Source organism: Dromiciops gliroides, chromosome 1, assembly GCF_019393635.1.
Source record: "Dromiciops gliroides isolate mDroGli1 chromosome 1, mDroGli1.pri, whole genome shotgun sequence".
Taxonomy (NCBI): domain Eukaryota; kingdom Metazoa; phylum Chordata; class Mammalia; order Microbiotheria; family Microbiotheriidae; genus Dromiciops; species Dromiciops gliroides.
The window spans coordinates 632,358,479-632,602,271 of NC_057861.1; the positions used below are offsets into that span (position 1 = coordinate 632,358,479).

General features: G+C 40.9%; 8 protein-coding genes and 1 pseudogene across 19 annotated transcripts; 5 read left to right on the forward strand and 4 right to left on the reverse strand.

Annotated features, from left to right (window-relative positions):
- Window positions 1-19,278: 19,278 nt before the first annotated feature.
- E4F1 (E4F transcription factor 1) lies at window positions 19,279-41,084 on the forward strand. 3 transcript variants are annotated; one of them, XM_043978747.1, is made up of 14 exons: window positions 19,279-19,435; window positions 28,038-28,183; window positions 28,596-28,695; window positions 34,291-34,499; window positions 34,952-35,072; window positions 35,391-35,546; window positions 36,066-36,232; window positions 37,051-37,263; window positions 38,148-38,253; window positions 38,573-38,790; window positions 39,164-39,362; window positions 39,647-39,783; window positions 39,966-40,028; window positions 40,305-41,084. In XM_043978747.1, exons 1-14 carry the CDS (start codon window positions 19,279-19,281, stop codon window positions 40,662-40,664), a joined length of 2,352 nt encoding a protein of 783 aa, XP_043834682.1. In that variant the 3' UTR covers window positions 40,665-41,084. The 3 variants fall into 3 exon arrangements, with proteins under 3 accessions (XP_043834682.1, XP_043834683.1, XP_043834684.1); XM_043978748.1 differs by having other exon boundaries at window positions 36,069-36,232; XM_043978749.1 differs by lacking the exon at window positions 39,966-40,028.
- Window positions 41,085-41,627: 543 nt separating this feature from the next.
- DNASE1L2 (deoxyribonuclease 1 like 2) lies at window positions 41,628-46,562 on the forward strand. The gene is given in 9 exon segments (XM_043975362.1): window positions 41,628-42,034; window positions 42,318-42,510; window positions 42,664-42,752; window positions 43,196-43,279; window positions 43,896-44,034; window positions 44,037-44,198; window positions 44,475-44,629; window positions 44,780-44,876; window positions 45,979-46,562. Coding segments are annotated over 9 exon segments (1,002 nt in total). The 5' UTR covers window positions 41,628-42,005; the 3' UTR covers window positions 46,033-46,562.
- Window positions 46,563-49,786: 3,224 nt separating this feature from the next.
- On the reverse strand, window positions 49,787-80,285 carry ECI1 (enoyl-CoA delta isomerase 1). The gene is made up of 7 exons (XM_043975363.1): window positions 80,139-80,285; window positions 79,296-79,421; window positions 60,207-60,334; window positions 52,835-52,981; window positions 51,733-51,854; window positions 51,313-51,491; window positions 49,787-50,560 (listed from the first exon to the last, which is right to left on the reverse strand). The coding sequence occupies exons 1-7, from the start codon at window positions 80,206-80,208 to the stop codon at window positions 50,394-50,396; spliced, it is 939 nt and encodes a 312-aa protein (XP_043831298.1). The 5' UTR covers window positions 80,209-80,285; the 3' UTR covers window positions 49,787-50,393.
- LOC122734497 (vegetative cell wall protein gp1-like) lies at window positions 79,432-81,485 on the forward strand. Its single transcript, XM_043975364.1, has 2 exons — window positions 79,432-79,735; window positions 80,534-81,485. The coding sequence occupies exons 1-2, from the start codon at window positions 79,701-79,703 to the stop codon at window positions 80,730-80,732; spliced, it is 234 nt and encodes a 77-aa protein (XP_043831299.1). The 5' UTR covers window positions 79,432-79,700; the 3' UTR covers window positions 80,733-81,485.
- Window positions 81,486-88,704: 7,219 nt separating this feature from the next.
- Window positions 88,705-102,592, reverse strand: RNPS1 (RNA binding protein with serine rich domain 1). Of its 5 annotated transcripts, XM_043978292.1 has the most exons (9): window positions 102,456-102,580; window positions 99,763-99,952; window positions 99,352-99,507; window positions 98,494-98,688; window positions 96,538-96,640; window positions 93,379-93,532; window positions 90,507-90,648; window positions 89,630-89,735; window positions 88,705-89,369 (listed from the first exon to the last, which is right to left on the reverse strand). In XM_043978292.1, the coding sequence occupies exons 2-8, from the start codon at window positions 99,831-99,833 to the stop codon at window positions 89,636-89,638; spliced, it is 921 nt and encodes a 306-aa protein (XP_043834227.1). In that variant the 5' UTR covers window positions 99,834-99,952; window positions 102,456-102,580; the 3' UTR covers window positions 88,705-89,369; window positions 89,630-89,635. The 5 variants fall into 5 exon arrangements, with proteins under 5 accessions (XP_043834227.1, XP_043834229.1, XP_043834225.1 ...); XM_043978294.1 differs by having other exon boundaries at window positions 88,705-89,735; window positions 98,494-98,685; XM_043978290.1 differs by having other exon boundaries at window positions 88,705-89,735.
- A 1-nt stretch (window position 102,593) lies between these two features.
- On the forward strand, window positions 102,594-112,900 carry LOC122736202. Of its 3 annotated transcripts, none has more exons than XM_043978297.1 (5): window positions 102,594-103,344; window positions 107,476-108,109; window positions 109,349-109,485; window positions 109,830-109,957; window positions 111,594-112,900. In XM_043978297.1, the coding sequence occupies exons 2-5, from the start codon at window positions 107,680-107,682 to the stop codon at window positions 111,709-111,711; spliced, it is 813 nt and encodes a 270-aa protein (XP_043834232.1). In that variant the 5' UTR covers window positions 102,594-103,344; window positions 107,476-107,679; the 3' UTR covers window positions 111,712-112,900. The 3 variants fall into 3 exon arrangements, with proteins under 3 accessions (XP_043834232.1, XP_043834231.1, XP_043834233.1); XM_043978296.1 differs by having other exon boundaries at window positions 102,595-103,344; window positions 107,476-108,136; XM_043978298.1 differs by having other exon boundaries at window positions 102,595-103,344; window positions 107,476-108,136; window positions 109,897-109,957.
- A 4,281-nt stretch (window positions 112,901-117,181) lies between these two features.
- On the reverse strand, window positions 117,182-119,679 carry LOC122753075 (annotated as a pseudogene).
- Window positions 119,680-125,768: 6,089 nt separating this feature from the next.
- Window positions 125,769-237,407, reverse strand: LOC122755822 (phospholipid-transporting ATPase ABCA3-like). Of its 4 annotated transcripts, none has more exons than XM_044004702.1 (28): window positions 237,188-237,407; window positions 212,523-212,573; window positions 195,741-195,821; window positions 195,269-195,533; window positions 193,242-193,369; window positions 192,215-192,380; window positions 190,267-190,526; window positions 185,633-185,749; window positions 183,328-183,448; window positions 177,473-177,646; window positions 164,951-165,132; window positions 164,363-164,506; window positions 160,978-161,107; window positions 152,825-152,979; window positions 151,799-151,954; window positions 151,141-151,351; window positions 150,362-150,512; window positions 146,782-146,880; window positions 143,605-143,791; window positions 142,223-142,526; window positions 140,839-141,112; window positions 140,450-140,654; window positions 139,388-139,607; window positions 138,570-138,728; window positions 137,153-137,325; window positions 129,296-129,424; window positions 128,830-129,024; window positions 125,769-125,975 (listed from the first exon to the last, which is right to left on the reverse strand). In XM_044004702.1, the coding sequence occupies exons 3-28, from the start codon at window positions 195,792-195,794 to the stop codon at window positions 125,784-125,786; spliced, it is 4,551 nt and encodes a 1,516-aa protein (XP_043860637.1). In that variant the 5' UTR covers window positions 195,795-195,821; window positions 212,523-212,573; window positions 237,188-237,407; the 3' UTR covers window positions 125,769-125,783. The 4 variants fall into 4 exon arrangements, with proteins under 4 accessions (XP_043860637.1, XP_043860629.1, XP_043860620.1 ...); XM_044004694.1 differs by having other exon boundaries at window positions 212,502-212,573; XM_044004685.1 differs by lacking the exon at window positions 212,523-212,573.
- LOC122755851 (60S acidic ribosomal protein P1-like) lies at window positions 134,450-134,938 on the forward strand. The gene has a single exon (XM_044004732.1). The coding sequence runs from the start codon at window positions 134,563-134,565 to the stop codon at window positions 134,908-134,910; it is 348 nt and encodes a 115-aa protein (XP_043860667.1). The 5' UTR covers window positions 134,450-134,562; the 3' UTR covers window positions 134,911-134,938.
- Window positions 237,408-243,793: the final 6,386 nt, after the last annotated feature.

Genomic DNA, 243,793 nt, shown 5'->3' on the forward strand with positions numbered 1-243,793 from the left:
ATTTAGAGGGCCTAATCTATCTGGGGACTTTTGACTGGCTGGTTATCTGACTGCTATTAATTTCCAAAGCCAATCTGTTAGGGCCTTTTAAAAATTTCTCCACACTGCTCCACTCCCAAGTTGATAAGCAAAAGATTACGAAGCCTCTTCCAATTTAACAGCAGAGGGTTTATTTGTGAGATACAATTTAAAATTAAGAATACAGGAAAATAAAATGTACAACCTGAATGCTTTCCGGCACCTCTCTCTCCTCCCACCACACCTGGAACTTTTTAGCGTTCTCCTGCATCTCTGTACCAACCGACCTTCTTCTAGCATCCCCATCACTGAAAAGCCCACTGCTTCACTCTTTAACTTCTCTCTCACTACTGTAACCTCAGTCTCCTTTTCGAACCCCCTTTCTGTCTAACTTCCCTCTCTGTACTGCCGCTGAACCCTGGAAAGCCCCTTACTTTTTTTTTTTTGTGAGGCAGTTGGGGTTAAGTGACTTGCCCAGGGTCACACAGCTAGTAAGTGTTAAGTGTCTGAGGCTGGATTTGAACTCAGGTCCTCCTGACTCCAGAGCCGGTGCTCTATCCACTGCGCCACCTAGCTGCCCCAGCCCCTTACTCTTTATGGCTCCTTCCTGTCTGTCCACCCCACTGTGTCTTCTCTATCCTCACTCTTAACTTTTTCTCTGTCTCTGTCAGCCCCTCTCTTTACATAGCCTCAGTCTCCTTAGCGTTCTTGTAGCAGCCCCACTTCTGTCCGTCCTCTCCACCCTCTTTCTCCAACTTCGCTTTTCTCCAACCTCCTTGTGCGGACCACCCCCCAGTATATATCTTCCTTCTCTCCCCTCAAACCCCAGGCTCCCTGCACCCCTGCACATGCCAAGCTAATCCACCGGCCGTGCTAGGGCTGTGGCCAGGGGGCTTGACCACACCCAGGGCTCCAGGGCCCTGTGTCTCCTGCTGCGTGTCTGGGGCCTGACACTGGCTGTATCAGATGCCAGCCTGCACAAGCCCAGGATCTCTTGGGTAGATTCCCCTCAGCCATCTGACCTGGCATCCCGTAAAGCCCACGGGGCTTTTTGGCTCAGCTGAAGTGGAGGGGGAGAGGCATCAGCCCCTTTTACACAGAAAAAAACCCTGAGGGCCTAAGGCTTTTTAATCTCAGTCCAAAGGCAGGGCCCCCAAATCAAAATAAATTCCCACAGAGCCATGGCACTAGCAACCCTAAGGGGGTTCTCAAGCATGGATTGCAGGTGATTGAATTGTCATGGGAAAGGCTGGGAGAACAGCTTTTGGCAAAAGTCTGAGGTAGGATTCTCCTGACTCATTTTCCCCAATATGACATATGTAATGAAAACTATCCCACCTAGCTGATTTTAAGTCTGACTCACTGCAATTGGCTATCTATTCAACTTCTGCCTGGAGTAGACATGAAACTTAGTGAAGCATTATTCACTAAGAGCTTTGTTCTGCTTCTTTTATGGCAAATTCCTATAATCATGTCATGTGATCAGCATGAACACGATATTGGATCTTCATCACTTAGGTTAGTATTGAAAATAGGTTACTGGGGCAGCTAGGTGGCACAGTGGATAGAGCACCGGCTCTGGAGTCAGGAGTACCTGGGTTCAAATCCGGCCTCAGACACTTAACACTTACTAGCTGTGTGACCTTAGGCAAGTCACTTGACCCCAATTGCCTCACTAAAAAAAAAAGAAAATAGGTTACTATAGTGAGATGCAGGTATAAGGTTTGAACTATTTAACCTAAAAATTCTAGTCCTTCTTATAGTCTACACAACTAAAGTGTATAAGCATCTGGCTTTGTCATCTGCCTGCTATTAGTTATGCACTTTAAAACTAAATCAGGGGCGGCTAGGTGGCACAATGGATAAAGCACTGGCCCTGGATTCAGGAGTACCTGAGTTCAAATCTGGCCTCAGACACTTGACACTTACTAGCTGTGTGACCATTGAGTGTTGATCTACTATGATGGACTATATTCTTCTCACCAATGCAGTGGTACAGAAGAGTTCCAGGGGACTCATGATAGAAGATCTCCAAATCCAAGAAAAAAAAAAAGAACTGTGGAGTATAGATGCTGAATGAACCATACTATTTCTTTTGTTTTTGGTGCTGTTGTTTTTTCTATTTTGAGGTTTTTCATCATTGCTCTGATTTTTCTCTTATAACATAACTAATGCAGAAATAGGATTAATGTTATTATGCGTATATATATATATATATGTATATATATATAAAAAACCTATATCAGATTACCTGCTGTCTAGGGGAGGGGGGAGGGAGGGGAGGGAGGGAGAAAAATCTGAAATTGGAAAGCCTGTATAAACAAAAGTTGAGAACTATCTTTACATATAACGGGAAAAAAATTAAAATACTTTATTAATTTTTAAAAAAACTAAATCAGAAACACCTTAAGTACATTTTGAAGAAAATAATTTTTCCCATATAAATATTTTATTATTTTCCAGTTACATGTAGAGATAGTTTTCAACATTTGTTTTTATAAGATTTCTTATTTCAAAATTTTCTCCCTCCCCAAGATAGCAAGTAATCTGATATAGGTTATATATGTACAATAACGTTAAACATATTTCTGCATTAGTCATGTAATGAGTGTGAGGGCCAAAATTTGATATACAGAGCATTATTTGGGTGACTTGCCTTAATATTGGGGTCCCAGAAATATGAGGGACTCTTTTAGGTTTAATCTCCCCTTTGAACTTTCCTTTTTATATATTCCTCCCAGGCCAGTAAGAAAAGGAGCCTCTGAGCTTTAGTTCATAAAGGATCAGATTTTATTACTTGGAAATTAATTAAACCACAAAGATGAAACCAATTAAGGAAATAAGGAAGTAGAAATACAGATATATAGTCTTTTTTTTTTTCCGGGGCAATGGGGGTTAAGTGACTTGCCCAAGGTCACACAGCTAGTAAGTGTCTGAGGCCGGATTTGAACTCAGGTACTCCTGAATCCAGGACTGGTGCTAGATATATAGTCTTAACTCTAAGCTTAGCCTATGCAATCCCAGAGCGTTCCCAATTAAGCTAGTTCAAAAGAATTTAGGGTTTTCCATAACTAAACTCACCAACCCCGGTCAGTCTACAGTTACTCATCAGAACAGCAGTTGCCCGAAACAGAGCAAAACACATGCCACCGCCAGGTCCAAGATGCCACCAGACTGCTTGCCAAGCCCAAAGAGAGTGAACTTTTGAACACGCCCCACCTACTGGAAGCTGCCTCCCTTCTAATAGGTTTTTTGTACCTCTTCATATGATGTAATTAACCCCATTCCACCTCCCCTTTCCTCTTCTCCCCATTTACTTTTTTTCACCCCTTAATTTTCTTTAAATCATCACATCAAAGACAATTTATGTTTATACCCTCTATGTATACTCCTTCTGTCTGCCCAAATAGAGATACAGTTCTCAAGAGTTATAAGTATTGGGGTGGCTAGGTGGTGCAGTGGATAAAGCACTGGCCTTGGATTCAGGAGTACCTGAGTTCAAATTCGGTCTCCGACACTTGACACTTACTAGCTGTATGACCTTGGGCAAGTCACTTAACCCCCATTGCCCTGCAAAAAAAAAAAACAACAAACAAACCAAGAGTTATAAGTATTATCTTCCCGTGTAGGGATGTAAACAGTTTAACCTTATTGAATAACTCTTTTTCCCCATATACCTTTTTATACTTCTCTTAAGTTTTGTATGTTAAGATCAAATTTTCTATTTAGTTCTGATCTTTTCATCAGGAAACCTTGAAAGTCCCTTATTTCATTGAATTTCCATCTTTTCCCCTTAAAGAGAAAGATCAGTTTTGCTGGATACTTGATTTTTGGTTGCAATCCAAGCTTCTTTGCCTTCCAGAATATCATATTCCAAGCCTTGCAATCCTTTAATGTTGAAGCTGCCAGGTCCTGTGCAATCCTGACTGTGGCTCCATGATATCTAAATTGCTTCTTTCTGGCTGCTTGGATTTTCTCCTTCACTGATAATTCTGGAATTTGACTACAATATTCCTTGAAGTTTTCCTTTTGGGGTCTCTTTCAGGATGTGATTGGTGGATTCTTTCAATGACAATTTTATCCTCTGATTCTACAATATCAGGTCACTTTTCCTTGATAATTTCCTGGAATGTGTTATCTAGACTCTTTCTGATCATGGCTTTTATGTAGTTCAATAATTCTCAAATTTTGTCTCCTGGATCTATTTTCCTGGTCAGTTGTTTTTCCAATTAGGTATTTCACATTTTCTTGTATTTTTTTCATTCTTTTTATTCTGTTTGACTGATTCCTGGTGTCTCGTGGAGTCATTAGCTTTCATCTGTCCAATTAAAATTTTTAAGGCATTGTTTTCTTCAGTAAGCTTTTGTACCTCCTTTTCCATTTGGCCAAATGAATGTTTTAAGGAATTGCTTTCTTCAGTCAATCTTTGTGCTTCCTTTTCCAAGCTGTTGATTCTTTTTTCATAATTTTCTTGTGTTGCTTTCATTTCTCTCCCTATTTTTTTTTCTACATCTCTCAAATATTTTTTTTTTTTGCAGAGCAATGAGGGTTAAGTGACTTGCCCAGGGTCACACAGCTAGTAAGTATCAAGTGTCTGAGGCCGGATTTGAACTCAGGTACTCCTGAATCCAGGGCCGGTGCTTTATCCATCAAATGATTTTTTAAAATCTTTTTTGAGCTCTTCCAAGAAGGCTCTTTGGTCTTGAGACCAATTCATCTTCCCTCTTGAGACTTCATATGTAGGCAATTTGAGAGTATTGTCCTCATCTGGGTTTTGTGTTTTGCTCTTCCCTGTTGACACAGAAGCTCTCAATGGTAAGAGCCCTTTTCTGTTTCTTACTAATATTGTGGCTTATTTTTAAAAGTTGAGGTCTGCTCCTGGGGCCCAAGAGTCACTGTTTCAAGCTTCTTGTGCAGGGAGATAGTTGCTGTGTCACTGGCTTTCTACTCTGAGACCTCTGTGGCTTGTGGATTCCTTACCACCCTGGGCTTCCTCTCTGTGCTTGCTCCAGGCACTGGGATGGCCCAGCCCAGTTGTGCCTGTCCTGTGGGTGGCCCTCCAGCTGACAGCCTGCCCTCTCATCCGGTGCTGGCAGATCTCACAACTGGCCCGCTGCGCCACCAGATTGCTGAGATATGATCAAGGGGCCTCAGTTGCTCTGCTGTGGCCAAAAGCTTCCTGCTGACTTGCCCAGATCCCCTCCATGCTATGCTGTGCTGTGCTGCACTGTGCTCCCTTTTTGCCCTAGTGAGACTGACCTTTCCTGAAGTCTTCTAAATTGTCTCAAGTTAGAAGATTGTGTCTCTGTCTCCTTGTAGGTTCTGTAGTTTCAGAATCCATTTAGAGGCTTGATTTAATGTTCTTTTTGAGGGAACCACAGGAGAGCTCAGGAAACTTGCTGGCTTCTCTCTGCCATCTTGGTTCTGCCCACCTCTGTCCTTACCTCTTTAACCTCTTGGTAAAGTTTGTCTCATCCAGGCTCAAGGCTTCAACCTCATGGCAGCTATGGCCCATGCCTATACATCTCCTCACCCTCCTGACCAGGCCCCTCCTCCTCCTGTGATTTCTGTGACCCCATTCAGCTTGAAGAAATTACAGAAGAAGAATCTTCATCCCCTTTTCCCTTTCATATAGAGAAGTGGGGAATGACATAGGGTTAGGATAACTCAGAAGTTTCTCTTGTGAAAAGCAAAGCCAAAGATGACCTGATAACAGGACAGACATATCTAGGAATCATGGGACTATTAAAGTTTAGATTGGCCAACTAGATATCAGGACAGACACACCTATGAAGTAAGGGGAGATAAAATTCTATAGCAGGAAAGTCACTTATGTGTGGCTACTAGAGCTAGGAGATAGAGATAACCCCATAGGTCAGGACCATCATTCCAAAAAAAAAAAAAATTCTCAGGAATATAAGCATCCAAGCTTTCCCCACCCACCCCAAAAAGGAACTTTACATTTTAAGGTGGTCACCCTATCTTTCCTCTATAAAAGCTTTTGTTTTCTTCTGTTCTGGAAGGATAATATTTGAGCCCTCTTCCCCAGGGGTGAAGACTTTGATTTACCTCTTGGTCATTTTCTCTAACACCAAATAAAAGATAACTTTAATTCTAATTGGGCCATGTTGGAGAGTGTAATTCTTTATAGAGTAATACCTAAGGACTCCCACCTTTTCCCCACTGACAATTTCATATTGCTTAATGTAAAGAATTAATTGTTATTTGAGGGTTTTATGACCCCATCTTTTGACTAGAATTAAAAAAAAAATCTTGGCACATGCACTGGCCTCTGGGGCTCCACAAACAGCACAGTGCTCCACCCACTGGTTGTAGCCGTTGCCATGGCGCTGGCACCTCATGTCATCACCACTCACTGATGCCTACATGGGCCTGGCAAAATTATAATGATTGGAAGCCTAGTGAGGGCCAGCCAATTGGCTGGGGGCTGTGTGTGGTCAGCCTGGGGCCTGCTGGAAAGAAGGGAGGTTTGTTCCCCATTCTAGCTTGGAAGGTGACAGGACGCTGCTGTGTGTTCTCAGCTGATTCCTGGGCAGTGGTGTTGTTCAGGTCGTATAATTTCCCTTTCCCCATTTTATTTCCTTTTCCTTGATCCTACTAATCCTGTTTGTGTTTTTAAGTTCGTTCTTGTTAAATAAATCCTGCTCCATTTTGAGGGAGGCTGTCTGTCTCCTTCCTTGCCCCAATATTGTGGCGAGCCGCTTAGCTAACACTCCCCAATTAAAAATTGGTCCCCACAGTTTTGGCAAGTCAACCAGGAGTTGATTAACCTAGCGAATTTCTTTACATTACTTATATATGTGTGTGTATATATATATATATATATATATATATATATATATGTATATACACACACATACATATATATATATACACACACATATATATATATATATAAACAATACTTTCAAAACTGTCCTTATCTGTGTTTCCTTCTGAACTTCTTCCTGTTTTCTTCCATGCATTCTTTTTTTTTTTTTTAGTGAGGCAATTGGGGTTAAGTGACTTGCCCAGGGTCACACAGCTAGTAAGTATTAAGTGTCTGAGGCCGGATTTGAACTCAGGTACTCCTGACTCCAGGGCCGGTGCTCTATCCACTGCGCCACCTAGCTGCCCCCTCCATGCATTCTTAAAATGTTTCAGTGACCATCTTTTTTTTAATTTTTATTTTTAGTATCACTATTGCCAATCTACTTTTCCTCAAAAAGGCCCTTCCTAATTAAAAACCAAAGGAAAGTAACAAATAAGTATAATCAAGCAGAACAAAACCACAGAATGTCCAAGTCCAAAAATGTTTGTCTTTCTCCTTGAATCTATCCCCCCCCCCTTTTTTTTGCTGAGCAATTGGGGTTAAGTGACTTGCCCAAGATCACACAGCTAATAAGTGTCAAGTGTTTGAGGCTGGATTTGAACTCAGGTACTCCTGAATCCAGGGTCAGTGCTCTACCCACTGTGCCACCTAGCCTCCCCCTGAATCTATCACTTTTGAAAAAAAATAAACACTTTTATTTATAGTTTTGAGTTCCAAATGTTATCCCTCCTTTCCTCCCTTCCCCTCCCCCCTCCCTGAGGCAATAAGCAATCAGATGTGGGTTATGCATATGCAATTATGTAAAACATAACCATATTAGTAATTTTGTACAAGAGAACTTGAATAAAAGAAAAAATGAAAGAAAGTGAAAATAGCATGCTTCAATCTGTGTTCAATCAATAGCAGTTCTTTCTTTGGGGGTGGATAGTATGCTTCATCATTAGTCCTTTGGAATTGTCTTGGATCATTGTATTGCTGAGAATAATTGTCATTGACAGTTCTTCATCAAACAATATTGCTGTCTTTGTGCACAAAGTTATCTTGGTTCTGCTCACTTCTGTATACATCAGTTCATACAAGTCTTTCAAGGCCTTTCTGAAATCATCCTGCTTGTCATTTCTTTTTTTTTTTTTTATAATTTTTTTTTTTTTTGGTGAGACAATTAGGGTTAAGTGACTTGCCCAGGATCACACAACTAGTAAGTGTTAAGTGTCTAAGATTGGATTTGAACTCGGGTCCTCCTGAATCCAGGGCCGGTGCTCTATCCACTGCTCCACCTAGCTGCCCCATGCTCTACCTAGCTGCCCTGTCATTTCTTATAGCACAATAATATTCCATCACCATCCTATACCACAGGTTGTTTAGCCATTCCCCAATTGATGGGCATTCCTTTGATTTCCAATTGTTAGCCACCACAAAAAGAGCTGCTATAAATATTTTTGTACAAATAGCTCTTTTTCTCTTTTTTGGGATGCCTTTGTGATATAAACCTAGGAGTCCAACATTTCTTTGTAAGGAAGCAAATAATATGCATTTGTCATTGAATTAATCGGGATTCTTAAGTCTTTCAGAAGTGTTTTTCTTTACAGTATTGTTGTTCTTGTATACTCCCCCAAATTCTTGGAAACCATCATTGTCATAATTATTACGGGAAAATCATATTCAGTTATATTTATATATCATAATTTTTTCAGCTATTCCTCCACTTCTCCCTCCCCTTTGTAGGTTCTAGTTCTTTTCTTTCTTTACAGCCCTTTTAAAGTCCTCTTTCAGCATCAGGACATTTCTTTGGCTTGAAACTTCTCCCTCCTTACTTTGTAGCCATCCTCCATTACCCCCTTGTTTTTCTTTTCAGTTTGACATATTTTTATACCAAACCCTGTATGTTCTGCCTTCCAGTTCAGCTAAGAGTTCATCCAGTATTGCTTCCCCCTCCTCTCCTTTATTTGTATATTCTTCTTCTCAAACATCTCAATTACCACAAATAGCAAGATCCACTCCTTTCTTCCTTCTGTCTATACTACTTATTTTCCCCTCTTTTTATACTTTTAAAACTCTCAGAACATAACCAATCCACCCCTAGGTCCTCTGTTTTTCTTATTTAGCTCCCTCAATACCCTCTAAAAACAATAAGGTTCTGAAAGGATACTTGTGTAGAATGTTAACACTATATCATCACTAGATCCTACTAGCCAATGACTAATGATTTAAATTTTCTATTATGTTTGCATTTCTTTTTTTTTTAATTAAGGAAAATCCACCTTCTTTCCTTCCCATCTATCTCCAACCCCCATCGAAAAAGACAAACAAACCCCTTGTAATAAATATGCTTAGTTAAGCCAAATTCCCACATTAGCTGTGAACTATATATACGTGTATGCATGTATGTACATATGTGTGTATCATTCTTCATTTTGAAACTATCACCTCTCTGTCAGGAAGTGGGTAGCATATTTTGTCATGAGTCCTCTACTATGACGTCTAATACAGAGACATAGTCTCTGGGTAGTTAATTATCCTATTAATCATGCTAGCATATAATTAATAAAAGGAGTCAGTAGCACTTTCAAATGCCAAACACCCCTCATGAAACCCCTCAATATATATGCCCTTGGAAGAGTGGGTGTTCCTGAGAGTAGCAATCAACTCTGGTTGATGAGAATGGGGGCAGCTAGGTGGCGCAGTGAGTGGATAGAGTACTGGCCCTGGATTTAGGAGGACCTGAGTTCAAAGCCAGCCTCAGACACTTGACACTTACTAGCTGTGTGACCCTGGGCAAGTCACTTAACCCCAATTGCCTCACCAAAAACCAAAAACCAAACCAAAACAAAACAATTAATGAGAATGTATATGACCTATATCAGATTGCTTTCTATCTTGGGGAGGGGTGAGGGAAGGGACAGAGGGAGAGAGAAAAATTTGGAACTAGAAATCCTATAAAAACAAATGTTGAAAACTATCTTTACAGGTAACTGGAAAATAAAATATTTTTATGATTTAAAAAAGATAAAAAATAAGATACCATCAATCTACAACATAGTCCAAAGAACAACAGTTTTAAACTCTTTCCAATTAAATCTTGCAGTTTATACCACTTAACTAAAGGTTCTGTAGCTAGCTAACAATTTGAGCAAATCTAAATGGAAGGGAAGAAATACTTGGAGGAGTGATGAATGCCAAACTGCTTTATTAACACACACAGGTACAAGTACCTCTACAAAGAATGTGTCATGTTTATTCACCAAAAAAGTTGACACTGAGGCACAACTAAACAATGGATCAGTTACAGAGAACTGGACTTTTGTGGGGGTATATAAAAAAAATTAGTTTTATTAGTTTATCCCTAAGTCACAAACCAAATTGTATCAAGAACAAGAAACAAATCTTTATTTTTCAGAGATAGTCATATAGGCCTTTGAGAAACAAAGCCATATTTTGAGCTTAGATTTACATCACTTTCATTTATATGTAAGCAATCAATTAGGATTGGTTAGGCTCCTGTACTTTACTGTCTTTACATTAAGTGCTGGTAATTCAAAGATAAAAATAAAACTACTTGCTGTCAGGAATTTATATTTCATCAGAGGAGATAATATATGCTTATTTTGAATTAAAAAAACAATTAATGAGAATTAATATTATAATGAGAAGTGGACTTATTCTAATGAGGCACTGGGGGAGGTGACTCTGATCTCTCAATCTTAGACAAAGAGACTTATCTCTTATCCAGACTAACCTATTGTGGGATGATAAGGACAAAAGGGGGTCCACCTTTGCTTAGAGTAGAATATAGTGGGCCTGAATTCACCTCAGATTAAATTCTTTGTAAGGTTCTCTAATTGAGTGGGGCAACAATTCCAAGATTTCATTTTATCCTTTATCTTGCCCTTCAGAGAACTAAGCTTTAATTTCCAAATGAGGAAGGGAAAAAATCCTGGATCTTCCCAATATTTGGTTATTTAATAATCATTTCTCTCACTATAATTTTGGTTGGTCATTTTGTTGATCAGAATTGTTAAGTCTTTCAAAAGTATTTGTCTCCATGGTGTTGTTATTATATGATTTTTTTGTGTGTGTCTGTTTATTTCAATGCATCCATTCATATAAGTCTTCCTGGATTTCTTTGAAACTGACCATTTTGTCATTCCTTATGACACAATAATATTCTGTTATGCTCACATACCATAATTTACTCAGATGTTCCCCAATTGATGGGTACCTAATTAATTTCCATTTCTTTGCCAACAGAAAAAGAGCTACTATAAATATTTTTGTATATATGTATCCTTTTACTTTTTCTTTGATCTGCTAGTAGTAGGCTTGGTCAGAGGGTATGCGCAGTTTATTAGCTTTGGGGGCATAGTTCCAAATTGCTTTCCAGAATAGGAAACTAGCTGGGCCAGTTCACAACTCTACCGACAACACATTAATATACTTATTTTCCCACAAATCCTCTAGCACTTGTTATTTTTTTTTTTTGGTCACCTTTGCAAATTTTATAGGTATGAGGTAGAACCTCATAGTTGCTTTAATTTGAATTTCTCTAATAAGTGATTTGGAGCATTTTTTTCATATAGGTAGTTATTGATAGCTTTGGTTTCTTCCTTTGAAAACTATTTGTGCATATTCTTTGACAATTTATCAACTGGGGATTGGCTTTTATTCTTATAAATGTGAATCAGTTCCCTATCTAGCTTGGAAATGAGACCTTCATCAGAAAAATTTGATATAGAGTCTACCCCCCACCTACTTTCCTTCTAATCTTAGCTACATTGGTTTGTGCAAAAACCTTTCAATTTGATGTAATCAAAATTGTCCTTTTATATTCTATGAACCTTTTTTATCCTTTATTTGGTCATAAACTTCTCCCCTATCTGTATCAAAAAGTATTTTCTTCCTTGCACCTCTAATTTGTTTATGATGTTATGTTTTATATCTAAGTCATATACTTATTTTGAGATTACCTTGGTCTATAGTGTCAGATGTCAGTCTGTACCTAGTTGTTTTGGGGGGGGAGGTAGGGGTGGGGTAATGAGGGTTAAGTGACTTGTCCAGAGTTACACAGCTAGTAAGAATCAAATGTCTGAGGTCAGATTTGAACTCAGGTCCTCCTGAATCCAGGGCCGGTGCTTTATCCATTGCACCACCTAGCTGCCCCCGATGTCTTTTCTTTTCTTTTTTTTTTTTTACATTATCATAGTTATCCCCAGTGTCCTTCCTCCTTCCCCTCCCATATAAGAAATAGTATTTTTTAAGAAAAAAAAAAGAGAAAAAGGAAAAAATCAGTACCATTGATCAATACATCAAAAAAGACTGAAAGGGACAGCTAGATGGCACAGTGGATAAAGCACCAGCCCTGGATTCAGGAAGACCTGAGTTCAAATTTGACCTCAGACACTTGACATTTACTAGCTGTGTGACCCTGGGCAAGTCACTTAACCCTCATTGCCCCACACACACACAAAAAAAAAGGGAAAAAAAAAGACTGAAAATATTTGTAATGTAAAACACTTGTGGACCTCCCACCTTTACTTTCAAACCATGATTGATTGTTCTTAATAATTTTGCAACATTCACTTTTCTTCGCTTTTTCTTTTTTCTTTTTTTTGGTGAGGCAATTGGGGTTAAGTGACTTGCCCAGGGTCACACAGCTAGTAAGTGTCAAGTGTCTGAGGGCAGATTTTAACTCAGGTCCTCCTGAATCCAGAGCCAGTGCTCTATCCACTGCACCACCTAGGTGCCTCAACATTCACTTTTTTTTTTTTTGCAGGACAATGAGGGTTAAATGGCTTACTCAAGGTCACACAGCTAGTAAGTGTCAAGTGTCTGAGGCTGGATTTGAACTCAGGTCCTCCTGAATCCAAGGCCAGTGCTTTATCCACTGCGCCACCTAGCTGCCCCCTCAACATTCACTTTTGATTTGGGGGGAGTAGTTCTTTTTATTTCCAGTGTTGTAGTAATTATATATGTGTGTGGGGTGTGTGTGTGTGTGTGTGTGTGTGTGTGTGTGTGTATACTTTGCTTACTTTATTCTGCATCAGTTCATGTAGATCTTTCCAATCTTCTTCATATTTATCATATTGGTGATTTGTTACAGCACAGTAATATTTATTACATTCATGTAACCATATTTTGTTTAGCCATTCCCCAATTGATGGGCATCTACTTTGTTTCCAAATCTTTATTCTCACAAAAAAATGCTACTATGTATCTGTATGTGTGCATACATGTGTGTGTATGTACATATACATACACACATGCATACATACACACACACATATAAAATGTCCTTGGGGACATAAGCCCAGTAATGGAATCTTTTGGTCAAAGGGTATGAACATTTTAGTCACTTTATTTGTATAATTCCTAATTGCTTTCCAGAATGGTTGTACTGATTCATAGCTCCAGCAACAATTCACTAGTGTGCCTATCTTCCCACAACCCCAACAACATTGACTATTCCCAACTTTTTCATCTTTGTCAATTTGTAAGATGAGAGGTGAAACCTCAAGGTTATTTTGATTTGCATTTCTCTTAATATTAATAAGTTGGAACATTCTTTTATGTGGTTGTTAATAGTGTGCTATTCTTTTGAGAACTATCTGTTCACATCCTTCAATCACTTATTACCTGAAGAATGGCTTTTGGTTATATAGCTATATGTATGTATATCTATCTATCTATCTATCTATCTATCTATCTATCTATCTATCTATCTATCTATCTATCTATCTATCTATCTATCTATCTATCTATATGTATATGTGTATGTATTAATTGTTTAAATATCTTGGGTACCAAGCCATTATCAGAGAAAATTGATACCAAGTGTTTCCCCCCATTCAGTCAACAGAATAATAAAGTCTTATTTCCAAAATATCTTTGAATTTATCAGACAGGTTACTGTATTTATTTGCTTCCATATATTATATACTTAATATATTCTATGGCATAACCTATTTCTTAATCAGTACCAAATTGTTTTGATGATTAATGCTTTACAGTATAGTTTACGATCTTATACTGCTAGGCTCCTTTCCTTCCCACTTTTGTTTTTCATTATTTATCTTGATTTTGTGTTTGTATTACAAAGCTTCTACTCAACTGTTGTCTTTCTGTTAGGAATGTTTGGAAGTCCTCTATTTGATTAAAGCTCCATTCCTCCCCCTAGAGGATTATACTCAGATTTGCAGAGTATGTTATTCTTGGTTGTAAGCCTCTTTATCTTTTGTCTCTTAGAATATTGGATTCCAAGACCTCTTCTCATTTATAATAGAAGCTGCCAGGTTTTAAAAAATACTGACTGTGGCTCTTTGGTACTTAAGCTACTTTCTGGATGCTTGTAAGATTATTTTCTTCAACATGAGAGCTCTGGATTTTATCTCTGACATTCTTGTAATTTTTCCTTTTAGGATGATTTTCATTGGGTGATTGGTAGATTATTTCTTCACTTTTCCCTCTGGTTCTAATAGATCTGTGTACTTATTATTTAGAACTTCTTAAAAATGTTATGTTCAGGGGCATCTAGGTGGTCAGTGGATAAAGCACTGGCCCTAGATTCAGGAGGACCTGAGTTCAAATCCGGCCTCAGATACTTGGCACATACTGGCTGTGTGGCCCTGGGTAAGTCACTTAACTCTCATTGCCCTGAAAAAAAAAAAATGTTATGTCCAAGCTCTTTAAAAAAAAAAAAAACACTACAGGGGGAGGCTAGGTGGGGCAGGGATAAAGCACGGGCCCTGAATTCAGGAGTACCTGAGTTCAAATCTGGCCTTAGACACTTGACACTTACTAGCTGTGTGACCCTGGGCAAGTCACTTAACCCCCATTGCCCTGCAAAAAAAACAAAAAACAAAAAACCACTACAGGGGCAGCTAGGTGGCGCAGTGGATAGAGCACCGGCCCTGGAGTCAGGAGTACCTGAGTTCAAATGTGGCCTCAGACACTTAACACTTACTAGCTGTGTGACCCTGGGCAAGTTGCTTAACCCCAATTGCCTCACTAAAAAAAACCAAAAAAACAAAACCACTACACACACACACACACACACACAAAATAAATTTTAAAAAACACACACTACAAACACACCAATTTCAAAGAGTCCAATGATTCTTTAAATGATCTTTTTTTAACCAATTTTCCAGGTCAGTTATTTTTCATAAATTATATATATTTTCTTCTATTTTTTCCATCTTTTGATTTTGTCTTAATATTTCTTGCTATTTCATGAAGTCATTGATTTCTGTTTTTCCTGTTCTATTCCATTACTTGAATAAGGTTTACCACTATCTCTTAGAATTTATCTATTCTTTTCTTCTAGATAATCAGTCTTTGTGGAAGATCCCTTTTTTTCCCCTTTGAGTTACTATTTGCAATTGTTATTTGCTTATTCTTTGCTCATTCTTTTTGGGCTACAATAATATAGAGCTATAATAATTTTTTTTTGGTGGGGCAATGGGTGTTAAGTGACTTGTCTAGGGTCACACAGCTAGTAAGTGTCAAATGTCTGAGGTTGGATTTGAACTCAGGTCCTCCTGAATTCAGGGCCGGTGCTTTATCCACTGCAATACTGGTCAGTTTTCTTTGATTTACTCACTGCCCTCACTATTATTCCCAAACTGGGGCTTTGTGCTGAATACTGCCAGCATTCCTAATGTGGGTCTTTCGATTACTTTGGACCTTTCTGACCTCTCACACAGGTTTGTCTGGTCTATCCCATTTAGTCTGGGCTTGTCTATCTCCCCTGGATCTGGCTTTGCTTCTAACCCCTATTACCCATGGGCTTCTACCTGATTTTTTTCTGCAGTTTTGAAGTAGTCACTTAATATAGTTTCTCACTGAATTTCTTGATCATTATTTAGTCAGGTGCAAATTTCAGGTTTTCACGGGAGTAGGTATGTGGGAGCTGGATGATCTGGCTTCCAGGCATCTTAGCTGGAAATCCCTCAGTGAATTCTTCATATATAACTCACACAATTGCCGAGAGTATCTAATGAGATAAAAGTGCTTTATAAACCTTAAAGTACAATATAAATGTCAGCTCTGATTGTTATTATTATCCTTCAAGTTTCAATTCAGGTTTTGAATTTAACCTCCAGAGCAGGCAGAACAGAATCATAGAGCTTGAAGAGAATTTAGAAATCATTTTGTCTAGAGGTCAGTTGATAGATTTCAGGGGGTCTGGTGAACTTGAAAGAGAAAAAAGTACATCTTTATTTTCACTAATCTCTAACTGAAATGTAGAATTTTCTTCAATTATGAATATGGCAACAAACATTGAGAAGGGGCCCATAGGTTTATGGACTATAATTAATTTCTAGGGGCCAGGAAGCACACTAGTAACTAGGAACTATGTCTTGTGTAGGAGTGTCATGTGAACTCAGCTGGTAGTTAGGGATGTTAAGAGATAGAAGTGAGAAGGCATTGCATTCCAGGCATTAGGGATGCCCTGTGCAAAGGGTACTGAAATGTCATGTTCAGATAATAGTATTTAGACCAGTTTGTCTGTAAGATAGATTGCATGAAGGGAAGTAAAGTGCAATAAGCTTGAAGCTTTAGACTGACATCTGTCGAATTATAAACAGCTTCAATTGCCAACCTGACCAGTTTGTATCTGAACCTAGAGGAAACAGCGAGCTACCTGAGTTTCCCAAGTAGGGGAGCGACATAGCCTGCACTTTAGGAGTAACAGTTGGGAGACTCTGTGGAAAATGGCTTGGAGCATGGAAAGTCTGGAGCCTGGTGTGGAAGAAAAAAAAATGATACTAATAATGTACTGTGTGATTTAGGCTCACCTGCCATAAACAATTTTAATTGAATTTAACATTATTCTATATCCAAGCCATTTCTAGCTTGGAGAGACCGATGTATTAACCAACATAGTCCCCCACTTCCTTGATGTCACTCTGCTGAAAGACAATATGAGGTAATGTTTATTAGAATCTTAAAAAGGAGATTATAATATTAAAATAGAGTTTGGGGCTAACATTACAGAATAGTCCCTACATAATTCCTTCCTGCATTGTTGTCATTAAAGATAGAAAAGAGTTCCTTTCTGTGATCAGTACCTCAACTTTGAAAGCAAAATAGGACATATCCTTGGGTGATTCATGGGACTAATTACCATTTCTTTCTTCCTTCCTCATTTCTCTTCCCTTAGTCTCTCTTTGCCTCCCTCCTTTCTTCTATTTTAAATTCAACTCCCCAGGCCCAAGTACTTAGACTAATCTCAAAGAATTCCCAGGTAGATGGTAGAAAGTCTTCATTAATGTTATGGGGAAATAGAGTGGGGGTTTGGGATAGGGGTTCTTAGGAATTCCTCTTTAAAGAATTACATCCTCTTGCACACAAATCCAATTAGAATAAAATAATAGTTTATTTAGGGTGCTAGGGAAAGGAACCAAGGGAGAAATCCTTGGACTTCTCATGGGAAGAAGGCATGACACAGAGCATGGCTCTGAGATACCTATCTCCTCGAACAGGAGACAGGCAGATACTTTTATAGAGGTCCCATGGTGGTCTGATGACGTAATTGTCTGACTGTGGAAAGTTCCCCTATTAGGGGAGGACCATCCCACACTGGTGGTGGCTGAGGGAGGTTGGGTGATGGATGGCTCTGGATCTCTCAAGCCATCTCTCTGCTTCTCACACCACAAAGGCAGCAGCCACACCCAATCCCATCTCCCTGAGGGATGGGGGAGACTGGTTAGGTGTGTCTGTCCTTTGGTTTAGTTTCTCAAGGAGAAGGTTCTTTGATGTACCCCAGAGAACTTCTGGGGTACGCTAGCTAGGCCCATAACAATTAACATCTGTGTTGGGGCAGGTAGGAAAAAGAGAAAAGAACCTTTGTGGTTCTGACAAAAACAGTATTTAGGCAGAAGGTACAAAAAAGTTTGTGTTTTTTTTTTAAAGGATTAAATAATTTGCTTATAAGTAATACTACTAATTCCCTCCCCTTCACCCTAGTTTCAATTTATTTAATTAGCTCCTTTTGTAGGACAGGGCAGGTCAGTCTTCATTGAAACAAGAAACTCCCTGTAACAATATCTGGAATGACTATTAAAAAAAAATGTACAGTCAGATGTTACATTAGAGAACTTTGGGGATGTTTGTCTCCAACATACTTGGAGTGCTCATCACTTTAAATCTTGAGTCAAACACCCCCCAAAACAAAACAAAGCAAAGCCACACCAATCTCATCTCTCTCTCTCTTTTGAGCAATTATTACACCCTTTGACAAAAGACAAAAACAAAAAAACCCAGTTCATTTAGAAGCATTTGCAGTGAACAATGAAGGGCTGAGATTCCTCATACTTTCTGATTCATATCCTCTGGAAGGAGGCCAGGATGGAGCCTCCAATCCTGAGTACTTGTGCTCCAGGTGGGACAATGATCTTGATTTTCATCATGCCAGGGGTCAAGAGCTGTAATCTCCTCCTGAATTCTATTAGCAATACGTGGGTAGGTGTTGGTGCCCCCAGGCAATGGGATATTGGTATACAGACAGAGGTCAAAAATCACGCTTCATGACGAAGTTGAAGGTAGTGCCACGGATAACATAAGAAAGAGAGTTGGAAAGAAGCGGCTGAACCTCTCATTGCCAACGGTGACAACCTGACCATTTAGAACTCAGCTCTTTTCCAGAGCAGAGCTAGTGATGGTACTGGGGCTCTAAGGAGAGCTTTGGGGAGCAAAGCCCCTCCCCCTCGATTTCCTGAGGCAGATGGGGTGCAGTCCCAGAGCCTTGATGTCTAAGAGCTCACAAAGCGAAGGTGGCAGGGGCAGCACCTTCAGGTCAGTTAGGGAGTCCATGGGCTCACAGATGTAGAAATGAGGGAGGGTAGTGTGTCTATAGCAGGGCTCAGGGAGCAGAGGGGCGCAGGGCAAAGTGCCGGCCGTCTGTTTTATGAGGAGAGATGCGCTGGAAGACTTACAACTATCGAATTTGATCCTCACATGGGCAGAAACTAAAGCAAAGCTGTTAAGTAACTTTGCCCAGGCCAGGCCTGCTGTGTATTCTGAATTCAGGTCCCGACTCCAGGCCCAGCGCCACCCAGTGGCTGAGGCAGGAGGGCTGACTGGATGAGGGGGAAAAAAGGGAGTAAGGAGGTACTGCGGGCAGGGCCAAGGGGACCGAGGTCGGGGCCGGCCCACACTCGAGGAAGCAGGTCGGGAGGTAGGTCAGCTCCGGCCCCGCGCTCGGGGCGTAGTTCCGGGAGGGAAGGTTCGGGCTGGGCCTCAGCAAGCCGGTTTTCCTCCACCGCTCGCCCGGAAATGTTCTTCCCTCAACTCCGCCCATTCCTCTCTGGCCCCGCCCAGTCTCTCGCCCCGCCCCCGCACTGCCCCTCTTCTCTTCCTCCCTCCCCGCCCGGCCCGTTGTTATGACGACACGGTCGTAAATCCGCCATCTTCCTGCGGCGCGTTGCGACATGGAGGGCGCAATGGCCGTGCGGGTGGCGGCAGCTCATACGGCAGGAACCGGGGCCGGGGCCGGGCGGGAGCGGGGCGAGCCAGGGGGCGCAGTGGCGGCGGCGGCCTCAGCTCCCAGCGGCTTCCTGGGCCTTGCGACGCCATTCAGCGAAGAAGGTAAAGAGGGGAAGCCGAGGCAGGCAGGCCAAGAGGCTGTGGTCCCTACCTGACCCCTGACCCCGGGACTGGCGTGACCTCATGGGTGCCCCTCCCCTCAGCCGCCCCTCCCCCACACCGGCACCCCGCCTTTTCCTCCCACCTCGCGCCCTCTCTTTGTAGCTTGTGCCAAGGCCCTCGCCCTCGTGTTCCCTGCCTTGCCCTGCAGTCCTCGCCCCCATTGACCCCAGCAGAGGCTGGCCCAGGGGAGGGAAATGTGGAGACGGGGCTGAAGGAGTTTGGGCCGCTCTCCTGCAGACCCCCTGCCCTGGGCTCAGTTTCCCCTTTCCACCTAATCCTGGATCCACCTAAACCGATATTGTTGCCAGATGTGGAAGGAAGTCAGGGGGCTGTGATATAGGAAAGAGTTCAGGGTCAGCAGTCAGGGGACTTGAGTGGGGCCCAGGGCAGCCACAGGCTTGCTGTGTAATGGAGGATTAATCAGTTTCCCATGGCCTCCATTTTTATATGATAACGTTAATGATGATGATGGTGATGAAAATAATAATAATAACTAACATTTATATAGAGCTTACTGTGTGCCAAGTACTCTTTACTATCTCATTTGATCTTCACAACAGCCCTGGGAGACTGGGTCTATTTTAGAGATGAGGAGACTGAGGTAGAGAGGTGAAATGACTTGAAAAGGGTCACAGCAGCTAAGTAAGTGTTGCAATCGCAACTCATCTTCCCGACTCCAGACCTGGGCTCTAACTAGCTGCCTCATCTTTAGAATGAGGGTGTTGATTAGATGATTTCTAAAGTCCCAACTGTGTTATTTAAAATATTGTGGGACTAGGCTAGGGTTTCTAAAATATGGCTACTGCACCGGTTTTGGCAGTAAACATGATTAAGAAACACATATTAATAAAGTGTCTGCCTAACTCCTCCATTAGTTACAGACCTAAACCATCACATACCCAGCTTGAAAAGTAAGAGCCCCTGGAAGGTGGGGGAAGGGGGTGCTGAGAGAGAGGAGAGAGAAAAAAAGAGAAGAGAGGAGGGAGAGAGAGAGAGAGAGAGAGAGAGAGAGAGAGAGAGAGAGAGAGAGAGATTGATCCCAGGGATTTTTATCCTCTTTTTGGTAGAGGCAGGTTACCATACATTGATCTAATATAATTGGCTAGCATCATTCAGCTCCATTGATTAACTTGACTTAGGGGGTGATCTTCCTCCCCTTGCTAATCAAAAAGGTCAGTCTGCATTCCTTTTGTTAAGCTGAAGGCTCATCCCAAATTGGTTTCGGGGAAGGGGAGAGAGCAGCTAACACTAAGAGTCTTGGTTTCTCCTAGAAAATCATTATTAATAATTATTTTCTCACACTTCCAGCTCTTGACTTTCTACAGATCTGAAATAGGTCAGCTGCCAAGGGATACTACATGCCCACAGAGGAAGGGTCACTGCTGTCTTGGTGCATTTTGCAGTTTTTCTGTCTCACCATTGTAATGTCCTAGAAAGTGTGACTGACCCTGAGCAAGTCATTTAACTTCTGTGGGCTGCAGTTTCCTCATCCGCAAAATGGTGATAATAATAGCACTTACCTCTCAGGGTTGTTGTGAAAATCAAATGAGATAATAACTGTAAAGTGCTTAGTGCAGTGCTGGCACATAGCTGTAAATATCAGCTGTTATTATAGAACCACTACTTTGGTCCCTGTGAATCAGGGATCAGTTTGAGAGGGAAAATGAACCTCTTTTCTGGAACCAGGGAAGGATGAGGGTATAGGGATGGGGAGAGGGAAGAAAAGAGATTGGGACTGAGAATTACCTTCACTAGATATTGGTTTCTCCGACTATGAAATAGGCACCCTGGAAATGCTGTGTAATCCACATGAAGCCATCTGGTTGTGGGAGCAGGGAGCGCCTCCAGTTGCTTGTGATGCAAGGAGCTAATTTCCTGTGGTTTTTCTGATGTACTCCTGCTTTATATATGCACAGTAAACCTGGCTAACTAGAGGGCAGGAGAGGAGTCCTCCCGCCATGATGGAGTTCTTGCCTTTGAGAAGTTGTGAGTCAGAAAGAGATGTCTACCCCAGAGCCCTTATGCATCATTCCTAGTATTTTGAGTCTGTTACCTGGTCAGGTTATATAGTCTAAGCTTGACTCTTTGTTCCATATTGCACTTTTCAGCCGAGTTCTATACCTGTGCCTTGCCTTAGCTTCTCTAGAATGTTGATTGTTTAAATCTGTTGTCATCTTTGCCAGTTTGCTGGATGTTGAATGAATTTTCAGAGATCTTTTGATTTACATTTCTCTTAGTGATTTGGAGCAATTGTTCATATGGTTGTTAATAGTTTGCAGTTCTCTTGAGAAGGGTTTGTATCCTTTGACTGTTTATCTACTGGGAAATAGCTCTTGGTTCTTTGTATCTGGTATATCAGATTCTTATCAAAGCTATTTAATGCCAAGGAAATGTTTTCCCCAATTGACAGTTTCCAGAAGAGATGGATTTCAACAGTCCAAGATGTGGAAATGATTTTTATTTCCTCTATTCCCATTTACTTCACATTGCTTCTGGCTTCTGACCTCTTTGTTTACCTGAAACTACTCTCTCAGAGGTTGCCAGTGCTAAATCCTTCAACCTGTTCCTAATCCTCATCTGTTTTGAGCTTTCTGCAACACTTGACAATATTGATCACTGCCTTCTGGATACTCTTTACTCCTTGGATTTCTTAGATGCTGCTTTCTCCTGGTCCTCTTATCTATCTGACCTTTACCTCTCAGTCTCTTTGGCTGAATCATCCTCCAACATGTCCTGCTCTCTAACGATGGGCAAGTCCCCCCAAATTGTCTTGAGCCACCAACTTTTCTCACTCTATACCTTCTCTCTCTTGGTGATCTCATCTACTTCCATGGAGTCACTTATAATCACTATGTAGATGACTCCCAGATCTATATATCTAGCCTTCCTCTCTTGGCTGAGCTCTCGTTCCATATCACTAACTACCTACCAGATTTTTCCAACTGCCTGTCTCATAGGCATCTCAAATTCAGTTATGACCAGAATAAGAACTCATCTTTCCCCTTAAATCCATCCTGCTACTTGTTTTCCTTATTTCTTTTGAGGGCACCACCATTTTCCAGTTACCCAGGTTTGCATTCTTGAAGTCAGCCATAACTTTTCCTTCTCTCTCACACCTCCTCTCTAATGACATGCTAAGTTCTGTTAAGTCTCTTTTGACAACATGTTTCATCTGCCCTCTTCTTTCTACTCACACAGCCCCTACTCAGGCCCACTTACCTCTTGCCTGGACTATTACAACCACCTCCTAGTTGTACTTCTGGCTTCCTTTCCTCTCATCTCATCTTCTATACAGCTGCCAAAATACTTTCCTCAAGTACAAGTACAGAGTCCAACTACTTTGAGAACCTTGAGAACCTTCAGTGGCCCTCTGTCTCCAGGATAAAATATCAACTCTTCAGCTTGGCATTTTAAGCAATCACAATTTGATGTAGTAGCCAACCTTTCCAGTCTTTTTTTGTTTTGTTTTGTTTTGTTTTTTGGGGTTTTTTTTGGTGAGGCAATTGAGGTTAAGTGACTTGCCCAGGGTCATGCAGCTAGTATGTGTCAAATGTCTGAGGCGGGATTTGAACTCAGGTACTCCTGAATCCAGGGCCAGTGCTTTATCCACTACGACACCTAGCTGCCCCCAACCTTTCCAGTCTTAAAGCACATTATTCTCTTTCATGCATTCTTCAGTTTAGCCAAACTTCATTTGCTATTTTCTCTAACTCAGCAATCCTCCTGCCTCCATGACAGCCTGTTCCCTGTGCCTTGGAATGCATTCTCTCCTCCCTTCTGTTCTTTAGAGTCCTTAGTCTTCTTCCCATTGAAGCTCATAAGCCGTCTCTTAAAGCAGGGTGTCTCCACCTTTCTGGGTCCTGCACCTCTTTGGCCATCTGATGAAGCCTATGGACCCCTCCTCAGAATAATGTTTCATAAATGTGTAGGTAGTAACATTGTGTGTTGATCTACTGTGATGGACTATATTCTTTTCACCAGTGCAATGGTACAGAAGGGTTCCAGGGAACTCATGATGGAGGAGGATCTCCAAATCCAAGGGGGGGGGGGGGAGAACTGTGGAGTATAGATGCTGAATCAACCATACCATTTCTTTTGTTTTTGGTGCTGTTGTTTTTCTATTTTGAGGTTTTTCGTCATTGCTCTGATTTTTCTCTTATGACTAATGCAGAAATATGTTTAATGTTATTATATAGATATCAGATTACCTGCTGTCTAGGGGAGGGGGGAGGGAGGGAGAAAAATCTGAAATTGGAAAGCTTGTATAAACAGAAGTTGAGAACTATCTTTACATTTAACAGGAAAAAAAATAAAATACTTTATTAAAAAAAAATGTGTAGGTAGTGCAATGGATAGAGTACTGGGCCTGGAGTCAGGAAGACTCTAGCTGTGTGACCCTGGGCAAGTCACTTAACCCTGTTTGCCTCAGTTTCCTTATCTGTGAAATGAGCTGGTGAAGGAAATGGCAAACCAATCCAATATCTTTACCAGGAAAACCCCAAGGAGGGTCATGAAGAGTCAGACACTATACTGTAAACCACTGAAGGATTACAAACAAAACCCGTTATGTTAATGCAGTTATCAAAATGCTAAAAAGAAAAAAATTAACTCCTGTCCTCCAGGAAGCCATTCGTATCTCTTTTAGTGCTTAGTGTACTTTCTCCCTCCTCAAATGATCTTTTTAATTAGCTGAACCTTGTCTACATCCCCTAGTAGAACATAAGCTCCCCCAGGGCAGGGATTGTTTTACCTTGTGCCTTTGTTGTCCCAGTTCTCATATATAGCTATAGACACACACAGACACAGTACGCACTTAATAAGTACTTGTTGGATTGAATTGTAGGTGATGGGCCCTTTCAGACTAATCAGAAGTAACTGAAGGGTAGCACAAGATCAGAGAGGGGATGATGAATGTCAGAACTCTTTTCTTTCCTCAGTCTGCTAATCTGGAAAATGGGAAAGTTAATGCCAAATTCTCCTGACCTGTTAAGGCACTGGATCTTGATTTCTTAAACAGAAATCAGATTTTGTCAAATCTTTGGACTTGGGCTTTCGAGCTCTTACTGTGTTTCCCAGGCTTGATCTAGAGTCTAGCTTCTTAAATTAAGAACTGTGGGTCTGAATGTGGGGGTTGTGAAAAATTTGGCAACAGTAAAAGGTTATGTATACCTATTTTATATAGCTATATACCCTGGGACATGTAAACATTTCTTGGGTGAAAAGGAGTGGCTAGTGGGAAAAGTTTAAGAAACTCTGATCTAGAGCATTGTTCCATTCCTGACTCTGCTAGGTAGCCAGGCAGCCCAGAGCTTTTTGCAGTTCTTGGGGACAGAGTATTTACCTTTCAGCAAGTGGGGGTGGGGTAAGCCAGCTGGAAAAGGAGCTGTGCTTTGCCTCTTTTTCTTGGTCTTGCCTTGCTTGGGCAGGGGATCTGATCTATGCTAAGTTTGGTTTTTATTCTTGCCTTGCTTATTTTGTCCCTGTCCTGTGCAGGGTTGAGGTTTCCAAGGGTGGACTGATAGCAGGTTTTAGGTAGTAGTTCTCACAACAACAAGGACCCTACTAAGGGTTCCCTGATAACCTGGAGAGGTTTTAGAAGATTGTCTTGGTTCTCATTCTGGAAACAAGAGGATGGCGCCCAGAGCCCAGGACATCCTGGAGTCCTATCCCTTCTTTTTTTTTTCCCCCCTTTTCTTTTTTTTGCAGGGCAATGAGGATTAAGTGATTTGCCCAGGGTCACACAGCTAGTAAGTGTCAAGTGTCTGAGGCCGGATTTGAACTCAGGTCCTCCTGAATCCAGGGCCAGTGCTTTATCTACTGTGCCACCTAGCTTCGCCCTGGCCTGACCCTTCTTGACAGAAACTGTATGCATGTCTGGTTGTGAACAACAGATATGTATTATTTGCATGGTGTGCGCTAATATGTCTTTAAAAACAGGCTGGATTTTTGTTATTTGAACTGCCTTTTACCTCATAGAGCTTGAGCAGTCCCCCAAAATTGAATCAGTTACTTTCTTTTTCTTTCTTTTTTTTTGGAGGGGGGGCAGGGCAATGAGGGTTAAGTGACTTGCCTAGGGTCACACAGCTAGTGCCAAGTGTCTGAATCCGGATTTGGACTTGGGTCCTCCTGAATCCAGGGCCAGTGCTTTATCTACTGTGCCACCTAGCTACCCCAAATCAGTTACTTTCTAGAGGTAGCAAGCTCGAAATGTTGGCAAGACCTTGAGTCCCCTCCAAGTAAGTTTTGGTTGGTGGCCTCTGCTGATCAACATCCTTCCTGAACATGGTGCTCCAGAAGAAAACACCTTTCATTTGCTTCCTGCTTTCAACGTCTTTGAAAGCAGCCTAAGATCACTTTAGCTGTTGTGACAGCCTCGTTGCACTATTAATTCATATTAACCTGCAGTCTACAAAAACTCCCAGATTTTTCACTTGAAGGTGGCATTTTCCTTTTTTTTAATTATGAAAGGAAGGTGGCATTTTCACTTGAACTTGCTTGCCCACAGATTCCACATCCTTTGTACAGTCTATTTTTTTTTTTTTTAAAACACAAGTACAGGATTTTATAGTTTTCCCCATTAAATTTCATCTTGAATAAGTTCATCATTTTAGCCTGGTGAGATCTTTTAAATCCCAATTTTATCCTCTGACATTAGCTATAACCCTTGCAGCTTTATGTAATCCACAGCTTTACATGGGGTGGTATCTCCTGATGAGCCAGGGCCAGGATGAGTCCAGCAGTGTTTGAAGAGCCCTCAAGAACAGTGACCAGAAATGTATTCTATTAGTCTAAGTCAGAAAGTAGAAAAAGCACAAGTTGGTAGTGAAGGGAAGAAGCTTCCAGATAATATGTTCTTCGATCATCTGTGGTGAAAAGGATCACCTTGATCACCATCATTTTAAGGAACTGAGGACATTTAATTTGGAGAAGAAAAAAGTAGGGGGTGGGGGTAAGAATGATATATGACTATTGCCTTCAGATATCCGAAGGGTTGTCATGCAGAAGAGGAGCAAGCTTCCTTTGACTCCTGAAAATAGAGTTAGGACTAGCAGGTGGAAGATAGTTCAGTTAACACCAGGAAGATGCTAAAAACTTATTTTCAATCAGAGCTGTGTCACCTCTTGACTGGACTATGGCAGTAGCCTCCTAATTGGTCCCCCTGCCTATTTCCCCTGTGTGATTTTCCCAAGTACAGGTCTGGGCTCCCGTAATGAATAAGGGAATTAACACCAGTGGTTCCCTGATGCTTCATTTTAAAACCCTTTACAACCTGGACTTAGCCTCACTCCCTGTGGACTAGGTAGATTGGCCTTTCCTTTCTCAGATATGGTACGCCATCTCTAATCTCTGTGTCACGGCACTGGCCATACCTAGATCTGGAATGCCTTCCTCCCTCACCTCTGGTTCTTAGACTCTTTTGTTTTCTTCATAACTCCGTTCTTTTGAGAAATAACCCTTTTTTCATTTCCCAACTACTAGTTCTTCCTTCCCAATGATCTTGCATATATGTATCTATTTGTATATTGTCTTCCCCGATAGAATATAAGCTTTTTTAGGTCAGTGATTGTTTTATTTTTGTCTCTGTCCCTGGCTTACTGGTTGATTTGACAATGGAATTCATTACCTGAGAGGTAATAAATTATCTTTTTTGTCATATATTTTATTATTTTCCAGTTACATTTAGAAATAATTTTCAACATTTGTTTTTATAAGATTTCTAGTTTCACATTTTTCTCCATCTCTCCCCTCCCTCCCACCTCCCCAAGACAGCAAGCAATCTGATATAGGTTATACATGTATAGTCACATTAAACATATTTCTGCATTAGTCATGTAATGAGAGAAGAATCAGAGCAAAAAGGAAAAACCTCAAAAAAGAAAAACAACAACAAAAACAATAGAAATAGTATGGATTTGGAGAACATTTTCCATCATGAGTCCTTTGGAACTATCTTGGACCATTGTATTGCTGAGAAGAATCAAATCTATCACAGCTGATCTTGATCAACACACAATGTTGTTGATACTGTGTACAATGTTCTCCTGGTTCTGCTCATCTCAGTCAGCATCAGTTCATGCAAATCCTTCCAGGTTTCTCTGAAATCCACCTGCTCATCGTTTCTTACAGCACAATAGTATTCCATTACATTCATATACCACAACTTGTTCAGCCATTCCCCAATTGATGGGCAACCCCTTAATTTCCAATTCCTTGCTACCACAAAAAGAGCTATAAATATTTTTGTACATGTGGGTCCTTTTCTCCTTTTTATGGTGTCTTTGGGAAAAAGACCTAATAGTGGTATTGCTAGGTCAAAGGGTATGCAAAGCTTTATAGCCCTTTGGACATAGTTGATAAAGAATGATCATTCTTAAATTAAAGTATTCAAGCAATGGCTACTTTATTCACATGTCAGAGATGTCAGGGCCAAGATTCCCCCTTAAGGTAGAGGTTGGCTTGGATCACCTGAAGGCTCTTCCTGCTCAGAGATAATAGGAGCAGCCATGTGCAGAGTCATACAGTGCCCTTGTTCACATTTCAGATGAAGATGACGTGCACAAGTGTGGCCGTTGCCAGTCTGAGTTCACTACCCTGGAAGACTTTGTGCAGCACAAAATACAGAAGGCATGTCAGCGCACACCCCAAGAAGCAACAACAGCCACTGCAGCCGCCCTCCTTGGCCAGGAGGTAAGGATGGTTCCTTGGTGTGATCTCTGGGGGCTGCTCCCTCCCTTGGGGAGCCTGTGACTCTGTCTTTCTTCCCCAAAGGGTGGGCTGCAAAGGCTCTTTACTTGCCCTTCCTCCTTAGGTGCCTCCCCTCCCCAATCCCCAAACCTCTTGCATAGCACATGGTGTCTACCCACTTGCAACTTGTGAAATGGACACAATTTGAATATTTCAGAGTGGGGAGTCAGTCCGTTGCCAGAGAGATGGAAGGATTCATCCTGTTCTGAGAGCTCTCTCCCACAATAATGCTTCTCCCAATTTTCCTTCTAAAGGAGAATTATTGTTATCACAAATAGAAGAAATAAACAGTCAGAGTCTCTGTGGCTTGCATTTCCTGACTTCTCTCCTCCATGCAGTCCATCTTGTATTACAGCAGGTGGTCCCATCCGGGGAGGAGTCCATTACAGTGGCTCATATTGTTGTGGAGACGTCTTCGCTCTCGGAGGATGTCAGCAGTGCTCCAGACATCATTGGTAAGTGGGGCTCTGGCCATTGGCATGTTGCCATCTTCAGGATCTACAGGAAGGGCTATTGAGAGGCGGCCTGTGGGTGGTGGGAAGAGCACCGGATTTGGAGTTAGAGGACCCAGGTTCAAGGCCCGATTCTCTGTTGTACTCTCTTCTAAACTCTGTAAGCCTTGTAGGCAAGCCACTGAACTTCTCTGGGCCTCAGGTTCTTCAGCTCAAAAGGTGGGGTTGGAGTGATGCTTTCTGGGATCTTGGCCCACTCTAACTCCTATAATCCCACGGTCTTATATTCATTCAGACACTTGGGCCATGTATTCTAGGACCAGCACAAGGCCCTTTACCTTCAAAATCTCACTTGCCAGCTGATGCCCGAAATTCCTTTAATGAGGGACAGAGCCTTTCATTCCAAAGAGAAAGCTTAGGGTAGAAATCTAAGTTGCCCTAGAGGACAGAGTTTAATCACAGTCAGTTGATCAACAAGCATTTTTTTTTCCTGATAAAAGTATTTTATTATTTTCCAGTTACATGTAGAGATAGTTTTCAACATTTGTTTATATAAGATGTCCAATTTCACATCCCCCCCCCTCCCCTAGACAGCAGGTAATCTGACATAGATTATATATATAATAACATTAAACATTTCTGCATTAGTCATGTTATAGGAGAAGAATCAGAGCAAAAAAGGAAAAACCTCAAAGAAAGAAAAACAACAGCACCAAAAACAAAAGAAATAGTATGGTTCAATCAGCATCCATATTCCACAGTTTTGGGTTTTTTTCCCCCCTGGATTTGGAGAGCCTTTTCCATCATGAGTCCTTTGGAACTTTCTTGTACCAGATCAACAAGCATTTTTTAAGAGCCATCTAGGTGTTGTGCTAGGCCATCAATATCTGGTTACAAGGAGCTTACATTCTACTGGGGAAATGTGTACATATATAGGTATTTGCTAAATATATACAAAGTAGTTACAAGGTTTTTATTTGTGGGAGGAGGAGGCACCAGTGTCTCAGGAGGTTAGAAAAGGCCTCCTATAGAAGTTGGTACTTGAGCCGAGTCTTAGAGGAAACCAGGAATCCTAAGGGACACAGGCAAAGAAGGAGTACCTTTCAGACAGAGCCAAAGCATTCGTGCAGGAGGCGGCCTGTCGTGTGGGAGGGACAGTGAAGTTATAGCAGGCCCTCCATTCAGTAATACACTTTTTAGTACCTACTATTGTTAAGATCCTCTGCTTAAGGGGCAGCTAGGTGGCGCAGTGGATAAAGCACCAGCCCTGGATTCAGGAGTATCTGAGTTCAAATCCGGCCTCAGACACTTGACACTTACTAGCTGTGTGACCCTGGGCAAATCACTTGACCCCCATTGCCCCACCAAAAAAAAAAAAAGATCCTCTGCTTGACGCTGGCTTTCACTGTGTCTAGGACAGAAAGTAGATTTCACAAGGGAGGGTACTATGGACTAGGGCTGACATCCCAGCACATATTTCCTCTCTCCCTTGTCCACTCTTCCATCTACCTCACCCCTGGTCCATTTTTTCTCTTCCCTTTTTTCCTTCACAGCCAATGTCCCAGGCCTGCCCTGACCCTCAAAAGTCATTCATTGGGGCAGCTAGGTGGCGCAATGGATAGAGCACCGGCCCTGGAGTCAGGAGTACCTGAGTTCAAATCGGGCCTCAGACACTTAACACTTACTAGCTGTGTGACCCTGGGCAAGTCACTTAACCCCAATTGCCTCACTAAAAATAAATAAATTAATATAGATCACTGATTATTTTTTAAAAGGGGGGGGCAGCTAGGTGGCGCAGTGGATAAAGCACTGGCCCTGGAGTCAGGAGTACCCGAGTTCAAATCGGGCCTCAGACACTTAACACTTACTAGCTGTGTGACCCTGGGCAAGTCACTTAACCCCAATTGCCTCACTTTAAAAAAAAAAGTCATTCATTAATCAGTGCCTCTGGGACCTCCATTGCTCAGAAGTTGCTAAGGCCTAGTTTGAGTAGAAACAAGATAGAAGTTCATCAGGTACCCAGATTCACATATGAGGGGGGGTGGGGATGGGGACAGCAAGAGCCTAAAGACAGAACAGTCTAGTGGGATGGACACAGGTGAGAATTCTATGCAATTTTCAGCAACTTGCTTCATATCTCTCACCTCAGTTTCTTTTTCTATAAAAAAATCCCTATCTAATCCTACCTGCCTCACAGGGATGTCGTTATGAGCAAATGAATTTTTTTTAAAAAAATTTTTTTTTGCATGGGGCAGTGAGGGTTAAGTGACTTGCCCAGGGTCACACAGCTAGTAAGTGTCAAGTGTCTGAGGCCGGATTTGAACTCAGGTCCTCCTGAATCCAGGGCCAGTGCTTTATCTACTGCGACACCTAACTGCCCCATGAGCAAATGAATTAATGTCAAAATGTTTTTAAAGTTAAAGGAACCACAAAAATATAAGGTGACAGTGTCCTTGTTATTACAGTGCCAAGACAGATAGGTACCATGGGTGACATTCAAGGCTGTGGTTACCACAAGGGAGTTAGTCACAAGTTGGGATTATTCTCTTCTGTATCAGAGAAGTCTTCCTAGAGGAGGCTGGTGCTTGTCTTTGAGGGGCAGAAATGTCAATGGCTTCTCAGATGGGAAAAGGAAGATCCTTCCTTGGATGAGTCTGAGCATATACAGATTTGCCACAATTTTTTTTTTTTTTTGGCGGGGCAATGGGTGTTAAGTGACTTGCCCAGGGCCACACAGCTAGTAAGTGTCAAGTGTCTGAGGCCGGATTTGAACTCAGGTACTCCTGAATCCAAGGCCGGTGCTTTATCCACTGTGCCACCTAGCTGCCCCTGAGCATATACAGATTTAGGGCAGAAAATGGTGGGAAGGGGCATCTACCAAGAGCTAAAGCCAAGAAACACATCCCAACTCTGAGGGAGTGTGACATAAAAGGCTCGGCCTTGAAGGAAGCTGAGAAGGCGAGGGAGAGGAGAAGCCCTGGCTGGGGAGGAGGGGGCAATGGGGTAAATCAGCAGGAGAAGCACCGTAGATTAAAAGCTGACTCACTTTGACACCTTCCCCACACTGTTAAAGTGCCTGTGCTTTACTTCTTCCTTGGAACATTCATTCAGATGGCGAGATTTCACCCAGGCAGCAGCACTGCACTGTGTAGAATATGAGGTAATAGTTGGGTTTTCCTTTGAAATTCCTGTTTCAGGGAAGGTGTTATTTGGAAAACCAGTTCTCTTTGGCTCAAAGTCAGACGCCCACTTTGTTCTTGAAAGTCTGCTTTGATCCTGGTGGTTATTATGGGGCTCACACTGGTACCAGCCATGTAATTAGGTACACAAGGCACAGGTTCCCAACTGCTGCCTTCCTCCAGCGGGAATGATTCATCCTTGGCTACCAGGCCCCCAATCCTTTACTGCCATTTCTTTCTTTCTAGTTTTCCATTGTGTTACCCACAGTTTTCCCTGCATCTCTCTTCCCTTTGCCCTCTCTTGATTTTGCCTTTTCCCCTTACATATCCTAGAATGCATGTGTATCCTGCCTGCCCCTGCCCCTCCTTCCAGTTCCCTGGGCTTGCCCGACAGGCTTGGCTGGTTCAGTCTCACCACTAATGAGGCCAAGCCTGTGACCCAGTTAGCATCACATCAGAAAACATATTGCTTGCTCATCAGTTGTCTCAGAAATAGGTACATTTGATGTACAAACATATTTCTCAATGACAATACTAATGGGAGCATATTTCTTAATGAGAGGCAGCGTCACAGATTAGTTAAGAGCTGGTTTAAGAATCTGGAAGATGTAGCTTCTCACCATTGACACATATTGGCTCTGTGACCCTGTTTCCTTTCAGCACTCAGGCATAGCTCTAAGGCAGGGATTCTTTGCTTTTCTGTTTCCTGGACCCCTTTTACAGCCTATGAATCTCTTCTCAGTGAAACGGTTTTAAATGTATAAAATAAAATATATAGAATTACAAATGAAACCAATTACATTCATATACAGTTAACAAAATACTCAGAATAACAAACGATTTCACCAGCCTCTACTCTAAGACTGTTAAGTTGTAGAAAAGGGGCCTAATCGACAGTAGAAGCAGTTCCCTCCGCCTGGAATGCCCTACCCTGAGGACTGGGAAAAAGAAATTTTTCTTAACAACAATAATAAATATTTCTATAACACATTACAGAAACTCTGTAAGACTGAAATAGGGAATATAAGAATTATTTTCCTTAATTTATGGATAAGGAAACTGAGGCTTAGTAAGGTAAAATGACTTCGTCCAAGATCAAATGGCTGGTAAGTGTCAGAGGTGGAATTTGATCCCATTTCTTTGGCTCTAAATCCAGTACTTTCTACTACGTCTCATTGCCTGCCAAATATCTTTACGGTAGTGAAGTACAGGAGATAATTTGGAAGCATGTTAAAGAGTTAGAGTTTAACTGTCATTCATTTTCTCCCCCTGCAGAGTTTTTATTTAAAGAAAGAGAAATAGGAAAATTTGGTCACCAGAGCAGTAAGGTGGGATGTGTGGCAGTGAGACAGCCGGTGGGAGAAGGAAGCAAGTAGTAGTTACATACACAGAATGAGAGCACCAGCCACCTATCTTGAGCCAGAGTGAACAGGCACCCTTGCCCAGTTCTACCCTGGTGTTTGAGGCACAGGTTACACGAGGCTTTGTGTTTCGTGTTCTGTTCTGAGCTTAGTGACTAATGCTGCTGGTAAAAGGACATCGCAGTGGGGAACAAGGACCACATGTATGACTTTGTAGGCTTTGAGAATCTCCTCTTACTGGCTGGTGCCTCTATCCAGGTTCTGCAGGGATATGCTCCTTGAAATCTGATTCCAGAGCAGGAAAAATCAACTTGCCTGAAAGCAGGCATCAGCAGGTTACTGATGGTCCCCAGGACTGGTCTTGTCAATTTCATACACATGGTTTTAGGAGCTTAATTCTTTGCTGTTGGCAGGCTTTTTGACAGCGTGTGAAGCTTCAACGGCAGCTTCCCTTCCCAGTCTCACTGAGAGAATTGAACAATAGATCCAAGTTCTCATGTGGCCCAGTCTCATGTACTTTCCCTTCTGGTCCCTCCTGGCAGAAGCAGGATAGCATTGGCTCTGATATTTCAAGATGCCAGAACAAAAGTCAGAACTTGCTTCATCAAGGACACACTGTCCCTGTACAGGAAAGGCAGTGGATCCAGATAGACCAGACTGCTCCTGGCTGCGTCTGTGCTGTCGGTCTGTGTGTCCTGTCCTAGGAAACATTGGGCCACTGTAGGGCCAGAAGGGTCGTGCCACTTTAGTTTGCCTCAAACTCAGCTTTGTGAGGATTTGGGCAAGCTCTGACAGGTTGCCCTTTCAGAAGGACAAAGCCCGTGGCTCCTTGTAAGTCTAAGAGTGACTAGACCTGTGGAAAGCTAGTCCACTTCTTCCCTGAGACCTCTGTTGGCAGCAAATCCCTGGACTGGATGGCAGTCCCTGGGAACATCTGAAACCCCCAAGGCCAAGCTATCCACGTGAAATTGGGCCGCCACCAGGTCCCCTAACAATTTTGCACTTTGATGCTCTCAGTGGAAAGAGCTGAATGTGACAGCAAGGTTTTTCTCCCCTAGGTGGTGGTCATATCAAAGAAGTCATAGTCGCAGCGACAGACCATGTCTTTGAAAACCCCAGTGGGCCTGGGGACAGCGAGGTTGCAGAAGGTTCTGTTAGCCCCGAAGATACCGAGCAAGATGTTTCCCCTGAGCTACTGAAGGTGAAGCTGCTTGTCAACAAAGAAGGACGCTACGTGTGTGAGCTGTGTCACAAGACATTTAAAACGGTGAGGGGGGGGGGGCTAGGTGGCACAGTGGATAAAGCACTGGCCTTGGATTCAGGAGGACTTGAGTTCAAATCTGGCCTCAGACACTTGACACTTACTAGCTGTGTGATCCTGGGCAAGTCACTTAACCCCAATTGCCTCACCAAAAAAAAAAAAAGAGAGAGAAAACGGTGAGCTGGGCCGGCTGGCCTGGGCCAGGGCCCCTTCATGGTGTTTGACAGTGATTTCTCCTGTACTTTCAGTGTAGGCCAGCCAGGCTGGCTGTGTCTGCATCTGAGCTATGTCCCTCTGGGAACGGCCATGTCTGACTCCAGTTGTCCCACCTTTTCTCCTGAGGCATTTTACCCTTAGTCCTCCCAGTGACTTAGTGTTTTGTTTTGGGTTGCTTTGGGGAGGGGAGGGAGGTTCCATTTTACAGACAACTCATGAATATCATCCTCTTCCCTTCCCAGGCCAGCATCCTCAAAGCCCACATGATTACACACAGCAGCAAGAAGGACTATGAGTGTAAGTTATGTGGAACTTCCTTTAGGACCAAAGGTTCTCTCATCCGGCATCACCGGCGGCACACAGGTAAGATGAGAAGTGGATCTGGAGTTGTTGTTTGGGTTGGGAACCCCTGGAGCTGTTTCACCGGTTCCACTTTCTGTACACGTGAACACCAGAGAAGGGACTGGGGCAATGCTGGGATCCTCACCTTACTGTCTGACCCTGATCTGGGACAGTGCTGAATGGGTCTGAGGCTCTGAGCAGCCACATTCTAGGTCGGAAGAGCTGCCTTTGTGACTGAGGAGTTGCTGGTGACTGTTAACTGGGAAAGACATTTTTTTTCCCTTAGGGTTTGTTTTCTCCTCCTCTTCTGTGTGACCATTGCCTCTGTTCTCTCACCAGATGAGCGCCCTTACAAGTGCAAGAATTGTGGGAAGAGCTTTCGAGAGTCTGGAGCTCTGACCCGACACCTGAAATCTTTAACTCCATGTACAGAAAAGATCCGATTCAACATGAACAAAGAAATAGTTGTCAGCAAAGAAGACGTCGTCCCCCCAGGTTTGTGAATTCTCTAGGTGAGCCCAGGGCACAGTAAGCGGCTGTCCTCCTATGTAGGAACTTATTGGCTTGTCACCCACATAGGAGCTCATTTTGGGTGTGTGCTTAGTCAGGGACCAGGAGTCGATACCTCTTCTAGCTGGTGACTTCTACCACTTTTTAGGTTCCAAGGAAACATGCCTTGGTCATATGGGATCACAGGGTGCACAGATCTGGTGTTGTCTCAGATCCTGTCATCTTTGGGCCATTCTGGAAATAGGAAGGAGCACAGAAGTGCCTACCCTGCATCTGTCACTGAATCTTGGGGCCCCTTTCTTCTCAGACAAACAGTGGGGGATGATATTGCTAGACAGGTTGAGAGAAGACAGGAATGAAGCACTGACCACAGGCTGGCTGAGGTACAGGGTAGCAGATTCTAGCCCCCAACCCCCTCTTCCCCTTTAGACGCTGTTTTCTTTCCAGGGAAGTTGACCTGTGGGCACCTGGTAGGTGGTCTTAGTTTTTTGCCTTTGATTTAAGGAGCCAGTGATTCAAACACCGAAACAGTCACAACCATCACAAGTGAATCCATTGAGACAGCACCACCCGTGATTCACCTTGTCACTGATGACAAGGGCACTGTCATCCACGAGGTCCATGTCCAGATGCAGGAGCTTCCTGTGGACATGAAAACCTTAGCCCAGGAGGTAAGTGGAGTTTATGACTAGTCTGGGTTGGACCAGGTTTCTATGCGAACGAAAAGCATTAGGTTTTCTTTCACTGAAGGAGTGAGGACAGTGTCTTCTGCCATTTTACTAGGAGGAAAATGAACAATCCTATTTTGAAGATGTTCCCTGGCACTAGCCTTTGTGGGTAACTGACTGGGAAAATCCTACTCGTCTTTCTTTGTGTTGGGTTAGGTTGAATGCAGGATCTTTGTGAACCAGACACATTTACTACCTCTTGAGTTCTGGTGGGGAACAGCTAGCTGGTCTGTTCTCTTCCTTTCCATTCTTGGCTCTCCTTAAGGGTTGTGGGGTTATGAAGAATTCCAGTACTAAGAAAAGTTCCAGCCTTTGTCTTAGCCCAAATTTTGTAAGCCCAACCCTTAGGAAAAGAGTCCCTTTTTTTTTTTTAAATGCTTGTGGTAGGTAGACGAGCCCTTGAAAATCTCAGGGCTACCATGGGGAGGGGGCACGGGATGGGCCTTTTCATCAGAGTGAGTCCAACAGGACTGAGTTCCTCCTTATTGGCCACAATGGATGTTTTTTGGAGTTGTTGAAAGAAACTGTGTGTCCTGTTGAGGGCCAGAGTGAGGCCCAACCTCTGTGAAGGGTCAACTTCTTTCCCTCTCTCCCCCTGCCCCCCATACTCTCCTCAGGGTAAAATTTATCTCTATGGCCTGTTCTAGACCAATCCTTACATGATCCATCTGTCACAGTAGCCAGAATGTCAGGAAACATCTTTAAGTGACTCTTCTTTGCAGAGTTCTCCATTAGGTGCTGATCTCCCCTGTTTTCTGTAGACATCCATCTCTGAGAAGGTGCCATCCCAAGGGGAGGTGAGCAGTGAGAATTTGCTGAGACAAGCCATGCAGAACTCGGGCCTCGTGATCGAGAGAGTTGCAGTAGAAGAGGGACCTGTGCCAGCTGAACCTTGTGTTGGCAATGCCCAGGAGCCAGGGCCTGAGGGAGTGAGGACAGAACAGCACTTTGTAGCAGTGGAAGAAGTGCAAACAGTAGGTGCCCATGCCATGTGCTCCTCTCCAGCTCAGGGATTAACTTTTGGGATTGGTGACATCTGCCTCCTGAAGGGGAACTTGGGCAAGCCCCATAAGTTTGACTGCTCAGAGGGCCCCTCCCACCTCATGTCCTTTACTGCATACCTGAGTGGATGTGGGGCTTGCTCAGTTTCCTGTGCCCCAGGGTTCAAGTCCCATTTATGCTTTTTCTTGATGGAGCTATCTCCACAAGCATGGCAAGTGTGCGCACAGATGTCCAGGGCAAGATGCTCTTCAGTCAGTCAAGCATGAAGTGCTCGCTGCATTCTAGGAACTGTACTAAGTGCTAGAGATACAAAGAAAGACAAAAACCAGTTCTTGCTCTCAGGGAGCTCACGATCTAATGTGGCAAACTGCAGCCTATACGATGATTTGGAAATAATCTCAGAGGGAAGGCACGAGGAGGAATTGGGGAGGGCTTCCTGTAGAAGGTGAGATTTTAGTGGGGACTTGGAGGCAGAATTGAGGAGGGAGAGGATTCCTGTCTTGGGAGACAGCCAGCAAAAATGCCAGAGGTCAGGGGATAGCGTGGTCTGTTCAAAGAACAGCTGGGAGGCCAGTGTACTTGTGAGAAGGAGTCAGACTGGGAAGGTAGGAGGGGGCCAGGTTGAAAGGGGCTTTGAATGCCAAATGGAGGTGGTATAAGGAAGCATTGGAATTTATTGGGTGGGGGGGGGGATAGAGTAGCATCAGACCTACACTTTAGAAGGATCACTTTGACAGTAGAGAATAGACTGAATTACAGTCATGTCCTGTGTGCGTATGTTGGGGCAAAGGCACACTGTTTATTTCTGTGTTGGGGGGGGGGGCTACTCTTAGGAGATAATTGTCTGTCCCTGCAGGCTGACCCAGTGCCCCAGAGTGGATATACACAGTACTCTTGCCCTCAGTGTGTAGAGGTCTTCAGGTCGGCCCCGGCCCTGGAGGTGCACGCTAAAGCCCATGTTGGTAGGTTTGGGCTCGGGTTCTCTTGTCCATCTTTGTCCCTGACCCTCTCTCATAGCTGGAAAGGGCTTGAGAAAGGGAGATGATGAGGCAGCAGGAGAGGGAAGGAAGGGAGATGTGAAGTCAGAGAGGGGACTCCGTTCCTAGGGATATAGGAGAAGGGCTGGCTGTGATGCGAGTGCTGGGTGTTGGGCTCCCTACACATCCCTGCATCTTTGTATCTACTTCCAGGTGCATTTGTGCCTGTATACTGGGGATAGGGAATGTGGGGGGATAAATTCAGTGTGTGCCCTGGGGGGGGCTGGTCTCCCTTCATTTGCAGGACAACAGCTATTCAGGTGTGAGCAGTGTGGAAAGGAGTTCCCCAAGGCCTACCTGCTGAAGAAGCACCAGGAGGTGCATGTTAGAGAACGGCGCTTCCGCTGTGGCGAGTGCGGGAAGCTCTATAAGACGATTGCCCACGTGAAGGGGCACCGTCGTGTACACTCAGATGAGCGTCCGTATGCCTGCCCCAAGTGTGGGAAACGTTACAAGACCAAGGTGGGGTGTTTTTCCCCTTCATCAGAAAGGAAACCAAGGCATAGGCAGGGAAGGGACATGCCCGTGGGAGCCAGCAATGGGAGAGAGCTGCTGCCAGCCTTTCTTGCCCTATCTTGTCACTTGCTGGGGCTTTGGGGTTCAGCCTACCCAAGTTGGCTCCTCCTCTGCACCCGCAGGGACCAGGCCAACTCTCTGGCCCTGCACTGCCTGCCCCAAGCTCCCCCAAGCTCCCTTGTGTGAGCTTTTTTGACCAGGGGCCTCCACTAGCTGGTACGGCAGGTGCAAAAGGAAAGTCCTGGAGAGGGAGAGAGAGAAGCTGTGCTGACTCCCCCCGGGTGGAGTTGCCTCATGTCGAGCCTGCTTTGTCTGACAGAATGCCCAGCAGGTACACTTCCGGATACACCTGGAAGAAAAGCCACACGTGTGCCAGTTCTGCAGCCGGGGCTTCCGGGAGAAGGGCTCCCTGGTGCGACATGTCCGACATCACACAGGGGAGAAGCCCTTCAAGTGCTACAAGTGTGGCCGAGGCTTTGCTGAGCATGGCACGCTCAACCGGCATCTTCGGACCAAAGGTTAGCCCCATAAACCCGGCGCCTTCTCACTCTGAGTTTGGGAGGGGACTCTCTTTGGCTGGGCGGGCCTGTGGGGCTCACGATTTCTCTGGGGCTTTGGCATACTCTGATAGGCTGATGTGTGGGTCTGACTCCCTTCGGTGGAATGGGAGCACTCCCAGCACAGATGCCGACGTGGCTAGAACGTGGGTTTGGGGTGGGTCGTGTCTCCCTGTGGCTGTGTGAAAGGGGAGGGGGGCTGGTCTTCCCATGGGTCTGCCCTCACCAGGCAAGTGTCTGTGCAGGAGGCTGCCTGCTGGAGGTGGAAGAAGTGGTGGTGTCCAGGGCTAGCCCACCGACCCCGACACTGGCTGAGGACGCCCACACTGTGCTAGTGGAGTTCTCCTCCGTGGTGGCTGATACTCAGGAGTACATCATTGAGGTGCGGGCACATGAGTCTCAGAACTTGGAGTGGCAGGCTGTGCTAGATGGGGTTCCTAAGATTTATAGGAGAGGGGTGGAATGAGGCTGGGATTTCTCTGGGGAAAAGGATATTACTGGATAAGCCGTCCTGCCCTTCCAGGTTTGATAAGAGCTCCCCTTTTTGTTTTTTCCCTTTCCAAGGCCACTACAGAAGACACTGAGACCAGTGAAGCCACGGAAATCATTGAGGGCACACAGGCTGAGGTGGGGTAGGGGTGGAGGGTAGGCAGGAGCGGGGGACTTTGGGCCCGGTCAGGGTGTGAAACCTTTGGGTGTGGAGTTGGGGGATTTCTAAAGCCACCCTAGAGCCCAGGGACAGAGAATAAAGTCTGGTCAGATCCTGAGGGGTCAAGAAGTGCCCTGAATTGGGAGAGAGGGAACCTGCGTCCCTTCCCTCTGCTCATGGTATGGAGAGCTAAGGTCCCCCCTCCTTCCTTGTTCTTGGCCCTGGAGCTGAGCCTCCTCTCCCACCTCCTCCAGGTGGACAGCCACATCATGAAGGTCGTGCAGCAGATTGTGCACCAGGCAGGCTCTGGTCACCAAATCATTGTCCAGAATGTCACAGTAGATGAAGACGAAGGAATGGGAGCCAGTGCGGCGGGAGCTGCTTCTGACACCATCACCATTGCCACTCCTGAGAGCCTCACAGAGCAAGTGGCCATGACCCTGGCCTCAGCCATAGGAGAGGGTGCTGTGTTGACTACTCGGGCAGGAATTGAGACTGAGCAGGCCACGGTCACTATGGTGGCCTCTGAGGACATAGAGATCCTGGAGCACGCTGGGGAGTTTGTGATCTCCTCACAGGAGGGTGAACTAGAGGTCCAGACAGTCATTGTGTAGGGACTCACCTGACCTGGAGAGGTTGGGATTGGGGTTGGCCCACCAGCAAATGTGTGTTCATCAGTGTCACTGCATGGTCCGGAATCCAAGGATGGAGTCAGCAAGGATCTGAGCCCAGAAAGTTCTGACAAAAGTGAAGGGCAAGGAAAGGCTGCTTTGAATCATGCAGATGATGGACAGAGATGCCCTTTGGGGGCCAAGGTGTTGAGTGCTAGAAGATGGGCTGGTGATGGGCTCAGGAGCTTCCCAGCAGTGCTAGGGGGCAGCAGACAGGAGCCTTCCTGAGCAAGCCAGGGAGTCGAGAAAGCCATATTGTACATTGCAAACCACAGAGTGATTTAAGTCAAAAGCAGATTCCCAAAAGGCAGATTGGGGCAGGGAATAAAATGATTTTTCCTTTGTTTACAATAAAATATTAAAACCACTAAAGCTTTCTTCGAGACTGTGCCCTCCGGGATTGTAGCTTCTGGTGGTCTTGTGCTCCCAGACCCCCACCCTCCCCAGCATGGTGTGTGTGTGTCTGGCTGGCTGGCAGTTTCCCTGTTTGTTTATGGGGGGTGGAGGGGAGCACCGCAAGTCTGAACCAGGGCCACACCCTTACCTGTCCATACCACTCTGCAGGCTCCATCCATAGGCTTACATCACCAGCGACATTCCTAACTCCGGCCACGGGTGACTTAATGTGCTTGGGTGTGCCCTGGCCTTCTTTGTAGACTCCAACCACCAAAGACGGACCTGCTATGAGGTGGGGAAGGAGGGGGCCAGACCTATCTGACAGAGGGAGTGTGGGGCCAAGAAGGTGTTTGGGGTGTGGGTGTGGGTGTGGGGGTGTGGGTGTGTCCCCGTCCGTGTCCCCCCCACCCCCGGTCTAAAGCCCTGCTCCTCCCACTTCTCCATCTTTTCTGAGTTAATTCTGCCTTCTCCCCTCTCCCAGTCTTGGCGGTTGCGGGGTGGAAGGAAGGGACAGGATGGGAGCCGCAAAGTTGGCGAATGTCCAGCACCTCCCTCTCCACCTCCAGTGGAATCGCGTCGCCGAGTCAGTCCCAGTCAGAGGGGGCGGGGCCGCTCCTCGTACCGACTGAGAAAGGGACATCCCCGGGATTAGATGCTCAAATACGGTCTGTACAGGATCGGTCTCCTTGTCCGCTTCTGACGCCGGATGCTGTGAGGCTCCCGGCCCCGAGCTGATCTCACTCAGCCCAGATCCCAGTCCGACCTCGGTGCCTGAACTAACCTCAGACCCTAGACTAGGCTGCCCCAGACTTGGAAAGCCCAGAGCGGACAGGAACCAGACCCAGGAGCTTCGGCGTTCCCCTGGACTCGTGTCCTCAACCTCCTCCTATGCAGACCGACTCCTGCTCCCGACTCCCGTGAGTCCTGTCCCCCTCCCGCGTGAGGTCCGTGATGTGCACTGGCCAAGGGGCAAGGACGAGGCGAGGAAAAGAGCCACAGGCTCCCCCTTCCTTCCGGCTCCTCTCTCTGAGGCTGGGGGATGCGGGTGGAGGAAGGGGACCGGGACGCAGACACCCACACACTTGAGTGCGTGTGTAAAGTTGTGTACACATGGAGAGGTGGAGTGCAAATGGGCAGGTGTAAAAACTGTCGGCTTGAGTGGGTAAGTGAGTTCACGCGCGTCCTCTCTGGACTCTGCAGCCGGTTTGGTGCGCGGACCATGCGCTTGCCCGGGGCGCTGCTAGCCCCGCTGCTGCTCCTGCTATGCCCCCCGGCCCCGACCTCGGCTGCCGCCGCCTCCCGAGCAGCCCAGCTCCGCGTGGGCGCCTTCAACATCCGCAGTTTCGGGGACAACAAAGTGGCCGATCCAGCCTGCGGCAGCTTCATTGCCCAGGTGCACAGGCGGGGGCGGGACCCAGGCGCAGGTGCGGAGGGAGGGGGCGGAGGGGGCGGGGCTCGGAGGCCTGGGGGTCCCTGGGAGCGGGGGACTGGGGGCCGGAACCCTGTGCTGTCCCTCCCGGGTGACCCCCTTGCCCCCTCCCCGAAGATCCTGGCGGAGTATGACGTGACCCTGGTTCAAGAGGTCAGAGACCCGGACCTGAGCGCCGTGTCCGCGCTCCTGGAGGAGATCAACAGGTGCCTCCCGGGGACACGGACACGTAGAGACACACCGAAGGATGGAGAGTTGGGGGGGGGGGGGAAGGGAGAGAGAGAGAGAGAGAGAGAGAGAGAGAGAGAGAATATGCCCCCCCAATCCCTACCTTCAGCCCTCTTCCTGGGTGGGATGAGTTATTGTGTTCAGAATGATGCTTGGTGCCACGAGGGTGGAGGTCGGGGCTGGGGTTCGAGTCCGACAAGAAAAGGTTGCCGGGTTGCCCAAGGGAAGGGGACTCCAGGGGCGGGGACAGAGGCGGTACGTGATCGCCCTGGGCCTAAGGGCTCATTAGCACACTCCCTCGGTCTCTGTGGCTCCGGCTGGGGGTGTTGGATGAGGGGGCTTCCAAGTCTTTGCCTCCCACCTGAATGTGTGTAAGGGTGTAACTCTCTCCCTCCCCTCCCCACTTTTCGCCTATCTCCAGTATATCCGAATACAATTACAGCTATGTGACCAGCGAGCCACTGGGACGTGACAACTACAAAGAGATGTATCTGTTTGTCTACAGGTTCGAGGGCACTAAGGGCTAGAATGGAGCAGGACAGGACTCCATGGGACTGGTCTCAGACCCAAACCAAAGGACTGGGCAGGGGGTGGGGATGGAGCTGGAGGACAAGTTCAGAGAGAGGGACTTAAGGACCAGAAAAGCCAGGATGCTCAGCCAGTCAATAAGTATTAAGGTGCCTACAGGTATTGCTAAGCACTGGGGATACCAAGAAAGGCAAAAGGCAGTCCCTACTTTCTCCCAGTCTAATGGGGGAGACATGATAAACAACTACGTAGAAAGGAGATACACAGGATAAATTGAAGATAATCTCAGAGGGACGACATGGGCATTTAAAGGGAATCAGGACAGGTTTCTTAGAGAAGATGGAGCCTTAGCTGGGACTTGGAAGGAAGCCAAGAGAAGCCAGGAGGTGGGGATGAAGGTGGGAAGTATTCCAGGAATGGGGGTCAGCCAAGGAAAATGCCTAGGAGGCCAGTGTCATGGGATTTCAGAGTATGGGGGGGGCAGGTCACAGAAAGTAAGGTGTAAAAAGACTGGAGGAATGAGAGAGGATCGGGAGGAGCGGGAGGAGGAGGAAACTACCCTGATCACTGAGGTTCCCCTACTCCTCCGCCAGGACAGAGACACTTTCTGTGCTGGACAGTTACTGTTACCCGGACCCTGAAGATGTTTTCAGCAGAGAACCTTTCATTGTCAAGTTTTCATCTCCAAAGACAGGTGGGACCAGCTCAACACACGCTGCCCACACTCTACCTTATTTCACCACTCTGGACTAACTCCTGTCTACTTCTGTACTGCCCCAACAGCTGTGAAGGAATTTGTCCTGGTGCCCCTGCATTCGGCCCCACACAATGCTGTGGCAGAGATTGATGCCCTGTATGATGTCTACTTGCACGTGATTGACAAGTGGGGGACTGATGTAAGACTGAGCTCACCTATCATTCCCACTCACCCCCAACTTCTCCCCCACCTCCTTCCCCATTCTCACCTATTTACCTAATCTTCCCTCCCCCTCATCTCCTTCCCTATTACTTCCTCATAAAAGAGCCTGTGATGAGGAGTCAAGAAATGAGGGAGAGGAGGAGGAAGTAAGGAGTCCTGGGAGATGTTTATATCATGGGAATATGTAATGTTTTCTCTGAACCATTGCCAGGGCCACCTACACACCCTTTCAATTACTGATCTCTCTTTGCAGGACATCCTTTTCCTCGGCGACTTCAATGCTGACTGTAACTATGTCAAGCAGCACGACTGGGCCAATATCAGGCTTCGAACCAGCGAGATTTTTAAATGGCTTATACCAGATAACACTGACACCACTGTGGGAAATTCTGACTGTGCTTATGACAGGTGAGAGTGGTCAGTCCACTGGGAGTATGTGGGAGGGCAGGCAGTCACTGCCTGGGGAAGGGTCCCTCCTGCTGTAGTGCTCTCCCCTGGGCCAAAGGGAGAGGGGGGCCCTTGGGGAAGGAGGTAGTCACTGGTCCTATCTATGTACAGGATTGTGGTCTGTGGCTCTCGGCTGAGAAAATGCATTGCACCCAACTCAGCTACAGTGAATAATTTTCAGGAGTCCTTTGGCTTGGACCAGACTGCGGTAGGTGCAGGAAAGGAACCTGCTTTCCATGACTACTCACTTTCTATCATCCATCTATCTATCTATCTATCTATCTATCTATCTATCTATCTATCTATCTATCTATCTATCTATCTATCTATCTATCTATCCATCCATCCATCCATCCATCCATCCATCCATCCATCCATCCATCCATCCATCCATCCATCCATCCATCTATCTATCTATCTATCTATCTATCTATCTATCTATCATCTATCTATCTATTTTATTCATTCATTCATTTGGCTACTCGCTTTTAAAAGGAGAAGCCTATTCTCTGCCCCTAGAAAGCTTTTCAGATAATCAAGTGTCTAAGGACTTGGGCCATCCAAACAGAATTTTCCTCAACACCTTTCCATTTTGCATCTAGCCAAATTCCATTATTTTTATGAGTTGGTGGAGCCCTTAAGTAGTCAGTGTCCTCCCGCTTCCATCTCTGAAGGCAATTTCTCTACTGCCTGCCCTTGACTGCAAACCACTTCTGTGCAAGGCATGAGGGTGGGGGTGGGGTGGCACACACATCAATTTCCTCTTAAGCCCGAGCCCTCTTCTGCAGTTTTGGCTTTTCCCTGTAGTTCTGACTTGGAAACGGTATTTATCAAGTAAGTGCAATATATTCAGGGCATTATCCAAAAAGACTGCTGGGCCATTATAAGCTGAGAAATTCTGTTTCCCAGCCTCAGACTAATCTCTGACCCTGGCCAAAACTGAGATCTATGTCCTGACTGAAATCACTGTTTTCAGCATTCATTTTGCAAATGTTCACCATAGGGGTAGAGATGGATCAATGTAAGTGATTTTCATAAATCAATAATTGTATAGAGTACTAGTGGAAAAAAATCAAACCAACTGTTCTCTGGGGTGAGGACTCCCATAGGGAACATTTCCTCTGGTGCAAAGAGAACACTAATCTCATGATTACCTCTTGGCTGGAGGAAGGACTTTGGGAAGGACTCAACCTTGTTTACTCCTGCCTGCCCAACCATCCAAAGTCAATCACTGAGGTTTGCAAAGATTTTTTTTAAAAAGGGCTGAAGATCAAAGAATTGCCTGACTCTCTCTTCTTTCCTCCTTCCAGGCGTTAGCCATTAGTGACCATTTCCCTGTAGAAGTGACACTGAAAACTCACTGAAGCTCTCTAAGGACTGTCTAGGATGCCCCTCTTGATGCCTATTTTGTCACATGCATCCAACAGCTCCGCAGGACACTAAGGTGGGACAGCATTTCCTGGACTCTCAAGGAGGTGGAGTCAGGTGCCACAGATGTTTTCCTTTTTTAAGACTGAAGATTCTCAGGGCCCAAGGTCCTGGGGTCCTGAAACAGTTCTAGCGGCCTTGAAGTACATATTCATTCCCAACCTCCAAGGCCAGGCCAAATCCCCTCCCCTTTGCCTGACACCACCAAATGCTTTCTGCTGGGCACTTTCACTCAGCCTAACAGTTGCTGAGTTCACTCTAAGCCTCAGGCACAAAATTCTTCAGGGGTTTTCTATGGATCTTGACAACTAGCAAGAACCATGGACAAGATAATTAATTTAGAATGGAAAAGCCCTACTTCCAAAATGTACAAGGTCAACAGCTCTGATTTTGGATGCATTAGCAGAATGCATTCATTTTCTACTTTTCTTTTTTCTGGGCTCATAGTCTGCAATAGCTCCTCCTATCCTTGATTTTGCTCTGTGGCAGGAACTGGAGAATAGGCTTCTGTTAGCTGCCCCCTTTTGCATTCCAAAGGCCTGGGCTTCTGGCTGCATCTTGTGGTCAGCATGTTGCTGGCCAGGCCAGCAGCTAGTTCTTCTTCAGTAAGAGTTTTTATTTTTTTTTAATTAATAAAGTATTTTTTTCCCGTTACATGTAAAGATAGTTCTCAACTTTTGTTTATACAAGCTTTCCAATTTCAGATTTTCCTCCCTCCCTCCCCTCCCTCCCCCCTCCCCTAGACAGCAGGTAATCTGATATAGGTTATATCTATATCTATATATATATACACACACATAATAACATTAATCATATTTCTGCATTAGTCATGTTATAAGAGAAAAATCAGAGCAATGATGAAAAACCTCAAAATAGAAAAACAACAGCACCAAAAACAAAAGAAATAGTATGGTTCATTCAGCATCTATACTCCACAGTTCTTTTTTTTTCCCCTGGATTTGGAGATCCTCTTCTATCATGAGTTCCCTGGAACTCTTCTGTACCATTGCATTGGTGAGAAGAATACAGTCTTTCACAGTAGATCAACATTCAATGTTGATGATACTGTGTACAATGTTCTTCTGGTTCTGCTCATCTCACTCATCATCAGCTCATGCAAGACCCTCCAGGTTTCTCTGAACTCCTCCTGCTCATCATTTCTTACAGCACAATAGTATTCCATTGTATTCAAAAACCACAACTTGTCCAGCCATTTCCCAATTGATGGGCACCTCCTCGACTTCCAATTCCTTGCCACCACGTAAAGAGCAGCTATAAATATTTTTGTACATGTGGGTCCCTCTCCCCTTTCCATGATCTCTTTGGGAAAAAGACCCAAAAGTGGTATTGCTGGGTCAAAGGGTATGCACAGCTTTATCGCCCTTTGGGCATAATTCCAAATTGCTCTCCAGAATGGTTGGATCAGTTCACAGCTCCACCAACAATGCATTAGTGTTCCAATTTTCCCACAGCTTCTCCAACATTTATTATTTTCCTTTTTTGTCATTTTAGCCAATCTGATAGGTGTCAGGTGGTACCTCAGAGTTGTTTTAATTTGCATCTCTCTAATCATTAGAGATTTAGACCATTTTTTCATATAGGAATAGATAGCTTTGGTTTCTTCATCAGAAAACTGCCTGTTCATATCCTTTGACCATTTCTCAATTGGGGAATGACTAGGATTCTTATAAATTTGATTTAGTTCCCTATATACTTTAGAGATGAGGCCTTTATCAGAAGTACTGGCCATAAAAATTGTTTCCCAGCTTTCTGCCTCCCTTCTAATTTTGGATGCATCACTTCTGTTTGTACAAACATTTTTTAATTTAATGTAATCAAAATCATCCATTTTGCATTTTATAATATACTCTATCTCTTGTTTGGTCATAAACTGTTTTCCTTTCCAAAGATCTGACAGGTAGACTATTCCTTTCTTTCCTAATTTACCTATGGTATCACCTCTTATGTCTAAATCATGTATCCATTTTGACCTTATTTTAGTATAAGGTGTAAGATGTTGGTCTATGCCTAATTTCTGCCATACTATCTTCCAGTTTTCCCAGCAGTTTTTGTCAAATACTGAGTTCCTATCCCAGAAGCTGGAGTCTTTGGGTTTATCAAACACTACATTACTAGTGTCATTTACTACTGCATTTCCTGTGCCTAGCCTATTCCAATGATCTACCACTCTATTTCTTAGCCAGTACCAGATAGTTTTGATGACTGCCACTTTATAGTAAAGCTCCAGGTTTGGTACTGCTAACCCACCTTCCTGTGACTTTTTTTTCATTATTTCCCTGGATATTCTTGATTTTTTGTTTTTCCAGATGAATTGTTATTATTTTTTCTAGCTCTATAAAATAATTTTTAGGTAGTCTGATTGGTATGGCACTGAATAAGTAAATTAATTTAGGCAGTATTGTCATTTTTACTATATTAGCTCTGTCTATCCATGAGCAATTGATATCTTTCCAATTATTTAGATCTGATTTGATTTGTGTGAAGAGTGTTTGGTAGTTGTGTTCATAGAGTTCCTGGGTTTGAAGAGTTTTTATTCTTAATGTTCAGTAAAAGCCTACTTTGGAGAAAACAACTTTATGACCACTTGTCTATTTAAAAAACAGGAAGATGTCACTTTTAACTAGCATTCTGTCTACAAAATGCTACTCACAGATATTAAAAATGTGGCTTCCCACTGAACCAGGAGAGACCCTGGATGCTACATCTTCACTGTTCTCTGAATCCTTAGTCAGTTTTTAAATAATAAATCTTACATTTTGTGCTTTTCACATCCATGATTTCACTTGTCATAAAAGCCATGTGAGTTATGTAGTAGAGGGAATCATTCTTTCTATCTGACAGATAAAGAAACTGAGGTCCAGAAGTTAAGGGGCTCACTCCCAAACAACTGTGCCTTGCATTCTTTTCTTTTCTTTTTTTTGGCAGGGCAATGAGGGTTAAGTGACTTGCCCAGGGTCACACAGCTAGTTAAGTGTCAAATGTCTGAGGCTGGATTTGAACTCAGGTCCTCCCGAATCCAAGGCCAGTGCTTTGTTCACTGCGCCACCTAGCTGCCCCCCTGTGCCTTGCATTCTTATAGCCTTTTTCCATTTATAATTTTATCAGATTTTTCTAAAAAACACAAATAAATTGGTTCCATGTCCCCAAGAGGCCTTTTGGAAGACTCAGGTCATGTGACACAGTGACTGTGGTTGGTCATAGACAAGTCATTTCACCTTTAAGGGCTCCCAGGCCCTTTTCTTGCATATCTGGTGGAGGAAGTGTTCACCCAGGTTTGGCTCCTTCCTTTCCATCACTCCAAAATTATGCTCCATTCAGGAACCTCATTATGCTATCCAAAGGATCAGAACAACAATCTCATGTTTGATGATTTAGACTAAAAATATCTAGGATCAGGAAGGAATTTTCTATACAATTAACAGACACCTTGTTCAAAATTTGGATTTTGTTCCTGAAATGGCACTCACGTGAATAGGATTTGGAAATGGCTATGAAGCTGACTGTTCCAGGAGAAAACAGGCTTTGGAAAGTAAAGCTCTTTGAGAACGAGTTAACAGAAGCATTTATAAATCTTGCAAGAAATGAGTATTGGGAAGATCCCATCATCCCTCCTTCTCTTCCCCATTCCCCTTCTCTGCAACACTCATTCCAATGATAAACAAACAAAAATCCCGAAAAGTTCTTTATTTGAAAAATCTTGTTCATGTGGAAAACCTATTTCCACCCTGAGTCTGAAGGGAGTGGGGAGGTGCTCCTTGCAGATCACTGGTTACCTGTAGAACTGCTTCCCACGACTAGCAACCAGGCAGCCCTGAGGCTGGGGAGCAAAAAATCTTAGGACTTTCATTCACAATTCTCTTTGAGCAAAGGAGGACCCTTAGCAAAGGAGTTCTATTTCCAAGTTCCTATAAGCCCACTACTCATGATTCCCAGGTAAAGTGCTGCTCAGGAACACAAGACTTCCTTTCCACATCATTGGCCAAGTCTCTTGAGAACCAACCTACCCAAGCACTTTCAAGGTGCATGTGGGATGGGGTGAGGGAGACGGGACAAAAAGCAGTGATGGGAAGAGAGAAGGATACCTTTGGCATATGAGGATAAAGGGGATGGGATCTTCTGAAAAGATCAACAAACTAAGAACAAATAATTAAATTGAATTTTCTCTTGAAAAATCCTGTTTTAAAAATCTACAGCTACCCAAAGAAAGGCCCATAGGTCTCCACATGGCTTTGCTTCAGTGTCCCCAGTTAGACATCTGTGTCAGAAGCCTAAACATTTATGATTTTCGTTCTTTAAGAAATTGTAAATACATATGAAGAGACTTCTGGATGGAGTCTCTGGATATAAAGCTGACAAAGTTCTGAATATCTGATTCTCGTTGTTTCAACAGCCGGTCAGCAGTAGGTTTTCTCATCATGGTTTTGGTAAGCTGCCGAGCATGATCTAAGGACAGGGTTAACATGTTATTAATTTCTAGGTCACCAAATGTCAAACCAATTAAAGTCATAACCTGGATTCACAGAAATGTATTCCTACAAGTATATCCCACCTTATGATGCTTTAATCGACTTTATTTTGTAATAATGTTAAGAGCAAGCCAAATGCCATCATAAAGTCCTACTTCATTCCCCAACACCATTAGATGACCACCTTAGTTATTAGCTCCTGCTCCCATCCCAGCTGTGAAAGGAAGCCCACTTTCCTGCATAACCCTGATGACCTCCTATCCCAGGCATGATCCGGACTTCCGCCACACTTTCTATTTGAAGTCTAATCTTTTCTGGGAAGTTTGGACTTCCTTTCCAAATCCCTCACACCTTGGTCTGATTCCTCCTGGTCAACTCCCTTGCCCGTGTTAGTTCAGTGGTTCTGATCTCCCTCCCACTTAGCTGTTTCTGTGGAACTTCCCTCATAATGTTCTTTACTGTGATTCTCTGGGACAAACCAACAATGGTAGATTAGATCTACTGGTAGACTGACACATGGACATCACTTTGGAAAGCCAAAGCTTCAAAGGCAGCAGTATGATCCAGTACCTTTCTCCTTACAAGAGTTTCCTCCCTTGTGATAGGTAGTTTTTAACAAAAGGAGGAAAATAAATTAAATGTCACTAGCAGAAACAGTCCAAAGGGCTCTCTCCCTCAGTGACCAGTCTCCCCTTTGAATTTAGTCCTAGCAGAGAGGCATCTTCTCACCTGGGATCACCAGCCACTCGGACATCACACTGAAAGCTGTGCTGTGCACCTTGTCTTCTGGCACAATCTGATCCACCATACCTATTCTGAGGGCATCAGCCGGAGAGAAGAGCAACCCCCGCTGAAGGGCAATCTCTGAAGCTCTGTTCCCGATCGTGTTAACGAGGGTATCTTTAAACCTAGAATTAATCACACACATACACACACACTTCAGTTAACTCTTGTGTGGAAGGGAATGAGCATCAGTGATCAGCACTTTTACAAATAGATGCATCTAGTGCTAAAAGAGGTAACAGACTGACTCCAAAAAAAGAAAAGAAAAAAAAAAAGGAAAGCCAAAGCTTCTTTTCAAGATGACGTTCCCAGCCGTGCAGAAGACATAAGCCTGCCTGATGAGGCTTATGATGGGGTCAGCTTTACCAGAAGGGTGCCACGATGCCCAGCAGCGTTTCATTCAGACCAATGGTGTACTTGGGATTGTCAGCCATGACTCGATAGTCCGAAGCTAAGGAAATCAGGCAGCCTCCGGCAGGGCTTGCTCCCTAGAAGCAAAACCAAATGTTGCCTTTGAGCAGTTTTGCTATTCCATCAGCTACAGCATCTGGACACTCGAAGCTAACACACAGATCATCAGATTCAGTGCTGGAAGAATCTGTTGTCGCTTGTAGTAGAAAGGAAAAAACAAAACAAAGCCTGCCTGTAGCTTTGGGCTTTCTTAACCTCCTAAGGTTTTAACCGACAGACAAAAGCATGTAGAAAGTGCTAGGAATGTTTCTATGGGTCAAATGATTTCCCATTAGGAAGGAAGCATCCGCAGGGATTTATAAAATGTCAGTGTATTTTGGAGCCTTTTGGAACTGGTTTAAATAGTAATACATCAGAGGTCATCTCAATGGAGCAGCGGCGGGATTCTTAGATTTGAAGCCAGAGGACAGACAGAGGTTTGAACCTGAGCTTGCTCTTAACTAGTTAAAATGAGTTTGGCTAAGTCTCTTCCTGTCTTTGGGCTTCAGTTTCCTGAACTTTAAAATGAGGGGGAATGAGCTTAGAATCACTAAAGTTCCTTTTAGATCGAAATTCTGTGACCCCCAAACTCTCAATGGAACCATGCAGAGGCCAACCTAAAGCTAACTAAAGAGCATGGCCAGAACAGCAAGCACATGCTTCTCTTTAAAGTCTGAATCCAAGTGGCGAACCTGAACTTCTTCCATCTAGAGTTTTTGTTGTTGCTGTTCAGTTGTTCTAGTCAACTCTAACTCTTTGTGACCCCAATTTTGGGGTTTTCTTGGAGTGGTTTTCCATTTCCTTGTCCATATCATTTTACAGATGAGGAAACTGAGGCAAACAGTTAAGTGACTTGCTCAGAGTCACACAGCTAGGAAGTGTCTGAGGCTGGATTTGAACTCACGAAGATGAGTCTTCCTGACTCCAGGCCATGCACTCTATCCACCGTGCCACCTAGCTGCCTTAGTTTTTACCTGGAAGTTTAAAAAACATGAAGTCAGACAAAAAGGCAACTTGCATTGATTGCTGCTATCACCACCATGTTGGACATGTACAGCTTCAGCCACATTTCTTGGACCGCTTTCCAGTACTCAGCATAGTGTGCTGCGTTCTTTCCACACATATCAACGATATTCAGGCCAGCAGAGAAGATTCTGGGGCTGTCCTGAAGTAATAAGAAACAATTGATCAGTTAACATACATTTATTAAGCACCTACTATGTGGAAGGCACTAAGGAGCTGACACTAATGAAACCCTCCCTACTCTATCTAGGTCTATGAAGGAAGACATGTACATGCAAGTATACACAAAACACAGACAAAGTTATACGGAGTGATTTTGGGAAGAGGAGGTGGTGCTTGAGCCAAACTTGGAAGGAAGGTAGGGGGCAGCAGAGGTGAAGAGGGAGGGTGTTCCAGGCATGAGAGGACAGTCTATGCAAAGGCACTGAGAATGAACTTGGGATGGACCCTGGCGTATGTGAAGGGGGCATAAAGTGCAATTATCCTAGAAATTTATGTTAGACCCAGGTTGGACCTAAGGTCTTTAAATGCCAAAGGCAGGAATTTGCATTGTAGAGGTAACAGGAGCTTACTCAGGAGAGGAGTGACTTGATCAGACCTATGCTTCAGGATGGGGGATCAAAATGGCAGCATGGCATTTAACAAACTCTGACTCATAACCTTGTGGACAAGAAGAAGAAGAAATGAGTTTGTGAATTATCGACTTTCCCTTTCCTTCTCCATTGTCCTGGATGAATGCAGCTTCCACTACTGTGAAATGAGGGGACTGGATTATGTGCTAACAAGCCAGTTTGATTCCTAACAGGCTGAACAACCATCTCTAAAGCATTGCTTTAAAGATGGCTGGTCATCTGCAGGGAGGTCTCTAGAAGCACGCTGAACAGCTCTACTTGGACCTGTCAATGCCTTAGAGACAGCACAGCAGGCCTTGGAAGCTGCAGATAAGTCAGCCACACAAACTCTTAGACCTGGAAGGGAACTTGAGGGTCAGCTAGTCTAACCCAGTTAGATGAGATGGATTAAAGCCCTTCCAATTCTACCCCTCCCCGCTAGAAAACAGTTCTTCTAGCCAGTGCTTGGAAATTATGTCTGGACGCATCTGACAGCTCAACTTCTTAGAAAGTTACTTATATTAAAGCAACATCTGACTCCTTGTTACTTCCACCAATCTGCCCTACTGTGGTGACTTGTTATCAGAGTGTAAGTCTAATCTTTCTTTGATAAGACAGTTCTTTAAGTATTTGAAGTCAACTATCATATCTTCCTCCCTTTTCTCTGCTTCACATCTTTTTTTCAATGAGAGAAATTTGGTAGCCTGTAGCCAAAGCTTCAGGAGTTGTAGATCCTTTCCCATCAAAACTTCTTAAATCCACTATTAGACACTTTAGTGAATGTATCTTTGAATAATTTGAAAGTAATGGGGCAGGGGCAGCTAGGTGGCGCAGTGGATAGAGCACCAGCCCTGGAGTCAGGAGTACCTAAGTTCAAATCCAGCCTTAGCACTTACTAGCTGTGTGACCCTGGGCAAGTCACTTAACCCCAATTGCCTCACTTAAAAAAAAAAAAAAGCGCTAAAAGTAATGGGGCAGCTAGGTGGTGCAGTAGACAGAGCACCAGCCCTGGAGTCAGGAGGACCTGAGTTCAAATCTGGCCTCAGACACTTGACACTTACTAGCTGTGTGACCCTGGGCAAGTCACTTAACCCCCATTGCCTCACCCTAAAAAAACTAAAGATAGTAACAAATGGATATGAGAATAATAAAGAAAATAAATTAATATCAATTCTAGGTTAACTATCAGAGAACTGTGAAACTATTTTTAACATTCATTTTTTTTTGGCGGAGCAATGGGGGTTAAGTGACTTGCCCAGGGTCACATAGCTAGTAAGTGTCAAGTGTCTGAGGCCGGATTTGAACTCAGGTACTCCTGAATCCAGGGCCAGTGCTTTATCCACTGCGCCACCTAGCTGTCCCCTAACATTCATTTTTATAAGACTTTAAGTTCCAAATTTTCCTCCTTCCCTCCTGCCCCTACCCCCTCCTTAAGACAGCAAGTAATTTTATATAGGTTATACATGTACAATCATATTTTAAACTATTTCTTAAAAGGTTATTCCACAAAGCTAAGAGGGATAGCTGACATGTTAGATGACACAATGATCAGTTGGTACAATGCTAATTAAAATTAAAATTAAAATTAATTTTTTAAAAAAATGTAAAAGAGATTAAGCGTAGTCATGCACTTAGGTTAAAAATAAATTATACAACTATAGTACAGGAAAGACTTGGCTTTTAAAGCAGTTCTCCTACTCTCTTCACTATTTCTCATGAGAGAAGAGTATGTCAGTTATAATGACTATAGTCTTCAGTCTTCTAGAGAGACTTAATTAATAAAGTCTACCTTTGGCCATGGAATGTCATTTACCTATTATGGGTTTTTCTGAAACCTCCAGAGAGTCAGGGAGTATCTGAAGTCTAATTAATTGTGTGTAACATGGTCATCGTGAAAAGTGATACCTCATAGTGTCGACCTGCATAGATATTAGAACCAAAGAGAGTCAAGGATTAAGAGTGCTCAACATGTTTACCTTCACCCTACTGCACCCTACTACAGCTATGTACTGACAGAGAAGTCTTCTATTGGATTTCTGAATGCATATTCTTGCAAGACAGTGTGATAGCCCACTTGACTATCTGGTCTTTTTAGCAGTCATATTTATCACTGTCAACAAAACTGGCATGTTGTTTTATTAATCAGTCTTGTGAATTGGGCGGTATGACTCAGTTCTCCAGCCTCATTTCCTATAGGTGAACTGGTAAAATAGAATCCCATGGTCTGCAAAGGTTAGTATGAAACTTGACAACTGTCAGCCAGCAAGCATTTTTAAGCATCTACTATGTACCACACACTGGGCAAAGTGCTGAGGATACAAAGAAGGGCACAAAACCAACAGTCTCTGCTCTCAGGGAGCTCACAGTCTAATTAGGGAGACAACACATAAACATCTGTATACAACTGAGATATGTACAGGACAAATTGGAGATAATCTCAGAGGGAAGACAATAAGATTATAGAGAACTGGGAAAGGCTTCTTTTTTTTTTGTAATCTTAATATAATTTTATTTTTTTTCCAGCTACATGCAAAGATAGTCTTCAAAAATCATCTCCATAAGATTTCTAATTCCAAATGTTTCTTCCTTCCTCCCTTCCCTCCCACCTCCCCAAGACGGCAAGCAATCTGACATAGGCTACACATGTACGATCACATTAAACATATGGGAAAGGCTCCTTGTAGAAGGTAGGGGTTTAGTTGAGTCTTGAAGGAAGCCAGAGAAACCAGGAGGTGGAAATAAGGGGAGAAAGAGTTCCAGACATGGGGGATGGCCAGTGAAATGCATAGTCAGCAGCTGGACTGTCTAGTTTGAGGAACTCTAAGGAGGCCAGTGTCACTGGTTTGCAAAGTACATGATGGGGAGTGAGAGGAAAGAAGACTGGAAAGGGACACAGGGGCTGGGTTATGAAGGGCTTTAAGAGCCCAACAGAAGATTATTTTACGTTCGATCCTGGAAGTAATAGGGAATCACTGGAGTTTACTGAATAGGAGAGGTGATGGGAACAGACCTGAGCTTTGGGATGATCAGTTTAATAGCTGAAGGTAGATGGACTGGAGTGGGGAAAGATCTGAGGCAGGGAGAACCAAAACGCTATTGTAGTGAGATAATAGATTATTAATAACCAATGATTTGGGGAAATCCAGAGTTCCCTGATTTTAAAAGGCCAGTCTCTTCAAGGACATTGCTGATAATAAGACTGGACTAACTTTCTTGTTTAGACTCCACCCGGGGAAGCTATTATATTCTGCTCAGGCTTGGGTGGGGCATAAATTCTTTGAATAAATTGTCCAAGGTGGGGGGTAGGGGGGAAGAGAACTTCAGAACTAAATGATATAAGCAAAGTTCAGGCCCAGCCCCTCATTGTAATATTCATTCTTTCATTAATTATTAACCAATAAAACATTTTTTTAAGTATTAACCAATCAGGGTTGGTTCCCACTGTGGGGACCATCTACTCTTTTGAGGGGTATATAAACTGTGAGTTCACCACTATGATTATCTTTGGTCTAAGAGATATAGCCAAATGACCATCCTTTTATTATTAAACTGCTAGCCTTATTAATAAAATGATTAAATTACTCTGGAACTTTATCTCTTGAACCTTTTTAATCCCCATGGTAGTTTAAGGGTGAGATCATGAGGATGGGCACCACAGTGGCACAGTCAGAAGAGAAGACAGGACAGACAAAAGAGATGTTATGACAGTAGAAACTTCAGGACTTAGAAAATAATTGGATATGAGGCTAAGAGTGAAGAGTCAAGGATAACATGTTGATTGCAAGCTTGAATAGCCAGGAGGATGCTGGTGCTCTGTACAGTAATGAGGAATTTAAGAAGAGAAGAAGGCTTGGGGGAAAAGGTAACGAGTTCAGTTCTGGACATGTGAGTTTAAGATTTCTACAGGGGGCAGCTAGATGGCGCAGTGGATAGAGCACCGGCCCTGGAGTCAGGAGTACTTGGGTTCAAATCCGGCCTCAGACACTTAACACTTACTAGCTGTGTGACCCTGGGCAAGTCACTTAACCCCAATTGCCTCACTAAAAAAAAAAAAAAAAAAGATTTCTACAGGACATTCAGTCGGAGATGCCTAATAGTGAGAGATCAAAGACTGGAGGTCAGGAGAGAGATTAGGGCTGGATAAACAGGTCTGTGCATCATCTGCATAGAGATGACAATTATATGCACAAGAGCTGATGAGGTCACCAAGTGAAACACTACAGAAGGGGAGAAGAGAAGGTGGGCCAGGACAGAACTTTGGAGGAAACTTATGGTTAGTGGGCATGAAGAAGATCCAGCAAAGGAGACTGAGAAGGGGCAGAGGGATAGGAGGAGAACCAGGAGAGAGCAATGTCATGAAAACCTAGAGAGAAGAGAGTATTAAGGAGAAGAGAGTGATCAACAGTGTCAAAGGCTACAGAATCAGTCAGTCAACAAGCATTTATTAAGCACTTATTATATGCCAATCATTATGTTGGGGATATAAAGTAAAAAAATAAAACCTAAGTCCCTGTTCTTAAGGATCCCACAGTCTAATGAGGAAAACAACATGGAAACAACAACATACAAACAGGATTTATACAGGATAAATTGGTGATAATCACAGAGGGAAGGCACTAGGCATTAAGAGGGACTGAGAAAGGTTTCTTTCCAGTCAGGAGTATAAGCGAAAGTACAAACTGTTGGAAAAAAGGTGGTCAGGGAAGCTGTGTCATCAGGAGGGAACCTAGTCTCAATGAGAACAAGAAAATGGAATAAGTGAGAAAGTAAAAGGTTTAAATGAAAGTAAGTTTGTTACCTATGGAGCAGGCATTCCAAAGGACACAGTGGAAGGGATGGATAGCTTTAGCATGGGAAAATGGTGGTGGTGGGGGGGTGAGAGTATAGAAATAAGTGAGTGGTCAGTGTGGGATTTGAGAAGGGGTTTGTACAAAGGAGAGGACATGATTGGGTAGGAGGCTGTTAATCATTGAGAGGAATGCTGTGTCCTCCTCAGAAGTCAGGACATATTATTCAAGTCCTGGGGGTTTCTTCCCCCCATCTCCACCATTTCTTCCTTTTTCCTGCTGAGTTTATAGTTAACCAGCAGAGAATGTTCCTCTCAGATAAGAACTAACTACATAATTCAAGCCCTAGAAGGCTTATTCCCACTCCCCCAAATTATCCTTCCTTTCCCTGCTGAGTCAACAGAGGTTTTCTGAAGCTAGAGAACAAAGAATCGTAAAATCTCAGGGTCTGGTTGTCTCATGGGTTGAGGGCAACAGTGGCGCCACATCTGGGGGCGTGGTCTACATGTTTAGAAGTGTCGTGAAGAATGTGAACCCAGATGGGGGAAGGGACTTTGCATTAGATCTAGGATAAAAAGGGGAACTTCACTGTGGCAAGATACCACTCCTCTGCAGTGCCTGCCCTTTCTTGCAAGATCACAATAAAATAGCCTTCATTCTTTGCACCAGACCAGGAGTCATGCCTCAGTTTACCTGTTTCTAACATTGAGGAATGAGTTCAGGGAGGTTATTATCATTCCTGAAGGTTGAGTTTCTAGGTGAGTCCTACCAGGGTGCCAGGTCATTTATCTCTTTAACTCTTCTTCCCCAGATTTTTCATAAATTGATTATGCTTTACAAAGAAAAAACCTTGTATGTGTTCTTAAGTATTTTCACATTTGTCCTTTCTTCTGTCCATTTTGCCCATCTTCCTCATCAAACTATGCGTTCATCAAGGACAACAGTTATTCATCTTCTACTTCCTTTCTAACCTCCCTTAAATGGATCTAATACAATACAGTGAGACAGATACATACATATACACATACATATATATGTATATACTCATATATTTATATACATGCAAGATAATAAATAGATTTGCCTGGTCTATATCTTATGCTTTACTGATGATTTGGTTAAAAATTTCCCACACATCTTTGCTACAGGTCATCATGCCCAGGAAAATTGATCAATAAGAATTTACTAACCACCTATCTGTGCCAGGCACCGTGCTTAGCACTGAAATTCCAAGAAAAAACCAAGTCAAGTCCTTGACCTTAAGGAGGTTATATTCTATTTGGGGGACAGTGCCATTCACCATCTGAGGAGCCACTAGAAGTATTTTCAGGAGCTTTTGAGGCTAAATTCCAAGAATACTTCCCTCTTCTCATTTACTCTACCACTTTAAAACTTCTTCTATAATGGCTCATTCTTTTTTTTTTTTTTAGTGAGGCAATTGGGGTTAAGTGACTTGCCCAGGGTCACACAGCTAGTAAGTGTTAAGTGTCTGAGGCCGGATTTGAACCCAGGTACTCCTGACTCCAGGGCCGGTGTTCTATCCACTGCGCCACCTAGCTGCCCCTATAATGGCTCATTCTTAGGGGTCAGAGGGCAAGCAGGCCTGTGGTTGCTTGCAGACCAGAGCACAGGCCATGGGAGTTGTGACTATAATAGCTCATTCTTCAATTATGACTTTCATCCTATTAAACTTGGCATGTCTCTTGTCTTTCTGGCTGTCCTCCAGTGGCTAACAGGCCCACAGGAAAATGCCATACTCTTCTCAATATGCTCCAGAATCCTTGGCAAGATCACCTATTCTATTCTCCTGAATCTCATTATTATCATGACACTAATCCCCTTGTTTTCCTATTTGAAGAATTTTGGCTTTTGAATCTTGAACAAATGATAGATTTGCATGTTACTCAAAAAACCCAGCTTGAGGGAAAAGTGAAATCAATAGTGAATGAAAATTAAACAAAATACATACGGATGTTAAGATGACACCTCTGCAACTTTTATCATTTTCCAGTTTCTCCCAGTTTATTATAAATTCTGTTAGCAATTCCAGACTTAAGCTGTTCACGGGGGGATTCTTCAACCTGATTGTAGCAACTCCTAGTTCACAAATGCAAAATGGAAAAGTCACCCCTCTGAATGGAAAAGAGTCAAAGACAAATCTGTTTAATCAATGTAAGCATGAAATGAAAATACCCTTTACTGTGTAAGACCTGAACCCCTTAGGTGGTCTCATCAAAAATATCACCCATATGGATGGCCAAAGAATGTATATGCTGATTTCTAATCTTAGGTATGGACCAGAAAAGGGGTTATTTAAATCATAAAAGTATTTTATTATTTTCCAGTTACATGTAAAGATAGTTTTCAATACTTGTTCTCATAGGATTTTTAGTTCCAAATTTTTCTCCTTTCCTCTCTTCCCTCCCCCCTCCCCAAGACAAAAAGCAACCTGATATAGGTTTTAGATGTACAATCAAATTAAACACATTTCTGCATTAGTCATATTGTGAAAGAAGAATCAGAGCACAAGGGAAAAACCTTGGGGAAAAAAAAATAGAAACGGTATGGTTCAACCTCTATTCAGAATCCACAGTTCTTTTTTCTGGATGTGGAGAACATTTTCCATCATGAATTCTTTGGAACTGTCTTGGATCACTATATTGCTGAGAAGAGCCAAGTCTATCACAGTTGATCATCATACAATGTTGCTGTTACTATGTACAATGTTCTCCTGGTTCTGCTCACTTCACTTAGCATCAGTCCACTTAAGTGTTTCCAGGTTTTTCTGAAATCTGCCTGCTCATCATTTCTTATAGCACAATAGTATTCTATTGCATTCATATACCACAACTTGTTCAGCCATTCCTCAATTGATGGGTATTCCCTCGATTTCCAATTCTTTGCCAGAAAGGGGTTATTTAGAAAAACTATTTACCCCTGGATAAATATGGAATCAGCCAACAAGTACTTAGTAATTGCCAAATTCATGCCCATCAATACTATGGCAATTCAGTTCAATTTAACAAAGTATTTACTACAACAGTTTTCATCCTCTGGATCTGGAGTTATTGCACATTTACATGTGCATCAAACCTTGTCATTCTGATCTTTTACTGACAACAAAATATGTAACATGATTCAGGAGAAGCAAACATACCTTCCACAGATGGAATAAGTATTATGTATCAGATATATGAAATATTTTTTGCTAAAATTTATTACACACTGTAACATTAGCCCCCCCAAAATACAAAATAAGGCATAAAATCTTACATAAAACCATTAGCATTTAAGAAAGTAGAAGCAAGTGAAACAACTATGCCAAACAAGCTTTTGTTTTGTGTTCCTTTCTAGGTCTGTAGTTCCGCAACCTTCAGTTTTGTTTTCTTGCTTTTAACAATATAATTGTAGTTATTTTGCATATGTTATAGTTCTATTGATCTTTTTTGCATCTCTGCAAGGACCTATATTTTGTATAGTTGTTTCCATATTTCTTTTTTTGTTTGTTTATTTTTTGGGGCAGGGCAATGGGAGTTAAGTGACTTGCCCAGGGTCACACAGCTAGTGTCAAGTGTCTGAGGCTGGATTTGAACTCAGGTCCTCCTGAATCCGGGGCTGGTGCTTTATCCACTGCGCCACCTAGCTGCCCCCTGTTTCCATATTTCCTTGTATCTTATTTACCATTTTAAAGCACCATATTATTTACTTCACATTAATAAATCATAATTTGAACCATTCTGGAACAGATATATTGTTTCCTTATTTGTTATTTTAAATAGTGTAGCTATAAACATTTTTATAGATACGTCCTTTTAATGATAAAATACTAGCAAAGAATGTCTTGATTAGTATTTTTTCTAGTTACATGTAAAGATAGTTTTCAACATTTGTTTTCATAAGATTTTGAGTTCCAAATTTTTCTCCTTTCCTCTCTTACCTCCCCCCTCCCCAAAACAAAAAGCAATCTGATATAGGTTATATATGTGCAATCACATTAATGATATTTCTGCATTAGTCATGTTGTGAAAGGAGAATCAGAACAAAAGGGAAAACCCTCAAAAAACAACAAAAAAAGTAGAAATAGTATGGTTGATTCTGTATTCAGATTCCACAGTTCTTTTTTCTGCATGTGGACAGTATTTTCTACCATGTCTTTTGGAATTGTCTTGGATCACTGTATTGCTGAAAAGAGTGAAGTCTATCACAGTTGATTATCACACAATGTTGCTGTTACTGTGTACAATGTTCTCCTGATTCTGCTCACTTCACTCAGCATCAGCCCACTTCAGTGTTTCCAGGTTTTTCTGAAATCTGCCTGCTCATCATTTCTTATAGCACTACATTCATATACCACAATTTGTTCAGCCATTCTCCAATTGATGGGCATCCGCTCAATTTCCAATTCTTTGCCATGTAAGGGGATCTCTTAAGGTTGTCTTGTCCTTCTGTTTATGGCATCTGAACATCTTTTCATGAGGTTAAGTATATTTCCTTTTTTGAAAATTATCTGTCCTCGTCTTTATGAGTTCCTTATTCTGAATGTTAGCCATTTGTTTGAAATATATTGCAAATCTTTTCCCCCAGTCTGTTTCTTTTCATTTTAGAGTTATTGCTTTTTTGTTGTACAAAAAACTTTTTTGTTTGTATAATAAAACCCACTAATTAGGTCCAAAACTTTCTTCTGTTTGGTTAATAAAAATGCCCCTCCTCTCCATAATTGAGACAAATATATTATCTCTTTTCCTCCCCATTTTTTATGATTTTTAAAGTATTCAGATTATTTAATTAGTTTGTTGCAGTTCATGGTAGAAAGCCAAATTAATTTTTTAGCCATAAAATTATCCACTTTTCCCAGAAGTTTATTATTAAATGAGGATTCTATTTCCTAGTGTTTTTACATAGGCTTAATGAAATGCTAACTTCTTTTATGTGTTAAGTCCTATTTCTTTGTTCTTTTTTAACACCAAAGTTTTTCTAATTATTCCCTTATAATTTTGAGATTTTCCCCAGTTTTTTTCATAGTTCTTGACTTTCTTTACTATCTAATTTTCTAAATGAATTTTGTTATGACATTCCAACATCCTACAAAAAACCCAATGCTGGTCAAAATACCAGTAGTTAAGTCTGTAAGTTAATGTGGAAAGTATTGACATTTTAAATATATTTATTCAACCTAATCATGAACAAGGGAAGATGCCTCCATTCGTTCAATTATTCTTTTATTTCTCTCAAAATTATGTTGAGGTTGCCTTTACATAGGCCTCTTGTATGTCTCATTAGGTTAACGCCCAAATATTTTATTCAGTTTGCTTTAACTGTAAAATAAAAGTTTTCTAGGGTGGCTAGGTGGCACAAGGGATAGAAGCCAGGCCGGGAATCAGGAAGACCTTGCCTAGCGTCACACAGGTAGTAAATATCATACATGAGATTTGAACCCTAGTATTCCAATTCAAGAGCCAATACTGTCTCCAATGTATTATATAGCTAACTTAAATGACTTTTGTAGTTTTATCTTTATATCCTGTTACTTTACATATTATTTAAACTGCATTATTAAGCAATAATTATAAAACAAATTGGTTCTAGGAAAAGAATAATAGAAAAATGGAACAGAATAGAGGACCCAGAAATAGAAATCAATGTATATATAAATGTTAGTGTTTGGCAAGCCTATGCTTCAAAAACACTGGAGAATGGAATCCCCATTTAATAAAAACTGAAAGGAAAACTAGATAGTTGTATGTCAAGAATTTATTCAGTACAGGGGCAGCTAGGTGGCGCAGTGGATAAAGCACCAGCCCCGGATTCAGGAGGACCTGAGTTCAAAGCTGGCCTCAGACACTTAACACTTACTAGCTGTGTGACCCTGGGCAAGTCACTTAACCCCCACTGCCTCTCAGAAAGAAAGAAAGAAAGAAAGAAAGAAAGAAAGAAAGAAAGAAAGAAAGAAAGAAAGAAAGAAAGAAAGAAAGAAAGAGGGGGCAGTTGGGTGGCGCAGTGGATAGAGCACCGGCCCTGGAATCAGGAGTACCTGGGTTCAAATCCGGCCTCAGACACTTAACACTTACTAGCTGTGTGACCCTGGGCAAGTCACTTAACCCCAATTGCCTCACTAAAAAAAAAAAAAAAAGAAGAAAGAAAGAAAGAAAGAAAGAAGGAAAGAAAGAAAGAAGAAGAAGAATTAATTCGGTACAAACATATCTTTTTGTAGTGGCTAAGAATTGGAAATCAAAGGAATGCCCATCAATTGGGGAATGGCTAAACAAGCTATAGTATATGATGGTGATGAAATATTATTGTGCTATAAGAAATGACAAGCAGGATGATTTCAGATAAGCCTGGAAAGATTTGTATGAACTGATATATGGTGAAGTGAACAGAATCAGGAAAACATTGTGCAGTGACAGCAATATTGTTAAGATCATAAAAGATTTCTGATCCATGCAATCACGGAGATAAATGTTCAATAATATTTTCATTTCTGTCAGATGACACAAATCAGTAGGACATATGGTGGGCAAAGGTGTTTGTCTTATGTAAGGTCCAAATGGAAGATAAGGTACCTCTGTATTAAATGAGAAACCTATGAAGGTTTCCTTTACCTTGGACTTTCTTTTTTATAAATGATAGAAGCTAGGGGCAGCTAGGTGGCGCAGTGGATAGAGCACCAGCCTTGGATTCAGGAAGACCTGAGTTCAAATCTGGCCTCAGACACTTGACACTTACTAGCTGTGTGACCCTGGGCAAGTCACTTAATCCCCATTGCCCTGCAAAAAAAGAAAAAAGAAAAAAAATGATAGAAGCTTCACTTTGGGATTATTCTAGCGTTCCTCCAGAACGTTTTTTGGGCCTTTTTTGGGATCTGTACAGTGCCTGGAAGATAGTAGGCACTTAATAAATGCTTTTTGATGGACTCTTTGCATCTCTATCCTTTTTTTCTCATTTCTGAGATATAGTGATTTAGCTGATACAGTTCTCTGAGGCTTCTCACATTCTGTTAGCAACTGAATTGTCTTGGTTTGATAAATATGAATCGTTTTCAATAATTATTTTTTAATTTCCTTGAAATGGATCTGCCTTCTATAAATTTGTCAAAGCTGACTTGCTTTTTGGGGTTTTTTTGGGGGGGGAGTTTTGGGTTTTGCAGGGCAAAGAGGGTTAAGTGACTTGCCCAGGGTCACACAGCTAGTAAGTGTGAAGTGTCTGAGGCTAGATTTTAACTCAGGTCCTCCTGAATCCAGGGCTGGTGCTTTATCCACTGTGCTACCTAGCTGCCCCCAAAGCTGACTTGTTTTTGAAATAACCAACTCTTGCCTTCATAGCACACAGTGAATTTTGCTGGGTAGATGGTTCTGGGTTCATGGCCCATGCTTCCTAACTTAAAAAAAAAAATGAAGCAACAAATCATATACATGGGTGAGATTCGAATTCCAATTTCTCTAGTTGTCTTTTGTCCTCACTGAAAAGTCTGTTGATTCTGATTTTTGCACTTCTGGCCATTTGAAATAGGTTTTTTTTCCCCCCTGATCACTGCAGTACTGGAATTTAACCATGAAGTTTCTAAGAATGTTAAATGTTGTGTTGTTGTTTATCAATGTCAATAGGGTCTCTTTTTTCTATTACACAAATCTATAACAAATACTCACAGCAAGGCAAATTCAGTTACACAATGGTCATATATGAGACTGCATCACCTTTCTGGTAAGGAAAGTTATATTTCATTAGAAATCATAATTGGTTGCTACTTTGTTCCGAGTTCTGAGGTGTTTCAGAGTTTTCTCCTTCCCTTCATATTATATTGTGGTCACTGCATAAATTGTTTTCCTGATTCTGCTAACATCACTCTGCATTAGTACATATGTCTCTCTATATTTCTCTGAATCTGTCACATTCCTAATTTCTTATGATGCAACAAAATTTCATCACATTCATATCCTAAAACTTTTTTAGCCATTTTGCAATTGCTGCACACCAATTTTGTTTCTAGTTCTTTGATACAATAAAAGGTGCTGCTGTTATACATATTCTTGTACATCTGGGTCTTTTCCTCTTGTCCTTAACCACCTTGGGTTATGTGTCTAATAGTTGCATCACTGAATCAAAGGGGATGTACAATTTAGTGCATACTAAATCAGTATGTTCTGATGACTTTTTGAATGCAATACCAAATTATTTTCCACAAATTAAATAAACCTACAACTCCATCAAGAGGGTACCACTGTAATCCTTTTCTCATATCCCTTCCAACAATTACTATTTGTCTCTTCTGTTATCTTTGGCAATCTGATGGGTGTTAGATAAATTTGCTAAAGGGCATGGACATTATTGCATGCCAATATACTTATACAATGGGTAAATATAATGGGTCTAAACATGAGAAATTGAATTTGCTGAATACGAAATAATTTTTTGAGCTCATAAATGACATGATCATATTAATATTTAGGGAAGTTTATCTGAATTAAAATCATTCAGTAGAACCAAAGGCCTTTTGTGATCCTGTGATTCATGAACAAAGAACAAAACCAATTATTTTGTGAGAAGGAAACTTAGATAAATTCTGAAAAAGGGTTTCAATTAAATGCCCCCAAGTATTGTAGAATGCCTTTCGATCTCTATAGTTGAGAAAAGGAATGTAGAAAATTTTTCTGTACTATGTCTAATTAGAAAGTTATTCATTTCAAGTAAGAACTTTTAAACACTTCTTCTGGCACAGTAATGTCCCATTACATTCAGATATCACAATTTTTTCAGTCATCTCCCAACTGATGGCCATTTACTATATTCCCAGTCTCCTGTGACCACAAAAAAGTACTGCCATGGATATTTTTGGTATATATGAGACCTGTTTCTGACTTCTTTAGGGTATATGCCTCCAAGTAAGAATTTTAATAATTTTATTAGAATAATTCAAAACTGCTTTCCAGGATGGTTGGCCCAATTCTTAACTGCATCAACACTAGTGTGCCACAATTCCACCAAAAGTGTTTATTAGTGTGCCTGTTACTTTGTAGCACCTCCAATATTAACTATTCCCATAGTTTTCATTTGTGCCAATTATCAGGTTTAAAGAGAAGGTTCAGAGTTGTTTTGATTTGCATTACTCTTTCTTTCACATGGTGGTTAATAGTTTTCAATTCTTCTGAGTACAGCTTGTTCATATCCATTGATCACTTGCCCATTAAGGAATGGGTCTTGGTCTTAGCCATTTTTTAGTTCCCTTTATTTCAAGTATATCAAGTCATTATCTGAGATGTTTTCCCAGTAGACAGCTTCCCTTTTTAACCTAGCTGCATTGATTTTATTCATGCATAATCTTTTCAATTTCATGTAATTGAAATAATTTCTTTTGTCTTTTTTATTTCCTCTATTCCCTGACATAGCTGTGGAAGGTACTTGATCTCATTCTCCAATTTTTTATGGTGTTAAAACTTTAAATGCTCAGAGCATACATCCATTTTGAAGTTACTGTGATATACAGTGATGCTGAACTAAACCTAATTTCTATCAAATTACCTTCTAGTTTTCCCAGCAGTTCTTGTTAAGTAGGGACTTCTTTCCTAAGTAATTTTCAGATGTACTGAACAGTGGGCTATTGAATTTGAATGAGTCTGACTCTTTTTTATTTAGTTTGTTACAATGATCATCTACTTTTCTATTTTTTAATGACTACCAGATAATTTTAGTTATTGCCTTACAATATAAATTGAGATCTAGTTGTTCCTACTTTTTCCCCATTATTTTCCTTGAACTTCTAGTTCCTCCAAATGAATTTTGTTATTATTCTAACTCCATAAAGTAGCTCCTTGGTAGTTGGATTGGTATAACACTAAATTTGTAAATTAATTCAGATCCTGTAGTTATTTTCATTACATCAGCACAGCCCAATCATGAGCAATGAGTATTTCCAAAGTTCTTAAGCCATACTTTATTTCTTTAAAGACTGATTATAATGTATTTTATTACAAAACTCATTTGTACCTAGCTTGGTACATTGATTCCCTGGTATTTTAGCATTTAATGGTTGTTTTGATTTGGACTTCCCTTTCTAGGATATCCTCCTGGATTTTGTTATTGCTCTAAATAAATGCTATTGTTTTGTGGCTTTATTTTGTGTCCCAATGCTTTTTTAAAGCTGCTGTCCAAATTATTTTGCCAATTCTCTGGGATTTTCTGAACCATCATGCAGTGAGCAAACAGGGATGATTTTGCCTCCTCTTTGCCTATTTTTATATCCTTATTTTTATCTTTTTTTTTTTTTTTTTGCGGGGCAATGGGGGTTAAGTGACTTGCCCAGGGTCACACAGCTAGTAAGTGTCAAGTGTCTGAGGCTGGATTTGAACTCAGTTACTCCTGAATCCAGGGCCGGTGTTCTATCCACTACGCCACCTAGGTGCCTCAACATTCACTAGCCGCCCCCTATTTTTATCTTATTGCTAACATTTCTAGAACTATATCAAATAATAGTGATGGAAGGGTGGGTGTCCTTGCTTTATTTTTATATTTATTGGAAGAGCAGTATTTTCCCATTACAAGTAATATTAGTTTTTAGTCTTAAGATATATACTTAACACATTAAAATGGCCATTTTAATCCTATACATTTTTTTAGCCTGAGTATTATACTGTCAAAGGCTTTTTTTTTGGTATCAGTTGATATAATAATGTGGTTTTGCACATTCTGGCTTTATAATAGGATTATACTAATTGCTTCCTTAATGTTGGTTTATCCCTCGTATAATATCCAATTTGGTCAGAGTGAATAATTTTTAAATATGTTTTTGCTAGAATTTTATTTTAAATTTTACATGAATATTCATTACTGATATTGTTCTATGGTTCTCTTTGTTTTATCCTTCTCCACTTAGATGCTAGGATTCTGTCACAAAAAGTGTTTGGTAGCATTTTCTTTTTCAATTTTTGAGAATAATATGTGTAGCATAGGTTTTAATTGTTCTTTAAATGTTCTCATCTATAAGTCTGTCTAGATAAGACTTTCCTGTGATAGTTCCTTTAAGGCTAGTTCAACTTTATTTTCTGAGAATGGATAATTTTAGATCTCTATTTCAAGTTCTTTTGAGTATTTTATATTTTTGTACGTAATCCTCCATTTGTTTTAAATTCTCAGATTTGTTGTCCTATAATTGTACATAGTAAGTGTTGATATTTCTTTTTATGTTTTGTTTTTTGAGGTTTCACCTTGTTCATTTAAAATTTTGTTTTTGTTTGTTTGTTTGGTTTTGGGTCAAGCAATGAGGTTTAAGTGACTTGCCCTGGGTCACACAGCTAGTAAGTGTCAAGTGTCTGAGGCCAAATTTGAACTCAAATCCTCCTGAATCCTGGGCCAGTGCTTTATCCACTGCACCACCTAACTGCCCTCATTTTAAATTTTGATAATTTAATCTCTCTTTTTTTGATCAGGGATGCAAATAGGTTTATGGGATGACTCTGCATTTTATTACCAAAATGTACCACTTTCTCCCAAAAATTTGTTTTAAGTCTTTCTGGTCAATGGCTAAGTATAAAAACAAGGATCTTTGGAGTAAGGAGCTAGAGAAAATTCATCAATCACTTCTCTGTATGTTACTTATCTCTCTTATTATCCTACCTTCCATGCTGATTTCCTAAAAGCTCACAGGCACATTTTCTTTATAGCTGTGAAACTATAAGGATTAATGATTTTTTTAAAAAGGATATTGACTGGATTGGAGGACAGTCTCAGTGCTTTGGCTTGTACATCTGGATGAGGAAAGCAGGCAAGTTTTACTCACCTGAACCAAATCCCAAGTGTTTTCCATTTTTATCATTTTTTCTTTAAGTGAGGCAATAGGGGTTAAGTGACTTGCCCAGGGTCACCCAGCTGGTAAGTGTTAAGTGTCTGAGGCTGGATTTGAACTCAGGTCCTCCTGACTCCAGGGCCGGTGCTCTATCCACTGCACCACCTAGCTGCCCCCACAAATAATTTTTACCACAGCTTCTCTGTGGTTAATCCTCATCAGGCAAGAAATCTGACCAATCTATGTGTAAAACCATAGCCAAAACTGACTCCCAGTCTGAGACACCAGCTTCCTGCCTGACACAGCCTGGCTCTCCTGAAACCCTGGCTTCCTCCCAATCTGGATTCTTCCCCCTCAAACCTGATCAGGAAACCTACAACCCCCAACACTTTGGATTTAACAGACCCCTACTGAGTGGGGCAGGGAGGGGGTGCCTTACTTTCTCCCCACTTTTAAGTGACTCCAACTCCACTCTTCTACCCTTTTCTCTGCATAGCAAAATCCACCCCTCTCCCCTATTCTTTTTTTAGGGGAAATTAAATATGTCTTCTACTCTCTCTAAAGTGAAATCCTCCTTACTTCTTTCAAACAGGGATTAATTCATTGATTATATTTGTATCCCTACTATCTGGTCCATATATGTTTAAGTTTAATAAATGTTGATTGATCAAAAAAATACTTAATCAGTGCCAAGTACTGGGGATACAAAACTCCTCTTTGGGATAAAAAGGGACCCCAGAGTTAGCTGTACCTCACCCCACTCTTAGACTATGTATACCCTGGGTTCAGGAAAAGCTTTATCTAAGAGGTGACACATGAAGCTAGGGACTGTAGGAGGTAGGGGTGAAGAGGCAGAGAACACCACTGACACAAAAGCAAAGGGGGAAGAGGATGGAATGTCAAGTTGGGGAATCTAAAAGAATGCCAGTGTGGCTAAAAAGTATAGTGTGCTAAGGAAAATCTCATGGAAAATAAACCTGGAGGTAGGCCTGAATCAGACTACAAAGGGCTTTAAAAAGTCAAGCTGAGGAGCAACTAGGTGGTGCAGTGGATAGAGCACTGGCCCTAGATTCAGGAGGACCTGAGTTCAAATCCGGCCTTAGACACTTAATACTTACTAGCTGTGTGACCCCTGGGCAAGTCACTTAACCCCATTTGCATCACCAAAAAAAAAAAAAGTCAAGTTGAAGAGCTTGTATTTTATCCTAGAAAACCCAGGAAGCCCCTGAAGATTCATTTTTTTGGTGTGTGTGTGAGGCAATTGGGGTTAAGTGACATGCCCAGGGTCACACAGCCAGTAAGTGTTAAGGCTCTGATGCTGGATTTGAACTCAGGTCCTCCTGAATTCAGGGCTGGTGCTCTATCCACTGCGCCACCCAGCTGCCCCCAATAAGAGCCATTCCCCCTTGGCTAAGTGGTCAAAGGATATTATAGGCACTTTTTTTTTGGTTTGTTTGTTTGTTCTTGCAGGGCAATGAGGGTTAAGTGACTTGTCCAGGGTCACACAGCCAGTAAGTGCCAAGGGTCTGAGGCCAGATTTGAACTCAGGTCCTCCTGAATCCAGGGCCAATGCTTTATTCACTGTGCCACCTAGCTACCCCCACCCCTAAAGATTCTTGATCAGGAAGTGACACAGACAACCTTGCATTAGGAAGATTACTCTAGACACCGTGTGGAAGCTGTACTGGAAGAGGCCAAAATCTGAAAGCAGAGAGACCCACTAGGAGGTTATTAAAGAATCCAGAAGACTCTTAGAGAGGTCAGTAAGAAGGAAGACTTAAAAAAAAGGCATTCCATTTAGCAGTTAAAAGACTGTTGGTGTCCATACTCTTTAAGTCAGATTCTGCTTTGAGGCTTAGACCCCAGGGATGTCAAACAGAAAGGTCCCATACATCCCACATTATTCAGAGTGGCACTTTTTGTGGTAGCAGAGAATTGGAAACAAAGTAAATGTCTATCGATTGAGGAATAAACTGTGGTACATGAATGTAAAATCCTTACTCCACAAGAAATGATGAATATGAAGAATTCAGAGAAGCAAGGTAAGAATTGAGAGGTATGGTGCACAGAGGACAGGCCTCAGAGCCAGAGAAATCTGAGTTCAAGTCCTACCTCTGGCCCAGAATGGTTTTGTGACCCACACAAGTCACTTAAACCTCTCAATGTTTTAGGCACTGAGACTCTAAGACTGAAAGCTGCAAAGAAAGTTTCTTTGCAGGGAGTTTCCTATACCAATGAAATCAGAAGACTTATATGAACTGATACAGAGTGAAATGAGCAGAAGCAGGAAAATAATCAATGCAACAACTACAATAATGTAAACAGAACAAAAAGCTCACAACTGAATACTGGGCAAGTACAATAACCAAGAACCTTGACCACTGAAAAGAGTTGGGGAAAAAAAAGTGCCCTCTCCCCCTTTTCCTATTTACAAATTAAGGTGACATAAAAATAAAAGGTAATAATTAGATGGCGCAGTGGATAGAGCACTGGCCCTGGAGTCAGGAGTACCTGAGTTCAAATCCGGCCTCAGACACTTAACACTTACTAGCTGTGTGACCCTGGGCAAGTCACTTACCCCCAACTGCCTCACTAAAAAAAAATAATAATAGGTAAAGGGGACAGCTAGGTGGTAAAGTGGATAAAGCACTGCCCTTGGATTCAGGAGGACCTGAGATAAAAATCCAGCCTCAGACACTTGACAGTTACTAGCTGTGTGACCCTGGGGAAGTCACTTAACCCTCATTGCCCCACCAAAAAAAAAAAAAAAGTAATAGGTAATAAAGTAGGTAGTAAAGGTAATAATTTTTTTAAAAATTCAAAACCTTAGTTTTCTATTTTCTAACAAAGATATTCCTTCAGGTTTAAAATTTCATTTCTGCTGGTTTGGACCTGTGTTTTAGTAAGAAAAGGACTACCACGGATCAAAAAAGTTAGCCTTTTCTTCTAAAAAGCTTCAAACTCATCACAGGGCCAATACACTTTTGTGGGAGTTTGAATTTCTTGGCAAAGAATCCTCTAGTTAAAAAAAGAAAGTAAGTGAAAGGTAAAGAGGTAAAAGGTAAAGAAGTGAAAGGTCAAAATACAAAATTTTACAAGATTGGAAACTGCCAACATGCTTAAAGGTGGTAAAACATAAGAAGCAGCAGAAATGAACACAAATTATCTAACCCCATACTAAAACAAAACAAAATGATTTAGATATCTTAAAAAAAAAAAAAAAGATGGAGTTCTGAGTAAAGTCTTGGCAGCACTTTACAATAAATTGATTCAAATCTACAACTGAAAAAACATTTTAAAATCTGCCCTATTCTTCTCAGAAGAGCCCCCTGCCCCCCCAAAAAAAAAACCAAAACAAAACACAACAAACTGTCAGAGCCAGGAATCTTTGGAATTCAAAGGCTATTGGAACAAGAGCAGGTTGGCCAGTTTCCACTGGTTGTGTAAAAAATCAGATTTCTGTCAGATTGTTCTTGTCATTTGTCTAGAAAAATGTTCCATATATACCTTATCTTTTTAAGTTGAAAAAAAAATGGTATTTTCAGGTTCTGGTATACCCTGAAGGGCTTTATTTCTCAAGGCTTGTAAATTGGACTGCCTGTTCTGCCTGTAACATGGGGAGAGTGCTAGGCTTATATAGGATTTACAGCAGGTAGTTCTGAGACCATGTAGGTCAGGGACCCTTTTCTGTGCCCTGGACACCTTTGGCAGCATGGTAATGCCCTTTGACGGCTTGAGTGACCCTTTCTCAAAACAAAGTATAAAAAACACACAAATACACACACACCATTAACAAAGGAAATCGATTTTAGTGATTTTTTTTTTTAAGTGAGGCAGTTGGGGTTAAGTGACTTGCCCAGGGTCACACAGCTAGTAAGTGTTAAGTGTCTGAGGCCAGATTTGAACTCAGGTACTCCTGACTCCAGGGCCGGTGTTCTATCCACTGTGCCACCTAGCTGCCCCTTAGTGAAATATTTTTAAAAACAAGTTCACAGATCACAGGTTAAGAATCCTAACTAGTTCAACACACGAGTTTTATGGAGGAAAAAATTGGGGCCAATATAGGCTTTGTGATTTGCCTAAGTGCAAAAAAATAATAAATAGTCGGGTCAGGATTTGAATCCAAGTCTTTTTATTCCAAGCCCAGCGCTCCTTACACTATGGCACACCGCCCTCTTTTACCTCCCATTCCTTATCTCTTTTCTAAGGATCCCAAAGTGTTTTGGAGAGAATTTACTACCACTGGTGTAAAAAAGAAGCTTGCTAAGGACCTCCAAAATCATCCTATTGCTAAAGAACGTTTTAGTATTAGTTTGAAATGCTGGGAAGAAGCTTGGGAGGGGGAGAGACACCGAATCTGCATTAAAAATCTAGGCTTATGTCTCATTTATGCCATTTGCTAACTGTGACACCTGCAATTAATGAACTTTTCTCGGAGGCGGTTTTTACTCAACTGCAAAATAGGCAGAGTTCCTTTAAGGGGCATGCTGGAGCCAGCTCTTACAAAAGCTACAAACCAGAGTTTGATTTACTGTTTTGTTGATTGTCTAGACTCAGGAAAGTGATGGAGAAGATGTTAATAATGTCGATTAAACTTCAAAAGGTATCACGTCTGTTTTTTCTGTTGGACAATTTGGTTGTGAAATATTTACCTGTATACCCCTGGGAGACTCTTACCAACACTATTTTTCATGTTAGCCGTCCTTCAGACAATCAAATTTTGGAAGACATCTAGTGGAAATATGTGTGTATATACATATATGTATGTGTGTATATGTATATGTGTATGTATATATGTATGTGCATGCATGCATGTGTGTGTATTCCAATGGGAAAATTTAAAAAAATTTGTATTCTGCTTTAGAGATTGGTCCCTCATTGCATTCATTTCATAAGTCTAGGGGCAGCTAGGTGGCACAGTAGATAGAGCACCAGCCCTGGAGTCAGGAGTACCTGAGTTCAAATCCGGCCTCAGACACTTAACACTTACTAGCTCTGTGACCCTGGGAAAGTCACTTAACCCCAGCTGCCTCACTAAAAAAAAAAGTAATAGTCTACCCAGGACTGATCAGTCCTACATGAATTCTAAGTTATACAGAGCCAAATGATCAGATCAGATACTCAGGGGGAAGAACAGTTAAGGAACCTGGTACAGTGGCAAACCTGTTGGGTTCAGAATCAGTAGACCTGGATTCAAATCCTGTCTCTTCTATTTAATAGTTGTATAACCTTAGGCAAGTCACCTAACTTCTGTGGGCCTTAATTCCACATATATAAAGTGAGGAAATGGGACAGAATGTCCTCTTGGGGAGTAAAGTCTTTTGGCAGCACTTTACAAGACATTTTCAGTTTTGTTTTTTATAGATTCAAATCTAGAAGAGGAAAAAAACACTTAAAATCTGTTCCTTTCCTCTCAGAAGAGGCTGTGCCAAAAAATAAAAATAAAAAAAAGCTCTAAGTCTATGATCAAGTTGCAGTTTCTGATTTTATCTCTTACTGATAAAAGGTGAGGCTACCCACTTAATTAGGAAGCTCAAAGTAAATGTTCAAGATTAATGGATTCTGGCTTGAAAGTATATACTATATGGGACAGCTAGGTGGCATAGTGGATAAAGCACCAGCCCTGGATTTAGGAGGACCTGAGTTCAAATCCAGCCTCCGACACTTGACACACTAGCTGTGTGACCCTGGGCAAGTCACTTAACCCTCATTGCCCTAAGAAACCAAAAAGTATATGCTGTGGTCTTTTTTGTTTGTTTTTTGGTGAGGCAATTGGAGCTCTATCCACTGCACCACCTAGCTGCCCCCAAATTGGAAAGACCAGTTTGTGTCCAAGTGTGAAACAATTAAATAGTATTTTGGGGGGGCAGGGCAATGAGGGTTAAGTGACTTGCCCAGGGTCACAAAGCTAGTAAGTGTCAAGAGTCTGAGGTCGAATTTGAACTCAGGTCCTCCTGACTCTAGGTTCGGTGCTCTATCCACTGCGCCACCTAGCTGCCCGAGCCACCTAGCTGCCCTGCTGTAGTCTTAACAGCCTGTGTTGCAGAACACTTTAGGGTAAAACAAATACGTAAAATTTTAAAAATTAGAAATTTTTAAATTATGAACTTAAAGTAACTTTACAGAAAAAAGAAACATTCTAATATAATATATTTATATTCCTCCCCATAGAAACTCTTCAAGAAAACTATATTCGGGGCAGCTAGGTGGCATAGTGGATAGAGCACCAGCCCTGGATTCAGGAGGACCTGAGTTCAAATCTGACCTCAGACACTTAACAACTACTAGCTGTGTGACCCTAGGCAAGTCACAACTCCAATTGCCTCACCCCAAAAAAAAGAAAACCATATTCACAGATTGTAAATGCTGAAACATATGCTTTACAATTCACAAAGAGATTTATATAAATTATCTCATTTCATCAGCACAATCCTTTTTTATTTTATAGATGGGGAAACTGAGCTTCAAGGTGATTGACTGTTCAAGGTCACACAAATAATAGATAATTGAGGTCTCCAGCCTCTAACTCTCATGTTCTTTCCACTACATTACACTGTTCCTGAAAGCACTGGGACATATTTAAGAATGAGTTTGTTTGCTTGTTTTAAAGATAAGATGTATTTATTTCAATGGTTCTTTGGTTCTAGCGATCAAAGAACTGAGCACTCCCTCCACTGGTACAGATTGCAAACTATATATGCACGATCACTTCCAATGTCATCATTCCATTCAGATTCCTCTCTCCAAAGTAACCAATGATTTCCAATTTGCCCAATCTGATGGCCTTTTCTTTTTTTGTTGTTTTTGGTTTTGTTTTTACGGGGCAATGGGGGTTAAGTGACTTGCCCAGGGTCACACAGCTAGTAAGTGTCAAGTGTCTGAGGCCGGATTTGAGCTCAGGTCCTCCTGAATCCTCTATCCGCTCTACCACCTAGCTGCCCCTTGGTTCAACTTCTATTGGGATGATTACTCCTCAGCTTCCTCTGTTGGGTCCTTATCTATACCAGAGCTTCTTAAACTTTTTCCACCTGTGATCCCTTTATCCAAGAAATTTTTATAAGACCCTGGGTATACAAGTATATAAAAGAGGTATACACAATGCACATTTACTGCCAAATTTTTTGTGACCCCCCACATTCAGTTACACAACCCTATATGCAGTCAAGACCCACAGTTTAAGAAGCTTTGAGCTATACAACACCTTCTACTCTATATGTCTCCAAAGCTCTAACATGGTCCTTCTTTCTCTGCATACTCATGGTGAGCTCAACAGCTTCCATGGATTTCACTGTCACTTATACAACTGGCAGATGACTTTCAGATCTCTTTATTACTATCCAGCCCTAGTGAACATTAGAATGAAATAGTCCATGAGGTAACAAAAAATATTAAATATTAAAACACAGCCAAAAGACTAAAACATAGAAGAAAATATAAGTTATCATATAGCAAAACCAACTGACTTGGAAAACAGAAACATAATTTAACAATCACAGGGCTACCTAAAAGATATGACCCCCCAAAAAAAGAGCTTAGATATCATATCTGAAGAAATCATAGAAGAAAATACCTAGGTCTCTTAGAACCAGACAGTAAAATAGAAATAGAAAGAATCTAAAGAAACATTCTGAAACTCCAAAATGGAAATTCCCAGGCATATCATAGCCAAAATCCAGAGCATCCAGATTAAAGAAAAAAAATATTTTAAGCAGTCAGTCAAGAGAAACATAAAAAGCGTTTTCTTTTTTTTTTTGGTGGTGTCAGAAAATTGGAAACCAAGGGGGTTGGCCATCAATTGGGGAATAGCTGAACAAATCATGGCATATAAATGTGATAGAATACTATTGTGCTATAAGAAATGCTGAAGGAGATGGTTTCTAAGAAACTTGGTAAGACTTGTATGAACTAATATTGAGTGAAATAAGGAGAATCAGGAGAGTATTTTATACAATTTATAAAATGTCAAGATAAACAACCTGGAAAGACTTAGCAACACATATCAGAGTAATGACCAAGCATGACTTCAGAGGATGCATGATCAAACATTCTATCCATCGCCTGAGAAGTAAAAGACTCAGTGCAGAATGAGACATATTTTGGGAGGGTTAAGACATGTTTATAACAGGAGTTTGGTTTTTCTTTCTTTCTCAATGAGGTCAGCAAGAGATTAAAAGGAAGAGAATATAGATTTTGGTCAACTGAAAAAATTTTAATTTAAAAAAAGAAATCTGAGAAATGAATTTGTATTGGAAAAACTATAGTTGTAAATAAATCTATATTTATATGAAAATTATTAGGGGGGGGCAGCTAGGTGGTGCAGTGGATAGAGCACCGGCTCTGGAGTCAGGAGTACCTGAGTTCAAATTCGGCCTCAGACACTTAACACTTACTAGCTGTGTGACCCTGGGCAAGTCACTTAACCCCAATTGTCTCACTAAAAAAAAAAAAATTTTACTGGGCACTAATTTATAGCCTAAATTCAAAAGGCTGTGTGAGACAGGGCAAAAAAAAAAAACAAACTAGGAGATTCAGTTGGGGACATGGATTTTAGTTACAAGTCTTCAGTTATCCATATATTATTATCTTGGACAAGTTATTTGACCTCTCTGGGCCTCATTCTCTTCATGTGCAAAAAATTAAGTGATTGGACTAGATGATCTCCAAAGTCCTTTCCAACTTTAAAAGTATAAGACTACTGGAAATTGGTGTACTGTTTTCCAGACATCAATCCTTTCTTTGAATGCCAACAACTCCTTTAGACTGAATTAGGTATGATTGGTAAAAAAAACAAACTGGATGACAGACAAGTAATAACTTTTGATAAGTATATCTTTTTGTTTGTTGTTTGTTTTTTGTTTTTTTGTGAGGCAAATGGGGTTAAGTCACTTGCCCAGGGTCACACAGCTAGTAAGTGTTAAGTGTCTGAGGCCGGATTTGAACTCAGGTCCTCCTGACTCCAAGGCTGGTGTTCTATCCACTGCGCCACCTAGCTGCCCCCAACACACATTTGAAGTGGTCTTTTTTTGTTTTGTTTTGTTTTTTGTGGGGCAAGGAAGGTTAAGTGACTTGTCCAGGGTCACACAGCTAGTAAGTGTCAAGTGTTTGAGGCCGAATTTGAACTCAGGTCCTCCTGAATCCGGGGCTGGAGCTTTATCCACTGCACCACCTAGCTGCCCCAAGTAAGAACTTTTAAAGGGAAGCCTAAGGGGAAAATAAACAAAAAATGAACAGTACTGTCTACAGAGTGATAATTTTGGAGAACAAAGTTCCTAATGGCATTACCAAGAGTTTGATCCACATCCACTAGGATTAGGTGGTTACTCAACAGTCTTCTTGATGTTGCAGGAAAGCCTATGGAACTTGGCATTTTTTCCAGTCTGTGTTGAGTAGCACAGAGAAGAAAGGTTCCTGTAAATACAGAAGCACATTTTCCCTGTTACCTTTTCTGCAGGGTGGCTCATCTCCCTCCTAGAAGAGTTTGCTATCCACCAAGGGAAGGTCAGGATTCTCCTTCCCTGAAGGGATATGGTCCTTCATATCCTTCTTAGGAGGCTAAGCCCAGACTCCTGACCTTTGAAAGTGAATGACATTTTTATGACTTCTTCAAAGGTCCAGGGCTCTTAAGGGGGGGAAATAATAATAATTTCTTTACAGGATGGACAAAACTCCATTTCCTCTTATCCTATTATGCTCGACACTGGAGTTCTAAGGACTTTTGGAGGGTAAGGCGTTAACTGGATATGTCTGTGGGGAGCGATCAGGCAGGGGAGAGCACTGGGCAAGAGGGTGGAGGGTAGGAAAGCCCACGACAGGGGGTGAAGGGTGAGAAGGCACCGGGCAGGGGAACATCTGGCAAGGATGGGGCCCTGTACCCCTGTCGCAGGCACGGACAATCTGTCCAGCAAAACTAACCAGACCCTGCTGCCCATCCCCCTGTCCGCCCCAGAAATCTGCGTTCGGCTGGCCGGGCCGGGGCAGGCCGGGCCAGACCAGGGCTCCAGGTTCGCCCAACAAGACTGGCTGGCCAGCCGCGGTCTGGTCTAGTCCGGTCCGGTCGGGCCCCCAGCCCCGCTGGGCTGCACGCGATCCCCAGCTGGAGGTCGGCAGCAGCGGGGAAAGTCTGACCTGAGCGAAGGAGCCCCGGGCCCGGGCCGCAGAGCCCCCGCTTCAGCGTCGACACCGCCCTCAGCGCCATCTTTGGACAGACTGGGGGCCTGAGCCCCAGCCCGGGGTGAAGAAGGAAAGGACGCAGGAGGGAGGAGGTGGGGAGGGGCGGGGCGGGCCCATGCCGGGACACGCCCCCGCCTCACCTCCGGGCACCTCGTTGGCGCGGGGCGGAGCCCAACGGCCGCGGATAGGACCCCTCCCCGCCAGCCCTCAGGACCCACCCCACCCCCACCCCCCCGCCCAATCGCTCGCTGCTCGGGGCCTAGGTAGCCCAGGATGTCCCGCTGGTCGTGGGGCCGTCTCCCGTCCCCAAGAATCCTACGTGAGGGACCCTCCCCCACTTTCCCCTGCAGCCCCCAGCTGGAGCCTCGGCCGCCGCCGCGGCACGTTCCGACGCCTCCGCCGGATGTTCAGGGCCCTCGCCAACCCTTCCCTCCGAGAGCGCTGGCTCCCCGCCATGCCCCCGGGATGCCATCAAAGGCCGCACCACTCCAGCTGCCACCTCCTTCCCGGCTCCCTGGGGGACTCTCTTCAAGTCCCATCCCCACCTAGGGTCTTGTCCCAGGGCGTTTGGGGCTCCCCCGGGCAGACGGCCCGCCCTTCCCCGGCTTCTCCAAACCAGGGCTCTGCCTGGGGACCACCTCGTGGCCGGCCTGGCCTCATTGTAGTTATCCAGGCCTGCCAAGAGCGCCGTGCAAACCTAAGGGCTGTTGTTAACCCCTTCTGGACTGTAAGCCTTGGGAGGGCAGGGGTCTGTCCAAACTTTGTACAGCCCTTTGCCTCAGTTATGTTATTCTGTGATCTGATTGACTTTCCCCTAAATATGGGTACACGGTTTGCCATTTGGCTGTTTATACGTTTACTAATGATAATATATTGTTTCATTAGCCACAAGGCGGTGCAGTGGCACGAACTGGGTTCGAGTTATCTCCTCAGACACTAAGAGTATGACCCTAAATCCCTTAACCTCTCTGGCTTAGGCCATCTTTCTCATGTAGATGTCATAAGATATATTATTTATAGTGTATAAACATGTAGTTTATATAAACATAATAAAATGTATATGTTACATATAACATGCATAACTTATATACAAGTGTGTTATAGGCTATATCTGCATGTGGTGATATGTTTTATGCATGTAACACATTTATATGTATTTATAATACACAAACATGCATTATTAAATGTTATGGGTCTAGCTAGTGTACCCCATTCTCTGGGGTACATCAAAGAACCTCCTTAAGAAACTAAACCAAAGGACAGACACACCTAAAGAGATAAGTGGCACCAGATCAGGACTGAGCTAGCTCCAGGACCACCACCCTTCATTCCAGTCTCCCCCATCTCTGGGGAGATAAGATCAAGTGTGGCTACTGCCTTTGTGGTGTGAGAAGGAGAGAGATGGCTTAAGAGATAGGAAGCCACCCCTCACCCAACTCCCCCAGCCACCACCAGTGGGGGATGATCCTCCCTTAATAAGGGAACTTTTCACAGTCAGATGATCACCCCCATCAGTCCTCTATAAAAGTATCTGCCTGTCACCTGCTCGTGGAGATAGGTATCTCAGAGCCACTCTGTGCCATGCCTTCTCCCCATGAGAAGAAGTCCAAGGATTTCTCTCTTGGTTTCCTTTCCCTAGCCCCTAAATAAACTATTATCTTATTCTATTGGATTTGTGTGCAGGAGGGTGTAATTCTTTAAAGAGGAATTCCTAAGGACCCCTATCCCAAACTCCTATCCCAAACCTCCCACCCTATTCTCCCATAACATTATATATACACATATCATATACTATAACCCACCCCCCCCAACCCCAACAGATCACTGCTTTGTCATGGTATAGGGACTTGCCTAGCTCAATGAAACTATGAGCTATGCCATGCAGGGTAACTCAAAGTGGACAGGTCATAGTAGAAAGTGCTGACAAAAGGTGATCCATTGAAGAAGGAAATGGCACAGTATCTAACATTCCATATGAATATGATGTGGAAGTGAATAGATTTAAGGGATTAGATCTGGTAGATAGAGTGCCTGAAGAACTATGGACAGAGGTTCACAAGTTTTTTCTGAGGCAGCAACAAAAAACATTACAAAGAAAAAGAAGAGCAAAAAAGCAAAATGGCTGTCTGATTAGGGTTTGCAATAGCTGAGTAAAGAAGGAAAGGGAAAGGAAAAAAGGAAAGCTGATTGAATGCAGAATTCCAGAGAATAACACGTAGAGATAAGGTTTTCTTAAATAAGCAATGCAAAGAAAAAGAAGAAAACAGTAGAATGGGAAAGATTTCTTCAAGAAAATGGATGCTGGGGCGGCTAGATGGCGCAGTGGATAGAGCACCAGTCCTGGAGTCAGGAGGACCTGAGTTCAAATCCGGCCTCAGACACTTAACACTTACTGGCTGTGTGACCCTGGGCAAGTCACTTAACCCCATTTGCCTCACCAAAAAAAAAAAATGGATATTTATAAAGGTTCAAGAGATGTAGTTTCTGGGTAAATTAATCAAGGACAACAAGTTATTAATAAAAGGATAGTCATTTGACTGTCTCTTAGAACAAAGACAATCATTATGGTGGGCTCACAGTTTATATACATGGTTTATATTCCAACGAGGGGCTGATGTCACCCCATCATCATGTCACTCATGTAACGATTGGAATGACGCCACCTGCTGGAGACTTACTGTAGGAAAGCTCCACCATGAGGAGAAGGTCTCTGAGGGCAAGACCATGATGTGTCTTTGGCGTCACTTCCTGTCGTTTGTTTGTGGGAGGAAGAAGGGGGAGGCTGGCCCTCTGACTCGCTCTCTGTTGTGAGGACTCTGGCGGAGAGTGGAGCTAGGAATGCTCTCTCCCTTTAATAGATAGAGGGATCTAGGCCTTTCTCTCTATCTTTACCAAATTTTTATTCTCCTTAATAAATGCTTAAAAGTCTACCTCTTGCTAAAGCTTATAATTTATTGGCGACCACTCATTAGATATTTTAGACAGTATAGCTAAAATTTTAGCCCCTTTACACATGCACAAAGGAAATATCTTTATACAAGACCACTCCGAGCCTTGGGCTATCTAGGCAAAAGGATCTGTCTCCATCCAAGCTTGAGTGGAACAAAATGGGCTTCCTCACATTAGATTAAATTCCTTGTAAGGTTGGGTGGAGTCTGACCAAGATCAAGGAGAGTTAGTGCAATCTTGTTATCATTAATGTCCTTCAAGAAAACAACTTTTTTAAATGAGGAATTTAGAAAAGGGAGGCATCCGAATCTCCGCAAGATATTGGTTATTAGTAATCATTTCTCTCAATATCAGGGAAAAGTTTCTTGCAAAAATGGGCATGATAAAAGACAAAAATGGCAGGAATTTTTTATTTTGAGGGGCAATGAGGGTTAAGTGACTTGCCCAGGGTCACACAGCTAGTAAGTATCAAGTGTCTGAGGTCGGATTTGAATTCAGGTCCTCCTGAATCTAGGGCCAGTGCTTTACCCACTGTGCCACCTAGCTGCCCCCAAAACGGCAGGGATTTAACAGAAGCAGAGGAGATTAAGAAGAGATGGCAAGAATACACAAAAGAACTGTACAAGAAAGACCTTAAGGTAGTATGGTTACTGATCTTGAGCCAGATATCCTGGAGAATGAAGTCAAATGGGCCTTAGGAAGCATTGCTAACAATAAAGTTAGTGGAGGTGATGGAATTTCAGTTGAGCCATTTAAACTTTAAAAGATGATGCTGTTAAAGTGCTACACAAATGTGTCAGACAACTTTGCACAGCTCTGCCTCCCTTAAATTCAATCCATGCACAAGTCAAGACATCAGCCTTGTGATGTCATTGGTCCTCTTCAAGAGGTCACTCAGGTCATCATCCTTGTGGCCTTGCAATGGTTCTAGGTCATCCATCTATGGGATTGACAGTCTAGAGTATGCACTTTGTTCCATAGTGAGGATGACCTCACCTCAATGTAAGACCTTTGCAGGCTAGCCACCTGCTCCTTTGTGATTTGAGAAGCTCCTGACAGGACCAATTTTAGTCACCTCTTAGAAAGTGAAGGACAGTTAGGATAAGAAGGAGGAAGCAGATTTAAATGATACAGAGTCTTCCCAACTCCAAGCCTGGTACCGTATCTAAAAAAGACTGAAAATATCCAGTCAGTTTTCTCTAGACTAAAGCATAGGGAAACTGTACTGGTGTCAGACCATATAGCTTAGCTCTCTAATGACTGTGTTACTTTGCTGAGCATTCTGCATTGGAGAGGGAGGGAAGATTATGTTCCCAGAGCATCATTATGCCTTTGTTACCACCTTCTCAGACTATTTTGTCCCTAAACTGCTTGGCCATGTTTAACTGATGTCATGAGTTCAATTCTGACATTTACCACCCGGATGGTTATGGGCAAACCATTTAATTCCTCTATGCCTCAGTTTCCTAGCCTGTAAAATTGAGTCTAACAATATTTATACCAACCACTTCAAAGGATTTGTGAAGATGTTTTACAGATCTCAAAGCCTCATAGAAAATGTGTCATTTATTCTTTCATCCAATGCCATATATGTCAAACATCATTCAAAGCACACCTGTTCACTCATTCATGAACACAAGGTATGCTGTGAGCAGAGAGCTGAGTGACAATCTTTGCCTTCAAGAACAAACAGTCTATTATGGGATAGGGACATTATTGGACATCATGTTAAGTTCCGTATTTGTAGTCATGGACAAGGAGAAACATTGACAAAAGTTATGAGATCTCACAAAGGATGTTGGGCTAGAATGATTGCATGGTCTAATAGTTTTCAAGGATCATTCTGGGTTTTTTTTTGTTTATTTGTGAGACAATGAGGGTTAAGTGACTTGCCCAGGGTCACACAGCTAGTAAGTGTCAAGTGTCTGAGGCCAGATTTTAACTCAGGTCCTATTGACTCCAGGGCCAGTGCTTTATCCAACTGTACCACCTAGTTGCCCTCAAGGCTCATTCTGAAAGGTAAGTGTAGTCCCATTAGACCATATTTGATGAGGGACTGGAGGTGGTGGGGTGGCAAAGTTAGAGGATATTCAATATGGGTTTTCAGTTCTGCTCTTACCCTAGGGTTTACCCTACTCCAGCAGGTACAGATAATCCATTGAACCTCCGTCAAGATGGGAATTGGAGATTTCAATTATTCCCCATGAATAAGAAATTCCCAAGTCCTAAGTTTTCATTGATTAACCCAGGGACAGCTAGGTGGCAAGGAGGGGACAGTGTTAGTCCTGGAGAGAGGAAGACCTGGGTTCAAATCCAGCCTCAGACACTTACTAGCTGTGTGACCCTGGACAAGTCACTCAGACTGTTTGCCTAAAAAAAAAAAAGCCTCTCTTGGATTACTGCCATGTTGTATAACTCAATAAAACTATGAGCTATGCTATGCAGAGATACACAAGATGGACATGTCATGGTAGAGAGCAAAAAAAAGTGATCCACTGGAGAAGGAAATGGCAAACCACTTCAGTATCTTTGCCAAGAAAACCTCATTGAAAAAAGAAAATAGATCAGAATTCTAAAATCTTTCAAAATTGTTTGTCTTTACAATATTATCATTGTAGAAACTTTTCTGCATCTGTTCACTTGACTCTGTATCAGTGCATGCAAGGCTTCTCAGGCTTTTCTGAACATCCCTTTGTTGTTTCTTTTCTTTTTTTTTTTATTTAAATAAAAGCTTTTTATTATTTTCCAGTTACATGTAGAAATAGTTTTCAAGATCTGTTTATATAAGATTTCAAATTTCAAATTTTTCTCCCTATCCTCCTTCCCCGCCTCTCCTAGACAGCAGGCAATCTGATATAGGTTAAATATACATAATAACATTAAACATATTTCTGCATTAGTCATGTTATTTGAAAAGGATCAGAGCACAAAGGAAAAACCTGAAATCAGAAAACCAACAGCATCAAAAACAAAAGAAATAGTATGGTCTCGATTAGACCATATTATATATATCTAATATTATATATATATATATATATATATATATATATATATATATATATTAGACCATATAGCATCCATATTCCACAGTTCCTTTTTTTTTTCTCCCTGGATTTGGAGAGCCTTTTCCATCATGAGTCCTTTGGAATATTGTTCTGTTGGATTGGTGAGAAGAATCTAATCTATAGTGTTGATGATACCGTATATAATGTTCTTCTGGTTCTGCTCATCTCATTCATCATCAGTTCATGCAAGTCCTTCCAGGTTTCTCTGAACTCTACCTGCTCATCGTTTCTTACAGCACAGTAGAATTCCATTACATTCATATACCACAACTTGTTCAGCCATTCCCCAATTGATGGACATCCCCTCAATTTCCAATTCCTTGCTACCACAAAAAGAGCAGCTATAAATATTTTTGTACATGTGGGTCCTTTCTCTTTGTTGTTTCTTACAGCACAGTAGTATTCCATTATATTTACATACCATAATTGCTCAGCCATTCTCCAAATGATGGGCATCTCCTAAGGTTCTAGTCTTTGCCATTTTTACAAAGAGTTGCTATAATCTTATACACGTGGGTCCTTTTTCTTTGAACTCTTTGGGATTTAGGCCTAGTAGTGGTATTGCTGGATCAGAGTATACACATTTAGGAACTCAAAAGGGCTTTTCAAAAATGTTCTATTCATGGAATCTAAATGTGGATCAAAGCATACTATTTTCACTTTTCAAAATTTTTTTATTTTTTGGTTTTTCCCTTTTATTCTGCTTCTTTCACAACATGACTAATATGGAAATATGTTTAATGTGATTGTACATATATAACATATCGAATTGCTTTCTGTCATGGGGAGCGGGGAGAGAAGGGAGGAAGAAAAATTTGGAACTCAAAATCTTATAAAAACAAATGTTGAAAACAATCTTACATGTAACTGGAAGAAAATAAAATACTATTGAGATTGAAAAAAATGTTGAAAATTATCTTTACATGTAACTGGAAAAAATAAAATGCTATTAAGATTGAAAAAAAAAATGGAAAGAAAAATGTTCTATCCAAACATAAAATATAACATAAACGGTCTTTATTTTCTGTCTACAAAAAGCCAACCCTGTCACAGTGCAAATCTACATACTTCCTGATATATTCAATGAACCAAATAGCATGAGATGATAAATATTTGAAGGTAGTGTCTTTAGGAAGGAAATGTAGCATATGTATAGTGGTTAGCAAGTTGGTCTTGGAATAAGGACCTCGGTTCAAGTTGTATCTAACACATGCTATCTAGTAATATACTAAGACACCAGGGACAAAAAAAAAAGACCCAGCACTCAGAGGAAAGGTGCAGTAGAGCAGGTGGGAGGTGACCAATCTGGGTAATAAAATAGGAAGTGTACTGGATTTCAGAGTCACAAGAAATGGGTTCAAGTCCCAGCTCTATTAATTTATGTTTTTTTTTTTTTTCGGGGCTATGGGGGTTGTGACTTGTCCACAGGGTCACACAGCTAGTAAGTGTCAAGTGTCTGATGCTGGATTTGAACTCAGGTACTCCTGAATCCAGGGCCGGTGCTTTATCCACTGAACCACCTAGCTGCCCCCTCTATCAATTTAGCTATGCAAGTTTGAACAAGTCAGTAAACCTTTCTGAGTCTGTTTCTTCCTCAGTAAAATGCTTGCTGCTTGGACTAGCTACCTCACAAAGTCCTTTGTAAATTGTTGATTGCTCCACTGTATGTTTTAATTTCTTAGGATGCTAGACTTAAGAGCTAGTGGTAATCTTAGAAGTTATCTAGTCCAACCACCTGATTTTATATACTGGGACCCAGAGAGACTAAATGGAAAGCAAAAAGAGGTGCAGTGAATAGAGCTGGGCCTGGAGTCAGGAAGACCTGAGTTCAAATCCAGGTTGAGACACTTACTAGCTGTGATTCTAGGCAAGTTGCTTGACCCTGTTTGCTCCTGTTAATGTCTCCACCTCTGCTGTTTTAGTTTGGAATTGACCAAGACAAGAATGTGTGAGAAAATAATGGGATTTGGCTAACACCACCTGGAGACTAATTTGGAATTGGTTGAATTAGGTGAGACCAAGAGGTTGATTAAATTAAGACCAACCCTGGGTGAGGTGTTGTTCTCAGAAGCTGAGGACTTTGAACTCAGAAATGAGACCACCCAGAGGTCCAGTGAACCAATCTAATTGGCTTGAAGGATGGGGGGGGTGGGGGCGGGAAGGGGCAGAGAGACAAGAAGTAGAAAGTGAGGCTGGCTCCCTGGGTATCTTTTCTTTCAGGAACCTCAGGTTGATGGCTGAGGGAAGGAAAAGGAGTCCAGTCTGAACCCTAGGGAAGATGTTTCTTTTTTTAATTTTCTGAACTCCACATGTTCTCTCTTTACTAACTTCTAATATACTTTAATAAATGCTTAATGGCTAAACTGTTGCTGAAACTTCTAATTTATAAGTAAATCCTAGCTAGTTCCTCCACCCCCCACATTGGTGGCAGAAAAAGGCAACCACACATTAGATTTTAAATGTCACAAAAGGAACCCAAAAGGCCTGTAAAGAATCAATGAAATCACCACATTTCAACCCGTGAGGTTTATTTAATACGATTTTCTTCCATTCTACACAACAAAAGTACAAACACAACATTATCTAAAATGCTACAAAGATACAAAACTCAACACAGAAATTTACTAGTATTGACTGTACAATAAAAGCCAAGAATGCAATTTACATTTTGCAAAATTAACCTGCTAGCCTTTCAAAGGGTCACAGCCTCAAAGGGCTGGCTCCTTAGCACCCAGGGGCTGGCCCACAACCTGTTAACCAATTTCTAAGAGAGGTGGGCACTGGTGTGTGTAAAGAATCATTTACAGCAACAAGTAAAGGACTGAAATGAAAAATCTGTACTCCTCCCAGGGTCTTTTGGCCCTCAAAAATCAGGAGAAAAAAAATTTAAAGCAGCAGATGGACCTGTTGGCCCTGCCTTAGCAGGAGATAAAGTAGACATACATGAGCTCACATTTTATTTTCTTAAAAGAATCAGCCTGGCCAAAAAGCAAGCATCAAGTCTTCATATTTGTCAAAAAATTTCTGAGAAGGAAAAAAAAAACCCAAACAAAAAAAATCCACTGCTGCCAGTTTGGGGGTGGGCAGGACTTCAGCATCTTGTTCTTTTCTTTGCTTGGTCTGGCTCTGCTGATTGCCTGATTTTCTCAGAAGTTGATAACAGCTGAGCTTTCTGTTTGGGCCAGAAAAAAAAAGGGGCCTTATTTAGGTTATAACTCTGAACCATGAATATTCCTATGAGCCAAAACCAGCCCTGAGAAATAAATCAAATTTGCTGTGTAGAAGCCTTCAAGGGCAAAGAGACTTCTAATGCATTAAATCTTTGTTAGCCAATGCTTGGTTCCCATTTTTTCTCTCTCCCCACCCTCAGTACAAATGCTCCTATATGGTCTGTGTTCAATCATATTTAAGTTACAAAGGGAGAATAGCTGCCTTGCTTTATCGGGAAGAATTAGAGCTGGAACGGCTGCGGTGGCGCCGGCGGCCTGGGGAACGGGATCGTCGTCGGACAGGAGATCTGCGCCTAGGAGAGCGGGACCTATTGGAAGGAAAACACTGCATCAGACCAAAGCTGAAAGAGGGTGGCCACGGAGGTAAAACCACTATATGGCTACTTCCATGGGATTCAACTCTTCTCTCTCAAGACTGAATCACTGAGGGAAGAATTTCTTCTTTAAGGGTCTCTACAGAAGAAATTGCACTTTACCCTCCCCCAAGGTACAAAGGAAGCAGACAGGCAAAAAGTGTGTGCGCTAAGGGACCACCCTGTTTGTGTTCTACTGCACCAGAAATGTATTACAAGGCAAAGAAAAAAAAGCAGCTTGTGGTTGTTGACTTTACCACCACCACCAAGGGCCAGATCTTTCAGAAGATACACAAAGGCTGGCCGTGCCTCTTCTGTTTCTTTCCCCTTAGGCCTTTAAGTACTCCTTCCCTTTTGTGCTTGAATAGCCGCCCCTATTAATTTTTGTTGTTTGAGGGCTAATTTTTCTTTTAAAAACCAAAAACTTATTCTCAGTCCTTTGAGTTCTCCTAGGAATTATTCACTGAGCCCCAAAGACAAGACCTGCTCAGCAAGATGAACAGAAGCAGATCCCTAGTATTAGGTAAGGGATAACTTCATGGTACCCTGCCCTCGTTAGGCCACATCTGTAGTATTCTGTTTAGTTTTGGGTGATACATTTTTAGGAAGGTTATTGACACTCTGTAGAGCACCCAGAAAAGGATAATCAGGACAGGGAAGGCCTAGAAAACAGACCATGAGGACAGGCCTTCTTACATAAGACTACAGATTCAAGAACATGTTTACCTTCTCCTCATGCGTGGTGGTGATCTACGCCACATCGGGGGTGGTGGCAACATCCTTCTGGGTGGGCTAAATCGCCTGGGTGGGGGCCTGGGCCAGGGGGCCAGCACTGCAGTGGCTGTTATCTCCTGACCATCTATCTGTCCTGTTAAGATAGGAACCAAATCAGAGCACTGAGACAAAAAGTCAAATAACATAGATCTTCCCTGACTTCAGGCCAGCTTGGTGGCACAGCAGATAGAATGCTGGGCCTGTAGTAAGGGAGACCTGAATTTATATCCAGCCTCGGACACTCACTAGTTGTTACCCTGGGCAAGTCATTTAACCCTGTTTGCCTCAGTTTCCTCATCTTTAAAATGAGCTGGAAAAGGAAATGGTAAACCACTCCAGCATCTTTGCCAAGAAAACCCTAAATAGGGTCACAGAAGACTCAGACACGGGGCAGCTAGGTGGCCTAAAACACTGAACACTTACTAGCTGTGTGACCCTGGACGACTTAACCCCAATTGCCTCACCAAAACCCCCCCAAAAGACTCAGACATTACTGAAACATCAATCTCTGCCTTTAAAGCCTTGCTTCAGGACCTGTGGATCTAGAGGTTTTAGGCCAATTAAAAAACCAGTTTCTGCCTACATCTGTATGTATGTTGGGAACCTTTGGATCTCTACCTGCCAGCTCAATGATAATGTATAAATAGTATGGGAAATACTTAGGCACCTCAATTAACAAATCCTCTACAAAGCAAGCTTCAGATCTAGATGATGCTATTTTTTTTTTAAATTTCAAAAATCTTCACAATTTAATTAATAGAAGGCAGAGGCTTAGATTCAGAGGTCATAAGGGGCAGAAGCTCCTGTCCTGCATGCCGTAGGTTGTTGGCCTTCAGTAGTTGTCCACAAGTTGGACAATTGGATGAAGTAGAGGAGGAATCAGTATACTTTCTCCTCCCTCAGCTTCCTTGTGTTGGTCATTTATCACTATGGGATAAGAGGGGTTCAGCAAAGAGAAAAGCTGTGGCTGAGGGGGACAAGAAGCTATGTTTCAGTACATTCAAAATGAAGTGCTGTTAGAGGACAGTCAGTGTGGTTTACTAGAAAAAGAACTTGGCTTAAGAGCCAAAAGACCCAGCCCTGCCAACTAACTTGCTATGAGATTTGGGCTAAATCACTACCCTTTCCTGGGCCCTGGTTTCCTTTTTTTTTTTTTTTTTTTGCAGGGCAATGAGGGCACTGCACCACCTAGTTGCCTCAAAACATAGCCTCTTGATAATCAAGACATTGCTTTATGTTTTTCTTATATCTGCTTTAGTTCTGTGATGAAATAATGGGATTTTGCAGATACTCAAAGACCCACCTGGAGATTAACTAGACTGACTGAATCAAGTGAGAGTGATTGACTGCTGATTAGCCTACTTCAAGTTAACTGGATTGTAATCACACCTGGCTATCCCTTAAGAAGGTATATTGTTCTTAGAAGCTAGACTGTGAACTCAACTTGAGAACACCTTCAAAACCAATGGATTTGGATAACGCCAACCAATCAGCTTGCTGGAGAGTTCCTGATTAAAGCAGGCTCCTGAAGGAGGACTTGAGGAAGAACTCAACCAGGTTGGAACTCTAGGCTAGATAGGTCTTTTCTTAACTTTCTGAACTCCATGTTAATACCTGTATGCTTTAATAAATGTTTAATGCCCAAAGACTGGTGCTAAAGCTTTTAATTTAAGGCGACCACGATTTAGATTTTAAACATCATAGTTCTTTGGGCCCATACCCTAGAAACTGCCCTGGCTGTTAACACTGCCTAAGAACTGTTTCCAGCTGAAAGGAATAGTTCGTTAAATTGAACAAAAGCAGCCAGAATGTACTTGACTGTGTTCCAAACTCTGGAAGAAAGCCTTCTTTCTTGGTGTGCAAAAGTCATCTCAGTCAGCATGAGAAAATAACCAGACCCGACTTTACCAAGACAACACAGACTGTTTGGAGTTTAGCCAGGTCTCCTCAGCCATTTCTGGAGCCCTCAGCAAAACCCGAACAATAAGGATCTGGGAAGGATGAGGAGTGGACAATCAAGGTCACATGATCCCTGTCTCATGAAAAGCCACAACCCATAGGGGAAACAGGAAAATGAGCCAAGTCAATTCTACCTCATGTAGATAGGTTGACTAAGTGGTTTCAAGTAATGTAAGAGGAGGAAAGGGCAAGAGCAATGAAGCATGCATAGCTGGGTAGGGCAGACAGAGGGGAAGCCAGTTAGGGCATGTTGGGGGAGAATTAAGCACCAGAAAGTTTGAAGAGAAATATCAGGGGCAAATTGTTCAGAATATAATGTGCAAGACTAATTCCAGGGGAGAGACTGAGGGAGATCTATGAGGGGGCAGGTGAATCAACTTGGTCTTTTAACTTGAGGACTGGATCAGGAGGGTTTCAGGTGTGGAGAAAAGTAAAGGCCATTTAAGTGGCACCTAGGGGGTGCAGTCAATAGACTGCCAGACCTAGAGTCAGGGAAGACTGGAGTTTAAATTTGACTACAGACACTAGCTGTGTGACCCTGGGCAAGTTACTGACTCTCTGCTTGTCTCACCTCCCTCTTCTCTAAAATATAGTACCTACCTCCTAGGGTTATGAGAATAAAATAATATCTGTAAAGCCCTCTGTAAACCTTAAAACAATAAATAACTGCTAGCCATCATTAAATCCAAGAAAAGTAAGAGGGTGGTGTTGTGAGAGCAGGGCCACTGGAGCTTCCTACAGTAAAAGAGGAGATGGGTGGCAGAAGTCATGGCCTATCATGACCTCTGCCAGACAGACAATAACAAGGCAGAAAAAAAGAGTTATAAGCCAAGTTAAAGGCCTGTTCTCTAGTCTGAAGGCTTACCTCCATCCATGTGCTTCAATGCCTTTTCAGCCTCATCTGGATTCTCAAACTCCACATATGCATAGCCTTTGGACAGATGAGGATGCATCCTTTCCACAGGCATATCAATCATTTTAATTTTCCCATAAGTGGAAAATATTTCCATGATGTGATCCTAGGAGATATCACATAGAAATGCAAGGGATGAATACACAATAACTATTACAGATAAGAAACTCTCAGTGCAGATTGTTTTTGCTATTTCCACCAAATTTTCATGATTTTTTCCCTACCTACAGGGCAATCATCAGATATCTTAACCAGGGGTTTGGAAATGTTAAAATGCTTAAAAGCAAAAGTCTAGAACAGGTCCAGGTCATATTTTTTATTCTTGACATAGGTGTAACTCAGTTTCATCCTTCAAACAAAGGAGCAGGGCCCTGGAGGGAGGAGTAAGGCACAAGGGTAAAGATCCCCAGACTTTTATTTGGTGATATACCAAAGGTCAGTATGAGGCCATGGGACAAACACTAGGTTGGAAGGAGAGAGGCTCTAGGATCAAATCTCAGCTCTACCACTTACTCAGGCAAGTCATTTAACTTCTGCGGCTGTTTTCTCATGTGTAAAATGAGGGAGTTGGACTAGATCAGGGATTTAAAAAAATATCAAGTTTTAACTGATTTCTTTTATCATCATAGTTATCCCCACCAGCCTTTTTTCTCTCAGCCATGCCATATAACAAACAGCAATTTTTAACAAGGAAAAAAATAATCAGTGCAACTGACTGCTACACTGAAAAAGTCCGGATAGACAGAGTACAACACTTGCAGACTCCCTACCTCTAGGCATAGGCAGATTGGGGGTTCTTCTCATAGCTCTTCATTTGAGTCCCACTTGATCATTATAATTTTGTTACATTCGCTTTTGATTTTTTAGTGAATTGATTCTATTTACATTGTTGTAGTTATTGCGTATAGCAATTCCTTGGCTCTTCTCACTTCATTCTGAATCAGCTCATATTCATCTTTTCATGCTTCTCTGTGCTTACTACATGCATCATTTCTTTTCAGACAGCATATTATGTACCACAATTTGTTTAGCCAGTCCCCAATTGATGGGCTTCTACTTTGTTTCCAGTTCTTTGCTACCACAAAAAATGCTGCTACAAATATTTTGGAGTATATGGAAACTTTCTTATCAATGACTTCTTTAGGATCTAAGCTTAGTAATGAAATCTCTAGTTCAAAAGGTAAAGACATTTGAGTCACTTTATTTAAATGGTTGAACCACCATCTCACAGCTCCACCAACAATGTATTTAGTCTGTTTTAATTCCACAACCCTCCAACACTGACACTGTTATCTTTACCAATTTGCAAGGCGTGAAGCAAAACCTCAGTGCAGTTTTGATTTGTATTTCTCTTAGTGATGTGGAACATTAAAAAAAAAATTTGGTTGTGAACACTTAGCAATTCTTCTTTTGAGAACTGTTTGTTCATATCCTTTGGCCACGGATCTATTGGAGAATGGCTATTAATCTTACACATATTTATCGTTTTTATATCTTGAATGCCACTCATCAAAAAAATCTGATAAGATTTGATTCACTTCCCTCCTTATCCTAGGTTCATTAATGCCATTTGTGTAGCTTTTTAGTTTCATGTAACCAAAAAGTATCTATTTTATCTTTTGTGATTATTTCTGTCTCTTGTTAAGAATGTATCTCTTGTCCATAGCTGGGAGAGGGTATGATCTGTTTCTCTTCTAATTTGTTATAGTGTGATCTTTAGTAAAGATCAGGGGTTGTTAACCTAAGGTCCATGAACTTGATTATTTTCTCTTTTTATCCAAATTCTATCCATCTCTTCCTCTCTCTCCGAGACAGTAAGCAATCATATATACATTATACATGTGCAGTTACATAAAACATTTTCATTTTAGTAATTTTGTACAAAAGGATTTGAATAAAAGAAAAAAAAAGAAAGGGAAAAATAGTATCCTTCAGTCTGTTCAATCAATATCAGTTCTTTCTCTGGAGGTGTATAGTATGCTTCGTCATTGGTCCTTTGAGATTGTCTTGGAGCATTGTTTTTCTGAGAAAAGCTAAGTCATTCACAGTTTGTCAAACAATATTGTTGTTACTGTGTACAATCATGAACTTGTTTTAAAAAAACATTTTGATAACTGTATTTCAAGATGTTTCCTTTGCAATACTATGTTGTCCATAGATTTCACCAGACTGCCAAAGGGGTTCACAACACAAAAACAGGTTAAGAACCCTTGAGATAGATATTACCTACTGCTCCCTCTCTGGCTCTATATTTATTGTTCAATGACTATCAAGGGGATTAGCCTAAATTGTTTTAACTCTTCTTCATACTTCCTCTAGTGGTTTACATTTAAGAGGGGCCCAATAAAGGCTTTCCAGTTGCACATTTTCCAAAACAAACTAATTTTGAATTACTTTAATTGAAAAAAAAAATTCCAAATAGGACTTTTGGAAGGAAAGGAGGTTAGAAATGAAAATAAGCAAAGGTGCTACTTCAAAAATGTTAGAAGGTTCAAAAAAGGTCATTATGGCTTGGAAATCCTTAATTTCTGAAATAAGAATGTTCTGAATACAGGAGAGATTACTTAACAGTCTATTAGGCATGAGACTAACTAATCATGGTTTATTTCACTGAGTAATCCCCACCCCCCCCATTTCTAAATCCAAAGCCCCCTCTTGGGGAATGTCCTGTGAGTAACCAATGGAAATGGCTAGGAAATGTGGGGCCCATCACAAACACTGCAGAAACAAGACTCCTTAGGACATCAAACTCCACTGAGGACTCAAGAGTAGTGTAGGTTAGATGTTTAGTCCACCCCCTTATTTTACAGGTGAGGAAATTAACACCCAAGACCAAGCAAGTAGGACATATACTGAGTGGGTCAAAAGTCATGAAGGGGCTTCGATATTTAATAACTCCTTTATTTTCTGTTTTAAATTTACAATACCACAGCATCATATACAATAAATATAGGAAATGAATCTACATTATGTGTGAAAAATAAAATCTTGTAAGTGGTGAAAAATAAAGAAAAAATAATTATCAAAAAGTTATTAAAACATTGTGACTTTGGGCCCATCCTGTACAAGATGGTAGCTCAATGACTGCTTACTGGGTTAATGATTTCTTACCTTTGTCACATTCCTAGTAAGCCTTCCAATGTGTACTTTGGTAGGTTTTGGTGAAGGACTTCGTCTCTTCCGTTCCTTTTCATCCCTTTTAGGTGGTTTTGATCTGATTTTTAAAAAATACCAGATAACTCATCAACCTCTCATTTATGTCAAAAAATAATTACAAATTCCTTAGATCTTCAAGATGATGCAGAATTTCAGATGTGGGGACCAATTTTTAATTGGGGAGTGTTAGCTAAGTAGCTCACCGAAATATTTGGGAAAGGAAGGAGACCGGCATCCTCCCTCAAAACAGAGCAGGATTTATTTAACAAGAACGAACTTAAAAAAAAAAAAAAAAAAAAAAAACCCAAACAAACCACAAACAGGATCAGTAGGATCAAGGGAAAGGGAAATTATACAACCTGAATAACACCACTGCCCAAGAATCAGCTGAGAACACATAGCAGCGTCCTGTTGCCTTCCAGCTTCAAGCTAGAATGGTGAATCTCCTCCCTTCTTCCCAGCAGACCCCAGATAGCCCCCAGCCAAATGGCTGGCCACTCTGACAGTCACATGACTGCCCTCACCAGGCTTCTAATCATTATAATTTTGCCAGGCCCATGTAGGTATGGGCAAGTGGTGATGACGTGAGGTGCCAGTGCCATGGCAATGGCTACAACCAGTGGGGGGAGCATCGTGCCATTTGCTGAGCCCCAGAAGCCATTGTGCGCTGAGGTTTTTTAAAAAAATTCTAGCCAAAAGATGGGGTCATAAAAACCTCAAATAACAATTAATTCTTTACACAGAGCATATGGTGACAAGGTTTCAATTTAGTGCTGACATTAACTGTAAATAGTGTTTAGTTTCCTTTTTTTCCCTTCCCTGACGCGCGCGGCAAGCAATGTGACATCAATTATTCATGCAAAACATAGTTCCACAATAGCTACGTTCTAGAAAACAACCACCTAGAAAAATAAAATGAAAAAATTACACTTCAATTTGCACTCAAAAATTCATCAATTCTCCCTTTGGTGGTCAATAGCATTTTTCATTGGATCATTGTATTGCTCAGAAGCAAAGTCTTTCACAGTTAGTCTTTTGGTGAGGCAATTGGGGTTAAGTGACTTGCCCAGGGTCACACAACTAGTAAGTGTTAAGTGTTTGAGGCCGGATTTGAACTCAGGTCCTCCTGACTCCAGGGCCAGTGCTCTATCCACTGCGCCACCTAGCTGCCCCCACAGTTAGTTTTTCTTCAGATATTGCTGTTACCTTGTATAATCGATTCACATACATCTCAGGTTTTATCGAAACCATCCCCCATCATTTCTTATACTGCAATTGTATGCAAATGTTTTTAAAGGAAGCCCTTTACACTTGATATTATTATCTCATTCTTAGAAATCTCAAAGACAGGCTGACCAATATTATTGAATGTTAGCTGGTCACCAGAAAGTCCTAACAGACTTTTTTCTTCACTTAAATCAACAATGGAAGGCAATTACTTTTTTTTTTTTTTTTTGCGGGGCAATGGGGATTAAGTGACTTGCCCACGGTCACACAGCTAGTAAGTGTCCACCTAGCTGCCCCATGGCAATTACTCTTTAAATTTTGAGCTCTTTGAGGGCAGGGATTGTTTTTTGCCTCTTTTTGTATCCCCAGTGTGTAGCACAGTGCTTGGAACATAATGGGTGCTTAATAAATGTTTATTGACTGACTTTATACAAATTGATCACTTTCGAGCACACCAGGTTGCTGACACTTGATATTACTTCTAACATTCTGACTCTATGGTAAAAAGCTAAAAATACCACCAACATTCAAATTCAAAAAACAAAACAAAACAAAACATAATTGTTAACTCTGTGGTTCTCAACTCTATGCCTGGAAGGAAGGGTCACATATTATCACCAGCCAGATAACCAAATGGCTACAAATTATAACAGAAGAGAGGGAGAGTTTTAGGTCAGCACTCACTTGGATCGGGAACGCCTCCTATTGTCATGCCTTCGTCGAGAGGGACTAGGAGATCCAGAGGAACTGCTAGAGCTGGAACTTCGGGAGGTGCTGGAGCTTCCTGAACGGCTTGATGCAGAAGAAGAGCTGGATCCACTGCTAGAGCCAGTGCTAGTACTAGAGCCAGAGCTGGAGGTGGAACTGGATCGAGACCTGCTGAGTAATGAGGTGGAGAGGAGTAAAAGGGTCTCAGGCTGAATTGAAACAGGAGCAATGTGTTTTCAAATTGGGATTAGGAGACCCCAGGCTCAATGGTAATGTTCAGAAAGAGAGGAGTCCATACTTTTACTTTACTACTCTTTAGGCAGTAATGTTACTAGACTGGCAAAGAGATCTAAGTAAAAACCTTTAAGGTAAGGCCAAAATCTAGAGCAGTAACAGGAAGAGAGGAAATCTGAGGCTTGGTACTTGCAGAAGTCAGTAGTAAGGATGAGGGAAACTACAGAACCTGCACATGTTGAAATTGAACAGGTCTAAAATTAGAACTGATGTTACTGATTGGTTAATACTAATGTTCATCAAAATTATCACACCTGAGAAGTTTACACACCTTGTCAACACTAAGGGGGTAAAGGGGGGGGGGAAGAGGAAGGGGAGACAGCCCTGAACACTGCACCACCCCCCTACATTCAAAGGGTATTTGTTTTCCCAAAAGACAACAGGCTACCAGAACATTGAGCTTGATCTGTTGCCTGTAAAGAAATCATCCTAATAATCAGACTCTGCTTGCACAATGATTTAGCATCCAGTTCCTCCATAGCTCATGCTAAAACAAACAAAAGAACAACACAAACAAATGGAAAAAAACGGATTCCCCACCTGGAGGTGCTACTACCACTGGAGGCACTTCGCCTCTTTCGAGCTTTGTCTCTACCACGGTCCTTTTCACTTGATTCTTTGGTGGCTCCTTTATCTTTAGATCGGTCCTTTGACTTGTCATCAGTTCTATCTTTACGTTTTGTGGGAGAGGGAGCCCTAGAGAGGGGGGGGAAAAAGTTTGTGAGAACAACGCCACTCCCAGCCATAGCCTGAAACAATATGCCACAGCTTAAAAGACAGGGCATCCAAAAGCTTGCAGGGATCCCAGTTAATTACAGGGCAAAATGACCAGTTGTTTATGGAAGCTTTCACTGAGAACAAGCAAACAATTCCAAGTTTTGCCCTTCCTGAGGGATCCCTAGCAGTGGCTATACCAAAATTAGCACTAGAAAAAGCTGACAGAAGGATTACCTAGTGCTGGACTTTTTATTATTTTCTTTGACTCCTAGCAAGCTCTTCTTTTTCATTCCTGATAAATCCATTCTCCCCTTCTGAGGTGGTTCAAAGCAGTACTGGATAAGTACTCACTTATCTGAGCTCTCACTTCTAACTCCTTGATTCTGAGAACCGATCCCTAATCGAATTTACTCCATAGAGCAGCCTAATAACAAGATAAAAGGATTTAAAAAGAATCAAAGGCAACAAGTCTACTTTGCAGTAAAAAAAAAAATTCAGTAGTGTGGGGGTGAGGTTAAGAGATGAGAGAAACACCATGGATTTAACACCATATACACTGAGTGTTCACTCAAACAGCCTGAGGAAGAAGCTGATCACAGGGGAAATTCAACATCTCCTCATACAGGCTTTTTTCTGGCTCTAAAGAAAGGGGGTCTTGAGTTTTCACCTTACCCTGGTATTTTCTTATCAAAGCAGGTTTGGAGAAATGGGAGAGAGAGGGAAAGGAAGATATCCTTTATAGGTACAAGCTCATTTTCACCAAGGGAAGGTGAAAAGCTTCTTTACCCCCCTCATTCCTTTGGAATACAATATAGTTATCATATGGAAGACAAGAGCATGAGCCACCTGGGCCTCTCCCTATTGGAGACCTCTGCTTGGTTAGATCATTGCTAAGTTTTTTGCCATAAAATTAAACATGGAAAATTCTATTATAACAATGACTCAGACCACCACTCCAGAGTTAAGTATGGATATCACAGCATTTAATACCAACCTAATGAAAGCTTTAAAGTTTCTGTTTCCATTAAAAACTAATATAATTATATATTAAAATTCATGTCCTCTTACCTTTCTTTCCCTTTAAATATGTGAATTGATACTTTTCATTTTTACATTAATATCTGAACGTATCCCTTCCCCAGGCCCTCAAGGAGCCTTCTCTTGTAACAAAGATTCAAAAAGAACATTTTAAGATGCAAGCACCAAATAGGGATGGAGACTGCACTTATGATTTTATTGGCAAAGAGAACTACCAGATGAAGAAACTACCTTTACTAACACAGGCTGGCATCAAGTTGCCTAGAACAAAGCTTCTTAAACTGTGGAACGTGACCCTATATGGGGGCAAATAAGTGAATGTAGGGTTCACAAAAAAAATTGGCAACAGTAAAAGGTTATGTTTATCTATATCTGGGGTCGAGTCAAAATTTCTCTGGAAAAGGGAAGTTTGAACACTAGAGAGATTAAGTGACTTGCCCAGGGTCTGGAAGGCCGCATGTGTCAAGAGACCAAGTTTGAAGTCAGATCTTCCTTGATCTGAAGACAGCTTTAGGACAGTTGCCCCTCACTAAGGAACCTCAAAATTCTTACAATCAGGTGTCATATATTCTATGTTAAATTCAGTAAATGAGTTTGTTTACAAGGAACTGAGCTCCAGTTTCAACCCCTTTATTATTTCCATTTCTTAAAGGTGGAAGCCCAGATCTGGGTTAAGGGGCTGTACACTGGTTAAATTAGGTGCCTGCATATATTGCTCTATCCGATACGGGAAGCAAAACATTATAGTTGTGGAGGGCCCGTATTCACACTTTCCATCCCTGGAATGAATGTATGGCAAAAGCAGAAGCCTGCACCAAAATGTAGAGAAAGAACACCTGACCTTTGCAGTCAGAGCCAAGCAGCTCTGGATATATGGGTAGAGAGAAAAAGGTAGGAGGACAGCTGAACTAGGTTCCTGTTTTAACGAGTAACAGCTGGCAGGACAAACTGTAAGGTGTGAAGACATAGCAAAAGGAAATAGGTTTGCTTCCACTCGCATCAGATTAAGAAAAGGGGCATTTCTCCAAATTTGGGAGTCTTTCAAATGCAAACTCGTCCTCAACTTAGACAATTTCTAGAAGAACCTACACACAATTGCCAGCAATAAAATGCCCTAATGCTCACGGATTCAGGGTGAGCTACACTGACTAGTCTTCCTATTAAGTTAGTTACCACCCACCTAAGACTTTCTTAAAATTTTATCCTCAGGCGCTTACTTTCAGGTACGAAAGGACGTAGGAGGCTTCTTTCACACACACAAATCTTTCCAATCTAATCTTTAGTGACTTCCGTCTCTCCCAAAGGACCACCTTACAGTTTGTCCTCTCCAGGTCTAAGCTTTCAGAGACGCTAATTTTTTTTTTCAAGTTTTCAACTACACCAATTCAACTGAATGTTGAATCTGTACGACTCAGGGGAAGCCTAGGCTGGCTGCTCGATTTTCGTGTGAAATAATCACAAAGAACTCTGGGAAAGAGCCGGGTTCTGTCCGGCAAGGGCCACGACACCCGACATTCCCGTCTGCTCCGGGCCCCTTCTCGACCCCTGCATTATTCCTGACCCCTTTCTCTCGGCCTCGGGCCTCTAGCTCCTACCCCGAGTCCCCCACGACCTCCAACCAGGCCGCCTCTCCGGCCCAGCATCTACGGTTTTCCTTCCCTCAGGCCTCGGGCCCCCTCCTCCCCCGTCCTTTGACTCCTCCCCCTTGGGCCAGGCCGGGCCCGCTTTCTCTCTCAGACCGCGATCCCGCCAGGTCCATCCGGGGCTCCTTCCGCCCGTGAGGCGCTGTTCCATGTCCACCATCCACCTTCCAGGGGATGGCAGCCGGCCCCAGGCAAGCGCGGGGCGGGCAGAGCCCCGGATGGGGCCGGATTCTTCTCGCCACTTACATCTTCCCAAGTCCACCGCCTCTGTAGCCCGTTCCTCCTCCCGCACTCTCCGGCGACGAGAGATGACGTCGCGCGCTAGGGCGGGAAGACAGCGTGGTGCGTAGGGTGCTGACGCAAGTAGGCACGGCTTACGTAGCAGTTAAAGGACCAGACGGTTCTGTCGGCTGGTCGCGCTCCGTCCGTCTGCTGGTCGATCGAGCGGCTGTGGCGTTTCTTTTCCTCCTGCAGTCCGTTCAGAGCCTACTGAGGCGGGCCTCGGCGTCGAAGACGATCGTGTGCGACTCCTTCTGAGGTCTGCCACGGCTTCGAACGGATTCGTTGGTAAAACGGGGCTGCGGCGTTCCGCCTTCCCCAGGGCCGCTTCGAGGCCTTCTCTGGACGCTGACGCAGTACCGTGGAACGAAGGAGAAAGAGAGAGAGGCCTTGTTGGGGAATGAGCCTCCCGCGCTCCGGCTCCGAGGGGGTTAAGGCCGCAAGCCTCCCGGCATCCTCAGCGGCTTCGCTGGCACGAGCACAGGGAGGCGGGGGCGGGGACGCGGGCGAGGGCACGAGCGGGGGCGCGCACTCCCCGCGGGGAGAAGCTGCCCGGGTAGTGAGGCGGCGACGGCGACGTTACTTCCCCCCGGGTCGGGCTCGCGTAGGCGCCGGCCCTGCGGCGGCTGCCGCGGCGGCACGCAAGAGAACAGCGACCACCACTGGACGGAGGGCTAGGAAAAGAGTTCCAGTAACGGTTCGGAGCCACCCCGACTTGGAGAGCGTCGAAGAACCGGGGCCGAGTACGTCCGGGGCAGGCCTAAATGGGAGCTCGTCGTTGGTCAATCGTGGTTCGAAGGCTCCCCTAACCCTCCTCCGCTTCCCGGGGCCGCGGTCGAGTGGCCAGAACGGAGACGTAAGTGACCAACCCGTTTGCGGAGCACCTCCGGTGGGGCAGGAGGAGGCACTGGGACGGGGCCCCGATCTCCTCACTCGCCCCCCAGCACCCTATTTTAACCAATTCTGCGCGGCTAGCTTCAGCGCTGTCGCGGAGTGCGATACGCACTTCCTAAAGAATGAAGTCCTGGAAGGCTTCCTGGAGGAGGCGGGGCAAATGGGAGGAAATGGGGGACCACGGAAGGGTTCACTAGCTCCCACGTATTAGATCTGGTCCGGTCTCCCCAGTCCCGTCATAAAATCATAGGTTTGGAGCTGGAACGGACCTTGGAGGTCATTCAGTCCAACTTCTCTAATTTTACAGAGAATCAGAGTGACAAGTCTGGTCCCACAGAGGCATAACCTTGACTGACTCTAAATTTAATTCCTTTCTGACCTCTTGACTCTAAATCCAGTTCTCCCAGTGTACATGTTTCCAACAAAACGTAGTCAGTGGGGGGCAGCTAGGCGGAGCAGTGAATAAAATAAAGTACCGACCCTGGATTCAAGAGGACCTGAGTTCAAATCCGACCTCAGACACTTGACACTTACTAGCTGGGTGACCCTGGGGAAGTCACGTAACCCTCATTGCCCCGCAAAAACAAGTAAAAAAACCGTTTTTATTAAGTGCCTACTATGTGCCAGTCACTGCTAAGTGCACGGAATACAGAAAAAGGCCCCTGCTCTTATGGAGTTCTCAGTGTAATGTAAACAAATGCGTACAAACAAGATATTGATGTGCCTCGAATCCGAGGATTCGAGGATCAAAACTAACAACATGAAGAGACGTTTTAACAACTGGAGCATAACCTCATGGTATCTAAATGTGACCAGTGAGCAAAGAATAGAACTTTCAGAATTCTCATATAGTCTAGTTAGATCAGCAAGAAGGAAAGGAGTGGAATTTTACTTTGGTGGAAAGGAAAAGTAGAGGTTTGCATTTTACAGGTAAACTTGTAAGTTTTATAACAGGCAAATGGAGAGGAAAGATTTACGTATCAAAAATAGCAAATGGGGAAATTTGGCAGATTTGTAGATTGATTAGTAAACACTGTTTTGGAATATAACTAGCCAGAAAATGCTCCTTATCACAAGTAAAGCCAAGTTAGAAATTGTTTTATTAATTAATTAAATTTTTAGAGGTCTCAGGTAAATTTCACATTAAAAGAAAAAGCTTCAGCAGGTGGCCATAGATTTTTTTTTTTAAGTGGGGGTGGGGGGGGCAGCTAGGTGGCAGGGTGGATAAAACTGACCCTGGATTCAGGAAGGACCTGAGTTCAAATTGGACCTCAGACACTTGACACTTACTAGCTTTGTGATGGTGGGCAAGTCACTTAACCCTCATTGCCCCGAAATAAATAAAGTGGTGGGGCATAGATCTAGGGCCCACTCACCTAGGACTGGAAAGGAAATTGTGCCCAAGAAGTCATGGTTAAGTAGACAGTAGAGGTTCCAATTTAATTTACCTTTGAGTTTGAACGATGTTGCTTTGTTAATTCTATTCTCCTCCTAAAAAGAGAACGAAGACTATTCTTGGAAGGCCTTTCTTGTGTCTTTGGTGTCAGGATGGGGCCACATAATACCACGCCTACTGGTGGTTCCCTAAGTTAGGTTTTGTTGTGTTCTCTTTTTAGATTTTGAATTTCTCCTACTAATTACTAGCTAATAGAGATTTTAGGGAACACTATAAGATTCTTTTAAGGAGCTAGACTGGATTTGGGTCTGAGTAAGGTCAGACTCAGCGTTTTCCTCAAGTCAAGGTGATGTTCTTATTCCTTCAAGTTTTGCTGTCATTGCTGTTTTATGAAAAGAGAAAAAAAAAAAAGGGAAAGGGAGGATAGGGGCTAGAGACAGTAGTTTCCACTAGGTTGTGAGGTATGACATTTTTGGGGACATTGTGTTCTGACTAGTGATAGTAATTGAGCAGATGGAGGGGGAGCCCGAAGGGGCCTGGGGTGTCATCCTGACAGTCATTAGAGCACACCTTTTCTGCTGGTGGGTTGCTGACAGGGGTCAAGGGAGGAAGTGTTTGGGCCGTGTGGTAGCATCCTATTTTAACTAACTATTCTTGCTAACTGTTAAGAATGTTTATACTGCTGAAGGAGGGCAAATACTATTAGCATTTTCCTAAAAAGTAAAGTCCCAGTCAAAGTTCTGAGCTATTGTGCCAAGGTTTGGGTATTTTAGTGGCTTCCAGGGCTGCTCGGAAAATACTTTATAAAGCAATTACTTCATCTGCAAATTTTTTTTCCTAGTTAAGATGCAACTTGTTAACAGATAAATACATCTACCAGTCTCATTAAGTTTAAGTGCACATTAGGTATTTAGCACTGTGCTAATTGAGGGATACAAATCTAAAAAAGGCAACAATCCCTACTGCTATTCAGCTTGTTTTCTTTTCAAGATCTATGTTGTATATTAATATAAAAAAAATAAAGTACTGAAGTGCAAAGTAGTTGGGAGGGGAGCTTTGTGTAAGAAATTAGTGCTTGAACTGTGTCTGGAAGAGTGATTTTATGAGGCAACAGAGGGGATTATTAAATTCCAGGACTGGGGGACAGCCATTGCAAAGGCTCAGAAAAGAGAGAAAGGGAGCCTAAATAATGTATAATGAGGATGGAAAGATAAGATGAGATCCAGGTAATACAGTCTTGCTTCAAAAGCCAACAGGCATTCCTCTTTTATTCTAGAGGCAAAAGGGAGCCAGTGTAGTTTGTGGAGTAGGGGAGTGACATGGTCATATCAAGGAAAATCTCTTGGGCAACTGTGTGGAGGATGGATTGTCAAGACTTGAGGAAAGGGGAGACCAATTAGGAGGCTATTTTGACAGTCTAGACAAAAGGTAATGAGAGTCATTCTTTTTTTTTTTTTTTTTTAGTGAGGCAATTGGGGTTAAGTGACTTGCCCAGGGTCACACAGCTAGTAAGTGTTAAGTGTCTGAGGCCGGATTTGAACTCGGGTACTCCTGACTCCAGAGTCATTCTAAGGGTAAACAAGGGAATGGATAAGACAGATGTTTTGGAGATAGGCTCACAAGACTTGGCAAACTAATTGTATGGGGTGAGAGTGAGTACTCAAGGCCTGTGGCTAGGTAATGAATTTGGGAGGTGATAATGCTTTCCATGGAAATAGGGAACCTTGGTTTTTTGTGGGGTTAGGGGAAGTAAAGATAATGACTTCTGTTTTGAAGACATTGAATTTGGGATGTCTCTGATATATCTCACTTTGAAATGTCCAGTGAACATTGGGTGTTGTGGAGAGACTGGTGCTGGGTATATAGATGGGTTAGTTGTATGCATAGAGATAATAAACCTATGGAAGCTTATGAGGTCATGAAGAGAGCATATATAGAGAAGGGCCCACAGTTAAGGTGCATAATGCAGCAAAGGAGCCTGAGAACCAGGAGAGAGCAGGGTCATGAAAACCCACAGAGGAAAGTCAGTCATGTTGAATGCAGCAGAAGTGGCAAAAAGGGAGAAGGACTAAAAAAATTCAGATTGGCAGTTTTTGTGACATGATGAGGCCAGAAGCCACACCACAAAGAACTGAAGAGAGGAAATGGAGGCAGTGAATATAGATATCAAAAGTAAGGAGAGGGGGGCCACTAGGTGGCACAGTGGATAGAGCACCAGTCCTGGATTCAGGAGGACCTGAGTTCAAATCCAGCCGCAGACACTTGATACTTACTAGCTGTGTGACCCTGGGCAAGTCACTTGACCCTCATTGCCCTGCAAAAAGAAAGTAAGGAGAGAGATCAGACCGGAGCTTGAGTGGATGGTCAGAGTCAGTGGAGATTTTTAAAGGATATAGCAGACTTGGGCATATTTGAAAGCAGTAGGGAAAGAACCAGTACATATGGAGAAGTTAGAGATGGGGATGATTGAGGGAACAATCTACTAGGGAAGTTGAAAGGGAATGGGGTCAAGAGGGAGAGGCTGTCCTAGAGGAATTCACATTGTACCCCAGTGGGAAATTTGGATATGAGGGACAGAGATGGTGGGGGAAAAGGTTGACTTAGCTGTCCATTGCATATTAGGGACTAGACTTGTCATCTGAGGAAGGAGACAGGGTGAGCCAAGATGGGGCTGATATGAATTTGTTTGCTTTGCAGGGGCAAGACGATTCGGATTGGAGCCCTCTTGATGAATTCTGCCCTGGGAATTTCCTCTGTGCGTCTCCAAAGGCTGCCTGTATGTACGTGTATGCTGGTACACAGGCTGGCAGGTGGGGGCAAACTGCGTAACAAGCATCAGCCAGGCCCAGGGACTCCTCAGGAGACCCTGCATGCACCCTAGCCCCAGCAGGCGCTAGGGTCATGGGTCGCCTCGATGACTATGCCAAAAAGCGAATTGTAGAGCTTCGAAAAGCAGGACTGAGTTTCCGCAAAATCAAGAAGGTCCTGGAGCTGGACAATATCCGTGTCACACCACAAGCTATATATCTGTTCTTGAAGCGTAAGAATGTGGAGCCCAGTCCCCTACCTGGAAGCAACCATCCTCTCCCTCCCAGGGACCTGAACGCCCGGCGGCTGGCACTCAGTAGGGCTGGCTGGGAGGACGAGCAGCTCTGGGATTTGCTGCAGGAGAGTGAGGTGGAGCCAAAGGAGTCCTTAGAGAGCCAGCCAGGTGGCCCCGAGAGAGAGCCTGGAGCTGGTCAGAACTGGGATGGCAAAGAGGGCATTAGGATTGTCAGCGTGACATCTCTGTGTCAGGATGGTGGAGTCCACCCCAGAGATACTTGTTCTGGTGAGGTGCCCCACACCTCGGCTAACAGTAAGCTTCTTGGGCCTTACAGTCCTGTCTTAGTGGGTGTGTCCACCAAGGGTTGTACTCTGCCCAGCAGGAGAGTATGTCTGTTGGACTTCTGCCCTTCTGGAAATTAGGAGCCCTCTTTCAGTTTAAGCTATTCTAAGAACTCTGCTTTATCTGTTGGGAAAAGTCATGGTGGTATTGCCTTCTTCTCCTCTTCCACCTTGGGTTATGTGTTGGCTGTCTCCCATACACCTAGTAGGTGGTAGTGGGGAGGGGGGGCTGGAAGAGCAGAATAAGCTGGGCAGGGTATTTTTTTTAGTCTGACACTGCTTGGTTTACAAGGCAATAAGTGTGGGGCAGCTAGGTGGCACAGTGGATAGAGCACCAGCCCTGGATTCAGGAGGACCTGAGTTCAAATTTGGCCTCAGACACTTGACACTAGCTGTGTGACCCTGGGCAAGTCACTTAACCCCATTTGCCTCACCAAAAAAAAAACGAAAGGAAAAAAAAACCACCAAGGCAATTAAGTGTTTAGGAGAAGACTGGCTCTTTGGTGCCTGGGCATCTGCTGATCAGGCATCCTCCACTCTGATCTAGCTCTCAGGCAGAGAGCTCTTTTGGGTAGCTGTCCCTTCCCTTCCAGGATGGCAGTCTAGTGTTATTGAGGCCTGGCTCTGCAGATATCTACCTTGGGCAAATCACTTTCCCTCTTTGACCTTCGGTTTCTTCATTAGTAAAATAAGTAGAGTGGGCCAGGTGGATCACCTCTTCAGTTTAAGAGCCTGTGGTCCTGCAGCTACCCTGGGCTCCCTGTAACCTGTTTTCTTGGGGTAGGGCAGAGTCAGGGGAAGGCCATGAATGTTGTCTTGTTTTTTCTCTATCATTTGGTATGAGTGACAAACAGCATATAAAGCAGGGCCTTTTTTCTCCTTAGTCTCAACCTTCCAACTTCCTTCATAGATCAGTGTGTCAGACGCAAGGGAGGCTTGGGAGCTCTTATGTTCTCATTACCTCCCCAACTCTGCCACAGGGATTTCTAGGCAGTGTTCTAACCATTCCTGGCTATCTAAGAAGAATGACTCCTATTTTTTTGTGTGGAAAGAAAACACTCATTTCTTCCTTCGCTTGGTCCTCCTGTTAGTGCTGGGAGACTGGGCTACAGAGGTAGGAAGCATGGCATTAACCTCTGGATCCACTTGCCTCTCTGTAGCCGCTCTTTCTGCTTTACTTAAGGTGATGCCGGTACTGGGCTGGGGGCTCCTGGTCCAGTGAGCCCGCCTGCTTCCCCACTTCCACTGAGTCGGGGACGGAACTCCGCCCTCTTTGTCAAGAAGAAGATTGTGGACAGAGCCATCTTCCTCCACAAGAAAGTAAGAACAGAGCATCCAATGATTGGTGGTGGGTGGGGTGGGGGAATAGTTGAGTAACCTTGCACAAATCATTTTGTTACTCTGGCCCCAGTTGCCTTGCCTGTAAAATGGGATAGAGAGGGTAGTGGAGATGGACTCCTCAGAGGAGTTTACATTTATATGAGAAGGAGCAGTAGGGCCCTAAGTATCAGCCATGCCACTTAGGCTAGGCCCTCCAAGGCTGCTTCCTAACCCCCGGGGGGGGGGGGGTAGGAATCCTTTCTGCTTTGTTGAGGGGTATGGGCCATTATAGCCAGGGGTTGTACTAAGGGCCTCAGGGATGACACTGCTTGCTTCCCCCATAGGCCACTGTGCAGAGTGTGCAGAGTGTGCAGAGTGGCACTGGCTCTTCTTCTCTCCCTCTCCTGGTAGGAGTGCAATCTCCCGGGCCCAAGCCCTGGCTTCCAGACCTTAAGGACTCTCCAGCCCACATGTGAGTAGATAAAGAAATGGAAGGGGATGAGGAGGTAGGTGGAAGCAGCAGGCGTGGATGAATCTCTTGAGAATGTTGGCAGCCGATGGAAGGGCGGAGATGGGTGGCAGGATATAGGGAGAAAGTTTTTGATTATAGGACACGAACATGTTGGGCAGGGCCGGGAAACTGCTGTGGAGAGATGGTTGAAGAACAGGGCATGCTGAGCTTGGAGAAGGTTTGTTCAGAAGAGGTAACCATGACTGCCTTCAGGTATCTGAAGGTTATCTTGTGGACGAGAGACTTGGTTTGTGCTGCTTGGCCCAAGAAGACGATAGAACTTGAGAACTGGAAAGGACAGCATCCCTGCAGTCCAAGACTCTATCTCCAAGATAACAGAACCAGCACAGAGTCATCCAGAAAACCTCCAGGATGTGGGGAATCCACCAATTCCTGAGGCAGTCCATTCTGTGGTGGTTGTTCAGTCGTTTTTCATTTGTGACCCCAGTTGGGGTTTTCTTGGGTATGTTTGGAGAGCTCTAATTGTTAGGAAGTTTTCCCTGAATTTGGAGCTTTACAACTTCCTCCCATTATTCCCACTTAAGGCAGTTAAGACATGAGGGGATTATACACAGGCAGTCTTGTCCCTCATCCATGAAAGCCCTTTTAATTCGATTTTCACACCTGGCAAATGTTCTCACCAGCCTTTGTAGCTGGGCTGCATCTTTGATGAGGAATCTGTTATCATTACATTACATTTTAAGCCATAGTCCAGAAATCCAAATCCAATTCTCAGATTTCACCTTCTTAGCCAGCATTGTTAATTTCCCAAATGAGTTTTTTCTCTTCTGCATCCCTTGTGTTCACTGGCACAACAGTGACAAAAATAGAACCAGTGCCTTCATGATCTTTAGTTTGTTGCCTAAGACTCTAATCATTGGGTTTCTTCTGTGAGGATCATGTGTTGGTTTTATTAATTACCAGAAGTAGAGAGAGAATTGGGAAGCTTCCTCTTAGCTGTTGAATACAAGTCCTTAAGCACACAGCAGCCTCTCTGCTGGGCATCACCAAGCATTAGCACTCTGTTTTTCTCCTGATCCTTACTGTGGGTGATCTCTCCCATTATCTTCTGGGGCTCTATTTTATTGTTCTTTGGGGGAGATCAGGAGTTTCTTCCTTTCTAGAACATTCAGCTCCTCTCCAGGGAGAACCTCAACTCTCTTTTTAGCTATAATTAATTACATTGTTGCCCATTTTCTTCTTTCTCCTCTGTAACACTTCCACTCTCCAGCATCCAGACAAGGGTTAAGTTCCACACCATTACCTTTTTTTTTTTTTCCTCTGAAGCTTTAATTCTGACTAAAGGATAGAGGCTAGGCAGAATTGGGACTTGATCTAAGAAAAACCACTTCCTAACCAGATCTCTAAAAGTGTGCGCTGCCTCAAGCAAGAGTGATTGTGTTCCCCTTTATTGGAGGTCTTAAAATAGAGATTGGATGCCTCTTTGTTGGGTAAGTTGTAGTGGATATTTGTTTTCTGTATGGGTTGGACTAGCAGTCCTTGGGAGTTGCACATAACCCAGGTTCTGAGCTGCCGTTGCTGGGTCCCCTTAGGTCCTCTTGCCTTCCAGCCTCACAGCAGTCTTTTCTTTCCATAGGTTCAGGACATGGATACGCAGACTCGTCTGCCCTGGGCTAGTGCCCAAGGCCTGGCTGAGAAGCTGGATGCAGTGCAGGGAGCTGTGCAGCAGGTGCTGCAGGTGCTCCAAGTGCTGACAGATCAGCAGAGCCGGCTAGAGCGGCAGCAGGAGCAGCAGCAGCGCTGGCAGCAACAAGTGTTGGGGACTCTGCAGCAGCTCAGAGGGCCTGCCTGGAGTCAGGGCCCTGGGATCAGGGAGACCCAGGATTTGGGGAACGGTGGGACTCTTGAAGGACCTAATTTCCACCAATTTAAGATGGAACTTCTTTGATTCTGTGGTAGGGTGTGACATTCCTGAAAGGGCAGGACCTTCAGCTTTGGGGAAGAAGGGGTCTGTGTCCTGCTACCATCTCAGCTGAAGATAGCTCTCATAAAAGCGGGATGTGAGCAGGACACACTACCCCCCCCCTTCCCTCAGCCCTTATTGTTTCGTGTGCAACACATAGGCTTTACCCCCCCCCCCCCAAACCTTTTCCTGTGTCTGCACCTTCTCCCACAAGCCCTGCCCAGCTTCAGGGCCTGTGAAGGGTGCTGGAGGTGGGGATGGCTTAATTACAGACAAGCCTGGGATTTGGGAGCAGGTGAACAGTGGAGGCTTTACTACTTTTTCCTTCCCTGGGGCTTAGACTCTGAAAGAGTAAGTTTCTTTACCTTTGTATGCTGTTATAGGTAAGTGAAGGGCTCAGGTGTTTCTTCAAGATAGGGGATGGGTCATGGTTTTCTGGTGAACTACTAAGCATGTTCCAAAGCTTAGAGCATAGTATGGGGCCAGGATTAAGGACATAGTTGGGAGGGGGAGGGGGGAGGGGGAGGGAAGGGGATGGTAGCTATGATATGAGGGCCAGCAAGGATCATCTAAAGGAAGTAGGTTTTCTCATCATGGAGATGCTTTTCCATCAGGCATTGACAGTTTTAATGTGACATGAATCTGTTCTACCTTGGACAGGTCTAATGGGGAAGGTGGGATAGCCATCCTAGACTCTTCTGCCTCCCTGCAGAGGTTGTCATCTATGGGGGGAAGAGGGGCAGTGCACCCCCCAGCAGACAGCTGGCTTTTATGCACATGAAACAGTTTGGCCTGGCAGCCTGGACACCTCTATGGTCCAGTAAGACTCAGGAAGTTCTGTGCTGACATAATGTATTCTGGTCATATGAAAGTAGAAACCAGGAGACAAGAGAAGACAGTGTAGTCTCCCCAGATTTCCAACCCTGGAACATTATCTGTGTAATGAAATAAATAAATGAGCATAGTCATCGTCATGCAAATATCTCGTTTTTGTGTCTGTGTCATAACTATAGTTGCTCACTAGTGGGTCTGGTCTGGGGTGAAGAAGGCAAAGCACACAGAGAAGGAATGCTCTTCTAAACAGGCATTATGACCTTCCTAGAACCCAATAAATTCTGGGTCTCAGCCCTGTAGGAAAACATGATCATCTCTCACCCAGGAGGTGTCACCTGGGGGACCAATTCACATAAACCAGACTGAAAGGGGCTCAATTTGTAAGTCAGTTGTGTTAAGTAAAGTAAGCAATGTGCTCTACTGGATAGAATGCCGCTGTGAAGGCAGGAAGGCCTGGATTCAGTCCTACCACTTGACATGATGGTTGGTGACCCTGGGCAAGTCACTTAACTATATTTATAGCAAGTCAGTGCTCTGAACAATTCTCCAAGACTCTGAAGTTGCAGAGAAGGCACTGACCTCCATTGTCGGGGGTTTTCTCAGCGAGGAGTCCCTGTACGAGTGAAATCACAGTGCCCTTTCCAGCCCCTAAGTGCCTGTGTGCTACATCATGCTAGGAGGGGCCCCTGATGACAAAGGTGGCCTGATGAGGATGAGGCTGGAGGATGGTAAGTGGAAGTTAGTAAGAATCCCCATATGTTTGCCATGGGCCATTTGCTGGTGGTATTATGGATGGTGCTGGGGGCCAGCAACCCTCTGTCTCCCAGTTCTTTGATAGAATGTACTGATTTGTATTACAAGCTAGGTAGAATGCCATGTCAGTGGTATGCCCCTGGCTGAAGTTGTCGAACGGTTTCTTTGTGTTTTCCCCATTTACTTAGTTTTGCCTGCCTAGCCTAGGGCCCACCAGACTGGCTCCTTTTTCATCAACTTAAGGGGGATTCTAGTCCCTAAAGAAAATGGGGAGGCAGCAGCAGGGAGGGCAGTCTCAGACATGTTGAAGTTTGTTTTTCACCAAATACCCATGAATGAAACTTAGTGAAATGTTTTCTTGTTCCACTCTGAAGCACAGAAATGGGAATAAATTCCTTGGTGTTTTTTGTTTTTGCCCAAGAGAGGTCAGAAGCTTGGACTCTTTGCCCAGCTCTGCAACAAAGTGGATCTGTGTTGCACCCAACCATTTTGAATGGGAGGGGTGCGGGTGGTATTGGGTGAAATGTGGAGGCTAGAAAAGGGAAACATTTCTAAGTAGGTTGGCTAAACTATATGGCAGCAATGGTTTCTATTCATACCCACAAGCCCTTCCCTCTGAAATGGATTAGCTTGTCTACTGCCTGTACTTTAGAGGCACCCTCTCTGGATAGATTTGGGAAGTTCCTCACCATTCATGGATTTTGTGATGGGAGGGAAAACAGAATAAAGGGACTGGGCTAAAATGTGCTAAAGGGGAAAGCCATTTCCCTCGAGTCTACTGGCTGTCACAGAAAAAGGACTCGAGGTAGAGTGAGCTTCATGACTCTACGGGCCAAACTGCAGTGTTCAGTTGGACTCAACAGAGACCAATGACTTGGAACCCCATCACTGTATCCAACTGATTCAACTTTATAATCACGGTTGGGAGGAACTTTAAACATCCTACCTTCCACCCAGGGCCAGAGACCTTATTACAATCCTGCTGATCTGATCATCATCCAGCCTTTAAACAGCTGTGGGCAAGCTCACATTGTAGAATAGGTTTTGTCTTACATTAAGCTGAAATCGGCCTCCTTGTGACTTCTACCCATTAGACCTGGTCTGCTTTAAGAGTAAAAGAATAAGGGGCAGCTAGGTGGTGCAGTGGATAAAGCACTGGCCCTGAATTCAGGAGTACCTGAGTTCAAATCTGGCCTCAGACACTTGATACTTACTAGTTATGTGACCCTGGGCAAGTCACTTAACCAGCATTGCCCCGCAAAAAATAAAATAAAATAAGGGGCAGCTAGGTGGCACAGTGGGTAAAGCACCTGGCCCCAGATTCAGGAGGACCTGAGTTCAAATCCAGCCTCAGACACTTAACACTTACTAGCTGTGTGACCCTGGGCAAGTCACTTAACCCTCATTGCTCCACCCCTACCCCCCCCCCCCCAAAAATAAAAAGTTTAATTTCTCTTAGAAGGACACATGGCCATGGAAACCCTCAAAATCTTTAGGTTCAACATTTCTAATTTTTTCAAGTATCCCTCATCTATAAAACTGGGACTAGACATATGGGGAGCTGTAGAAACAATGAAGACAAGATAGGCAGGTGTGCAAGAGAGAACAGATGACATGATACTATTTTTTTTTAATAAATGCACATATTTTTATTGTTCTCTGTGGCCTGTAGGTATTTTTCAGTAAGTCAAGGCGCATGTGTTACATTGAAGGCTCAAAGCCTCTGGTAGGCAGTAGCACCTTTGTAGGAAAATAACAATAAAAGGAAACAGGGTTTATCATGAATGTTCTCTCACCGGGGGACTGTAAATACAATTTTCAAACCATGCCTATGGCACACTAATGTCTCCTCAGCTATGTTCATTTGCTTATTTCCAAATCCCCCTCCTCTTGACAAACTCCAGTTATCCCACAGAAGTGGTACCACCCAGAACTGAACACTGACCTGCAGATGTGAGCTGACTGGGACACTGTAGCATAAGATTCTGATCTTGCCTCCAATCGGTATCCTATATTTATAGAGACTGAAATATTTTGTCCACCATGATTAATGTGACACAGGGATGGCATCACACACGTGCACATGAACACATCGTGGGGGCATGCAGGGATTGGTGATGAACAAATTATGGAGGGTAAGCACCATCTCCTGCCACAAATGGGCCCCCAACGTGAGAAGTGAATGGTCAATTAATTCACCCAGGACACAAAGCAAAAGTCAGAAGCCACCGTCCTGGAAAAATTGATACATATCTCTGCCCAAGTTTGTATTTTGCTTAACTGTAATTAGTTAGGGCTGGTCACAGTTTCAGGTCGTTTTGGAGAACATTAAGCAGAATTCCCTGCTTTCACACCTTACTCCTGGACTGCAATGGTGTATCAATCTCTGTAGGCTGGTGGCCACTGACTCCCCCGGAGCCAAATATCTTGGGGTCTGCCAAATGACTAGAGTGAGGTTTAGCGCTGCCCTTTCCTTCCCTGAATCCCTTACTCCTTGACACTGCTTAAACAGCTTCCCTGCTGCAGATTTTGGCTTAGTATTTAGGGCTCTGAATTGCCTTAAATGACTATGTTCAGACATAAATTCACCATGAGCAAGGTCCTATTCTGCTGACTAGAGCATGCTCATCATCTCTAGTTTGAGAGCAGTATTAAAGTCTATTATTATGGATACTTAGTTATCATACCCATAATATACAAAGAACCAACTAAAAATAAAAGTGCAGGATAAAAAGTGATGAGAGGGTGTCACTTCTTTCTGTAACAACCCTGTAACAAGTGCCAAAAGCCAATTGCGTGGTAGATGTCACCATTCATCGTTCATCTTCTGCTGAAGATTGTAAATGGGCAAAGCTCATGAAGACTTGTTCCAGTGAGACTTGACTGATGGAATAGTCGTCTAGTCCATATGTCTCTTCTTGGCCTTTCTCCAAGATGCCAAATACCTTTGGGAAAGCACAGAGACACTACTAACACCTCTAGCCAGTGGGAGAGGGATTCCTGCTTTGTGTATGGCAGGGGCCAAAAGGTAGGCTCAAGGGAGGCTTGGCAAGGGAAGGCCTCTTTACTCCATCACCAGGATTTACAATGTAAAAACAATGGCCTTTAGGGGCAGCTAAGTGCACAGTGGATAAAGCACCGGCCCTGGATTCAGGAGGACCTGAGTTCAAATCCAGCCTCAGACACCTGACACGTACTAGCTGTGTGACCCTGGGCAAGTCACTTAACCCCCATTGTCCTCCAAAATAATAATAATAATAATAATAATAATAATAATAATAATAGCCTTTAGAAGGAGAGGATGTCCCAAAGTTATTAACCCCTTGGGACTTTGGACAAGAAATGACGCTCCCCCCCACAAGGTACTTCTTTAAGATTCTCAGGTAAATAAATGCTTTCAGGTCAAATGTGCTAAGCATATAGTTGTCCTTTACGAGGAATTTAGATCACCTGAGAGAATTTAGGCCAAGAAATCTTGGTCTGTATTGCTACGGTAAGTTTCAGAGCAGGACAAACTAAACTGCTCAGGAAGCAGAAAGATTGAGTTTTACCACATTTTCAGATGCCCCAAAGGCCAGGTCCATTTGCCACTGTGATCTGCTTAATTCCTCCTGTGTGTCCCTTGCCTGGAGGCAGTGTTCCTATAGGTTAACACTGGGAAATTGTTCCCCACACTCACCTTTTGCCCAGCTGAGGTCCTTACTGTGCAGTGGTAATGGACCATTCCTTGTGTTCAACCTTCAGGATGCTCCCTGCAAGGGGAAAAAGACAGTTCCTGTGAGGGACACAGTGGGCATGGCTTTCTTGTCAGGTTTAGTTTCCAACCCAGTATTAAACACTCCCATGTGACCAGAGGGAGTAGAAAGCAGTTAATAAAAAAGCAGAGAATCCAAATACCCCCTTTTTTCATTTGTTTTGGAAGACTCTAATCAGTTTAATTTCTGCAACACACTGCATCTTTGTTCTCACGGTTGCTCAGCTTCTGCTGATAACAGTGAGTTTTAATTCCCGAGGTAGCTGGAAACATGTGTGGGGCGGTGTGCTCAGTCAGCCGGATTACCAAGAGACCTGAAGAAATCACCTGGCATAGTCTCAGGGCAAGGGAAGAAGCTACAGGGGCTGAAACAAGACTGGAGAGAATTCCTCAGTGCCAACCCCCTTGCTTTCTGAGAAAATGTTTGGCCAGGGGCTCTACAAGGAAGCTTTCAGTTACAGTACCTGGGAAGGTCTGGTTGATAAACATCTTGAACAGCTCCAAGGCCTCCATTTTGCCTTCTTGCCTTTCGCTTTTAACTTTGGCCAAGAGAGTGTAGCCACTCCCAAACTTGCTCTTGAGATGTTGCGGGCTGCCCAGGCACTTGAACTGCCCATTCACCATCATGGTCAGTCGGGTGCACAAGGCGTCACACTCTTCCATGCTGGAGAGTTAAGGGGTTAGAGGGAGAAAGGACTAGAGAATCCTTCCCTCAGAGAGTGAAGGTTTGGGTTCCCATCTTTACAAAGGGCAGGCCCTGGCTAAGGCTGGTGAAGGGTGATAGCAATCAAGTCAATGCAGTCAGCCACACTTGCCCAAATCCGGTGGACATCGCTCCCATCATTATTGCATCCTACAGCCCTTTTCAGAAGAGCCTGGGCAGTCCTGGGCCAGTGGGATCAGTTTCTTATAACCTTCCTCTTTCCCTGACACGAAGGGGTCCATGAACATGCATGAGAGCTGTTACTAATCCATGTACTCAGTCCTATCCCCACCCCTCATCTTTGTCCCTAGTGCAGTTTATAGACTTAGAACAGAAAGCTGAAAGGAGCCTTAGCAGTCACTTAGTTCAGACTCCTCATTTTAGAAAGAAAGAAACCAAGGATCAAAAGCGATTTGCTGAAGGTCCCACAGTAAAGTAACTGGCACACTTGAGATTTGAATCCATCTCCTGCCTCGATCAGATATTCTTTCTTCCATGCCTACACTTGCCATGGTTCTTCCTCTACCCCTGTCAAGGTGAGAGCTCTGTACCTGTGGGAGGTGATGACGATGGCCTTGCCAGATTCACGGGCCCGCGTCACGGTATCCCAGAGCAGACGGCGAGCTACAGGGTCCATGCCAGTGAAGGCTCGTCCAGGAAGACAACCGAAGGCTCTCCAATCAAGGCAATACCTAGTGCTCAGCTTACGCTTGTTGCACCACTATGTCACAAAAGAAGAGATGGGGTAACCTAGAAAATGAAACAAATTTCCAGATGCTGGACAGAACACTGGGGAGACAGGGAACACAGCAGAGGGACAGAGGAATACATGGCCAGAATTGAAATTTAACTACCTCCCGCCCAAGACTTCACTGTAGTAAACAAACTATATGATATAAATACCTATCCAAATATGCATCCATTCATTTAAATGCCATTTCTTAAGAGTCGATTGGATGTAATTGCCCTCAAGGACTTTATGATATAGTTATGGGAGATAAGACATGTATACGGATAAATAAAATATAAAGTCTAATAATAAGTAATCAGAGAGAACAAAGTGTTATGGGATCAGATGAGGGAGCGATCATTTCAACAGCTGTTCAAACTGTCTGGTACTGGGTTAAAATATGAAAATAGACTATTAGAAGAGAATGAGGCTCCAGAAAAAAAGGAAAAGTCTGATCTCTCTTCAAAAGGAAAGACCTTCAATTACTTGAAGACCATTTGCTGCTCCTCCTTTCCCTCTGCCTCCTCTCCCTGCCCCCTATTACATCTTCTTTTCTCTATGTAAAGGGCTCCAGTTCTTTCACTGATCTTCATTCTAACAATATATATTTTCTATCACAATTCTGGTTGCCTTTTTCCCTATTACTGACCTCTCTAAAATGTGGTGCATAGAACCACAACACTAGAGATATGGTGTGACTAGGAGACAGCATGAGGCAGGTAGAGGGCACAGTGGATAGAGTGCCCAGGCCTGGAGTCAGGAAGACCTGAGTTCAAATTTGCCCTCAGATGCTTAACTAGCTGTGTGACCCTGGGCAAGTCACTTAACCCTGTTTGCCTCAGTTTCCTCACCTGTAAAATGAGCTGGAGAAGGAAATGGCAAACCACTCCAGTATCTTTGCCAAGAAAACCCCAAATGGGGTCATGAAGACTCAGACATGACTAAACAACAACAATAAAAAGAGCATGCTGGGATCATTACCCATCACCCACTATTCATTAGCCCAGGACACGAGCCTTTCGAATTTCAGCCTAAGAGCACATTAGCTTTTTTGACTGTTACATCATACTGTTTAGTCATATTGAGCTTTCAGGCCACCCCTAAGTCTTATTTAGGTAATGCTGTCTAGTTATCTCTTCCATGTTTTTTTCTTGTAAAGCTGATTTTTGTGAACCCCAGGCATAGACTATTCATCTATGCCTATTATATTTCTTCTTATTAGATCTGACCCAAAGTTCTCTTTATACTGTTGAGTTTTTAAAAAAAATTTAGTTCATACTGTTATACTCAGTGTGAGCTATCCTCCTCAAAATTGTTTCATCTACAAATCTTTATAAGGTATCATCTACATCTTTATTTAGATCACTGATAAAAAATGTGAATGCAGGAACCAAGAAGAGATACCTGGGATACTCTACTAGAGGTCTGTTTCTATGCTTATAACCATTAATAGCTTCCTTTGGATCTGACCAATTCAATATTCTCTCATTCTCTCTCTCTTCTAAGGGGACGGCTGTATGGTATAAGAGCTTCTGTCCGGGCTGCCTTCTCTTCTCTCGCCATACTATTTCACTTGGTGATCTCAACAGCTCCCATGGATTCAACTATCAACTCTATGCTAATGATTCTCAGATCGATTTGTCCAGTCTGTATGTCTCTCAAGACCTTCAGTCTCATGCGTCCAAATGCCTACTGGACTGTAGCTATCTTAAAATCCCCATGTCCCAAATGGAATTTGTTATCCTTTCTCCAACACCTTCCTTTCTTCCTACCACCATCCCAAGAATCCAGGCTTGTAACCAAAGTGTCAACCTTGATTCCTCCCTCTCTTTCCTCCTTTCCTCCATATCCAATCGGTTGTAAAATCCTGTCATTTCTACCTTCATAATCTTTTGATTGCACCCTTTCCTCTCCTCTCCCATTTCCACTTCCTTGGTACTGGCCCTCATCATCTTACCCCTGGACTATTACAATCGCCTGCTGGCTGCTCTCCCTGCCTCAAGTCTCCCCCTGTTCAGGTCCATCCTTCACTCAGCTGTACAACTGAAATTCTTAAAGCCTTTTCACTCCCCATCTTCAATCAAGTCCAGTGGCTCCCCACTGCTTCCAGGAGCAAATATAGACTTGGCTTTGAAATTCATCCATAATCCGGCCCTTTTCCTAACACACACTCTGTGATCCAGTGACAATGTGGCCTCCCGCCCAGTCCTTTCATGTGGCTCTCTACCTCCTGATCTGGCCTCCAGGCCTTTTCCCACACTGGAATGCTCTTCCTTCTTGTCTCCACCTCCTGGCTTCCTTTAAGTCTCACCTCCATCCCACCATCTACAAGAGATCTTTCCTAGCCCCACATCTTGGTGCCTTCCCTCCTAGATCGTTTCCAGTGGAGCCTGTATATATCTTGTTTGCACATAGTTGTTTGAATAGCCGTCCTTCCCATTAGACCATGGGCTCCTTGAGGACAGGGGCTGTGGGTTTATTTTTTGCCTTTCTTTGTATCCTAGGCACTTTGCACAGTGCCTTGCAAATAGTAGGCTGACTTGAATTGAAAGGGCTGGAGAAGGAGTATTCTTCAAGCTGGAATAAAGAAAAGGAAACTATGAAAGTGATTGAAGGGCTCTGGATAAGTAGAAAAAAGTTAAGGCCGAATTGGGGAAGAGAAATTTTGGAAAATTTCAAGAAAAGCTGAAGAACAATACAAGTTGAAGGTAAAGAGCTCAATCTGAAGGAAGAGAGGGGTAGAGGAGGAGGAGGATGTTTATAAGGAAGAGTAAATAAGACAAAAGATTAGTGAGAGAAGGGAAAGGAGGTTGGATGTGGCTGCCAGGTCACAAGACAAGGACCTAGTATCTTTTTTTTTTTAATTAAAAAAAATTTTTTTTAGTGAGGCAATTGGGGTTAAGTGACTTGCCCAGGGTCACACAGCTAGTAAGTGTTAAATGTCTGAGGCCGGATTTGAACTCAGGTACTCCTGACTCCAGGGTTGGTGCTCTATCCACTGCGCCACCTAGCTGCCCCTAGGACCCAGTATCTTGATCAACTAGTAAAAGCAAAGCAATAGGGAAAGTGTTTCTGGGTTCAAAGTGCACATGGGTATCTTGGTTTAGAAGGGACTCAAGCGATGTCTCTCTAGTACTCCAGGTTATTTTGCACCATGGAGTATTCCTTAAAAAAAAAAATCAGGGGCAGCTAGGTGGCACAGTGGATAGAGCACTGGCTCTGGAGTCAGGAGGACCTGAGTTCAAATCCGGCCTCAGACACTTAACACTAGCTATGTGACCCTGGGCAAATCACTTAACCCCAACTGCCTCATCAAAAAAACCTCCAAAAAACAAAAACAAAAACAAAAAAAATCACAAAAGGGTTTCAACATAAAAAAAGAAATCTTCTGTAGTGATCTTTGCCAGTTTTCAACCTGAACTGTAAAGACCACCTCTGCCCCAAAGAGAATTAAAGGGCCTTCAGAAATCATTTGTTCACTTCCTTCATTTTAAAGAGAAGGGAACTTCGCCGGAGAAGCATGGCCAAAGGCCTCCATGGCTCCTCAAGCCCCTCTTTTGAGAAGGCTTTCCCAGCCCTGCTCCTTTATCTTGCTGCCTCATCAAGTAGCTTGTTTGCCCCTAGCTGGGGGCGAAGACTTCTGCCTTTCTTTGTATCCCCAGCACTCAGCCTAGGGCTCAGCACACAGTAGGCACTTCATAAATGTTGGCTGACTTGACTTGGCATGGACAGTGAAGTGGCTGAGCTAGGATTTAAATGCAAGGCATTCTTAGTACAGAGCTCCTCCACTCCACCTTCTATTTATGCTTATAGAGGTGTGTCTCCTCCAACCTCTATCCTCATTAAGGGTTATGGAAGGAGACCTGAAGGCCTGTTAAGTTTTGAGAATCAAGACACAGCCTTCCAAGAAGGATGGAAAGAAGGTAAGAGGAATACATTGGGTAGGTGAAGGAAGGGAAAGGAAGGTTAGGGAACATAAATTCACTTAAGGGAGGTACATAAGTAGAAATCTGTGAAAACAAAGAGGAGGGGGTAAAAGGGGTGGATGACACCTGAACCTCACTATCATCTGAACTGGTCAAAAGAAGGAAGAATACACACACACATACAAACACACACAGAGAACTGAGTTTCACTTAATAGAAAAATAAGAAGGAAAGGGGAGGATGGAGAAGGGGTAACTAAAAGGAGGGTAGTTTAAGGGACGGATTGATCCTAAACAAAACTATCCCTAAGAATGTAAAAAAATAACCATTTATAGATCTTTTTGAGGGAGCAGAGAATGGAAATCCGAGGGGGTACCCATCATCTGGGGAATAGCCGAACAAGTTATGGTATGAAATATGATGGAATACTATTGTGCTGCAAGAAATGATGAAGGGGATGGTTTCGGAGAAACCTGGGAAGACCTGTATGAACTGATGGGGAGTGAAGTGAACGGGACCGGAAGAACAATGTACACAATGGCAATCACATGGTAAAGACCAACAACCTGGAAAGAATTAGAAATTCTGGTGAGTATAATGACCAACCAGGGTTTCAGAGGACTAATGATCAAACATGCTACCCACCTCCTGATTAAGAGCTGAAGAACTCAGAGTACAGAATGAGACATCTATATCTATATCTATATCTATATATTTTTTTTGGACGTGGTCAATGTGGAAATAGGTTTTGTTTTTCTATATGCTTTTTTTTTGGTGAAGCAATCGTGATTATGTGACTTGCCCAGGGTCACACAGCTAGTTCAGTGTCAAGTGTCTGAGGCTGGATTTGAACTCAGGTCCTCCTGAATCCAAGGCCAGTGCCTTATTCACTGCGCCACCTAGCTGCCCCCCTCTATATGCTATTTTTTTTTTTTTTTCAGGGCAATGGGTTAAGTGACTTGCACAGAGTCACACAGCTGTAAGTGTCAAGTGTCTGAGGCTGGATTTGAATTCAGGTACTCCTGAATCCAGGGCCGGTGGCTTTATCCACTGTGCCACCTAGCTGTCCCTATATGTTTGTTTGTTTGTTTGTTTTTTCGTGAGGCAATTGGGGGGTTAAGTGACTTGCCCAGGTCACACAGATAGTAAGTGGTTAAGTGTCCTGAGGCCGGATTTGAACTCAGGTACTCCTGACTCCAAGGCCAGTGCTCTATCCACTGCGCCATCTAGCTGCCCCCCTATATGCTTTTAATAAAAGGAATTTTGTGTTTCTTTTGTTATCACTTGGAAGGGGGTGAATGGTTCAAATGGAGGGAAATGAGGTAGATTTTTGTTGAATGAAAAATTAAAATATAATTTAAATGCCATGTTTTTAATATACTTTTATATGCATAAAATAAAATATGATAAAAACTAAACAATGTTCTAAAAATGCTTAAAAAATAAACCAAACAGAATAAAAGTCTAGAAAAATGTATATGTATCACACGGACAGAAGATATATTTTTTTTGTGAGTCAATTTGGGTTAAGTGACTTGCCCAGGGTCACACAGCTAGTAAGTGTTAAGTGTCTGAGGCTGGATTTGAACTCAGGTTCTCCTGAATCCAGGGCTGGTACTTTATCCACTGCGCCACCTAGCTGACCCCCAAAGAGAATATTTTCTTTTTCTTTTTTAAAAAATATAAGTATTTTATTATTTTATAGTTATATGTAAGGATAGTTTTCAACATTTGTTTTCATAGGATTTTTAGTTTCAAATTTTTCTCCCACCCTCCCTTCCCTTCCTCCTCCCCAAGACAGAAAGCAATCTGATATTGTTTATAGAATATTTTCAATAAATATACAAGTCTCTATTCAAGTCCTTCTATAATATATCACAGTGGTGACTGTCCTCAAAGGCTATAGCTCATTTTAAAATAGCACATTAAGGTTTTCAAGTGCTTCATATATATCTTCCTTATCTTCACAACAATTTTGTGAGGCAGGTGGTACTATTATTTCCATGTGACAGAGGAGGAAACTTGTGTGAGAAACTATGAGACAGGATTTGAACTCAGGCCTTCCGAAATATAATCTGTGACTCATCATAGCAAATTGGACTGGCTTCAAGCGTGGTGTGGTCATGTCTATCATTTGAGGATCAGCCTGAGTTGAAAGAAGCCCATCACTGGATTCAACCCAGAAAAACGGCCTGGTTGGCCTCAGCAACTCTCAGACTGTCTTCTAAGCAGTGGGTTATGGCTTGTGTCAGAATTTGCCATACTCATATTATAAAAACCACAAATTCATTAAATGTTGAAAAAGTATGATAAAATGGATAATTCCTATATTTCAAGTAAAGATATTAAAGCCTTTCAAAAGAACACAGGAGGCAATAATAATCAACAGAGAAATGGGTAAATACAGATGACTGATTATGTCATTGGAAAAGAAGCAGAAAATGAAGAATAAAGATAAAACAGAGCTTCAAACCCATAACAAAACAGATAGCACAGGAGGATGATAAAAAAGAACAGATCAAGAGATCAAGGAAATCAGACTCTGAGAGATTTTCCTGAGGGAAAAGTGAAAGACAAAAATCTGATACTTTAATACATAAAGATCCCTGTAGGCCACATACTGATTTAGAAAACCACATATACATTTATCATGAGAACACAGAGTTTTGTTGGCTTGGTTAAATATTTCCCAATTATACTTTTAATCTGGATGGGTCTCACTCCAGGATGCTGCAGCCTTAATTCAGGCCCCATGTGTGACACCTCAGCTTCAATGGATTTATGAAATCATGATACAGGCTTTCACTCTACCATTTCAGCATACAACCTTCACACACTACATACACACAAACACACCCACCCTCCTCACTCCCCCCACCCCCCCCCCCCCCCCCCCCCCCCCCCCCCCCCCCACCCCCCGGCCCAGACACGGGCCAGTCACTGTACAGCAAGTCTGACTATGGAATGGTGACAAACCAGGCCAAAGGAACAGGTCTCTGTTCCCTGGTGGCCCGATACTTGCCAGTGGCCATCATCCTTCTCTATGTGGCTCCATCGCTGATAGTGGCTTGGCCAATGTGGAAACATCCATTCCCTCCACTGAGGAGTAGAAGAGAAGTCATTTTACATATGGAATCCTGTGTAAGGAAGTAAATGAAGAGGCCTACCTGTAGGTCTTGACAAGTTTGTCAGCATGGGGTTCCAGGAGCAGCCCCTGTAGCACATTCTTCACACAGCTGCTAATGTGACACTCAGGGATGCCCCGTAGCCTGGCATACATGAAGAGAGTCTCTCGTCCAGTCATGTGTTCCAACAAGGCATCGAATTGAGGACAGTAGCCTATTCGCTGCCGGACCTGAAACAATAATGAGTCCCCAGGAGATGGGGGCAAGGTAGAAAGGTGTGATCCAATGAGAAAACCCCATCACATGCATTTGCTATAGAATCTGTCAAAAAGAAGGACCCAGAAGCCTTTCTCTCTATGACCCTACAAAGTAGAGTCTTTGTTCCAAAGGATAGCAATTAAAATTAAAGTAAAAGAAACAAACAAAAAAAGAATTCACTGGAGTCCCTATAGCTGTAGCCGACTGCATTGGATTTGCAACCTCCAGTGCCTCCCTATCAGGATTATCCCTGGTTTCTTCTGAAGCATATGGCCAGAATGATCTACCAAACATCAGCCTGCATCTCTGCTAATCCTAGATGAGTGTGTCCAGTACAGAACACTGAGGAGGAAACACACAACAGGAAAGTCAAACCAGAGGATCTTGGCAGGGCCCAGGCTCATAGGGTAGCTGCCTGAATCCCCCAAAATGGGGTTTACCATTAAACAGATATGGATGAGGAAAGGCAGGAATAGGCCGCCCTGGGGTTGTGATGGCACCCAGGGTATGTAAAAGGGCTCTGGGAACAAGGCAGGTGTCCAGATGCTGAGAAGATTGTCTAGGAACACAGGCTGGTCATGTCAGTCATGACACTGAGCAACCAATCAATTTGTGAGATGGACAAGTTTTCATTTTACAATTTAGTTTTTAGTTTTAATAGTACCTACATTTTTAGTGCAGCAGATAAGTAGAATTTTTCCCCTTTTTCTCTCAAAGACATTTCTGCTTAAAACTCTGAGACCTCAGTAAAATCAGATCTGGCCAGATGCTAATGCATTTGTTGTTGGATTAAACTTGAATAGCCTGTTTTCTTTATGGGTCTTCATAGTCCTAACAACATGCAAACAAGTATAGCAACCCACCATCCTACTAGCATATATATAACAGTCTGGAGAAAGACAACAAAGACAGGAAGGCAGTGGGCAAAAAATGGAAGCCCTCAAATTTCCCCCCAAATGTTGACCCAACATGAGAATATTCAATTCTTTTTTTTTTTTTTTTTTTGTAGGCAATGGGGGTTAAGTGACTTGCCCAGGGTCACACAGCTAGTAAGTGTCAAGTGTCTGAGGCCGGATTTGAACTCAGTTACTCCTGAATTCAGGGCCGGTGCTTTAACCACTGCGCCATCTAGCTGCCCCTGAGAATATTCAATTCTAACTGCATCGTTATAGGCTCGCCATTCACATAGACCTTATGTGTTTATTAGTGAGTAAGGAAGCCCGGCAACAATAAGAAGGTATCTAGAACTCAAATGAAAAGGGAAAACTCGTTTTCTCCCCAGGAAGTATTTCTGTGGAAGAGGTGGGAATGTATTTATTGCCAACTGAAACATCACTACAACACCAAAAAGGGTAGATTCCCTCCTCAGCAAATTACATTCTGGCTGGGAGCTCTCTGTGAATTGTGTGTTGAGCAGGGATGGTCAACAGTTTTCTGTAGCAGGAAGTCACGAAGGGAGCCCTCTTAGTCAACAAAGAGCTGAGGATCTTTTTTTAAAGCAAGTATGGAGGACAAGGAGAAATGTGCAGTGGCCTAAAGGAAATATGCTTTTTTGCCAATACCAGGTAACACCTCTATTGACTGTACCCATAAGAGAAGGTCAAAGGGCTGAAAGGAGGTCACCTCTCCAGGCAATCGGGGATGAAAGAGAGAGAGACAAGAGAGAGAGAGAGAGAGAGACAGAGAATGGGAGGGGAGAGAGAGAGAGAGAGAGACAGAGAGAGAGAGACAGAGAGACAGAGAGACAGAGAGAGAGACAGAGAATGGGAGGGGAGAGGTGGGGAGGGAGGGGAGAGAGAGAGAGAGAGAGACAGAGAGACAGAGAGAGAGAGACAGAGACAGAGACAGAGACAGAGAGATAGACAGAGAATGGGAGGGGAGAGAGAGAGGGAGAGAGGGAGAGAGAGGCCTTACCCAGGTGATTTAATTGGAGATAGATGGAACCACCAGAAAGAACATTAGCTGAGGATGATCAAGTCCTGGGCAGAAAACCTTAGGAAGCCAAGTGTTTTTATTATTCGTGCCAACTGAAAGTTGGGCTTCCAGAAGAGAGGCAGATTTGGAAGCTAAACAGCTGGCTAAAAGGGAAAGGATTTGCATTTCTTTATAATGGCTTAAAGTATGGGAATTCGGGGCTTTCCCTGAGTGATGGAGTATAAATAAGAAGGTTCTCGTGTCTCCATGCCTTTCCACTGGTTTTACCTCATGTTTGCAATGCATACTTCTGTTTCTAAAAACCTGAAGTTTCCTCCAAAGGTCAGCTCAAGCACCATCTTCTACACTAACCCTTTCCTAAATTCCTGGATGCCCATGCCTTCCCCCAAAACTATCCTGTACCTATTTTCTTTTTTTTTTTTGTGAGGCAATTGGGGTTAAGTGACTTGCCCAGGGTCACACAGCTAGTAAGTGTCAAGGGTCTAAGGCTGGATTTGAACTCAGGTCCTCCTGAATCCAGCCAGTGCTCTATCCACTGTGCCACCTAGCTGCTCCCTCCTGTACCTATTTTCTATCTACTCACATAGGCACTTGTTTCTCCCTCTCTGCCCCCTCCCTCTGGGCTAGACTGCAGTACTTCCTGTCTCTACCATACCAGTATCTAGCATGGTGCCTAGAATTTGGCAGGTGCTTACTAAATATTAACTGTGAAAATCTATTTGCCTAAAAGGTTGCCAAGAGACAAGGAATGAAGACATTGCCCATATAGAACCTACCGAAGCCTGATGCCAAAAGGAAATGGGGAACAATTTCCTCTATCAATGCTTCCAGTTGTTCTCTCTTATGATGCCACATTCATCTCGGTACTATGTTCTCCTGGGAGCATCTTACCTTTTTGATGTCAGTGATGATGCTGTGGCCATCCACAAAGGCATCTCCAAAGGTAATAGTGTCTTCCCCCGTCAGCATTTTGAAGGTAGTGGTTTTCCCAGCTCCATTGAAGCCCAGCAGTCCAAAGCACTCTCCCTTCTGGACTGTGAGGGAGATTCTGTCCACAGCTAGGAAGGGCACCCTCTGGCTGTACACCTGAGATGTAGCCAACAGAGAACCCACAGACTGAGGAACCACGGCCTGTTATTATGAAAATTGGTGCTGCAGACCTTTAAGAAATACCCCCCCCCCCCAACTCCTGGGAATGCTATACAAGCACTGTCCCTCTTCATCCCAAGATGCCCACTCTTCAGATATATAAAGAAAACACATAGATTTTAGAGACCAGTTGCTCCAAGTTAAAGGCATATCTGATATGCCATAAGTGAGAAGGACCAAGACAACAATGACCATAATCTGGCCTTACCTTTGTGAGTTCCTTAATAACCAGTGGGGTATTCAGTAACAACTCTGGGAGGGATTCCAAGACTTTCTTTTTCTCATCTTCTACATCTTGGTCTTTTGGAATCACTGATGATTGGCTATGCATCTGTGCCTGGGTTCCAGAGACAAGGGATCAAAGATGTAAATACCCCAAAGATGTATGGCTCAACTGGGGCTGAAGTGTGGGGGGGTTAGAAACACATGATATGAGGGGCAATAGGAATGTGTTAAGTTTTCGGAAATGTTAAAGAAAAATACAGTGTTCTCTGGAAAAGACTTTTCAGGAATTTCTTAGCCTTCTCTCAGATTATACATGTATCTACGCATGCATGTACATATGCATGTATGTACATGCACACACATATAAATATGTACACATACATATATGTACACATACATAAACTGCTGCTTTCCACAAGAACAAAATGATATTAGAAATTAGGCTTAATCATGATTGTGAAATTGAGGAAATAATAACCTCATGTTGAATTGCAAACATACTGAGAAAGTTTTAGAAAAGGAACAGAGTGGTACATTTCTAAGAAAACAAAGCCCAGTTGAATAAAGGGTTTTTTTGGTTCATAACCAGGTAAGGGGCAGAGAAAGTCATAAACAATTTTGATTACATAATACTGAAAAAATTTTTGCACAAACAAAATAAATGCAGTTAAAATTAGAAGGGAAACAGTTAACTGGGAAAATATTTGCAGTAAGTTTATCCAAGATATATGTGAAATTGATTCAAATATCTCTGATAGCTATTCCCCAAGAGATAAATAGCCAAAGGATATAAAGATACAGGCTTCACATGAAAAAATCCTATCTATCAATAGACCCATGAAAGGATGCTCCAAGTCACTACTAGAGAAATGCAAACTGAAGCAGTACTGAGGTTCCATGCCATTCCTATCCGACATACTGGCAAAGTTGACAAAAAAGGAAAAGGACAATTGTTGGAGGGACTCCAAGGAGAGAGCCACACTAGTGCACTATGAATTGGTCCAGCCATCCTGGAAATCAGTCTGAAACTATGCCCAAGAAGTCACTGAATTATGCATATGTTTTGTACCCCAAGGAGATCAAAGAAAGAAGAAAACTACTCATATGTACAAAAATAGCTTTTTGTTGTAGCAAAGAATTGGAAATGACAAAAAAAAGATAGTTTTGGGGAGTTTGGAAAGTCTTGCATGACCTGATGGAATAGTGAAGTGAGGAGAACCAGGAATTATTAACAACAATATTGTTTTAAAAAGAGACCATTTTGAAAGAATTGAGAACTCTGATCAACGCCAATGACCAGCCACGACTCCAGAGAACTGATGCTATTTACTTTTTGATAGAAGGTTGATGGAATCAAGGTGCAGAATGAGATGCACATTTTTGGATATGGTAAAGTTGTGGATTTGGTTTTCTTGACTTTGTATGTTGGCAACATAGATTATGTATCTCTTTTATTGGGGGAGAGGAGTTTAAAAGTATTTTTTTTTAAAAAGAAAGACAGGTTTTCTTAGTTGCTGGGAGCCTTTGTCTCAGGAAGATGGCTGAATTCATAACTGAAAGAAAATACCTCCGCTTCTGTCTGGCTTACAGATGACAATGGGAAATAAAGGTTCTATTGTGGTAACTTGATTTTGTGAAACTTTATAGAGTTTGTTGATAAATTTTGTTTGGATACATCATACAAAAGCCCAGTGAACTCAAAACTGGATCTCCCAGCATAAATTATCTCTGAAAACAGGTAAATAAAATAGCATTTAAAAAGCAATTGTTGGGGCAGCTAGGTGGCGCAGTGGATAGAGCACCAGCCCTGGAGTCAGGAGGACCTGAGTTCAAATCCGGCCTCAGACACTTAACACTTACTAGCTGTGTGACTCTGGGCAAGTCACTTAACCCTAATTGCCTCACCAAAAAAAAAAAAAAAAAAAAAAAAAAAAAAAAAAAAAAGCAATTGTGACTGATAGTACCAGAAAACTTAAGCTTTCTCAGTTTTCCATGTTAAAAGAAAGACTGAATGTATGCTTTAAAAACCAATATTAGCCAACATTTTGGGTAAATGCTGCTAACAGGTAAAGTAGTCTGCATTTATAACATTGAAGTAATTGTTCTTTTGGTTCTGCTTTGGTCATTTTGGATAACTTCATTCCCATATTTTTCTGAATTCTTACGGCTTAGTAACAATTCACTGCATTCCTGCATCATAATTTATTTAGTCATTTCCAAGTTGCTGGGCTCAATGCTTGTTTCTAACTTTTTGCTGTTTCCAATATCACAACCATACATTATAATGTTAGTACTATGTATAGTGCTTTGATATACTATAATACTTTTATATAGATAGGTCTGTTCTTATTGTAAATAACCTCCTTGAGATATAAACCCAATAGTGAGACTGCTGGCTTACAGAGTACAATTTTGTAACTTTTCTTGCATAATTCCAAATGGTTTTCCAAAATGGGTAGATCAGTACTACAGTTCCACCAGCAAGGACTTAGTGTGCCTAATTTCCCATATTCATGCCAACACTGACTTTTGTCATATTTTGCCATGTTTGCCAACTTGATGGGCATTAGGTAGAACATCAGTTATTTTAATTTGCTTTTCTCTGATTAGCGATTGTAAGAATTTTTAAGCTGATTATTGATTTTTTCATCTTCTGAGAATTTTCTGTTCATATGCTTTGACCACTTATCTACTGGGGTATGACCCTTAATCTTATAGTTTTGTGTGGCTTCCCTGTAGCTTCTGGATGTCATTGTTTTCTGCAAAGATTTTTCTCAATCCATATTTTTTTTCTTATTTTGGCTGCATTTATGTTGTGAAAGCTTTTTTTTTTTTAATTGAAGGCTATTTTGTCTTTTACAATAGTCTTTATGCTGTGACTTTTTATGAATTCACCCCTATCCACAGATGAAAGATAACCTTCCATTCTACTCTAAGCTTTTATTGGTTTGTTCATTTACCCATTTGGAATTTATATGTTAACTTATATGGTAGATGATACTGTCTCTGAACCTATTTTGGGTAAAATATTTTAAAATCATTTTTCTTTTTTTTATGAACTTAACAATTAATAGCAAACATGAACGCTTCCACATGGTAATAATGAAAGGATCATATATGATACAAGGAAATTCTATTATGTGGAGTTTATTTTTTTTAAAGTGTATATTGGTGGATCAGTTCACAACTCCATCAACAATTCACTAGTGTTCTAATTTTTCCACAGTTTCTCCATTCTGGAGAGCAATTTGGAACTATGCCTAAAGAGTTATGGGGCTGTGCATACCTTTTGACCCAGTAATACCACTACTAGGTCTGTATCCCAAAGAGATCATAAAAAAGGGAAAAGGACCCACATGTACAAAAATATTTACAGCAACTCTATGGTGGCAAAGAACTGGAAATCGAGGGAATGTCCATCTATTGGTGAATGGCTGAACAAGTTGTGGTATATGAATGTAATGGAATACTATTGTGCTATAAGAAATCCTGGAAAGATTTAAGTGGACTGATGCTGAGTAAAGTGAGCAAAACCAGGAGAACACTGTACACAGTAACAGCAACATTGTGTGATGATCAACTGTGATAGACTTAGCTCCTCTCAGCAATACAACAATCTAGGACAATTCCAAAGGACTCGTGATGGAAAATGCTCTCCATACAGAGAAAAAAGAACTGTGGAATCTGAATGCAGATTGAACCATACTATTTCTACTCTTTTTTGTTTTTTTGAGGTTTTTCCCTTGTGTTCTGATTCTTCTTTCACAACATGACTAATGCAGAAATATGTTTAACATGATTGTATTTGTGTGTGTGTATATATATATATATATAAAACCTATATCAGATTGCTTTCTGTTTTGGGGAGGGGAGAGAGAAGGGAGAAAAATTTGGAATTCAAAAATCTTATAAAAACAAATGTTAAAAATTATCTTTATATGTAACTGGAAACATACTATTAAGATTGAAAAAAAATTGAATTGGGCAAGAGGAAGCTAATGGCTTTATGAGGAATAAAGAAACAATAAAACAAAACAAAAAAAATAAAGTGTATATTGCTGAGGGGTGGAGCAGATGGTGGAGGAAAGGCAGTGACTTGCCTGAGCTCTTCCCAAGACTCCTCCAAATACCTTCAAATAATGCCATAAGACAATTCCTGGAGCAACAGAACTCACAAAAGGACAGGAAATCCAGACAAAGACAACTTAGAAGGCTGGCCAGAAAGGTCTCTTGTACCGGGGTGAGAGTGGAGTGCAGTTCAACACAGGCTGCGCCATCACAGCCCCAGCTCTAGCCCCGGCAAATCAGGAGCAGGCCTTGGAAGCCTCTCAATCAGCAGCAGCAGGAACTGCTTCTGGAATTTAGCCCACAGATGGTAAGGGGGTCGAATGATTGGCCAAAAGGAGATTACAGGGGTTTCTTTGCTAGCACCGAGGCAGGACCCTGTTGCTTTGCCCATACTCCTATTCAGGTTGCAGTACTGGGCCAGGGAAGCACACAAACACATAAGAGCTCGTAGCCATATTGGAGCAGGCCTCCATTCATAGTTCCAGGGAAGAAAAGCAGGTCTGTGGTTGTTTGCAGACCAGAGCACAGGTCAGAAGAGTAGTAAACATACTTCTCTTTCTTTCTTTTTTTTGTTGTTGAGGCAATTGGGGTTAAGTGACTTGCCCAGGGTCACATAGCTAGTAGGTGTCAAGTGTCTGAGGTCGGATTTGAACTCAGGTCCTCCTGAATCCAGGGCCAGTGCTCTATCCACTGCGCCACCTAGCTGCCCCACATACCTCTCTTTCGATCATACTACTTTGGAAGAATTAAGAACTTAAAAATTCCTAGAAGTATCTCTGAAAATGGCTGCACAAACCCCCTGAAGCTTGGAACAATGCACCCTCCACTCTGGAAGCAGTGCCCCACTTTAACAAAGAGTTAAAAGTCAAGAAATAGGCTGGGAAAATGAGCAAATAGAAAAAAAATTCTGTGGTGACAGAGAAGATCAAAATGTACCCTCAGAAGAAGATAGCAAAATCAAAGCTCCTATGAGCTCCTATGAGTCAAAGCTTCTAAGAAAAATATGAGTTGGTCTTAGGCCACAGAAGCATTGAAAAAGGATTTTAAAAGTAAAGGAAGACTCTTCAGTTGTCTGTAAGGTGCTTGGTTCTTCTTCGGAAGCTAAGGCCACGTTGGGGTGAACCCTCACTTCAGCCGGCGGCTAGCACCACTACAAACAAGTTTCCTCATCCATCTCCCGAAATGGCCGTCTCTGAGCTCGCTTGCATCTACTCTGCTCTCATCCTTCACGACGATGAGGTTATGGTCACGGAGGATAAAATTAATGCCCTCATTAAAGCAGCAGGTGTAAATGTTGAACCGTTCTGGCCTGGATTATTTGCAAAGGCCCTGAACAATGTAAACATTGCTAGTCTCATCTGCAATGTAGGAGTTGGTGGACCTGCCCCAGCAGCTGGTGGTGCTGCCCCTGCTGGAGGTGCTGCTCCTGCTAGCACAGCTGCCCCAGCTGAGGAGAAGAAGAAAGAGGAAGCAAAAAAAGAAGAGTCCGAGGAGTCTGATGATGACATGGGCTTTGGTCTGTTTGACTAAATATATTTTTTGAAACATTAAATAAAAAGCTTAACTAAAAAAAAAAAAGTAAAGGAAGAGAGGTAGAGGAAAAAATGGAAAGAGAAATGAGAGTGATGCAAGAAAATCATAAAGTGTATATTGCTTAATGAGTAGTGACAAATTTTTCCTATTTGTGTTCTCTTTTGATCTTTTTGTTTTCTTGTACATTTAAAATGTATTATTAGTATTCCTTTCTTTTTTTTTTAAATCTCTACCACTGTCCAATTAACTCATATCCCATCCCACCCCACCCCATCCCACAATATGCCTTTGATAGAAGTCCTTCCTTATAGGAAAGTAGTGCAGTCAAGTTATACAAATTTACGTCTTGACCATATCTGAAAATGCACTTCTCATTTTGCACCTTGAGTTAACTGCCTCTCTGTCAAAAGGCTGGAGAGCATGCTTCATTATATAGTAGAGTGGTCACTGTTAAATTATTCACTGAGTTCTGTTCATTTTACTGTGCATCAGTTAATACAAGTCTTCAGTTTTTCTAAATTTGTCATTGTTATTATTTCTTGTGAAACAAAAATATTCTGTTATACATTTATATAACACAATTTGTTCAGGTATCTCCCAATTGGTGGACATCCTCTTTACTTCCAGTCTGTTGCTACTATAGAAAATGCTGCCACAAATTTATGATATTAATATCATATCCTATGGGTCCCTTCTCTCTGGAGAAGGTGGCCTAGGTAAAGAGAAGAATTGCTTCTTCCTTAGACTAGAGAAAAGTAGGAAAGAATGAGGGATGATGAAGGAGTTTTCTTTTTTTTTTTTTTGCAGGGCAGTGGGAGTAAGTGACTTGCCCAGGGTCACACAGCTAGTAAGTGTCAAGTGTCTGAGGCTGGATTTGAACTCAAGTCCTCCTGAATCCAAGGCCAGTGCTTTATCCACTGTGCCACCTAGCTGCCCCAACGAAGGAGTTTTCTAAAGTATGAAGTAGTAGAAAAGAGGGAATTCATAAGAGATGCCCTTTGTTTTCTCAGTAAATAAGAATAGAGAAGGCAAATGATGTGTGTAGCCTAAGATTAAGATTTAGCAAGGAAGGCACAGATAGCAAGAGGAGAAAGAGATAATTTTACCTTCTTTCTCTTTTTTTTTTGGTGGGGCAATGAGAGTTAAGTAACTTGCTCAAGGTCACACAGCTAGTAAGTGTCAAGTGTCTGAGGCTGGATTTGAACTCAGATCCTCCTGAATTCAGGGCCGGTGCTTTATCCAATGTGCCACCTAGCTGTCCCTACCTTGTCTTTACCCATCTTATCTCCTCAATATCCTTTTTCTTGTCTAACTGCAACAGGTAGCATTTATAGTAAATAAAAGTAACGACAAGAGACACTTTTGCTTTACCCCTGGTCCTTGGCTGGGGGGTGGGGGAAGCTTTCGGTGTTTCTCCATTACAAATAATGTTAACTTTTTGTTTTTGATATACTTTTGGGCAACAAAGGTCCTTATTCTTATATTTTTAGTGGTTTTTCAAAAACATAAATAGTTCTATATTTAATATTGTCTTGTTATTTCCTACTAGTAATTTCTTCTTGTTTCATTTTACCTGGTAGTATTTATTTGCCATTTTGGGGCCTCTTTTTTTTGTTTTGTCTTCTTCATTCTTATTTCATTATCTTTAGTCGGTCAGTTTTCCTACGAGGGTTTCTTTCCTTTCCATTTTTTTCTTTCATTTCCTTTAGGGTATTATTATTCCTTTTATGGTGTGGTCCAGGGGAACAGGGCTCAGTTTCTTAGCAACCAAGCATTATCATACTATTTACAATGTCATCTGCGCAAGAGAGAGCAGCAGAGCACATATGAATGAGTCAGCTTGCTGCTCCAAGGGATGAGACAGACACCTTCACTTTCTCTTCTGACAACTAATAGGGCACAGACATTCATGTGTCTGGTCTGTTGGAAACTGCATCTATTTTTGTGGAACAGCACTCTGCTGAGATCTAAAAATAATATCTTGTGTACCATTCTCCAGACCCTGTAGATAACACGATCGTCATGGAAAATGGAGCCTCAAATCATGCCCCTGGCTAACCCTTATTTTCAGAGCAGCAGAAGTCACACAATGTTCATGGCTATAGGGACAAACTTATGGTGGGTTGGCTGGATCTTGTTCAAATTTATTGTTTCTCTTCAAGATAGATGGATAGATTTATCTCCTTTATTCAGTCTAAAGCTGAACAGAAGTGAAATCTCATAGAGTTCTTTTACTTACCCAATTCTGTGTCCTAAAGATGCTACTGACCAAGGTTCTCAGTCTCCAGAGGAAGTTAGTCTCAATGAGGAACAGAAGAATGAGGAAAACAAGGCCAGAAACAGCCATAGAAGTCATGTATTTCCCAATCCCAGGAGCTTTCCATGCAAAGAAATCCTCTTGGTAGTTAATATCTGGAGATGGTAAAAGGATATGTGTTCACTTTAAAGCCTTGCAGGGCTATGGCTTCTCTCTTCCCTTTCACTTCCTGTCACTCCCTTCAGATCATCCCCAAATGGACCCATGGGTCTTTGAGAGGCCCAGGAGGGCCATGTCATCCTTCCCACAATTTGGCTAATCCATCTTCCTATTAACCTTGAATTCCCTACCCTGTAGCCAACTCAGCGTGGCCATGCCGTGAAAGGTACGGGGAAGAGGGAAATGTTGAGGGAAAGGCCTCAAGCTACCTGAACCGCAGCCAATGTTAACTTGGTTCCTGGGGAGGGAAGAAGCCCTGTGCTTCCTTCCCTCTTCTCCATATTACACTACTGGTTTCATTCAAATCAAACTGCCTTCTGCTCTGTTGTTTCCAGGCATCCTAAAGTTATAAGTCTCAATTACAGATTTTCCACCGGAAAATTTAGGCTCCACAGAGTCTAAAACTATCATCACTTTATTTACGAGTTACCATTACACTAGAAACTATGGTCCAGGGAAAGTCCAGAGGTAGGTCTCATGGTCCCTTGGGGCCATGGCTTGAGGGCGTGGGTCCAGCATACAGTCAATGACCAAATGCAGTCAAGTCATCCCCAGTAACAAGGGTTGATTAACATTTTTATTCTTTTCCCTTCCTCCTATTCCTCTAGAAAATTCATAATACATCATATTCTCTGCTTCACCCCTGAGCTACGTAAGGTACCAGAGAATACATTATGCCTTGGGAACAGATAGTGTTGTTATAGTAGCAAGAAAAAGGAGAGACCTTAGGGAGACTGTCTAGACCAAAAACTCTCATATTACAAAAGAGGAAACTGAGGCCCAGAGAGGGGTAATGATTTGTCCAAGGTGACCTAGTAAGTAGTGAAAAGTCTTCTGATTCCAAATCCAGTGCTCTATTCACTTTGCCATGCTGCCCCTCTTCCTCAATGGCCTGTAAAGCTGAGTACCCCTTGGATTTGGGAAAGAAATGTACAGCTCAGTCCATATACCTTTGACTACCTTGAATTTTCCCTGGGTCATTTCTCAAAACTTCCAAGTGTTTTACAAAGATTCTCTCATGTTTGAGAAATAACTCCTGTGTCTCCTGAGGAGGCTCCAGTTCTTTTCCTTCCAAGGAAGATTACATTCCCCCCAGTTTATCCTCTGTCTATTTTTAAGTATGAAAGATAGTAAGAAAGGGACTGTTAAACCCGGGGCTAGGGGGATTCAGTATACTCACTAAATTTTTTGCAGTTATGGGCTGCAATTTCAGAGGATGTACAGTATCTCTTCGTTTCATAGTTTTCAAAAAAGTTGCTGATAGACATCCCTAGGCTATGACTGGGCAACACCAGGAAGACCATATCCAAGGTTTTAGAAAGTTGCAACAATTTTAGCCCTGGAATGGAAATGTAATAGATTAGTTTACTGTGCTGCAAACCCGTCTTTCCCTGGGGCAGCCAAACTAGGCTAGTTCGATAACCTTGAAGGCACAGATATTTTCTCTGCACAACAATATTCCTTTCCCATCACTCCCTGTGAAAACAACAGTGTTACTTGGGGAATTTCCCCAAAGTGGACTAAGGTTATCAAATTCCTCAATTTTGTATCTTTCACTCATATGGACAATTGACTTTACTCCAGGCCTAGAAGTCTGAAATGATCTTTGTCCTAAAAACACTGGGTACATTCCTAGGCTCCCTTGAACTTTCCTCATCAAACTAGAGAAAACAGGTTGTCAGGGAGGAAATACCAACAATTCCTCAGAGCACCTATCTAAAATGTTTTCCAAAGTTATGTGAATGCAGGATGGGAAAAGGGAACGATGAGGTAGCTACACACATTTTCCTAACTCAATGTTAGTATGTTTGATTTAGCGTCACCATCAGACTGAAAGATTGTGAAAAGCAGAGACTTTCATCCATATCTTAGGAATTGTCTGCTTGCCAAAGGTCCCCATTCATGAGCTCATTTGTTCTCACATGCTCATTTATTTGGAGAAGGGATCACTATGTGTCTGTTAAGGGGAGTGGTGGAGACAAATTCAGTGTTCTTCACCTGGCATGCGCAAGATGCTGATGATAAGAAAAGTGGCAAGGCCTGAGAGGATATTGAATATGCTAAGTCTGGTATAGGCAGCTGCAGCTCCAGAAAAAAAGAAGCTCATCAGGTACATGAGGGGGATGATGGACCAACCATAGAGCATTAAGATCATCAAAGCATCTGCAAGGTGGTTATCCTGGGTAAAAACTTCCACGTCAAAGGCTCTGAATACCACCTACATGACAAAGACATAATATTAAGGGTGACAAAAGCAACAAGAAATTATAACAACATCAGGAAGAAGAAACAGTAAAGTGGCGTTTCAAGTACCTTTTAAAGTAAATAGAGAACCCCTTAATTTCCCAGAAAAATTGACACATCAGCAGTAGAACAGATGTGTTCATATTCCCTTTTCTAAAGGAGTCTAAAGATGATAGAGGTTCCCCTTTTTCCTAGTCAGAGGACATTCCCTCTCTCTCTTTGGAAAGAGTCAGAGGAAGGATGCTCTAACTTGTGAGCCAGCCTCGGACAGTTTAATGGGCACCAATCATAGAGGAATTGAGGCTGATCGAAGATTAGGAAACTGAGGAAAGGAGTTTCTTATGTCATTTCTCCTGAAATCAGGTTCCTTGGAAGGATTAGTGCCTGGGTATCAATGGCCAAAGAGAAGAAGTTCCAAAGTAAGAAGAACCAGGAGAACAATTTATATGGTGACCAAAGTAAGGTAAAGGAAAACAACACTGAATAACTTTGGAACTCTGATCAACAGTGCCCAGTAGTGAGGTCAGAGGCCTGATGGTAAGGCAAGTCTGCTACTTGGTAGCAGAGAGGTGGCATTCTACAGGTGCAGAATGAGCAATATGGCCAATGTGCTACTTTGTTTAGCTTGACCATAATTTACTGTAACATAATAACTATAATATATATTTGGGGGGTAGTCATTGGGAAGTAACAGCCATATTCAAAAAAGGAAAGAGTATCAAATAAAACACTTAAAAAAGAAAAAAAACCCTCAAAGTGAATCTCCTATAATGTGTGGGAGAGAGGGTCTCAACCGACAAGTCACTCAACACTCACCAGCAGCAGGGAACAGGAGACAAGGAAGGTAAGGAGATCCCACAGTAGGGCAGAAAGCCAAAAATGAAGGACATAGACTCCACTGACAAACTGGATGTGCTTTGCCTTCATGTCTCTCTCAATGACTGCCAGGATGGAAAATGTACTAGCCAAGAAAGCCATGCTGAAGAGCAAATTCAGAGCCAAGTGAAATCCTGTGTGGCCGCTGAAGGAAAGAGAATGGGGAGAAGAAAGCTCTCAGTGTGTCTAGTTAGAACAAAAGATCAATTTCCCTTAGTGGCTATATTCCACATCACTTGCTAACAAAAAGTTAAAATCAGTTGGGCAGAGGAGGGTGCTTATGGAATGAAAATCTCAGCCCCGGGTGAAACCAAGGTTCACATACTTACTCATTAGCTTGTTCTGTTGTGGCCTGGCCTGTGCCTCGGGGCTGAGGGTAGTTGGAGACAGTAATGGAGGCACCAGAGCCGGAAAGAAGTTTGAAGAGAATATTGTCTACGACAGCCAGGGCAGTGGCAGGAGAATGGTAGGCTTGGTTGTTGAACAGGGCAGTGATCACTGTCTGGTCCCCGACATCTTTGAAGGAAGCTGCCACAAGGCATCGTTCATTAAAGCCTTCGCCTTCCACTGAGGCCCTAAAAATCAGGAACTCTTCCAAATCACCTTGTGTGGGGAAGCAACAGGCAATCAACATGAATTTATTGAACTCAATTCAATTAAATAGACATTTATTAAGCACCTACCAGATGCAAAACCTTGCATTAAGTATGGAAGGAGATACAAAGATAGGCTACAGAGACTTTTTGCTCTCAGAAAACTTATAAGTTAGAAGTGCTTATGTATGTGTGTGTGTAGTGGGGGGAGAGATCTAGTCACATGAATCCAATACACAGCATCCAGAAGATAAAGAAGGGTATTGAGTACTGCTAGAGTTCTGAGGAAAGATACTTTCTGATGGGAGGAACTGGGGAAAGCTACATGGAGGAGAAGGCTTGTGGACTGGGACTGATTATAATTTACTATGATATCATAATAACTATAATATATATTGGGGGATTATTGGGAAGTAACAGCCATATTCAAAAAAGGAAAGAGCATCAGATAAAACACTTAAAACTTAAACTTTGATTAGGTATCTCCAACTGATCCATCAGGGTCACTGGGCGTCACCTGGTTGATGTTCAAACTTGTTATCATTGCTTGGTAACTTCATCAAGAACATACATTTATAGCATGAACACACACATATCCCTTTTGGTAATCAAAAATATGAGGAAGTAAAAAACCCCTCATCAGGAAATTGTTAGAGATCTTAAGTTTAAAACATTAGTCCTGCTCATGTTTGTGTTGATGCTTGTAATAACTTGTGAGTTTTTTACATGACTTGCTATTTAGCAAGAGCATCTTGTACCTTTGCAGTTCATTTCTTAAAAAAAAAAAAATTTAAATTCCTATTCATTCCTCTCAAGTCCCAGCCTGTCAGGATGACTTTTGGATCCTGATTCTGTCATCTATCACCAGCTATCCCTCACAATTTTGGTCTAGCTACAGATTTTGATAGGCATATATTCTTTATTTTTATGTTTATTGGTAAAAAAGTGTTGAATAGAATAGTGCTAAAGTCAGAGCCCTGCACGATGTCACTAATTACCTCCTTCCATGTTGACATCATTCACTTAAATTTCAACAAGCATTTCTTCAGATTAGACTTCTTAAACCCACCTCATTTCCTGGCCTGTGGCAGACAGACCTTTGCACACCAGCAGCACTTACCTAACACCTCCCGGGGCACCTGTTTTTCAGCCTGCAGCATGTCTTTAAAGCGTTCTGAAAGCTGCTGGTCCAGCTTGGAGGTTCCATAGATGGAAAAGGGCACAACTGTCTGACCATACTGGTCCAAGGTTAGCTGCAAGATGGGGTCATCCCGAATCGATGAAGAGTAGTTGATGGCCATGAGGGCCAACGTGATGCATGTCAGGGGCACAAGGATCTGTGCCACCAGTATCTTCCAGTTGCGCCAGCTGTACAAGGCCTTTTTTGTGAACATGGCATAGAACTGCTGGCAGTGAAGGTAGAACTGTAAGACAGAGAAAACAGACTTGGAGTTATAAGGGTTAACAGAACCAAGCACATCAATCCACCCTAGATTCTTTGCCAGTTAAGATTCAAATGCAATGGGGCAGCTAGGTGGCACAGTGGATAAGGCACCAGCCTTGCATTCAGTAGGACCTGAGTTCAAACCCAGACCCAGACACTTACTAGCTGTGTGACCCTGGGCAAGTCACTTAATCCCCATTGCCCTAGAAAAAAAAAAGATTCCAAGATTTAAATGCAGCTCTGTAGGACAAGGAAAATGGTACAGAATAGAACTCTGATGAGGAGCCTCGTGTGATAAGCTCTGACGTATCTCAGCAGTGCAAGCTGCTTATGTTTGTCCCAGGTATTTATTGAAAAGAAAAACCGATCATTTCTTACTGTCTCAAGGGGAGGGGAGGGAAAGGAGGGAGGGAGAGATAGAATTTAGACCTCAAAACTTAAAGAACACACACATCTTAAAAATGGTTTTAACATTTAGTTGGAGAAAAATTTAAATATATATATGAAAAGAAAAGGGGATAATTTCTCCTTTGAGAGCACCAGTAGGGCTGTAGTAGCTAGACAAGGAGAATACCGCTTTATGACCATGGAGCACTTTAACATTTTCAAAATGTTTTTGGCATACATTCTCCTAGAGCATCACACTTGCTCTGTGAGGTAAACAGTGCAGCTCTTACCTTCCTGATCAAGAATAAAGATACTGGGAATCAGAGAGGTTAAATGAAGTTGCTCAAGGGTACAAGGCTAAGTAAGTGATGCAGGCAGGATTAGGACCCAGACTGTCTGAGATCAATGATCCTTCTAGGACTTTTCTACCATATCCTATAGGAGGATGAGAATGGTTACTGCCCCAGATAATATGTAAATAGCACTTATGAACTGGAAGAACACTTTCACCCTAAGGCTGCACCACAGAGAAGCCAACAAGTCAGATCTATTGATTCTTCCATGGCCAACATTGGTACTATTTCCTTGGATTCAAACAGGCCAAACCAAACCATGCCATTTTTATCTTTCCTGAACTTGCCAGGTTTACAGTCCCAAATAAGAATGCTTACCCTGGTGTTAAATTTGATGGTAGTACAATCTTCTTTGATTAAGGCCCCAATGCTGTCGGTGAGATCCATTATTCCACTGAGGTTGTTATCCATGGCCCAGTCACTCGCCCGCCTCTCATGCTGGTACTGCAAGGCAGGGAGCTGTATGGCTTGGATATCCATGCTTGAATCTACAAGTTTACCGACTCTGAACCAAAAAAGTACAAGACATAATTTTATTATAAATGCAGATAAAAGTTACTTGAATTTGGTGTGTGTGAATTAAGTCAGTGTGAAAAATATCAAATTGAAAAGACTAATCAGCATTCCTACTGAACAAAGGAAATGAAAGAAAAAAAGGAATGATTTCCCAAACTATTAGAGCTGACTTCTTTCTATGACTCCCTAATCTATGTATCCAGCCAGTTGGTTAATAAATATTTATTAAGTATCTCCTACATGCACTGTGCTAAGTGCTGGGTATACAAAGAGAAAGACAGTTCCTGCCCTTGAGAAGCTCATAGTCTAATGGGGGAGACAATACACAAACAACTATGTAGAGATAAGCTAGATACAGGATAAGATACATTTATTTCCAATTATTTCCAATAATCATCAGAAAGAAAAGCACTAGAATTTTTTGGGGGGGCAATGAGGTTAAATGACTTGCCCAGGGTCACACAACTAAGTGTCAAGTGTCTGAGGTCAGATTTGAACTCAGGTCCTCCTGAATCTAGGGCAGGTACTTTAGCCACTGTGCCCCCTAGCTGCATCCTTGAAAAGCACTAGAATGAAGGGAGAAAGTGAGATTAAGCCTGGGGCTTGAAGGAAACCAGCAGATGGAGATGAAGAGGGAGAGCATTGTAGGTGTGGAGGAACAACCAGTGAATATGCCCAGAATCAGGAGATGGGAGTATGTTGTTCAAGGAACAGTAAGGAAGCTGGCATCATGGGATCAAAGAATACTTGAAAGTGGAGGGCAGAGGAGGAAAGCTATAAAGTGTGAGAAGAACTGAAAGTTGGAGGGAGCATCTGGGTTATGAAGGGCTCTGAAAGCCAAGGAGTAGATTTCAAATTTGATGACTGGGCAAGGAAGTGGCACGGTTGGACTTGAATTTTAGAAATATTATTTTGGTGACGGAGAAGAGAATGGACTAAAATGGGGAGAAACTTGTGGCAGGCAGACCAACCAACAAGGTATTGCAATAGTCCATGCATGAGGAGATGAGGGCCTGTACCAAGGTGGTGGAAGTATCAGGGGAGAGAGGGGGGTGTATTTGAGAGATGTTACAAAGGTGAAATTAAATATATCCAACTCTAGTCTGTCTTCTAAGCTGTGGTCTTATGTTATAAATTGCCTACTGGTCATTAAAAACCAGATGTTCCCATGTACAAATCAGTATGAAAGATCCACCCCCTACCTTTAAACCTACTCCTTTCTTTTCCTTCCTTTTTTTTTTTTTTGGTCAGGCAATGAGGGTTAAGTGACTTGCCCAGGGTCACACAGCTACTAAGTATCAAGTGTCTGAGGTCACATTTGAACTCAGATCCTCCTGAATCGAGGGCGAGTGCTTTATCCATTGCGCCACCTAGTTGCCTCAAACCTACTCCTTTCAACGTCATTTTTCTTTCTTTCTTTCTTTCTTTCTTTCTTTCTTTCTTTCTTTCTTTCTTTCTTTTTTTTTGGGGGTGAGGCAATTGGGGTTAAGTGACATGCCCAGGGTCACACAGCTAGTAAGTGTTAAGTGTCTGAGGCCGGATTTGAACTCAGGTTCTCCTGACTCCAGGGCCGGTGCTCTATCCACTGCACCACCTAGCTGCCCCAATGTCATTATTTCTATCAAGGGCACCATTATCCTTTCAGTCTTCCAGGTTCAAAACCTTAGTGTCATTCTCAACTCACTCCCACTCATCTCATATATCCAATTAATTGCCAAAGCTTTTTGTTACTAGCTCCGTAACATGCCTCACACATGTCCCTTTCTCTCTACTTGAATAATGACCACCCTGGTTCTGGCCCTTATTATGTCTCATCTGAATTATTGCAAGAATCTCTTAGCTGGTCTCCCTGGTTCACATCTCTTTCTACTTGAATTCATCTCCCAGTTTCTAAATTGATTTTCCTAAAGTTAAAATATATATCATTCCCTCTCTCAAAAGAAAGAAAAAAGGTCCAGTGCTTCCCTATTGCCTGTAGGATCAGATATAAACTTCACTGTTGGGCATTTAAAGCTCTTCACAGTGTGGCCCCTTTCTGCCTACCCAGGCTTCTTACATAGAAGGTGACACTTGAGTGGATGCTTTAAAAACAAAACCAGGGACTCTGAGAGACAGAGGGGGATTATTTCAGGCCTGGTGGATAGCCTGTGTGAAGGCACAGAAATGGATGAGATCATCCACTCCTGGTGTCTGGCTTCAACAAGCCCTTTCTCCTAAAAATACATTTCCTCAGTGTAGGGTTTTCAACCTTTTTTCATTAATACAGAAAACTCAGTCTGGCAGCAGTAGCAGCAGCAGGGGCTTCAGCAATTTGGTCTCAATTAACATCTGACGATCAGCCTGCTCTCTATATAGTATTGGACAGTTTTTACAAGAGGTGGGTCAAAAGGAGTTATTCTTATTCCTATTTCACACAAACAGGTTAAAGTGACCACAGTTACCAAGTGATTAAACTGACACCACAAAACCCAGGTCTTCTGACTCCTGGTGTCAAGAGTATTTTGGACTATACTTTGCTGCAGATGTCTGAAATCAGTGTGAGAATCCTCCAATTATTTATCAGAGTACTTATTATTTCGTATAATAATTCTGCGAGTTATTAAGTTATTAATTCTGCCAAATATTCACCTAGAGAAAATCTGGACTGGGAAGACATTCTTCATAAACTTTCTCTTGGCACAAATGTCTGAACTAAAGATTTAGCTAGGTATCTGTCACATCATAGTAATAATCACAATAATCTCTAGAATTAATCTAGGGTAAATTATACATATTTTAACCCTAGGCATTCCATTATCTTTTTATAACATTATTTGTTCAGTCATTCCTCATCTCCCAAATCAATTTGCCCATTTCTGTTCCAGAGACAGACAGTTTAAGATACATTGAAAAACAATAATTCTCCCTTCAATATTTTCACCATCTCTACTCCTAAACTCTAAGTGACCCTAGCAACAAAGCTCAGAGTTCAATACGTACCTAAGGAAGACTTCTTCCATGGTGGTGACAGATGCACCATAGCTGGCAATGCCTAGCTCTTTCTGCTTCAGTTCCAATTCAGTAAAGAGAGTTTCAAACCTAAGAGGAAGGGGATTGAGTGAAAATGATCATTTAGATTGTCCTTTAAAAAATTCATTGAAAGGACAGGTATTTAAGTATGTGAAACACATAAGAAATATGAGCATACAAGGAAAATAAAACAAACTCAAGACTATATTATTTTTGTTATTTAACAATTGTTTAGCCCCACTACAAAAGGTGCATCAGCTTTATCACAGCAATACCTACTTTTTACTTTTTACCTTTTTTGGGTGTGTGTAAAACATGAACTTGTTGATTTTAACTTCATGGCTATTGTCAACACATATAATGGTGGGGTTTTTTGGTTCTGCTTTCTTTAATCTGTATTATTTTATATACATATTCTTATATTTCTTCTAATTCTTCATATCTATAATTTCTTATTTTACAGTTATATTCCATTATCTTTTTATAACATTATTTGTTCAGTCATTCCTCATCTAAGGCAGCTAGGTGGTCCAGTGAATATAGCACTGATCCTGGAGTCGAAAAGACCCAAGTTCAAAATTAACCTTAGACTTTTTTTTTGAGGCAATGAGGGTTAAATGACTTGCCCAGAGTCACACAGCTAGTAAGTGTCAAGTGTCTGAGGCCGGATTTGAACTCAGGTCCTCCTGAATCTAGGGCTGGTGTTCTATCCACTGCACCACCTAGCTGTCCCTAATCATAGACTTTTACTAGCTATGTGTTCCTGGGCAAGTCATTTAACCTGTTTCAGTTTCCTCAACTGTAAAATGGAGATAATAATAGCACTTACCTCTCAGGGTTGTTGTGACAATAAAATGAGATCATGTTTATAAAGTGCTTAGCAGGGTACCTGCAACATGTGGCTATATAAATGCTAGTTATCATTATCATCATTATTTTCATATACCTAGTTTGTTTTCAGTTTTGTTTTGTTTTGATTATTATAACTAGAGCTGCTAGGAACTTTTTTTTGGGGGGGTGTAACAAGTTTTTTTATTTTTTTCCTTGTCAATAATCTCCTTGGAATATAGTAGCAGCAATGGGACTGCTAGGTCAAAGGTTATACATTTTTCCAACTCTTATTATCATTCCACATAATTTCAGACTGCTTTCCAAAAAAAGTTGAACCAATTTAACAACTCTACCAGCCATGTTGATGGTATGCCTAATTCATTATAGCCTTGACAGCTATTTTTAAATGCTCTTTTAACAAAAAATTGGCGGGGGGGAGGGCAGGGCAATGAGGGTTAAGTGACTTGCCCAGGGTCATACAGCTAGTAAGTGTCAAGTGTCTGAAGGCAGATTTGAACTCGGGTCCTCCTGAATCCAGGGCTGGTGCTTTATCCACTGCACCACCTAGCTGACTCTACTGAATGTTCTTGTTGATTATCTTTGCCAGTTTGGTAGGAGTGGGATCTCAAAGTTATTTTTATGTGAATTTCTTTGATTAGAGATTTTGAATTTTTTTGGTGAGATTATTGATAATTTGCATTTCTTCTTTTGAGAATTACCCCTTTATATCCTTTGACAACCTAACAAATGGAAAATAGCTTTTATTCTAATGGAGTTGAATCAGTTCTTTATAAATTTTGGCTGCTATACTTTTATCTGATGTATTTGATGCAAAGATTTTTTTTTTGGATTTCAAAGTTTTTATTTCTTCAAATTCTTTAGGTGTGTTTGGCTGTGTTGCTCCTCATTTTTATAAAAATCCTTTGGATGGAAGTAGGGCAGGAAGAGCAATGCCTGCATCTCCAGTGACTTTTCAGAATGAGCATATACATGCTTCAGAAGCTAACACTAGAGATGATTGTTTTCAATATAATGCAGTAAAGTTTTAAAGTAACAGGTTGTGTTTTTAGATGAACTGATGGCTACTCTGTTTACAAAAACATTAAATTAGGTGGTGAGAGACCCCTGTCTGAAGTGTACCTCCTTCCTTTTCTTGGCAAGCCTTCAAGGCTCACCTTGGCTGCTACCTTTCCTGATCCCTCTAGTCATCAAAGCTCTTTCTCAAATTATCTTCTATTCACTTATCTGTGTAAATGCTGAACCTGTCCAGTAGAAAGGAAGCTACATCAGCATAGGGACCCAAGTCATGTTTGGTCTTCATATTCCCCAAGCCTAGCACAATGACCAGTACACAAAGGGCACAAGCTAAATGCTTGATCAGTATGGCTTGGTTCTTCAAGCTGTTGATGTTTATCAGTTTCTCTTTAGCTGCTGATGACAGCTATCATGATAAGGCCCTGGCCTTTCTCTAGCCACATCAGATCCTCCTTTGCTTATTCATTATCCAATTTGAGCTACTTTATGTTAGGTCCAACTTCATTCCTTGGGCTATGCCTGAAGATGACTAGCTATTTCTCCCTTCTGGTAACATCTTCAGTATCTCCTAGATCAGAATATTTCACATGTGGAAGATTTTTTTCCACTTTTGTTGGTTCATTTTCTTGACTTTTTCTTTACATAAGAGACCATTCACTTTTTTGGGGGCGGGGCAATGAGGGTTAAGTGACTTGCCCAGGGTCACACAGCTAGTGAGTGTCAAGTGTCTGAGGTTGGATTTGAACTCAGGTCCTTCTGAATTCAGGGCTGGTGCTTTATCCACTGAGCCACCTTACCTAGCTGCCCTGAGGCCACTCACTTTTGACATTCTTTAGTTGTTCTTTAATTTTCTTCTCTGTACTTTTAGCTACTCATGGGGTAGAAGGGGTAGATTGTAGAATACAACTGTCTACAACTTCCAACCTACCAATTTTCCAGAACTCAATTTAGGAAATGTTCAGATATTATCTTCAGCATCTGATATCTTTATCTTCTTGTAAGAATGAGCCTCCAAAATCTCTCTATATGGCATGATGCTTATATGGTCATTCTAAACCCAAAGGAATTAATGAACAAGTCACTAATGAACAAATTCCCTTTGGGGATTTCAGATGTGGTGCAGATTTGATAGTTTATGGGAAAGTTAACACTGGATTATGTAATCAAGGAAGGAAATCAAGTGCATTTAAAAAAATCATTCATTTGGAGCTACACCTTAGGGATCTAAGCTTTTTCCCAAGGTGGTCAGTGGAATCCTGTTGGCATTATAAAAGGTGGAGAAGTGCTCTGCTTCAAAGTCTGATCTCACCCAAAAAGAGTTTGGGGAGTACAACAATGCTATGATTTGTCATGTTTCATATGGATAACAACTAAGTTTCTGAACATTCCTTACAATGAGCCAATTCCTTCTTTGGGGCAATTTGGTAGTGTTTGTGTACCAGTAATGTACACATACATTACTCTTCTACAGTTTCCCCAGGGATATCTGCATTCCTGTGGTTTAGCTTTTCATGGTGTGAATTCCCTGACTGCTCACACTATGCATATAGTGTCAACTTAAGTAACATAGAGATCATAGGCCCTTGCCTATCATAACTCATGTACCAAACCTGAGGAATACAGAAAACAACTGTAGACACTGAGCAAATAGAAGACATCAGTCTAGAACTCTTTGGATACATACCGGTGTGCACTCTCTTTGGGGAGGATAAATGATAATTCAGCTCCAACGTTGCTCTCCAAAATGGCATTTGGTATATGGTGATAAACCAGACGAGAAATGTCATTGGTATTACAATGAAGTTCCTTCACTATGATCATATGATACCCTGCACCTGAAAGAAGCCATTTAAAAGACTGGATGAAACCATATGGGTTTTTATAGTTCTTTTCCCTAGGCTGCACCGGGCCTTAAGCTGCTTTGGGAGATGAGATAGAGACCCTCACACAGTCTGATTACATGCATGAAGAGCTAATCTCGGGTGGTCAGCATTGCTACTGAGAATCCTGTGTCCTGTTCCTCACAAGAGGGCTTGGGAATATGATTCTGGGGGTGATTGGCTTAATAAAAAATAATGTATTTTTAGAAAGAAGGTTGCCAAAACGGTGAAACCAACTAGATAAAGAAATTCCATTAGATTAATGTGCTGAGTATTAGAGTTGAGAATAAAGCTATCTATAGGGGAAAAAATCCATTCTCTGGAACATTTACATACTCTCCAAGACAGATTTCTTTTAGACACTAACATGCTTTATCTTCACAAATTTTCTATCTAGGACCAAGGATCCAGGACCAAAGAGTGGAAAGTTCAGTCTAAGAAAGCGTTTCATGATCAGATTTCAGGAACTATGTGTGAAGCGAACCTACAAAATAATTTACTTATTATTCTGGGGATCAGATGCTAGCTCAGCAATGAGGAAAAGGAGTTGTGACACCCAGTTTTCCTCCCTTGTCTTCCTCACCATATTTGTGCTTGAGGAAAAGTGAAGAACCACAACACTGCAGGTCCCCCTTGGCCATTATAGCAATTCGGTCCCCCAAAAGGTCGGCCTCATCCATAAAGTGTGTGGTCAGCACAATGGTGCGGTCATTTTTCTGCTGCTGAAGGAGATCCCAGGTGGCTCTCCGTGAAACTGGGTCCATGCCTGATGTCGGCTCATCTAGCATCACTACCTACAGACCCAAAAGGGACAGTTATAAGACTAGTCAGATGGTACTGTGCCACTTACCAAATCAGGTGGAGGTCCTGTTCTGTATGTTCTTCTCCTGTTGGTGACAATGATCTGGCCCCCCATGGCCCATTCAGGGGAGTACAGTGAGTCTTACTTAGATATGGAAGCTGATATATGAGATACATTATCTGCCAGGCATTCCCTTTTCTGGCTGAGGTGAGAGATGAGGCAAGGTCAGTTGTCTAAGGACAGACAATAGGCCCAGGACTAAACTAGAATCAAAGATCCCCTCACTGGTGTGACCACCCTATACCTACCTAACTAATGATCTGATTGACCACTGAGTATATCTTGGTAGAGAATTGGTTCATACCAATTCACTTAGGTCTGTATCAGCTAAGGTTTTTGCCAGGCTGCAGAGGGGACCTGGTTCCACCCAATACTGTACCTTAGAGCCTCCTATGAGTGCGATGCCAACAGAAACCTTGCGTTTCATGCCTCCACTCAGTGACTTTGAAAGGGAGTGGCGTTTATTCTCCAGATCAAGAATGTTTAAGATGTGATTGACTTCTTCAGGACATTTTTGCTCAGATAATCCTTTCATCTAGGAGACCAAGTGAAGGAGAGAATTTTAGACTGGGGCTTTCTGAGAGGAGCTGGACCCAGCACAGTGGAACTGATAGAGCATTGCACTTAAAAGTCAGTAGCTGGGGCAGCTAGGTGGTGCAGTGGATAGAGCACCAGCCCTGGATTCAGGAGGACATGAGTTCAAATCCGACCTCAGACACTTGACACTTACTAGCTGTGTGACCCTGGGCAAGTCACTTAACCCCAATTGCCTCACCAAAACAAACAAACAAACAAAACCCTCCCCCAAAAAGTCAGTAGCTGGGGCACCTAGGTGGTACAGTGGATAAAACACTGGTCCTGGATTCAGGAGGACCTGAGTTCAAATCTGGCCTCAGACACTTGACACTTCCAAGCTGTGTGACCCTGGGCAAGTCACTTAACCCTCATTGCCCCACAAAAAGAAAGAAAAGAAAAAAAAGAAAAAAGGGAAAAAAGTCAGTAGCTGTAATTTCATATGCTGCCTCAGAGACTTATTAGCTGTGTGAAGATGGGCAAACTACTTAACTATTTATTTATTTGTTTGTTTTTTGGGGGCAATGAGGATTAAGTGATTTGCCCAGGGTCACACAGATAGGAAGTGTCAAGTGTCTGAGGCCAGATTTGAACTCAGGTCCTCCTGAATCCAGGGTTGGTGCTTTATCCACTGTGCCACCTAGCTGCCCCCATTACTTAACTATTTAATATCCCCCATGCCTCCCCCCACTTCCTCCCCATCTCCCATCTCTTTACCTCTTTCCACTTCTCCATGGTTCGCTGAAACACATTTTGGGACTCTATAAAGGTAGAGTGTTGACAACCTCAAGCATTCGAGCACAGCAAAAAAAGATCTTTGTTTTAGGTTCACCTGAGCATAGAAGTAAAGGTGCTCAGCCACTGTCATGTAGTCAAAAAGGACATCATGCTGAGGGCATAAGCCGAGGCTCTTCCGGATCTGAACTATGTCACGTGAGATCTCATATCCATCGATATATGCCCGTCCACTTGTAGGGGGAAAAAGACCTAGGAAGAAGCAGAATATGAGACAGGACAGCATTAGTGACAGGACAGTTCAATTCACTCCCCCTCGGCAGCCGGAGTTTAATGTGGGTGATGCTGACCTCTTTAATGTTTCTTGCTTGACATAACATTCCTCTCCCAACCCCAGGAATGTCCAAGGGCTGTCTCTTATGCCTAGAACATTCTCTCTCTTAGTCTCCATCCCTGGATTTATTTATTTATTTAAAGTTTTGAGTTCCAAATTCTATCCCTCTCTCATTCCCTCCTTCCCTCCCTCCCTTCTCCCTTCCCTGAGGGGGTAAGCCATCAGATGTAGGTTATACATGTACAATTATGTAAAACATATCTCTGGCTTTCTTGACATCCTACAAGTCCCAGATAAAATCCCACCTTTTGTTAGAAGACTTTTTTTTTTAATGCTAGTGCCTTCTCTCCAAGATTATCTCCAGTTCATCCAGTCTATATCCTCTGAACACAGTTGTTTGAATATTGTCTCTTCCCTTCCACTGTGAGCTCCTTGAGGGCAAGGGCCTTTCTGTTTCTGTTTCTGTTTTGTTTTTTTTTGCTTTGTTTGCTTTGGCTTTCTTTTATCTCTCAGAACTTGCCTGGCCAATGGCCTGTGCTTAATCAATGCTTGTTGACTTGACATGACTTGAACCCTACCCTTCTGGCTTATTCACAAAGACTAGCTGAATTCCCCCTTTTCAGAAGGAATGTACTAGGGCCTGGGAGAAACAAAGGGAAAAACAACAATGATTACTAATTTTTATGGAGACAAAACACAAAATTGGTCAAGAAATTTTAAAAGTAAAACACTGACAAGTACTAAATTCTTTTCTCACTAATTGTATGAAATATTTTTTTAAAAAGCAGAATAAAGACAAAAATGAAAGGGATTCATCAGTTTACACCAGAAGAGAAGTTTTGAGTTGGTTTTGAAGGATGTGAGAAACATGAAATATAATTTAAATGAAAAAGAATATAAAACTCTAACATAATGAGAAGCGTTTTATATATGGCTTATGCAATTAATCTCATTAACATTAGTTGCACTTCATAAATTGGGCATATAAAGTGTGAGTAGTAACATTCATATAGGCTTTTTTTTGGGGGGGGGGGCGGAGCAATGAGGGTCGCCCTGGGTCACACAGCTAGTAAGTGTCAAGTGTCTGGGGCTGAATTTGAACTCAGGTCTTCCCAAATCCAAGGCCGGTACTTTATCCACTGCACCACCTAGCTGCCCCATTCATATATGTTTATTGGTAGGAACTCCTTGGTCATAGTTAGGGGACTTTAAAGCAAAGTGACTTAGCTAGATAAAGGGCCTTGGAAGAGAGAGAGATCTCTCTCTGTGTCTCTCTCTCTCTCTCATTACCTTAGACAGGCTATATCTGAATATTACTTTGGGAATCATGGTCCTGGCAAATTTGGCAGTTGTGTTAATTCATCAAATAGGATTTTAGGGGGGAACCCCCCCAAAAGATGAATTAATTAACCACTACAGCATGGGGATAATGGGTTTTTCTCTTTATCTTATTCCTGCCTTAATCTTTCTGAATCCATCCTCTTCCACAGCAGACAATTATTTTCTTAAAGTGCAAGTCTGACCATGTCACTCCTTGACTCCAACTCCAATGGTCCCTATTGCCTCTAGGAATAAATTGCCTTTCCAGCCCCTTTAAGCTACACACCAGCATGAGCATAACTTATACCTCACCATCACTCAATGCTAACAACTTCATGATCGAGAACTTTGAAATTCCACTCTCTGACCACAACTCTCTCCTCACTCACACTAAACCCAAGCTTCTCTGGTTCCTTGAACTATTTTTCTGCTCCCAGTCCATCTTCTCATATGTAGTCTTACTTAATTCCATATCAAGCTTTGACCCCATGGTCAGCTACTTTATTTGTACACTAGCTATTACTGTAGAACCCCCTGTTCCCCTTCTCTTTTGCCACATCTATCCAACAGAGTCTTATCTTTGGGTAACCCTGACCAAGCTAATTTCTCTGCTTCTGTTCCAGAGCTGGTGAAAAATCACACAATCAAGCTGATTTCACCCACTTCAAATTCATGGTACATAACCTCAGGAGGAACCACGCTACTTTTCAATAATCCTCGTAGTCTATTCTTATTGACTCCCTGTATATCTCCAAAGTAATGGGAAATATTTTCTTATCTCCTCCTTACCTCAACTGGCCTCCCAATCCCCATCACTTATAGTAGATGACCTGATCTCCTACTTCACAGGAAGACTGAGGTTGATTAATGTTATCTCTTTAAGTCCCATACTTGATTCCTCAAAATTTCTCACTATAATCAGTTGATTTTTCCTCATTCCTTTTTGTCATAAAAGGAAATATTCCTTACTTTGCTGTAAGGTAAAAACCATACTGTATGCTTGGGGGGGGCGGGGCAATGAGGGTTAAGTGACTTGCTCAGGGTCACACAGCTAGTAAGTGTCAAGTGTCTGAGGCTGCATTTGAACTCAGGTTCTCCTGAATCCAGGGCCAGCTGCCCCCCACACTGTATACTTTTACAAAACAATTGCTTTTTATTCTGAACTTAAGAAACACCAAACTGGGCAGCAAGGTGGTGCAGTGGATAAAGCACTGGCCCTGGATTTAGGAGGACCTGAGTTCAAATGTGGCCTCAGGTACTTGACACTTCCTAGCTGTGTGACTCTACCCTGGGCAAGTCACTTAACCCTCATTGCAAAAAAGAAATACCGAATAAAATGGGTATAGAGTAAAACAGAAAAAGAGGATTGCAAATGAAAATGAGGATCTGTTACATACAGCTTGCCCTTCTTTTTAAGTATATAATCAATTCAATATATAATTTTCAAAGCTGTCTTGCTTATCTGTGATTCTTTCTATTCTCTTCTATGCATTTAAAAATGTTTCAATAACCATCTTTTCTTTCTTCTGTGGTGAGCTATCCTATCACTAAACTTCCTCTTGTCTGCCACCACATTAAAAAATAAAAACAAAATTCTCGTAGCAAACATGAACAGTCAAGCAAAACAAACTCTCACATTGTCTATGTCTGAAAATGTATGTTTTATTCTGCATCTTGGGTCTATCACCACTTTGTCAAGTTGTGGGCACCAAGCTCTACGACTGGTCCTCTGGAATTGTGGTTAGTCATTTCATTGATCAAGTTCTTAAGTCTTTCAAAGTTGTTTGTCTTTACAATGTTGCTGCTATTATAGAAATTGTTCTGGTTCACTCTGCATCAGTTTATCCAAGTCTTCCAGGTTTCTTTGAAACCTTCCCTTTTGCAATTTCTTAAGTTGTAATAATATTCCATATCCCCTTTGTTTCTAGTTCTTTGATACAAAAAGGGATGTTATAAATATTTTTTGTACATATGGGCCCTTAGTTGTTTTTTTGTTTGTTTGTTTGTTTGTTTGTTTTTTTTGTGTGTGTATATGTGAGGCAATTGGGGTTAAGTGACTTGACTAGGGTCACACAGCTAGTAACTGTTAAGTGTCTGAGGCCAGATTTGAACTCAGGTCTTCCTGAATCCAGGGCCAGTGCTCTATCCACTGCGCCATCTAGCTGCCCCTTGGGCCCTTAGTTTTTTTCTCTGATCACACTGTGGCACAGATCTAAGTAGTGGCTTTTGCACCCTTGATATCACTTCCCTCTCCTTTCCCACTTCTTCCAAGACTTAGTTCCAGCAGTCATTTCCTTGCTCATCAATCTTCACTCTCTCTCCACCAACTGCTTCCATTGACCTTTAGCTATGATCTGTTCTCTGTAATCCTTAAAGTCTTTTACTTGCTTCTTCTAGCTTGTCCAACTTCCCACCCTCCCATTCCCATCCCTCTCTTTCCCTTCACTGCAAAACTTCTCAAAAATGTCATCTACAATCAGTGCTTCCTAGTTCCTTACTTCCTACTCCCTCTCCAAATGCCTGCTACCTGGTTTTTCCATCCACCAATCTACTGAAACTATTTTATCAAAGGTCACCAATGGCCTTCTAATTGGCAAACACAGTGGTCCTTTCATAACATAGATGATCATGAAGAGATACCTCACCAAACAAGAGAGTAGTCAGAGAAGATAAGAGAGCCCAGGACAGAGCCTTGATGGACAACCATGTTTAGGGGACAAAAGAAAGATGATGATCCAACAAAGGATGCTGAAGTGAGGAGAGGGGGCAGAAAGAGACAGAGAGAAGGGAACAGAGTAAAGACTGAGAGAGAGAAAGAGAGAGAGAGAGAGAGAGAGAGAGAGAGAGAGAGAGAGAAGAGAAAAAGAGGATTATAATCACAGAGAACAAAATTTCAGAGTTGGAAGGAACCTAAGGGGCCTCGTGGTTTAGTGCACACCTGAACAAGAATCCCCTCAACAGCATCCTAGGCAAGCAGCCATCCAGCCTTTCTTTCTTTCTTTTCTTTTTTTTTTTGGTGGGGCAATGAGGGTTAAGTGACTTGCCCAGGGTCACACAGCTACTAGGTGTCAAGTGTCTGAGGCTGGATTTGAATTCAGGTCCTCCTGAATCCAGGGTCGGTGCTTTATCCACCGCGCCACCTAGCTGCCCCCCCAGCCTTTCTTTAAAGACATCTGGATAGGGGCAGCTAGAGGAGCCCCTCTAGAGCAGGGGTTTTTCACATATCTTGTGTAATGGACTCCTTTGGCAGTCCAGTGAAACCTATGAATCCCTTCTCAGAATGCATAAAATATACACAGGACTAAAAAGTAAACCAATTACACTGAAATTCAGTTATCAAAATATTTTAAAAAACAACAAACAAGTTTAGAATTCAAATTAAGAACTCCTGCATTGGGGGCAGTCTAGGAGGGGCAGCTAGACGGTGTAATGGACAGAGTTCCAGATGCCCAGATGGCACAGATACTTATTAGCTCTATGGCCCTGGGGAAAAATCACAATCTCTGTGTGTCTCATTCTCCTGAACTATAAAACGAGGATAAATAATAGCACCTACCTCCCACATTTACTTGGACAATGGCAGAAAGAAAAACACTGTATACTCTATGAAGGTCACTGCAGAATTTTCTCTGACCTCCTGACCTCTGTACTTTTAAAAAGATGTTTCTTCAGTTCATTAGTGTCATATAAGTCACTAGAGGAGAGAGTATTGAGGCAGAAAGAGTGGTAGTGGTCATCAGCTAGATTGCAAGGGGTTAAAAAGCAAATGGGGTGGTACAAGAAGAGGTGAGGAAATGGAGTCTATATAATATTTCTTAGGATTTTAGCAGTCAAAGGCAGACGAGATATAAGATGAGACCTTGAACAGGGTTGGGGGAAGTTTTAGTTTTTTTTGAGAGAGAGATTGGGGCAATCTTAGCATGTTTATAGATAACAGGGAAAGAGCTGGAAGATAAGGAGAAATTGAGGATGACAGAAGGAAAACATCATCAATGGGCCAAGATCCTAGAACAGACAGGAGGAGACAGGGTCAAGAACACAAGCAGAAGGGTTAGCTTTAGCAAAGAGAGTTAATGCCATTTCTTCCTTCAAGACTAAAACAAAGGAAGAAAAGATAGCAAAGTCAAGACAACAAGCATTTATTAAGCACTTAATATGTGCCAGACACCATACTAAGCACTGGAAACACAAATATAAGCAAATGATAACAACAATCCTTGCTCTCAAGAAGCTTAAATTCTAATGGGGGATGACAACACATCAAGGCAAGCTGAAAAGATGGGTTGAGGGGAAGAGAAAGGCTAACATCTTCAGAGTGAGGCAACAGAAGAAAGGAGATAATGTTGATGGCATCTGAGGTCTAGAATTTCTTAAACAAGCACTATGATTTCCAGTCTCTGGGTCTCTGCTCATGTTCTTTTTTGTTCTGGGAATCTCACTGCCTTGTAAAAACACTTATTAAATTCCTACTTATCCTTTAAAACCCAACTCCAATGCCACCTCCTCCGTAGAGCTTTCCCTAATCACTCTTTCCCTTCTGACTTCAAAAAAAGGTTTGGATTAGAAGTCCCTTTATTTCTTTGATATTCGATGAATCTGTAATCATATAAATGTGGGTTCACTCTCTCCTGATGGTTCTCGCCTAGGTTTTTCTTTCTTTCTTTCTTTCTTTCTTGTGGGGCAATGAGGGTTAAGTGACTTGTCCAGGGTCACATAGCTAGTAAGTGTCAAGTGTCTGAGGCTGGATTTGAACTCAGGTCCTCCTGAATCCAGGGCCGGTGCTTTATCCACTGTGCCACCTAGCCGCCCCCAAGATATCCTTTTTGATAGTGGCAGACACCCTGAGTCAGTATTCATCGTCCTGGTTAATGCTTCACCTAACATTGGTAAGCAGACAGTTGTTGAAGAGAGTTATCTCTGTGGTTCCATTTGTTAAGGAGTCTTGTATGATCTTAACATGAGCTTGAGAGATTCTGGTTTGGAACAAAATCTTTAAAACTATATTTTATTAAAAGACTTTGGAGTCCAAGATACTAGAGTTCTAAAAAAATGAAAACAAAAACAACTATATTTTATACCTATTGTGGCAAATGTTTGCTTTGCTAACAACAAAAAAAAAAACCCAATGGGATTTCATAATCCCACTGTCAATTCTGTGACTGAGAAGATAAGATCTACTAGAAAGAAATGTTCAGTAAAACCTGACTGTTCCCTTCTCATCTTTTTTAAAAAAATCAAATATCCCTTTGAAAAAAATATAAATCATTCCCATAAAATTTTATAAAGATGAGAAAGTAGGCATATGGGTCAGAGTTAGAGATGTTCTCTTGATTCCTTTTTTGGGGGTACTTATTTTTTGTACAATTTTATTTATTTCTCCTGCCTGAGATATCTTATAAATCACTCTCTCAATGCTGGCAAGATTGGGTTGCCACCAACATAGATTTCCTCATTGCATAATTGGCCTGATCCTGTTGCTTTTTCTGACACTGTCTTCCTAAGTGCCTTTTAAATGTTAAGCTTCCAATTTTGGTGGTTCCTCTGCCACTGATGATGATAATAATAGATAACTATAGAAACATTAAAAAATTTGCTACATTAAAAATATATTTGTTTTCTTGCCATTTTCATTTGTGAAGATACTTGGGATGATGTGGCTCATTTTGGTTTCATGCAAAGCTCTCTTTAGACTTTGATTTTGCTTCTATTTTTTTTCTGTTTTATAAGATGATACAGCTTATAATCTTCCACCATTCTCTATAGTGTTTTATAAATTTGGATTCAAAATTGGTAATGCCCTTATCTACCATCTTCTTTCTGCTTGGCATGAAGATCAAATGTTTGTTGATTGAAGTGATTTCTAGGCTCTTCTGGCCTCTTCCTTGCAACGATCACTTTATTTGGTCTCAACTTTTCTAGGAAATGTCAATCATCCAAGTCTTTAATCTTTGCCTTTTTACATATTGTACTTTTCCACACTGGTGGCCCATTTGTAAAGATGAAGTTAAAGCTGGGGCAGCTAGGTGGCGCAGTGGATAGAGTACCAGCCTTGGAGTCAGGAGTACCTGAGTTCAGATCCGGCCTCAGACACTTAACACTTACTAGCTGTGTGACCCTGAGCAAGTCACTTAACCCCAATTGTCTCACTAAAAAAAAAAAAAAAAGAAAGGAAAAAAAAAGAAAAAAGATGAAGTTAAAGCTATTGCAATTGTTTAAGTGTCTCTTACCTTTAACTCATTTCAAATGTGATACAGATTTTGATATGATTCACAAATCCGTTAAGGTCCGACTCTACAAACATTTACATGTAACATGCCTGATGTACTTATCTATGTTTGTGTTTTATCTCCTTACCTTACAATAAGCTTCATAAGAACAGGATCTTTTCTTACTTAAACTTGGTATCTCTCGTAGTACCTAAGCACAGTAGTCTGCACACAGTTATGTGTTTTTAATAAATGTTTGTTAAATAAATAACAATGAAAAGGACTGAAATAGAAACAACTCAACCTAGGCAGGAAAGTAAAGGCTTGGTGCTAACCAACATCTTTAGATTATAGAAACACGAAGGGTTGTCCAGCATCATTGATCCTGACCTGTGAGGATGGACAAGGTGGTTGTCTTCCCTGCTCCATTATGTCCTAGGAGAACAGTGATTTGCCCCTCGTACATATTCAGATTCAGGTCTCTTATTGCTTCTTTTTTCTTATTCCTCACCATAAACATCTGTGGGAAAGGTAGAGAAAGGAAATTTACATAAAACTCCGGGACTTGTGAAGGGGTTTACAGAAAGTTAAGTATTAACCAACAGTTTTCATTTGTAAATACAATACTTTCCCCTCTTTGTCAGTGTTTAACTCATTTGAAAATTAACATATGAATTATAATAAAACAGATTCTGGTTCAACCACGGATCCCAGTGAGTAGCAAGAGATGTTAACCTGGGTAATAGTGTTTAGGGGAATATACTTTTTCTTTAGGGGCATATACTTTTTCTTTTGCCCTAATCTGTTTAACATTTTTATTTATGTCTTTGATGAAGATATAACTGGAATACTTATGAAAATCTGAAGCTGGCATAAAGCTTGGAGGAATATAATTCACATCAGATAACAGAACTAAGATCGATAGCCTGGCAGACTAGACCGTGATGAAACTTAAAAGGGATAAAGACACCTACACAGGGTAAAAAAAAAATTAACTGCACATGTACAGGATGGATGAAACATTGCAAACTGATTTACCACCAGTAAATTCTACTCTGGTCTAGCTGGTGTTCCACAATATTCTCTCCAGTTGAGGGGAGGGACAAAGGGTTGGGTCACTTAATTGAAAGCAAACAGAAAGCCCAGATTAAGCTAGAGTTAAACAATCCTTTGATCTCCTCAAAGGGTATACCTTTAAGTAGCAGTCTCCTCCCACTCCAAACAAAAATTTAATTCAATTCCTAGATTGTTTTAACTGAAGTCTATTATTCAGAATGGCAGAAATGACAATCCAACTATACTTTTTCCTGGACAGATTGCGGCTGGAGTCTTGTGTTTAATTTTGATTGTCATATTTTAGGAAGAAAAACTGGAGTGTTTCCAGAGGTGGTCAGGATGGCAAGAGGACTCAAAACTATACTTCAAAAGGAAAGTAACTTTCAATGTTTAATTTAAAGAACAGAAAACTTGGGAAGTGATTTAATTATGGTCTTCAAATATTTGAAGGGCTCTCATGGGGACAAAGGATTAGATTTATTCTGCTTGGTCCAATACAATATAATTCAATCCACTGGGTGGAAGTTACAGAGATGCAGATTTCAGCTTGACAGAAAGAAAAGCTTTCTGCCATTTTAGAGGTGTGTAGAAATGGACTATATTGCCCTAGGAAGGAGATATCTTTCACTAGTTTTTTTTTTTTTGTTGTTGTTTGTTTTGTTTTGTTTTATTTTGTTTTGCAGGGCAATAAAGGTGACTTGCCCAGGGTCACATAGCTAGTAAGTGTTAAGTGTCTGAGGCCATATTTGAACTCAGGTCCTCCTGAATGCAGTGCTTTATCCACTGCGCCACCTAGCTGTCCTATCCACTGCATCACCTAGCTGCCCACACTAGTATTCTTTCTTTTTTTTTTTTGGGTGAGGCAATTGGGGTTAAGTGATTTACCCAGGGTCACACTGCTAGTAAGTGTTAAGTGTCCGAGGCCGGATTTGAACTCAGGTCCTTCTGAATCCAGGGCCAGTGCTCTATCCACTGTGCCACCTAGCTGCCCCTTCACATGAATATTCTTGGGTGTTTTTTTTTTGTTTTTTTGCGGGGGCAATGGGGGTCAAGTGACTTGCCCAGGGTCACACAGCTAGTAAGTGTCAAGTGTCTGAGGCTGGATTTGAACTCAGGTACTCCTGAATCCAGGGCTGGTGCTTTATCCACTGCGCCACCTAGCTGTCCCCACATGAATATTCTTAAAGAAAAGGCTAGATTACACTTGTTTGAGATGTTGTAGAGGGCATTCATGATACAAGTTGGATTGTGGGGTCCCTTTTGTTTTTTCCCCCATATCTTTATTTTATTTTATTTTTATTTTTTTAACATATAAGGTATTTTATTTTTTCCATTACATGTAAAGATAGTTCTCAACTTTTGTCTATATAAGCTTTACAATTTCAGATTTTTCTCCCTCCCTCCCCTCCCTCCCCCCCTCCCCTAGACAGCAGGTAATCTGATATAGGTTATATCTATATATCTATATACATAGACATATAGATATATATATATCTATACACACACACATATATACACACAATAACATTAATCCTATTTCTGCATTAATCCTGTTATAAGAGAAAAAATCAGAGCAGTAATGCAAAACCTCAAAATAGAAAAAAAAAAAACAACAGCACCCAAAACAAAAGAAATAGTATGGTTCAATCAGCACCTATACTCCACAGTTCTTTTTTTTTTTTTCTTGGATTTGGAGATCCTCTTCTATCACGAGTTCCCTGGAACTCTTCTGTACCATTGCATTGGTGAGAAGAATATAGTCCATCACAGTAGGTCAACACTCAATGTTGATGATACTGTATACAATGTTCTTCTGGTTCTGCTCATCTCACTCATCATCAGCTCACGCAAGACCCTCCAGGTTTCTCTGAACTCCTCCTGCTCATCATTTCTTACAGCACAATAGTATTCCATTGTATTCATATACCACAACTTGTCCAGCCATTCCCCAATTGATGGGCACCCCCTCAACTTCCAATTCCTTGCCACCACGTAAAGAGCAGCTATAAATATTTTTGTACAGGTGGGTCCCTTTCGTGGGGTCCCTTTTAATGTTGAATGATTGAATAACAGTAAACCCAGAAGAGAGGGTTCAAGAAGACCTATTTTTACTTCCTAATGTAAAAGAATATGAAAGTTTCATAGGAAACTGATTTGGAAATTCCTTAGATTGAAGATATAAAGATAGATAAGAAACTGTATGCCCTCTTTCTACTAATACAAAGCCTATGTTAGCAAGGAAGGAGAAAACTGAGGATGAAGAGTCTAAGGGCTCTGACAGATAAAAAAGAGCAAATGTCAATTCTGTTGAACAAATACACTTCTCTTTCTAGGCTTCTTATCTCTAGAACCATGCTGCTTGTTTTTCCCGGAGGAGATCAAGGTCAAACATTGAAATGCAAAATTCTCAGCTATCTACTGTATGTTTGGGTTTTAGCAGCAAGTGAGACAAGGAAGTGAAAGGTTTTGAAAAGGCAGAAATCACTCCTCACATACACACTGACATACAAACTCACAGTACAGGTTTTCAAGTTCGATTTTACTTCTCAAAGAAAATTCTGCACAGGTCATCATTATAGTCTACATAAAAGTTACTACATTTCTGCAGAATAGAAAGAAATATGTTGTTAATTATGTAAACAAGTAATGATTTCCTTGAAGACATGCTCCTTTAACAATATATTAGTAACAATTCTCAGTCTTAACTGTTACACAGTACCTTGGACAGATGTTTGATCTTTATTCCAGCTACTAAATCTTCAGGTTCAGCCTCAATGTACTCAGTTTTTAGAACTTTCTCAGGATCATCCTCTTCCTCTTCTTTTCCCATCATAGATCTTTGATTCCCACACCAGTAGGAAGGCTGAGGAAGAAATCAAAACTAGATCACCAAAATGGCCAGTTAATGAAAATAATGACAAATTTTATTAAGATTAGAAAAGCTTCAGTCAATGAAACAATATAATCTTTTGAAGCAAAATAACCTTGAATCTGTTCTCTATATAAGAGTATCAAACATTAATGAAAGTGTTATTATTGGTCAAGAAGCAGCGGACGAAATGAAGCCACTCTAGAATAAGGTCATGGCCATAGTGGTAGAACAGGAAGGATTTCTAGCAAACTGAGGGAGATTTCTTTGCTTAATTAGGTTGTTCTTTAGTAACCAATGAGCAGAAGTTAAGGGAAAAAGATAGTTACTCCCTATTCTTCTGTGGCTATGATTGTGGCCCAAGTAAGCAGTGGAGGAAATAAGGTAGTAGGGGTAGCTGCTACTTTCAAAAGACCAAATAATAACATCAGAACTCACCATCAAGAAAAAATACCAGGGCTGGGGCATACCATATTCTCCTGGAAAGACGGCTTCCACATACCAAGTCACCAAGCCATAGAAGGCAGAATCAAATAGCAGCATTATCAGCACATGCCCAAAAGTGAAGTCATCATCAACATTTACTGATTTCATGAGATATTTCCATTGGATTCCCATTCCTGAAGCATAAAAGGGAAGACAATCAGAATTAGTGGTAGGCTAAGACTAGATCAGAGTTGTCCTGAAGCTTCCGGATTTCAAAATGAAGAATACAGGGCAGCCACAAGACCGAAAACTATATAAGCCTGTTCTCTACCCTGCTACTGTGAATCATTTCCTTCTTAAAGTTCTCAGGAATATATTTTTCTTGCTTTAGTTTCTATTTTTTATTTCAATTTTATTTGATAGTATTGTATTTTGGTTCTGAATTCTCACCTTCCCATTTCCCCTCCTCTACCCATTGAAAAAGCAAACAAAACAAAACAAAACAAAACCCCATTACAAATATGTAAAGTCAAGCAACACAAATTCCCAAATTGGCCACATAGGAAAAAAATGCTTTCATGTGTACTCTGAGTCTTGCAGACAGATGCTCTCTATCTCCAAGTGGAAAGCATGTTTCATCATGAATCCTTTGGAATTGTGATTGATTAGAGTTTCTGTCTTTTAGGGTTCAATATCTTTACAATAGCGCAGTTTTTGTACAAATTATTCTGGTTCTGTTTACTTCACCCTGCATCATCAATTCATCTAAGTTTTTCCAAAATGCATTTCAATGAATTCTTGAAAAGTTTCTTCTGCTTTCCCTGTCTGCATTTGCTATACTTCAGTACATTCTGAAATTGCTACCTGGGTGTCCCTCATGATGAACCCAGTAGAATTCTTCATGGTATAGTAGAACAAATCTCTGGATATAGAGTCCTCAACTACCTATGGTGAATGTATACTTTAGGACTACAACTCTGCCAACCTGAAGAAAACTCAGTACAAAACCTGAAAAAGATTAACTCTTATAGACAACTTCTATGGAAATGACAATGCATTTTAGTGTTTTTTGGGTCATTATAAATACAACAGCTTATTAGAGAGGTAGGGACACAAGAGTAAACTTTGAGTAACCTGTATGGCAGTGGTTCTCAAAAGGTATGTTACGGATGCTATATTTTGATGAACATGTCATGAATTGTATGAAATTTACACTTGCAATCAAGTGTGCATATATGAATCATCCAACTCTCCTGTAGTGTGGTATGATTCCTAACAGCAAAGAATCATAATGTGAAATAAACAAAACAAAAAAAAGGGGAAACTAGTGTTATTGATTCCAGAAAAAACTGGAAAAGAAAAAGCTTTATTGAAGATTCCTTTACTCCTCTGATTTACAGTGGACAATAGTCACAAGGGGGTAACTTTAGAAACTACAATTAGGAACTGTTCAACTATGGTCTTGGAAGTGTACAATTCACCAAAGAAAGATTCTTTGACCTTTGATTTTTAGGTGACAAATTTTCCAAATGTACACTTTCCCAATGTACACTGTATATATATATATATTTGTGTGTGTATGTGTGTGTGTGTGTGTGTGTGTGTGGCAATTGGGGTTGAGTGACTTGCCCAGGGTCTTGTCCAGCTAGTAAGTGTTAAGTGTCAGAGGTCAGATTTGAACTCAGGTCCTCCTGACTCCAAGGCTGGTGTTCTATCCACTGTGCCACCTGGCTGCCCCCTATATTTTACTTAAAAAACCCCAAACAATCAGGGGGCAGCTAGGTGGCACAGTGGATAGAGCACCAGCCCTGGAGTCAGGAGGACCTGAGTTCAAATCCGGCCTTAGACACTTACTAGCTGTGTGACCCTCGGCAAGTCACTTAACCCCAATTGCCTCACCAACAAAACAAAACAAAACCAAAATAAAAAAAAATAATCATCTCCAGACCATTTCAGAAGAGAGAGACACCACGGGCAAGAGGAATTTGTAGTTGAACCACTTTCTGGCTTGCCTGGAAATCCAGATTTGAATTGCTGTTTAGACTGTGCAGCCTGAAGGTAAAGTCTGTTCAACAGTCCCATCTTTGCCTTCTGGGGAGAATGTGGTAGAAGCAAAGGGTTATGATTTACATTTTGAATCTTTGTTAGTGTGTGCCTGTGAATCTTTTATGCTTCGGACATTTCTTCTGTGATGGAGGAAGAAAATGGCTGTTGCATACCTGATATCTACACTTTGTGCAATTAATGTCCTTCTGGAGGGGGCTCTGTTAATTTTTTTTAGGGGAGAACCTGGACATAAACTATTCCTAGGCTTTAATGGATTTCCCCTGCAACTCCAGCATAGCAGCAATGAGGCAGCATGAGCATGAGAAGGGTCTGATCCCCTCTCTCTGGGAATGGGCTTCCCCATGGCTGAGAGGTCCATGTGTGTCCTGAGGAAGGTAGGTCAAATGAAATAATATTATTTAAAGGACTATATAAATGCTAGCTGTTATTGTTATTATTGGCTAGTTGAAATACATTTAACATAATTGCTCTAAAAATAGAAAATAAAATTGTCATCCCTTTTATTATAGTACAATTAGAACTGGCCACTCTATACCTATCTTTGACCCAAGGCAAGCTAATGCTCAAATTTCAAATTAAACCTTTCAAATACAGTGCGTGGCACAGAGTAGGCACTTAATAAAAAGTCTGTTGACAAAGAAGATGAATTACTTTCTGCCTGGTTCAGGTCAATTAAAGCACTAAATCTTATAACAAATTGTTTCTCAACTCTAGGGTGAATAATTATACCTCAAAAAGTATTTTTTTTCATTCTAGAAGGCAGATCTCAGAAAAACCTGGGAAGACTTAAGTAGACTGATGCTGAGAGAAGTGAGCAGAACCAGGAGAACATTGTACACAGTAACAGCAACATTGTGTGATGATCAACTGTGATAGACTTAGCTCCTCTCAGCAATACAATGATCCAAGACAATTCCAAAGAACTCATGATGAAAAATGCTCTCCACATCCAGAATAAAGAACTGTGGAATCTGAATGCAGATTAAACCACAGTATTTCTACTCTTTTTTTTCTTTTTTTGAAGTTTTTTCCTTTTGTTCTGATTCTTTTTTTTTTAAACAACATGACTAATGCAGAAATGTTTAATGTGATTGTATATATATAAACTATATCATATTGCTTTCTTTCTTGGGGTGGGGGAGGGAAGGGAGAGAGGGAGAAAAATTTAGAACTCAAAATCTTATAAAAACGAATGTTGAAAACTACCTTTACATGTAACTGGAAAAAATACTATTAAGATGGAAAAAAAGTATTTTATTCATTCTAGCAGAGGCTCAAGTTCTTTGTTATCTTGTCTTCAACTGGATTCAGTAAACATTTATTAAGCACCTAATATGTGTAAAATACTATTCAAGGTGCTGGAAAAGTGACAAATTTTATATAAAACTCCATCTATGCCATCAAAACCCTTAATGAGCTGGTCTTACTTAACCAGGAAAGACAGCTGGCCAAGTTATTTATGGAAATAAAGTATTAACACAAAACTAAAGATCACTAAACTCCCACTCTTTTTCTTTCTTTTTTTTTTTGGAAGCATATTTTTTCTCTTCATTTTTCTTGCTTTTTGGGTGGCAAGTGGGGGAAACATGTCTAATGCAGAAATGTGTTTTGCCTGACTTCATCTGTATAATGAATGGATATCATATTTCCTGCCTTCTCAATGGGTGGGAGAGGGTTTGCAGGGAGGGAGGTGTGGTAAAAAAAAAATATGAAAGTTTTTTAACAGTCGGTTAGGATAACTGAAAGACGCCAGTTTTTTTAAGGACCACCCTTTCGGGGAGGAGACCAATGGCATGAGCTACGCATGCCAGTCCGCCTGCTGCGCACGGCAGACTGCCTGCTATGCACTCGACTTCTGGGGTGCGAGCTTAAAAGGCAAGGAGAGAACAGAAGTGGGGACTTTTTCCTGCTCTGCTGGTCTCCTGACTGCGCTGCACAGGCTGATGCTGACGAGAGTTCGACTGGGCCCGGCTCGCGGTTAGCAGCAGCACGAGCTTGATACGGTCTCTCTCTCTCCCCAAAGGTGGCCTTCAGCTTTTGGTGAGTTTTACACGGAATATAGACTAAGCTTAGACTTAAGACGATTTGTATTGTATTTCTACTTTCCTATCCTTCTAATCAACATCACCTTGTGACTACTATACAATAAAAGCTCTAACTAGAAAACCAGAAGCTTCTTCCATTTACTAGTTTGGGAGATAAATTAGAGAAAGGTTAAAGAGGGGAGATTTATGATCTAATATCCAATTTAAATCTCACAGAGGGAATGTGAAAACTGAAAATAAAAAAGATAATTGAATTTATTTAAAAAAAAAAAGGAATCAGCTAAGCCATATCTCTGACAAGTAGCCATCCAGGCTGCTAATTAAATAATTTCAGTAATGAGGAGCTTGCTACCTCTCAAGACATGTATGTCAAGTAACAGTGTCTTTCATTGTTTGAGATCTTTAACTTTAAATGGTCTTCCATTTGTTAAGCCTGAAATATATCTTTTTTAAAAATTAATAAAGTATTCTCTATTTTTTTCCGTTACATGTAAAGATAGTTCTCAACTTTTGTTTATACAAGGCTTTACAATTTCAGATTTTTCTCCCTCCCTCCCCTCCCTTCCCCCTCCCCTAGACAGCAGGTAATCTGATATAGGTTTTATATACACACACACACACACACACACACACACACACACACACACACACATACATATATACATTTATATATACATACATATATACATATATATACACATAATAACATTAATCCTATTTCTGCATTAGTCATGTTATAAGAAAAAAAATCAGAGCAATGATGAAAAACCTCAAAATAGAAAAAAACAATAGCACCAAAACCAAAAGAAATAGTATGGTTCATTCAGCATCTACACTCCGCAGTTTTTTTTTTTTTTCCTTGGATTTGGAGATCCTCTTCTATCATGAGTTCCCTGGAACTCTTCTGTACCATTGCATTGGTGAGAAGAATACAGTCCTTCACAGTAGATCAACATTCAATGTTGATGATACTGTGTACAATGTTCTTCTGGTTCTGCTCATCTCACTCATCATCAGCTCATGCAAGACCCTCCAGGTTTCTCTGAACTCCTCCTGCTCATCATTTCTTACAGCACAATAGTATTCCATTGTATTCATATACCACAACTTGTCCAGCCATTTCCCAATTGATGGGCACCTCCTCGACTTCCAATTCCTTGCCACCACGTAAAGAGCAGCTATAAATATTTTTGTACATGTGGGTCCCTCTCCCCTTTCCATGATCTCTTTGGGAAAAAGACCCAAAAGTGGTATTGCTGGGTCAAAGGGTATGCACAGCTTTATCGCCCTTTGGGCATAATTCCAAATTGCTCTCCAGAATGGTTGGATCAGTTCACAGCTCCACCAACAATGCATTAGTGTTCCAATTTTCCCACAGCTTCTCCAACATTTGTTATTTTCCTTTTTTGTCATTTTAGCCAATCTGATAGGTGTCAGGTGGTACCTCAGAGTTGTTTTAATTTGCATCTCTCTAATCATTAGAGATTTAGAGCATTTTTTCATATGGGAATAGATAGCTTTGGTTTCTTCATCAGAAAACTGCCTGTTCATATCCTTTGACCATTTCTCAATTGGGGAATGACTTGGATTCTTATAAATTTGATTTAGTTCCCTATATATTTGAGATGAGGCCTTTATCAGAAGTACTGGCCACAAAAATTGTTTCCCAGCTTTCTGCCTCCCTTCTAATTCTGGCTGCATTGCTTTTGTTTGTACAAAAAATTTTTAATTTAATGTAATTAAAATCCATTTTGAATTTTATAATATACTCTATCTCTTGTTTGGTCATAAACTGTTTTCCTTCCCACTCTTTTTCTAACTAAAAACCTGCCAGCATGGGTTTCCTTTTAAGCAAATGGGAAAAAAAATGGGGAAAAAAAGTCTGCTATGAAAAATGTTTGGTTTCACTTTAAGAAAGATGGGTTCCCAGAAGAACATTGTACACAGTATCATCAACATTGAGTGTTGATCTACTGTGATGGACTATATTCTTCTCACCAATGCAATGGCACAGAAGAGTTCCAGGGAACTTGTGATGGAAGAGGATCTCCAAATCCAAGGGAAAAAAAAAAAAAGAACTGCGGAGTATAGATGCTGAATGAACCACACTATTTCTTTTGTTTTTGATGCTGTTGTTTTTTTCTATTTTGAGGTTTTTCATCATTGCTCTGATTTTTTCTCTTATTACATGACTAATGCAGAAATAGGATTAATGTTATTATGTGTATGTATATATATATAACCTATATCAGATTACCTGCTGTCTAGGGGAGGGGGGAGGGAGGGGAGGGAGGGAGAAAAATCTGAAATTGTAAAGCTTGTATAAACAAAAGTTGAGAACTATCTTTACATGTAAAGGAAAAAATAAAATACTTTATTAATTAAAAAAAAAGTAAATTAAAAAAATAAAATTGAATAAAAAAAAGAAAGATGGGTTCCTGAATAGTTTGTATGGCAAGTGAACACAGCTATATTAATGCATTTCCTCCCCTCAAAGCTTAATTTCTTTGTTCATCAGGCTCCTCTCCTAAGTTAAAGTCAGGCTTGGAAATTAAATGGAGTTGATAACAGTTCTCTAAGAAGCTGTTTCTTGGGATAGGATAGACTTATTTTTTTTCTTTATTTCATCCACTTCTCATTTTTATGTAGTCTTTCTGATTCTCCAGCTACTAGTGCCCTCCCTCTCATATTTATTAACTACAGTTATTCGGTATATATTTTCATATGTATCATTTGTCTCTTCTACTAGAATGTAAGTTCACGGTGAAAAAGGATTGTAGAAGGCATTAAGAAGTCATCTGTTCACTGATAGATTCTCAAGCATGTGTGTTGTCTTTAGACTATCCTTCTCAACGGCCCGCATCCTTTCCATATGACTACAAACATGCTCAAGTTTCACCCCAATTTCTAGAAAACTTTTCTGATGACCATTCTAGTTTATCCAGCTACAGTCAAATGTCTCTCCTTGGGCAGGTACGTGGCACAGTAGATAAAGCACCGGCCCTGGATTCAGGAGCACCTGAGTTCAAATCTGGCCTCAGACACTTGACACTTACTAGCCGTGTGACCTTGGGCAAGTCACTTAACCTGCATCACCCCCCCCCCCCACCAAAGTCTCTCCTCTTCCTGTTAAACAACTTAGAAACAGTTGCCTAGACTGTATGTCTTCACTTCCTCAACCCTAATTCTCCTCTGACCCTTGCAATTTGGATTCTGGCTCCACAATTCCAAAAGATTATCTTCTAGTCATTAAATTCAATAAGCTCTTTTAAAGTCTTCATCCATTTGAATTCTCTGCAGTACTGAATACTGTTGACCAGTTCTTCCCTTAGCTTCAAAGAAACCACATTTTCTTATTTTTCTTATCCAAAACTGAACATATAATTCCCCACCCCCTAAACTGGCCCCTCGACTTAACTCCCCTATCACTCTTGAGGGTACCACCACCACCCTAGTGACCCAGCTTGTCAACACAGGTGTTGTCCTCTATTCCTTACTCTTTCTCTTCCTCATTCCCCCATATCATACCCAATCATTTGTCAAATCTTGTAATTTCTACCTTTGTACCATTTCTCGCATATGTCCCCATCTCTCTTCTAACAATGCAATCAGCCTAGTGCAAGTCCTCATTACTTCACACCTGAACTATTACAATAGCCTGCTATCTGGTCTCACTGTCTCAAGGCTTTCCCTACTCCAATCCATTTTCCATTCAACTGAGCTTCCTAAAATGCAGATATGACCATGTTTCTCTCTTAACATCATTCCTTCATTCTCCACACTCTACTCCCCAACCCCTAGCCATGGTTTCCTAATACCTTCAGGAAGAAAAATCTTCTGTTTGGCTTTTTTTTTTTTGTGGGGCAATGAGGGTTAAGTGACTTGCCCAGGGTTACAAAGCTAGTTAAGTATCAAGTGTGTGAGGCCACATTTGAACTCTGGTCCTCCTGAATCCAGGGCTGGTGCTCTATTCACTGCGCCACTTAGCTGCCCCCTTCTGTTTGGTTTGAAAGCCCTTCATAACTTGGCTCCTTCCTATCTTTCCAGTCCTTGCACCTTCATCCACTTACTCTGCAATCCAGAGACACTAGCCTCTAAATTCCAAGTGTTTTCATTGGATGGACTCCATGCCTGATATTCTCTCCATCCTCATCTCTGCCTCTGGGCTTCCCTGGCTACCTTCAAGTCTGAGCTTAAGTCCCATCTCCTGCAAGAAACCTTTCCTAGTCCTCCTTAATTTGAATGCCTTCTCTTTGAGATAGCCCCTAAATTTATCCAGTATTCAACTTGTTCATATATAGTTGTTTGCACATTGTCTCCACATCATCAGACTGTGAGTTTCTTCAGAGCAGGCTTGTTTTGATTTGTTTGGTCCTTCTTTGTATCTCCAGTGCTTGGCATAAAGATGGGCACATAGTAGATGCTTAATAAATGCTAACTGAATGACAGACCAGCTCTCTAAATGTTCCTTTTCAAGTCTTCTTTGCTGGCATCTTGTCCTCTGACCCCTTAAATGTAGGTGTTCCCCAAATCACATCTTGGCCTCTCTTTTTCATCTCCCCCTATAATCTCTTTCTTGACAAGTGCATTCACTTCCATGGCTATGGTCTCTATGAAGATTGACTTTCGAAATGTCTTCCAGCCTTGATTTCTTGTGAATTCCAGATTCACATATCCAAATACTATACAGTATACCTCTACTTGAATGTCCACTGTGTGATTAAGAGAATTTCTGGCTCAACTTTATTACTCAAGATCAGGAGGTCAATTTGCAAAATCAAGCTATAGACTTGGTGTTATCTGGTTAGTTCCTGCCCTGTTTGCAAAATTCTACCTTGAGATATCAGGTATAGCTCTGATGTTTACTGACTAGTTTTCTGTTTTACCTGAAATAGACAGACCTTCCTGTTCTGCCATCTGTTTTTTTCCCTTTGGTTTGCAAAACATCATTTCCCCTCATTTCCTCTTTAAAATTCCACTGTACTCATCCTGCCTATATAACCAAAACCTATATAAAATAGGCTAAAATTGTTGCTCAGGGCTCACTGATTTTTGTATATAGCGATGCCTACATTCTCAGCATAATAAACTGTTTTCTCCTCTATGTCACTGATTATTATGATTGGTAATAGTACCTATCAATGGATCCCTAGGCTTTTTTGGGTCACAACTGTAATCTCACATTTGACATAGCCCAAGATGAGTTGATTATTTTTTCCTTTAAACCTACTTCCCCTCTTCCTCTGATATTATTTTTTGCTATGGAAGAACTTTGTCTACCAAGTTCAAAACCTTTAACTCTTCTCTCTCCCTCACTTCTCACATCAAAATCATTACTAGGTACTTTCAATTCTACTTCTGCAATATCTCTCACCTTTTTTTCCATATCTACTGCTATCAAGCCAAAATCACAATATAGTGATTCGGTTGCTTGGGGATGGGGATGAGGGTAGTGGGCAAAGTTCTACTCTAGTAGCCTGGTCTTGCTCCCAAAGTGATTTATATATCATCTCAAGCATAACAGAGGTTAAATGGAATTTTTTCATCAAAGTTCTACCTGGTTCCTTTTCGCTTTTCATGAAGTGAAATTCTCAGCATGCTGAGAGACTTATCCAAAGGTAGTATATGAGTTAAAAAGACTTTTCTGACCATAACTCAAGTTAAAATGTTTTCCTAAACATTTTACTAGCAGGCTGAATGGGTGGGGCTAGGTGGGGGGGGGGTCTGAAATCACAAAAGAGAAAAAAAATATTACCTGGAGCTATGATGGCTTAAAAGATCTAACAGCTAAAGCCCAGAAGATGGCAGCAGAGAGCATTCAGCAGAGCTGCCAGCTTGCCCAATGACATCACCTGAAGACAGTTTCCCAGGGTTCTAAGAGAAGCAAGTCAACAGTGCTGGAGGCAGAAGGGTTGCAGAAAGGTCGTTGCTTTAGAAACATGACTTGTCCAGGCTATACCCCTCCCTACAAGTTCACCAGTCACTCATGTTCCTTGTAGGTCCTCTCTCCCATTGGCATGGGAGCCAAAGCAAAATGCTCCCTTGAGAGGATAGGGATATCGTGTTGTTTCTTTTGTTATGCTGCTTATTTAAAGGTTTGAATTAACTATTGTGCTGGATTAAAAAGGAAGGTGTCATTAGACAATCACAGGCTGTGGCTTTGGCTGATGCTGGCCTATGATGGGTCTTGAACCTGGGGTAGCTTTCAGAGGACTCATCTGTGAGACAGGTCCTAGGCCCTCCTGACTATCTACCTGGATTTCTACAATAGCTTCCCACTTGTCCTGCTCTAACACATCCTTCACACTACTATTTGAATCATCTTCCTTATGCAGTCACATTTCTCCTGTGCTCAGAAATCTTTTTTTTTTTTTTTTTGGTGGGGCAATGAGGGTTAAGTGCCCAGGGTCACACAGCTAGTAAGTGTCAAGTATCTGAGGCCCGATTTGAACTGAGGTCCTCCTGAATCCAGGGCCAGTGCTTTATCCACTGTGTCACCTAGCTGCCCCCTGTGCTCAGAAATCTTTAAAAGCTCCTGAGCTTCTACCAAGTTCAAACTGCTCTTGCCAGCATTCAAGGCTCACAATACAATACAAACTGGCCTTTCTGTTCCCCACTGCCCCTGACCCCAATGTGTTCTGTTTTTCCCCTACTTCTATGCACTTATTCAGGTTATTTTGGGCTACTGTCATGGCAGTCTTTGCCCAATATATTGCTATATTATCTTTTTAAACTCCAATAAAATGCTACTTTCTCTGTAAAGATAGTGAGTCTATATCTAACCCTCTTTCCTATATTTACATACTCACTACCATTGTTTGCAACTGCAGAACACTAGACAGAACTTAAAAATAATAACTCATAAATGGCTGAATAAAAGAATACGACAATGTTATAAGTAACATGAGGCATGCCAAAGAAATTTGCAAAGTTATATAAGGCAATGCTATTTGAAGAAAACAGAACCAGAAGAACAGTATACACAGAGTCTACAATTATTTAAAGGGAAAAATGAATATGTGGATATAGAGAAGAATCAACAAAAATAATGGGATTACAAAGGGAAGAATTACTATGGGAACATTGTACACTGAAATAAATTTTAAAGCATAAATTAATTTCTATGACCACAATGGAAATGTTGTAAACAGAAATTAATTTTAAGTGCAAATTAAGCATACTGTGCTTAATTAGTTTTGTTTTCTAAAGTCAACTGTATGATAAATACAGCTAGGCAGTTAGGTAGCACAGAGGATAGAATGCTAGGCCTGAAGTCAGGAAGAATTGAGTTTGAATCTAGCCTCAGTCACTTCCCAAGGTGTGTGACCTCTGGCAAGTCACTTAACCCCTGCTTGCCTCAGTTTCCTCATATGCAAAATGGGGATCATAATAACATCTACCTCCCAGGGTTGTTATGAGAATCAAATGAAATTAGAAATTATAAAGTGCCTGACATTGTGATAAGCATGCTAAATATTAGCTACTATTATTTTTTTGTTTTTTTGTTCTACTGTTATTGTTAATAAATTAGATTAAAACCTATAAACAAAGTGTTGGAAGGGACCTTAGGATTATTGGTGCAGTTCCCTCATTTAGAGATGAGAGAGGAGACTTGATTTGCTTAAAGACAAACAGCAAGACTGGCAATGACAGAACAAGGACTAAAACTCAAGTTCATAGAAATATAGACTCGGGGGCAGCTAGGTGGCACAGTGGATGAAGTGATGGCCCTGAATTCAGGAAGATCTGAGTTCAAATCCGGCCTCAGACATTTGACACTTACTAGCTGTGTGTTCCTGGGCAAGTCACAAAAAAAAAGAAGAAGAAGAAAAGAAACAAAAAAAGAAATATAGGATTGTCCTTTTTTTTGGTGGAGCAATAAGGGTTAAGTGACTTGCCCAGGAACATACAGCTAGTAAATGTCAAATGTCTGAGGCCAAATTTGAACTCAGGTCATCCCGAATCCAGGGCCAGTGCTTTATGTACTGTGCCACCTAGCTGCCCAGGATTATGTCTTGATCAAGAACCAGAAGTGATCTTAGAAGCCATCTAATCCAAACTTCTCATTTTCTAGATTAGGCCAAGAAGAGTTAAATGACTGGCTCAAGATCACAAAGGAAGTAACTGTTAGAGGCAAGATCTGAACCTAGATGCTAAGACTCCAGAATTCTTTCTATCGTGCCACCTCCTTGAAGGACATTTGTTGGACGATATTGGAAAGGAGGAAGCTTTGAAGACCACTCAGAAAGTCCTCCTAAAGGGGTCACTCATACTTTATTAAATGTATTTATCCTAAGTAGCAGGAAGTAAGGATTAGCTGAACGAGGTTAACTCATACTGGAAATTTTATGCTGTCATTGTCTGCCATTGGTCTAAGTCGTACCTAAGGTAGCAAAGGCAGCAATTACAAAAGAATACTCACCTTTTGCTTCAAACTTTCCAATGAGCTGGGCTCCTAATGCCATAGCAACATTTGAGAAAAGACAGGAAGATAACTTTTGGTTGAGCGTCATCCAGTTATATCGAGGACCAATGAAGAAATAAGGAATATACGTAAAGAAATAGAGGAAACCTCCTATGGCAGCTGCCAAATTGGCTGCAAATGGGGAAAGAAAGAGAAAGAGATTAAGCAATGTTCCAAGAATAGAAATACAAATAGTTCATAATAACAAGAGCCCTATACATCTATTAAGGTTTTTAGAAGGAACATAAAATTGAAAAGTTATTACACATATAAAAATCAATACAATTAAAATTAGAAAAGAAATAGTCAGTTCCTCTGATAAAGGTCTGATATCCAAGATTTATAGAAAATTGAGTTAAATAGGTAAGAATGATAGCCATCCCCGTTATATAAATGGTCAGAGGATATGAAGAGTTAGTTTTAGTTTGTTTGTTTGTTTGTTTTTTTGGTGAGGCAATTGGGATTAAGTAAATTGTCCAGGGTCACACAGCTAGTAAGTGTCAAGTGTCTGAGGCCGGACTTGAACTCAGGTCCTCCTGACTCCTGGGCTGGTGCTCTATCTACTGCGCCACCTAGCCACCCCAAGTTAGTTTTCAAAGGAAGAAATATAAGCTATCAACAGATATATGAGAAAACGCTCCAAATAATTAATAATTTTTGAGAAATGCAAATTAAAAGAATTTTGATGTTCTACTCCACACCTATCAGATTGGAAAAGATAACAAAAAAGGAAAATGACAATTGTTGGGGTGGCTATAGGAAGATAAGTATCTTGGTACATTGTTGGTTAAGCTGTGGTCCAGCCATTCTGTTTTGTTTTGTTTTTTTTGTTTTTGTTTTTGTTTTTTTGCGGGGCAGTGGGGGTTAAGTGACTTGCCTAAGGTCACACAGCTAGTAAGTGTCAAGTGTCTGAGGCCAGATTTGAACTCAGGAACTCCTGAATCCAGGGCTGGTGCTTTATCCACTGCGCCACCTAGCTGCCCCGATCCAGCCATTCTGGAAAGCAGTCTGGAATTATAACCCAGAGGTCCTTAAAATATGCATACCCAATGCCTCAGAGATACTAATTTGAGGGCTACAATCTAAAGACATCTAAAAAAGAGGAAAAAGATGCTCATGTACAAAAATATGGATAGCAGCTTCTTTAGTTTTAGCAAAGAAGTAGAAACAAAGGGTGTATATGTGTGTGGGGGGGTACCCATTACTTGAACAACAGATGAACAAATTAGGAATGGAATGGAATATTATTGTACCATAAAAAATGATAAGAGGGGGGGCAGCTAGATGGCGCAGTGGATAGAGCACCGGCCCTGGAGTCAGGAGTACCTGAGTTCAAATCTGGCTTCAGACATTTAACACTTACTAGCTGTGTGACCCTGGGCAAGTCATTTAACTCCAATTGCCTCACTAAAAAAACTAAAAAAAAAATGATAAGAGGGACAACTTCAGAGAAAGCTGGGAAGATCTGTATTGAACAGATGCAGAGCGAAGTGATCAGAATCAAGAGAACAATTCATACAGTACTAAAAATAGTATAAAAGACTTAAGATAATATCACTTGTTTTTACTTGAAATTAAATGTTTCATTAAAAAAGAATACTGAATATCAATATAAGCAATTCAGTTATCATAGTAACTCCATATGCTTTAATTTCAGTATATAAAATGTCATCACTTTTCCTGTTGTCCCCTTCTCAGTCAGGCTCAGGGTTCTCAGATGCTCTGAAAAACTTAAGTACTCAAATAAATGTAATGACCAATCACAGCCCCTAGAGGACTAATGAAGAAATATGCAGTCTACCTCCTGTCATAGGCAGCATGACGCAAGGTGAAGGATAAAACATACATTTTTGGACATGGCAAATGTGTGGATTTGTTTTGATCGACTATGCTAATTGATGACAAGGATTGTGTTTTTCTTTATTGAGGGGGAGAAGGGAGTTAACCATAACATTGATAAACATGGCTAACAGGGAGTACATACACAGACTAAGAGAGGAGACAGTAAGAAAGTATATGGCGATTCTTGGTGAGTTCAAGTCACCAGGTCCAGTTGAACTACAGAACCACCGTGGCAGACCACGGATAATAGATTTCAGGATTACAAAAAAGAGCAAAGAGTGCTACTTATGCCCCCAAAAGGAGGAAAGTGAAGTGTGGGAAATCTCTGGGTAAGTGAACTTGAATTAGATTCATTGTAAAATTAAAGAACATACAATTACAGGGATGGATAATGAATATCTAGAAAAGTGACACAGTGATCATAAAGATCTAGTTTGGCGTCATCAAGAACAAGTCATGCCCAAGAACATAAACTACTTAGGGAAGCACTCTCTGTTTAGGAACAGAGACTCCTGAGTCAGTTTTCCTGTTGGGAAAACTGAAAGCTGAGTAAAAAAATGAGGTTAGATCAGCATCTTATGCCATATGCAGTAGTAATTTCCAAATGGATACCTGACTTAAGTATAAAAGGTTACATGATTTAAAAATAGATGGACGTTACCTTTGACAACTACAATTACAGGAAGAATTCTTACCTTTTCAACATACAAAATCAACAGCTATATAAGAAGGGAAATTGTCAATTGAAAAAAAAATCTCTTTAAGAATCTGATAACCAAGATATATTCTATATGTATATGTATATATGTATATATAGATACATGCTGAAATGAGACAAATAATTCACAAAAGAAAAGCAAACTATTAACAGCCATGGGAACAACTGCTCTCTCTAGATCCCTCATAATAAGAGAAATGTAAATCCAAACAACTCTGAGGTTTTACCTCAAACCTGAAAAGTTGGCAAAGATAAAAACAGATGGAAATAGTCAATACTGGAGCAGTTGCAATATGATAGGCTGTGAATTGGTCCACCTATTCTGGAAAACAATTTGAAGGTTTAAAAAATTAGACTAAAATATTCACACTCTTTGACCCAGAGATCCCTATGGTAGGTAGCCCAATTAGGTCAAAGAAAGAAATGTCCCATATATAGCAAAATAGTCACAGCAGCACTTTTTGTTGTAATGAAGAGCTGGAAACAAAGTAGGTACCATCAACTGGAGAATGGCTAAACAAGTTGTTGTACTTAAATGTAATGTAATGTTACTGTACCATAAATAAGAAACAAATGATACATATAAAGAATTCATAGAAGTTTGGGAAGATTTAAATAACTAATGCAGTGTGAAGTAAGCAGAACCAGGAAAACAATGTAAACAATGACTACAAAAATGTAAACAGAAAGAATAATAAAACAATGCTGAATATTGTGTAATATCATAATGGCCAAGCTTGGCCCTTAAGAGAAGAATTGAGAAAATGTACCTCCTCCCTCCTTTCACTAGAGAGGTAGGGGACTATGGATATGGAATGTTCCATGTGATGTTCAATGCAGGTGAGGCTGGTTTTGCTAAACTGTTTTTTCTTTTGCTTTTTTTAACATTTATTACAAGGGGAGACTCATTGTGTAGGGAAAGTAGGAAGGATTATATCTGAGGGAAGAATATATAAAAACAAAAGATGCCAATTTTTTTTTGTGGGGAGCAATGAGGGTTAAGTGACTTGCCCAGGGTCACACAGCTAGTAAGTGTCAAGTGTCTGAGGCCAGATTTGAACTCAGGTCCTCCTGAATCCAGGGCTGGTGCTTTATCCATTGCACTACCAGCTGCCCTGAAAGATGTCAATTTAAAAAGAATTTTCTACATTAGTAATGTGAAAGAAGAATCAGAACAAAAGGGAAAACCTCAAAAAAGAAAATAAAAACAAAAAAGAATAGAAATAGTATGGTTCAATCTGCATTCAGATTCCACAATTCTTTTTTCTGGATGTGGAGAGCATTTTCCATCATCAGTCCCTTGGAATTGTCTTGGATCATTTTATTGCTGAGAGGAGCTAAATCTATCACAGTTGATAAGATGCCAATTTTTTTTTTAAAAGAACAGTTGTGCCAGCTTGACCTCATTTCCTTTCACAGTGTTATTAGACTAACTGGTCAAGGAAGAACTGTAGCTAAAGTTTTAACTAAAATTTTAAACTAAGAATTTGATAAAGTCTATCAAACTATCAATCTATGGACAAGATAGAAAGGTGTGGGCTAGATGACTGAAGAGTGTATTTGGAACTCGATGAATAGCTCAATACAAAGATACTCATTAATGGTTTGATGTTGACTTGGAAACAAGTCTCTAGTGGATTGCCCCCAGGGATTATGTGCTTGGTCCTGTGCTGTTTCAAAGGTTTATAAATGAATTAGATAAAGGCACAGATAGAATGGTAGAGGACAGGATCCACAATGATCCTCTGACAGGCTAGAATGTTGGACTAGATATGAAAAGATGAAATTTAAATAAATGATAGAGATAAATGACTGGTCTTAAACATGGGTTTGAAAAAACCAATCTTTTTATTTTATTTAAAATTTAAAAAATTTAAATTAAATTGAACTTTTTTTTTTGAAAAACTCAATCTTACCAAGTACAAGATATAGCTTGAAAACAGTATGCTTGAAAAATCTAGGGAGTTTTAGTGCAAGGTTCAATATGTGTCAGAAGTATGATATTTTAGCCAATAACAGGCTGTATTATAAATAAGGAAGTGACAGTCACACTGAATTTTATTTTGGTTAATTAATCAATCAGTAAGCATTTATTTAAGCACCTATTATGTACTGGTCACTGTGTTGGGGATGGGAATAGAAAGAATGAAACAATCCCTACTCTCAAGGAGTTTACATTCTATCACATTCTGGATACCACCTTTTAGAAAGGACAGTGATAAAGTTGGAGAGTAGGCCAAGAATAGCAACTCCAATGGCAACTACTTGAATTTACACCATAAGAGTTGACTGAAAGACTCTTAGTCTGAAGAAGAGGAGCCACAGGGGGTCATAATAGCTGTCAAGAGTCTAAAGATCTGTCATGCAGAAAGGGGATTAACCCCAAAGGGCAAAACTAGGAATAATGGGTAGAAGTTGAAGAGAACCAGATTTAAGTTTTTGGGGTTTTTTTTGGGGGGGGGGAGGCAGGGCAATGAGGGTTAAGTGACTTGCCCAGGGTCACACAGTAAGTGTCAAGTGTCTGAGGTCAGATTTGAACTCAGGTCCTCCTGAATTCAGGGTTGGTGCTTTATCCACTGTGCCACCTAGCTGCCCCCTTAAGTTTGTTTTAAGGAAAAAAATATCCTAATCATTGGGTTCTACTTCACCAGAGGTTATCAAGAAAAGTTTAAATCAACACTTGTTGGGCATGTTATAGAGGTGATTCTTCTTCAGGTATGAGGCAGTAAACTCCCAACTCTGCAATTATATGATTCTATGAAAAAATTCCCTTTAAATTCCCTTTCAGCTTTAAATCTACAATCCTATGATCAAGAGGGTAAAATTATTTTCCTCCAATTTTTGAGATGAGTTAAGATACCCCTATAACCACAAAAGAATGAAAAGTTAGCTCTGGGAAAACTGAACAATCCTTAACAATCTCAGCTTCTTGTATATGAAAACTGAAAATCAGAGGGATGCTGGAGAGAAGGGGGTCCTCACAGACTCATTTCCATTATATCTCTGGAAAATACCAAATTTGATGGATTAGTGTCCCTAGACTCACTCACTTTCATTCATTCACTCATTCATTCACTCATTCACTCATTTATTCATTTATTCATTCATTCATTCATTCATTCTTGTGGGGCAAAGTGACTTGCCCAGGGTCACACAGCTAGTGTCAAGTATCTGAGGCTGCATTTGAACTCAGGTCCTCCTGAATCTAGGACCCGTGCTTTATCTACTGTGCCACCTAGCTGCCCCCACTTACCTTTATTGAAGAAGGTGCTGACCATAAAACTGAAGGAGATGGAAGAAATGGCAAAACACATCAAAAAGATGAACACCAAAGTCGGATCACTGTTGGTAATCACTGCAATGTCCTCTTCCACCTACAAAACATTCGGTAAACCTGTTTGGTTATATGAGCAAGAAGTGTGCCAATTTTATGTAATTAAAATTGTCTATTTTCCCTTTTATGATTACCTTTGTCTCCTGTTTAGTTAGTTCTCCCCCTAGCTATAGGTGTAAAGGTGCCTCCCTTTATTCTCCTGTAATTATTTTTGTGCTGTGATATTTTATATTTAGGCAATGTATCCATTTGGAGCTCACTGTGATAAGATAGTATAAAATGATTGTTGCTGGTGTAAACCTAATTCTTTCCAAATTGATCTCCAATATCCCCAAATAAAGAGTTCTTGGGCTTATTCTAAGATATAGCTTAACTCAACATTACACTAATATGTTTGGTTGTCTTGGGGTCTTTTTTTTAAACCAGTACTAAATAGTTTTGATGATTTCTGTTTTTATAGTGTAGTTTGAGATCTGATATTGTTAGCCTCCCTTTCATTCCTACTTTCTACCATTTCACTACTTTTCCCCCCTCCAGATGAATTTTGTTATTTCTTTGTCTAATTCTATGAAGTAGAACTTGGCATCTTGACCAGCAAGGCACTAAATCGATAAGTTAATGTAGGTATTATCATCATTTTTGTTATCTTGCTATGGTTGAATCACAGACAATGAATATCTTTCCAATTATCTAAGTCTTTCTTTACTCCTATATAAAGAATATTTTATAGTTATATTTATCATCTTAGTAGGTTAGGTTCTAGATATTTTCTGCATTTTGCAGTTATTCTGAATATAAGTTCTTTTTCCATCATCTCCTGCTGGGTTTTGGCAGTAATATATAAAAATTGTGAAGATTTTATTTTATTTTATATTCTGATACTTTAATGAAGTTATAAATTGTTTCAAAGAATTTTTTTTGTTCCGTCACTAAAACTCTAGTCACATGTACAAGTGATGAAAAGAAAGTATAACATTACATTTAACATTACAGTACCACTATTGCAACTAATCTCTACTTCAGTAATTGTTTCCCAAGAGACAAGGCAAATAATAGGGATGAATGTTTATCTAAAATCTACTATGTCCTAAGTACTGTGCTAGGTGCTGAAGATACAAATACAATAGTGAGGCCATTTCTGACCTCAAGAAGTTTACAATCTACAAGGAACATTTACAGATAAATACAAGATATGTACAAAATCTATCTATCTATCTATCAATCGTCTACTGTGAAAGGGGTAGGAAGAGGGAAAGGATAAAAAACTGGAAAAATTAAGAAAGACCTCTTGAAGGAAGTGGTATTAGAACTAAGCCTTGAAAGTAACTAGTGGTTCCAAGAGGCAGATACGAGTACAGAGAGTACTCTAGGCATAAAGGACAACCTCTGATAAGGCACAGAGGAGGGTGGATGTCCTTAGAGGAAAGAATAAGTAGTCCTGCTTGGTGGGAGCATAGCATGCATGAGGGAGAATAATGTATAATCCAATCAGAAAGACAGGCTGGAGCCAGGTTTGAAGGGCTTTCAATGCCAACGCTTTTATTTTATCCTAAAGGCAATGGGAAAAGCACTCAAACTTTTTAGATAGCGGTCAGACCACAGGGTTAGAACTGAGCTCCATGATATCAATTTGGCAGTTGTGTGTGGAAGATGGATTAGAAAGGGAACAGACTGGATGAGGGAAAACTAATTAAGAGGCTATTGCTTGAGGACAATGATTCAGGAGAATTCTCATGATATTCTACAAAAAGAGACTAGCTACTAAAAAAAAAAAACTCCTTAAAAAGGAAAAATAAGACCAAAAGATTTGAACATGTTATGGGAAAATGTTATGAATAGGAATTTGTTAAAACTATTATATTTTAAAGGGGTTACTGTAACAATCTAGACAAGAAATGATGAGGATCTGTATTAGGATAGTTCTAGTATGAGAAGAGAAAAGGGGACAGATGCAAAAGATATTGAGGAGGTAGAATGAAAAAGACTTGGCAATTAATTTGATATTGGGGATGAGTACAAGTGAGGAGTCATGGATGATTCCTAAATTGCAAATCTGGGTGAATGGAAGAATGATTACTTTTAGATATATTTTATTTTTTTTAGTTTTATTTTTAATCAGTTACATTTTAGTTATATTTTCAATCACTTTCATCACCACTGAACCCAAGTGAAGTTTCCCTCCCAATAAGCAGACTCAAAAAGTTGGAGAAAACCAAATACTTGCCTTGACGCAGAAAATCACAGTCATAAAGAAGACAGTAAAAAGTAGGAGTAGGAAGAATGTGAGGAACCAGGCACTCCAGTGAAGCCAGTTGCTGAGTCCCATGATACGCATGTACTCCTGTGAGAGGTGAAAAAGAAACCAAACATTGCAAGATTAGACATTTTATCTCTTATTGGCTAATTATGGAAAACAATTCTCCAAATCCTGGGAAGAACAGGATGAAGGTCTCTGTGATGCTTTTTTATATTTAAAATCTAGGGTTGGGGGCTGCAGGGAGAGGCAATTTTATTTTAAAGTTTGTATGTAAGTATGTGTGCAATTAGTAGAGAAGAAAAAAATGAAGACCATTAGTGTTTGTATGACTTTGGGAGGTTCATCTGTTAAAGCAATTCACATTTTAAAAATAGGAAAAAAATTCTCCAGAATTGAGGACATCATGTTTGCTCCTCAAAGATTTTGACATCTGCTATTTTACTTTGCCCTGTAAAACAGGACAGGGATTACCTCCACTTAACAGACAGAAAAACAGAGGTATAGAGGATTGTGTGCATGTACATATGCATGCATATGTGCATGTGTTGGAAAACAACAGGTGCTTCATGATGAAAAGATTGATGCACCAAAAAATTCCGAGAACTTTTCTACCAGGTGATGCTGTGAAACTTGAATTTTTGCAAATGAGCATGCTCTTATCATTTGATGCAAAGAAAGGGAATCCCTGGAATTTCCACCACTTTTCTTTAAATTAAATTAATTTTAAAAAAATGGGGCAATGAAGGTTAAGTGACTTGCCCAGGGTCACACAACTAGTAAATGTCCAGTGTCTGAGGCCAGATTTGAACTCAGGTCCTCCTGAATCCAAGGCCAGTGCTTTATCCACTGCGCCACCTAGCTGCCCCTGATTTCCACCATTTTTCAAACCACACAGCAGATCAATAGTAAAGAAACAGCAAATAGATTTATAGAATGCAATGTGTTAGAAGGTAGCGTAGGGGCCACATGATTGAACCTTCTAATCAGTATAGGAAGCCTCTCTGCTATATCATAGGCAAGTGGTTAGCCAGCCTTGGTTTGAACACTTCCAATGACACTAACCACCTTACCTCAGGGACCAGCCCACTATGTTTCTGGACAACTCTAATTATATTTAATTCATTTCAATGTTAAGTTCCTCCTGTGCCCACTTTAAATATAAATGGCACTTACTGTGTGAAGTACCAGCATGCAAACAAGAGTCCCTCAAATGTTTAAAGGCTAATGTCAGGAGTGAAAACAGACATAGTAAAATATGTATTATAATATGCCATATGCATAGAGAGGCACAAAGTACTAAGATTGCGAGAAAGCTCTACCTTCCTATAGCTCTATTCATCGCTCCTAGTTTTGCCCTATGAATCTATATAAAACAAATCTAATATCTGTTTCATATAACAGACTTTCAAATAACTTAAATATCTGATGCCCTCTAGTATGTCCTCTTTAAATTTTTTTCAAGCCTAAACACCTAAAGTGTTCTGAAATTTTTTTCCTTCTTAAATTAATTTTAATGATTTTAAATGACCAAAAATCTATTTTCTCTCCCTCTCCTCGCTCCTTACCCCAGTGGGAAAAAACCACAAAACACCCAGAACCTTGTAATAAATTTGCAGTCAGGCAAAACGAATTCCCACACAGCCATATCCAAAAAATATGTCTCATTCTGTACTCTGAAACTCTTACCTCCCTCTCAGGTGCTCCTTTGGGATCATGGCTGGTCATGGCAACAAAGTTTTTGAATCTTTCAAAGTTGTTTAACTTCACAATGTTGTTACTGTATAAATTATTCTTCTGGTTTTGCTCATTTCACTTTGTATCTGCTTGTACAAATCTTCCCAGATTTCTCTAAAACTGTCCCTTTCATCATTGCTTATAGCTCTATACTAATTTTTTTTGGTGGGGCAATGGGGGTTAAGTGACTTGCCCAGGGTCACAAAGCTAGTAAGTGTCAAGTGTCTAAGGCTGGATTTGAACTCAGGTACTCCTGAATCCAGGGCCAGTGCTTTATCCACTGCGCCACCTAGCTGCGCTTGACCCTACAACCTCTTGAAGAAACCTGTTTCACTTTGGGATGGCTCTGTCAGTAGCATTTTCCCTACATCAAGCCTAAAGTCACCTTTCCTCAACTCTGTTCCTACCTCTATGTGCAGAGAACAAGCAGGACAAGCTTAATCCTCTCCACAGGATGGCCCTTCAAATACCTGAAGGCAGCTATCTGAACCCCCCTTTTGCCCCCCAGTTCTCTCCTCTCCTCTCCAGGCTAAAACATTCCCAGTTCTTCCAATTAATCTTCATATGACACCCCTTCTGAATGAATTTCTGCTTGTCTATACCCTTCCTGGAAAATGGTGCTTAGAACTGAACACAGAACTTAAGATGTGATGTAACCTGGGCAGAAAGAGAGTGTGTGTGTGTGTGTGTGTGTGTGTGTATATATATATGGACTCCTCTCTTGTTATGGACACTGTCTCTCTTAATGCTGCCTAGGTCAGCATTGGCTTTCTTGGCAGTCATTTGACTTTCTTGGTTCATAATGGATTTGTAGGCTACTAAAGTGTCCAGATCTTTTTCACAAGAAAAGCTACCAAGGCTTGTATTTAAGTTGATTTTTTTGAACCCAAGGATTAGAACTTTATATTTATTCCTATTATCATGTATGACTTCATGGAAAATGAAGGAATTATAGATTTAGAGCTGGGAGGGACCTTAGTTGTTTAGTGAGATGTGGCATTTGAGTTGAGTCTTAAAGGATACCAGTGTCAAACTGAAATAGAAATGGATCCCCAGGAGCCACATGCTGAGGTAGAAAACCACGAATTACATTAGCTATGCCATACTGTATTTTAATTTATTTTGTTAAACATTTCCCAATTACATTTTAATCTGGTTGGCTGCACTGAGATGTACCTGCTGGCCAAAAGTTTGATATCCCTGGAATAAATAAAAGCACAGCAAGAAATATGAGAATAAGGAATGGAAAACAGTCCAGTTTGGCTGGAACACAAAATATATTTACAGCAGTAGAATGAGGTAAGACTTAGACAAGCATGTTAAAGACAGTTTTTGCAGGAGATCTTGAATGAATGCCAACATCAGGAGTTTAAATTCTCTTCATTAGGCAATGGAGAGCCACTCAGTGTTTTTGAATAGCGGAGAAATGTAAGAATAGTGGTACATTAGGAAGATTCCCTGGCTGATAGGATGGACTGAAGAGGGAATTAAATGGAGACAAAGAAACCAAGTAGAAGGCTGTTCCAATGGTCTAGTCAAGAAAAGATGGAGGCCTAAATTAAGGTCATTGAAATAATAATAGCTACCATTTATTTATATAGCACTTTAAGGTTTGTAAAGCACTTTACAAATATTATCTCATTTGATCCTCATAACAGCCTTGGGAGGTAGATATTAGCATTGCTATTTTACAGATAAAAAACAGAGGCAGAGAATTTTTTTTTAATTGTTTTTTTTTAAATTGTTGTTTTTAAGTGACTTGCCCAGCATCACAAAGCTAGCAAGTATCTCAGGGGGAGTTGGGAGTGCTGGTTTTCTTGACTCTTAGATCCAGCATTCTATCCCTGTACCACACAGAAGTCTCCTAAGTTGGAGAGAAGAAGAAGGGCCAGATGCTATAGAGACGGTAGAAGGTAAAAGAATGGACATGTGAGGCAAAACCTGGGGAAGAATGAAAGATGACTGCAAGGTTCAAGCCTGGGTGATTTGGGAGATAATGGTGCTATTATACAGATGAAGATGGAATCTTTCTGTTATTCATTTGCAGCAACTGTCCAATTATATATATTTACTGAGTAATTCACTGAGTTGTCTGTCTGGGCCTATGGTATCAAACATGTGGCCTGTGAGCTTCCAACCCAGATTAAAATGTAATTGGGAAATATGTAACAAAAAATACAATAGAACATAGTTAATGTTAATATGTTGTTTTCTAAGTCAATGTGCAGCAGCAGGGATCCTCATGTCCAGTTTAGTGGCCTTGGTTTCTATCTGAGTTTGACACCAGTGGTCAGGGCAAAACATTTTTTTCATCTATTTTGTGCTTCTCCTGTGAATGTTTAAACCAGTTTCATTTGCCATTATAAATCCTATTAAATTTGATCTTTTTATTTTGGTCCTTTGGTTCATTCAACCTGTTGAATTATTTAAAATTTATGCAATGTATTAGCTCTTCCTCATAGTTTTGTGTCCTATGCAAATTTGATAAGCCTGGTCTCAGTGTCCTTCATCCAAGTTAAAGGAGACAAAGCCCATTCATACTGATCACTACAAGAGATCCATGTACACAGCCCTACATAATGCCACTAAAAACTTCTTAAACAAACCAACCCATTCATTACTCCTCTTTGGAAAGAATTATGATTCCACATAATTTTTTTCATCAAGTTTTCCTTCCTTAATTTCTCCCATTACAGCATGAAATCTGTATGCTATGCAACCTCTGCCTGAGAAAGGCAGCTCTCAAGCTTCATCATGACTCCAGAGGCTCTAAAGTAGCAGTTCCAAGACAACATTTATTTACAGAAGTTAAACTGCCAGGATCAGCTTGTCAGGTGGTTTAAAAATGCAAACATAAATGTGGTTACCTTCAGTTTTCTCTCCTTTTCTTGCACAATGGCACGGGTGATGGTGAGTGTGGAATAAGTAAAGCTCAGCATGAGCAGTAAGGGGAGCTGGTATTGGATGGCAACCAGAAAAGAGTCAGAAATGAATGGCGGGTACGGGAACCTCTTCACAATGATGGTGACCTTCTCAAACAGTTTGGTTGTGGCGGCACCTGCATGGTATTGCATAATGGCTTTATCCACAGCATGCTGAACAGCCAGGAATCCTTCTCGGATGTACCCTAAATAAGACAGGGAAGGACACCAAGCCCAGTAAGTAGGAAAGCAAAGGTGCCAAGCAGCTGCCTCTCAGAATGCTGCCCACTATGTAAGTGGAGGGATGCTGAGGGATGGAGGGAAATGGTCATCTCTCTGGCCCTGCTACTGTTGAAAACCTTTTCTGCCTCAGTGACCCTACAAAGCACATGTACACACAAAGGGTGGTACAAAAGCAAACAGGAACATTTTCATCTCTACTTCTTTCCTTTATGTGAATACTATTTGATATGAAAAGAACAGATATGACAGTACACAGTCTAAAAATAGGACAAATAAGATAGTGCCATAAAAAATGGAGGCACTGGTTCAGTTCAACTCAACAAGTATTGATTAAGAGCTTACCATTTACAGGGTGCTATAAGAGATACTGGGAATGCAAAGAAAATTAAATCCATTCCCTGCCCCATTCTATCACTGTGGAGATATAACATTTGCTCCAGATAAGTAAATAGGATATAATTCAAGGAGGGAGAGAGCACTAACACCTGAGGGATCCTAACAACCAGAAAACGTTTCCTGTACAAGGTGGCACATAAAAGGAACCTTGATGGAAGTTGAGAATTCTAAGTGCCAGAGGTAAGGAAGGAAGACAGTCCCAAGTATGGTGGCCAGCCTATGCAAAAGGGTGGAGGGAAGAGATGGAATGCTAAGCTTGGGGAATGGCAAGTAGGCAGGAAAGCAGAGTGCATAAAGGGGGACAATGTGGAGTAAGTCTGGAAAGGCGGGCTGCAGCTATCTGCGAAGGGCTTTGAATGTCATGGCAAAGAGTTTCTATTTTATTTTAGACTAGGGAGCCACTAAAGCTTCTTCTAAAGGGTCAGATGTGTGCTTCTGGCAAATGTTCTGGCAAATGTGTGGAAGGTGCACTGGAGAGGGGAGAGCTTGGAAGTCAGAAAACCACTGAGCTGACTAGTGCCGTAACATGGTGAGAGAGGGAACGAGAGCCTGACTTAAGCTGGATGAGGGGAGAGAAGGAACTGGATTGAGAGATACTGTAGAAACAGACCAGAAAACATGTGGCAATTGATTGGATGGGGGTTGGGGAAGAGGTGAACAGGTTAAGGAAAGTGGGCGAACAGAAAACTAAAACAAAGTCCCTAGAAGAAACGGATAATACTGCCCCATAAATTCACGATGAAATTGACATCCAGAACATTTGTTCTCTTGTAACACTGTGGCATTTTATATGTACGTACACATAAACTCACACTGTCTTCCCTGATAGGATAGAATTTCCTTGTTTAATTCCTAGTTTAATTTCTCTTATACTTTTATTTTATTTTTTTTTAGTGAGGCAATTGGGGTTAAGTGACTTGCCCAGGGTCACACAGCTAGTAAGTATTAAGTGTCTGAGGCCGGATTTGAACTCAGGTACTCCTGACTCCAGGGCCGGTGCTCTATCCACTGCGCCACCTAGCTGCCCCCTCTTATACTTTTAGTGTAGGTGGTATGTTCCCGTGCTAGACTGTATGCTCCCAAGGGCAGGAATTAGGTCTTACCTAGATTTTGTATTTCCCTCATATCTAGTACTCCTTCCCCGACATTGGTTTCTTAATAAATGTTTATTAAACTGAATGGACTTAGGCAACTGAAGAAACTTTGCTACTTAAAGACAAACAAGCAAACCCCACGCATATAGGGTTCTCCTCACCAGGTTCTCCTCCGTCAGGGAATGAGGGTTCCCTGGGTCCTGGATTCGGGAAGAGTGGAAAGAGAGAAGTAGTATGCCATCCTTCAATCTCTTTTGGAAAAAAGAGAGTCATCCCAGCCCACATATCATTCTTCCGAAAGTAACTGAAGCGCAGGTGGTACTTAACCTATAACAGGCAAATAAGAAACAAAACATGTTCTTTGGGAACAAATGTCTTTTCATCTGAAACCTGAGAACAAACACTTCTTTTTTTAGGCAAATGATGTTTTGATGAGAAACCAGAGATGATTAAGGGACAGATGCCCACATACAGTAATTGTTCGAGTGAGTAAAGACTGAGTCTGAGAATGACAGCTATCTGGTCCTGACCTAAGTAACAAATCCCATCATAGCGTCACAGACATTAAGCTCTCTAAGTCTGTCTCTCCGTTAGTCAGCAATGCAAATAGTCCCTTCTAGAAGCACTGAATAACTAAGGCATCATGAATCATAACTTAAATGGAAAAAATAGATGGTCATGCTGACTCCCAACTTCAGAACAGGGGTCTTAGAAGTTTCATTAGGCCAGCCACACAAAAATGTCCTCATTCTCCTAAAAATACTGCATTTAAAATGTTAAGAAGTCACACTTGCTTTCATCCTGAAATGCTAGTTAGCTATTCTTCTTGCAAATGAATACATGCCATCCTGTACCAGAGCAGAGACCTAGCAACAGACAATTCTTTTAGCAAACTTACAAAACTATAAAGGGCACTGAGAGATCATGAGGTTCAGCCCTACAGCTTCAGACAAGAAGTAGATTAAATCATTCTGTATTGACATATGTTTATTCATAAGGACTTCATTAAAATCAAGGATGTTAGATAAAAAGACCTTTGGAAGCAAGATGAAGATCCATCTGACTGAACTCAATGAGGTGAAAGTAGAAAGATGGATGGTAATTTGGAGCCTCTATGGCCGAAGGCTTTGTTAAAATCATTGAAACCAACTGCAATCATAAAAATAATTTTAATAAATAAACCCTTACCTCAAGTGGCAGGGGCTCCTTGTAATGACTGAAGTCGTGTTCAAACACAATACCAGCCAGAACATTGTAAGAGTGATTATTAAACTTAATGTAATCTTCAAAGTCCTTTTCTGAGGGAAGGCCACGAACTGCAGAGAAAACAAAGCCCAATGGTGAGTTCTCTGCTTAAGATAATGATGTTCAATCACCTGAGGAAATGTGGGAACGTTGGCCCATTTCATCCATAGCCAAGGGAGGCCAAACTTGTAAAGCTCTCTATGTTCCCATAAAAAGGCCTCCCTTGGACACAAGTCTCTTTCTCTCAAGGGAAGACGAAATATAGAAGCGGTTGGGAAAGCAATCCAACTTAACAGATTGTACACTGTGACTTATTTATCTTGTTGTCCCCTGCACAGTCAAACATAGTACCCTGTACATAGTAGGGTGCTAACCGTTTATTAAACTAAACCTAATCAGGGTTTGACTGCATTACTTAGACACTGCTTGGGCAGAATAAGATCTGTAATGTACCTTTCAGGACATCTTGTCCATGCCATGCCTGAAACATGAATCATGTCTACAATGAACTTGACAAACATGACCCCAGCTTCTGCTAGAAGATCTCCAGACATGTAATTCACTGCTTCTTGGACAGTCTGAATTGTTAGGAACTTTCTTTTCAATCTGAACTGAAATTTGCCTCACTGTAACTTTAACCCACAGACTGAGGTTCTCCCCTCTGGGGCCAAGCAAAACAAGTCTACCTATTCTTCCACATGGAATAGAATCTCTCTGAGCTCACATTCTAACAGAATCAAGATCACTGTCAGATCAAAGATTTCCTTCAATCATGAAGCAAAATCAAGATATCAGGCCCTGTATATGACAGCTACAATTTCCCTGTGTGCATATGTACAAGTCTTATGGAATCACAGAATTGGAACAGATATTAGGGGCCATCTAACTCACCCACGGCCCCAATTATGAATCCTATTTATAATACCCTGAACAAGTAGTTACCTAACTTCTGCCCGAAGACCTCTAGTAAGAGGGATTTGTTATTAGTGAAGAATAAATAAAGTTGCTAAATATCACCAGTGCTTAGTCTTTGAGAATGTCAGTCCTCCTCTCCTCCTGCTTCCCTTATGTTTTCCCCTTACTCACAAAACCTGGTGTAAATAAATTATATTACTGGAATTATTTCACAAAGAGAGCTAGGGCATTTCCTGCTTTTGAAATACCAGGGGAAAGTACATACCAAATATTTTCAAATGAGTAATGCTGTCTTGAAAGCATGAACTTGAAAGCATTGGTGAGGGTCAATAAATACCATTCAAGGGGGCAGCTAGGCGGTGCAGTGGATAAAGCACCATCCCTGGATTCAGGAATACCTGAGTTCAAATCTGGCCTCAGGCACTTGACACTTACTAGCTGTGTGACCCTGGGCAAGTCACTTAACCCCCACTGCCCCGAAAAATAAATAAATAAATAGATAAATAGATAGATAAATAAATAAATAAATAAATAGATGAATACCATTCAAGGTTCCTAACACACTGAATTCTAGAGCAATGCCACAGAAGGCCCATTCCAGGGATGTCCTTTGAACAAACTATAAATACAATGTTGGTTTTGCCAAGAAAAACTGTCTCTGTTTGCCCCCTTATTATTTTATTATTATTACTTCTATTTTTAAAAATCAAAGTCAGAAAATATTTATTGATCACCCTCTATGTGTGATCAATTGCTTGATTTTCTGTAGAGCTTTATACTCTTCACAAAACTTTCACATACATTATCTCATTTGTTCTTTCTGTGAGACTCAAAGGTAAGCTATGAACTATTTATTTCCATTTAGCAAACGTGGACGTTGAAGTCAAATGACATACTATGATTTGTTTAATCCTAATTTTTCAAAACACAGCAATCTACAGAGATCTTCATCTCTAAAAGGGATAAGTATAAAGAGCTAAACCTGAAAGAGATTTTTGATAAAAGCATCTGGTCATTAATTTACAGAAAACTCCTATATCCCCACACCATCTAACCTTTCATATCGATGACCAAAGTCTTTTTCACCATCTCAGTGATAGTCTTCACAGCTTCACTGTTGGAAGGAACATAAACCAACTCCCATGTATCTTCGGGGGGAGGAAAGTTGAAAAACAAGGGCAGGTCATTGATGGACTGGCCAGGGTATGTGGTAGCATTGGGAATGTTTTCTGAGTGAATATTCTGGCGAAGCCAAATTAGTATCCCAGAAAATAGCAATGGCAGGAGAACTTCCAAGATTGTTACTACAATCTTCCGCTTCTAAAAGAGAAATGACATTCTGTATTAATCCAAAACAGAGAACATGTACATAGCATCCCCTTGAGAATTCTTCCCTCTTCTTGCCCGGTGCCTTCCAGAGGTCCCTTGCCTGAAGAGGTACAGTCAAACCTGAATGTAAGGGAACTGGAATTACTTTTCCCTTTTGTGCTATGTCCCACACCCCATTTCCACCCCACGTGTATCTACCTTTAAGGTGTAATTCTTCCAGAGAAGAAGTGTAAACTGCCTGAACACAGCCATTCTTCTTTTCAAATGGGAAGCTCAACTCTAGACAGGGACAGGAAGAAAGAGAAACAGGGTTTAATAATAAACATTTTAGTTGCAGATCTTTTGAGGGATATCTTTAAAGGGAAGGTTAAAAAGACAGGGAAGAGCAAGTTAGTTTAGTATAAATTCTCTTTTTCCCCTACATGGCTCTTCCTTTGCTCTGATCTTTAGTTTTTTCAGAATTAATGAAAAAATACACATACAGACAGAGGAAAACACCTAAGATCACATGCTTCCTTATGTGGCCCAAAAGTGCCTTCAGAATATAACGTTCCCTTCTTTTTTTTTTTTTTTTTTAGTGAGGCAATTGGGGTTAAGTGACTTGCCCAGGGTCACACAGATAACGTTCCCTTCTATCATCAGTACACAAGGTCTGTTAGGGTAAGAGATTATCTTTTTTAAAGGAATATGTACCTGCATGAAAAGAGAACCATTCTCGCAGAGATTTCTGCACATGTGGGTTTTTTGGTTATGAGAGAGCATAGTTCACATCTGATTCCACTGATGTGAGAAATCCCTAATGTGAAAACTCCCTTTGAACATGCAGATTTTCTATGTATAGTCTCTGTCTTTCTGCAACTTACAAATGAATGACTGAATGACTTCCCCACAGTCACAGAGCTAGTAGTATATGTTGTAGGCAGGACTCGAACCCAGGTTTTCTTGATTCTAAGGATAACCCTCCATCTACTTTGGCATTTGGTCCAATGGCATACTAGATATATAGCATTGCTCAACAACATTACATTCATAAGAGAACAAATTTGTTCCATATAATCAACCCATAAATAGCATTTATTATACATCTATTATGTGCAGGTTGTGCAACTAGGTGGTGTAGTGGATGGGGTGCCCAGCCTGGAGTCAGGAAGACCTGTGTTCAAATCTGGCCTCAGATACTTACCACCTGTGTGACTCTGAGCAAATCACTTAACCCTCTTGGCCTCAGTTTCCTTATCTATAAATAGAGCTGGAAGAAGAAATGGCAAACCACTTCAGTATCTTTGCCAAGAAAACCCCAAATGGTGTCATGAAGGGTTGGAAATAACTGAAAATGACTGAACACCACCACCACAACATGTAGGATACGTGAATACAAACACAAAAGTAAGACACAGTTCCTGTGCACAAGGTGATAACTTGATGATGTGATGCCTTAAAATCTGATTTGTGTGTTAAAGAGTTGGGACATAGGTGGAGGGGAGGATCCCAGAGTCAAGACTGCCTTCCACATTATAAAGATTTTCTATTTTCTTTTTCAGAAAAATGAATGAAGATGGATGGTCATATGCTTCAAGTCTTCCTATTTCTACTTCCACATCTATTTTTTTTTTAAAGTTAGTGAGGGGCGGTTAGGTGGCGCAGTGGATAGAGCACCGGCCCTGGAGTCAGGAGTACCTGAGTTCAAATCCGGCCTCAGACACTTAACACTTACTAGCTGTGTGACCCTGGGCAAGTCACTTAACCCCAATTGCCTCACTAAAAAAAAAAAAAATTAAAGTTAATGAGAGAGGTCATTTATTTATTTGTTTTGAGGCAATCAGGGTTAAGTGACTTGCCCAGGGTCGCACAGCTAGTAAGTATATGAGGTCACATTTGAACTCAGGTCCTCCTGACTCCAGGGCTGGTACTCTATCTACTCTACCACCTAGCTCCACCCCACATCTAGTTTAAAAGCAAGTATTTATTATTAATCTTCTATGTAAGTCTTTCTCTACTCACACAACTACTACCTTAGCTCACACCCTTATTACCTCTCACCTAGACTCTGGAAGTGACTCCTAATTGGTTTTCCTTTCTTAAAGCCTCTCCTCACTCCAAACCATCTTCCACCCAATGGCCAAAGTAAATTTCTTCAAGCACATATCTGACCATGCCACTCTGCTAACTCAATAAACTCCAGTGATGCCCTACTGCCTCTAGAAGAAAATGGGAAATCCTCTGTAGGACTTTTAAAGTCCTTCACAACCTAGACTCAAACTATCTTTTCATCCTCATTCTATCTACATCAGCCCCCTTCTCACACAGTCCAGTCCAGTCCAATTGGCCTTCTCTGCTCCTCCCATGTGATTATCTCCCACATCCTGCCCTTTGCACAATACATTCCTCCAAACATAGAATGCATCTCTTCGCCTTCAATTTACACAATCTCTTTTCCATCATGAAGCAGTTTAAGTCCTATCTTCTCTGTGAAGCTTTTCCTGGTTCCCCCCAAATAATGGTGTCCTCCCTCCCAACAACTGTGTAATTTTTTCGGGGGGGAGGCAATAGGGGTTAAGTGACTAGTCCAGGGTACAAGACCCAGCTAATAAGTGCCTGTGACCACATTTGAACTCTGGTGCTCCTGACTCCAGGGCTGAGACTCTATCCACTGAAGTGCTACCTAACTGCCCCACTTTGTTTTTCTTTTGCATTTGTTCCATATATACTTATATCTGTACATGTTGCCTCCCTTATAGAATGTAGGCTCCTTGAGTATTATTTTATTTTCTATATCTGTACTTCCAGCATTTAGCACGATGCCTGGCACATAGTAAGTGTTTAATAAACACTCGCTGATTAAAAAATATCTGGAAAAGACACTGGATTTACAATAAGATCTGAATTCAAGTTCTGCCTCCACCATATACTATCAGCATGACCTTGAGGAAATCACTTCACCAGTCTGGGCCTCACATTCTTCATCTGTAAAATAAGGGAGGGCTGTACTAGATGAATTTTAAGGGTCCTTGTGACCATCAGTATGGCAAACCACTAATCATCATCAAGGGCAAAGATTGGTCATTTTAGTCCATAAGTTTTTGACTAGTCAAAGAAGCTATAACCAAAGACTGAATAAGACTTGGCATGTAGAACTGGGCAGAATTCATCTTTTTTCCTTGTCCCTCCAGAAAAAAAAAGCAATTCAAAATTCAAAATTAGACACACTAATTTGTTTTCATTGAGCCTGAAGTCACTACTGATTAGAACAGGGCTTCTTAAACTTTTTCCACTCACAATCCCTTTTTGCCAAGAAATTTTTATGTGGCCCTGGGTATATAGGCACATAAAATAGGTATACGAATCAGACATTTACTGCCAATTTTTTCACAACCCCTACATTCAGTTACGTGACCCATATGAGATTGTGACCCAGGTTAAGAAGCTCTGGATTAGAACATATTATGTTAGGTGGGAGTACCTGTTGGAAAAGTATGATATTATAGCAGCATAGCCCAATAAAACATTGAAAATACCCAGAAAAGGGGGCAGCTAGGTGGCACAGTGGATAAAGCACTGGCCCTGGATTCAGGAGGACCTGAGTTCAAATTCAGCCTCAGACACTTGACACTTACTAGCTGTGTAACCTTTGGCAAGTCACTTAACCCTCATTGCCCTGCAAAAAAAGAAAGAAAGAAAAAAAAATACCTCCCTCCCAAAAGAAGGGTGGGAGCTAAGTTCCATGTGCTTAGGGTATAGAGTCAGATGATTACTAGGCTTTTGAGAAATTCAAAAAAAGAAAAAAAGAGAAATCCCTATGTGAGGAAGGGAGTGAGCAGGAGGTTGCCCTGTTCATTTCTTGACAAGATTTCAGAACTCTTAAATTTCTTAGTATGGACAGAAGTATATAATGTCTCAAGCTTCTAATAAAGAAGCCCATATAAATTAACTCATATAATCACAGCAGTTGCAAATTCAAGACAAATTAATTCATTTGGTTAGGTATACAGGGACTAAATACAACACTTTGAACAGTTTTTAAACAGAATTCAATCCAATTTAATAAACATTTATTAACATCCAAGGCACTGTACTAGGCATTGAAAACACAAAGATGAAATAAAGTCGTGTCCATTAGATAGCTATTTTTTACTAAGTTATCTAATTCACCAGGAAGTACATAATTAGTAAATCTTCCTGCAACATACTTCAGAATGTTTCAAAATGCCTTTTTTCTTAAAAAAAGACAGTATGGTGGCAAGGAATTGGAAATTGAGGGGTTGCCCATCAGTTGGGGAATGGCTGAACAAGTTGTGGTATATGAATATAATGGAATTCTATTGTGCTGCAAGAAACGATGAGCAGGAGAAGTTCAGAGAAACCTGTAAGGACCTGCATGAACTGATGATGAGGGAAATGAGCAGAACCAGGAGAACATTGTACACAGTATCAACAACATTGTGTGTTGATCAACTGTGATGGACTGGATTCTTCTCACCAATACAATGGTACAAGAGAGTCCCTGGGGGCTCATGATGGAAAAGGCTCTCCAAATCCAGAAAAAAAAAAGAACTATGGAATATGGATGCTGATTGAACCATACTATTTCTTTTGTTTTTGGTGCTATTGTTTTTCTATTTTGAGGCTTTTCCTTATTGCTCTGATTCTTCTCTTATAGCATGACTGATGCAGAAATATGTTTAATGTTGTTATGTATGTGTATGTGTGTGTATATATATACATATATGTATAAGTGTATATATAAGTATATATATATGTGTAAATGTGTATCTCTCTCTCTATATATATATAAACACCTATATCAGATTGCCTGCTGTCTGGAGGAGGGGGGAGGGAGGGAGAAAAATTTGAAATTGGAAATCTTATGTAAACAAATGCTGAAAGCTATCTCTACATGTAAGTGGAAAATAATAAAATATTTTTATTAAAAAAAGACAATATGACTATTGACCTTCTAAGGGAAAATAAATGATATTTTTTTTTGGTGGGGCAATAAGGGTTAAATGACTTTCCTAGGGTCACACAGCTAGTAAGTGTCAAGTGTCTGAGGCTGAATTTGAACTCAGGTCCTCCTGAATTCAGGCCAGGTACTTTATCCACTGTGCCACCTAGCTGCCCCTATAAATGATATTCTAATAGTCAATATACAAAAAATGTAATGTTCACATAGAAGTCATGCTGATTTTTTTCTCTAGTGTGTTCCTTAAGTTTATGCTTCCTGAAATATTTTTTACTCAAAAAAGACCAATGTTAACATCAATATGAAACACAGTCACAATAAATTATGAACATAATAACTTAAAATGTGGCCTATAATGAATCACATTATGAAAAAGTATGAATAAGTTTAAAGAAAACTAAAATAATGTGTGCAAAAGGGTTAAAAGGGTTAATAGGTATCTTCTAATAAATTATTCCTATTTCTAAACAAGTGTGGAAGAATTAAGTTGTAGAAAATTTAAAAAGGTTCATTTATTACTATTAGTATCATAATTGGAATCATAATTAAGACTAGGAGGAGGGGATAGGGACTGGGCTTGTGATTTCATTAGTATAGAGAGCTCCCCAGTGAGGGAGCTTCCCTCTGCCTGTGCAGGTTGGCACCTCTGCTGCAATTTACAATTTTAGAAGTTGCCCACAGTACAGAGAAATTAAGTATTTCTCCAGGATCACCCAATCAGTATGTGTCAGTATGTGGAACATGAGGCCATCTCTCTTTCCATTATGCCAGGTTAGTGATTAATAAGAGATTTCTCAACTCTATAGAACTACATACACAGTGCAGGAGGTAGCAAAATGAGCGTTTTTAATATAGAGAAGGAAAAAAAACTAAAACCAAATGGGTAAGTCTGGTTAAGGGCAAGGGACCTCATGGTGGGAACTAGGTGAGTCGAGGTGGGCTTCAGCTCCGATAAATTTGAACTGTTATCTATCTCCACACGTGGGGATCCATTTAAAGGCAGCAATTAAACAAAACAGCTGAGTGGCATGGATAGAGTGCTGGACCTGGAGTTAGGAAGTCCTCAGTTCACATCCAACCTCAGACACTTACTTCCCTTGTAACTCTGAGAAAGTCACTTAACCTCTGTTTGCCTCAGTTTCTTCATCTCCTAAGGTGGAGATAATAAAAGCACCTACTGCCCAGGATTGTCGTGAGGAGTAAATGAGATCTTTGTAATGCACTTAGCACATAGTAGGCATGATCAGCGATCATTATTAAACAGGAAGAACAGAGTACAACTGCTACTTATTCCTTTCTCCTTACCCATCCTTATCCCAAATCATTTCTTTTAAGGGAATGGACAAAAAATAACTGAGGATCAAAGGAAAGGCTCCTCTAATGGTTGGAGAGTAAGATCTTAGGATAAGATTTAGATCTGGAAAGAACCTTGGTAGTCATCTAGTCCAATCCCTAGCCCCCACCCCTCAACATACACACACACACACTTAAAAGATGAGAAAGCTGAGACCCATGATGGTTCATTGACTTGTCCAAGGCTATTCAGGTAGCAAGCAGCAAAGCTAAAATTTGAATTTAAAGTCAGCTCAGACTCCAAGGCTCCTGTTCCTGCCCCATACTTTACACAAAATCCCTCTTAATACAACAGTAGGTTTCTCAGTAGGTGAGAGATACTCCTATGTGGAATTAGTGCTATCTGTGGAATATTGTATATATGTATGTATGTATGTATGTATGTATGTGTGATCTATCTATCTATCTCTATATATTTTTAGGCTCAGAAGAGAAGAAAAAAAAAGAATAAAGACAGACATTCTTACTTCTTAAGTAAGAGAGAGGAGAAATATCTAGGCCACTGACCTGGGGTCCTAGGGAGAAACTCATTGTAGTTCTTCCTCCTCCAGGGAACAGGAAAAAAGTGGAAACGACATAGCTACCTTGGGGTGGGGTTAACAATCCTCTTGAGCCTGCCTAGGAACTCCCTAACAAGGCAGCCCTGAAATTTGGCAACACTGACTACTCTGAGAGGTAACAGGAAAAGCATTTGATGATATGACATCATTTCCAGGCAGCCCTTGAAAAATAAAGAACACCTAAATATAATTTGGAAAATGCTAACAAAATAATCTACTCAGAAGTAGCTTGCCCACAAAAGTCAGAGCAGGGGCAAAAGGTATAAATACACTTTTACTTTAAGCAAAACAGAGCTGACATATACAAATCTATACTTATAAAGAGATCAGTTAGATATGTATGGCAAGACCTTAAAACATTATATAAATGTGAGACATTAGGCAGAGATTCTTTCCTTTTCCTCGGTGAATTTGAAATATGACTCAATTAGGACCTATTACCAACATGATTTACATGCTATTTGGAAATATTTCTATAGCTTAAAGTAAAGGTGTACTTATATTTCCTATAGACATTTCTATTTATTTCATTTTACATACAAACACAAAAAGCTAATGTTTAGTAAGCTTCCTCCTTTGTATTTTGCCAGATGCAAAACAGAGTTCCAGCTCTGCTGGGATTCCCTAGTGAAGGGTTTTAACTGAGATGGGTCTTAAAGCACTTTGCTCAATGGAGTTTACAACTTTTTGCAATATGGATGTGCTTAGTTGGACAATACTTAAGCTTAATATAGTCAAGAAAATTACATTTCTTTTTCTGGGAACCCAGATGCCCTTTTAAAAAAAGCTAATTCTCCTTAATTCATCTATAGTGATCAGTATCTTTGAATAGAACACTGGATTTGGAGTAAGGGCACCTGGGTTCAAATCCTAGCCCTGCTAACAAACTCCCAGTGTGACTTAGCTTCCCTGCCATGAAGAAACCAGTTATGAAGTATTTAGAAAGCCACACAGAAAAGACAGCCTCAAAGAATTCCAATAAATTATAGAGAGCTAAATCCTGTATTTGAAAACCCTGGTTTGTGGGATATTGCAGAATTTTTGGAATAGCAAGAAGGGAAATGTTACAAGGAAAAATACAAAATTAAGTCCACAAAATAAGAAGACCAACTGTCTGTGGCACAGGCTACCCTCATTTTATAGATTAAAAACTAGTAAGCTATCACTCTTGGCTCACAGAGATTATCACTTAGTAACTAGGGTAAAATATGAGGTCAAATTACCATTCTTTATTTAGGTCCAATTTTTCCAAGACTATAAAAACAAGACATTGGTATATGTGATTTTCTTTTAATTAAAAAAGATTCACACCTTTTATGCTGCATTGTCAACATCTTGACCCTCAGACCACCCAAATGACTTTTCACAATCTGAAATAAAATCATTACATTTCAACACAATTGTGTGTTACAAATATAAGTTTTCAAAATTAGACACACAAACCTCAAGGATACTACAAAGCTTAAGAGCAGCTTAGATGTTTAATCGGTATGTCGGCAACTAGAATGTACTCTTTTAAACTGGATGTCAACAAAGCTTTCTTTGTTCACCTTGTGTGTAAGTGTGGGGAGGCCTGCTTTGTTCCCAAACCAGGTTTGCTCACTCGTTCTTCTCTTTCTTTCTTTCTTTCTTTCTTTCTTTCTTTCTTTCTTTCTTTCTTTCTTTCTTTCTTTCTTTCTTTCTTTCTTTCTTTCTTCTTCCTTCCTTCCTTCCTTCCTTCCTTCCTTCCTTCCTTCCTTCCTTCCTTCCTTCCTTCCTTCCTTCCTTCCTTCCTTCCTTCCTTCCTTCCTTCCTTCCTTCCTTCTTTCCTTTCTTTTTCAGGGTCTTTCTTAAGGCAGGAAGTTAAAAAGTGACTGCCTCTTCAATATCAGCTACTAAATTCATTAGGTGGGAAAATTAAAGTTGCTCGGTCAAACATGGAAGATAATTCTAACAGAAGGAACATAATCTCCTGCCATAATACGGTAACTCTTCCTGGTTTACTAGTGGTTTCTACCAAGGGTAACCTTTAAAAGTTTGTCTTGAGATCACAGGCTGTGGCTTTTTATGCATTGCAGGGATCTTAGAAATGACTAATGAAGGTAATGAGAAGCCAAGAAAACATAGTTAGTATTTCTTTCTTAAACCCTGCTCTCGGGGCAGCTAGGTGAAACAGTGGATAAAGCACCGGCCCTGAATTCAGGAGGACCTGAGTTCAAATCCGACCTCAGATACTTGACACTTACTAGCCATGTCACCTTGGGCAAGTCACTTCACCCTCACTGCCCCACCCAAAAAAAAAAAAAAAGAAAAGAAAAAGAAAGAAAGAAAGAAAACCTTGCTCTCAGGAATACTAGATAAAATGAACCATAGTTATAGGTCGTCCTAGGCCCTGGGGCTGTGTTATTAATTGGATAAACTGGAACAGTGAATGAAAAACCTTTGTCTGAGTCAGAGACATCTAGAATCAAGCAATCAATCCATATGCATTTATTAAGTGCCCGCTTCATTTTAGGCACCATGCTAGATGCTGGGGATACAAATACAAAGAATAAAACAATCCCTACTTGCAAGGAATTTACATTCTAATGGAGAAGGCAACAAGTACATCCAATGTCCAGGGAATACATACAGTAAATATAGGGAATTCATTCAACACCAGGTAGACTGGGAGGGAGGGACTAGCAGTTGGGGGAAGCATGAAAGGCTGATTGATGGTACTTGATGGTACTTGAGCTGTGTCTGGAAGGAATAGAGATTCTATGTTAAAAGGCTTGCTGTGAGGACAAGAATGGGGGAATGTGACCACACTGGTGTAACTACAGGCAAACCCAAATGTTCATGCACACTAAAACATGAGTCATGTATGGTATTCAAATTTCATATAACACCAATTTGAGAAGAAATTATGGTCTATATTTGAACATATGGAGACTCACAAAACATTTTGTACGAAAGAGTTGGGACTGGAATGAAGTAGATATTTAACAAATGAAATTAAAAAGAACTCTCAACTGCATTTTTGACAAATGCAATGAAAAGAAATGGGTTAGTAATTTAAGATGAAATTTGACACAGCTTTCATACTTATAAACCCCCCCCCCACCCCAACACTGAACTCCTTACATTTGTACATTCTTGCATGGCACGTGTTACTCCCCACACATGGTCACTACTTCCCCTGGTAAAGGTATTAAGCCATGTTTATCATCACAAAATAGCAACTACTTCCTCCCAGTATAGTGGGTTCAACACTAAAGTCATCTAGGAGTGAGCTATTTTCTGCCTAGCCCTGGTGTTTAGAGGCACCCCTGATTATGAAGGGCCAAGTTTAATTCTAGGGCTTATTACACCTCCCTTAGCTCTAGATCACCCAGAAATTTGGGAGAAATCTCACCTGGGCATCCTCATTTGCTGGCATCAAATCAAGTTCTACATATGAAAGGACGCTGACAACAACATATTGAGAAACAGTGATATAGAGGGGAGAACCCGGGACACCTGTGCTCAAATAGGCTCAAGACTAGCTGCGTGACTGTGGGTAAGCTGACTTTTCTGTATGTTTCCTCAATGGTAAATTGTAGACAATAATCTTTGCACTATCTAGGTTACTGGGCAATTATGAGGAAAGTTTTATGATTAATGCACTAAGTGAAATTGCTTGTCGCACCCAGGTCCTCTTTCTCCCCTTTAAAGCACTAAATGAGATTGTTTTCAGCACCCAGGTCCTCCTTCCTTCCTCACAACCACACAGGTCCCTGAAAGTTATCCGAGGTTCAAGTACATTGTGGATCAATTTCCACTCGAAACTACATAGCTCATGAGCCCCAACCAATATATTTTTTTTTATCAGCCAAACACAGGACACATTAGTTCAAAGCAAAAGACATTCATTCCTCTGCTCCTGTCAATCATTCCCCCATAGCCTTCTAACTCTGAAAGTTCCCTCTGTCCCTATGGTGCTCTCTAGTGAGTTCCTCCTGGAATCTCAGGATTCCAGAATTCTTAAGAATGGTAGACAGAGAAGTCCTGGAGAAGGAAATGGCAAACCACTCTATTATCTTTGCCAAGAAAACTCAAAGTGGGTCATGAATAGTCAGACACAACTGAAGATGATAACACACATATGCCTAGGCCAGCCATGCTCACTCCTTCACTTCTTTCCCAGAACCCCCCCTCCTCTGCCACCCCATTCTCTCTAGCATGTCCTCACATGGGTACCTTCCCTTCCCCTTCTAGCTCCCCCTGCCTACTCACAGTCAAAGGCTATTTTCTTTTCTGTGTCTTCTTTTCTGTGTTCCTTGAGGGTAGGAACTAACTTTCTTTTTTACTTGCATTTATATATATTCCTACTCTTTAAAACAGTGCCTGGCATATAGCAAGTGCTTGTTGACTTAAGAAAGCATAGCAAATAAATGAAAGGAAAAAGTCCTTTTCCATTCCAGCTAAAGACGAATATATTCTCCCATACAACCCATACAAGAAGGGGCATATGCAACAAACATGTATGGTTCTTGTTTGTTTTACTTAGGAATAATACCCTTAGTCTATCCCCTTTCCTTTTGTTTTCCTATTTAGTTGAAATGCTATGTGTGTATACTTCCCTCTTCTGACCAGTTCAGATGAGAGTGAGGTTTAAGTGTGAGTGGCTCCCCTCATTCTATCCTTGTTTGTATAGATGACTACTTGCACATCTGATTATGTAAGATAATTTTCTCTGTTCTTTCTCTCTCTTTTCTCCCACTAATGCATTTTTCTTCCTTGTCCTTAATATTCTTTTAAGATCATCAAAACACAACAGAATTACTCCCCAGGTGCAATGTCTAATAGATTTCCATTATGATCCCTGATGACAGGGTTCTGAGGAGACATATGAATCACCTCTACATATTAGAATGTAAACAGTGTGTCCTTGTTAAAGTCTCTTAGGATTATTCATGTTTACCTTTATATGTTTCTCTTAACTCCTGTGTTTGAACTTCAGAGATTCTATGCATTTCTGGTCTTTTCATTAGGAATATCTGGAAATCTTCATTAAAGATCCATTTTTTCCTCTTGTAGGATTAAATGGTATTCACTTTTACTTGGCAAGTTATTCTTTTTTTTAAAATTAATTAATTTTTTTTATTTTAGTGAGGCAATTGGGGTTAAGTGACTTGCCCAGGGTCACACAGCTAGTAAGTGTTAAGTGTCTGAGGCCAGATTTGAACTCAGGTACTGTGCTCTATCCACTGTGCCACCTAGCTGCCCCAGACAAGTTATTCTTGGGATAGCATATTCCAGGTTCTCCAATCCTTTATATTGGTGGTTGCTAAATTGTGTGTGATCCAGATTGTGACTCTTTGGTACTTGAATTCTTTCTTTCTGGCTGCTTGCAGTATTTTTTGTTTGATCTGAAAACTCTGGATTTTGGGTAAAATGTTCCTGGAAAGTTTTCATTTTAGGGTTTCTTTCAGGAAGTGAACAGAAGATTCTTTCTATTTATACTTTTTCCTCTATTGAAATCCAGGTAGTTTTAACAATGATTTCTTGAAATGTGATCTTTTTGGCCCTTATTTTTGTCATGTAGTTCAGGCAGTCCAACAATTCTTAAATTCTATTTCCTTGACCTGTTTTTTAGATCACATTTTTTTTGGTCTTTTGACTTTGTTTTAATATTTCTTGTCATCTCGTCGAGTCATTGGCTTCTATTTAGTCCATTCTAATTTTCAGGGAGTTTGTTGCTTGAGCAAAGTTTTGTACGTCTTGTACGAAGCTGTTAATTCTTCCAATTCTTTCTTCCATAGTTCTCATTTCTTTTGTAGTTTTTTTTCCTCTAGCACTCTCTTTCATGTATAAAAGCATTTTTAACTCCTTTAAAAAACCTTTTTGTTTCATCTCTTCCTGGAATTCTGGTTGAAGCTGTGCCAAAGCTGTGTTTTTCATTGAGGCTTGTAGATGTCATGGAGTCATTCTCTTCTGGGTTCCTGTCTGGAGCATCCTTATTACCACAATAGATTTTTACAGTGAGGCTCTTTTTTTATTTGTTTGCTCATTCTTTCAGCCTACTACCTAACTTTAGTTGGACTTCATGTTAGGGCTAGGCTCTGTGTACTTCTAGAGGGAATGTTTGGGTTGGCATTGCTGATATCTTCTTCGGGGTATTGAGTGCTGTGTTATTGAGTGTTGAGTATTGGGTTCTTAGGGATAGCTGAGGCTTAGATTTTAGTGCTCCCAAAATGGTCTGATCCAGAAAAGTCTGATGACCTCTCCCCTGGTCTGAGCTATGCAGGACTTTTGCCTGGGTCTGAGTTTGAGCAACACTCCTGTGGGCTTGCCCCATTTCAAGTTCCAGGAGATTATTATCAGACTCAGCCACTATCAGATACTTGGAAAACTCTGTTGGTTTACATAACAGAATTGTAAGCTTCACTTTGGTCTGTGATTCCTGACTTGATTGTTCCTCTGTAGGCTTCAGTCTGAGCTAAAAGCTAGAAGTGGGGTATAAGCCATATAACTGCTGCTTGCTCCTGAATTTTCTTTTAGCTCAGTGTTTAGCCTAGGGTTCATAATGACTCCTCAACCTGGAATGCCACCAGAGCTGCCAGTTTGCACCAATTCCTGCACAAGTCGAGACCCCTCTGTGCTGGACCTAGGACCTCTTCTTTCCCTAGTGCAAAGACTTTCCTTGTGCTCTGAGGCACTATGTATCATTCTTTGCAAGACCCCATCTCTAGTGTCTGCAGACCTCACTGTCTTCCTATGTTGACCTGGGCTTTAAAAATGATCCTGTGATTTTTTCTTGCATTTCCTAATCATGATTTGATGTGTTTTCTAGATTGTTTAGAGGAGGGGTATGTGTGCATGTGCATGTGAGTGAGCTCAGCTGTACTCCTTCCTGCTACTCTACATCCTGGCTCCACCTCTGAAGTTAAGGAACATGTATGGTTGAAGAACATGCATAGAAGAGTACATGAGTAGCTAAGAAATAGACCTCGCCCCTAAGGCAGCATGGCTGCTGGAACACTTCTCTTCCTCAGATGCTGTTGCATGTTCCCCCACTGACTTGCTGATGTCCTTTTGCTGATGTCACTGGCTGTAAGCTGATCTTTCCACTGTTCCAGGTGTTCTCTGCTGGTCTTCGCTACTATGATGACTCTTCCTTTGTAGTAGAAAGTCTGTTCAGCAATTTGAGTTCAAAGTTAATTCAACCTTTTTGTCATGTAAACTCCCAGTCAGTACAAAGGCCTTTAGGCACTTATATCAGTCCTTTTGGTGGCATTTTCTTCTGTTACTGCTATTCTCAGTCCAAACTCTTACCTCAGTTTTGGTCTAAACATTCTTTTAACTTCTATAAAACTCCTGATCCCTTTGCATCCCTTCAAATCATTAAAAGGATGCCACACAGCAAAAATGCAAAGGAACTACATTAAGGAAAGTCCTTTCACTCTCCATTATACTCCTGGTGAAGTCCCCTTTCCCAACCCAAATCACTACATTTACTTCCTATATATATTTATTATCATATGAAAAGGAAGGTTCATTGTTGTTTGTCCTTTGGTTTTTTTGCAGGGCAATGGGGTTAAGTGACTTGGCCAGGGTCACACAACTAGTTAAGTGTCAAGTGTCCGAGGCCGGATTTGAACTCAGGTACTCCTGAATCCAGGGCTGGTGCTTTATCCACTGTGCCACCTAGCTGCCCCGACCTTGGCCTTTTTAAGCTAAAGACTTTCCCAGGTTTCAGTTCACCTGAGACAATGCCCACTCAGTGATTAAGGTTAGGTAAGAAATGAGGCAAAGAATGGCCTCCTTTACCTAGTCAAAACAAACACACAAACGAATGAATGAATGTAAAAAGAAAGAGAAAGGGGGAAAGAGAAAGAAAGAAGGAAGGAAGGAAAGGCAGGCTGGAAGGGGAAGGCCTTTAAGGTTTCTGGCCAAAACAGAAGCAATTCTGTTTTGTTTATTTATATTTATTATCATATGAAAAGGAAGGTTTATTAATAAACACCAAAAACACTGATTAAAAAATTAATCATAATACAGTGAATTCCCACAAAATCACTGAATTAATATTTGCCTGTATCCCTGCTGTAAAGTGCACTATGGCATAGTAGACAGCTGATCATAGAGTCAGGAAGGCTTGGATTCAAGTTGCCCCTCTGACATATACTGGCTGTGTGACCCTGGGCAAATCATTGAACCTGACAGTGCTTACATTCTCCAGGACTCTAGTCTGTTGCACTTAATAGATGAAGTTTCCTCATTCAGGAGTCCCTTACGCCAATTAAATCACAAGTCTAATACCCATCTTTATCTATTCTGTGGTAAACCTCTGATAACCTCAAAAACAGTATCTGTTGCCCTCCCCTCCTCTTCATTGTTTTTTCCATATGACCACTCCAACAACTCTCAGATATCTCACTTTGGGGATGTTGCACCAGCCATTCACAGAACCTTTTTGCAGGTATTTTCCTGCTCCTATTAGGAGACACATTATTATCCTGGAGGGCTCTTGACATTAGTAGGGGTGAGCCTAAAGGGGTCCGCTGGTCTGAGGTTACAATTCTTTGCAGAAGAGCTCATGATTGTAAAACAACAGTACATCAGACCAGGAATACTGCTATTTAACTCAATCCACTCTCCATTCTAGGGACTTTGATTTCCCCCATATAGATCCATGAAGATTACCAGCACATAGACCATGTTTATGGAGACCAACAACTAAAGAAGCCCTTCCTATTTCTCTCTTCCAGTCCCACTTCAGGGAGAACATTTCCCATTGGTTCACAGGCTGACAATTATTCACAAATTTACTCTCTCTAAGCATTTGGGTAAAATGAATCAAATCACTGAAGGCAGGCAGCTATTAGTACTAGTTTTAAGTTCTACCAATTTTACATGTCCTAGGCTTGCCTATAATTCACCTAAGTTAGTAGGGAAGGTTAGAACCCAGGTACAAGCCCTTAGCCTGAGCAGAATATGAAGAAATGCTTTTTGAAGGTAATAGATCAAGAATATTAATTATCCCATTAAATTGAAAGAAGTGTCTGATGGATATCTCTGGGCCTTCTAGAATGTTTCCTCATTCATTTCTGACTCCCAATGTTATTTTCTACAGCTCTGTGAAGAATGGTTCATACTTCTCCCTCCCAACATTTCAATGTTTTCTTTGGCATGTTTTTTAATATGATTTGTACATAAGGTAGTAGATACTTTCCTGGTCATTTAAAAGATTTTGTTGCACTGAAACGAATTGCTCATACATCTTAGCTTGCCTTGTTTGTGTCCTCCCCCATTTGTCTCTGATCAACATCTATTACCCAGTAATGTGATGCTGCCATTGTTTGTTAATTTTTAAAGCACTGATTATTTGTGAAAATACAGGCTTTATTTTTTTTTAAAGCCTTGCTTATGCTATTTCTATTTCCAGTTTCTTTATCCACTTAACTTCTGAAGTCCCTAGTTACCAAAGTCTCTTTAGCTCTTACAGATCTTCCACAAGAATAAAGTATAGAACCAAAAGAGTTTCTTACATGATTTTTGGAGAGAAAAAAAAGAGAGACCCTATCAGAAAAATATTGAAAAACAGCATTTATTTTGAAGCATCTCTGGCTAAACACACACACACACACACACACACACACACACACACGTTTCAGCAACTAGTGAGACCAATGGCAAATTAAGATACTAGAATTGGATTTTCTAGGCACTATGACCTAGAGGACTCTCCTCATAGTTTTTTAGTATTAATAACAAAAATACCAAGGCATCACACTAAAATGTTTAAAACATTATATCACTCTAACGATAATACATTTATTATTTTATTAAAAGCTACTTTAATATTGATTTAAATTTTAATATAATCCATCGACACTTCTTGATTTTTATTTCTAAAATATAAGAACTTATAAAGTTGTAAAAGGAAAAAATAGATTAACATAAAATTATACAATGACTACAAATTGAATGAAACAAAACAGAATCAAAGAATAAAAAAAGCTAACAAAATTAATTTAATTAATTTAAACAAATTAAAAACATGGACAAAATAATGTACTTTCCCCCCAAATATATTCAATGGAGCTATAATTTATCAGGATGAGTAGTCCCTCCACTGACCAGACTGTAATCACTCCTTGCCTTTGAATCTTGTGAGATTTTCATGTTTTCCATAATTTCTTCACAGATTTTCTAAATAACAAGAGAATAAGAGTTTCGTGGATTAATTACAAAAGCTAAAAAATAAAGAGGAGAAAAGAAAAAGAAAAATATGTAAAATTACTTTAATAGCCCACTAGACAATTTATGTGCCATCCAATGTGGTTGGTGCATGTATAAAATTCCATAAAATCATTTTATTTGCATATAGATGCTATTTATATTTTCATGAAAATTTCAAGTTGGAAAAAGCCTTTTTCTTCTTGTCTTTTGGAACAAATTTTTTTAAACCCTAGAGCCTTCAGGAGGGATAGATTTAGAGCGGGAAGAGCAATGGGAGGCACTCTGGTACAACCCTTTCAGCGAGCCACTGAGGAACCTAAGCACTGAGAAGTGTCATTGCTCTTAAGTAACAGAGATGGGGTTTGAATCTTACATTTTCTGATTCCAAATTCGGCACTTTTTCTACTGTATTATACTGGCAGTGAATTTAATAGTGTAAAGAATTAATTGTTATTTGAGGTTTTTATGACCCCATCTTTGGCTGGAGCACCATGCGGTTTGCAGAGCCCAGGCCAGTGAACACGCTGAGGTTTTTTTAAAAAAATTCTAGCCAAAAGATGGGGTCATAAAAATCTCAAATAACAATTAATTCTTTACAGTAGTTAAGATTAACCCTGGGGTAAACTGCTTCAATCAAGTGATGGAGCTCAGAACCAGATGACAAGGATTGAGAAATGAGTGACAAGTGAAGAAGTGAAGTAGGAGCAACAACCCCAGATAACTTTTCCTACAGGTTTGGCTGAGAAAAAGGAAACACCATGCTGAGGGTAGTATGGTCAAGTGAAGGTTTAGGCTGAAGATAAGGTCCTCTGCTAAGAGGAAGGGAAGAAGGTGGTTTGGGGGCCTTAGGAGAGATGAGAAAGCTTTGGATAAGCCATCGTGTGTGTTTAGGAGTAGGGGTAAAAGGATGACAGAGTCAGAGGGTCATGGATTTAGAGTTAGAAGGGACCTCAGAAGTCATCCAGTCAAATCTAGATCAAATGACAATTTCTAGTAGACCCATCAGCACAAACATGTGACTTCCTAAAGTTGCAGTCACCAGCATTCAAGTAGGATGGAAAAAGCAGATGTAAACCAGATTTAACTGCGAAGTAACCCTGGCTTGTGGTTTAGCAAGGCATACGTGGCAATAGTACATTACAGGTCATGACAAGATCTAGGACAAAGGTTTTACCACCATCACTTCCGCCTGCCCTCAACTCTTGTGGTTCCCTCTTACTACTACTACTTCTTCTTCTTCTTCTTCTTTTTTGGTGAGGCAATTGGGGTTAAGTGACTTGCCCAGGATCACACAGCTAGTGGGTATCAAGTGTCTGAGACCAGATTTGAACTCAGGTACTCCTGACTCCAGGCAGGGCCCATGCTCTATCCACTGTGCCCCCTAACTGCCCCTTCCCTCTTACTTCTAGCATAAAATATAAATTCCTCTGCTTGGTATTTAAACCCCTTCTCATCACAACCTATACTTCCAGCCCTACCATATATTATTTTCCTTCCCACTCTCAACTGGTCCAGCCAAGCTGACTTTCTTGCTATTCCTCACATGACACTCTGGGTTTTTCTACAGGCTGTCCCTCCTCTTCATCTTCATCTCTCAGCATTCTTGGTTTCTTTTAAGCTCCAGCTCTAACATCATCTTCTCCATGAAGCTTTTCCCTATTCACATAGTTGCTAGAGTGCCTTCTCCCCCAAAGCATCTATTCTGTGTATCCTGGCTCATGTACTAGTCTCTCTCTATAGAAGGTGAACTTCTAAGGGACAAGGATGTTTCATCTTTGTTTTTGCATCTCTGGTGCCTAGTATAGTCCCTGGCACAGAAATACTTAATACATGGTCATTTATTGATTTTGACCATTCTGTGGGTAATAGAGGTGGAATAACAATATAGTTCACAGAAGGGGACCAGTTTGTCTATGGAAGTCCCCAACATTTGAGGGAGGAAAGGAAAGCTATCAATAAGCAACTATCTAGAAAGGTAGGAAGAATGATCTGAAGGCCAGTAATTCATAGGAACAAAGATAATAGAAGTAGCTTAAATTAATATATGTTAAGGTTTGCAACTATCCCCCACAACTACCCAATGTCATTGTTGCTATTCTTATCCTCCTTTTACAGTAGAGGAAAATGATGCTAAAAAATAGCAAGTGACTTGCTTAAGGGCGCATGGCTGCGAAGTCTTTGAGACCAGATTTAAATCCAGAATTTCTTGATTTCAAGTCCAGTGGTCTAGCTAACTTATTTGGACACAGTGATATAGGCAGATGGAATGAATCTTGGAGGAGGGCTGGCTGAGAGTTTGGAAGTGAAAGTCATGAGCAAAGAGTATGCTTCCTTGACCCTACCACCCCAGTGGCCTATCAAATGTCAAATCTCTCTTACCCTTATGGGATAAACTTGAGAAAATCAACTACTTTCAGTATTCCTCCTCTAGCTTCTAAAACCTCTGCAATCTGGTTTCCAACCCCATTCTTTGACTGAAACTGCTCTCTCCAAAGTTATCAATGATCTCTTAATTGCCAAATATAATAGTTTTTTTTCCTCAATTCTTCTCCCCCACTTTTTTGCTGTATCTGATGCAACTGATAACCACCTTTTCCAGGATACTATCCTCTCTATAGGTTTTTATGACTGCTTTCTTTTCTGGTTCTCCTCTCATTGGTCTAACAATTGCTTCCTGGTCTATTTTGCTGGTTCTTAACCCAGGTCACACTCACTAACCATGGGTGTTATCCAAGGCTCTGTCCTGGGTCAGTCTTTTAACTTTGCACTGTCTTAGTTAATAATCTCATCATGAATTCAGTTATCACCTCTAAGCAGATAATTCCTAAATGTATATATCCAGTCCTAACTTTTCTCCTAAACTCGAGTTTAAAATCTCTAAAAGCCTCTTGGGCATCTCAAATTGTCCCAGAGACATCTCAACCTCAACATGTTCAAAACAGAACTCATTTTTCCTCCCTCAGAACCTCCTCCCATCCAGACTTCCCTATTATTGTCCAAGGCACCACCCCCCTCCAAGTCACCTAGTTTCACAAGCTTGTTATGATTAATTCCTCACTCTCACTCACCTCATATATGCAATCTATTCCAAATAATGTTTTTATTCTCAAAAGATTTCTCATATACAACCACTTCACTCCATTCACAAGGCCACAACCCTAGTCAGATCCTTATCACTTCTTACTTTCCCCCCAATTTCCTATTTCCCTTCTAATTTTATATATTTCCACATACAAAGCATAACACAAACGACTGCATGTGACACAATAAATCTCTATTCCATACTGCTTGTTTTTTGAAAAGTACTTGTTACTTCCAAAACCATCTTGCTTGTCTTTACATTTATTTTTGATTTTTAAAAAAAAAGTATTTTTTTCACCTAAAATTCTATTTTCTCTTCCTCCTACCTATCTCGCAACACATCAGAAAAAAAACAAAACCCTTGTAACAAATATGCATAGTCAAGCAAAAGTAATTCCTGCACTGGTTATGGCCCAGAAATATGCCTCACAATTTATACCCTCAGTATGTTTTATCATGGGTCCTCTGGAATTATAGTTGGTTATTGTACTTATTAGAGTTCTTATGTCTTTATAAGCTGTTTGTTTTTACAATGTTATTATTTTTACAGGGTTGTTGGTATAGTACAAATTGTTCTCCTGGACCTGTTTGCTCATTTCACTCTGCATTAGTTTACACAGCTTTTCCCAGGTTTTTCTATTTCCTCTCCGTTATTATTTATCTTCTTAAACATTCTTATCTCTATCTTTGCTTATTTTCCTACTGAAGTTTATGTATTTCTTCACCAAACTTTTTGTGTGTTTTTTCAATCTTCGATCACTATTAGTAATTCATAATTTCTTACAGCACAATAATCACATACCATAATTTGGTCAGTCATCCCCAACTGATGGGGATCCCCTTAGTTTCCAGCTCTTTGTCAACTGAAAAAGAGGTGCTATTAATACTTTTGTATCTATAGTTCCTATTCTTCTTTCTTTGAACTCTTTAGAGTATGAGCCTAGCAGGGGTATTACCAACTCAGGGGGTATATGCACAGTTTAGTAACTTCTAGGGCTTATTTACAAGTTGCTCTTCAGAATGGCTGTTCCAATTCACATCTTCACCAACAATGCATTACTATCACTGTTCCCATGGCCTCTCCAACACTGTGTGAAGTAGAACCTCGGTTATATAAATTCGCACTTCTCTAATTATTAGTGATGTGGGACTTTTTTTTTTTTTGCGGGGCAATGAGGGTTAAGTGACTTGTCTAGGGTCACACAGTTAGTGTCAAGTGTCTGAGGCTGGATTTGAACTCAGGTCCTCCTGAATCCAGGGCTAGTGCTTTATCCACTGTGCCACCTAGCTGCCCCAAGAACATTTTTTTTCATGTAGTTATTTATAGTCTGGATTTTTTCCTTTGAAAACTGCCTGTTCAAATCAATTGACCATATTTCAAATTGGGGAAATGGCTCTTATGAATTTGAATCATTTCCTTAAAGATCTTGGAGACCTTTATCAGAGAAACTTTCTGTAAAGAATTTTTTTCCCTTAGTTTTGTTTGTACAAAACCTTTTAAATTTAATATAATCAAAACAGTCCAGTTTATCTTTTGTGATCTTCTCTATCACTAGCTTAGTCACAAACTCTTCCCTTTTCACATTTATAGATATGAAAGCTAATATTTCCCTTGTTCTTCTAACTTGTTTATGATGTCCCTTCTTAAATTTAAGTAATGTATTTATTTGGAACTCAACTTGGTAAGGTGGGATATGTTGGTCTATGTCTAGTTTCTGTTAGAATGCTTTCAAGTTTTCCCAACAGTTTTTGTTGAATAGACATTTCTTATCCTATAGCTGGATTTGTCAAACATTAAGCTATTATGTTTGTCTGTTTCTTTTCATCTGTGTATACCTAATCTATTCCACTATTTTTATTTTTTATTTAATCATAAAAGTATTTTATTATTTTCCAATTACATATAAAGATGGTTTTCAACACTTTTTTCATAGGATTTTTAGTTCCAAATTTTTCTCCCACCCTCCTTCCCCTCTCCCCTCCCTCCCCAAGACAGAAAGTGATCTGATATAGGTTATATATGTACAATCCCATTAAATATATTTCGGCATTAGTCATACTGTGAAAGAAGAATCAGAACACAAGGGAAGAACCTCAAAGAAGAAAAAAAAATTAGAAACAGTATGGTTCAATCTGCATTCAGAATCCATAGTTCTTTTTTTTTTTTTTTTGAATGTGGAGAACATTTTCTATCATGAGTTCTTTAAAATTGCTTTGGATCATTGCACTGCTGAGAAGAGCCAAGTCTATCACAATTGATCATCACACAATGTTGCTGTTACTGTGTATAATGTTCTCCTGGTTCTGCTCATCTCACTCAGCATCAGTTCATAGGTTTCTCTGAAATCCTCCTGCTCTTCATTTCTTACAGCACAATAGTATTCCATTACATTCATATACCACAACTTGTTTAGCCATTCCCCAACTGATGGGCATTCCCTCGATTTCCAATTCTTTGCAACCACAAAGAGAGCTGCTATAAATATTTTTGTATATGTATTCCACTGTTTTTTTAACTACTACCAAATCATTTTGATGATTACTCCTTTGTAGGAGGTTTTGAAATCTGGTACTGTTAGGCCCCCTTTCTTCCCACTCCCCCCTCCCTTTATTTTTCTTGGGATCTTTTTGTTCCTCTAGATACTGGCTTCTTAAACGATGGGTCATGACCCCACATGGGTAAATAAATGTGGGGGTCAGCAAAAAATTTAGCAACAGTAAGAGGTTATGCATACTCATTTTACTTTTGTTTTTTGTTTTTGTTTGGTGAGGCAATTGGGGTTAAGTGACTTGCCCAGGGTCACACAGCTAGTAAGTGTTAAGTATCTGAGGCCAGTTTTGAACTCAGGTCCTCCTGAATCCAGAGCCGGTGCTCTATCCACTGCGCCACCTTAGCTGCCCCCATACTAATTTTATATACCTATATTCTGGAGGTTGTATAAAAATTTCCCAGGTGAAAAGGGTTTGTGAGTGGAAAAAGTTTAAGAAGCCCTGCTCTAGGCAAATTCTGGTATTACTTTTTCCAGTTCTATAATGTACCCCTGGATAGTTTGGCATGGCACTGAACAAATAAATAAAATTAGGTAGTATCATTTCTATTAAATTGGATCAGCCTATCTAGAAATGATTACTATTTTGCCAGTAATTTTGCCAGGCTGTCTTTATATGTGTAAAGAGCATTTTGTAGTTGTATTCATACAGTTCCTATGAGTGCCCTGGTAGGTAGACTCCTAAGTATTTTATATATTTTGTAGTTTTATTTTGTTTTTGTTTTGTGAGGCGATTGGGGTTAAATGACTTGCCCAGGGTCACACAGCTAGTAAGTGTCAAGTGTCTGAGGATGGATTTGAACTCAGATCCTCTTGAATCCAGGACCGGTGCTCTATCCACTGCGCCACCTAGCTGTCCCTTTGTAGTTATTTTAAATAGAATTTTTCTTTCTATCTCCTCCTGCTAGGTTTTGATGGTAATATAGAGAAATACTAATGATTTATGTTTTATTTTATGTTGTGCAACCGTCCTGAAGTTATCTGTACATTTCTTTAAATATACTTTGGGAAATCACTATTGGCAACCACTCTACCTCCTGGCAATTAAAAACTGAAGAAATTAAACAAATCCACACAGTGGCAATGTCCAAAAATAATGACTTTCTGCAATTTAAGTCAATTCTCTCTGTCAGGAGGTGGGTAACATGCTTCATCATAGGTTCTCTGGAAATTAGTTTTGATCAGAGTTCTCTATCTGGCCTTTCAAAGCTGTTTTTCTTTATAATGTTGTGATCATTATATAAATTGTTTTCTTTGTTCTAGTCCTTTCACTCCACATCATTTTCCACTTCTTAGGGTTTGGTGAGTCCTTTATAATTTATTGGAACAATAATATTCTGTCACATTATAAACTACTTGTTCAGCCATTCCCCAAATGATGGACAGGCCGTTAGAGTCCAGTTATTTGCTTCCTTCTTTTAATCTCCACCCCCTGCCTTTCAGGTTTAAGAGGTTTGTTTTGTCTGGTCCTAATTCCCTCTTTATTATCAATCTTTTTGATTGATATTTATTGGCTTATTTTCCTATTGAGTTTGATGTATTCCTTCACCAAACTCTGTGTATGTGTGTTCAACCTCATTTGTCTGGTTCAGATAAGAATGAGGTTCATCAGATGTTGGTTCACCCCAATCCTTTCAAATGTGTATGTTCTTTTCCTCCTTAGCTCCAATTATGGTAATTTTCATCTATGATTTCCTGAAATATAGTTCCAGGACTTCAAAAAAAAAATCAGTTTTCAAGGAGTCAGATGACTCATAAATTACTTCTCTTTGACGTGTTTTCTAAGTTTCAGGTTTTTTACATCAATTATCTAATATTTTCTTCTACTTTTCAATGTTTTTATTTTGTTCTCTTATTTCATGCTGTCTAATGGAGTTGATTTCTGTTTGGTCTATTCTAATTTCCAGGCTATCTGTTACTTGGGTCAGGTTTATCACTTGCTCTTCTAACCTCTAGACAATTCTCATTTTACATAAGTAAAGCCTTCCACAGATGTGGGGAAGGGAGAAAAGGGAGGCAGGAAGGGGCCAAGTGTCTGTGGAGGGAAGGGATTTGCACATGGTTCAAGGGGCTGGGACAGAGAAGCAAGAGCAGGAGAAGGAACATGAATGGCCCAGTGCCAGCCACATGGGGGCCTGGCCAGAACTGAGAGGAAGTCACACAGGGCTGACATGTAGGGGCCAGACATGGGACAGAGACAGGAGAGGATAGGTGAAACTCAGGGGCCAAAGACAGACATACAGAACCCAAGTGTGGAAGACAGAAGACAGATGTGTGGTGGACATGTGGACGAGTGGGTGGAACAGGGTCAAAGGTCTCCTCTTTTGGGGCTAGAGGTCTCAAGCCAAGCACCCTATCTGGGGCAATCTCTCCACATACTTGGAAGTTGGGTGTTTTTTTTTTTGGTTGGTTTTTTTTGGGGGGGGAGGGGGTAGGTGGGAAGGTAGGGAGTCCACAGACAAAGGGGCAGGAGCAGAGAGCACAGTGTTGAACAATAAAGTAAACATAGGGCTTTTTGGGAATGTGGATTTCTTTCAGAATTCTTTACATAAAGTCGAATTTGTGCAATGTGAGAACTGTCTGTATTTATTCTCATTCCATTCTTTCCTTCAGGGCTTTTTTTTTCTTGTTTTATTTCTAAGTATTCATATAATCCTTGTAGAAAATCCCCCCCCCCCCCCCGCATTGAGTCTCTGCAGCTGTCAGTGTCATTCTCTCCTTCTGTGATAGATTTTTAAAGTATCAGCATCACACATAATTTTTATAGTGGTTGGTGTCTTTTTGTTTAGTAATCCTTTGATTAATTCCTGAAGAGATATAAAATTTGAGTTTAGAAGGAAGCTTCTGAGGGCTAAATTTGGGAGTAAACTGGAGAGAGATGATAGGTAGAGCCATGGAAGCATATGAGAGCTCTAAGGGTGCTGAAGGAGGGTAGGGGGTATTGAAGAAGAAAAATGGCGGCAGACCACTGATTCTAACTTGGCACTGAATATAAGGAGAGAAATATGGCAGAAACTACAGTGGAACAAGAGCATCAAGGAAAGGTCTTCTTCAAGATGACAAAGATCTGTGCGTACTGGAAGGCAGAGAAAAGGAACCAAGAAGAGAAGAATGAAGCGTGGTAAACACTTTTGGATACTTTCTTCATTTTTGTTCCAGACACCAGGAACCTGCATATGACGAAAATGAGTATCTATTGCATAGAAGTCTTGCCTGATAGGAGTGCCATAGTTTAAAAACAAAACAAAAACAAAAACAAACCAAAACCAAAAACCAATCAGATCAGCCTGATCAAGCTTTTCATTAAGCATATATTGCTCTTCCTGGGACTCCTCCCTTTGAAAAGCTGAACAAGCTGCTTTTGCAGCTACCCTTCTGATTGAAAGTCTGGAAAATGGTACAAGTTATCATCTAGTTAATAACTATTTCCGTATACTTATTTCATTTATAGTATTTCAGATATCCTATTTCCAAATCTTTAAATGCTCTATTTACTAAGCAGTACAAATGTTACATTAGAAGGAACATTTTTAATTCATGAGAAATCTTTGATTTCTAGTTTTATGCTTCCTTCAACAAATTTGTGAAATTTAGCTGGTGGGCTAGAGATGAGATATTGGGGAAAAGAAAATAAATTCTATTATTTAAAGCTCAGAGACAACACGGACTATTTATTTCCAAGCCTTCCTAAATATTTTTTCCCATTATCTTTTGATATCCTTACTACCAAGATGACAATCTGTGAATCTGATCATGAGGGTCTAGATGTCACTCCTGCTTTTCCCCTAAGTGTTGTATAACTGCCCCCTTTATTATAAGCAATGATTGCACTGAAGACAAGCAGCAGTGCTAAGCAACAGTTGTTTAATAACCAAAGTGGTATGGGAAGAGAAGAGGTATACAAGTTTTCCATAAAAGATCTCTGATCCAAAGATTCTTTATTCCTTATAAAAATGAAGAAACTGACTGAAAAAGTGTTCAGTTCTGCTACTATTGTCAGTTTATCAATAAACAATGATTAAGTCCACACTATATGCCAAGCACTGTGCTAAGCACTAGGGTAACAAAGAAAGGCAAAAGATAGTACCTACTGAAGGAGCTAAGTCTATTCCCCATAAAATTTTAGAGGTAGAAAGAAACCATTTATGAAGCCTCATCAATATGATGACCCTGTGCTCTACACAATTTAGTGCTGAAGCTTTAACTCAAGTTAGGAGTTCAGAGATTGAGCTTGACAAGATTTTACCTCATTTCATTGATCAATATTAAAAAAAACTGGGGCAGCTAGATGGTGCAATGGATAGAGCACCGGCCCCGGAGTCAGGAGTACCTGAGTTCAAATCCGGTCTCAGACACTTAACACTTACTGGCTGTGTGACCCTGGGCGAGTCACTTAACCCCAATTGCCTCACTAAAAAAAACACACAACCCCCCCCCCAAAAAAAACCTGGACTCTTACTAGATGAAGAACCTGCAAAAAGCTTGGTGGCATATGACTAAAGGCATCATCATCATCATTATTGTTGTTATTATTATTATTATTATTATTAATGTGCTCAGTTATGTCCATAATCCTCTAAAACAGAGCTCTTTAAATTGAAACTTGAATATCCAACTATTGTGTTTAAATTGCTATAAACAAAACAAGCTTGTGGTGGTTTCCTTCCCCAGAAGACTTTTCAAAAAGTCAGCAGTTTTGTCAAAGAATGTCAAGTTACTATCAAGTGACATTATCTGTTTTCTGGGATTTCATTTAAGACCAAAATAAAATTTTGGTTCTAAGTAATATATTTTCTGTGTAGCCAGTGCCACTTTTGATAACCAATAATGATGAATAATTGCTATAACTCAAGTGACTGCTATTTTGTAAAATTTATCACTGAAACACCTTCACCTTCACCACTTCCAGTAATACTAAAAAATACAGTTTGAAAACAATGTCCTTAACACTATGAAGGGCTGGAATTTAAGAATACTTCAAAGGACCAAGCTGGTTAAATGGAGGCAGGACATTTTTTTTTAAATCCATAACAAGTAAAAGAAAATATAGAGTAGGATGAAAATTTCTATTTCAAAGTAGAATTCTATTATTTTGGGGGTCAATGTGCCTAGTTCTGGTAAACAGCATAACTTGTACAATTAGATACTTCTAATTTTTTTTTCAGAGCAAGGAAAATATGCAGTAGGAAACCAGAGGAATTACAAAAGTTAGAAAGTGTATTAGAATTGCAAAAGAAAATACTCACAAGGAAAAGGAAGTTAGAAATCTTTAAAATACTTGACATTTCAGTACAAAGAGTCCTCAGAAACAATAATGGCCAGAATCCAAAAATGATTCTGGAAATCTGAGTCCCCCAAGTCAAAGGTCCAAGTCTGATTAACTCACCTCTAGTCAAACACTTAGGTATTTCACTACCACTTCTGAGGCCACCTTACCCTCTGCTCTCTTAAGAGAGCCCACTCTAAGAACTCTCTAAAAAGAGGACTCATTTCATTCTGTTTGGGAGTAGGAAGAACAGGAGAAAGAATTTTGCACTGAAAAGTCCATTTGCTTACTGTTAAAATGTTGATTATTACAATAAGTCCACTTCAGGAAGACTTTCACTGTTTACTTTCTAAAAGTAAGTGGTTAAATTGTCAATAGTTAGAACATACCATTTGTTGCTCACCCCTAAGAGCTATTGGTGTAGGGTATAGTATTTCTCCAAATAATACTTTCTTTTTTTTTTTTTGGTGAGGCAACTGGGGTTAAGCGACTTGCCCAGGGTCACACACCTAGTAAGTGTTAAGTGTCTGAGGCTGAATTTGAACTCAGGTCTTCCTGACTCCAGGGCCAGTACTCTATCCACTGCGCCACCTAGCTGCCCCTCCAAATAATACTTTTGCTTCAAATAACAGTACCTGTGAGAATGGTCAGCTCAATTCACAAACACCTATATTGCTTTAATGTCATTCATACAATGGTATTTTCAAAGGGTGGGTGAGGGTTCTAAAAATTCTAGTCTTGTCACTACTTTATGACTGTGAAAAGGGCATCTAATTTATCTATGCTTTGGCTTCTAAAGTTCATAAGTGATTATATATATATATATATATTTTTTGTTTTTTTGTTTTTTGCGGGGCAGTGGGGGTTAAGTGACTTGCCCAGGGTCACACAGCTAGTAAGTGTCAAGTGTCCGAGGCCGGATTTGAACTCAGGTACTCCTGAATCCAGGGCCGGTGCTTTATCCACTGAGCCACTAGCTGCCCCCAGTGATTATATTTATATCATATATTTTTATATAGAGAATTCATATCACTGTGTATTTTGAAGAAAAGGTTTAATTGATCTAGAGAACTGTATGACCTTGAGCAAATCATTTAAACTTTCTGGACTCGGGAGAAGAGTACGTAGCTCATATAATTTACTTGTTGTATTATTAAATTATATATAAATATAAACTATCATCATGACTGAGAGAACAATAAAAGACAAGACCAATAGCTTTAGGTCTTTAATTTGGCAGGGGCTGTGACAAGAACATTTTGTTGTGTCAATATTCTTTATTGGTAACAAAATTTTGATTGAACTTAATCACCTAAGATATCTATAAAGGACTAAACTGATACTGAACTGATGGAAGGAATTTAGTAAAGTAATAAAATGAATAATCTTACCTGTAAGAAATGGCTGAATAAACCAAAATGAGAAGCAACTATGGTACTGCTCAATGTAAGCTATCTATGGTGACCCAAAATGCCTTTATCCATTTCAGCTGGTCAGTGCACAGCAACCTGTCCTTTGAGGGGAGAAACCCACAGTCTTTCTCATTCAGAGTAAAGCAACATAACCGCAATTTGACCATGATGCCTATGCAAACCATAGGAGATGCTTAAATATTTGTTGACTGAATGTTGTACTAGATACTATGAGGAATGCAGGCAATTTAAACCTACTTCTCTCTGATTACTCAGTGAAGCTAAAAGACAACTTCTAGACTATCCTCCTTACTATACCCTTCTTTTATATCTGAAAACAAGAAACTATGTGCCCTACTTTAGTTAATCTAATACCTAAAAATACCAATGAGATAAATAATATGGTAGTTCATTTACTGGAGAAAAATACTTTTGTATTGGATATGCATTGTTGGTGGAGCTGTGAACTGATCCAACCATTCTGGAGAGCAATTTGGAACTATGCCTAAAGGGCTATGGGACTGTTCATACTCTTTGACCCAGTAATACCACTACTAGGTCTATATCCCAAAGAGATCATAGAAGAGGGAAAAGGACCCACATATACAAAAATATTTATAGCAACTCTCTTCGTGGTAGCAAAGAATTGGAAATCGAGGGAATGCCCATCAATTGGGGAATGGCTAAATAAGTTGTGGTATATGAATGTAATGGAATACTCTTGTGCTATAAGAAACAATGAGCAGGAGGATTTCAGCGAAACCTGGAAAGACTTACATGAACTGATGCTGAGTGAGATGAGCAGAACCAGGAGAACATTGTACAGTAACAGCAACATTGTGTGATGATCAACTGTGATAGACTTGGCTCTTCTCAGCAGTGCAATGATCCAAAACAATTTCAAAGAACTCATGATAGAAAATGTTCTCTACCTCCAGAAAAAAGAACTGTGGATTCTGAATGCAGATTGAACCATACTGTTTAAACTTTTTGGCTGTTTTTTTCTTCTTTGAGGTTTTTCTTTTGTGTTCTGATTCTTCTTTCACAATATGACTAATGCAGAAATATGTTTAATGGAATTGTACATATATAACTTATATCAGATTGTTTTCTGTCTTGGGGAGGGGGGAGGGAAGGGAGGATGGGAGAAAAATTTGGAACTAAAATCATATGAAAAAAACGTGGAAAACTATCTTTACATGTAACTAGAAAATAATAAAATACTTTTATGATAAAAAAGAAAAATACTTTTGTACTACAGAATATAAAAAATAATTTGCACTACAGAAGGAATACAGGTGATTTCTAAAGGCTTCCTTCCTAAAGATTTTGTCAGGGATACAGGTTCTAGGCTTCGGGAGATCCCTTATAGAGGGGGATAATGGAATCAAATACCTTCCTCTCTGGCAGAAATCAGTAAATCTTAGGAAAGAAGAAACAAAGAGACATGGAAATAAAGGTACGTGACTCCTCAGCCTTACACCCACCACCAGGTGACAATGCACTAACTGCATCCCCAAACAACTGATACCCTAAAAAAAAAAAAAGATGAACACCTTTGTCTACTTAAGGATTAGCTTAACTGGGATATCTGTACGGGCACCATAGCTGTCCTTCCCGGCATCTCTGTTCCATCCTAAAATTCCCCCTTAAAGACCATTTAGTAAGGCACAGACTGTTGAAAGATAGCTTGATGGCACAAGGCTCCAATGGGTTCAATGTGAAGTGCCTATGTACGAGTACCAGTTTCCCTGCCAACCCATATTTTCTCCAAATGTTTTAAAAAGACAGTGAAGCAGCAAAAACCACCACCACCACCAACAACAGATGCAGCTTAAAACAGTGTATATTATAAATGATAAGAGTCTGTAAAAGCAAGAATGCACTTTGCTTTGTGCCATTCTTTTCAATATCATTTACTAAAATCTGTCTAGCCTTCAAAATGGAGCAAGAGGTTGAGGTGTTTTATTCATTTTGAACATAAAGACAAAAAATAAAAGGACCATTTTCATGTACACAGCACAATATAATGAGAGGATTCAAGATAAAACCATGAATTTCCACTTCAGACTGTTTACTTTTTTGAAAAAAAAAAGTATTAAATACTACACATTGTTTTTTTTTTTGTTTGTTTTAGTGAGGCAATTGGGGTTAAGTGACTTGCCCAGGGTCACACTACACATTGTTTTTAAAGCTACGTTTTCTTCGATGTTTTCTTTTGCTCTCTGCTGTGCAGCACTTTTATTTCCTCAGGGCATTATTTTTAAAAATAAATTTTATTGATTTTTTTTCTTTTACATAAACTAAAATTTCCCCTGTATCCTTCTTCTTCTCCCCTCAACAAGAGTCATACCTTAAAAGAAAGAACTTTTTCAAAGGAAAAAGAAAAAAAAGTAAAAACAACAACAAAACTGATCAATAAGACAAAAAAATGACAACACATGCAATGTTCCACGTTCACCAACTGAAGAATATTGATCAAAAAACATTCTTCAGAGCAATTAAGACCTTTTTTCAAGTATTAAAAATCCTTTCTTGAATGTTTTCCTTTTCTTATTGTGAGCTTGACAATCATCAACAAACATGTACATTTCCCATACAAAGAAGAGAAATAAAAAGGAATTGATATGAAAACATGAATCTCCACTATACTCAGCTTGCTTTAAAAAAAAAAGTCAAATTTAACATGGGAGTACCAACATTGCCCTGCTTATCTGCACCCCTTAACTTTTTCTTGTTTATTTTTAAAATGACTGGTTGATGCTTTTTCTTTTCTTTGTTTCACCATCACTCTCCCTCAATTATTTAACCCCCCCCCCAATAAAAGTTCTCCTTTGTAACAATAGGTAGAGTCACACAAAATCAATCCATGCTTTGGCTGTGTTTGTAAATATAGGTCTCTTCTGTTTATAATCTCTCTACTAAGAGTTGGGAAACATGATTCAGGCTTGTTAAGTCATGATTTGTTACTGTCTTTTAAAACTGTTTTCTTTTACACTATTGTGCTCATTGTGTAAATTGTTCTCCTGGGTCTACTCATTTCAATCTGTATAGGTTCCTATAAATCTCAGGTTTTTCCAAATTGATCATACTCATTATTTCTTATAGTACAATAATACTCCATTACTATGGCAGCAGCTTTTGTTGAAGCAAAGATGTAGAAAACAAGGGAATGCCTATCAATTGGGGAATGGCTGAACAAATTACTGAAGGTGATGGTGATGATGATGTACTGTGAGGAATGTGGATGGATTCAGAGAATCCTTGTGGGAATTAAAGGTACCAAAAAAGAACCACCAGAAGAAAAATGTGTACAATGATTACAACACTGTAGAGCAAAACAAATTTTAAAGATTTAACAACTCATATATAAAGTAAATACAAGGTAATCTGGAGTAAAATAAGCACTAGCAGTGGAGGGAAGGGGATCAATTAAGGTATCATGTAGGAGGTGGTATCTGACCTGAATTCTGAAGGAAGCTAGGGCTTCTAAGAGGCATAAGTGAGGAAGGAGTGTATTCTAGCCATAGGCTACAGACTGTATAAAAGTACAGAAATGACAAAGGATAGAATGTCATACATGACAAACATCAGGGCCAGTTTGGTTGGACTGTAAGGTACAAAAAGAGTAATGTATGGTAAGTTTAGAAAGGTAGACTGGAGTCATTAGATCCCAGAATAAGAAGCCACTAGAGTTTATTAATTTCAATGAACATGTATTAAATACAAGGTACTGCAATTATTGAGAACATGATGATAAAATGAAAAATAGTCCATGCCATCAAGGAGCTTACATTCAACTAGAATGAAAAGCTGCTCAAGTTCTTTAAAAATGAGAGAAATACAAATTAAGACAACATCACAATACCTTATACCTAATAGAAAAGCAAATAGAAAAAAACTATCAATGATGGAAGGGACTGTTGCAAACATTTTTAAGTACATTACAATAAGACAAAAAAACCTGATCATACCTTTTGATCCAGTCATTACAATGCTATGTATAAAAATGTTTCGAGGAAAAAAAGACATTAGTATAAAATATTCATAGCTATTTTACTTATACATAGCAAAGACCTGACAACATTTATGTCCAATAACAAAATTATCAAATAAATGACATATTAATAAAATGGAATATTAGAGTATCATGAAACAAAAAAAATGAAAGAATATAAGGACATATAATAGAAGATTTACATGAAGATATAGGAAGCAAGGCCAGTATAGCTAGAACTACATACATACTGCCTTTTGCTACAATTAGGGGGGAAAAGCCCAAAGTAATGGAACTTCAGGCTGATTAGAAAAAAGACAAAGATTGTTAATTGCCATTTTATTTGGTTCTTCTTTGTTAAATGCTTGGGTTTTGTTTTTAATTTGATTTTTTTAAATTCTGAACTCAACACAAAAAACAGCATTTCTATACCCAAAGGAAAACACAGAAAGAGAACTGTACATGAAACTGTAAATCTCTATATTAAGTTACTTACTTTTAAAAAAGGTATCGGGGCAGCTAGGTGGTGCAGTGGATAGAGCACCGGCCCTGGAGTCAGGAGTACCTGAGTTCAAATCCGGCCTCAGACACTTAACACACACTTACTAGCTGTGTGACCCTGGGCAAGTCACTTAACCCCAATTGCCTCACTAAAAAAAAAAAAAGGTATCTAATAAATTCAACACCATACTTCAGAAACTATTGTGTTTGTGCTTTCTTATGAATGTAAAAAATGTTTCAGTTAGCCCCCTTTCTTCTTTTGGGAGGTATCACTATCACTAACCCCCCCCCCCCATCATTCAATCCTTTCTTCTCAAATTAACAACAGGATAAAAAAACAACCCTTGTAACAGATGAGCATAGTCAAGCAAAAGAAATCCATACAGTGGCCACGTCCAAAGATCTATGTCTCTTTTTGCACCCTGAGTCTATCACCTCAGAAGATGTCTAACTCTAGAAAGGTGGTTGTTCATCGCTTTGATCAGAGTTCTCTAGTCTTCCAAAGGTGTTCTTTACAATATTGTCACTGTATAAATATTCTCCTGGCTCTACTTACTTCACTGTACACTTCGCACTTCCTATTTTCCAGGTTTCTCTGAAATTTTATCTTTCATAATTTCTTATGATACAATAATATTCCATCACATTCATGTAACACAATTGGCTTAGCTATTCCCCATATTATGGGCATCCCCTTACTTTCCAGTTCTTTGCTTTTCTTTTTTTCCCCTTTGAATCTTCCCCTTCAAAAACAGAAAGTTCATTTTTCTTGCAACTATTTAACACCCCTCCCCCAGCCTGGGGTTGACTGCATATTATCTTAAATATGCCATAGTTCTACACCAAACCCCTTTGTGTACGTTCAACCCTCCTTTTTATGGTTCATATAAGAATGAGATTTATCTAATAAAGATTCCCCCACTCCTTCCTGGATGTTTGTATATTTTTTCTCATGTATCTCAATTATGACAAAACAGTAAATTCTACTCCCTTCCTTCTTTCTACAACAGTATATTCCTTTTATCCTCCCTTCTCTTCCTTGTCTCTAACCCTCAGAACGAAAATATCAGACATCTTACATATTCTTCTATTTTTCAATCTTTTGTCAGGCCATTTACTGTAATTTCTCGTTAGATTTATTGGTCATTATTTGGTCTGCTGTTATTTTTAATGTCTTGTAGTTGGAGTAGGGCTGCCTGCCTCCCTATAGACAGCTATCTTGGCTGGAAGTCAGTACTTATATTTTACTCTTCATTTTGCATGTTTGTTTATTTTTGTCTTGACATTACAATCATAATGAAAAAAATTAAGTCATTTGGGGGTTTGAACTAGATGATCTCTAAGGTTCTTGGCAGTATTAACATTCTATATGACTATGATACAAATGAAACTATGACTTCATCAGCATGATCAGTTAGTTGCCAACATTTATTAAACTCTGTGTCAGGCACTAGGCTGAGCATTAGGAATACAAAGAAAAGAAAAAAATCCCCACTGTAGAAATTTCCTGCATTGGAGGAAACTCTATATGACTTAAAAACAATTACAAGCCATATATGGCTTATAGTAAATAAGGCTTAGTAGGTAAGTCTTAGGGCATTGATTATGGCACAGACATTAAATGACTTGCCTAGGATCACAAAGTAAGTAATTATCAGAATAGGATGGGCTTAAACCCAGCTTAACTAAACTCCAGTCCCAGGACTCCTTTCCTTCCTATTTTATTACAGTAGGGAATAAGAAAGGAAAGGAAAAGAAGACACATTTATATAGCAACTACTATGTGCCAGCCAACATGTTAAGTGCTTTTTGCAAAACTTATCTCATTTGATCCTCATGACAAATCAGAAGATAGGTGGTATTATTGTCTCCATTTTACAATTGAGGAAACGGAGGCAAATGTAGGTTAAGTGACTTGCCCAGAGTCACAAGGCTCTTAAGTGTCCGAAGCTGAATTTGAACTCAGGTCTTCCAGACTTCAAACCCACCACTCTATGCACTGTACCATCAGTTGCATCTAAATAGATTCTGTTCAATTTAGATCATTCTATTCTATAGATTCCATAAGTCCAATTTAAATGCTACTTTAGAGCCTTATTTCCTTAATAAGAAGCACTCTACCTTCTCCTCAAAATACCTACAGCTTTTTGGTTTTTCACCATTTATATGACATTTATTACAACACAGTACTTTATATAGTACTTGTGTACGTGTATCAACTCTCCTATGGGTACAAAAGCTCCTTATGGGCAAAGAACATGTGGGTTGCTTTTTAAACACAATTAATTGTAACTTAATTTTTCTCTCAATTACACATAAACAAAATGTTTTAACATTTAGTTTTTTCAAATGTTGAGTTCCATATTCTCTCCCTCCTTCCCTCCTCTCACCCCATATGTGCAGTCATGTAAAACATATTTCTATATTAGCTATGTTTCAAAAGAAAACACAGACCAAAAAAACCCAGCCAAGAATAATAAAGAAAGTTTTAAAAAGTATGCTTCAAATTGCATTCAGATTCCATCAGTTTTTTCTCTGGAAGTAGATAGCATTTTAAATCATAACTTCTTTGTAATTGCCTTGGATCATTGAATTATGGAGAAAAACTAATTTATTCAGAGTTGATCATCCTTACAATATTGCTGTTATTTTGTACAATGTTCTCCAGGTTCTGCTCATTTAATTTTGTATCAGTTCATCTAAGTCTTTCCTGGTTTTTCTGAAATCATTTCTCATCATTTGATTTTGCAACAATTCATGTAAGTCTTTCCGGGTTTTTCTGAGAGCATCTAGCTCATCATTTCTTAGAGCACAATAGTATTCCATCACAATCATATACCACAACTTGTTCAGCCATTTCCCAATTGATGGGCATCCCTTCAATTTCCAATTCTTGGCCACCACAAAAAAGCTGCTGTAAATATTTGTGTACGTATAGGTTATTTTCCTTTTTCTTTTATCTCTTTGGGGCACAGACCTAATGGTATTGTTGGGTCAAATGGTATGCACGGTTTTATAGCTGTTTGGACATAATTCCAAATTGCTCTCCAGAATGTTTGGATCAGTTCACAACTCTACCAACAGTGCATTAGTGTCCCTAATTTTCCACATCATGTGGGTTTTATTTATTGCCTTGTTTTCTGTATATATTTATTTTGTCAATACTTATATATGTATATATTGTTTCCCAAATAGGATGTAAGCTACTTGAAATTAAGTGCTATTTCTTTGTTTCCTTTTTTTTTTTTTACTTTGTATCCCCAGTCTAGCACAGTGGCTGGCAAGGGTAGGGGCATAAAAATGCTTGTTAGATTGATTTGTTGTTTTTGATAAAGCAAATGCAAAGGTATTGGAGGCAGCATGGTACAGTGGAAAGAACAGTTGATTTGGATTCAGGGGAACGGTGTTTAAATACCACCTATGATGGAGATCTTGGCAAGTCATTTTGCCTTTGGATTCAGTTTTCTCATCTGTAGAAATAAAGGATTTGAACTTGATGTCTTAAATCTAGGCTCTATGGAATATGTCTCAGGATTGTTTAGCTTTCCTACTCTTCATCCACTTTTCACAGACAGTTCTTTGGTTTTTGCTCTCTTCTCTAGTTATATAGTTCCTTTTCCCTCTCCCCCCAGTCTATAGAGCTTCTGAAATTTGAAGCTCATAAACCTGAATTTCAAGAATTCACTGCTAAGGCATTGTTTTATAACAGCTGAATTATCAAAGGATTTGCAGTTAGGTTTCAGTTAACACTTGTTATTCATAAGACCCCAATGTTCTCAACTGTTTAGTAGATATTTCCACCAGCCGGCCATCACTTTGAACTCAACATACAAAAAATAAATTCATTATTTTCTTCTCAAAATTAGCTTCTCCCTCTAACATAGAGAACATATCTTATCAGTTTACCTAGCACAGTGCACTGAACATAGTAAACACTAAAATACTGTGATAAATAAAATGAGTCCTCTCTGAGTTAAGACTTCAGGGACCTTAACTTGGCAGAGGGGCTAATTGTACTGTAGGGACATGCTATGAGGCAGTAGAGAAAGTCCAACCCAGAAATCTTACCAATGATTTCTCAGTTGGGAACAAATTCAAAAGTCTCAGTATGCCTTAAATGTTATATAAAGCTAATAAAAAGTTTTAAATTAGAAGTTGAACTATCTTCACATTCAAAGACTGACTTTTTCTTCTCAAGATAGTGGTATGACACTTGGGACATGTGATCAGGTCATACTGCTTCCATTTAATATTATGAGATAAGTAAATTAAAGAAGCAAGGTTCTTGTTGCCTACATTCTAACCACTTGCTATTTTTTAAAAATATATTCCCCAACTGAAGCAAATTGCAATCACTGAATTCAACCCAAACATTTCTTTTAGTTCTTTCATGTGGCACTACTTTGGGGTAAGTAGTGGTGATCAGATCCCTGCTGCCAATTAATTTCATTTGCTAAACACCTACTAAACTGTAAGGCATCGTGCTTGGCACTAGGGATACGAAGTCAAAAAACTAAACAGCTCCTGCTCTCAAGGAAATTATATTCTCCTGGGAGCTGAGAGAAACCATTTAATGAACATTTTGCCGCATCAACAATATCTTAAGTTAAATAATGTTGGGGGGTCAAAGGATATAAACAAACAGTTCTCAAAAAATGGTGAACAATTAAAAACCATACAAAAGAATTTTCCAAATAACTAATAAAAGAAGTACAAATCAAAACAACTCTGAGGTTTCACCTTATACCTGCACATTGCCAAAGATGATAAAAGCTGGAAAGAACGCCGAGGTGTTGTGGATAGATGGATAGATGAGCACACTAATACAATGTTGGTGTAGGTCTAACCATTCTGGAAAGTAATTTGGCGTTAAAATAAGAAAAGTCAATCCAATGTCCATACCTTTTGACTCAGAGATCCCACTGCTAGGCCTATAACCCAAGGAGGTCAATGATAAAAAGTCCCATATAAAACACCCCCCCCCACACACACACAAATAAATAGCTTCCCAATTTGTAGTAGATACTCACTGATTGAGGAATGGTTAAACAAATTGTGGTAAGTGAATATAATGGAAAATTACTGTGCTGGTAGAAGTAAATATGATAAACACAGTACAAGAAGTATGAAGTATACAGAACCAAATTCTGTTGATTCTGGAGCCCAATGACTAAAACAAAACAAATGGGAAGAACAATAGTAACAAATCAAATGAAATTGAATGCTATGAAATTATAATGGCCAAACTGGCCACAAAGAAGAGATATGAGAAAGCATTTCCTTCCCTTATTTGCAGAGATGTGGGACTCTAGGTGTGGAACACTACAATTGTTGAAATATTTCAATGTGATAGTTTTGACAAACCATTTCCTTTTTTTTTTTTTTTTTTTTTTGGTGAGGCAATTGGGGTTAAGTGACTTGCCCAGGGTCACACAGCTAGTAAGTGTCAAGTGTCTGAGGCCAGATTTGAACTCAGGTCCCCCTGACTCCAGGGCCAGTGCTTTATCCACTGAGCCACCTAGCTGCCCCTATTTCCTTTCTTTTTAAATTATTCTTTTTTTTTTTTTAAATGAGGCCTGGCTCTCTGGGAGATGGAAAAAGAGTGGACACTGTAGGTAATATAAAAACAAAAGATCAATGAAATTAATTTTAAAAATGAATACTACTGTTCAATTGCAACACAAATATTTATTAACAATCTATTTATACGCAGAGCACTGTGCTAGGCACCAAGAGATCAAGATTTAGATAAGATATAGGTCCTGCTATGATGGAACATGGGTGTATGTCACAAATTACTAGTACAATATAATATACAAGAGTAAAAAAATGAAGTGCTAAGTGAAAGGGATATCAAAGACTCCTTCAAGATTATGGATCTACAGCTGGAAGTAATCTCAAAGGCCTTCTAGTCCACTCCCCCCCTTTTTTTTCTTTTTTTACAATTGAAGAACTGGAGTCCAGGAAGATGAAGTGATTTTCCCCAAGGTTACAACAAATAAGGGTTAAAGGATGATCTGAACCCAGGTTTTCTGACACCAGAGTCAGTGCTCTTTTAACTGTACCATACCAAGAGAATGAGTAGAAATTTACAGGCATGAATAAGAATTAGAGACTGTAAAGGGGATGGTATTCCAAACTTAAGGAAAAGCTTAAGCAAAGCACAGAGGCAGAGAAGTATATAGAGTATGTGGATAACAAGCAAGTAGTTTAGTTTGGCTGGCAGATAAACATATTGAGGTGAGAAATATGAGATAAGGTGGGAAAGGTACTGGTAAATTGTAAAGCATTATGTAAATGTGAGCTGATATCCTTATTATTATGGATGGCTTTTAACACCAGATTAAGGAATCTGAATTTTTCTCAGCTAGCAATAAGAAGCCATTGCCTGGTTTCTAAGGAGAGGAATCTGACAAGACTATATATAAAAATTAGTTCAACTATGTTGTATAGGATGCAGCGGAGCTAGAAGAGAACAAAATTTAGGAAACCTGCTAGAAGACTATTGCAAAAGCCCAGATATTTAACTGTTTAGTTTGTTTGAGGCTTTCAAAACAAAAAGGAAGGGACCAATGCAAGCAATACTGTGCTGGTAGAATCAACAGAATTTGGTAATGGTTTCTTCCTTTATTTCTTGGATCTAATCAAATTTAACATCAAGGTTTTTACAAGAGGGAATGAGTCAAATCAGGAAAAAACAAACACACATTTTTCAGAAAAGGAAAGTAGTCTGTTTTAGGATCTGTTGATTCTGGAGGGCAGGCAGAATAGGTAAAGAGATTCAAGTCTGATGCATAGTTTTGAGATCATCTCTATAGAGATAATGGCTGAAATGAGTGAATGTGATTGCCCAGCCAGGAGGGTTGGTGGAAGAGATGGAGGAGGAGGAAAAGCCAAGCACAACATCTTGGTATAGCTTAACTTGTCGTGAAAATGACGAGGTGCCAGGGAAGGTGCCAGAGAGAAAAAAATGGTTAGAGAAGCAGGAAGAAAGCCAAGAGAGAAGACTATATCCAGAAAGAGGGAGGTGGTCCAAAATGTCAAATGCTAAAGAGCCAAAGAGAATCCGGGTTTGAAAACAGTCACTAGATCTGGTGAATCACCTTTGAGAAAGCAGTTTCAGTATCATGGTGGGGGTGGGATTGGTAGCAGCCAAACTGCAAGGAGTTGAGGGGGGAAAAATGCTCGAACCAACTCGAAAGGTGTTCAGAACTCCCACAGGCCCTCAGGCCGTCTTAGCCTTAGTACAGAGGATATTAGATGGCATTACTTTGGAAGCTAATTTCCAAATCTGCCCAGTCCAACATTTCACATCAATTCCGTATTCAAGAAAGAAGTTTTTCAGTGCAAAGCTAGCTTGAGGTAAAGAACTGGGGTGATAAGACCGCGGTTATTCTGAAGGGACACCCAGCCATGGGGTGCGGCTGGTGGGGGCGGGGTGAGGGTGGGGTGCAGCGGCGGGACCTAAAGGGGGAATCTGCGGGGGAAGAGGGTGGAGGTGGCGGCGGCTTCTCCTAGCCCACTAGGGGCATGGCTGGGAGAGGGGAAGGAAAGAGAAGGAAGCAAGAGGAAGAAGGCGGTGACAGAGGAGCTGTCCCTGGAGCGCGGCTGCTTCTGGGGATGAGGGCGCTGGATGGCCGGGAGTTCTGGCTGCGAGATGGATGGGTGGATGTATGGCTGCAGGGATGCAGAAGGGAGGGACCGGGGAAGGGAAGTAGCTAGGGAGCCCCCTTGGGAATTGGGGGTAGCTACGGGGAGCGGCGATCAGCAGCACTCACCAGGCCCCTCAGCTCTCCACTCTGCCTGCGGCCTCAGAAGGCTTGACCCTCGTCCCCTCGGCTCAGGCCTCCCAGCACCTGTCGGCAGGGCAGCGTCCCAGACTCCTTACAGCGGCGGAGTCGACATGGCAAGGGAGGGGGAGTGGGGGCCGGGAAAGCCGCCCGCAAAAGCCGCCGCAGCAGCTCAGCCAGCCAGCGCCGGCCCCTCCGCGCGTCACGTGACCGGTGCACCTGTGTGCGCGCGCGCGCACGTGACCGGTCCCGCCGCCTCGCTAGATTCGACGCCCTTGACCCCTCCCGGGCTGCTGTGGCTCGGTCACAGGAACTCCGCGGGCGGGGCAGGCACGGGGCGGGCGCGGGGCGGAGACTTGCGGTGGTTTCCAAAGTCCCTGATGCGACCGGACCAGTGGACTACCTTGAGGAACCTCCGGAGATCTCAGACCCTGGAGTTACCTTGATTGCTGCTCCCTCTGGTTTTTCTTTAACTCCTAACCCAAGCTTGTTTCATAGTACTGTCACACTGCTGGGGGAAGTCGAGCTCCTGTGTCCGTCACGAATTTAAAAGGACCCCGGCCTCCCGAAGGTGGGCAGCAGTCCCAGCATTTGATTACAGCCCTGTACCCCCAACTTTCTTCTCGTATTGAAATTGAAGCACAGTTCTCTCCAACCTGTTGCAAATGTTTAACAACGACTCTAAAAATGTACATACCGCACGTTTTAAAGTTTACTTTGCATTATTAACGTTGTTTTCCAGTACTTTCTTACTTCTAGGCAATATACAAAACAATAAGCCAGACCCAGATTACTAGCATTTGCCCCAGCCGCATCGGGCTAGCCTTTCATTTCCTCCCAAAGCTGTCATTTACTTTCAGGACATTAGGTAAAATTCAACTCTACTTGCATGTGTATAATTGTGATAAGTGGCTCTTTCGCCATTGTGCCTGTATTTCGTCCTCCCCCACATTCCTATAATGGGATGCTTTCAGTGTAGTCCATAGGAATAAATGTGATTTAGAAATGCTGGGTTTTTTTAAAAAAAGTTTTTACATAGTTTATTTATGCTCTAATGAAAAATCCATATCTTCATGGATAAACATCCTACATAGTGCCTTTTATTCCTTCTTTTTGCCAGCACCAACATTCGCCTTTGCAGTACCCCTGACTTACTTTCTTCATTCTGTTCTTGCACTCCTTTTGCTGCTTTCTTGATGTCTTTTTCTTGTCATACAGGCCATGCCTTGCAAGTCTGTGCTTTGGTTCATTTTTCTTTGCACAGTCAAGGGAATCATAAATCATGCCAAAGCCTGTTTTGCCACCACCAAAATGGGTTCTGAATCCAAAGACAAAAATGACATCTGGAGTTGTCTTGTACATGTTGGCCAGTTTTTCTCGAATTTCAGTCTTAGGCACTGTGGCCCTTCCAGGATGAAGGCCATCTATAACCATCTGTTTATGCTGAAGAAGTCTGTTTGTCATGAACTTTCTGGTTCTGATAGTTACAGTGTCATTCATGGTGGCAGCTGGCTCCTCAAACAGCAGGAGAGGGAAAAGAGAAATGCTGTTTTTTAAAGAAGCAGAGGAAAATGTCAGTGGAAGTTAAGAATGGAAAATGGGTTTTGAATGAAAATGTGGTGGATCTTGGTGACAAATTCCTTCATGAATGTTGGTGAGGATCAGCTTAGACATAAACTGCTTGCCTACATTACATATTTCTGAGCTCTCATTACTATTCAGATCATTCCTACTTCTCCTAGGCCTTCTCTAACCCAGTTCACCCATTTTCTGACCAACCTACTGCGCCTTTTGAAATTCTCCCTAAATTCTTAACATATTAACTGAAGTACTAGAAAATGATAGAATAAAAGTTGACAAGGGAACCTATATCTTCTCAATATTATTCTTAAAAATATTAATAAATACACCAGAAGAAAGCAAAACTATGGGACAGCCTCAAAAGAACTCCCCCCCACCCTAAAAAACCCCCCACTCAGATAATTAAGCTAACCAAAGAAGTGTTTCAACAAATTTTTTTTTGTAGGGCGGGGCAATGAGGATTAAGTGACTTGCCCAAGGTGACACAGCTAATAAGTGTCAAGTGTCTGAGGTTGGATTTGAACTCAGGTCCTCCTGAATTCAGGGCCAGTGTTTTACCCACTGCGCCACCTAGCTGCCAACAAGTTTTAAAGATTAAAAGAAGCTGGGGTAAAAATGCTACCCAACATATTTATATACATATATGCGTATACTAAAATAACACCAACTAGGTCTAGAATAAATGTTAGAATTTTCTCAATAATATTTAATTAATTAATTATTCATTTATTTATTTGTTTTTGGTGAGGCAATTGGGGTTAAGTGACTTGCCTAGGGTCACATAGATAGTAATTGTTAAGCATTTGAGGCCAGATTTGAACTCAGGTCCTCCTGAATCCAGGGCTGGTGCTCTATCCACTGCGCCACCTAGCTGCCCCTCAATAATATTTATTAAGAAATAAGTTAACAAATGATCACAAGATGAAATAATAAGGAACTAAGTGCAATGAGGAAATCCTAGGATAAGAATCTTAGAAGTACTCTATGTTCCATCTAATCTTGGCTACTCACTGTCCCCTGAATTTTATATTACATTTTTTCATTTTTGGCAGGCTGTCACAGATGTTTGTAATACCTTTTCTTTTCACCATTACCTGGACTCTCTCCAGACACTACCTCCTCCACATCTGCCCTCTTATCTTTATGCTACCCCCATCCTGGCAACCTATATGTTTTGTCTTCCTCCCATTTGAATATAATCTTCTTTTATATCTTGCTTGTTTATATTTGTATTCCTATCCCTTATCACAGTGCCTTTGCTTAATAAATTCTCACTTATTTACTTAGACAAACACTTGGATTTTTCATTCCATTCACAATCTGACAGTTCAAATCTGAAGGAAAGACAAAGACAAGAGTAAAGTCTCTGTAGATAAAATGATATGAGCTGAAGCTGCTTCAGAGGGTCTGCTCCCGGCCACCAGTGGATTGTTGGTCTGTTCTCATTCAGTCCTCTGGTTACCTGGATAACTGGTCTTGAGCAAGTTACAGTACCCTTATTTTTAAAATTTTTATCTTTTTTTACAATTGTATTCCCCCAAACAGGATACCAGCTCTTTAAGGGCAGATGCTGTTTTGTTTTGATGATTATATCCCTAGTTTCTTGCACAGAAATGGAGCTTAATAAATATTTGCTGACTTGAGTGAAACTTGGGAGCTTAGAAATACCTGTGGAAAATGTAAACAAAACAATAGAGTCAAAAATAATAATTTTACTAAAAGACATCGTAAAGTTGCTATCTAGCTATACTGTCTAAAAATCTAATGATTGGTCACCAATATATTAGAAGCTTTAGCAAGAGTTTAGACTTTTAAGCATTTATTAAGGAGCATAAGAATTTGGTGAAGAGAGAGAAAGAGGCCTAGATGCCGACCTCTATCTATCTCAGGGAGGCAGCATTTCTAGCTCCACTCCCCATGAGGTCCTCATGAAAGAGAGAAAGAGAAGAGCCTTGACCCTTCTTCATCCCACAAGCCTCCTGTCTAAACTGGAAACATCAGACGTCACTTCCTGATGCCAAGGAACTGACCTTCCAAGCCACATGCCCTCAGACGCCTTCTCCTCATGGCAGAGCTTTCCTACAGTAACTCTCCAGCAGGTGGCATCACTCTAATTGTCACAGTCCCTCCTGTGCTTCAAGTGAAGAAACATGGTTTCCTCACATGAAGCAATAACATTACAGATGCTTATGACTAACTAAGTAAAGGGAATGAAAAGAGAGAAAAAGAAATTGAGCGATGCATTGACAAAGGCTAAAGGGGGCACTCCCCTTTTAGTAGGTGGACATCACAAACAGAAAAAACCTAAAGAGGCACTCCCCTTTAATAAGTGGACATTATAAACAGTGTATACAATGTGGAAAAGGAAAACAGGAAAATGTTCATTTAAGTCTTTGAAAATCTTTTTCTTAGATGATTCTTGGGATGTCCTCTGGGTGTAGTTGTGAAGTCTCTCAGGTGTTTCAGATATTGATAATCAACTAGAAGGTTTCCTACAAAATTGAGCTTAACACAACTTTAAATAGCTTTGCCCATAACCAAATCAAACAATGAGAGTTCTCAAAAACATATCTAAGGAATTCAGAATCTCAGTTGGTTTTTTTTTGGAGGGGTGAGGCAGTTGGGGTTAAGTGACTTGCCCAGGGTCACACAGCTAGTAAGTGTTAAGTGTCTGAGGCCGGATTTGAACTCAGGTCCTCCTGACTCCAGGGCTGGTGCTCTATCCACTGTGCCACCTAGCTTCCCCCAGAATCTTAGTTGTTACACATGAAACATATAATATAAAAAAAATTGAAACATTCTCTAAAACATAATATTACTATACTCCTCTAAAATATTACTTAATATTACTTAATATTACTAATATTAATATTACTTAATATTACTTACTTAATATTACTACAACATTGTGGTGGGAGAAATAGAGGTAGTAAAGTAGAAAGAATGCTCTCCTTGGAGTCAGAAGACATGGATTTGAATCCCACTTCAGCTACTTGCTGGTAGGACCAGGTGTCATAACTAGAAGGGACCTTAGAGACTATCTAGCTGAACTCCCCCACTTTATAGATGAATAAACTTTGCCCAGGAATTTGCCCAGGGTCATACAGGTAGTAAATATCAGGACCAATATTTGAACCTTGGTCTTCTGACTCCAGAGACAGTGTCCTTTCCATTGCACCACACTGGCTCTATTTAACTTCTCTAGGCCTCAGTTTCTTTTTTTTTCTTTTTTTTTGGCCTCAGTTTCTTCATCTGTAAAATAAGAGGGTTAGATGAGATGACCAGCCAATAGCTAACAACCCTGATTGAAGAGCTTCTTTACACTTTCTTGACATTGGCCAATTAAAGCCTGAAATAGGACACCTGCCATGAGGTACAAACAGGCCATTTCAAAGTCTAAAGGAGTAAGCCTTTACATCTCATCTTTGTTACCTGTCCCTTACACCCTGAAATTTCATCAAGTGGGTTGGAGGAACTCAATTGATCAGAGTACCCTGATCCACTCCCTTATATACACATACAAGAATAAAGAATGAGGGGAAAAACCCAAAATGTCATGGGAAAAATAGTGGAGGTTCATAAGTATTCCTCTGTAAAGAATTACACTCCCCCACACTGTCCAATTAGGATTAAAATGTTTTTTTATTTGGCACTAGAGAAAGTGACAGAAAGGTAAGTCAAAGACTTTACCCCTGGAGAAGAGGTGAATTAGAAACATCCTCCTCCCAGAACAGAAGGAAGGCAAAAGCTTGTTGTTGTTTGTTGTTGTTGTTGTTGTTTGCAGGGCAATGAGGGTTATGTGACTTGCCCAGGGTCACACAGCTAGTTAAATGTCAAGTGTCTGAGATTGGATTTGAACTCAGGTCCTCCTAAATCCAAGGCCAGTGCTTTATCCACTGTGCCACCTAGCTGCCCCTTGTTTTTGTTTTTTTGTTTTTGTTTTTGTTTTTTGTAGGGCAAACGCTTTTATAGAGGATAGATGGGGTGACTGCCTGAAAATGGAAAGTTCCTTTTGGGAATGGGGTAGGGGAAAGCATGGATGCTTGTCATTCCTGTGAGTTGAGGGGAATTTTTTTTTGAATGATAGTCTGGAGTTATCTCTGTCTCTTAACTCTGGTCAGGTAGTAGCATCACCTAACTGACTTTCATGCTATAGAATTTTATCTTCCCTTCTTCCGTGTATCTGTCCTGATATCTAGTTGGCCAGTCTAAACCACACACCCTACTTTTCAGCTTCCTTTTATATACTGTCTTCAGGGACTGTTTTTGTTTTTTGTTTTTGTTTTTTTTTTTTGCTTGCATTTGTATCCCCAGGGCATAGACCATTGTCTAGCATGCGGTAAGCAATTAATAAATGCTTGTTGACTGACTGATTGGAAGTTACATCTCTGAAAAATTTATAGAATTTAAAGTATACAATATAGTCACTTCATTTAATAGTATGTGTGTGTGGCGGGGTGAAAGTAGGGGAAGGATTAGTATTGGTGGACTAAAAAAGATTATATTACTTTTGGACCAAATACATTTTTTTTTTGCTTAGAATTTTATTTTCCAAATTACATGTATAAAAACAAATCTTGACATCAATTTTTTTTTTTGGTGAGGCAATTGAGATTAAGTGACTTGCCCAGGGTCACACAGCTAGTAAGCTTCAAGTGTCTGAGGCCGGATTTGAACTTAGGTCCTCCTGAATCCAGGGCCAGTGCTCTATTCACTGTGCTACCTAGCTGCCCCTTGACATCAATTTTAAAAAACTTTGTGTTCCAACTTCTCTTCCTCCCTCCCTTCCCACCTCCCCCCCCCCCAAGAACTGGAATTTGGCCATAATATTCCTGGAGGTTTTCCTTTTGGGATCTCTTTCAGGAGGTGATCAGTGGATTCTTTCAATTTCTATTTTGCCTTCTGCTTCTAGAATATCAGGGCAATTTTCCCAGTTCATGTAGGTCCTTCCAGGTTCTTCTGATAGCATCCTGTTCATCATAACTTTTATATAATACCTTAAACTTGACAAAG

Bases quoted from the DNA above. Each gene is read 5' to 3' on its own strand.
- E4F1 (XM_043978747.1), top strand. From the start codon at position 19,279: ATGGAGGGCGCAATGGCCGTGCGGGTGGCGGCAGCTCATACGGCAGGA. The intron at 28,696-34,290 runs GTAAGTGGGGCT...TTTCTCCCCTAG, and splicing joins CAGTGCTCCAGACATCATTG to GTGGTGGTCATATCAAAGAA. The intron at 39,363-39,646 runs GTTAGCCCCATA...GTGTCTGTGCAG, and splicing joins CCGGCATCTTCGGACCAAAG to GAGGCTGCCTGCTGGAGGTG.
- LOC122734497 (XM_043975364.1), top strand. From the start codon at position 79,701: ATGCTCGACACTGGAGTTCTAAGGACTTTTGGAGG. The intron at 79,736-80,533 runs GTAAGGCGTTAA...TTTCCCCTGCAG, and splicing joins GTTCTAAGGACTTTTGGAGG to CCCCCAGCTGGAGCCTCGGC.
- ECI1 (XM_043975363.1), bottom strand. From the start codon at position 80,208: ATGGCGCTGAGGGCGGTGTCGACGCTGAAGCGGGGGCTCTGCGGCCCG. The intron at 52,982-60,206 runs GTATGTATTTTG...TTATTACTTCAG, and splicing joins GAGGTGTCATCTTAACATCC to GACAGCCCCAGAATCTTCTC. The intron at 51,492-51,732 runs GTAAAGCTGACC...GATTAATTCTAG, and splicing joins GGCATCGTGGCACCCTTCTG to GTTTAAAGATACCCTCGTTA.
- RNPS1 (XM_043978292.1), bottom strand. From the start codon at position 99,833: ATGGATTTATCAGGAATGAAAAAGAAGAGCTTGCTAGGAGTCAAAGAA. The intron at 96,641-98,493 runs GTGAGTGCTGAC...TTTAAAAATCAG, and splicing joins AGGAGGCGTTCCCGATCCAA to ATCAAAACCACCTAAAAGGG. The intron at 93,533-96,537 runs GTAAGAAATCAT...GATATCTCCTAG, and splicing joins TTACTAGGAATGTGACAAAG to GATCACATCATGGAAATATT.
- LOC122736202 (XM_043978296.1), top strand. From the start codon at position 107,680: ATGGGTCGCCTCGATGACTATGCCAAAAAGCGAATTGTAGAGCTTCGA. The intron at 109,486-109,829 runs GTAAGAACAGAG...CTTCCCCCATAG, and splicing joins CCATCTTCCTCCACAAGAAA to GCCACTGTGCAGAGTGTGCA. The intron at 109,958-111,593 runs GTGAGTAGATAA...TTCTTTCCATAG, and splicing joins AAGGACTCTCCAGCCCACAT to GTTCAGGACATGGATACGCA.
- LOC122755851 (XM_044004732.1), top strand. From the start codon at position 134,563: ATGGCCGTCTCTGAGCTCGCTTGCATCTACTCTGCTCTCATCCTTCAC.
- LOC122755822 (XM_044004685.1), bottom strand. From the start codon at position 195,794: ATGGCTGTGTTCAGGCAGTTTACACTTCTTCTCTGGAAGAATTACACC. The intron at 142,527-143,604 runs GTAAGCATTCTT...TCTGTCTTACAG, and splicing joins CCATCAAATTTAACACCAGG to TTCTACCTTCACTGCCAGCA. The intron at 139,608-140,449 runs GTGAGTGTTGAG...TTTGTCATGTAG, and splicing joins TCTCCTGTTCCCTGCTGCTG to GTGGTATTCAGAGCCTTTGA.